This window comes from Haematobia irritans, chromosome 3, assembly GCF_050003625.1.
Source record: "Haematobia irritans isolate KBUSLIRL chromosome 3, ASM5000362v1, whole genome shotgun sequence".
NCBI lineage: Eukaryota > Metazoa > Arthropoda > Insecta > Diptera > Muscidae > Haematobia > Haematobia irritans.
In genome coordinates, this window is record NC_134399.1 from 13,400,733 (window position 1) to 13,689,090 (window position 288,358).

The 288,358-nt window shown below is 30.3% G+C and overlaps 21 protein-coding genes and 1 long non-coding RNA gene across 26 annotated transcripts; 12 read left to right on the forward strand and 10 right to left on the reverse strand.

The window, feature by feature from the left end:
* The first annotated feature begins 3,517 nt into the window (after positions 1–3,517).
* On the forward strand, positions 3,518–4,187 carry LOC142232324 (uncharacterized). Its single transcript, XR_012721097.1, has 2 exons — positions 3,518–3,584; positions 3,650–4,187. It is a non-coding gene; the product is annotated as an uncharacterized LOC142232324 (long non-coding RNA).
* A 9,915-nt stretch (positions 4,188–14,102) lies between these two features.
* LOC142230765 (uncharacterized) lies at positions 14,103–15,424 on the reverse strand. The gene is made up of 4 exons (XM_075301393.1): positions 15,361–15,424; positions 14,574–14,672; positions 14,412–14,513; positions 14,103–14,333 (listed from the first exon to the last, which is right to left on the reverse strand). Exons 1-4 carry the CDS (start codon positions 15,422–15,424, stop codon positions 14,254–14,256), a joined length of 345 nt encoding a protein of 114 aa, XP_075157508.1. The 3' UTR covers positions 14,103–14,253.
* A 1,980-nt stretch (positions 15,425–17,404) lies between these two features.
* Positions 17,405–19,622, forward strand: LOC142230566 (uncharacterized). Its single transcript, XM_075301209.1, has 6 exons — positions 17,405–18,053; positions 18,112–18,380; positions 18,530–18,577; positions 18,638–18,929; positions 19,234–19,280; positions 19,337–19,622. The coding sequence occupies exons 1-6, from the start codon at positions 17,524–17,526 to the stop codon at positions 19,588–19,590; spliced, it is 1,440 nt and encodes a 479-aa protein (XP_075157324.1). The 5' UTR covers positions 17,405–17,523; the 3' UTR covers positions 19,591–19,622.
* A 1,188-nt stretch (positions 19,623–20,810) lies between these two features.
* LOC142230568 (uncharacterized) lies at positions 20,811–25,778 on the forward strand. Of its 3 annotated transcripts, none has more exons than XR_012720734.1 (8): positions 20,811–21,466; positions 23,249–23,484; positions 23,567–23,614; positions 23,677–23,980; positions 24,047–24,189; positions 24,249–24,453; positions 24,510–24,893; positions 24,955–25,778. XR_012720734.1 is itself a non-coding variant. In XM_075301211.1 (6 exons), exons 1-5 carry the CDS (start codon positions 20,898–20,900, stop codon positions 24,138–24,140), a joined length of 1,251 nt encoding a protein of 416 aa, XP_075157326.1. In that variant the 5' UTR covers positions 20,811–20,897; the 3' UTR covers positions 24,141–24,189; positions 24,249–24,500. The 3 variants fall into 3 exon arrangements, 1 of the variants encoding a protein (XP_075157326.1); XR_012720735.1 differs by having other exon boundaries at positions 24,524–24,893; XM_075301211.1 differs by lacking the exons at positions 24,510–24,893; positions 24,955–25,778 and having other exon boundaries at positions 24,249–24,500.
* Positions 25,779–26,640: 862 nt separating this feature from the next.
* Positions 26,641–29,013, reverse strand: LOC142230567 (uncharacterized). Its single transcript, XM_075301210.1, has 6 exons — positions 28,391–29,013; positions 27,759–27,937; positions 27,654–27,701; positions 27,303–27,594; positions 27,078–27,124; positions 26,641–26,931 (listed from the first exon to the last, which is right to left on the reverse strand). The coding sequence occupies exons 1-6, from the start codon at positions 28,939–28,941 to the stop codon at positions 26,687–26,689; spliced, it is 1,362 nt and encodes a 453-aa protein (XP_075157325.1). The 5' UTR covers positions 28,942–29,013; the 3' UTR covers positions 26,641–26,686.
* Positions 29,014–32,103: 3,090 nt separating this feature from the next.
* LOC142230766 (uncharacterized) lies at positions 32,104–37,667 on the forward strand. Its single transcript, XM_075301394.1, has 13 exons — positions 32,104–32,749; positions 33,002–33,201; positions 33,261–33,308; positions 33,368–33,659; positions 33,723–33,769; positions 33,831–34,071; positions 35,062–35,403; positions 35,765–35,958; positions 36,013–36,139; positions 36,193–36,452; positions 36,513–36,849; positions 37,205–37,251; positions 37,311–37,667. The coding sequence occupies exons 1-13, from the start codon at positions 32,223–32,225 to the stop codon at positions 37,583–37,585; spliced, it is 2,937 nt and encodes a 978-aa protein (XP_075157509.1). The 5' UTR covers positions 32,104–32,222; the 3' UTR covers positions 37,586–37,667.
* On the reverse strand, positions 37,601–39,045 carry Arp10 (Actin-related protein 10). The gene is made up of 3 exons (XM_075301212.1): positions 38,882–39,045; positions 38,669–38,821; positions 37,601–38,594 (listed from the first exon to the last, which is right to left on the reverse strand). Exons 1-3 carry the CDS (start codon positions 38,950–38,952, stop codon positions 37,691–37,693), a joined length of 1,128 nt encoding a protein of 375 aa, XP_075157327.1. The 5' UTR covers positions 38,953–39,045; the 3' UTR covers positions 37,601–37,690.
* A 693-nt stretch (positions 39,046–39,738) lies between these two features.
* Positions 39,739–41,320, reverse strand: LOC142230041 (GPN-loop GTPase 1). Its single transcript, XM_075300652.1, has 4 exons — positions 40,678–41,320; positions 40,396–40,625; positions 40,200–40,338; positions 39,739–40,033 (listed from the first exon to the last, which is right to left on the reverse strand). The coding sequence occupies exons 1-4, from the start codon at positions 41,245–41,247 to the stop codon at positions 39,842–39,844; spliced, it is 1,131 nt and encodes a 376-aa protein (XP_075156767.1). The 5' UTR covers positions 41,248–41,320; the 3' UTR covers positions 39,739–39,841.
* A 172-nt stretch (positions 41,321–41,492) lies between these two features.
* LOC142229480 (CWF19-like protein 2 homolog) lies at positions 41,493–43,935 on the forward strand. Its single transcript, XM_075300042.1, has one exon. The coding sequence runs from the start codon at positions 41,704–41,706 to the stop codon at positions 43,807–43,809; it is 2,106 nt and encodes a 701-aa protein (XP_075156157.1). The 5' UTR covers positions 41,493–41,703; the 3' UTR covers positions 43,810–43,935.
* Positions 43,936–46,414: 2,479 nt separating this feature from the next.
* RpS19a (Ribosomal protein S19a) lies at positions 46,415–47,369 on the forward strand. Of its 2 annotated transcripts, none has more exons than XM_075298924.1 (3): positions 46,415–46,488; positions 46,766–46,836; positions 46,903–47,369. In XM_075298924.1, exons 2-3 carry the CDS (start codon positions 46,766–46,768, stop codon positions 47,300–47,302), a joined length of 471 nt encoding a protein of 156 aa, XP_075155039.1. In that variant the 5' UTR covers positions 46,415–46,488; the 3' UTR covers positions 47,303–47,369. The 2 variants fall into 2 exon arrangements, with proteins under 2 accessions (XP_075155039.1, XP_075155038.1); XM_075298923.1 differs by lacking the exon at positions 46,415–46,488 and adding an exon at positions 46,641–46,666 and having other exon boundaries at positions 46,764–46,836.
* A 3,381-nt stretch (positions 47,370–50,750) lies between these two features.
* Positions 50,751–51,433, reverse strand: SNRPG (small nuclear ribonucleoprotein G). The gene is made up of 3 exons (XM_075298925.1): positions 51,276–51,433; positions 50,980–51,223; positions 50,751–50,909 (listed from the first exon to the last, which is right to left on the reverse strand). Exons 1-2 carry the CDS (start codon positions 51,305–51,307, stop codon positions 51,025–51,027), a joined length of 231 nt encoding a protein of 76 aa, XP_075155040.1. The 5' UTR covers positions 51,308–51,433; the 3' UTR covers positions 50,751–50,909; positions 50,980–51,024.
* A 2,210-nt stretch (positions 51,434–53,643) lies between these two features.
* On the forward strand, positions 53,644–57,948 carry mbt (serine/threonine-protein kinase PAK mbt). Its single transcript, XM_075299586.1, has 4 exons — positions 53,644–54,850; positions 55,363–55,483; positions 55,597–55,868; positions 56,368–57,948. The coding sequence occupies exons 1-4, from the start codon at positions 53,699–53,701 to the stop codon at positions 56,839–56,841; spliced, it is 2,019 nt and encodes a 672-aa protein (XP_075155701.1). The 5' UTR covers positions 53,644–53,698; the 3' UTR covers positions 56,842–57,948.
* Positions 57,949–58,899: 951 nt separating this feature from the next.
* Positions 58,900–62,729, reverse strand: LOC142229409 (protein MMS22-like). Its single transcript, XM_075299963.1, has 4 exons — positions 62,280–62,729; positions 61,597–62,222; positions 61,142–61,522; positions 58,900–61,079 (listed from the first exon to the last, which is right to left on the reverse strand). Exons 1-4 carry the CDS (start codon positions 62,576–62,578, stop codon positions 58,996–58,998), a joined length of 3,390 nt encoding a protein of 1,129 aa, XP_075156078.1. The 5' UTR covers positions 62,579–62,729; the 3' UTR covers positions 58,900–58,995.
* A 1,101-nt stretch (positions 62,730–63,830) lies between these two features.
* On the forward strand, positions 63,831–66,644 carry Cdc45 (cell division cycle protein 45). The gene is made up of 2 exons (XM_075298869.1): positions 63,831–64,404; positions 64,765–66,644. The coding sequence occupies exons 1-2, from the start codon at positions 64,066–64,068 to the stop codon at positions 66,163–66,165; spliced, it is 1,740 nt and encodes a 579-aa protein (XP_075154984.1). The 5' UTR covers positions 63,831–64,065; the 3' UTR covers positions 66,166–66,644.
* A 1,493-nt stretch (positions 66,645–68,137) lies between these two features.
* LOC142228441 (mitochondrial tRNA-specific 2-thiouridylase 1) lies at positions 68,138–70,105 on the reverse strand. Its single transcript, XM_075298870.1, has 5 exons — positions 69,911–70,105; positions 69,382–69,547; positions 69,145–69,329; positions 68,860–69,086; positions 68,138–68,798 (listed from the first exon to the last, which is right to left on the reverse strand). Exons 1-5 carry the CDS (start codon positions 69,984–69,986, stop codon positions 68,295–68,297), a joined length of 1,158 nt encoding a protein of 385 aa, XP_075154985.1. The 5' UTR covers positions 69,987–70,105; the 3' UTR covers positions 68,138–68,294.
* Positions 70,106–74,480: 4,375 nt separating this feature from the next.
* On the forward strand, positions 74,481–150,380 carry LOC142230524 (uncharacterized). Its single transcript, XM_075301167.1, has 6 exons — positions 74,481–74,806; positions 137,507–138,397; positions 143,181–143,991; positions 144,133–144,276; positions 148,818–149,027; positions 150,018–150,380. The coding sequence occupies exons 2-6, from the start codon at positions 138,395–138,397 to the stop codon at positions 150,188–150,190; spliced, it is 1,341 nt and encodes a 446-aa protein (XP_075157282.1). The 5' UTR covers positions 74,481–74,806; positions 137,507–138,394; the 3' UTR covers positions 150,191–150,380.
* LOC142230721 (uncharacterized) lies at positions 117,625–126,336 on the reverse strand. The gene is made up of 3 exons (XM_075301352.1): positions 126,290–126,336; positions 125,984–126,073; positions 117,625–119,385 (listed from the first exon to the last, which is right to left on the reverse strand). Exon 3 carries the CDS (start codon positions 119,379–119,381, stop codon positions 118,302–118,304), a length of 1,080 nt encoding a protein of 359 aa, XP_075157467.1. The 5' UTR covers positions 119,382–119,385; positions 125,984–126,073; positions 126,290–126,336; the 3' UTR covers positions 117,625–118,301.
* A 42,314-nt stretch (positions 150,381–192,694) lies between the features above and the next one.
* Vinc (vinculin) lies at positions 192,695–233,655 on the forward strand. Its single transcript, XM_075298633.1, has 7 exons — positions 192,695–192,782; positions 216,611–216,828; positions 226,919–228,988; positions 229,070–229,187; positions 229,246–229,376; positions 229,439–229,837; positions 232,947–233,655. The coding sequence occupies exons 2-7, from the start codon at positions 216,772–216,774 to the stop codon at positions 233,049–233,051; spliced, it is 2,880 nt and encodes a 959-aa protein (XP_075154748.1). The 5' UTR covers positions 192,695–192,782; positions 216,611–216,771; the 3' UTR covers positions 233,052–233,655.
* Positions 233,656–236,609: 2,954 nt separating this feature from the next.
* Positions 236,610–238,069, reverse strand: Pgam5 (Phosphoglycerate mutase 5). Of its 2 annotated transcripts, none has more exons than XM_075301571.1 (2): positions 237,340–238,069; positions 236,610–237,258 (listed from the first exon to the last, which is right to left on the reverse strand). In XM_075301571.1, the coding sequence occupies exons 1-2, from the start codon at positions 237,913–237,915 to the stop codon at positions 236,947–236,949; spliced, it is 888 nt and encodes a 295-aa protein (XP_075157686.1). In that variant the 5' UTR covers positions 237,916–238,069; the 3' UTR covers positions 236,610–236,946. The 2 variants fall into 2 exon arrangements, with proteins under 2 accessions (XP_075157686.1, XP_075157685.1); XM_075301570.1 differs by having other exon boundaries at positions 236,610–237,255; positions 237,340–238,031.
* A 118-nt stretch (positions 238,070–238,187) lies between these two features.
* Positions 238,188–258,876, forward strand: Mybbp1A (MYB binding protein 1a). Its single transcript, XM_075301568.1, has 5 exons — positions 238,188–238,577; positions 238,642–239,019; positions 253,664–255,227; positions 255,289–255,441; positions 257,326–258,876. Exons 1-5 carry the CDS (start codon positions 238,248–238,250, stop codon positions 258,720–258,722), a joined length of 3,822 nt encoding a protein of 1,273 aa, XP_075157683.1. The 5' UTR covers positions 238,188–238,247; the 3' UTR covers positions 258,723–258,876.
* LOC142230952 (glycerol kinase 5) lies at positions 241,902–247,983 on the reverse strand. Its single transcript, XM_075301569.1, has 7 exons — positions 247,838–247,983; positions 247,146–247,644; positions 246,924–247,017; positions 246,345–246,844; positions 242,629–243,066; positions 242,408–242,571; positions 241,902–242,327 (listed from the first exon to the last, which is right to left on the reverse strand). Exons 2-7 carry the CDS (start codon positions 247,239–247,241, stop codon positions 242,051–242,053), a joined length of 1,569 nt encoding a protein of 522 aa, XP_075157684.1. The 5' UTR covers positions 247,242–247,644; positions 247,838–247,983; the 3' UTR covers positions 241,902–242,050.
* A 1,975-nt stretch (positions 258,877–260,851) lies between the features above and the next one.
* On the forward strand, positions 260,852–264,235 carry Top3beta (DNA topoisomerase 3-beta). The gene is made up of 6 exons (XM_075299617.1): positions 260,852–261,078; positions 261,141–261,882; positions 262,092–262,292; positions 262,361–262,955; positions 263,016–263,667; positions 263,726–264,235. Exons 1-6 carry the CDS (start codon positions 260,988–260,990, stop codon positions 264,022–264,024), a joined length of 2,580 nt encoding a protein of 859 aa, XP_075155732.1. The 5' UTR covers positions 260,852–260,987; the 3' UTR covers positions 264,025–264,235.
* The last annotated feature ends 24,123 nt before the right edge of the window (positions 264,236–288,358 follow it).

Consider the following 288,358-nt stretch of genomic DNA (forward strand, 5'->3'; position numbering starts at 1 on the left):
TGATGTCGTCCAAGTATATCAAGCACGACTTCCAGTGCAACCCCTTCAGTACCCGCTCCATCAATCTTTCGAAGGTAGCTGGAGCGTTGCAGAGCCCGAACGGCATTACATTGAATTGCCAGAGACCGCCATTAACGCCAAAAGCCGTCTTTTCCTTGTCTTTCTCGGCGATCTCTACTTGCCAATATCCACTCTGCAAATCAAGCGTAGAAAACCATGTTGTTCCGGCTAGTGTGTCCAACGTGTCATCAATGCGTGGAAGCGGATAACTGTCCTTTTTGGTGACATCATTTAGTTTTCTGTAGTCCACGCAGAATCGGGTACTTCCATCTTTCTTTTTGACCAGCACAACTGGGGAACACCAAGGACTTGATGATGGCTCGATCACTCCACTCTCCGCCATTTCCTTTATGAGCTTTTGAACTTCGTCTCTTTTTGCCAGGGGAACACTTCGTGGTGCCTGTTTTATGGGCCTTTCTTCTGCGGTTTTAATTTCATGTTTCACTACAGATGTTCTTCCTTGATTTCCCTTTTCAGAAGCAAAAGCAGAGGCGTTTTTCCACAACAATTGCTTGGCTTTATTTCTCTCTGACGGCGATAGATGACGTGTCCAAGCCTCGAAATACCCTTCTAGATGTTTTCTCACTGCTCCATGTGTCTTTGATGAGTTGCCTTCCAAATTGACTATTGCCTCGGCTGGTGTACATTTTCCAATATCAGAAAATTTTACAATTTGCTCATGATTGTCAGACAAGTTCAAGACACGGACTGGTATTAGTCTCTCTTCGTTCGTTGTTACCAGGGCATTTGCTATCAAGATGTTGTTGCTTTTGTTTTCTGCTGGTTCAACAACCCACAATTGGCCGACTTCACAATCTCCATCCATAGAAACCCATATAATTGCTTCGGCATTCGGTGGTATAGACTCTGACTGGCTCGTTGTCAAACGTCTGACAGGTGTATTCTCGTCGTATCCCACGTTTACCGTTATTTCGGTATCGCACCATGTCATTACACGACGCTTCATATCCAGATTGAGACCAAAAGCAATCATGAAATCCGCTCCAATTATAACTTCGTCTACTATATCGGCCACAATGAAATCATAAGTAACGGATTTGTTAGCAATAGTTAATTTTACGGTGACCTTTCCATATACGGTTGCGGGTTCCCCTGTAGCCGTGCGTAGCTTGACTCCAATCAGTGGTGTAACTTTTCCTTTTACTAAATCAGATCTAATGATAGACTTTGATGCACCAGTATCCAACGTCAAAGTACGCTTGTCGCCATTAATAACACCCGCAATAGTTAAATTGTTGTTTTTCTGTTGAACTATTGCTATGGAGATGGTGGGGCCATCGTCTGTGGGAGCCAGCTCTTGCCCCGCTGAACTAGCTCGATTTAGTTTAAAGGTGACTCACTTGACTGTGGGGTCACCTTCTTATGGCTATTGTTTAATGGAGATGGTGATGTGGACCTTGACCGTTTGCGTCGTGCTTTGCATTCTCGAGCTAGATGTCCCGGCTTATCACAGTTATAGCATTTGATCCGGGATTTATTTGCCTCTTGCTTCATTTCTTGCATTGCCTGCTTCATGGCCTCTTTCATCGACTCAATAACGGACTTTGATTCATCACACTCTGTCTCTACTTTACGTACCTTGTGAATTTGAGGCCGCGCTAGCAATCTCGCAGTCTCCTGTGCAAGTGCGAATGTTACTGTTTCAGCGAATGTAGCCTTTTGTGACGCATATGTTGCACATTTTATATCTGGGTCTCGAATTCCATTGACGAAGGTTTCAATCTTGATGCGGTCCACAAGAGGATGACTCTCACCTGGGTATGTCAAAAGCACTAGCCGCTCAACTTCTGTTGCGAAATCTTGTAGGGTTTCATTCGATTTCTGGATTCTTCCTCTCAATTCCATTCTGAAGATGTCCTGCTTGTGCTCTCCACCATACTTGCGTTGAAGTGCCGCTATTACTTCATTATAGTTATTTCTAGAAGCAGCGGGAATGCTTTGTATCACATCAGCAGCATTGCCCTTTAATGCCAATAGAAGTTCAATTGCTTTATCATCGTCATTCCACAAATTTCTACAAGCAACCATTTCGAATTGAAATTTGAAGACATCAAATGACGTTGAGCCATCGAAAACAGGAGTTTTGATTTTTGAGCCCTCGATGACGCGCACTGGACCACCTTTAATTTCCAGCTCTGACATTTTTTTCTCGATGTGCAGAAACTTCTCATCATGAACCATAATTTTCTCATCCACGGAAAGAACTTTCTTATCCAATTCCACAATTTGATTTTCTATATGGTCCACACGTTTCTCCATGCCTTCAGAAATTTGTTGTAATTTTTCGTTGAGAATTCTAGAATTTTCGTCGAATTTTTCTTCCAATTTTCTAGAATTTGTTTCCATTTGTAGGGCATTTTCTTTCAGCAATTTTCTAGAATTTTCTTCCATTTTTCTAGAATTCTCATCCATGATTTTTCTAGAGTTTTCTTCCATCATTTTGCTCAAAACATTGAGCATTGATGTGTAATCCACAACACTCGAAGCCACAGATGGAGTTTCTACACTGCTTGTATTGACGAGTATTGATTCATCAATGTCTTCCTTATAATCAAACTCATGCGTCGCAATGTCCATATTACGCCGTTCAAACTCTTCCAGTAGACGCTTTTGAAGCTGGGCCTTATTGCCTGTTGTCGGCAGCTCCAGTTTGCTCAATTCCTTTTTTAAGTCTTCCACACGAAGCTCATTAAACTTCATTGTAGATTTTTTTTTTCCGTTATTTCACTTCCGACACCAATTGTTACGTTTTTATATTTAGGCGTTTTTAATTACCCGACAATTAAAACACAGTTCTTTTAAATAACGACAATCTACAATTTATTTACTATGACTTCACACTTTACAATTCGTTCACACTGGAGTTATTCGTTTGACGCTTTAATTAAGACTGACTCGTTAGCAGCATGCGAGCGCTTTTATATATGACGGTGTGGCAATTCGAGAACATTCTGGTAGCACTACAATATTCTGGCAACGCCAGAACATTCTTAGACAATGATAGAAGGATCTACGACCATTAAGTCATTCATCTGGTGGCTGCCAAACACATACACACTCACATAGATATGCGCTCGCATTACTACAAGAACAAAAACAATGACAATATACAATGAGATGAAATGAGAATGCAAAATAACAAAACAAAGGGGTTGTTATCAAAGAGAGTGAGAACTTACATGAAAATAAGCAAACAAAAGAACATAAAAGAAATTCAGGAAAGTGCTAGAAAATGAATAGATGATTCCAACAAGTTATAACGAAATTTTATCGTTACAATTTGAAATTTAAATTAACGGAAACTAATTTAAATAAACTTAAACTATAATTATCAAATTCGTAACAATAATAAATGAAATAAAACTTTAAGGAATTCACTAAATGTATATCTCTTTGCAGAAAACTAAAATTATGGATTCTACGTTTTTGAAAACATAAAAGCTGGCAGATGAAAAAATGGTGGACAATTAACTGGAACTGCTTCAAAAAGTTTATAATAATTGGTACGTCAATATGAAAAATTAAATCAACACTTTAGAGAAGTCACTAAATTTAAATCTCTTTGCAGAAAACTAAAATCTTTGGATGCTACATTCTTGCAAACATTAAGAAGCTGACCAATGAAAAATGCGTGGCTTATCGACAAGAAAAAGTTTCCAGAAACATTACAAGTGCAACCAATTAAAATTGTTTAAAACAACAAATTGTTGAAATCAACAACTTCTGGATGAAAATGTGGATCACATCGTCAGTTTAATTCATATGCTATTAACAGTTTAAAATGGGTATTTTGTGAATTCCTTCGGCTGGAAATCATTCTAACACGCGGTCCAGTACGTTCCTAATTTCAAATTGCCCGCATCTTAATAAATTTTAATGCTGTTTTATGACACCAAAAGGAAGGAAATCGAATTATCAATGCAAAAGTGTTTACTAATAATGTTTAAGATATTTAAAGTTTTGTTGTTTGTTTTTTTTTCTTATTTGTTGATATGTTTAATAAGATTATTATTTATCAATTGGTATTGTAGTGTATTATGTAGTGTAGTGTATTATTATATATTTTATTTTGATGAAAATGAAAAAATTATACAAAATTCATAGAATTTTGGCTTTGACTTTCAATTTGAAGTGGGTATATCATTCATACAAATTTAGGTTAAAAAGTATTTGCAACGATGTTAATTTTGAATTTGACTGGCATCGAAAATTGTTTGACAAATTATTGAGTAGCGATGCATTTCAATTTGAGCATAACACTTGAGATATTATTGCTAATGTGTTGAATTTCACTGTTGAGGGTAATGTCTGTTTTTTGTTGAGAACGCGATTTTCTCAACAATTTTTCAACTTGAATATTACACTAATCCTTTGAAAAAATGTTTGAAAAATTGTTGAAAATTAGCATTTTTCCAACGTTTGTGTTTATTGGGTTGCCACTACGTCCAAAAATCTCTCATTGTGGTTTAGCAGAGCAGCTTTTATTATTTTTTTTTTGTGTTATCCATTTCAGTGTCTTTTTGCAAAAAAATTTAAACTATTGTTTGCATTTGCTCTAATATTTTTTTGTTTAGTTTTAGCTTAGTTTTTAGAAGTTTTCATAATTAGTATACATAAAGACAATTGTGATACCATATTAACTAATCACATACAATTCATATAGGCATTTATGGCGTTATCTAAGTTGGAAGTTCCGTTATTGATGTAGAGAACCATGGCATTACTTTTATTTGTAGTTTAGTTTTTTTCTTCATTCAATGTTAGGGCTGTTATTCGGGATTGATTTTTTATAAATCCCGGGATTCGGGATCTCTAAATATTGAATCCAGGAAATTTTTTCGGGATCCCGAAAATTTCGGGATTCTTTAAATATTTTGATTAATAACTATCCACAGTTTCAACAAAATTGTATTACATTAAGCAAATTTTGTTTAATTAAATTTTTTTTTAACAAAAAACGTAACAACAGAACATGAAAGTAAATTAAAAAGCAATTTCAAATTTCAATTTCAAATTGATTTTTTATAAATCCCGGGATTCGGGATCTCTAAATATTGAATCCAGGAAATTTTTTCGGGATCCCGAAAATTTCGGGATTCTTTAAATATTTTGATTAATAACTATCCACAGTTTCAACAAAATTGTATTACATTAAGCAAATTTTGTTTAATTATTTTTTTTTTAACAAAAAACGTAACAACAGAACATGAAAGTAAATTAAAAAGCAATTTCAAATTGCTACTTACAAAAAAATATTGCTTTCGTACTCAACAAAAGATTTTAAGGATTTTCTTCAAAATAAAAAAATCCCGGAATTCGGGATAAATAAACCCACCAGGAAGAAAACTTTTTGTTAATTTTAGAAAATTTTGAATATTTTTAGAAAAATTTATCTAAACAGTATTACAATGGCTAGCATCACGCCGATATCACAAAAATAAGTAAATATTTTTCGACAAATTCGAGAAAATTTATTAGACATAATTAATTTTTTTCACTTGGTAAAGAAAAAATTGGAGTTCAAAAATGCAAGAATGTGTTTAATGACATTCGAAGTTCATGATGGACGCATTTTTGGTAAAATTTACAAATTTAAAGAAATAATGAACTATTTTGTAAAAAGTACGAATTTAGTAAATCTTTTTGCTTAATTTGTGTATAATTTTTCCCGTTTTTTAGTTTATTTAACTAACGTATGCAAAAAATTATTAGAGTAAAGCAAACTTTCTCGAAACATAATAATTCCATGAACTAAAATAAAGTAAAATTGGCTTTTTTTGTGTAATAGGTATTTTTAGTTAATGTTTTATCACAATTAGAGAATTTTCTCGAACTTTTTCCATTCCATTCTTGCAGAATTTAAAATTTTATTTCTATAGAAAATTTTGTTAAAATTTTATTTCTATGGAAATTTTTGTCAAAATTTTATATCTATAGAAAATTTTTTTCCAAAGTTTATTTCCATTGAAAATTTTATTTCTATAGAAAATTTTCTCAAAATTTTATTTCTATGGAAAATTTTCTCAAATTTCTATTTCTATGGAAAATTTTGTCACAATTTTATTTCTATAAGTTTTCTCAAAATTTTATTTCTATGGAAAATTTCCTCATAATTTTATTTCTATAGACAATTTTGTCAAAATTTTATTTCTATAGAAAAATTTGTCAACATTTTATTTCTATGGAAAATATTGTTAACATTTTATTTCTATAGAAAACTTTGTCAAAATTTTATTTCTACAGAAAATTTTGTCAACATTTTATTTCTTTATAACATTTTGTCAATTTTTTTTTCTTTAGAAATTGCGTCAAATTTTTATTTCTATAGAAAATTTTCTCAAAATTTTATTTCTATAGAAAATTTTGTCAAAATTTTATTTGTATGGAAAATTTTGTCAAAATTCTATTTCCATAGAAAATTTTGTCAAAATTTTATTTCTATAGAAAATTTTGTCAAAATTTTATTTCTATAGGAAATTTTGTCAAAATTTAATTTCTATAGTAAATTTTGTCAAAATTTAATTTCTATTTCTATATATTTTTGCCAATTTACCAAACAGCAAAAAATCTTCAATTTTTGGTAGAATTCTATCAACTATTTTTTGAACCACTTAAAATTTATTGGTACAATACATATATTCGCATATAAGATTAGGTCTCTTGATCCTTTATTTTTTATTGTGATTGTGAACTTTTACCTTCGAAGAATTTTTTTCTTTTGGTTCCCATGGTATACGAGACATAATATTCAGCCCGACTGAACTGTGTTTCCTAATATCCTCTTAGCTAGATATCATGAGACCACATTATATGTATCATTCATGGTTGAAAAACTAATATCAACCATTTATAAATATTTCAAAATAGTTCTATCTTTCCCTATAAAGCCAGCAAAACAGCGCGTATTTGCAATGAAAGTTAGACATACTACAATAAATCCTTAAACGCCATTAAGTCACTCTAAAGTCTTTCAAAGGTTAAGTATTTTTAAATACTATTTACAGATAATTTTCTACAAATAACAGTCCATAATGTGGAATGCAATCGTGTGGCATGCTCCGACATGGAGGTGCTATACATCCTCCTCCAACAACGTCTTGTTGTACCAGGAGAGAAAACAGTAATTTATGACTTTAGTTTGTATCACGATTTTGTTGTTGGCCCATTTAAACCATAGCTGAAGAGTTTTCGAAATGTTTTTCTTCAAATGCATCGCATTTTGTTTATTTTGTTGTCCGCTACCATCTTAAGATTTAAAATAAATAAAGCAGCATACTTTTTGGAGCAATGGGAGCTATAGTGGGTAAACTAAAACCGGCATACTTTTAGGAGGAAAACTCCAATGTTGAAACTTAAAACGTAACATTTGCAAAACCAGCAGTTTTGTGAAACTCATTCACCCAAGTTTAGTTTGCAAAGCAATTAATATTGCAATGTTTCCTACTTTTTCGATTTTCTTTTCTTGGGAAAGCGCGTTAATCTCTGTAAATATTTACAATAGCAGTATTGGGGAGAGCCAGTAAAAAATTAAGAAAAAAACACTTTTAAATCCATGGCAACTACCAGAAAGGCATATGAATCGCTAGAACACGTTGGAAATTGGAGAAATAAATTCAACATGTTGTATAAATTTATTAAGCTAAATTACTTTTTGGCTCCTGACTCCTAACAAGCAAATTAACTAAATGGACAGTAATGGTGTTTTTGTGTGAGAAATTAATAAAATCTTTATTTTGATGAAGTTCTCTGGAAAAGATGAGAAATTTTTAAATTTCATAAATTATCACCAACTTAAAAGTAAATAATTCTTTAATATGCAAAATTGTGTGCATATGGATTTAAGAACTCCAATTTCCATTGGGCCCTTAGTTTGTTAATAAATAGATCCCCTTAAATGTATTCGAATTCCACTTGTTGATTATGCACGTAGTATAGGAGTTATTTTCTTTTCTTGTAAAAAATTCTCACTTTTTTGCATTTTGCCCGGAAAATATACTTTTTAGGTTCTTTTCTAAGAAAAACAGGCAAAAGTGCGAAAAGGCTTCGAATTTTTTTGTGAAAATAGCGCCACGCATAGAGGTAAATTGCGGGCATTTTCAGCACCGCCGATTGCTGCGATTGCCCTGTTTCCTTCTTTGAATTCTTTTCTGCCCGCTGAAATGATAGCATTTTTTAGGTTGCTGGCAACATTTTAAAAATGCGTATTCTGTACAGACAAAATGAAGGCAAAGCTCTTTTTTTCAGACAAGAAAACACCATTAGTTATCTCGTGGTTGTCGGCGACATAAAATATACTGTAGCTACTATAAGTTGATATCTTAGAATGTTCGTAATATTTCAACAGTTTTCCTTATTAAAAATATTTAATTGAAGAAATATAATAGATTATAAACATTCCTCTAATTGTTTATCTGTGAAATCAAAGGTTGGTCTGAAAGAAATTATTTTTTATTATTCGAAATTCTTTGTAATATGTAAAGAAATTCTTTTTAGTTTGACTGTCGCTGTAATAGGTACCTATTACCAATTTGTGATGAGTGTTGTGAGCTAAACAAAGCAAAGCCGTTTGTCGCAATTTTTAAATGTTCTTATAATTTATTCATTTCTATGCTCTGATCAGATATTATATAATAATGAATGATGAACTGTTCCTGTTGCAGATGCATAAAGACCAGTTAAGTGATAGGTTCATTGAGTTCTAAAGACAAATGCATGAAGCTAAATACAACCAGTTCCATGACCAGTATAAAATGTCAACTGCCTGGAAAAACGCTACCACAGACTCGTAAGTGACACTGCAACAATCGCCAACTGTGATAGTATTTTGCCATCACTATTGTTACAAGAGCCATTTTATATTTTGTGAAACACCAAGCACAACTAGCTTCTTATAATTTATTTAAATAAACTCAACATCAATCTTTTATTAATGCACAAAAATATGTTAACTGTGATGTGATAATCGTATAAATGTTATATTTATGAGAATTTATAAATGTTTAATAAAATTAATAAACATCTAAACAATCGTGCGCTTTTTCTGATTGTTTGAAGGGGCTCTTATTGTCGTCCTTCTAAATGTACCCAGAAGGGCACCTAATAATTGTACTCATGCGATACTTTTTTGTAGTAACTTGGCGTGGTACAACTTCTCAATAGTGACGGCGCTTTTCCGAGGAGTTTTGGATATCGTATACGACTGTGTTCGACGTAGTGGGGATTCTCAGAAGCTCCCCCAAATTCAAAAAATGTTGGCAGGGTCATGGTTGCCGAAATCCGGGACTTTGCGACATACATTCCGGGATTTATTGGGACAAGCAAAAACAGTCACATTTTATTTCAATTTCATATAAAATTTTATTTTTTAAGTAACACAAAAACATAAAAGTCACATTTTTTATATCTAATGTAAATATTATAAGCACAAAAAAATCTACTTAAAATATAAAGTTATTTTTGTATACCTCATTTTTGCAAACTAATTTAGTTACTCCGTCTGTTTTTATAAATGAGTCTAATAATCAAATCTGCTTTATTTTTAGTATATAAATTATTTAAAATACTAAAGACTCTTTCGCAATAAGCAATACTTATATGTATTGAAAATACAAACTGTTGCCAATGTGAATAAATTTGAACGACTTTCCGATTTGTCACATAGGACACAGTAGTGGAAATTCCTAAATGCTTCCTCCCAAGATGGCAGCGAAAATTGTTATATCATAAACGATTCTTTGTTTTAACGGAACATTTTGCATTATAGACAGAACTCCGTTAGTACCTTTATTTTGCAAGGTACTAACATACATATTAAAGTATATATTTCTACAATGATATTTGTGCCATTTTCTCTATCCAATATGAGTTTTAGAATATTTTTTTAAGGAAATAGTGTTTAACAGCTGGCCAACATAAAATTAGTATTTCGATTGCATGTAATTGAAATTCCGGGATTTTTATCAAATTTTGTGAAAGATACGGGGCACTTTCTGGAGGCGAAATTCCAGGACAATCCAGGCTAATCCCGGCCATCTGGCAAATCTATTTGGAATACTCAAAGTTCCTAATAGTTTGTCTCAGACAGTTTTATGAGGATTTGTCTAAGGGTGGTCCCACTAAATTGTCCCAGGACGTGTATTTTGGTATGGGTCCAAGTCATGTCCTAAAGTGTTAATTTACTCCGCCAGTGACAAATCAATGTTAATATGACCGGCTATTCCATACGTTTTGACCAGAACTGCGACTAGTCCATACATACCAGGGACAAGTCCTATTCCGGTCCTGGGGTTGATCTATATCCCGTAAGGTAGCTACTGTCAATAACTTAGATGCTCAACGGTTATTTACGAGCTTATGACCGTTGATGGCGCAATAAAAAGAATACCATAAGTAGATACGAAATTTTGTTATTTGTTTAAGTTTAATCATGTTATTTGCATCACAACCAATGTTTGGGATCATGTGGCTGTCTCTTATGGATACAATGTTTAAAAACACTTGTTAGGGCAACAATGTTTATGTATGATACCCCTTAACATGACCATTTTCTCAAATATACATCGGTACTATTTTATTTCTCCTTATTACCCCTATTTATAATGCTGTAGATCCCCATAGAACGGAGGGTCACTTTCAACATATGGAAATATTTGTCTATATGTGGAAAACATTTCACTCCATACATGATGGCAAATAAGAAATTGAAAGAGGTTTCGTTTGCACTTGTTTTTACCGGCCAAGAGGAGGAAGCAACAATAAAGTGAAGCATGAAGAGGGATTTTTTGAGGGGAAAACAATGACAATTATTAAAACATTGCAAGGCCTCTATGGGTTGCACTTTTGGGGGAGGCGAGAGAGCACGATATGGAATGCAGCAATAAAGACATGAATTCAAAGGGATTCTGGACGATGATTACTACAAAACCCATTAGAATTGTTCATGAACTGCAATCGTAAATCGCGATATTATAGGTGGTAGCCCGATTTGATTCAGGCTAAAAGTATCTATTATATATAGGCACTTCTAATTGTTACCGTTGAACCCACACGATTATTTTCTTCTCTTGAACCATCCTGATTTTTCCAAACACATTACCTAAACATAGACTGTGAGGCGTAGCATTTTTTGTTTTTGTGATTTATTTATTTTTGTTTTTCTTTTCTTCATAATGTTGTGTTGGACTATATGTTCGTTAAGTATGATGGCAATTTGAAATTGCTTATTGATTTACTCTTGTGTTCTTCTGTTGTTGTCTTTTTTTTTAACAAAATTGAATTAAACTAAATGGGTTTAATGTACAACAATTTGTTTGGCGCTGTAATTGTTATTACTTAAAATATTAAAAGAATCCCGAAAATTTCGGGATCCCGAAAAAATCCCGGAAAATTCCGGGATTCTATACTTTGAAATCCCGAATCCCGGGATTTTTAAAAATCTATCCCGAATAAAAGCTCTATTATCGAAGCATACGCTAGAATGCTAATGTATTTAAAAATTAATTATTTTTATTTTTTTTGTTACTTAATAAGAAATACAATTGGTTTTGTTTTTTATTTCTAAGTGAAATACGGTTAAATAATGTTTGCATATATATATATATATATATATATATATATATATATATATATATATATATATATATATATATATATATATATATATATATATATATATATATATATATATATATATATATATATATATATATATATTAACAAGTGTTGCGAAATAATGGATGGAAAAGATCCAAGGAATTGATTGCAAATAATGTTATATTTCTAAATTAATTAATTAAAATAAGTAACCATGAAAACAAACTGTTTTTCAGCTTGAAAACTGAACATAGTACTCAGCTTAAGGCGTAAGCGAATTTTAGGAGCATATAGCTTTAGATTACTGGCTGACCTGGAAAACGTTAACTTAAGCAGTTTGTTAATGTTTTTGGAGCAATCTGGTTGGTTCCACAAAAGTAAATAATAGAGAAGGTTCAGTGGTTAAGACTAGAAGTGTCCATATGTAATAGGTACTTTTAGTTAAATGTGGTATCACAATGGACTGAATAGTCTAAGTGAGCCTGAAATTTAATCGGGTTGCCACTTTAACCTAACCTTCGCATAAATAATACGGAGATAGCTGAAGATATTCGTTTTCGCAGAAACGAACTTAGTACTAAGCATAATTAAACACTCCTGAATATAAAAACGTAACAATGTCTTTCTTCCGATATGAACATATACGACATACGCGTCACCTACGCATACATACTAGACAACCTGCCGAAAAGATATCAGAAACGAAAACATCTGTGAAATATGAATGTGAAATTTGTAAAAAAGGTTTATTTTATTCATAAAATTATCATATGCTTTCTAATAACATATACACATTATTTACAGTTTTTCAACAATCTAGCTCCTTGAAGGATCATTTAAAGGCCAGTATGCACCTCTAGCGAAATTTTCGGTAGCAAAAATTTATTTAAGTCTACAACAAAAAAACAGGGCTATGTACACACATTTTAAACCAGCTAATCGCTTTTAAAAATTGTTAATATATGTTCCAAATATTCCTTAAATAAATTGTTTATTATTTACAGACCTTTTAAAACTTTTACGCACACAATGATTGTAATAAATTAAACGTTTACTGCCAAAATATGCTTTTGACAACCCTGTTATTTTCATTAGAGGTGCGTACCAGCTTACGAAATTGAACGCTACCGAAAATTTCGTTAGCATAAATAGCAATGCATTTCTTATGGGAATGAAATTTTTCGCTAGAGGTGCATACCGGCCTTAAGAACACATACAGGAGATGCTCCTTACCTTTGTTCGGAATGTGGAAAATCATTTAAAAGTTTAAGCAACATGAAACAGCACTTGCTTAGACATGGAACAAACCGTCCCTATGAATGTCCAGACTGCCCAAAAAGATTTCCCTGTCTAAGTGATTTGGCTTCGCATAAAGCGGTTCATTCCAAGAATAAAGCTCATGTTTGTGATATTTGTGGGAGTGGCTTTGTCAAACCATATTTATTAAAGAAACACAAAATGTATCACAATGGTGAAAAAAATCATAAATGCGACTACTGCGAAATGCGGTAAGTAGATATTGTCGTTATATTGTCATACTCCAATGAAATAATACCTGAGAGTATGGATGAAATAAAACATTTTTCGGCAACATCTATGACTTTGCCCTTTAGGAAACAAATTTAGTCTCAATCTCTGGATTGACTCACTAAGATTTTGAGGTTCCTGGAAAGCTTCAAGATAAGCTTTTAATTACTATTCTCGTAGTACTATAAATTTCTAATCCCCTACGTATTAAAGTAATTATATCATTATTTCTTTTTACAAACATCTTCGGTCTTAAAGCGACCAAATACTGTATACAAGTATATGTAATAATGCAAAAATATTTTCTCAAAAATTTTGTTTAATTTATTCTTCTCCTGTCATTTATTATAGGTTTGTTTTAGCCGACCATTGTCGCAGTCATAAATAACATAACATAATACCATAATACCGTAGCTTTATAATGCCGTTGTTTTTTTTGTTTTTTTGGTATGTTTTTTTGTTTTGGAACCGTTTTATGACATGTTTTTTGATATGCGTTTTTGTTTTGGAACCGTTTTTTTGTTTTGGAAACGTTTTTTTATATGTTCCCAATCAATAAATAAAATTTTGCTTCAAAAAATTAATGTTTTTAGTATGTATTTGTTATTAATAATTAATTAATTTAAATACTAATAATAATAACAAAAATTGAAAAAATAAAATTTTTTTTTTAATAAAAAATAATTAAAAATAATTTAAATACTAATAATAATAACAATTGAAAAAAAAATAATAAAAATTTTTTTAATATAAAATAATTAAAAATAATGAAATAGTAATAAATTAGATCTTCGTTCGTTCTTCATCTATAAATAAAAAACAAAATTAAATCTTTTTTAATAACGATAGTAATTGTACTTACACTTGATAAAAAATTCCTTATAGGGGTATTTGGATGATGCTCCAAATTTATACAACGACTTTAGGGCTTGCCTTTTCATACAGCAGTATTTAGCTGATAGCCCTAAGTGCTCCCTTTTTAAACTAAATTCTTCTTTAATTTTTTTTCAATTTTCTTGTATGCTTTGTTCATTTCGCCTTGTTTTCCATATTTTATATCGCTTTCGTCTGACAGAGCAGGTTCTTCATTACGTAATTCCAAAAACCTCGTCCATAATGGTCTGTTGCGTATCCTTACGCAAAATAAAAAAAATAAATAAAAAAAAAAGATTAAAAAACGCATAAAAATAAATGTTTTGAACATGACTTACGAGGATCATCAAATGGTTTTTTATTACGACTTGTTTTGTGGGCCGTGGCCGAAAATGACCCTGGTTCATCGTCCTCGTCGCCCTCGTCGTCCTCATCATCGTCTTTAAAAAAGTCAAAAATAAGTAATTTTAATAATTTTTAAAAAATTAATTATTACTTACTCGTAGCTTTATAACGCCGTTGTAAGGGTTTCGGGCGAATTTTTTTGTGGGCCGTGGCAGAAAATGACCCTGGTTCAAAATCATCGTCCTCATCATCGTCTTTAAAAAAGCCAAAAATAAGTAATTTTAATAAATAAATAAAATTTTGACAAAATTTTCTATAGAAATAAAATTTTGACAAAATTTTCTATAGAAACAAAATTTAGACAAAATTTTTTGTAGAAATAAAATTTAAACAAAATTTTCTATAGAAGTGATTGTGGATGAAAAATTGGAGGAGGAGGTGATGGAGGAGGCCGAGGAATTTCAGAATTTGGTAGAGCAAGTGATGGAGAAAGAGGTGCGTCACTCCACCAAGAAATCTATACGTGACGATCCAAGTAAGTTATTTAGTTATATATATTTTAGTTCTATAGAAATAAAATTTTAACAAAATTTTCTATAGAAATAAAATTTAGACAAAATTTTCTATAGAAACAAAATTTAGACAAAATTTTCTGCAGAAATAAAATTTAAACAAAATTTTCTATAGAAGTGATTGTGGATGAAAAGTGGTGGTTATGGTCGAGGAGATGGAGGAGGCCGAGGAATTTCAGAATTTGGTAGAGCAAGTGATGGAGAAAGAGGTGCGTCACTCCACCAAGAAATCTATACGTGACGATCCAAGTAAGTTATTTAGTTATATATATTTTAGTTCTATAGAAATAAAATTTTGGAAAATTTTTGTATAGTAATAAAATTATGACAAAATTTATGATAATATTTTTATTTTATTTTATAGCTTCACTCGCTTGCTCCAATAAACATTTTTGGCTTCGAGCCATTGAGCTCGTAGAGAAAGAGCCATCCATATCGGATAAAAATTTCAAATATTTTAATGTTCGAATAAATAGGGCATTTCAGTCCGTCGAACAACAATTAATCGAGGAATTCAAAAATCTACCGCGTGGAAGATTTTTGGGTAGAAAACTGGCCAATATTCGGCGAAATGCGCTAAGAAGCTACCATAGGTTTGGTGAAAAATCTACTAATCCATTTATACCCTATGCACTCCGGTAAGTTTTACATTTAATTTTACATTCAATTTGAAATAACGTTTTTTATTTTTCTTTTTTTACAGTTGGAAACAAATGTATAAAAATGAATAATTAGTGACAATATATTATAGAAAATACTTCATATCACAGAATTTATTATTCTATGCTAAGCAAAATTAGAATTAGTATATAATATACTCTTTTTTGAAACATAAAAGTCCAAACACACACACGTTATAAATAATAGAAATAGAATTGGTGAAAAACAATTAAACACTTTTTTACATCTTAATCGCCATTTTTTCACGATTACTTTTCTTTAATACACACTTTGCGAAAATTTCCTTTGGGCAATTCTCCATCAAGTAAGTTATAATAAAATTTGCAACAAATAGGTATAATTGTATGCCATAGCTAAACTCGAACTTAATACAACATCATCTTCCAAAATGAAATCCAAAAACTTTTCTTTTTGAATATAACATCTTTGAATTCTTTTATCCAAATAAACATCGAAATATAATAACAAATAATATAAAATAAATTTATAAAAGAAATATATTTTGTTTTGGTCACTTTGGTCTTGTCTATTGAAGAATATTGAAGAATGTTTTTTTTTCTGTACGCCACCATGGCATCCATATTTTATGGGATGCCATATGGAGCCCTTTTATTTTATGGCAGAAATTACAAAAGGCAGTAATCTCACGAGAAAAATAATAAAGCCATACAAAACAAATGCAAAATTTGTCTCTTGGAACTATTCGGAAAACACAACGTTGCAAATTTTGCTAACACACCAAAAATTTTTTCTGATTCAATCACGAAACTAATTGATCCAATTAATTTTTTAATTGAAATGTCTTCAATTACGAAAATGATAATATCAATCACAGTTTTAATTGGGCATAAAAAAAATACTTGATTAAAAAATTAATTGATTTCATTAGCTAATTTCAATAAATTTTTTAATTGATTCAATAAAAAATTTAATTGATGTTGATTTCAAACCTTAATTAATTTTTTAATTAAAAAAGGTAACTATTTTCAATTGCGTTCTGAATTGGCTTAGTGTTTTTAGTTTGATTTACAATTGATTGTTTGAAATAAATTTTTAATTAAAAATTTTAGAAAATTTTCATCACTTTTGTTCGATTAAAAAGTTAATTGTATCAATTAATTTATTATTTGAAAAAAATACAAAATTATAATTTGGGAACAATGCAATAAATAAGGCTTTTTATTTGCGGAAAACAACCTTAGGTCTGATACTAAAATAATAATCAAACAGTATCAATTAATTTTTTAATTAAAAATTTTAAAATTGTCAATCATTGACCTAATTAACTTAATCTTTGTATCTTGATTAAAAAGTTAATTGTATCAATTAATTTATTAATTGAAAAAAAAAATTTTCAACTTCTATTAACTTTTTAATTGGAAATATATGGTGATATATTTTTCTGTGTAGCTAATATGGAAATCCATGTCAATATCCGGAAAACAAGAACTTAAGAAATGTCCGCTTATAGTTATGGATGGCAATTTGAACAATATTGGAACTAGCAAAGAAATATGGAAAATGTGTTATTATAATTTTCCCAAATCAGCATCATCTAAGGGATCTGTGGCATTTGAATTAGGTGACAAGTTCATTTATATTTGTATTTTCTTTACTTTTTTTTTAATTTTCTATTTTCTTTTTTACCAAATAAAGCAGCATTATCAACTTCATCATCGCCATTATCATTCAGCTCGTCCATGGGAAATGGTCAAAGTAACTTTAAAAGGCAAATAAAAAAATAAACAAAAAACATAGCTTAATCAGCTGTTTGTTTCAGCTTTGTTTTGTTTACAAAAAAATACCTAGTTGGTAAATTACAAAAATCCCCTTAGTAAATTATTCCACGAGTATGAGCCAAAATATTACTCTAAATAGTTTATGCAGAACATGCATGACCAACACTAATGTCTCGGGGAAAAGAAGCAAGTTCCGCATTTATAAAAGTATTTATGAGACCCTCGATGGCGATGACAGCAATACAATAATAGCTAAATTGCTACTCATAGACCCTCAAATAAAAGTAGATGCAGACGACGACAATATGTCTAAAATAATATGCTTGGAGTGTACGGAAAGATTGCAGAACGCGTACGCATTTTTGGCCATGTATAGGGAATCAACAGAAAAATTTCTTAAGCTGCTGAGAGAACAAATGGTCACCACAATGGAATATGTAGAAGTAAGCGATAAATGTGTGACGGAGGAAGTGGCCAACGAGGAAGATGTCGTAGGAGTTGAAAAATATATTGTAGACATAGAAAAAGAAAAAAGTGAAGAAGAATTGGAAGTAGATAGCGACGATTGGCTAGAAATTGAAGAGGGATATGAATGCACTGAGCAGCACATAAATAACGAACTGGACACAGACGATGCTATAAGGTATGTTTCAGACATGTATTCGGTTAAAAGTGTTTTTTTATATCAAACCCTATTTCAGAGTTGACAGAAATGTAAACACATTACCAAAAAAACGAGCTAAAAGTTTTAACACTAAAATAAGAGTAAATAGATATACGGATAAAATACTACCTAATAAAAATGCTGATGGTACGATACCATGCCAGCAATGTGGATCAGTGCTTGAAGATTTGAAGGCATGGCAGGAGCATGTTCATAAACATAGACTGGAAACTTTAAAAGGAAAGAAGGACCAACATAAAGCAAGACGATCTGCAAGTTGTTATGAATGTGAGCACTGTCGAAAAGGTATATTTTTTTATATATTCTATCTATTTAACTCAGTAGGGCAAACTAAATTATAATATGTAGTCCCATATAGTTCACTTTTTTTCTACTGATTATATTCTAATTAAACGCCACATAAATATAACAATAATAAGAGAATTTCTTTCAAGAATTTTCTAAACTATCAGCTTACAAAAATCACTTAAGGATACACACAGGTATACTTATTAAAATTATCACCATATATCATTGGTTTTAATGCAACTATTTGCCTACAGGAGAGCAACCTTTTCTATGCATAGAATGTGGAAAGAGCTTCAAATTTGCAAGCAGCTTAAATACTCATATGCTTAGACACCGTGGAGTCAAAACTGTCCAATGTCCACACTGTCCGAAGAAATTTGTTTGTTCAAGCGGTCTCTATGGGCATATGATGGTACACACAAAAAATGACAAGCCCCATGTATGCGATATATGTGGAGCAGCGTTTCAAATGGCTTACTTGCTAAGAAAACACAATCTTTACCATAAAGGAATTAAAAATTTTCCATGTGAATTTTGTGATTTAAGGTACGTGTTAATATAATGATTCTTACAAAAAAAAAACACTATACCACATAAGCACAATAATTGATATCTACACAGAAAAATATTTCACGAAAATTTTTCCAATTAAAGTCTAAATTGATTTTGAAAAAATATTCAATTAAAAATTTAATTGATTCAACAAAATTTTTAAGTGAAACTAAGATCAATCACACACACAACGAATACACCCATAAATTCCGGAAAATTTTTCAAAGATTGGTATAGTGATAGGACCTACTATTGAAATATTGGTAATCTATATTATTATATTCTATTGTTTATTTAGATTTGTGACTGCCGAGAAACAAAAGCGACATATTCGTACTCACACAGGTAAAGCAATGTTTTTGTCCATCTTTATATGCATTTATGTCATTATTCTTTCGTAGGAGAAAAACCCTATCGTTGCAAATATTGTGATCGAGGATTCGCACAGAGTAACGATTGCAATAAACATTTGAAGCAGCACTTGGGTGAAAATATCTTTCAATGCGAGCTTTGTCCTTTGCGATTTCCCTTACAAAGAGATTTACGTGCTCATTTTGCCACTCACAAAGATGACGATGATGATACACGTAAGCGAAACCTAAATGCTCGCGAGACAGAAGAAAGAAATATTAGAATAAAATTAGGACTTAAATAAGCAGCAATAAAGTATAAAATCATCATAGAAAATGTTGATTCCATTTGATCCTTATATCGTTACTTGGCTAATGTCCAGGACTAGATCGACTGCAGTAGTAAGTCTGAGTGGATCGGTATACATGGTTGCGTTGTAGAACCATTACTATTAGGAACAATCTGCTGCAAATAATTTTAGTATAATTATAACAATTATACAAAAAGATCCATTGAAAAATTGAATCAATACAATACTTAATTTCTCAAAGAATTTAGCTTGAGTGTCCGTCCATGTTAATGAAGTCTAGTAATTCCCACTGTGAAAGAAGAAAAAATCTAATATTAGGAGAAATAAAAAATTTCTTTAAATTTTTGTCTAATTTTATTCATATAGTCGAACAGACTTAATGCAATGCTGTGTTGCCAGCTCCCGAAGGAAAAAAGCACCAAAAATATAAATTCTAACATACCACCTCCCACCACAAAATCAATTCAATGCTCTACTAAAAAAGCTTCCGAAGATGTATTATAGAACTTTTATGTATTGATTTGAAGCATTTTTAATTTTATGAGCCGCTATTCAAGTGTACACCTTGATCAGTTTTAACGCTTTCATCCAATTCATTTTGATCTGTAATGTTTGTTTGTTTGTTTATTCATTCAATATAATACAAAGGCCTAGTGGCCCATATAATGCCTTTCAAATATCAAAATATTTTTTTATCGACATTAAATTTGGAAATATTAATATTTGGAAGGAGTCTATTTCAGTTATGAGTGCTTTTTTTGAAATGGCAATTTGGTGCTTTTTGGAAACCACAAAATCAATTCAATGCTCTACTAAAAAAGCTTACGAAGATGTATTATAGAACTTTTATGTATTGATTTGAAGCATTTTTAATTTTATGAGCCGCTATTCAAGTGTACACCTTGATCAGTTTTAACGCTTTCATCCAATTCATTTTGATCTGTAATGTTTGTTTGTTTGTTTATTCATTCAATATAATACAAAGGCCTAGTGGCCCATATAATGTCTTTCAAATATCAAAATATTTTTTTATCGACATTAAATTTGGAAATATTAATATTTGGAAGGAGTCTATTTCAGTTATGAGTGCTTTTTTTGAAATGGCAATTTGGTGCTTTTTGGAAACCAAAAAGGAATAAATTTGGTGCTAAAGACACCAAATTGGCATCACTGATGCATTGTATCAAAACAGCTGCAAAATTACTTCACGATACCAAGAGGAACTAATCAGTCATTGAACGCAAGCACAATAAACATTGAGTGAAAGTAATTTATATGTTGATTTTCAATTCAACAATATTATGGCAATAAATTTAGAAGATATGTGCCGTACGTGCATTTTCGTTGAAGGATCAAAGAAAGGAGACATACCCAAGATTATGGTACCTCTTAGCAACGTCGCCAGCATATTAAAAGCCAGTGTTCCTCAGCTCCAATTAAGTGAAAATGATAATCTCCCCAAAAACATCTGCCTGGAATGTACTAACAAAGTCAAAGAGATTTACGAGTTTCAGGAAAAATGTTTGCAAGTGGAACGACAATATAAAGAAATGCTGCAAAATGACCAACAGTTATTAGTGGCATACGAAGAGGATCTTACAAAACCTGACAATAATTCTTTCATGCAAATAAAGGAAGAAAAGGCTGAGCTAAATGTCTATGGCCAAAGTCCGTCGCCATCTGACAATAAGGAGAGCAGACATGATGACTTAATGTCCGAGATGGACGTCGTCGTGTATGAGGATTTTTCCATTCGAGTAAAACAAGAAAAAGCAGACGAAGAATTGATAGAGACAAATGAACTAAGATTAGAACAGGATATTGGCGACTGGGATCAGGATAAATATGGAGAAAGTGCTCATGAAGGAAGGTAAAAACTGAAATATATATTTGATTTACTTTTGTTTCGTCCCCAAATCTATTTCAAAGCTTTTGATTATCTGACTAGTTTGTGGTTAGGTTAGGTATAGTGGCAGCCCGATATTTCAGGCTCTCTTAGACTATTCAGTCCATTGTGATTCCACAGTGGTTAACTTCTGTCTTCTCACTGAGTGCTGCCCGATTCTATGTTAAGCTCAATAACAAAGGACCTCCTTTTTATAGCCGAGTCCGAACGGCGTTCACATTGCAGTGAACCCACTTAGAAGAAGCTTCGAAACACTCAGAAATATCAACAGTATTACTGAGGTAGGGTAATCCACCACTGAACAACTTTTTGGTGTTTGGTCTAAGCTGGGTTCGACCCCACGACCTTGTGTATGCAAGGCGGGCATGCTAACCATTGCACCCCGGTGGCTCCCTAGTTTATGGTTAATTGAACCAAAACAAAAATTTTCATTTTTCACAGAAGATATCTAAAGTCACTTAAAGTCGAGAGTTTCTGCCATATTTCGGCATTTGCGATTTATTTTCCATATAAATGCCCCAAAATTGAACTTTGAGGTACATTTTTCGAGAAATTTACTAAACTGAGGTTTTGACTATTCTGCATCAATGAAAAAAAAAAAACATATTTGAAAAATTTAAATTCCGTTGGACAACCAAACATTGCTTTTAGTTTCATCTTAACCCTTTCACTACCGAAATAAACCTAATGGTAAAAGCTTTAATTTTTCTTCTGTTTTTACTTGTACTAACAGCATGTAGAACAAAAATTTTAATTTTGAGGGCCTATATCAATTACTTCAAGAGCTATATGAGTTTGTTCTGAAAACTTGATTCTTGAATTGTAACCATGGCCTTGCGAAAATAAGAGCTACTTGGCCTATAATACCTTTCGAAGTGAGAGAAAAAATACAAAAATTGACTCTAACAAATATCAGTTATGGTTATTGTATCCAAAGATAATAAAAGAGGAAGATGGGAGATTGGCTACTGAGCACATCAAACCATTTACCACATTAGTTTAATACTCGAACCAAACGCGTATACGACAAGTATTGACATAGCATTAAAATGCACATAAAAAGAAATTAAGAGCACGAAATAAATTTCCATAAAGGGGAAAATTTATTTTTTTTTGTTGTCTAAAATTTATCATTGTTTCATTAAGAAAATTACATTTTTCATTTAAAAAATAAAAACTAAAAACATCTAAAAGGTTACAAACATGTATTAAACTAATCTGGTAAATGCAACATTTGGTATGACGCAAGCCAATCTCCCATCTTCCTCTTTTATTATCTTTGATTGTATCCATCCATTTACTAGAGACATACAGTAGAAAAATGGTCTCAAAATTTCGTCTTTTTCGTTTATTGTTAAAGAAGTTTATAAAAATACATTTTAGTACTCACCAATATGGATAATATTTTTAGCATATTTAGATTAAAGCCTCTCCTTTAAAATGACATCGAGAAATAAATCGAAACTAAATGGGGAAATAGAGTTTGGTGTCGTTTTCGAATGTCCTCCTAAGTGGACATTGGTAGTTAAAGGGTTATATTACATCTAACAATAAAATAAAATAAATGCAAGCATATTAGTTTGCATAAAATGTTTAAAGGTTGTTACGGGGCTATATGTTGATATTCAGTTTTTGCAGAAACGAACTTAATACTAGGCCTAAAGGATAAGTCATTGCAGCTTATAATAACATGCATGAATAATATTTTGAGAATTAATTCATCATTTTCGTTTCTTATTTTTTTAGAAAACATGACGATACGTTTAAAACAAACGAATCACAAATATATCAATGCAGTAAATGTATAAAAATGGTAAAATCAGAGACCTCCGTTAAAAATGCCGACGGCACAATAATATGTTCTGAATGTATCTCAGCTGGAATGAGTCAGGTTTCTGGGCAACAAAACGAAAAAAACACATTTAAAGGACAACAAATAGAGTTCAGATATAGAAATCTTGACTGCAAGTACTGTGGAAAGGGTATGTACTAAATGAACTCCCTGAAGTATTTTGCTTACACTTTTTTGTGTTTGGAATTTTTACGAACTATTTTCCTTTCTAGCACTACCCTATCCTGCTGCCCTCGAAAAACATCTTCGCGTACATACAGGTAAACATACATTTCTAAAGCCTAGACTTTACGATTATGCTATAATATATATATTTTCATAGGGGAACATCCATTTTCTTGTAAAGAATGTGGAAAAAGTTTCAAATATGCAAGCAGCTTATATACACATAATTTAAGACACCGCGGAGAACAAAATTTCCAATGTACTTATTGTCCAAAGAAATTTGTATGTTCGGGAGATCTCTATCGTCATGTAAAGAATCATGAAAGCACAAACGAACAAATAGAAAAGCCCCATGTCTGTGATATATGTGGAGCAGCCTTTCCGATGCCTTATATGTTGAAAAGACATAAGCTCTCACACGAGACCAAAAAGAGATTTCCTTGTGATAGTTGCCAACTAAGGTTTGTCACACTTCCAAACTTTTATATGTAAATATATAATAATAGTTCATTTATAAACATTTTTAGTTTTGGTTCGTCAAAAAAACTTAAACAGCACGAGAGTACAGCTCACAGGAATGAAAAATTGCAATCTGAGTCCACTGAGATTTTCACACCATGAGGTCATATTGAATCACATAACGAGACTCTACGCTCGTGTACTAACGAAGGTATAATGATATTTTTTATCTTTATACATTATATACTGGATGCATTTATTATTTCGCAGGATAAAAACGATTGCTAATATTACAATCGATGAATCAGAGTAATGTTTGCAATAAATATTTCCAACATTATTTGGATAAAAATATTTTTCAATACGAGCTATGTTCTTTGTTATTTCCGTTACAAAGATATGCCATGAGCTCATTTTGCTACTGACCTGTAAGCAAAAACTAAAAGTTCGTAAGGACTAAGAACAAACTTCAGAAGTAATAATTTGGACTTAAATTAGTAATAAAATAGATAATAAGTGAAATTCATGCAGCATTTGGTTTATAGTTTAAAGGTTGGTACTATGTTTGGTTTTTCCGCCAAAACTCTTAAGTTAAAAGTGCAAAACTATATATGAAGACGAGTATATTTTCAACAAATTTGGCAAATCTAGGATAGAAACGTTTTAAAGCATTTATTGTGCACAATTTCATGTTTTAAAAGCAAACGTTGGAAAAAGCTGCTCTTCGGCTTTACCATGTAAGTAAAATCATTCATCAATTTATTAAATAATAATTTTTAAATAAAATTATTTTCGCCACGATCCGCATCACCACAATCTATTTAACACCATCGGCACCACAATTCGAAGCCGATGTCTTCCAGCACTTAAATGCTTATTATAAACTCGGAATTGATGAGTATCTGCGAAGGAATGGTAAGTGAAATAAGTGAACAACAAGTACTTTATTTTTTATTATATTTTTTATTTTGTGAAGGTTCACCTACAGGGGACTTGCTACCATTTGCTCCCGAAAACCTTTCGGATGAAGGTGTATCAAAAAATATGCAAAATTTGTTGCAGTTTTTGGTTCATCAATGGACGAAAAGAACAAAATGGTATCAATCGCTAGCGCAGTTGGGAAGGCATGTTTTAAACGTTGTGTTACGTCTCCGTGTATTCACTACATGAATCACATGTGACGGAGTTGTTTCACTTGGTGTATGGAAAAGCCATCATGCATTGATCGTAACCAAGGAAATCTTTATTATAATAATGGTTTTTATCAAACGGAATTTGCCAAAATTGAGGCCCATTCTGAAGAATTGAAAGAAATAATTAACATGGTTAGCATGCCCGCCTTGCATACAAAAGGTCGTGGGTTCGATTCTTGCTACGACCAAACACCAAAAAGTTTTTCAGCGGTGGATTATCCCTCCTCAGTAATGCTGGTGACATTTCTGAGGGTTTCAAAGCTTCTCTAAGTGGTTTCACTGGAATGTGAAACGCCGTTCGGACTCGGCTATAAAAAGGAGGTCCCTTGTCATTGAGCTTAACATGGAATCGGGCAGCACTCAGTGATAAGAGAGAAGTTCACCACTGTGGTATCACAATGGACTGAATAGTCTAAGTGAGCCTGATACATCGGGCTGCCACATAACCTAACCTATTTCAGGAATACTGCATCGTATTATATCAAATGGCGAGAATTTACTGCCAATATTATATTAAACCCACACAATGTGAACCATTTTGAATTAATAAAGGACATTCGGAGTGAAATGGAACAGGGGATTCCGATCCATTAGTATGTGATATAAATTTTAAGGATTTTTTTTAAAGTAAAAAATGGATATTAACGTTTTTTTACGATATGTTTTTTGTTTTGATTTTTTTTTTTTTGAAACCTACACATAAAAAAATATTTTTTTGTCTTCAAGAAATTAATTGATCCAATAAACTTTTAATTGAAATTCAATCGGAGACGAAAGTGCCACCCACCAACATTATTATTTTTTTTTTGTGATTGATATTTGTTTTAATTCAAAAATGATGGAATAAATTATATTTTTTAAAATGCAATTAAAATTGTAATTGGAAAGTTTTTGGTGATATTTTTTCCTGTGTAGATGTTATAAATATAAACCTTCCTCTATTCCGCAAGTACAGCCAAATACTATAACTTGGTCACTATCACTGAAAATTGTGTTGTTCTCATTGATGATATTCTGATTAATAATTTATTTGCTTGAATTCATGAATTCAATATTTTTGAAAAGCGTCTCGTCCTAAAGTATACCTTTTTAGCCTAAATTAGCTCTAGCCATTATCTCTTTAACAGGTAGACTTCTTTTTTCCTGTAAAGATTGCAGAAAAGGTTTCTCAAATCCAGGCAGTTTATACAACACTTTGGCGAAAACATTTTTTAATGCGAGCTGCGCCCATTGCGATTTCCATATCATGAGATACGAGCCCACATGGTAACGCATAAAGATCGGGAGAAAGAAAAATAACCCAAAGTATTAGGTTTGTCAATCTGTTTCATCTTTTTCAAATATAATTTGAAATTCGACAAGATGGAAAATATCACATTATATGTCCACATGCTGCAGAAATACATACATGTACATACTTCATCGCCTCGAACCTCATAGTTGTATTTATCTCAGAACTTATAATTGCATTTACTTATTTTTAAGAATTATATCTACATATATATTTAAATTAATTTATCTACAAAATATTCCTTTTATTTCTGTTGCATGAAAAGCAGCCAAATTTTTAGCTCTGGTTTCTTCGTCATCGTTTTTGTGTGTTGAAAAATGTTCCTTTACCAATTTGACAGTAGCAAATCTTTCGGGGCATAATCGACATTGATAAACATTTTTTCCCAGATGGCATTGTACATGTTTGGTTAATTCATTTGACTGGCAATAAGCTTTCTCACAATATTTGCACTTGTATGGTTTTTCACCTAATAGAAGAAATGTTAAAATGTCATGAATTTTAATTATGAAATGAAAAAAAATGTATATATATTCAATTCAATTCAAACATTATTTAATCAATTTAGCCCTCTTGGACCATACATTGATGATATATTATGCATACACTACTCACCTGTATGTATTCGCGTATGACGTTGAAGTTTTTCATTTGTATAAAAGCTATTGGATTCAAAAAGTGCTAGTATCATTATTAATTCATGTAATTCGAAATGCCTTTCACAATTCTCGCATAAATAAATGAGGTGCAATGTAAAATTAAAATAAGTTATGATTTTGAGTTTCCATGTATCCCTGTTTTAATACGAGAATCATAATAACATATAATCTTAGTACTTACCGCTTAGCACAGAATTCACAACAAAATCTTTTTTCGTCCGTATGATACATTTTGTGTTTTTTAAGCAGAAATGGTTTGGGAAATCCTCGACCACAAACATCACAGATATGGCGTTTAGGTCTGGCTTTATGTATATCATAATGTGAAGCTAAATCTGTTCGTGTTGGAAAAGTTTTCGGACAATCAGGACATGGGAACAATTTCTCGCTTTGATGTCGAAATGAATGTTGTTTTAAGCTACTGGAAGTAGTAAAGCTTTTACCACACTCTGAGCACAAGAATGGTTTTTCTCCTATAAATATAAGGAATTCGTTATTACAATTAAACACATAATTGAAATTGTTTGCATACCACTATGAGTGCGTAGATGGTCCCTTAACATATACATTTGGGAAAATTCTGCAATAGTTGCTAGAAGTTATTGTAAATACTTTTTAATTAGAACAAGAACTCTACCTCTACTGCAAATATTGCAAACACATTTAGATTCCTCTTCTTTCCTCCTTTCATGTATTTCTAGATGCTTTCTAAGCGCTAGTTTGGACTTTAATTGCTTATTACATTTGTTACAGGTGTAAATTTGTTCTGTCCTTTTATTTTCCGTACTCGATTTATTTGTATGAATGGATGGTTTCCTAAATGGACGAAAATCCATAATTTTTTATTTATTTATTTATTGAACATATATAATACAAAAAGCCGTATGGCCAAAAAAACTGTATTACATAGCATATAAATCCTGAGCAACAATATATAATATTCAAAGATAATAAATTTTATTCTAAATAATAATAAAAACTTATATAATACAAAAACAATTCAATTTCAATTTAATGGTCCCCCAACCATAAAAACAAAGTAAAATATGATAAACAACCGTTAATTATAATTACGAAGTCCAGTTCAGGTAGTGGCATAGAATGTTAGCCAAACAGAATTTTATGTTTTTGTCAAATGTAATACAATCATAAGGGTTTCCTTAGCGAAGAATTTTACGATCAATATCCAAATATAAGATAAATAATTAGTGAACTTGATGAAAATATGGATATAGCAAGAATTGTTAACAAAACCGAGTATATAATTACCCATCGTCCGCATCGCTTTCTTCGTCCAAAACGAAATCAATGCTTTGATCGCTGCAACTTTCAATAAAGTCCTCATCACCCTCTTTATTTATGTCCAACAGATCGTCACTTCCTCCTTCCTCATCTACGAATTGATCAGAAGGAAAAGAATCTTCATCAAAAAATTCTTCTTCCTTCCTAGGACTCTCATTTCCATTACAAGAATTCCCATCAAAAATATCCAAAAGCTCCTGTTCCTTTTGGCAATTTTTAGTTTTTTTCACTAATTCACATAATGTGTTTTCAATTTCCAAACATTTTTCTTGAAAATTGTATATGTCCTTTATTTTGTTGGTACATTCCATACACACATTATTCGGAAAATTTTCATTTGTCTCCAATTTCAGTTTAGGTAGGGACGATTTTAAAATTTCCAATAAACTAATGTTGTGGCCTTCGATAACCGTGTCCAATGGTAACATCTGCCCGAGATTAGCGGATAGCAATTCCTTTTTTGGAATACTCCCATCATACATACAAGTACGACATAAATTTTTCAATTTCGCCGACATAGATAGATTTGATTGTTTACTAAACACAAAGACATTCTATAATAAGATGTAGAATAATAATAATAGAACAAATGTCAGATGGCAGAGACCTCTGGTGATTGAGTTTTGCAATGACAAGACTGTCTTTTTCTGAAAACAGTTTGTAAGTATGCATTGTTGCCAAATATGTGGTGTATAAATTAAAAGCAAATATATAAAAGGTAATGCATATCAAACAACTGGTTAAAATTAATAGAAGAACCTTTGCAAGAATTATCGTAGATTTCAAGCACGCAAAATAGAAAGTTGGTGGTGTTTTCAGACTTTTTAATTTCAAAAAGTTAGCTCTCTGTGACCCTATCTTGTTACAAAAGGTAATATATGTGAACAAAATATAAACTGCCGTTCTTACTTAAAGGCCGGTACTATGTTCATTCTTGCGAAAAAAAAATTTATAGAAACCATTATTTCGCACATAAAGGCCGGTACTCTGTTCGGTTTTCGCGTTGAAACTCCATACAAAACCAAAAAATGCGAAAAATTTGCCAAATTTTTTCCATTTGTGATACTTTTTTTTCGTGTTGAAAAATTGACGTTTATAGCACGGCGCCATTTGCAATGTGAATTAAGAAATAATTTATTTATTAAAAACTATTTGTGTGGGTTTATAAATCAAACACGGACCATATTTTTGTTCCGAAACTATACAAAGGATCAAAGGAATAGCAGATCAATTGCCCAAGGAAAAATAAAATGTTATTTTGTAAAAACAAGCAACAACCACCAACTTAATCCAATATCACTCCCTGTATAATAGCGCTCCAAGCTACCTAAAAAAACGCCGCTTTCTATGTGCGAAATAATGGTTTCCATAAAAATTTTTCGCAAGAATGAACATAGTACCGGCCTATAGAAAGCGGTGTTTATTTAGGTAACAGGGAGCGCTATTTTACAGGAAGCGATATTGAATTAGGTTGTTGCTTGCTGCTTGCTATTACAAATTTAACATTTTATTTTTCCTTGGGCATTTAATCTGCTATCCTTTGATCCTTTGTATATATTCGGATATATATATATTTGTATATATTTGTATATATTCCTTTGTATATATTCTCTCTAAAGCGTTTGAAATAGTCTTGAAGGATCAAATCTGTTCGCATTTGGACGCACGCTCATTGGTAGACTGTCGCCAGTCTGGTTTTAGGAGACATCATGGTACGACCTCTTTGATGGTTCACTTGACCGACACGATAAGACGGTCACTAGATGCTAGGTATCCGGGAATTCTTGCAATATTAGACTTAAGTAAAGCATTTAATTCGGTGGATCACACTATTCTTATCGATAAATTATTCGGACAATTTTATTTTTCTTACTCGTCTTGCAAGTTGATATCATCATTTCTGTCTTGTCGATCACAGTTTGTTTTGTCCAATGGTCGTGTGTCGTCAACCCGCGAGGTTCTTTGCGGTGTACCTCAGGGTTCTATACTTGGTCCAATTTTATTTATGCTCTATGTTAATGATCTTCGTGACTGTATTTTGAATTCTGAACTGACTATATATGCTGATGACATTCAATTATTTTGTTCATCTGCCTCTGTTCATGATTGCATCAGCGATTTGGATGCTGATATAGGTCGGATCTGTGACTGGTGTGTTGTGAATAAGATAAGCATTAATGTCGACAAAACTAAATGTGCTGTTTTCCATGGATCTCGTGGATCTGCTTCCACCCCATCAATTATTGTTCAGAATACTGAAGTGTCTTGCTTGGAATGTGTATCATGTTTAGGGTATGAAATTGATTGCGATCTCAATTTTACTACTCATATATCTCACGTATGTTCCAAGGTGAATATGACTCTTAGACGTCTTTATAGTCTTAATGTTATTTTGCCTGAAGATGTAAGATGCAGGCTTGCGCATGCGTTGCTTATGCCAAACATATTGTATGGCCTAGAGGTTTATACAGGCACGAACTTGGCCAATATACGGAAACTTAATACTTGTTATCATAGCATTTTGAGATTTGTATTTGGGAGACGCGCTTGTGATAACTATGAACATTTTTCATCGCAGTTTTTAGGTTGTTCGTTTGAAAATTTTTTACGTTTTAGGTGTTTATATTTCTTCTTCTGCATTGTTAAGTATGGTCTTCCGTTGTATCTTGTGAATTCTATCACCTTTTTGTCCACCAGTAGAAATACTCAAGTTCTTCTTGAGCATTTCTCCCATTTGGTACTTGAACGGTCATACTCGGTGCGAGTGGCAAGATTATGGAATTCGCTGCCACATCACCTGAAAAATTTTTCAATTAATCCTTCATTATTCAAGCGCAAATTACTTTTATATTTCTCAGACATGGAATGAACTGTCTAGGACCATCATACTGACAATCGATTTTCTTGCTGTACCAATCTTTTGTATATAATACTTAATTTTTATTAAAAGATTGTGTGCTAGTATAGGTTTAATAGTTAGTTTTAAGTCAATTTTTCCTGAATTGTACTAAATTCTATCAACATGTTGTCCTATAGGGCGTTGGTTGATTATATAAATGAATAAATAAATAAATAAATAAATAAATAAAAATATGATCCGTGTTTGCGTTATAAACCCACAAAAATAGTTTTAATAAATAATTTTTTTCTTAATTCACATTACAAATGGCGCCATGCTCTAAACGTCAGTTTTTCAACCCGAAAAAACAAAGTACCACAAATGGAAAAAAATTCGCTAGTTTTTCGCATTTTTTGGTTTTGTATGGAGTTTCAACGCGAAAACCGAACAGAGTACTGGCCTTAGTGCTCAATTTTTGTTTTTAATTTTAATCCCATAAGAGCAAATAATATATTCACTGATACCATTTAGAGTGCTACAATTTCTGGCTCCTCAGCATAAAAACGGACACTATTTCGGGTTTTCCACAGGAACAAAACTACGATTATATTTTTATCAAATGTTTTCAAATACGTCATGGATGGAAAAGATCCAGATTGCATAACAACCTCATTCAGTAACAATCAAAAAAGCCAGTTTTCGGCTTGAGCATAGCAACCACCTTGTTATGAAAAACACAACAGTAGCTGTTGGCGAAGGCAATTATTTACTTTTTATTTTTTCTCTTATTTAGCACTTTTCAAAATAGGTTTGGCAACCCTATGTATATCGCTTTATTGACAAACTTTCAACTTTGTTGTATCGGCTTGAAGAATTTTTTTTTAACAATTTGATTGATTTATAAGATTGCAAGAGTTTTAAAAACTTATTTAAAGTGTAAAAACAAAAACTTTTCATAAAATGTCACTACAGTTCGAAGATATGTGTCGAACGTGCATGTTTGATGGCTCTATCAAAAAAGAAGAATTCTCCAAGATTATGGTGCCTCTAAGCAACACGATATCGTCACTGTTGAAGGCATCCGTTCCACAGATTAAATTGGATGAAAATGATGATCTTCCGAAAAATATATGTCTGGAGTGCACAAATAGAGTGAAAGAAATCTGCCAGTTTCAAGAAAAATGTCTGAAGGTTCAAAGACAATACTACGAAATGCTTCAACAAGCATCGCAGAAGGATGAGGATGAACAATCATTGATAGATATTATAGAAAAGGAGATAGCAGAAGGTGAAAAGATGTTGAAATCCGAGGTAGAGGTGGACGTTTTCGTAGATGAAAACTCTTTTCAATCAGATCAGTTCAAGGAAGAAGAGATTGCCGGAGATGGCTTGTTGGATGAGAACGAAGAGGAGTTTATACAAAGCTGCAGTGACTTAAGCATCGATTTTGTCTTGGACGAGGATAGTGAAAGCGATTTTGAAGAAAGGTATTAGATCAAAATGGTTAATATAAAGTTGATAGTTGGGATTGGTGCAAATAATGCAATTATACTCCATATTCCAAATAGTTGCCATTTAAAACTATGGATATTTGTCACATTACGAAAAACTAGATTCCTTGAAGCGCTTAAATTTCTTATAAGCTAGCTAATATCAGAATTCATATTTTGGTATAAGTTGGCACTCTAAAAACTAATAACTTCATTATTATTCTTTTCTTATTTTTTTATTATTTTCAGCAAAAAAAACGTGAAGAAAACCAAACCTTCATCTACGAAAAAATCTAAGCAGAAAAATGAATCGCAAGAAATGTACCCCTGTACTAAATGCAAAAAGCAGTTGAAATCAGAGTCATCCTTAAAAAGACATTTAGAACTACATGACAAAAAGTCCAGTGTAGATAGAGAACGAAAATGCGTTTGTCACATCTGTGATAGAGGTAATTAGAATAAAAATGAAAATTTCAAATATTAAAAAAAATTACCTTCTTTCTTCCAGGATTTCCACATGCCTATATGTTAAGAGATCACTTGCGAGCTCATAGTGGTAGGTACACGAATGTTCAAGAATTTTTCAATATTCATCTAATCACAACTTCTTATTAGGTGAAAAGCCATTTTTATGTTCAGAATGTGGAAAAGGTTTTACCACATCAAGTAGCTTAAAACAGCATACATTCCGACACAATACCGAAAGACAATTTGCTTGTCCCCATTGTCCTAAAGCATTTACAACCAGAACAGATTTATCTTCGCACTCCGTTGTACACAATGACAAACCTAGGACTCACGTATGCGACCTATGTGGTCGAGGATTTACAAGAGCATTCGTTTTGAAGCAGCATAAAATGTATCATCGAAACGAGAGACAATTCTCTTGTGAATTCTGCGAAAAACGGTAAGTTACGATCCCGTCATTTTCTTATCATTAGCTTAATATTATTTGGTTTCGTTCATTTAGATTTAATACAAATGAAAAGCTCCAACGACACACTCGTATTCATACAGGTAAACACATAATACAATATTTGTCCTATAATAATTATTGTATATTTATTTATTCAATTAGGAGAAAAACCATACAAATGCAAATATTGCGAAAAAGCCTATTGTCAATCAAACGAATTGACGAAACACTTGCGTTTTCATTTGGGTGAAAATGTTTATCAATGCTCGTTATGTCCACAAAGATTTGCAACTGTGAAATTAGTGAAGGAGCATTTCATACTACATAAAAATGACGATCCGGAAACTCGGGCTCAAAATGTTGCAGCTCTTAATGCATTGGAAATAAAAGGAATTTTCACTAGGTAAATAGGTATTCTTGACTGTTAATTTTAATAAAACGAAAATAAATGGTTATTTTATATTAATCCATTTTACCAAACGAAATATTGAAGTTTCTGTATCATTACAAGCAATGAGATGGCACAAAATCTATTTAGTTTAGTACATCCTAATATGGAGCATATAAAATTTAGGTAATTTTATTTTGCTTTGCGTAAAACTCAGCAAAAGGACAAGGAAAATTTAATAAAGCTTCAGAAAGTTTATCGGTTTGGTTTGATCTTCTGATCATAAGAAATTCCATGTTTTGAAACCTATGTTTTTTTAGTTTTGTCTTTAATATTACACAATTTGCTTGAATTGCTTCATGAGTAGTTAGCGAAACATCACTAGTCTCTTTATCTTTAATACTATCCCAATGCATTTTACCGTACATATAAGCTAGTAATTAAAGTAAAATTGGATACATGTATTTCGGGGATAAAATTTTATCTACAGAATTTTTAGGTTCTTAATTTCGAACACTTTATGGTCTAAGATGGGTATTAAGGTCGAGCTTAGACGCTAAGCTCGAGTTTAGCCGCTAAAATCGTAATTTTTTCACGATTACTTTTCTTTAATAATCCTTTTTAAGAATACAAACTTTGTGAGAACTTGCTTTGGGCCATTCCCCATCAAGTTATAATAAAATTTGCAACAAATATGCATAATTTTACTGATTTAGTTTTCACTTTATCGGCTAAACTCGAATTTAGTACTCACCTTAAATTCAAACTTAATGTCTTCCTTTAGATTAGCACCTAATAAGCTTCATTGTTAAGCTACGGTATTGAATCCAAGTATTCGTTTGTATTATTGGCTAGTGTAATTACATTGAATTTTTGCTTTTTTTTTTAATTTGGGTCACCCTGTTCCACCATAATAAAAAAAACATAGCGTGTAATCATTTCAAGGTGATTGAACAATAAGAAGTAGATGTAAACACATTGGAGATTGGTTAAATAAAAAAACTAAAGAACAATGGATAATTATATGGACTATGTAAAATATGGAGATATTCTTATTAGATATCCATCATTGAATTACAAGGAGAATTACATTCTCAAATGCACCGAATGCAACCAATATTATTCTGTACTGGAAAATTTCCTGGAGCATGTAATTGAGCACGAAAATGTAACAACAGACATCAAAACTCTAGATCCTAGCGATCATGATCCACTCACGCAATCTAGTTGTTTAAATACGCTTAAAGTGGAAATTGATGATCGGTCAATTGAAGAAGAGCGATTCGAGGCAGAAGAGAATTGTAGTGGCAGTGAAAATGGAAGTTCCGAAAGTAATATCGACAACAGGTATAACATTTCAATATACATCTTCAATATTGTGGGGGTCACATTAAAAACTAGAACTTCAATTGCACTTTACTACTATATTCGGTCTCCGTACCGAAACTCAACATAAATTTACAAATTGGGATCTGATATGTTCCAAAAATTAAATGAGTAATACTAAGAATTTATAAACAATATTTGCAGTAGTTGGAAAATAAAATTGGTGTTTAGTTTGAAAATATATTACCAATATAAAAAGAAATCAGTTGCACATTTCATTCATTTGCTCCAATTTTTGCGAGAGATATCAACTGCTCCCTCACATTTTAAAAATTTTCCTTGAACCAAGCCATTTCTGTTTACTAAAATAAAAAATTACTAGCAGAGAACATAAATTGGAATCGTTGAAAAATGAGGAAATATTTGCGGAAGGAAGTAATCTGGAGGAAAGCAAATCCATATCATTTAAATGCGATGAATGTGGTGCTATAGTGAAGACAAGAAAGAGTCTTACACGTCATAAGAAAATTCACTTGCGCGAAAATGAAGAACATCAGTGTCATTGTTGTGAAAAAGGTAGCTTTCATATAATTGTCCCTTGTGGAATTACAATAACTGGTACATTTACAGTCTTCAAAACATTAAATGCTCTAAACAAACACCTGAAAACACATAAAGATAATGAAGTAGATGACGAGAGTAAAAGCGACGATGATAGTAATGATTCGGAATGGGAACCCTCTCATAGGGCAACAAGGTAAGAATCTTATAGTAAAATTTTCTCCTACTCTTATACTCAATAATTTGCAGAACCTGCAAAGATGAAAATAATGAAGAAATAAATACGGAAAATACCAAAGAAAGCAGACCAATTATTGTTATTAGAGAAGGATTTGATTACAATATAGATAATCACTCTGAAAAACCTTTTATTTGTGCTCAATGCGGTAGTCGCCTAAAAACGCGAAAAAGTCTAAAGCGTCACCTACGCATACATACTAGACAACCTGCCGAAAAGATACCAGAAACGAAAACATCTGTGAAATATGAATGTGAAATTTGTAAAAAAGGTTTATTTTATTCATAAAATAATCAGGTGCTTTCTAATAACATATACACATTATTTACAGTTTTTCAACAATCTAGCTCCTTGAAGGATCATTTAAGAACACATACAGGAGATGCTCCTTACCTTTGTTCGGAATGTGGAAAATCATTTAAAAGTTTAAGCAATATGAAACAGCACTTGCTTAGACATGGCACAAACCGTCCCTACGAATGTCCAGACTGCCCAAAAAGATTTCCCTGTCTAAGTGATTTAGCTTCGCATAAGGCGGTCCATTCCAAGAATAAAGCTCATGTTTGTGATATTTGTGGGAGTGGCTTTGTCAAACCATATTTATTAAAGAAACACAAAATGTATCACAATGGTGAAAAAAATCATAAATGCGACTACTGCGAAATGCGGTAAGTAGATATTGTCATACTCCAATGAAATGAAATGAAACATTTTTCGGCAACATCTATGACTTTGCCTTTTAGGAAACAAATTTAGTCTCAATCTCTGGATTGACTCACTAAGATTTTGAATGATGCATCTGTTAACTTTTGAGGTTCCTGGAAAGCTTAAAGATAAGCTTTTAATTACTATTCTCGTAGTACTATAAATTTCTAATTTCTAAAGCAATTATATCCGTATTTCTTTTTACAAACATATTCGGTCTTAAAGCGACCAAATACTGTATACAAATATTTGTAATAATGCAAACATATTTTCTCAAAAAATTTGTTTAATTTATTCTTCTCCTGTCATTTATTATAGGTTTGTTTTAGCCGACCATTGTCGCAGGCATATGCGAACTCACACAGGTATTAAACATCGTTCTATTCATTGAGCTATTATATTGTGACCCAATTATTTTTCGTAGGAGAAAAACCATATCGTTGCAAATACTGCGATCGAGGTTTTGCCCAGAGCAATGATTTAATTAAACATTTAAGAAGCCACTTGGGTGATAATGTATATAAATGCGATTTATGTCCCCAAGGGTTTAGATTACAAGGTGATTTGAGGACACATTTTAATACGCATAAATACGACAGTGAAGAAACGAAAGCAAGGAATCTACAAGCTCTCAAAGAAGAAGAGTTGCGTTTGCAAGTGAAATTTGGTCTTGGACAGCAAAAAACCGATACACCTTAGTAGTGAAATGCATAATTGAGATTTTTGTTTGTTTTTCTATAACATTAAATATAATTGCAATAAATACAAATTTAAGATAAAATATCACTGCAGATTTGTCTTTAGTTATCCAGCTACTCGGTTGTCATCCAAACACACCCAATCCGGAACTCTATCTAATCGTATATAGGCCTCTTTTGTAAGCGAACGAGTATTAACCAAATCAGTTCCTCCACATAATGACCCACCCATCCAGCTTGTTATATTAGGACGTCCAATTGTTTTGTGAAATTTGAATGCTACATCTCCATGCAGCTTTTCTTTATATTCTTGATCTGTTTTAACTAAATGTTGCAATTCTTCTTTGAGTCGAGGCAACATTCCCATTATTATGGAACTACCGCCAATAACGAAAATATTTTCAGTTAATGTCCTTCTCAAGTCCAAGGGACAACGCAAAATGGCCTTGATTATTAGGTGAGGCAAACTATCGCGGTCGTTATTCTCTTCAAAGAAAATTTCAAACGCAGTCTCCCGAACATTTCCTGGAATATTTATTATATCTTCATCGCCGCCTATGGGATATTCAACACTCGGGGGGGCTTCTGGTGGTTGGTTATTTAAATAATCCTGTGCTCTTTTATGATTTGTGACAAAGCATGTACGCACTTTTATATCTTCTAACACGGTTTCGGAAAGTAAATTCTCTCTCACTCCCGCGGATATAAGCATTCGTTTAATCTCATCGTGTACAGCACGACCGCCAAATTTCTGATCCTGGAATGCTTGCATAACTTGTACACCACTGAAAACGGGCATTACTGTGGTTTCACTAAAACCCATGTCAATAACCACGCCATGGGGAACTGCCAACGTCGACAAAGCAATCATATGCGATGGCACGTAAAGCACAGAGGAAACTTCGAAGTGTCGGAATAGAGCTTTTGCAAGAGTTTCACGAATTATGGTTTGCCCAAAGACGTTCTCTACGACGACAATTTTACGTTCCTTCGGGCTCACCAGTAAATATCTACAGACAACAACAAAAAATTAGGGAAAACTTTTTTGGGCTTCCTTAAATAAAATAAATTTACGTGGACATACTTGAAAAATATGGTCTGCAAAAAATCCACCATTTGATCGTAGAATTCTTGTTTATCTTCATAATCAAAGAGATTTTTAGTTTTACCATTCGACGATAAAATTACTTCAGTTGGTAGAATCTTTCGAGGATATGCTTCGGCAGCAAATCCAAATCTAGGCGAGAAGAAGTTAATCATCTTATCGTGACGTCATATTTCAACAAATCAAACTTACTTCGTATAAGCGGTTCCTATATCTAAAACCACGGGTGGTTTTTCTTGCATTGCAGTCTCATAAAGTGGCATATCCTTCTTTTAATTATAAAATAAATACGTTTCCAAAACAAGGGCAATTGAAAATACAAATTGCAAATGAATTCAATGATTTGTTTTCTAGTAACAGGGTGATACTTAGTGTAAAAAAAATATTTATGTTTTGGTTAAGATTTGATTAGTCCCTTATCGTAAATGTTATGTAGCGTTTCAACAGTTGTTTGTAAAGGTGAGTATTAAGTTCGAGTTCGCTAAAATCGCTAAAGTGAAAACTATATCAGTAAGAAAAATGAATGAAATTATACATATATGTTGCAAATTTTATTATAACTTGATGGGGAAAAGCCTAAAGCAAATTTTCACAAAGTTTGTATTCCTTAAAATGGATTATAAAAGAAAAGTAATCGTGAAAAATTACGTTTTTAAGGTGGGTATTAAGATCGAGTTTAGCCGCTAAAAACGTAATTTTTTCACGATTACTTTTCTTTAATAATCCATTTTAAGGAATACAAACTTTGTGAAAATTTACTTTGGGCTTTTCCCCATCAAGTCATGCATTTTTCTTATTGATTTAGTTTTCACTTTAGCGATTTTAGCGGCTAAACTCGAACTTAATACCCACCTTTTTAATTTAGACTAAGTGGTTAAGTAACAGGCAGTTACTACAGCCTCTCTTAGATATTAAGACCAACGCCATACCACCGTTAAACTCATCCTTGAATATGGCTCAATAAAATTGATTAAGGCATTCACGTTATTATAAAACTACCGTAAGTGTGGATACAGGGAGTGTTTTGACAGAAAAAAAAAACATATGACTAATGGTTTCAGGAGAACCAAGTTTATATTTAATGCTCTTAAATGGCTATGTTATGTTTTAATTTTAGAATATATGAAAAGTTCTTTTTTTAGATTATATCTATCACATCATTTGTTTATTTTTCTCTTTTTGAGTATCAATCCGGTTCTGAACAAACTGCTGAAAATTTTGTTCCTCTACCTGTTCTACTTGATAGGTTGATGGGGCTTCGTCTTCATTTCCTTCTTCATCTTCAGAGCTTTCGTTGCCAGGATGTTTTAAGTATACATCAGAAAGTTCTCGACCACTAGAAACCTAAGAATAATTTTAGAGACTATCAAAAATGTTCAAAAGAAAACTAAAGCGTCTTCATCAAATATGATTTTAAAATCAATAATTTCAATTATAGTATAAATTTTGAGATTCGATCGTCTTTTTTGGTTTGATAAATGTCTTGATTATTTCACTATCATGTTCTTACCTCCTCTACAAATCCGGTTAACATTACTTCATTTCCTGCTCCTTTACTTTTGGCTATATCCTCTAATTTTTTCTCCTGTGTTTTATTTTGTTCTTTGATTTTTTCCGCTCTCAGTTTGTTATATTCTGCTTTATAATCACTAAAAATAGTCATATTATTATTGTATTCGAATAGACAGATTATCATCCAGTTATACTTCTCATATTCCAAAGCCCCCTCCGCCACCAATTCGAAGAACGCATCAAAACCTATTCCTGTCTTTGATGAAATTCCACAAGTTTTCAGATCACTATAAAATTCATCTAATGTTAATGACATAGTGCGGGTTAAATTACTGATGTAATTCTGTTCCTTCTCCAAAGATTCTTGAAAAGCTTCGAAGTCTGTCATCCATTCGATTGCAAAATCATGGTCTTGCATATCAATCTGTAAAAAACCTTGTAAGTAATAAAAAGAATCCTTTGAATATATTACTCACCTTATTCATTACCACTACGAAAGGCAACCTAGCTTTATACAATATTGAGCAGGCATATAACATGTTTGACATAAATGTTGTTGGACTTACTGATCGTACCACATCCATTACATAAACCACAATTGTTGGAAACATAGTGGCCAAAGCTTCTGTTATTATTGTGCCAGATGCTGACCAAGTGAACACTTCAATTTGTCCCGGTGTATCAATAATACACCATTTGTGGCCCTGTGTTCCCGCTCTACGTATTAGCTCAACAACTTTTTCGAATTTAGTAGCAAACAAATTTAAAGATGTCACAATACCGCCATTCGGGCCAAGTTTATACTGCTTCATTACCTCTTTGTAGTTGACTGTATCTCGAATATCAATATTAGCATGGTAAGGAGTTTCCCGACAAGCCGGGTCCAAGTTAATTACATATGGTTTGTATTGCTTGAATGATGTCTGTGTTAGTTTCTGTACAAATGTGGTTTTTCCAGATCCTGCCATGCCAAGGACTATAAGACAAATCGGCGAAGATTGTGGACCATTCTCCACTGCCAGCGGTATATTGGAGTTTTCAGCCATTGATGTATGATTTGTATTAAGGTATGTATGATCAAAACAGGAACGTGATATACTCTAATATAAACAAAAGAATGGACATAGACAGATAAATAGCAAGGTGGCAAAAATTCGCTGATTACAGGGTGATTCAAGCAAAATATTTCAAAGCGTTTTTGATCCGAAATAATTTATCTTCATACGTTTTCAAAAATCAATAACAAAACATACATCTATCGAAATACGTAAGATGTCCAATTTCCATCTCCTAGTTTGTGTTTAGAACTATTATAATTGAAGTTATTTGCTCTTAAACTTAGTATATATTAATTTTCTAAGGATGTAACCTTAAAGACGAAGAAAAAAAAAAATAATAACTGAAGATTGGAAACTGACATTTCTATAAGCAAACAAACAAACAAGCATTTAGGCTTGGAAGGCATCTAGTTCCACAATTTGTAGAGGGAATTTCATCCAAGTATGAGTTATATACAATTTGAAAGTGCGCGAGAAAAAGAGAAGGCCCGTGTAGAGTTACGAGAAGCCCGGGAGCAATTGCTAGACCAAGCCAAGAAACGAGCCGAACAAAGAGCAGACCGAGATGCAAGTAGATTATTAAAAGGAGAAGCAAATTGGATTCTTCCCTCTGTAAAAAAGAAGCTTAAACGAAAGGAAAAAGAATCTAAGAAGCACAAGAAGAAAAGCTCCAAGAAATCTTCAAAGAAAAAGAAGTCCAAAAAGAAACGCAAACGCCAATCATCGTCTGATGATAGTGAGACAAGCGAAAGCTGCGACTCCTCCATCACATCTGAGGAAGAAGCAAAAAGACACAAAAAGAAGAGAAAACACAAATCTGAAGATAGTAGTAGTTGCAGTGAAGACGATGGAGAAGGTGGTAAAGAAGAATGGGTTGAAGCAGAGAAACCCCAAGCTGCAACTTTGCAACGAGATAGTTGGATGACAGACGCTTTGATGTTGAAGACCTTTTCACGTGATCGAAAAAATGAGCCTAAGGAAAAACAAAAGATTGAGGTATATGATCCCGCGAAAAGTACTCGTGAATTAAATCCACACTGGAAAACAACAGGTACTGGTTTACCAGCATTCCAAAAGCCAAAAGAAGATGACGATGGTCAAAACACAAATTCTAGATATTCAGGTCCATCATATTTGAACTCTTCGACATCGAAAGGTTGGAGAAAACGCGACACAGACACAACGTCCACAGCCGAGACCAAACAACAACCTAGAAAAAGATCACCTAGTCCCAAAGATACTTCGTCGGAAAGTGATGACAGTCATAACGAAAAAGACAAAACACAAGAAACAAAAATATCAGCTTCCGATTTTCTAACGGACCAACAGATGAATGAATTAGGAGCAAAAATTCTTAAAGCTGAAATTATGGGGAATATGGCTGTTGCGGAGGAATTAAAAAAGAAATTAGATAATGCTCGAATACAGAGAAATGCCTTCAAGGAACGTAAAAGGCAGGAAGTCACGAATGAGGAGAAGGGAAAAATGGATAGGTCAAGAAACAAATCGAAAGAGGAGCATATTATTCTTACGCATACCGATCAAAAGGGTCAGAGTCGTCCATTGCCATCATCAAAAACTGTAGATCCTAGGGATCTATACGGTGGGGGAAAGAAAAAACAAAAACGGGTTAAAACACATGACGATGATGGCCAAAGGGTTCGTTACTTTGCCGATGATGATCGCTACGACATTAAACAAATGTTTGAGAGAGAAAAATATACCACAGCCTCGGATAGTAATTTACAATTTGCAGATATCGCTGCCAAAAATAAAAATCCAAATGATGATTTGGAGGATATTTTTGCCGACAAAATCAGCAGGGACGACTCCCCCCGCGAAGAAAGAAAAGAACGTGAAAGAGCTATTAAAGAGCACATTAAAATGGAAGCTGCTTTGGACAATTGCGATAAATGTTTTGATTCGACTAAAATGCAAAAGGAACTTCTAGTATCTGTGGGAGAAAAAGTTTATTTAGCTCTGCCGTGGTATCAGGGTCTACAATCCGGTCATTGCGTGATAGTACCGACGCAACATTCAACTTGCTGCACTCAATTAGATGAAGACACTTGGGAGGAAATTAACGATTTCCGCAAAGCTCTAACAAGAATGTTTGCAGCGCAACATAAAGATGTCGTTTTCTTCGAGATTGCCAATAAACTGCATCGAAGACCACATCTGACTATTCACTGCATACCCATAAAAGAGAGCGATGGTGAAATGGCACCATTCTATTTTAAAAAGGCAATTGAAGAATCTGAGCATGAGTGGAGCGTAAATAAGCAACTGGTTTCGCTGCGCAATAAATCCTTGAGAAGTTGTATACCAAAAGGTTTGCCTTACTTTTGGGTTAATTTTGGAATGGACTCAGGCTTTGCCCATGTTATCGAAGATGAACATAGATTCCCGCCAAACTTTGCCCAGGAAATTATTGGGGGAATGCTGCATTTAGACCCAAATAAATGGCGTCGTCAGCAAAAGGAACAAAATGCTATAACAAAAGTCAAAATGTTTGCCGAATGGTGGAAAAAATATGATTGTACAAAGTAGAGATATACATTATGCCTTTCCTAAATGTATATACAAGATGATAATAAACGGAAGGAATGGACTTTTGCAAACACTTTAATTAAGTTGAAAAAATAAATCAACTAATATGTTGCTTAATTTTTTTTTTTTTTATAAAATCCGAAAAATCTTTAAAAAAAAAATTGATATATGTTACGTTTTGAACTAAAATAATAATTGAGTCAATTTGTTTATCAAAAAATATATATAATTAAAAAGTAGTGGAAAATTTTTCTATACCAAATTAAATCCTTTCCATTTAAAGGAAATCATGTTTTAATGATAACTTTTATTCAAAATATTTATTTAAACAGTATGAATTTTCATGTTTGTTTTTACACACAATTGACAAACAACCTAGCCAGTGGTAAAATATGTAAAATACATTTAAGAGAAAATTACAAGAAATGTGTAAATAAAAATAAGGATTTTTATTTGTATCAATTTTTTTATATAGTTCGGGCAATAATGGAATGAGAGAGTATTATAAAACAGCAAAAATTATTTGTTAATTTAAAAGAAATATGAAAAAAGAAGGGATGATACTCTCAATCTTATTGAAATTCCCTTTAATTTAAGACTATTTAAGCCTGTCCCGGCCGACCACAGTGTTAAAACGGGCACTTATGTTTGAATTTTTAAAAAATTGTAGAACAGTCTTTTGTAATTAAAAACTATTTTTCGGTTCGGTTTTATCCCCATTGCTATCATCGATTATATAATGATTGTCAACTATGATGAGAAATGTGACAGAAAACTGTAAAAATATTTTACCATCGCTACTGTTAGAAAATACATTTTGATATTTCATGAAACACCAAGAGTAAATTGCTTCTTATAAATTATTTGAAGAAAACCAAAAATCAAAAAATATATTAGTGAACATTTTTAAAAATTCAATGTGGAATAAAGAGAAGTTGTTTTCAGATATTTTGCCTCGTTCACGAATAAAAGCACTTGTTGCCAGTTTCTTATTGAGTCTGACTATAAAGCCGAATAACAAAGTTGTTATGTTATTTCTTCTTTTTATAGATAAAAAAAAATCAGAATTCTAACACAGAACGTATAAAAACTTGACAATGACAAAAAAAGTGAAATTCAACCATTTTAATGCAAACACTCATAGAAAAGTCTGCTAAAAACACCAGTCGATGTCTGCTGTTATATCAACAAATCATACAATTTTTAAGTTATAAATTTTTCCCCAAAGCATATTTAAGAACCAAAAGTAATTTTTGGTTTATTTTTGTACTGTACTACTTACAGATCCTAAATACGATCAGCAAACATTTTGTTAGCTGTTTTCCCTCAATTACATAAATATTCAGATTTTTGGGTCAATTCTATAGAAATTCATAAAATATTATTTTAATTGTGTTAGGATAGCTCCTAAGTTGACATTTTTATTAGTTTCAGCCAAACTAAAACATGTTTTAGTGTAATGGAGTTTAAAATATAGCAGACAATGTTTGCTATTTTAGCAAACAGTGACTGTTTTCCCTTTTTCAGCAGACATTCTGTTGTTTTAGCAGACTTTTCTGCAGCCTCTACTAAAAAAATTCTTTAGATGTAAGTTATGGTCAATACAAGCGAACTAGACTTTGTTAAACCCAAACATATTGTTTATATATCATAAAAACATCTTTGATATTCGCTCTAAACCCGAAATTTCCCCAGACCAGATTTCGATATCAGATGTTTCCTCACTTTGCATGAAATCTCTATATTTAGAACCAAAATTTCACTGATATTTACTTATTGAAAATCTACTGAAATTTATGTGGATAGGCTAAAATCCCTTTTAAGAAAATGTCGTGCTTAGTGTGAACATGGCATTAACATTACTGAAATTTATGTAGATGGGCTAAAATACCTTTTATGGCTGAACCAGAAGGTTAAATCATGGACCCATATGATTAAAATTTTTTTATTTCGACAAAATTTTAAGATGTCAAAATCATACGTTTATAGTGGTTACAGCTCTCCAAATACTGCATAGCAAATGCATCTAAAACCAACTCTCGCATTCATAGCTGGAGAATTGTTCGAAGATGACTTTAGTATCTTGATAACATATTCCAGTCCCAAAATACCACGCACATCAGTCTTTAAACTGCATCATGAACTGTTTTTGTTAATAGCTGGCGAAGAGCCACTTGACTGGCTTCCATTCTTAACTTTTGGCGGGTATTATAGTCTTATTTGTCTCATATCGGCGTTTCTCGGATAAATTATCCACTTTACAATCACTCATAGGTGACGCAATTAAGTTTGAAACTTCACTTTTCTCTGGATTTGAATTATTTTTTTCAGGACAATTGAAAGAATAAATAATTGCCACTTTTACCAATGCCATACGATTCTTTTATCAGCTGATTTTGACTTCTTAAAATTGTAAACAATATATTGAAATTTTTATTTTTGTAATCGTGATTCAACCTCTTTATTCAGTCATGATACCTTTTAAGAAAATTTCGTGCCTAGTGTGAACATGGTATTAGCATTACGTTTATGTAGCAATGTTTCGGCTGAACATGTTGCCTAGTGTGAAAAAATTGATTTCTGAACTCTTCCCATCTACCAGCCCGTCAGCTGTCAAATAAAAACTACAGCCAACTTAACACAATATGTCCTTTCTTCCGGTTCTCTCTGTCAAGCAAGGTATGATTGCCGAGAAATTTTAGAAAAATTGTATTAAATTCACGTTGTACGCGCCCGAAAATAATTAAAAGTTATATGTGACTCGTAAACATGTTTTAGAAACTAGGCAGAATGTAATAACTGTGAAATGACTTAAATTGATAGCCCTTTGCCTTTAAAATTGACAATATGTCAAGCAAACGTGTGTCATGTATGGCGAAAAAAAAATTTGTGTACAACGTGAATTGGTGTTTTGTATGAAATGTTGTGTTAATGTTGAACACTTAATAAATTTCAGATGCCCGGCGTTACTGTAAAAGATATTGATCAACACGCTTGCGTCAAGGCTGTAGCCAGCTTCTTGAAAAAGTAAGCCCAAATGTGAACATGGAACCTAACATTGCATAGCACTTAAAAGCTGTTCTTATTTTTCAGGACTGGTAAATTGAAGGTTCCCGATCAAATGGATATCATTAAGACTGCCAAATACAAGGAATTGGCACCTTATGATCCCGACTGGTTCTATATCCGTTGTGCTTCTATTTTACGTCATTTGTACCACCGCAGCCCAGCTGGTGTTGGTTCCATCACCAAAATCTATGGTGGTCGCAAACGTAACGGTGTCCATCCATCCCACTTCTGTCGTGCAGCTGATGGTGCTGCTCGCAAAGCTTTACAATCTTTGGAACATGCCCGCCTTATTGAAAAGCACCCCGATGGTGGCCGTAAATTGACTCCAATGGGTCAACGTGATTTGGATCGCATTGCAAATCAAATCGTTTCCAAACAACGTGAAGCAACCAAAGTAGCTGGTCCTATTGTCATCTCCGAATAAATGTTGGGTTAACAATACGTATTGTTGACGGGAATAAAAAGATCCATACTTTTGTAATTAAGTAAAATCTAACGTCTTTGTATTTGGGCAACTAAAAAATCTAAAATTTACATTAGGCAAACAATTTTTTCACAACACCTGTTGAATTGGAGTTCACTGGCATTTTATAAACGACTACAAAAAATTTCGAATTCTACCATTTTAATAATTTTAGGTTCAGTGTCGCAAAATGAAAGTGAAATTAAGTTCCACTTAGGAAAATGTTATATACATGATAATCACAACTATACATGGTGGTAATCTGTTGGTGTTTTCAACAAAAACTCGAAATTGAAGTACTATGTAGTCAAATATACGAACCACGATGATATTTTGTATCAAATCTTTCAGTTAATTAATTCGAAAATAAGTTTTCGGCGCATAAAATTGAACGTACTACCCACAATAAAGTGGACAAAAAGCTTCCATATATTAACGATCCCATAGAGGCCTACATGTGTGATTCTGATTTTCAAACTATTTTTTTTTTTTGTTAATCTAGAAAATTGATAATTTTTTGCCGTATCTGTGCCTATAAAAAATGTTCAACAACCAATGAGGGCTTTGCATATTCCAGACCTCAAATATACTTAAAACCTAACTGAAGAACAATTCAGATTTTTGAAGAAATACAAGGCAAGGTTTTTATTTTGTTTTAATAGTCCTCAAGTTCTCTTTTGTTTGTTTCATCCAAACGAAAACATCGAGTTTACAAAAAAGTTTGTAGACACAATTTCTTGTGCTCAACAACAAAAAATCCAATAATGACGGTAATGATCATGATTTTGTTTTTACCTCCGATTCAGTGTAATGGAAGTCGTCAAAAATCGCAAAATGTTCTATCAAAAAGGGGGTGAAAAAAGTCAGCATTGCTATATTAACAAAAGTTAATAATTTTTAAGCCTATACAAAAAGTTATCAATAGTCTTACGTTATCAGTCTGTAAACTGGTATCTTGTATTATGATGCCAATTGACTACTGTAGGAATTAAACCACAATCCAGATTTCGGAATACGCAAAGATTGGAAGTTGGTCAATAGAATTCAATATTTTTGTATATATTAGGGGACAATTTCTTCAAATTAAAATATTTGAAATTTTTGAAAATTCACTAATGGTGGCTTTTAATGAAAAAACAGATCATATTCAATAATTTATATTTATAATTAAAACATATTTTTCGAATTGGATCCTAATCATCCAAGTTGTTGTTGTAACAGTTTGTTGAGATTTTATCCATTTTTTTGATATGCGCTTTGGTACTTCAGCTTGTATTCAGATCAAGGAAATGTGCAACTAAGGTGGGATGTATCCAGAGTGATCTGGTAATGAGTTGGGTAGGTTTAGCTGGGCAAGCGAAGAGGTGACGCGTGTCACCAATTAGTTCTTATTATAGCTGAAACGGTATAACTTTGCACAGGGGGTTTCATTGTTTTGTTCCCAAAATATTTATGTCCATACTATACACAACTTTAGACTGCTTATTGAAGGATATCGCTTGATAAAAGTGTGTTTAAAGCTCAAAAAAATGGTATTAACCCTAGTATAAAATAATGTCTCCATATATGTATGCATTGCATTTCAATTTTTTTATTATTTATTTTCATATATAAATGTTCCATTTATACTATAAAACTACAGTTGACTATTTAATTGTAATTTTATCCATTTTTATTTTGTTATGCGCTTTGGTACTTCAGCTTGAATCCAGATTAAGGAAATGTGCAACTAAGATGGGATGTATTCAGAGTCATATGGTGGTGAGTTGGGTACGTTTACCTGGGCAAGCGAAGAGGTGACACGTGTCACCAATAAGTTCTTATTATAGCCGAAATGGTATAGCTTTGCACAGGGGATTTCATTGTTTTGTTCACAAAATATTTATGTCCATACTATAAAAAAATCTTAGACTGCTTATTGAAGGAAATCGCTTGATAAAAGTGTGTTTAATGCTCAAAAAATGTCTCCATATATGCACTGCATTTCAATTTTTTTTTATTATTTATTTTCATATTTAAATGTTCCATTTATACCATACAACTACAGTTCACTATTTACGAATTGCAATTTTATCCATTTTTTTGATATGCGCTTTGGTACTTCAGCTTGAATCCAGATCAAGGAAATGTGCAACTAAGGTGGGATGTATCCAGAGTGATCTGGTAATGAGTTGGGTAGGTTTAGCTGGGCAAGCGTGTCACCAATTAGTTCTTATTATAGCCGAAACGGTATAACTTTGCACAGGGGGTTTCATTGTTTTGTTCCCAAAATATTTATGTCCATACTATACACAATTTTAGACTGCTTATTGAAGGAAATCGCTTGATAAAAGCGTGTTTAAAGCTAAAAAAAAATGGTATTAACCCTAGTATAAAATAATGTCTCCATATATGCATTGCATTTTAATTTTTTCTTTATTATTTATTTTCATATTTAAAGGTTCCGTTTCTACCATACAACTACAGTTCACTATTTACGAATTCTGATACCAATTTTGGAAAATTTATGCCATTCGTAAATAGGACTACTAATCTAAAATTACCGCTTACAGTTTTACGTGTAAATCATAGAACTAAACTTAAAAATTATCCTTATACAAAATTTCTCTATTGAGCCTATGCAATTAGTTTGTTGACTTCTTGTGTGCGTTTAATATTTTCCAAACTTAAATTGAATTGGCTGAAGCGATTTCTATAAGTTGCAGCTGGGAGCTCATAGAATTCGCTTCCGCCAATTCAAATATGAGTCATTTGTTTTTATTTTATTATTTATATTAACAGTTCTTATTATATTTCATTATTAATTTATTATATGTAGTTTTTTAAAGCATATCATGTCTGTGTATGTAATGATTGTACTTTACAAATCACACACTGTAACTAAAACGGTTTTATATCGTGTTGTGTGTGAATACAAATAAATAAATACATAATAATAATACAAATTTAATTAAGACTCAACTAAGTCCACACAATATTTTAAATTTTAACTAATTCTTGTTCGAAATTTGTAAGGAGAATATACATCAATCTTAAATAGAACTTATATCAAATGTCTTTTCAGTGGTAGTTGTAAATCTAAACTTAGAATATATCCTTATACAAAATTTCTCTATTGAGCCTATGCAATAAGTACTTCTTGCGGGCGTGTAATTACTTCTAACATAAATTATACTCAAAACAAATCTCTTTTTTATGATTGACTAATCACATGCGATACTACATCATCTTGTCAAGAATGAATTCAGTCCATACGATAAGTTCAATGTTACGAATTCTTATGCGAGATTTGTAACAAGCTTAAACGCCAATTTTAAATAGAACCTTTCATACAAAATGATTTTCATTGGTAAGTGTGAAGCTTATAACTATACTTAAACTATCCTTATACAAAATTTCTCTATTGAGCCTGTGCAATAAGTACTTTCCTTCTTGCGGGCGTATATTATCGACATTTAAATTGTACTCTAAACAAACCTATTATTATAACTAATACATGTACCAATTATTCATTCCTATTTTTGAAAATAAGATTTATTCAAGCCAAGGGAGATACGAATATAAATTTCTAAAAGAAAATGAAACAATGTATTTGAAAAATTTTAGTTTTTATTAATATTTTTTTATCATACACATACCATATTTTGGGAACTTATTTTAACTAAAATGCTGTCTTCAAGCCTCTAAACTCTGTCCAGCGCCTCCACCATTACAATGCTATTTCCACGAATTACAACCATTCCTATATTATTTCGTGTACTATCTTTACACTCTTCCACAGTTTCATCCAGTACGACATTCATAAATGGATCAAAGCCACGCAAGATACCGGCAACTGAACGTCCGCCATTGAGTTTCAACAACATGCGTTTGTCCATATACCTGTCAGTAAATTATTATGAATATGGCCATTATTAATTACAAAGATACTTACTTTTTTAATTCTGGAGGATGAGCTTTCGACATGTTTATAGAATTTGTGAAATTGTTAAAACAATAAAAGAAGCTGCTTAACTAATATAAGCGTGGTGGTTTCGTTATGTATAATATGGCGACGCCTGACAGTTTACCAAGTAATCACAAACAATGGATTGTCCTAATTTAGGGCTTAAAGCGTCGACGATTGTCGACATGACGCTTCTTACCAGACGAGGTAGTTTTATCCGAACTACCGATTAGAGTGTGCGCCATGTTTCATCACGGCGCTGAAAACTGGCTGCGCATTCAATCCGTTGGGAATTTTTATTGGATAGAAAAAACAAATTCATATGCAATAATATAAAACATGTTCATAATTTGGAGCTATCCGTCCAATGTGCATTGAGTTTAATTTACTAAGTAAAGCTGAGTACTATGTTCAGTTTTCAAGCTGAAAACCAGCTTATTTTCACGGTTACTTTTTTTAATCAATTAATTTCGAAATATTAAATGGGTCACAATCAATACATTGGATCTTTTCCATCCATAATTTGAAGAGACTTGATAAAAATGTTATCGTCTTCATATATATTTTTGCCCTTTTAATTTAGTGTTTTGGTGAAAAACTCGAACATAGTACTCACCTTAAGGAAAAAACAAGCAATCGATGACATTGTGCTAACGAAATTTTGCTAAAATAAATAAATATAATAATTGTTGGTAAGGAATTTCATTTAGAGGTTGTTTTAGGTTTTATTAAATTTCTCATACGCCGTCCAGTCTATAAGTTTATCCGGACGACAATGCTCGTGTCGAACATATTCAAGATGTTGTCCACATAATAAAGGGAAACTTACACGGTCGGATAAACCCTGCAACACAACACGTTGCGGCAACAAATCCGCTAGTATAATGTCATGTTCGCGTGTTGCGAGGATGTGTTGGTATAAAATCGAAACAACTTTAATTTTTTCTGGTTGAGAGGCATAAGTCTTTAGGTGTACATTACATTTATTTAATTTGACTTTACTTTGTAAAACAAGAACAAATTCATTTTCATAATAAAAATAAGCAATTCTGCAATGAAATTCATGATGGATCGGCAATTCTGAGTGGAAATTTAACAAATATATAAATCCACATATACCCGGATTTTTATTGTTTTCTTCCATTTTTTATTAAAAAAGGCTTCACCCATAACTTTTCGAACTTCTTCATTGTTTATGTTTATGCTTCTTCTTCTTCGTTTTGTCATCATATTTGTTCGTGCAGTGTAAGGGCAAAACTCGAAGTACACACAACAAATAGACGAACCTCTGACGTATTGTTTATCCGACAGTGTAATGTCCGCTTAAGTTATGTCCGACCGCATAATTGATACTGCTGCTTGTTAATGTGATCGATAACACATTTTGCGATTATTTAGTTATCGCCGACAATTCGAATCGATTGGCCACACAATACGATTCTTTACAAGCACAGACAATCCGTCCGGAATAACTTATATTCTGGACGGCGCATCAAATTGAAAATTGTTTGGGATATTATTGACAAATAGTGAATCCCAATTTAAGGTGGGTACAATGTTCGGTTTTCGAGATGAAAATCACTTTATTTTCGTGATGACTTTTTCTGAAATAATCAATATTATAAATGAAAACAAACATATTCCCTTGAAAACTTGCCGAAATCTAGAGGATCAAGAAACTGCACCTCAATTAAGTTAATCCATCTACTTTATATTGAACTGCTTTAATAAAGTAACCACGAAATTTTCAACGCGAAAAGCGAACATAGTACTTACCTTAAGTCTAAGTACTAAGATCACGTTTTCGTGCGAAAAACTGTTATACTCCATACTAAAAACGTTAGCGCGGAATAAATGCGAAATCTTTGTTTTGAGTATTTTCAAACACGTATTTATACAACCCTGGATTTTTCGCACGAAAAAATAGGCAGGCATATTATTTCGCATAAATAAGTTAACATCCCTGGGTTTGAAACCCTATTTACGGAGATAGATGAAGATATTCGTTTTTCGCAGAAACGAACTTAGTACTAAGCATTAAAGTGGATATTAAATTTTAAATTTTTTTTATTAAATTTTTCACGATTACTTTTCTTAAAAGTACTGACTTTTAATTAGATTAATAAAGCGATTTTTTTAACTCGAATTTTAGCATAATCATTTATTTGTTTTTATTTTCATCATTTAATTTAAAGCCACATAGCGGCCAATTTATATAAATTACATTTGGAAAAGCGTTTGAAAACAAGTTGATTAAAAGCAGTTCGCCAGTGATGGTATTTCTTGGGTTTTGTTGCAAAACCGGTTCGGCGCTGAATCAATTATCGAATATATCGATAAGTGGTAATTTTTATTCCACAGTGGTAATTTTTATCGTATATCAAACGAGCCATTAATTAAGTTTTGCAAATATGTTTTCAAAGAAAAAGAAAAAGCCTTTAATTTCAATGCCCAGCAACTTTGAGCATCGAGTACATACTGGATTTGACAAAAGAGAACAGCGCTATGTGGGTCTTCCCATGCAATGGGCCAGTATCGTGGGTAACAATCAGATTTTGAAGTCAACAAATAGGCCACTTCCACTTGTAGACCCATCAGAGATCACACCAACAGAAATATTGGATTTGAAGACTATAGTTCGACCGCACCATAATAACAACAAGGCAGATACAACATCCTTAAATAGTAGCATAGCTAACCACTCAACAACAGTTAGTGGCGGTGCTGGTGCTATTGGAATGGGTCCCATGGTTATGGACAATGGATCGGCAATGGGCGGAGGGATAGTTTTACCAAAAACTTCTCATGTTGCGAGATCGAACTCACTGCGGAGTTCAAGTCCGCCAAGAGTTAGACGCGATCTACGGGGAAATGCTAATGTGCCTCCAGCTGTTCCAGAGGAGAGAGAATCGGTGTCGAGTGTCGGTGCAACATCGACGGCCCATAATATGAACTTTAACCTTTCGGGATACAAAACCCAACAACCACCTTTAGCAGGTGTGCAACAAAGTGGAAGTGCCACTCATGGAATGTATCAACAACATGTAAATGGAATGTCTGTTGGTGGCCCTTTGGCAGTGCGTACCGATTTTACCACACAAGTTGGGTCTCAACAACAATTTCGTCCAGGAGCTCCACCACATATGCATGGTCAGCAATCACCAGTTGGTTCAATTGCCAGCAATACACGTTCAACCCATTCACACATTTCTTCCCATTCCCATGGACAGCATATAAACAGTAATAGCGCTGCTATGAATAATTTACCTATGTATCCATCATCTCAAAACCAGATGCATGGACAACAAGCACCACCGGCTCTGCCTCCACATGGGGCCCATCATCAACAGCAGCTCTTGTCACAACAACCGGGAAAACCTGGTAGCCTAATGGCGCCAGATCAAAATCAAAATCCACACCAAATGCATTTACATGGCAAAACTGCTTCACGGGCTTCCAGTTCGAGCGGAGGCACCGTCGGCATAGGAGGCACAAGTGCAACTGGTGGTAGTACAGCAACAGCCCCACCACCCAAACAGGAGCAACGTTTAACGCATGAACAGGTAATAAACGTTAAGCAAATAAAACAAATATAACACCCGCCCCCACAATTTACATTTGGAAATACCTGATTTGATTCGAAACATTTAAAATTGTATTCTACTAGGCACTCAGTATTAAAAACTTATGCTAGATCGGTATCAATTACACTGGGCTACAAAAATTACAACCAGTTGTTTGCCAGATATAATTTAATATCCTGATCTTTTATTGGTAACTTAATTTTCTGTAAAATTGGTGTTACAAAAATAAAAGAAAACGTAACATATTGTTGGATTTTGCATGTTTTTCAAAACCGCCCCAAACTGGATTTTCACTCTCATTTAGTCAAAATTTGAAATTTAAAAAAATCAAAAATTAACTTTTCATCGTCTTTCATCTAAAATTGATTTTTCTAAATGATCCATCTAAAAAACTGAAACTTTGAGACACAAAATTTGTAAGGCTTTACATTTAAGTATTTTTGGATTAAATACTTAAATACTTATTACTTTTATTTGTTTTTGTCCTATAGTTTCGTTCTGCCCTTCAAATGGTTGTCTCTGCTGGCGATCCACGTGAAAACCTAGAAAATTTCATGAAAATTGGCGAAGGTTCAACTGGCACTGTTTGCATTGCCACTGATAAGTCTACAGGTAAGTGATACATTTACTTGTTTATTATTTTTTATTTTGTTTTATATTTTCTTACAAATATTACTTTAATGTCTTTTTATGATGAAAACAAACTTTCACTTCGATAACAATAGGTCGACAAGTAGCTGTTAAGAAAATGGATTTACGCAAACAACAACGTCGTGAACTACTATTCAATGAAGTTGTAATTATGCGTGACTATCATCATCCAAATATTGTTGAGACATATTCAAGTTTTTTGGTCAACGATGAACTCTGGGTGGTAATGGAGTATTTAGAAGGTGGAGCCCTAACCGACATTGTCACACATTCGCGAATGGATGAGGAACAAATAGCCACAGTGTGTAAGCAATGTTTAAAGGCATTAGCCTATTTACATTCACAGGTGCGTGACAAGAATTTTAAATGATATCTCTATTTTATCTATGTTGTTTTGTTTTGTACATTTTCTTTTGTATATGCTGTCTTTCTATGCGTTAACTTATGATAACACCTTTTATGGTCACATATTATGACTTGTGCAATTATGTTGATTACAATTCTCATACAAGTTTTAATATCTTGTAATAATACCAAGCTTTTATTGAAAAAGCAGAATTGATCATATTTTTGAGTTTTATGTAAATAATATTGTAATTTGTTAAAAATGTTGGAAGACGTAAACGTAATATAAAAACATAATATATAAAAAACACATAATATAAAAAAAAAACATAATATATAAACGTCTTCATGTTTTAGTATATATTTCTGATTTTTCATCAGTGTTTTTTTCTGAAATCTAGATATTGCAACATAATTAGCATAAACATAATTTATTTTTTTAACATAGAAATTAAAGGTTTTTATTGTTATCATTGTTTAATGCGTGTATTTTGTTTTAGGGGGTTATACATCGTGACATAAAATCCGATTCAATTCTATTGGCAGCTGATGGTCGCGTGAAATTATCCGATTTTGGTTTTTGCGCCCAAGTCTCACAAGAATTGCCCAAACGTAAATCGCTTGTTGGTACGCCATATTGGATGTCTCCTGAAGTAATATCACGTTTACCTTACGGTCCTGAAGTTGATATCTGGTCCTTGGGTATTATGGTAATTGAAATGGTTGATGGCGAACCACCATTCTTTAATGAGCCTCCATTACAAGCTATGCGTCGCATACGTGATATGCAGCCGCCAAATCTAAAGAATGCTCATAAAGTATCGCCACGTTTACAATCGTTTCTAGATCGCATGTTGGTACGTGATCCAGCGCAAAGAGCAACAGCAGCGGAATTATTGGCACATCCTTTCTTGAGGCAAGCCGGGCCACCCTCATTATTGGTACCACTTATGCGTAACTCGAGGCAGCATTAGAAAACACACACACAGTTATTTTTCATCCCTATGGAAAAGTTTAGTTTGTAACAAATATGGCTACTTAAATGTGTCTATTAGCCATAGACGTAAATTACACATTCCCCCTCTTACAAAAAAGAAAGTATTGTTCTTCTAACCCAAATGTATTCATATTGGCAGTACTAATTAAACATATACATTTAATCAGTGTTATATCTTTTTGTTTATTTTAATTTTGTTTTTTATTTATGATTTTATTTTGGCATTTATATATATATATTTAGTTTTTATGCTTAAGAATTTTTATATTTTTTTACAATCTCCTCTAAGTGCCGTGTCGAAGAAAAATATGAAAATTGAAAAAAAAGTCAAACTATGAAGGCCAATAATCCTTAAAAAATCACCCCTATTCGGAAAGTAATGTCGAAACGACTTGAGAAGTTTCATAGAATAATAAGACAATTAATTTACTAATAATTCTAAGGAAAATTAATAAATTTCCGAGGATTAAACACAACGTGTGACTGGAATGGAAACAACATCCGGAATAGGGGTGATTAAAAAAAGTTATTCATTCATATTATTAAAGAATATCAATCCAATCATCCCTCAGAACAATAAACTACTTTAAGTAAAAACAAAACTAATAAGACAGAAATAATGCTATTGGAAATAGAGTGCCTTTGGAATAGTGACTCCTTTTTTTAATAGCTAATATTTAAAATAGCAAAGAAACTGCAGAATACAAAATATCAACAACGAAAAATCAATATAAATTAAGCCTGCTCTAAAATATATTCCTCGAATAAACGAATTTGTTTTATATGCATACATATGATGAAAGGCAAATTATTTACATATACTTTTATGATATACAATTTTTTATATTCATATAAATACTTACTACGATTTTTACAATATAGTACAGTGTTTACCAAACATTCCTAAAGAGAGCCTTAAATCCTCCAATTTTATGATATACACATTGGCTTTAAAAAATTGTTATATATTAGATTGAATCAAGTCAATTGAAAAAAATCTTTATGTATTTTATGTACATCATCATGTTTATTGATCCCTTAAGGATATGATTATGTCTATAAATAAAATAAAATTATACCCAAATTTGTGTTTTGAAAATTTGTAAAAATCACAGTCTTAAATAGGGTACACACCAATCATATTTTCCCATTATATGTATATGAACCTATCGAGCCAAAAATAATCAAATATTCAACCAAACAAATAATCTTATTTCTATAGATAAAATTTATTTCTACCGAAAATTTTGTCAAAATTTTATTTCTATAGAAAATTTAACAAAATTTATTTCTATAGAAAATTTTGTCAAAATTTTATTTCTAAAGAAAATTTTGTCAATATTTTATTTCTACAGAAAATTTTGTCAAAATTTTATTTCTATAGAAAATTTTGTCAAAAGTTTATTTCTATAGAAAATTGTATTTCTATAGAAAATTTTGTCAAATTTTTATTTCTATAGAAAATTTTGTCAACATTTTATTTCTATAGAAAATTTTGTCAAAATTTTATTTCTTTAGAAAATTTTATCAAAATTTTATTTCTATAGAAAATTTTATTTCTAAAGAAAATTTTGTCAAAATTTTATTTCTATAGAAAATTTTGTCAAAGTTGTATTTCTATACAAAATTTTTTCAAAATTTTATTTCTATAGAAAATTTTGTCAACATTTTATTTCTATAGAAAATTTTGTCAAAATTTTATTTCTATAGAAAATTTTGTCAAAATTTTATTTTATAGAAAATTTTGTCAAAATTTTATTTCTATAGAAAATTTTGTCAAAATTCTATTTCTATAGAAAATTTTGTCAAGATTTTATTTCTATAGAAAATTTTGTCAAGATTTTATTTCTATAGAAAATTTTGTCAAAATTTTATTTCTATAGAAATTTTGTCAAAACTTTATTTCTATTTAGAAAATTTTGTCAAAATTTTATTTCTATTTAGAAAATTTTGTCAACATTTGTATTTCTATAGAAATAGAGTCTCTTACTTGAATGTAATTCGCTTAGCTACGGTAAAAATTAAAAACTGGAGGTTGAGGTAGTGAACACTTTTTGTGTTAGACATTCTTTTCTTAAAATTAGTTACAAAAATAAAAAAAAAAAAAAATAACAAAAAGACATGGAGATTTTTATACAGCTTTCATTTTAGCCTGTCGAATAGACTGCTGAAGTTTCTGCAAACAACTTCTTATACGATTATCCTCTCCAGCACCACGTTTTTGTTCCACGATCTTTATTTCATCCATTAAAAATGGCATTATACCCTCAATGGTTTCATATGATATTGTGCAAAGTTTCATCAATAGATCAAAAAAGAAGAACGTGTAATAAGACAAATGCTTCTTGGTCAATAGACACAAGTGTTCTCTGATAAGTTGCTTCAGTGATATAGAATTTTGATAGACGGGGCTGTTGAATAGGCGTTTAAATAAATCCAATAGTAAAGGTCGACTTGGGACAATTTCGTCAACCATCATGATATGTTCCAAAGTGGAAAAACTACAGCCTTTCAAGAAAGTTTGCAAACGGACAGTTGAATTGGCATCATCAGCATTTGTAGTTATAGAATCTACAACTTCTTGGTAAATGGTTATAACTAAACATGCATTCGGGTCAGCTTGTCGTCGTTGTGTGGACAAGAACAAGGCGGTAAGTTTTTCAAAAACAAATAAAGATAACTCGTGATTGTCACTTTGTAGGCAGCTTATAAAGGGTCGTGCTACTTGCTTAGCATTTGTAGATATCTTAAAGTGTGGAGTCCATTTTTGTATTAAATCACTCAGAGTTTTACTAATATAGGGGTCTGATTTGAAGTTTAGACGTCCTATTCCTTGAACTAAAACCGGCCATATTTTATGTACTAGCTGAGCTAGTTTTCCTTCTGGAGCTTTTCCCATTTGTATGCTTGTAGGTAATATATATCTTGTGAATGCGATGTGAAAGAAACACGTTATTTTCGACTTGACATATACAATATTCGGACAATTGAATATGGTTATGGCCAAAAAGCTATAGAATCTAAATGTCAATTCAGATTTTTCCAGTCTCAAGTCTGCATTTAACCATTTTTCGAAATTACGTATATATGCATTAAAATTATTTGCTATGACACTACGTTTTGCAGAGTCCATTGTGGACTCATAAGTTTTACCAACCGCAGCAATAAATACACAAAGGGGTTCCTTGGCCTTTAAAACTTCGTCATTGTCTAGATTGGTCATGGATGAAAATTCTGGCAAACAAATCACAATTTTTGTCAATTTGGAAACATCCTCGTTATTTGCAGTTAATACTACCAAACTTCGAAGCCAAATTTGCATAATTGTTGTATGATCTATGAGAGATTTTCGATCAGATTCCAAAACTAATAGCAGAAATTGTGGAACTGCATTGCGATCAACCGCCTGTTGTTCGGTAAAGTAGGCAAATAATTTATGGAAGTTTTGTGTATCTGTTATGGCAAAGGAATGTGCACAAAAATCTGCAGCTAGCACTGGTAACCAACGACTAAAGTTATTAACATATTGTTGCTTAACAAATGGAAGTATAGAGGTGTTAAGAGCTCTCATCAAATCGTTGTTGGTCTCCACAAAATGTTCACAATGTTGAGCTTTTACAAATATCAAATGTAGAGCTTCCAATGTTCGCTCTTGTTCCACTGGTGTACAACTATTTAGGAAATCAGGTATCCATGGACCAACCAGCAAACTTTCTCCCCTTTGAAAGGTATCGGCAAACTCAAAAATGTCCAATAAACTATCTGCAATAATTTTTGAAACACCAAGGTCATTTCGTATGGCCGTTAATTGTTGCAATAGTTTCGTAATGTAATCCGTTAAATCGTACTGGTGTTCGGCAAATAAGATCCACAAAGCCATATGACCTTTGGCTACAGCTAATTGTTTGGACCCCGTCACCTTTTCAAAAGCGATCGATAGAAGTTTGTCTTTTAATTTGCCAGAAAGATCATTGAAATCACCACATAGAGACAGTACTAAAAACAATTCTATCAAGTGATGTATACCAGTCTCGTTTAGTGCTAAAAACTTTTGAGGGCTAAATTTTGCATATATTCGACCAAGTAGTTTTTGGCCTTGATGATTGGCATGACTTGCCAAAAGCCTTTGAAGAGTCTTTCCCATAAGTACAACGAAGAGGGTATAACTGCTGAGGTTGGCATCTGGTGGTTTACTTAGTAAATTTCTATACTTATCTAGGGGAAAATTGTATTTTATGGTGACACACTTTGTAACGCTTTCATGAAAGTGAACTTACCAACATATGCCCGGCCACTTGCACATGATACAGCCAGGTTAGATGGGGCTGCCCCGGCCACATAAAACGATGAATTTAACTTTTTATGAAAATGTTCCCATAATACCATAGCAATGTTTACTTTTGGCTCCCACCATTCGAGCAATACTGGTGTAAGGATTCCTATATATATTCTTAATTGTTCCTCACTTGGGTTAGCATTAAGGAATTGTTGTGTAATGCGCTCACAAGATTCATAGTTTTCTCTTGTGCCACTCATAGATCTTTTATAGCTTGAGCCCTCAAATTTGCCGTTAGATCGGTAGCCATGCAAACGCGTTAAGGCATATTGAATCCAATTGAAGAATTCGCAATAATTTAGGTTATTTAGTGCCAGAGTATCTAATGGAAAATATTCAATTGTTTTGTGAGAGAATTAATCAAATTAATGGTAGAAATATATGTACCATACATACCCATGTTATTTTTAATCTTTACCATAGCTCTATTGAATAGATTCCAAAATGTTAATTCTTCACCATCTTGTGTCTTCACAGCCCACTTCTCAAGGCTAAATTGTAACAATAACCATATTTCTTTAATACACGTACATGGAAATGGCGACAAAAATAAAAGTTCTGCACTACGTTTCTTTGAATAGTGAAATATCGAACATCTTAGTAATAAATCGAAAATATTTTCCAATTGATTTAAAAGAGGACAACATGTCTTGGGATTACTTCCTGCATCGTTGGGGCTATCGACAGGACTATTCATTTCAAATTTTTGTAAAACGCATAAATCTAAAAATTTCCATTCCAAAAGACCATGTAGCAAATGATAAGCAGCTATGTTACAATTATTGCCTTTGGAGCTATTAGCGAAGTATATACATTTTAATATTTCTGTTTGAATGCAGCTATTTAGTAGTGATCTAAGCCTTGTAAGATGAGCTTTCAGAAAAGACCACTGTTCGGTATGTGTGGTTTGCAGGACCATATGTAATAATAGTGTTATGTGACGTCTTCGCATATAGAAAGACGACTCTTCAAATTTGCCCAGAGCTTCACGCAGACTGGCTATTAAATATTGAACATTCATGCTGGAAAATACCATGTATTACATATATTCCCTATTTCCATAAATAATCAAAACTTACCATGCTTCTCCAAAAACGAATCCATTCACAGTTCCACTATTTAAATGTCTTTTTTGAAATTCATATTGGGTCAGTAACACCTCGTCAATTGCCTTGTTTTTCATGGAACTGTAGTTTTGAACAAAAACATTATTAACAAAACTATCTGTTGAGAATTGGGAATTAGTGCTATCCTCTCCTTGACATTGAAGTTCCGGTATTATCTCATTAACAATGCCTTCAGTTGGCATTTGTGTTGGTTCAATAACCATTGATAGTATGTCATCATCTTCGTCTGGTTCAAATAAATCAAAATCCATTGGAGAAATAGTAGACGATCAAACCTTGAGTGGATTTTTGTGAATTTTTTCCGTTTAATGTTGCCAAAGTTTTCTTTTCATTGGCCTTTCCTAGAGTTCAAATAAATCAAAATCCATTGGAGAAATGGAAGGCGATCAAATCTTTAATGGATAAAACAGCTGATAATTGCCCGCTTTAAGCAGTACGTTCAGTGATATACCATATTTTGCAAATTCTTTGTTAACGTTTGCATAATGTGGCAACGCCAAGTAATGGCCAAAAGCTAAAGTACCTAAAACAATCGTTGCGTATATGATGTGGAATAAATGTGGAATCTGGAAAACAGCAGGCCAATATTTTTCCGAAAGTCATATTCTATAGTTCCATCGGCAGTATCACTTTTGGTGTCTCCTAAAGTGATACTGTCGCTGTTGAAAAGTTAATATTTTTGCCCTTCCTTTTATTTACTATTTATAGTAAAACAAAGAGAACCATTTGAATTGATTTTTTTTTTTTGGTTCGTTTCCTCCCAGCTATTTATGGTTTTTGCAGTATCGTTGTTCTTGGGCTAAGGGAACCACCGTGGTGCAATGGTTAGCATGCCCGCCTTGCATACACAAGGTCGTGGGTTCGATTCCTGCTTCGACCGAACACCAAAAAGTTTTTCAGCGGTTCAAAGCTTCTCTAAGTGGTTTCACTGGAATGTGGAACGCCGTTCGGACTCGGCTATAAAAAGGAGGTCCCTTGTCATTGTGCTTAACATGGAATCGGGCAGCACTCAGTGATAAGAGAGAAGTTCACCAATGTGGTATCACAATGGACTGAATAGTCTAAGTGAGCCTGATACATCGGGCTGCCATCTAACCTAACCTAGGCTATGGTCACACTAGGCAAATATTTGATCAAAATGAGTGTCAAACATTTTTCCTGGACCATTTTCCAAATACCTTGATACGGTTTTTGGAAAATAATCCTCCATGATATATCCAATATGAGCTAAATATCTTTTCTGGTTTGGCTGTGGCGACGGATTCTTTTTTGATTTCTGTCAAATATTTGCCCAGTGTGACCATAGCATTAGTTTGCGCTTTCAATTCTAATTTCCACTTGTGAAACACTGAAAAAATCACAAAATCATATCATGCTTTAAAAGAAAACCGGTCTATTGTTATTCTTTGCCATACAAAAGTTCCACGGCTTACGTCAAACGCATACGTTTTAATTTAGTGATCGCCATACGAACAATATGTTTCCCGCTAAAAACCCAATGTGGATCTCGTTTCGCCATATTGATCATGGTTGTTTCTGCAATATAAATAAAAACATCTATGAAAGATAGTAAATTAACAATTTGTTAGTGATTTTGTTGTAAAATGTAAAAAACAGAAAGAAATGAATTTGAAATAAAGCACTATTCAACGATTCCGAGCGCATAGACCTAATTTTCTACGAATTTATTTTTCCATCAACGAACCATATCGAAACCCACAGGGGAAAAACTCCAGTTATGTTCATCCAAGATCTGAGGGATTTTTACAATCAACTAATAGGCAAACGGATTTTAATAATTGTCAATTATGACATCGATGCTATATGTGCCAGCAAAATCCTTCAGGCACTTTTCAAGTATGATCATATGCTGTATTCCGTGGTACCCATTATGGGCATGGCTGGATTGCAAAGAGCCTACACGGAACATCAGGGTGACGTTAAATTTGTACTATTGTTAAATTGTGGCGGTTGCGTCGATATAGTAGAACTATTGCAGCCGGAGGAGGATGTAACATTTTTTATATGTGATGCCCATCGCCCGTTGGATGTATGCAATATATATAGTGATCGTCAGGTAAAGGTTACTTTATATAGTCAAAAATGGTTATGCAAAATAACAGGTTATAGGAATAATTGTAAAAATATGCAAGGTAGATTTGCCTCATAAAATATAAATTGGGTTTATTTGTCTGAAAAATTGACGGAATTCCAAGGTATCGCAGCTTAGGCAAATACTATTGATAAGTGCTTCCAAAGTGTAAACATCCATACCCACATTGAGTTCACTTACATAAATTAGCCCATATTGGGTTTCGTCCACATGTTTGCCTAAACCCCCAATAATCACATGTTTGGAGTTTTAGGCTATTTCTTTGGCCTATAAAATTACTAAATAGGAATCAATATTCGTACTAATATTCATATATGATTGCAGGTATGCATATTGGGCGATCCAGCTTTGGAAGAAAACATACCTCCCTTTGAATCAATATTTTGCGAATCGGACGATGAAGATGACGACGACGATGACAATGAAGACGAAGATGATGAAATCAATGACAGCGGTGCCGGCGAGTCCGATGCAGAAAATGAAGATGGAAATGCTCGACCAGAACGTCCCAAAAAACTTACCCGCATGGAAAAACATGAACAACGTGTAATGAAACAAAGACAACGACGTGCTTGGGAAAATGAGCGTGATCGTATAATGTTTGAATACACACAGTATAGCTTTTATGGCCGTTCATCGGCTTTAGCTATTTTCGAATTGGCATGGAAATTGTCAAAAGACAATATGGATTTACTATGGTGGGCCATCGTGGGCATAACTGAGCAGTTGATCTTGGGTAAAATTGAAAGTAGTGCTTACACCCTGGAAATAGACAATATACAATCACATGTTTCCCGTCTAACACATAAAATCAATGACCAAAGTAATATGAGCGCATCAAAAATTAATTTCGAAAATGATTTACATTTGGTTTTATATCGTCATTGGAGTGTCACTGAGTCAATGCGTTATTCTATGTATGTTGCTTGCAAATTAAAATTATGGACATTGAAAGGTGAAAAGAAATTACACGAACTTCTCGTCGAAATGGGATTGCCATTAATACATGCTCGCCAAACGTTTACATCCATGGATTTAGTTTTGCGCCAAGAGTTCTATTCTATGGTAGAAAGATTGGCTGAAAAATATGGTATACCTGATGTCATTTATGGTTCATTTACATTACATTATGGCTATCGTAATCGCTATTCGGCTGCCGATTATGTTCATGCTTTGTTGGCAATATTGGAGTCGGTGAAGAAGGACAAGACACCGGAAGATTGTTTCCTCGAAGCCCTGGATGGCTTGGGACGTAATCATAAGGATATACTTAATGCTGGCATTGAAGGATCAAAACTTTTACATCAGGCCGTATTTAAACAAGTACAAAGTAGTTTAGAAGCCCATCAGGTCCATTCGACTGGGTCATTTTTCTATTATATACTCAATGAAGAGAATACCTTTTTCTCTTACCCCTATGGTTTAACAATGTTGGCTAAATTTATATTGCATGGCCATGTTGCAGTATCTAGAAGTCGACAGGCACCTGACTTGCCTCTGATTTCTAGCTGTCCTATTGATGCTGAAAGAGGACTCTGTCTATTGGTTGGTATACCACCAGTTCGCGAAGATTCACCCAAAAACTTCTTTGGCAAAGCATTTGAACAGGCTGCTCAAAAATGTAATGCCACTATTTTACAAGATCATTTTGAATCTTCACTTATACAAATAAGACAAAATGATTTGACGCGATTCTTAGATGCGTTGACCGTATTGCTGACGTAGTTACTAAACGATTTATTATTATTATTTTAAACTGAAATATAAGCACAATTTTCTAGTATAGTTGTTAGTATTTATGTATTCCATTTTCTTGTGTCTTATGAGTTAAAATAGTTAAACAAATATTAGGGAAACATATTTCGTGCTTGTTATATATATTTTTTTTATTGGAAAATTGATCATTCATTTGAACATGGGACTTTCGAAATTTCTATAAAAATACACTATTTATATGTTTTAATGTAAAAAATGATTCAAAAAATTGTAACACGATCTAAAGAAAATGTAAACTGAGACACATCGGTAGAAGTACGAATATTGTTAATACTATTAGGATAGATATATTATACACAAGATGCTAAAGAGAAACCATATATTTTTAACAAATATTATTTTTTAAGTTTTCAATCGTTATAATCAAACTAATCATAAACATTCATATCAAATACATCTAAACCGAATCATTCTATCATAAAAAATAAGCGTATGATTGATTTTTAATTCGAAATTATTTGGATGGAGATTTGTAGACCAAAGACATGAGCAACAAGAGGAAAACTACTGCTATATGAAAAAATTCGTCTCGACCATTTCAATATTATTACCCCCCTTATACTTGCCACACGGTATGATACTTATATTATAAACTTTGTGCTATCAGCAAAATTTGCTCTCATTATTAAATATTTATACAATTTTAGTTGTGTGCGAAGCCGCAGTGCCATGTTCTCGAACAATGGAAAAACGATAACGAGCCCTAATTCCAATTTTATGTTTGGAAAGTAAATAACACAGAGATAGGCATGGCGATAATTTCTTTGATGGTTTACACGAAAAAATAAATGGTTGTACGAGTTTGAAAGTGGGTTTTGATGAACCACTTTTAGGTGACTCCATGGATGAATGTCACTTTTGCTCACACCGGACAAAAAGCGGAACCGTGAAACCATTTCAGAGAAGGCGGTACTCTATTGGCCAACACAGGAGAATAAGTCATAGTGGTCGATACCCGGCCGAACATACTCTGAAGCAGTCGTCGATTTCATCCCCATCGGCGGCAATTTGTCATGTATCAGTCCAATGAGGAGGTTCTCGCTACCAACTAGCCTATTCTTGCAGTGCTAGGGGGAAATATTTTTCAAATGGGTTAAAATATTTGAAGCATCGATGGACCGTGTATATAGAATCGAAAGGACACTTTTTTTAAAAAGTCCTTAGGTTAGGTTATGTGGCAGCCCGATGTATCAGGCTCACTTAGACTATTCAGTCCATTGTGATACCACAGTGGTGAACTTCTCTCTTATCACTTGAGTGCTGCGCGATTCCATGTTAAGCACAATGACAAGGGACCTCCTTTTTATAGCCGAGTCCGAACGGCGTTCCACATTCCAGTGAAACCACTTAGAGAAGCTTTGAAACCATCAGAATTGTCACCAGCATTATTGAGGTGGGATAATCCACCGCTGAAAAACTTTTTGGTGTTCGGTCGTAGCAGGAATCGAACCCACGACCTTGTGTATGCAAGGCGGACATGCTAACCATTGCACCACTGTGGCTCCCTTGACAAGTCCTTGCTTTTCCAAAACGCTTGTGGGTTTGTAAACGACAACGATCCGTAATTCCAATAAGTAAGTACTTACAGGGTTTCTTTTCTTCTTTTGAAGTTGCAAGGTGTTTTTTTTTTGCGGCAGCTCCCTAATTTTTAAAAAATTAAAAGTTTTTCTGTACAATTTTTGTATCAGACACCGAGGAACAAATACAGTGTTTTATTTTCTGCAAGTGTACATTGAAGTTTGCAAGTTTTTGGTGAGCTTTTTTATGAGAAGTGAAATTGTCTTCTTTTAAAAATTCCTTGAACTTCTTCTTGTTCGTCTTTCCTCTAATTTCATGGGAAACTAAATAATAGCCCATGTCCCGGTAATCCCAACAGCCATCGTAAGACTGAGATGAAATGAATATAAGTCATTCTGTTGGCTAATTTGTTGAAATCACAAAATTTTATATTTAAATCTCTGTCCTATTCCATAATTTGAACATAAAATGGATGAAAATTATCCTCCGCTACTTATAAGATAATCAAAATCATAGGATTTGCGTTTATCGGAGTATGGGGTTTTAAAATATAGATGTTGTCATGAATTTTCAAGAATCTGTGTTCTTTTTGGGTAACTAGATTCTAAATTGACAGAACGAACAATTCTTGCAGATCCTATACACTCTTTATGTGTATAAAATACAGCATATTGTCCAGGAGTTATGGCTCTTAAGGGTTTATCGAGTACTACAATTAAGTCTTCGGATTTATGAAATATTCTACAATCTACCAAAGGTTTTGTATGTTGAAAACGGAAACGACACTTTAGTCCATCATCATTTGTTGCCACAACCAATTCATCAGAACAAAGCCAGTTGGCATTTGATACAATTATTTGATCTGAATATAAAGCAGGATGTTCATGTCCGGAAGCAACATATATAGTGTTTGTTTTAACATCCTTTTGAGCAACATAATAAGGTTTAAGATATGAATTGAGACGGCACCTTTGTCCCACAGTCCATTGATGAATGCCTTCATGACTACCCACTACAAGATTTGTGTCAATATCAACAAATTCGCCGGGTTTGGATACTATATACTGCAAAAAAATATATATTTAATAGCTTTTGTAATAATTCAATATTCAATTGAATGTTTACCTCTTTTATGAAATCCTTAAAATCTCTTTTGCCCACAAAACATATTCCGGTACTTTCTTTTTTCTGTGTGAGTCTATCTAAACCACATTTTTTGGCAAGAGTTTTAACATCAGTTTTCAAATAATTAGCCAGAGGAAACATAGTTCGTCTTAATGTATCCTTCTTTATGCCAGACAAGAAAAATGTTTGGTCCTTGAAAGTATCCTTGGGTATAAGTAATCGTATATCTGAAATTAGTAAGGAGGATTTTGTATTAACACCAAATTATATATTATATTATTATACCTTCATTGTCTTTATAGTTTTCCAAAAATGGTCCATAGTTTGTCTTGGCATAATGACCCGTGGCTATCGCTTCATATTTGAGATTATCAAGGGCATAATTATAGAACAAATCGAATTTTATATGTTTGTTACACAATATATCTGGATTTGGGGTAAGACCATTTTGATAATCTTCCAAAAAACTCCTAAGAATAAGACTTATGACAAATGGGTGCAGGATATTTTTATGGAACTTACGTAAACACTGAATTCCAATACTCTTTCACATAATTAACTTTGCGCAATTCAATGCCTAATTTGTTGCAAGTGTATTCGGCATCCAATAAATCTTGTTCCCCAGAGCAACGTCCAGATTCATCGAACTCATCCCAATTTCTCATAAAAACACCTAGGACATTAAAACCTGAAATAAACACAATACAAATTTGTTGTTTAGGAGTATGAAACAAAGTTGGTTTATCTAAAAAGGCTCTTCTCGCTATTCATATTTTTACATTTAATGTAATTATAACTACATTTAGTATACAGTGGATAACGGATATAAGAAACTCAGTAAAATACACAACTTTTGTTTCTTATAAGCGTTGTTTTCTTATAGACAATTATTATTCACAAGAAACTGAGGGAATGGCGTTTTTAATGACTTTCTTATATGCATAATTTTCTTATATGAGATGTGCTTATATCCGTTACCTACTGTATCGGTATCGCAATATTATTATCACAATCATTTCACAGTTGGAAAGGTTATGTTTTATTACATTACCTCGTTCCTTCAACAGAAAAGCACTAACGGCACTGTCAACACCTCCCGATATCCCAATCACAACCTTTCGAAACATTTCTATTTACAAATATTACGCCGAACATATAAATACCGAATCCTTATTCAAAACGTCCTTAAAAGATAGTCCCATAATCCTACATTGCTCAAATGGTGCGGGGTGTATTGTTATTAAACCAGCTGATTATATATTTTCTTGGTCTGTGTTGCCATATGCTAAATGAGTATGTTCAGTGATTTCAATCATGATGTAAAAAACAGGTAATTACAGAAAAATATTAAATTTAGACGAGTGTAGGTAGAACTGAAATTTAAAAAAAAAAATCCTATAAAACAAAAATTTTACAAAATTTCCTATAGAAATGAAATTTTGAGAAAATTTCCATAGAAATGAAATTTTGAGAAAATTTCCTATAGAAATGAAATTATGAGAAAATTTCTTATAGAAATGAAATTTTGACAAAATTTCCTATAGAAATGAAATTTTGAGAAAATAGAAATGAAATTTTGAGAAAATTTCCATAGAAATGAAATTTTGAGAAAATTTCCTATAGAAATGAAATTATGAGAAAATTTCCTATAGAAATAAAATTTTGACAAAATGTCCTATAGAAATAAAATTTTGAAAAAAATTCTCATAGAAATGAAATTTTGACAAAATTTCTCATAGAAATGAAATTTTGAGAAAATTTCCTATAGAAATGAAATTTTGAAAAAATTTCCTATAGAAATGAAATTTTGAAAAAATTTCCTACCGAAATGAAATTGTTTATAGAAATGATATTATGAAAAAATTTCCAATAGAAATAAAAGTTTGAGAAAAAAAAATTGACAAAATAGAAAAGAAATTTTGCCCAACTTTCTTATAGAAATGAAATTATGAAAAAATTTCCTATAGAAATAAAATTTTGAGAAAATTTATGAAATTTTGACAAAATGTCCAATCGAAATGAAATTTTGACAAAATATCCTACAGAAATGAAATTTTGACAATTTTCTAAAAAAATAAAGCATAATTTTCTAAAGAAATTAAATTTTAACAAAATTTCCTATAGCAATAAAATTTTGACAAAATGCCCTATAGAAATGAAATTTTGACAAAATTTCTTATAGAAATGAAATTTTGACAAAACTTCTTATAGAAATGAAATTTTGAAAAAAATTCTTATAGAAATGAAATTTTGAGAAAATTTCCTATAGAAATAAAATTTTGACAAAATGTCCTATAGAAATGAAATTTTGACAAAATTTCTTATAGAAATGAAATTTGGGAAAATTTCCGATAGAAAAGAAATTTTGACAAAATTTCTTATAGAAATGAAATTTTGAGAAAATTTCCTATAGAAAAGAAATTTTGAGAAAATTTCCTATAGAAATGAAATTTTGAAAAAATTTCGTATAGAAATGAAATTTTGAAAAATTTTCCTATAGAAATGAAATTTTGAAAAAATTTCCTATAGAAATGAAATTTTTACAAAATTTCCTATAGAAATGAAATTTTTACAAAATTTCCTATAGAAATGAAATTTTTACAAAATTTCCTATAGAAATGAAATTTTTACAAAATTTCTTATAGAAATGAAATTTTTACAAAATTTCTTATAGATATGAAATTTTGAGAAAATTTCCTATAAAAATGAAATTTCTAGAAAATTTCCTAGAGAAATAAAATTTTGAAAAAAATTCCTATAGAAATAAAATTTTGAGAAAATTTCCTATAGAAATGAAAATTTGAAAAAATTTCCTATAGAAATGAAAGTTTGAAAAAATTTCCTATAGAAATGAAATTTTGACAAAATTTCTTATAGAAATGAAATTTTGACAAAATTTCTTATAGAAATGAAATTTTGAGAAAATTTCCTATAGAAATGAAATTTTGAGAAAATTTCCTATAGAAATGAAATTTTGAGAAAATTTCCTATAGAAATGAAATTTTGACAAAATTTCTTAAAGAAATGAAATTTTGAGAAAATTTCCTATAGAAATGAAATTTTGACAAAATTTCTTATAGAAATGAAATTTTGAGAAAATATCCTATAGAAATGAAATTTTGTTTGTTTGAATAAGGTTTGTTAGATTTTTATGAGACAAAATAATTGTTTGAATCCATAACTTAGATTTGAAATAAACGGTCTGGGGCAAGCATGTATTCTTCATTATCTACTTGTATTTTTTCACCAATTCAAGTTCCGGTTTATGTAGATGGTCTAGATATGTCTTTTTTACAAAAGAACGAAATACGAAATTGTTTCCTCAGTTTTAAGCGAGTGTAGGATGTTTTCGGCTAATGTATTGTGGAAAATTGCATATAAAATCTTAAATGGTGACCTCACCATCACTTTGACTAAGCATAATTCAATAGGTTAATATACGGAATGAACGTTGAAATAACTTAAAATAACATTTAAAACAGCACAATTTAAAAAAATATACGAATTGGGGTTTTACATCGTCTGTAATTCTCCAGCGATATAATAATTCTATTTGCTTGTGAAATCGTTTACTGGGTAATTTATATGCACAATACTATGACCCATATTTTTAAATTGTTTTCACGAGTACCCCTGATAACTACAATTACAACCTGGAAATTGCAATTGTTACGTGTGGAGAATGAGAGAAAATGTTGAGATGAACGTTTAAATCTTCAAATGATTTTTACTTTAGTTTCTATAGCGTTTGAATAACATAATTTGGTAGGAGAGGAGTAGTGGCATCGTTGCATTTGAAATTTATGCGCAGATAAAATCCCCTCTCTTTGTTTGAAGAGAATGTGGAGCAGAAGGAGAGTGATATGTGCTCGTTGACAATGATTGAGTTGCCATCTTTATGGGGTTTCAGTCTATTTTGTCTATTTTGTCAATTTTGTCAATTTTTATTTATTTTATTTTTATAAATTTAGTTACATGTTTGTTTTATTGACGACAATTGAAGATTGTTACAAAGAATTTTAAAAGCATTTAAGAATGCATGTTGTAATGCTCTGTATCCAAAATCTCAGTATATTGTGGTCCTTTATTAGATACATGTTTAAAAAATTTCTTGGAAAATTTGCGAAGCTTGGAGAAGATACTGATGTATGGTGATTACAGTGGTGGTAACTTATATAAAGGTGTCTTTCGGGATCCAGTATATGCTGATTATATAAACCGATTTCACAAGGGGTTTTGGTTATTTGTGGACGTATTATTGGATGTATTATTTCTCCTACACAAATTTCCTATAGAAATGAAATTTGTGGAAAATTTCCTATAAAAATGAAATTTGGGGAAAATTTCCTATAGGAATGAAATTTTGAGAAAATTTCGTATAGAAATGAAATTTTGACAAAATTCCCTATAGAAATAAAATTTTGACAAAATCTATTAAAGAAATGAAATCTTGATAAAATTTATTAAAGAAATGAAATTTTGACAAAAATTTCCTATTTAAATGAAATTTTGAGAAAATTTCGTATAGAATTGAAATTTTGACAAAATTTCCTATAGATTTCCTATATATTTGACAAAATATATTGAAGATATGAAATTTTGACAAAATATATTGAAGATATTAAATTTTGACAAACTATATTGAAGATATGACATTTTGAGAAAAATTTTTATAGGAATGAAATTTCGAGAAAATATCGTATAGGAATGAAATATAGAAAAGAAATTTTTACAAATTTCCTATAGAAATGAAAAAAATACAAAACTTTTTATAGATATGAAATATTTCTTATATAAATAGAAAAGAATTTTGACAAAATTCCCTTCTGAAATGAAGTTGTGATAAAAATTCCCAATAGAATAGAAATGTTGACTTTTATAGGATTTTATTCCTATAGAAATGAAATATTGACAAAATTTCCTGTAGAAATGAAATTGTGACAAAAGTTCCAAAGAGAAAAGAAATTTTGACAAAATTTCCTATAGAAAAGAAATTTTGACAAAATTTGCCTAGAAATGAAATTTTGACAAAACTTCTTAAAAAAATATTGAAAAAAAATCCTATAGAAACTAAATTTTGAGAAAATGTTTCATCGGAATGAAATTTTGAGAAAATTACCTATAGAAATGAAATTTTGAGAAAATTTCCAAATAGAAATGAAATATTGACAAAATTTCCTTTAAAAATTAAAATTTGATAAAATTTCCTATAGAAATAAAATTTTTGCAAAGTTTCCTATAGAAATGAAATTTTGATAAGATTTCCTATAGAAAGGAAATTTTGATAAAATTTCCTATAGAAATGAAATTTTGATAAAATTTCCTATACAAAATAAATTTTGCCAAAATTTCCTATAGAAACGAAAATTTGGCAAAATGAAATGAAATTTTGATAAAAATATTTCATAATGAAATTTTGAAAAAAAAAGAAATGATATTTTGACAAAATTTCCTATTGATATAAATTTTAGTTTTGGAACGTTTACTGAACGTCAGATGGTAACCCTCTTCAGCATCTTTCAACAATGCCCCAACAATACTCTCTCAATTCAAAAGAGGACAATGTCAATTAGATATTTCAGGACACAGCATCAGTATAACTTAAACAGCGAAACTAAACACTTGGTCTTGATAAAACGCTAAGAAATTAACGAACGTCCACAGTACAACGGAAACACTTTGAAAAGCTAAGAGAAAAATATTTAATAATTCGCGGGTCCTTTCTGAAAGTCATTGAAAAAGAAGCCACAAAGAAAAATTGTTTGAAAACATAAAGTGTTTAATGAATTGACTAGTGAATAATATTTTATATATTATTTCGTGAATTCTTTAATGACAAACCATAATTGATGAATTGTAAGCAGCAACAGTGTTAAATATTCTGCAAATGATTGCAAAACAAGGGAAGATAAAAATACAAGAAAACTAACTATTGGAAAATAAAAAAGTAAGAATAAATTGTTGTAGCTGTAAGCAAATTTAAGTTACATGTGTTAAAATGTCATAAAATTTCTAACTAGACGTAGTATAAATGAATATTAAGATTTTTGAAACATTTACTTTATATAATTGCCTTTGCCTTTTCAATTCCGGTTTACTTTTAAAAGCAGCAAAGCCCATCGAAATGTCATTATCAATAGCTTAATATACAACCCAATATTTGTTTGTACTATGGGTAAATTCTTCCTTCCCATAACCGAAAAGTATAGCCATGGTATATACCACCTTACACTTTAATTATATTTGCTTCCTCTTTCTTTTATGCTTCTCTTGTAAAGATTGCTCTCACACCTACTGCTACTTGAAAACATTACTCTCATATACCTACATATGTATATATGTACCTGTGTAGGTATGTTTGTTTACAGGAAGTAGGCTTTATATTGCTCTTCGTATTATATGTTTGTCTTTCTACAAAGCAAGGATATTTTTTTATTTACAGTCACACATTTGGATTCCGTATATTTCTTATGGTTACCCACTAATGAGAAACCCTTAGGAGAACTCGAAAGTCAATTAATCATGTTAGTTTAAGTGTTCATAATTAGACTGTTTTTTTGCCGTTAACTTGTCAAAGAAGACGAGAAACATATAATAGATGCAGATGATGCTTGTTATCTCACCTCATTTTCTCACCTGTCAAGAGTGTTGAATGGTTATACTATCCTGCATAAAAATGCATATCTCTCAAAGTAGTTTGATTAGTTTTAAGAGCTCTCACGTATGTACGAGTGTATGTACTAGGTGACACCCACTACAAGTTATATGTAAATGTATTTTGCGATGTTTAATTTCCTTTAGGTTTGAATAGAAGTTGCAAAGATAAAAACAACAAGTAACAAAAACTTCACAAGTGAATACAAACAAATCTTAGCTAGAGTAAAGTGTGCAACATCTGTGTCACATAACTGTAATTTATATGTGTTGGTGTGTGTCTTATTGTCTTAACTTTTCTGCTATCGTGTGTCCTCCTCGAAATAACAATTTGTCGTCGAGTAATATTTATTTGTCACCATCGTATAAATGCTCGTGTTGTTAATTGTATTATTTACACAAAGTAAAGCGTCGTAATCAAATGTTTTAATTTCCGACCTAACGCCTGTAAGTATGCAATGCTTATTTATTATCTGCTTTTATACATAGCCACAAACACACCCACACGACCAGAAGCATGGATAAATATTTGTCACGAAATCTATTGAAAACTTTTGCTAATTATTTTTTTTTTGGTTAATTATCAACAAATTTAATGGAGAGTTATGCAAATTATAAACGTGTTTAGAATTTGTTAATTTTTGTGTGTACACAAAGCCCGTAAAAATCATTATAAAGGAAATACAAACGTATTTCCCCGATCATCCCAGTGGGGATAAGCACAAAATTCTTACATAGGAAAGTAGCACTATTATACTTTAATGTTTAATGACATGTCAAGTGTTTGTTTTATGGCTTACTGGGATAAAAAGCAGTTCCTTTATTATTGAAACATAAAATCGGGCAGCACTCACTGATAAGAGACAAGATTACCGCCTATGGTACCAGAATGGTCTGAACACTCTAAGTGAGCCTTATATAACGGACTGCCGCAATACCAAACTTAAGCTAACTAAGTTGGAATTATAATTGGTACGAGTCAAGACGAAATACAATATTTTGGGCAGAATACCATACCTGCAAAACGCAAAAGTGTTTTATTTCTCGGGTGTTAATTGAGCTCTGGGAGTACGGTCTCTTTATGGGTCTACGAGTACTCAGGGTAAATGTGCACTAATGTAGGGATCTGTGAGCAGATTTAAAATTCTACTTGGTGAAAAGAAGAATAGATTTGGTAAAAATCCATTATGTATGGGGGAATGAAAGTAAGGGTATGGGGTTTATTTGCTCTTTATGGAAAAGGGGAATTTCGTTTGTCTAAAATTTCGTTCCGGAGGAAATTAGATTTTTGTCTGTCCTATCTCAATAGCTGGAACTATCACTTTAGCGAATAGCATTGATCTCCAGCGTCTTTAATGAAATCGGCAATGAATTCTTTTGAAGCCATATTACTCCGAATTCATTTAGCATAAATTACTCACAGTTTAGAGGGTCTACCCTTATGTTAAGTTAATATACAATAATATGTTTTTTTATTTACGATAAAGATAAAATGAATATTTTAAAAATTTGTCAGGACCATGTCAAATGGTGATAATTGAACTTGTGTGACAAGTGTTCATATGCCAACTATGAATTCGATTCAGAAACATGACATTAAAATTCATGTTGTCATGAAAATAAAAAGAGAGAATTTTTTATATAATTTCGGTCCTTAATTTATACATGGAACAAAATATAGTTTTATTGGGGAAGATTTTTTAAATCCCGTTGGGAAGAAAAAATTACTTTGTATTAAGAAAAAAACATTTTCTAATGATATTTCAATTAAAGGAATTATACCAATTATGCGCTTACAATCTAATCATATAGACACAAAACATATCTAATTATTTTTTTTTTGTAATTTCTAACAAGCTTAGCCCTAGCAGTCAACGTTTACAATTATAATTATATTTATAATTTAATCATAATGTAATTAATCACTAAATGAAAACATAAATTTTTAGTTCAATTATTCATTTTAATCAAAATAAAAAATAAAGTCAGTTAAGGAAATTATTGAAAATTTTTATGTTTTTAATTAAAGTAATTGTTATCCCAATTAATTATTTAATTGAATTTAAAATATTTCCGATTAAAAATAAAGGGTGGTTAAATTGTAAGGGCCGATGTTGAATGTGAACCACTCCTAAACGCCAAGTTTTTTTCCGAATTTTATTTGACATTTCTCTATTTCAGACTTACTCAATTTAAACCATGAATAGATACACAATCCAACAACGTGTTAAATGGTTCCAAGAAATGGCAACAGTGGATGATCAATTTTCGAAGAAAATCATCTTCAGTGATGAGGCACATTTTCACCTCAGTGGATTCGTCAATAAACAGAATTGCCGCATTTGGGCGAATGAGAATCCAAGAGTGATTGTCGAAAAACCAATGCACCCACAAAGAGTGACTGTTTGGTGCGGTTTATGGGCTGGCGGCATCATCGGGCCGTATTTTTTCCAAAATGAGGCCAGTCAGGCAGTTACTGTGAATGGTGTTCGCTATCGTAAGTTGATAACGAACTTTTTATGGCCCGAATTGGAAGATATGGATGTGGACGATATGTGGTTTCAGCAGGACGGTGCCACTTGCCACACAGCTAACGAAACAATGGCTTTTTTGCGCAACAAATTCAATGGCCGTGTTATCTCACGTAATGTCGATGTCAATTGGCCGCCAAGATCATGTGATTTGACACCGTTGGACTTTTTTCTTTGGGGTTATTTGAAAGAAAGGGTGTACGTCGATAAGCCAGCAACAATTCAAGAGCTAATAAATGAGATAATTCGGCACATTAACGGCATAGAACCTCGATTATGCCTCAGCGTCATCGAAAATTTGGACCATCGGATGAAGGTGTGCTACCGAGGTCGCGGCGCCCATTTGGCCGATATTTTGTTCCATACATAATTGAGTAATACCAATATATCATAATAAAATAAAATTACAATAATTTCCTAAATAGTTTGTGTTTTATTCAAAATCAACATCGGCCCTTGAAATTTTAACCACCCTTTAGTATGAAAATAGAAACTAAATATTTTTATTTACAATTATATTTTTAATCGGAAATATTTTAAATTCAATTAGATAGTTAATTGGTGTAATAATTAGTTTAATTAAAAACATAAAAATTTTCAATAATTTCCTTGATACTTTTTGATTAAAATGAATAATTGAACTAAAAATTTATGTATTCATTTATTGATTAATTACATTACAATTAAATTATAAATATAATTTTAATTGTAAACGTTTATTGATAGGGTCTTAAGCTTGTTAGAAATTACAAAAAAAAAAATAAATTAAATAAGTTTTGTGTCTATATGATTAGATTGTAAGCGCATAATTGGTATAATTCCTTTAATTGAAATATCATTAGAAAATGCATTTTTTTTCTTAATACAAAGTAATTTTTCTTCCCAACGGGATTTAAAAAATCTTCCCCAATAAAACTATATTTTGTTCCAATGCAATAAATTAAGGACTGAAATTATATAAAAAAATCTCATATTATTTTCATGACAACATGGATTTTACTGTATATGTCATGTTTCTGAATCGAATTCATAGTTGGCATATGAACACTTGTCACACAAATTCAATTATCACCATTTGACAAATTTTTAAAATTTCATTTTATCTTTATCGCAAATAAAAAAACATATTATTGTATATTAACTTAACATAAGGGTAGACCCTCTAAACTGTGAGTAATTATGCTAAATGAATTCGGAGTAATATGGCTTCAAAAGAATTCATTGCCGATTTCATTAAACACGCTGGAGATCAATGCTATTTGATAAAATGATAGTTCCAGCTACTGAGATACAACAGACAAAAATCTAATTTCCTCCGGAACGAAATTTTAGACAAACGAAATTCCCTTTTCCATAAAGAGTAAATAAACCCCATACCCTTACTTTCATTCCCCCCATACTTAGTGGATTTTTACCAAATATATTCTTCTTTTCACCAAGTAGAATTTAAAACTGCACACAGATCCTTACATTAGTGCACATTTACCTTGGTTACTCGTAGACCCATTAAGAGACCCTACTCCCAGAGCTCAATTAACACCCGACAAATAAAACACTTTTGCGTTTTGCAGGTATGGTATTCTGCCCAAAATATTGTATTTCGTCTTGACTCGTACCAATTTATAATTCCAACTTAGTTAGTTTTGTAGTTAGTTTGGTATTAGTATCACCTAGAGTGTTCAATCCATTCTGGTATCATAGGCGGTAATCTTGTCTCTTATCAGTGAGTGCTGCCCGATTTTATGTTTCAATAATAAAGGAACTGCTTTTTATCCCAGTAAGCCATAAAACAAGGAATTGACATGACATTAAACATTAAAGTATAATAGTGCTACTTTCCTATGTAAGAATTTTGTGCTTATCCCCACCGGAATGATCGGGGAAATACGTTTGCACCCACACTCTTTGTGCGTGCATTGGTAATCTTGTCTCTTATCTTATATATTTTTCGTAAGTAATAAATCGCCTTCTCCAGGTATTAGGCTAGGAATTAATTTAAAGATGTTGCAACCTTGATTTTACCATAATTTTTCTTTTCACAAAAAATTTCATGATATAAGTTTGTCTGCTCATCAATCGCTTATTTAAAATATTTAAAAAATAATTTCGAGACTAAAGCTATGGTCACACTAGGCAAATATTTGACCAAAATGAGTGTCAAACATTTTTACAGAACCGTTTTCCAAATAGCTGGATACGCTTTTTTGAAAATACCCGTACCATGATAGTACATATCCAATATGAGCTCAAAATGTTTGCTGGTTAGGCTGTGGCGAGGGATTCTTTTTCGAATTCTGTCAAATATTTTCCCAGTGTGACCATAGCATAAGTTATGTATCATAATTCCAAATATGTACATAAAACCTTAAGTAAAACCCGAGTTGATTCATTACAATTATGGAAATGATAAAAAAATCCAAACGCCAAAGTCTTTGGGACCAAGTCAATTTTTTCTCTCAAGAATAACTCATAACTATTTATTAATTATTGATTACAATTCGTAAGCATTTGTCTGTGTTCTCTATTATCCTTTACTCCGTACGCCATAGCGTATACGTATTCATTGTATTAATCAGCAAAACTCATACGCCACCATGTGCTAAGCTAATGTATAGATGTTACATTTATCCCATTGCGTATATGAGGATTCTATGGTCTAGTTATTTTCCAAATGTAACCATTAAATATTTATGCAACAATTTTTGAATTCCCATGTTTATGTTTTTTCCACATAAAAACCAAAATGCCTTTGCGGAGATATGTATTATGGTTTCCACTTTTGTAAATAAATTGCATGATTTTTATATGAATACATACATATAGGGATTGTGAATACATTCACAAAATGAACAATAAAGATTGTGAGTCCCAGTTGTAATAAAACATTTACTGTCAATTGTATCGTATCTGGTTACTCTTAAACTAAATACGTTGGGTTAGTCATGTTGGTTTGCCAGATTTAGGAAGTTACATTTAAAAGATAATTTTTTAAGGAATATAGAAAATTAAAAAAAAACCCACAAAGTTTAGAAATAGGCATGAAATATTTTTTTGAATCTATACTAAGGTCCATAGAATTTAACTTTGGAAGATTATTTCATGCAAATATTGACTGCGAATACGTCTCAATTAGTCCATCCATTTTGGTATACTCTTTACAACATTTCGGCAGGAATCTTATGAAAAAAATCTTCAATGTTGTCTTCCGTACCAACCTTAGACTTTTTCTCGATGCTTTGATAGTATTTGCAGCGGCATGACTGATATTCACTCCAAAATCGACAATTTTGCTTAATATGATTAATTCCATTAAACTGACCATAAAATGGAGGAAGCGCACATTTTGATAATAAAATTAAATAATTTGCAAGCGTTGTTCGTTTATAAAACGATTCATGGTTAAATTGAAAAAGTGTGACAGTGAAACTAAATACGAAACGCCAGTTTTGTAAATAAATCCAAGTGATAAACTTCTCTTATATCTGTGAATGCTGCCCGATTTTATTTTTAAATCAATGTCAAGTCCGAAAAATGTGTCCTACTATTTGTGAAACTTCTTGAAGAATCATGAAAACACTCAGAAATACAGGCCAAAAATTTCTATAGAAATAAAATTTTGACAAACTTTTTTATAGAAATAAAATTTTGACAAACTTTTTTATAGAAATAAAATTTTGACAAAATTTTCTATAGAAATAAAATTTTGACAAAATTTTCTATAGAAATAAAATTTTAACAAAATTTTCTATAGAAATAAAATTTTGACAAAATTTTCTATAGAAATAAAATTTTGACAAAATTTTCTATAGAAATAAAATTTTGACAACATTTTCCATAAAAAAAATTTTTTGAGAAAATTTTCTATAGAAATAAAATTTTGACCAAATTTTCTATAGAAATAAAATTTTGACAAAATTTTCTATAGAAATAAAATTTTGACAAAATTTTCTATAGAAATAAAATTTTGCAAAATTTTCTACAGAAATAAAATTTTGACAAAATTTTCTAAAGAAATAAAATTTTGACAAAATTTTCTATAGAAATAAAATTTTGACAAAATTTTCTAAAGAAATAAAATGTTGACAAAATTTTCTATAGAAATAAAATGTTGACAAAATTTTCTATAGAAATAAAATTTTGATAAAATTTTCTATAGAAATAAAATTTTAACAAAATTTTCTAAAGAAATAAAATTTTGAGAAATTTTTCTATAGAAATAAAATTTTGACAAAATTTTCTATAGAAATAAAATTTTGACAAAATTTTCTATAGAAATAAAATTTTGACAAAATTTTCTATAGAAATAAAATTTTGCTAAATTTTCTAAATAAAATTTTGACAAAATTTTCTAAAGAAATAAAATTTTGACAAAATCTTCTATAGAAATAAAATTTTGACCAAATTTTCTATAGAAATAAAATTTTGACAAAATTTTCTATAGAAATAAAATGTTGACAAAATTTTCCATAGAAATAAAATTTTAACAAAATCTTCTATAGAAATAAAATTTTGACAAAATTTTCTATAGAAATAACATTTTGACAAAATTTTCTATAGAAATAAAATTTTGACAAAATTTTCTATAGAAATAAAGTTTTGACAAAATTTTCTATAGAAATAACATATTGACAATATTATTTATATAAATAAAATTTTGACACCATTTTCTATAGAAATAAAATTTTGACAAAATTTTCTATAGAAATAAAATTTTGAGAAAAGTTTCTATAGAAATAAAATTTTGACAACATTTTCTATAAAAAAAAAATTTTTTTGAGAAAATTTTGAGAAAATTTATTGAAATAAAATTTTGACAAAATTTTCTATAGAAATATTTTTATTTTTTGGAAAATAAGATTTTCTTTTAGTTTGGTAGTTTTCAGAATTTCTTGAAATTGGTAAATTTTACCAATAATGCGACCATCTTTAACTGCGTATGACACTAATGGCAGTTTTGCAATTTTGAAAGCCAATTTTTTCCTTCAAACTCAAAAATTTCTTTAACAAGGGAAAAAATTGTCCAATAAATTTTGTTGAATTTGTCGAAAAATATTTATTATTAATATATCACAAAAAAAGAATGAAAATTCCATAAATGAGATCTGTATCCTAATTTTAATTTTATTGTTTCTAGATTTAAAGATAAGTCCCTAAAAAATGTAGTTATTTAAAAGAAGCCGCATCTTTGGCTCGGAATCAGTACAAAAATCTTTAAGGCAAGGTCAAAATCTTTGGATCGTAAATTGAGTGTAGCCAGGATTTAAAGTTGATTTCAGTTGATTCCTTTTTATAACCGATTCCAAGCGGCTTTTCACATTAAGGTCAAACTATTGAGGGAAGCTTTGAATGCTACGAAATGTCAGTAGCACAGCTGAGGGGGAATAATCCAGTACTGAAAAACATTTTGGTGTTCGATCGAACCTGGGATTAAACCCATGAGTCTTCGTAAGCAAACACAAAAATGTTTTTTCTGATTCAATCACGAAATTAATTGAGCCAATTAATTTATTAATTGAAATGTCTTCAATCACAGAAATGATATTATCAATTAAAAAATTAATTGAAGATCAATTAAGAAATTAATTGATCCAATTAAAAAATTAATTGATACTATTAATTTTTGTGGTTGATATTTGTTTTAATTAAAAACAATTGTTGAATCAATTAAATTTTTAATTGATTATTTTTTAAAACTCAGTTAAAATTTTATTTGGAAAAATTTTCGTGAAATTTTTTTCTGTGAAGGCGGCAAAACATTGCACAACGGTAGCTCCTCAATTTTTCACCAAAAAAGATTACATTTTTGTTTTGACAAAAAGTCAATTTGTCGAAAATTCAGTTTTTGATTTTAGTAGCCCTACTTTGTTGAGTCGGTTGCGGATCACTTATTCCAAGCAGATGGTGGTGTTTGGAATCGGCTTCGTTCTATGAACATTGAATCTTATAATAGCTCAGAATACCCTTTCATGGGTGGTAATAGAAATAGTTTTTCACCGCTGACTGTGTAAATATGCTTGTACATTAACCGCTGTAGGGTGGCAAAATTCGGTACTAAAAACGAGTACGATTCTTCTGAATGGTTCTAGTCTGCTTTCCTCACATAATTTTTAGGGCAGATTCTCTAAAAATTCTCATCTCGTGTTTAGTTTAGCAGTTGATATCTTTCCTTACGATAAATTCTATTATATTACATTGAGTTAATTTAATATAATTTTTTTATTATTTAATATAATTTAGTTACTTTTTCAAATTTAAATCAAATTAATTTAGAATAATTTTCAATATTAAAATAAATGCGTATATAATCTCATTTTTTAACTCTCACTTAAGGATAATATATACTTTATACGAGTATAATGTTATGTGACTATGATGTGATAAAGTAGCATCTTTGACGGCATACCGCCAAAGCAACAGCATTGTGAAAAAAAATTTTCCATTATAGCTATTTCTCCATTCTTCTATCTTACTTCCACATTTTTAATATGATAACAATGATTTCCGGGTACTTCTCTTTTCTATTTTACTCTGAAGATGATGTACCTTTATTGCCATGCGGATGTTATTCAATATGCCACAATACATTTTCATTATTATAACTAATAAATAGAAATATTGTATATTAATTCATGACTGTAAGAAAAATTTATGAGTTATTATTAAAATGCCGTAAAAACAAAACGGAATTATTATATCTCAATGTGGTGGAGAATATTTAATGTGATGAAATAATTTTGTGATGACTTAATTTTGCCGGCGATGTTGTTAAATATTGAAGTTTAATTTTACTATCCAATCCAATATGGAGAAGATTATATTTGATATCTTAAAAGAGATTCATGCAATATAATGGTCAAGTTGATTTTATGGTTAAAATGTTTCGCCACCTCCCGTTTTTATCCCATTTTTGCTTACATTAGGAATTCTGTCTCCTAAGTATTCAATCGGTGCTTTTTTCCTGTCTCTTAGAAATTGGGACATTTTCTGATCCTAGTAGATACAAAAATATACCTTTATGAGAAGTTTCTTTTCGTGATTTTAAAGATTACGCAACTTAAATTTTAGTATGCGTAATTTACAAAATATTAAGACAAATTTCTAAAAAAAAACGAAATATTAATTAAAATAAAATTTTATTAACTTTTAATCAAAATAAAATTTTATTAACAATGTACGGTATGACTGTAAATGAAAAGCAACTTCCAATTACGGATATCATTTTATGTTTCTTAGAATGATAGACTAGCAGATGGGCTGAATCGATACATTTCACTGCCCACCACCATAACAAATTATTTGAAATATTTCGAACAATCGATTTTATTTTTTTTAATTTTATTTTGAGACCATATACCTATATACATATATCGAATATTGAAAGAAAATTTTTCCAAAATTTTATTACTATAGAAAATTTTGTGAAAATTTTATTTCTATAAAAAAATTTGTCAAAATTTTATTTCTATAAAAAAATTTGTCAAAATTTTATTTCTATAAAAAATTTTGTCAAAATTTTATTTCTATAAAAAATTTTGTCAAAATTTTATTTCTATAAAAAATTTAGTCAAAATTTTATTTCTGTAGAAAATTTTATTTCTATAGAAAATTTTTTCAAAATTTTATTTCTATAGAAAATTTTGTCAAAATTTTTTTTCTATAGAAAATGTTGTCAAAATTTGATTTCTATAGAAAATTTTGTCAAAATTTTATTTCTATAGAAAATTTTGTCAAAATTTTATTTCTATAGAAAATTTTGTACAAATTTTATTTCTATGGAAAATTTTGCAAGATTTTATTCTATAGAAAATTTTGCAAAATTTAATTCTATATAAAATTTTGCAAAATTTTATTTCTATAGAAAATTTTGCAAACTTTTATTTCTATAGAAAATTTTGCAAAATTTTATTTCTATATAAAATATTGCAAAATTTTATTTCCATTGATAATTTTTTCAAAAAGTTATTTCTATAGAAAATTTTGTCAAAAGTTTATTTCTATAAAAAATAGCCGGCTTATGCCGAAATAAATTTATAAAAAAATTTTTCTTTTCCTTTGCCACCATCAAATCATCGATTTGAGTGCAGTTGGCTGGGTTTATTTTGAGCGTGCTACCTCTTACTTCATTCGTGTTTTGTTTTTTATTGTGGGTTTGTACTTCAATCATATTTGTTGACAAACATTCTTTTTCTCTGTTGGTTAAGCTACTCTTGTAGTTTAGTCAACATAATGGTTTTAAAACTGAGATCAAAACAACAAATAAAATTTTATTTTTATAGAAAATTTTGTCAAAATTTTATTTCTATAGAAAATTTTGTTAACATTTTATTTCTTTAGAAAATTTTGTCAAAATTTTATTTTTAAAAAAAATTTTGTCAAAATTTTATTTTTAAAAAAAAATTTGCCAAAATTTTATTTCTATAGATAATTTGATCAACATTTTATTTCTACAGAAAATTTTCTAAAATTTTGAAGTATTTGAGTTTTTATCGAAATGAAGAACTAAATACAAAGTTGTGCAGCACAGAAGCGATGAATTTAACATGGGCTTGTCATACACAGAAAAAAATTTCACGAGCATTTTTCCAATTAAAGTCTTAATTGGGTTTTAAAAAATATTCAATTAAAAATTTAAATGATTCTACAAAATTTTTAATTGACACAAAAATCAATCACAAAAATTAATAGTATCAATTAATTGTTTAATTGGATCAACTAAGTTTTTAATTGACTTTCAATAAATTTTTTAATTGATACTATCATTTCTGTGATTGAAGACATTTCAATTAAAAAACAAGTAAGTAAAGTCTAAAGTCGGGCGGGGCCGACTATATTATACCCTTCACCACTTTGTAGACCAAAATTTGTGTTACCATCTCAACTCCTTCATGAAGGTTTACATTCCCATATACAAATATTTATATCTTAACCAATTTGGAGACAATTTGTTGTACTTCTACAAAATCTCTAGAACTAAAATTTAAATCAGGACATCAGCCGGTTTAAATTTTAGTTCTAGAGAAGCACAATGTTATTAAAAAATATGGGAAACATTTAAATATAAACCCATTTTGAGGCAACTTCGCAAAAGCGTATTTAGGATTTGTCGGTCGATAGATGTGTAGCAGAGTAATAGGAAAATTTGAGTCATTTTTACAAGTTTTCGACGTAGCAGTGGCGATTTTATAAGGAAAATGTGGTTATTTTGGCCATTTTTGCCGGGAAGTCGGGAAAACATATATATATATATATATATATATATATATATATATATATATATATATATATATATATATATATATATATATATATATATATATATATATATATATATATATATATATATATATATATATATATATATATATATATATATATATATATATATATATATATATATATATATATATATATATATATATATATATATATATATATATATATATATATATATATATATATATATATATATATATATTGTTACGAATTTGATAATTATAGATATAAGTTTATTTAAATTAGTTTCCGTTAATTTAAAATTTAAAATTGTAACGATAAAATTTCGCTATCACTTGTTGGAATCATCTATTCATTTTCTAGTATTTTCCTGAATTTCTTTTATGTTCTTTTGTTTGCTTACCGAAATTTTAGTTCTTACTCTCTCATAGAATAACAACCCCTTTGCTTTGTTATTTTGCTTTCTCATTTCATCTCATTGTCTATTGTCATTGTTGTTGTAGTAATGCGAGCATATATCTATGTGAGTGTGTATGTGTTTGGCAGCCACCAGACGAATTACTTAATGGTCGTAGATCCTTCTAGCATTGTCTAAGAATGTTCTGGCGTTGCCAGAATATTGTAGTGCTACCAGAATGTTCTCGTATTGCCACACCGTCATATATAAAAGCGCTCGCATGCTGCTAACGAGTCAGTCTTAATTAAAGCGTCAAACGAATAACTTCAGTGTGAACGAATTGTAAAGTGTGAAGTCATAGTAAATAAATTGTAGATTGTCGTTATTTAAAAGAACTGTGTTTTAATTGTCGGGTAATTAAAAACGCCTAAATATAAAAACGTAACAATTGGTGTCGGAAGTGAAATAACGAAAAAAAAATCTACAATGAAGTTTAATGAGCTTCGAGTGGAAGACCTAAAAAAGGAGTTGAGCAAACTGGAGCTGCCGACAACAGGCAATAAGGCCCAGCTTCAAAAGCGTCTACTGGAAGAGTTTGAACGGCGTAATATTGACATTGCGACGCATGAGTTTGATTATAAGGAAGACATTGATGAATCAATACTCGTCAATACCAGCAGTATAGAAACTCCGTCTGTGGCTCCGAGTGTTGTGGACTACACATCAATGCTCAGTGTTTTGAGCAAAATGATGGAGGAAAACTCTAGAAAAATCATGGATGAGAATTCTAGAAAAATGGAAGAAAATTCTAGAAAAATGGAAGAAACTTCTAGAAAATTGCTGAAAGAAAATGCCCTACAAATGGAAGCAAGTTCAAGAAAATTGGAAGAAAAATTCGACGAAAATTCTAGAATTCTCAATGAAAAACTACAACAAATTTCTGAAGGCATGGAAAAACGTGTGGACCATATAGAAAATCAAATTGTGGAATTGGATAAGAAAGTTCTTTCTGTGGATGAGAAAATTATGGTTCATGATGAGAAGTTTCTGCACATCGAGAAAAAAATGTCAGAGCTGGAAATTAAAGGTGGTCCAGTGCGCGTCATCGAGGGCTCAAAAATCAAAACTCCTGTTTTCGATGGCTCAACGTCATTTGATGTCTTCAAATTCCAATTCGAAATGGTTGCTTGTAGAAATTTGTGGAATGACGATGATAAAGCAATTGAACTTCTATTGGCATTAAAGGGCAATGCTGCTGATGTGATACAAAGCATTCCCGCTGCTTCTAGAAATAACTATAATGAAGTAATAGCGGCACTTCAACGCAAGTATGGTGGAGAGCACAAGCAAGACATCTTTAGAATGGAATTAAGAGGTAGAGTCCAGAAATCAAACGAGACTCTACAAGACTTTGCAACAGAAGTTGAGCGGTTGGTGCTACTGACATACCCAGGAGAGAGTCACCCACTTGTGGACCGCATCAAAATTGAGACCTTTGTGAATGGCATTCGAGACCCAGACATAAAATGTGCAACATATGCGTCACAAAAGGCTACATTCGCAGAAACAGTAACATTTGCACTTGCGCAAGAAACTGCGAGATTGCTGGCACGGCCTCAAATTCACAAAGTACGCAGAGTAGAGACCGAGTGTGAAGAATCGAAATCTATCATTGACTCGATGAAAGAGGCAATGAAGCAGGTAATGCAAGAATTGAAACAGGATGCAACTAAATCCCGAATCAAATGCTATAACTGTGATAAGACGGGACATCTAGCTCGAGAATGCAAAGCACGACGCAAACGGTCAAGATCCACATCACCATCTCCATTAAACAATAACCATAAGAAGGTGATCCCACAGTCAAGTGAGTCACCTTTAAACTAAATCGAGCTAGTTCAGCGGGGCAAGAGCTGGCTCCCACCGACGATGGCCCCACCATCTCCATAGCAATAGTTCAACAGAAAAATAACAATTTAACTATTGCGGGTGTTATTAATGGCGACAAGCGTACTTTGACGTTGGATACTGGTGCATCAAAGTCTATTATTAGATCTGATTTAGTAAAAGGAAAAGTTACACCACTGATTGGAGTCAAGCTACGCACGGCTACAGGGGAACCCGCAACCGTATATGGAAAGGTCGCCGTAAAATTAACTATTGCTAACAAATCCGTTACTTATGATTTCATTGTGGCCGATATAATAGACGAAGTTATAATTGGAGCGGATTTCATGATTGCTTTTGGTATCAATCTGGATATGAAGCGTCGTGTAATGACATGGTGCGATGCCGAAATAACGGTAAACGTGGGCTATAGTGAGAATACACCCGTCAGACGTTTGACAACGAGCCAGTCAGAGTCTATACCACCGAATGCCGAAGCAATTATATGGGTTCCTATGAATGGAGATTGTGAAGTCGGCCAATTGTGGGTTGTTGAACCAGCAGAAAACAAAAGCAACAACATCTTGATAGCAAATGCCCTGGTAACAACGAACGAAGAGAGACTAATACCAGTTCGTGTCTTGAACTTGTCTGACAATCATGAGCAAATTGTAAAATTTTCTGACATTGGCAAATGTACACCAGCCGAGGCAATAGTCAATTTGGAAGGCAACTCATCAAAGACACATGGAGCAGTGAGAAAACATCTAGAAGCGTATGTCGAGGCTTGGACACGTCATCTATCGCCGTCAGAGAGAAATAAAGCCAAGCAATTGTTGTGGAAAAACGCCTGTGCTTTTGCTTCTGAAAAGGGAAATCAAGGAAGAACATCTGTAGTGAAGCATGAAATTAAAACCGCAGAAGAAAGGCCCATAAAACAGGCACCACGAAGTGTTCCCCTGGCAAAAAGAGACGAAGTTCAAAAGCTCATAAAGGATATGGCGGAGAGTGGAGTGATCGAGCCATCATCAAGTCCTTGGTGTTCCCCAGTTGTGCTGGTCAAAAAGAAAGATGGAAGTACCCGATTCTGCGTGGACTACAGAAAACTGAATGATGTCACCAAAAAGGACAGCTATCCGCTTCCACGCATTGATGACACGTTGGACACACTAGCCGGAACAACATGGTTTTCTACGCTTGATTTGCAGAGTGGATATTGGCAAGTAGAGATCGCCGAGAAAGACAAGGAAAAGACGGCTTTTGGCGTTAATGGCGGTCTCTGGCAATTCAATGTAATGCCGTTCGGGCTCTGCAACGCTCCGGCTACCTTCGAAAGATTGATGGAGCGGGTACTGAAGGGGTTGCACTGGAAGTCGTGCTTGATATACTTGGACGACATCATAGTGATGGGCAAAACATTTGACGAGCACCTTAAAAACTTGAAAGTCGTTATCCAGCAATTGTCAGCCGCTGGTCTACGCCTTAACGCAAAGAAATGCTCCCTTTTCCAGCGGGAAGTTAAATACCTGGGTCATCATGTGACTGCAGAGGGCATATCCACCGATGAAGACAAAATCCAAGCTGTCAGAGATTGGCCACGACCCCGAAATCTCCACGAATTAAGAAGTTTCCTTGGGTTATGTACATATTACCGACGATTCGTCCCAAACTTCGCCAGCATCGCCGCTAGTCTCCATAAATTGACGCAAAAAGGTCAGAAGTTCCAGTGGAGCGACGAACAGGAAGATTCATTCCAACATTTAAAAGAACTTTTATGTTCAGCTCCTGTTCTAACGTATCCTATTCCGGGCGAAAAATTTGTTTTGGATACAGATGCTAGCGCGCATGGTATTGGAGGTGTGCTATCCCAACAGATAGACGGCAAGGAGAAGGTCATCGGATATTTCAGCCGAACGTTGTCCAAGCCCGAAAAGAACTACTGTGTAACGCGACGAGAGCTGCTAGCCGTCATAGAGAGTGTAAAACATTATCATAAATATTTGTATGGACAACACTTCTTGCTCAGGACTGATCACTCAGCTCTACGATGGTTGCTCCAATTCAAGAATCCGGAAGCTCAACTGGCACGTTGGATCGAGAGGCTCCAAAGCTATGATTTCAGTATCGAGCATAGAAAAGGTGGAAAACACGGTAACGCTGACGCCTTGTCACGTCGACCTTGCAGTATAGAATGCAAGCACTGCTCGAAAGCTGAACGCAAGGAGGAGATTGTTGATATTCGGCTGTTACACGTCGAATCTGGAGTGGACTGGCCAACAGAACAGCGTAAAGATCCCATTTTGATCAAAATTATTTCGGCAAAGGAAGAGAACCAGAAGCCCAGTAAGAAAGACATCGCAGCCGAAAGTCCACTTATGAAATCATACTGGGCTCAATGGGATAGTTTAGTTCTAGTCAATGGATCCCTGCAACGTAAATGGGAAAGCGAAGATGGCAAGAGCAGCCGAAATTTGATCATCGTTCCAGATTCCAAAATAAGAGATGTTTTGGCGGAGTTCCATAATGGTCCCAGTGGAGGTCATCTGGGAATAACCAAAACCGCCGAGAAAGTGAAGCAACGATTCTACTGGGTTGGATGCCAGAAATCAATTGCTGAATGGGTAGCCAATTGCGAGAAGTGCATGAAGGCGAAAGGTCCAACAAGGAAAAGTCGAGGTCCTATGCAAGAATATAGACCAGGAGCTCCGTTTGAAAGAATAGCAATGGACGTGGCAGGCCCTTTCCCAGTAAGTGATTCTGGAAACCGTTATGTCCTTGTGGTCATGGATTACTTCAGCAAATGGCCGGAGGTGTATGCAATTCCAAACCAAGAAGCAAAAACGATTGTGGATGTTGTCAACAAAAACTGGATATGTCGCTACGGTGTGCCGTCCGAGATTCACTCAGACCAGGGAAGAAATTTTGAATCGGCCATATTCCAAGAGATGTGTGAATCCCTTGGTATCAAGAAAACGAGGACTACACCATTACATCCACAATCCGATGGCATGGTAGAAAGGTTTAATCGCACTCTGGAGGAACATCTTCGAAAAGTAGTGGACAACGGCCAGAGGGACTGGGACGAGCATATACCAAAGTTTTTGCTGTCGTATAGATCTGCCATTCATGATTCCACCTCTCGAACACCGGCCAATGTTCTATTCGGAACTGAGTTGAAGTTGCCTGGTGATCTGATATTCGGTGCTAAACCTAATGAGCTCGCCATGGAAGAAAACAGAAACGACATCCCAAACACTTTCGGTGAAGTTCACGAATCAGTGCGCAACAAAATAAAAATGGTCAGCAACAGAATGAAGGCGAGATACGATCGTGCTGTAAATACTGAAGGCTTCCAAGAAGAAGAATTGGTTCTGCTATTTAACCCGCAACGAAAGAAAGGATTGTGTCCTAAACTGCAAACACAGTGGGAAGGCCCATACAAAGTCATCAAGAAGATCAATGATGTTGTATACCGGATTCAGAAGGACGACAGCCCTAGATCAAAGATGAAAGTTGTACATCTGGAACGATTGGCTCCTTACGGAACAGGTTCTGTGCCTGTTCGGGACGAACAGGCTTAAGCGGGAGGCAGTGTTACGAATTTGATAATTATAGATATAAGTTTATTTAAATTAGTTTCCGTTAATTTAAAATTTAAAATTGTAACGATAAAATTTCGCTATCACTTGTTGGAATCATCTATTCATTTTCTAGTATTTTCCTGAATTTCTTTTATGTTCTTTTGTTTGCTTACCGAAATGTTAGTTCTTACTCTCTCATAGAATAACAACCCCTTTGCTTTGTTATTTTGCTTTCTCATTTCATCTCATTGTCTATTGTCATTGTTGTTGTAGTAATGCGAGCATATATCTATGTGAGTGTGTATGTGTTTGGCAGCCACCAGACGAATTACTTAATGGTCGTAGATCCTTCTAGCATTGTCTAAGAATGTTCTGGCGTTGCCAGAATATTGTAGTGCTACCAGAATGTTCTCGTATTGCCACACCGTCATATATAAAAGCGCTCGCATGCTGCTAACGAGTCAGTCTTAATTAAAGCGTCAAACGAATAACTTCAGTGTGAACGAATTGTAAAGTGTGAAGTCATAGTAAATAAATTGTAGATTGTCGTTATTTAAAAGAACTGTGTTTTAATTGTCGGGTAATTAAAAACGCCTAAATATAAAAACGTAACAATATATATATATACATATATATATATATATATATATATATATATATATATATATATATATATATATATATATATATATATATATATATATATATATATATATATATATATATATATATATATATATATATATATATATATATATATATATATATATATATATATATATATATATATATATATATATATATATATATAAGCTATATCGAAATCTAAACCGATTTCAATTGCATGCATAGCTACTATGCAAAATTTCACGTAAATCGGATTACAACTTTGACCTCTGTGGTCCTATGCCAGAAAATCGGGCGAAAAATATCTGTGGGTATATGAGTCTAAATCGGTCGAAAGATGTATTCGGGAGCTATATCTAAATCTGAACCGATTTAAACAAAATATAGCAAGCGTATTTAGAATGTTAATTCTACTCCCTCTGCAAAATTTCATGTAAATCAGAGTAAAACTTTTGGCTCTGTGGTCATATTTGTCCAAATCGGGCGAAAGATATATATGGGAGCTATATCTAAATCTGAACCGATTTTAATAAAATTTACCCCACTTGACTACACTATTAATTGTATTCCTAGTGCAACATTTCAAACAAATTAGGGTAAAACTCTGGCTTCTGGGGCCATATAAGTCCATATCGGGCGAAAGAGATATGGGAGCTATATCTAAATCTGAACCGATTTCAACTAAATTTGGCACAATTAACGATACTATTAAACATACTCCTTGTGAACAATTTGAAGCAAATCAGGACAAAACTCTGGCTTTTGAGGCCATATAAGTCCAAATCGGACGAAGGATATATATGGGAGCTATATCTAACTCTGAACCGATTTCAACTAAATTTGGCACAATTAACGATACTATTAAACATACTCTTTATGCAAAATTTTAAACAAATCAGGGCAAAATTCTGGCTTTTGTGGCCATATAAGTGCAAATCGGACGAAAGATATATATGGGAGCTATATCTAAATCTGAACCGGTTTGGCTGATATTTTGCACATTTTACGAGAACCGTAAACCATTTTGCTGTACGAAATTTTAAGAAAATACGTTTTTTCAAAATCAATAGCGATTGTCTTTGAGCCAAAGTAAAACTCTGTGCCAAATTTAAGGACGATCGGACATAAACTGCGAGCTGTACTTTGCACACAAAATTACATATACAGACAGACGGACGGACAGACAGACAGACGGACATCGCTAAATCGACTCAGGATTTAATTCTAAGACTATCGGTATACTAAACGATGGGTCTGAGACTTTTCCTTCTTGGCGTTACATACAAATGCACAAACTTATTATACCCTGTACCACAGTAGTGGTGAAGGGTATAATTAATTGGATCAATTAATTTCGTGATTGAATCAGATTTTTTTTGTGTTGTAGGACGGTTGTCCACCATTTCAACAACACTTTTAAGGTATGATCTGAATTCAGGGTTTTGGATATTAATTAAAAAATGTTGTGATTTTTTGCCAAATAAATATTTTTTATAATTTTTAATGCATTCTAACTCTTGTTTGAAACGTTTGAGCTCACATATTTGTAAAAATTCGCAATTTTTTAGAATGGATTTAGCATTTTTATCAAAAAAATTTATTCCATTTTATTAATTTTTTACTCTGTTTTTAGTCTATTTGAAACATAACAAGTTAAAGTTATCCATTAAAAATTTGATAAAAGCGAGATATAAAAAATTGAATTAAGAGAACTTCCTCTCAATTTTCCAAATATTCCTTTACCACTTCAAACTATATTCACAAAATGGATGATTTCGATTGCATTGAGATTTATTCCACCTGCCATCCTATAGCTACACCCTAATATATCTGTAGTTGAAATCCCATCATTACACCGCCACCAAGGATAACAAATTAATTCTTTCTAAATAATTCTAACTTTAAATATGACTTCAAATGAATATAATATTAACTGGTTGCCACTTTTTGTTCATCTCATATTAATATTAAATATAGTAAAATAATATCAAAAGTTAACCAGTGGGATTGTCTTCAATGTCTCAGTTATGTTAGTAAGACGGCAAACGTTTGCATTTGACACATGTCATAAACAATTTGACATTCACGATTGGGCTATATCCTTATACCTAATACGCATACATAAATCATTTCAAAAATGTTGAAACAAATTTGTTATTCATTCATTGATGCCAAAATGGTACACTGATAGAAAAAAGCAACAATGCAAATAGTACTGCTATTGATAATTGTAGGAACTTTTGATACAGTAGGAATTTTTCAGACTTAGTAAAACTATTGTATGGAATAGGGTCCACTGAAAAAACATGCCCGGTAACAAGGATTTTGTCATTACACTAAAGGTTTTGGTATTGATTCCGAGTCAAAAAAGCGGAAATTAAAAGTAAGAGGATACCTTTAAGACACAACTCTTATAAAAATTTGAAAATTGATGTAAGGATACCTTTAAGACACAACTCTCATTTAAATTTTAGATTTGCGTACTTGATTCTAGAAAAAAAAAAAAATAATTCATTCCTGTTTCCAGCTTTTTTTCTTCATAAGCTATCGAAGTCCTTTAAACATGTGTTAACCACAATTTAAATTTCCAAAATCCAAACTCGATTTCAAGTAAAAATATTGCTATATATGGGAGCTATAACTAAATCTGAACTGATTCCAAAATCAATAGGGCTCTATTCTGATCCACACTTGTGCCAAATTTGAAGTCGATTAGACCAAAATAGACTTTGATTTCAAAAATGTGTTCGCAGACAGACGAACAGACGGATATGGCTAGATCGACGCAGCGGGCCATCCCTGAGCATTATTGCTAAAGACACTATGTGTCTATCTCGCCTCCTTCTGTGTGTTGCAAACATATCCTACGGGAAATTGGTGCAAATTGCCACTGACGGACCTATCACAGAACTGGTACCGGTACTCCAGTTAGATGCAATTTTTAAATAGTCGTAATTCATTGATTTCCGTACTCGTTTGATATTAAAATCTTATTGGATCTACACATTTAGTGAAATAAAATTATCTATGTAACCTATTGTTCGACATATTTCAAACGTTTTTTTATTTCGGATGCGATTCGGTTGTCCAAAATGAAACGTATTTGTCCGGGACTGGTTCCTGAGGACCTGTCTATGGAATGCTCCTGCTAAATTGTCCCAGGACGAGTTCTTTGGAATGAGTCCAAGACGTGTCCTAAAGTGGAAATTTACCCCGTCAATGACAAACGCATGTTAAAGGAACTGGTCCCTTCCATACGTTTTGACCAGAACTGTGACTGGTCCATACACATCCATTTCCCGTAGGGTATACACTAACTTATAATATCATGTTCCAGAGTGTGGCACAGGGTATAAAAATTTAAAGACGATTTTATTAATTTTGAAGAATTTTTTACAATTATTAAAGCCAAGTTGACCTTAGTCAAGTAAAATTTTCTTTCATATGAAAACACTCAATTTTAAGTCGAATCACTTAACTATAAGGATAAAACGACTTAATTGAAAAGTGTAGTAGCAAAAAGATTGAAAAGCTTAGTAGAAAAAGTTTTTTCGTATATCGAATCTAACCTTAACTCATTTTGTTCGACCCCTTTTTGCCATTTTCCCCTAAAGACATTATTCCATCAGTGGTTTCTTGGCCGAAAATTATGACAGGCCTTTCTTGAAAAAAACTTTCCATTTTTATGGGAATTCTATATTGACCGAAACAAATGGTAGACCGATGGTACAATGTCAGATCTATATGGTGCACAGAAAAAAATTTCACGAAAATTTTTCTAATTAAAGTCTTAAATAAGTTTTCAAAAATTTTCAATTAAAAACTTAATTGATTCAACAAATTTTTTAATTGAAATAAAAATCAATCACAAAAATTAATAGCATCAATTAATTTTTTAATTGACGTTCAATTAACTTTTTAATTGATACTATCATTTCTGTGATTGAAGACATATCAAATAAAAAAATTAATTAGATCAATTATTTTCGTGATTGAATCAGAAAATTTTTTTGGTGTGTGTGGATGCAACAAAACTTTCCAGCTAAACTTTCCCAGTTTTTGACGAGTCATCAATGAAGTGTGTGGTCTCATATTGTTCTGATGGATGACGAAGCCCTTTCTGGCTCTCGTTCAGTTCCGGTTTTTTTGATTGTTCGCTACAATCTCAGCGTATTTTGTTTTTCTTTCACAGACTTCTCTTGAAGAAAACTTTACTTCTTTATGGGTATTCTATATTGACCGAAACAAATGGTAGGCCGATGGTACAATGTCAGATCTAACATATATGATGGATGCAACAAAACTTCCCAGCCAAGCTCTTCCGAGTCATCAACGATGTGTGTGGTCTCGTATTGTTCCCAGTTTTTAACGAGTCATCAACGATGTGTCCTGATGGATGACGAAGTCCTTTCTGTTGATATGGTCTGGTCGTTTTGATTGTTTGCTTCAATCACGGCGTAATTTTTTTTGGTTTCTGGGCGAAAAACTGCTTCAAGTTATTTTCAAAGGCTTCTCGTGAAGACAACTTTAGTTCATTATGAATCTTCTGCACCGACGGTAATCAGATGGTGGATCCATCAAAATTTCCTAGCAAAGGATATGTGTGTGTGATATAGCACTTTTATGATGGATGACAAAGCTTATCGCATCAGTGTTCCATTTTTTTGGTTTCTCGAAAAATTGCGATAAGTAATTTTCACAGGCTTCCTATGAAGAAAACTTTACTCCATTATTGGAGTTTTATATTGACGGAAACCAGAATCCATCAAAACCTCCTAGTCAAGCTCTTTAGTATTGTTCTGATGGATGACGAAGTCCATTCTGTGGATCAGTTTTGGTTTTTTTCGTTTTGACAAAATAGTCTATAGAAATAAAATTTTGACAAAATTTTCTATAAAAATAAAATTTTGAAAAAATTTTCTATAGAAATAAAATTTTGACAAAATTTTCTACAAAAATAAAATTTTGACAACATTTTCTATAGAATTAAAATAGAAATAAAATTTTGAAAAAATTCTATAGAAATAAAATTTTGACAAAATTTTTATAAAAATAAAATTTTGACAACATTTTTTATGAAAATATAATTTTGACAAAATTTTTTATAAATATAAAATATATCGAATAAAAAAAATTTAATCAACAACTTCAAAATAAGATTTCTTCAATTTGGTAGATTTTTGGTAAAAGTTTGGTACTTTATTTTTCGAATGGGTGGCAACCGTGCTCCTGAGCCCAGTTCTACAACAGAAAGGATCTAACCTAATACCATGCGGGAACCTGATGAGATTAAAACCAGAGATATACTGAAAGAAAGATATACTGAAAATGCGGCTTTAGATATATCTCTATAGACCTGAAGCGGATATTATGCGATTCTTTTTTTTTGCACCTTATCGTGCCATTATTTCTCTCAGTGTATGGAAATAAAGAGATGACATAGAAAGTTTCTTCTTCAAAAGAAAATTGGAAATTTTACTTTGAATTTACACAACCCCCCGCATCCTGACATATGAATAAATTGGATTTGTCATTTACCATTGAAACTCAGCTGTTTATTTCAGTTCTTAATTCAAATTACCAGTAAATCTTAGAGAATATGACACACGAAAACCTTCAGCCAAAAAAAAGGCTGGTGGTAAATGAAATTTTGAGGATGTAAACTTCAACGACATGAATGAAAATCGTATGTATGTATGGATGTATCTATGTGTGGGTATGGTATTGTTATGTCTTTAGGCATGTAACAAATTTATTACAGTCAGTTGAAATTGTTTAGGGCCAATAAGAGAATATGAACTGCACTAGTGTGAGCTATTACTCGCTCACACTAATACAGTTCATATTCTATCGTTTATTCAGATAGATAATTATCGATATATGATACATATTTATTTTAATTTAGAATAATAGTGATAGAATTATGTCTGTATTACAGTTTTCGATTAAAATCGAAATTATTGAACATCATCGCATCAACGACTAAAAATCAATAGCTGAATTTATGGCATTGATGGTCACAGTCATAATTTTGTGGTTAGTATGAAAAATTGTTTTTTCTTCGAAAGAAATGTTTTATTTTTAGTTCTTTCAGTTACTATTTCTACAAAAAGTGAGAACTTACTCACAATGAACTTTGATAGTTAAATCAAAATTAAAACTTTTAAAAATATTGAATTTATAGAAAATTTTCTCAAAATTTTATTTCTATAGCAAATTTTGTCAAAATTTTATTTCTATAGAAAATTTTCTCAGAATTTTATTTCTATAGAAACTTTTGTCATAATTTTATTTCTATAGAAAATTTTGTCAAAGATTTATTTCTATAGAAAATTTTGAAAATTTGTTTTTTTTTTCTAAAGAAATTTTAGAAAATTTTGTCAAAATTTTATTTCTATAGAAAATTTGGTCAAAATTTGATTTTTATAGAAAAATTTTCTCAGAATTTTATTTCTATAGAAAATTTTGTCAAAATTTTATTTATAAAGAATTTTAGAAAATTTTGTCAAAATTTTATTTCTATAGAAAATTTTGCCAAAATTTTATTTCTATAGAAAATTTTGCCAAAATTTTACTTGTATAGAAACTTTTGTAAATATTTTATTTCTTTAGAAAATTTTGTCAACATTTTATTTCTTTGGAAAATTTTGTTAAAATTTTATTTCCATAGAAAACTGTGAAAAATTGTTTTTCTAAAGAAATTTTAGAAAATTGTGCCAAAATTTTATTTATATAGAAAGTTTGGTAAAAATTTGATTTTAATAGAAAATTTTGTCAAAATTTTATTTATTTGGAAAATTTTGTCAAAATTTTATTTCTATAGCAAATTTTGTCAAAATGTTATTTCGTTAGAAAATTTTACTTGTATAGAAACTTTTGTAAATATTTTATTTCTTTAGAAAATTTTGTCAAAATTTTATTTCTTTGGAAAATTTTGTTAAAATTTTATTTCTATAGAAAATTGTGAAAAATTGTTTTTCTAAAGAAATTTTAGAAAATTTAGTCAAAATTTTATTTTTATAGAAAATTTTGTCAAAATTTTATTTCCATAGAACATTTTGTCAAAATTTTATTTCCATAGAAAAGTTTGTCAAAATTTTATTTCTATAGAAAATAAAATTTACTTCTATAGCAAATTTTGTCAAAATTTTATTTCTTTAGAAAATTTTACTTGTATGTTATTTCCATAGAAATAAAATTTTGACAAAATTTGCGATAGAAATAAAATTTTGAAAAAATTTTCCCAAATTTTATTTCTTTAGAATTTTTTTTTTCAAAATTTTATTGCTATAGACAATATTCACAAAATTTTATCAAAATTTTATTTCTATAGAAAATTTTATCGAAATTTTATTTCTATAGAATTTTTTTTTTCGAAATTTTATTTCTCTCAACACGGCCACTTAGATTACTTTGCAAGAGTTTCGGTAGAAAAGTCTTATTAAATCCTTTTCATGGGAAATTCTTGACTTCGAAGGAAATGTTTTATTTTTAGTTCTTTCAGTTACTACTTCTACAAAAAGTGAGAACTTACTCACAATGGACTTTGATAGTGGGGCCTACCACGAAAATTAAAACTTTTAAAAATATTGAATTTATAGAAAATTTTATCAAAATTTTATTTCTATAGAAAATTTTCTCAGAATTTTATTTCTATAGAAAATTTTGTCAAAATTTTATTTCTATAGAAAATTTTGTCAAAATTTTATTTCTAAAGAAGTTTTAGAAAATTTTGTCAAAATTTTATTTCTATAGAAAATTTTGCCAAAATTTTACTTGTATATAAACTTTTGTAAATATTTTATTTCTTTAGAAAATTTTATCAAAATTTTATTTCTTTGGAAAATTTTGTTAAAATTTTATTTCTATAGAAAATTCTGAAAAATTGTTTTTTTCTAAAATTTTTGGTCAAAATTTGATTTTTATAGAAAATTTTCTCAGAATTTTATTTCTATAGACAATTTTGTTAAAATTTTATTTCTATAGAAAATTTTGTCAAAATTTTATTTCTATAGCAAATTTTGTCAAAATTTTATTTCTTTAGAAAATTTAGAAAATTTTACTTGTATAGAGCTTTTGTAAATAATTTTTTCTTTAGAAAATTTTTCAAAATTTTATTTATTTGGAAAATTTTGTTAAAATTTTATTTCTATAGAAAATTGTGAAAAAATTGTTTTTCTAAAGAAATTTTAGAAAATTTTCTCAAAATTTTATTTCCATAGATAATTTTGTCAAAATTTTATTTCTATAGAAATAAAATTTTGACAAAATTTGCGATAGAAATTTTATATCTTTAGAAAATTTTCCCATATTTTATTTCTTTAGAAAATTTTCTCAAAATTTTATTGCTATAGACAATATTCACAAAATTTTATTTCTATAGAAAATTTTATCAAAATTTTATTTCTATAGAAAATTTTATCAAAATTTTATTTCTATAGAATATTTTATCAAAATTTTATTTCTATAGAACATTTTTTTGAAATTTTATTTCTCTCAACACGGCCACTTAGATTACTTTGCAAGAGTTTGGGTAGAAACTTCTTATTAGTTCCTTTTCATGGGAAATTCTTGACTAAAAGCTTACCTATCCTTAGGATACAGAGTGTATTTATTTAATATTTCGATGGCGCGCGCATTTGTGTTTGAACAACTCTTGAAGTGTTCCTTTGAAATGTGTCTGACTCTGACTAAGAGTTCAAATATTTTGTTATGAAACCGACAAGTATGTACTTGTGGTTGAATCCATTCTAGAGCATGAACATGAATGAAGATTATTATGTCGCCAAAGGGAGGGGGTGGTGAATGTGTAAAAACATACTTGTGCACATGCTACCCATGCTCCTTTCCATGTTTTTCCTCGGCTAAGCCGATGTATGTAAATATTTACATATTTTGAATATTTTATGTAAATGAAAAGTGTTCGCTGGAGACTTTATTAAAAATGGTTTCATTTTTCTTTGGGTCATGCTGAAAATGTTGTGTTTTGTTTTAAGGTGTTGGTAAAGGGCAAAAAAGCAATTATGGAATTTAGGAAATAATAATTTTTCGTTTATAACTTGGAAATTTGAAAGTAAATCCACGATTCATTACCTGTCACGATGTCATAGACGTGTTTTGAAGTATCGCGATCGAAAGTTTTGGAGCATTTCCTTTTCCTCCGGACCCGTTATAGCAGATATCAAGAGTTACATCTGACGTCTTGAAAATACTAACATATCTAGTGTGTGGTTTAAGTTTAGATGGGGCCATATTTGCTTAGTGTCGTTGCAACCCTTGCAATTCTCCCATCAAACTTCGCCATCAAAACAGCATTCTCATGCAGTTTGAGCTTGCGGTAACCAGAGGCATACCACCATATTCTAGTTCTCCTGTAATAAACAAGGTAGTTCCTAGCCTTGTAAACTCATCCGTTTCACAGTTCCCTGTTATGTTTCTGTGGCCAGGCACCCATATTAGATGAATATCGTATTGTTCAGCCATGGCATTGAGAGATTTACGGAAGTTGATGGCCGTTTTCGAGTTGAAGAACACAGAGTCCAAGAATTTAATGCAGGTTGACTATGTGGGTATATTTTAATGCCAACATTTGTTGGAACATTACTTCCCAGCCTTATAGCTAATATTTCAGCCTGAAAACCACTACAGTGATATGGTATTCGTTTCGCTATTTTAAGTTCCAAAAAATATGGTCGAAATTTTATTTCTATAGAAAATATGGTCAAAATTTTATTTCTATAGAAAATTTAGTCAACATTTTATTTCTATAGAAAATTTGGTCAAAATTTTATTTCTATAGAAAATTTTGTCAAAATTGTATTTCTATAGAAAATTTAGTTCAAATTTTATTTCTATAGAAAATTTAGTCAAAATTTTATTTCTTTTTATTTCAGCTTAAAACCATGCATTGACTAAACTACAGGTGTAGCTTAACCAACAGAGGAAAATAATGTTTGTCAAATTTATTTGGACAAAGCAACAATGCTTAAAAAATTTAGTTAAAATTTTATTTCTATAGAAAATTTAGTCAAAATTTTATGTCTATAGAAAATGTGGTCAAAAATGTATTTCTTTAGAAAATTTAGACAAAATTTTATGTCTATACAAGATTTATGCAAAATTTTATTTCTACAGCAAATTTTTATTTCTATAGAAAATTTGGTCAAAATTGTATTTCTATTGAAAATTTAGTCAAAATTTTATTTCTATAGAAAATGTGGCCAAAATTTTATTTCTATAGAAAATTTAATCAAAATTTTATGTCTATACAAGATTTGTGCAATATTTTATTTCTACAGAAAATTTTATCAACATTTTATTTCCATAGAAAATTTGGTCAAAATTGTATTTCTGTATAAAATTTAGTTAAATTTTTAATTTCAATTTCATCAAAATTTTATGTCTACAGAAAATGTGGCCAAAATTTTATTTCTATAGAAAATTTAGTCAAAATTGTATGTCTATAAAAGATTTGTGCAAAATTCTATTTCTATAGAAAATTTTATCAAAATTTTACTTCCATAAAAATTTGGCCAAAATTGTATTTCTCTAGAAAATTAAATCAAAATTTTGTTTCTATAGAAAATTTAGTTTTTTATGTCTATAAAAGATTTGTGTAAAATTTTATTTCTATAGAAAATTTAGTGAACATTTTATGTCTATACACGATTTGTGCAAAATTTTATTTCTATAGAAAAGTTTATTAAAATTTTATTTCCATAAAAAATTTGGTCAAAATTGTATTTCTATAGAAAATTAAATCAAAATTTTATTTCTATAGAAAATTTAGTCATAATTTTATTTATATAGAAAATTTAGTCAACATTTTATGTCTATACAAGATTTTATCAATATTTTATTTCCATAGAAAATTTAGTCAAAATTGTATGCCTATACAAGATTTGTGCAAAATTTTATTTCTACAGAAAATTTTATCAACATTTTATTTCCATAGAAAATTTGGTCAAAATTGTATATCTATAGAAAATTAAATCAAAATTTTATTTCTATAGAAAATTTAGTCAAAATTTTATTTATATAGAAAATTTAGTCAAAACTTTATGTCTATAAAAGATTTGTGCAAACTTTTATTTCTGTAGAAAATTTAGTCAAAATTTTATTTCTATAGACAATTTAGTCAAAATTTTATGTCTTTACACGATTTGTACATAATTTTATTTCTACAGAATTTTATTTCCATAGAAAATTTGGTCAACCTTTTTTTTCTATAGAAAATTTTGACAAAATTGTTTTTCTATAGAAAATTTATTAAAAATTTTATTTCTATAGAAAATTTAGTCAAAATTTTATTTCTATAGAAAATTTAGTCAAAATTTTATTTCTATAGAAAATTTAGTCAAAATTTTATGTCTATAGAAAATGTGACATAAATGTTATTTCTATAGAAAATTTAGTTAAAATTTTATGTCTATACAAGAGATGTGCAAAATTTTATTTCTACAGAAAATTTTATCAACATTTTATTTCCATAGAAAATTTGGTAAAAATTTTATTTCTATAGAAAATTTTGTCAAAATTTTATTTCTACGGAAAATTTAGTCAACATTTTATGTGGCCAAAATTTTATTTCTATAGAAAATTTAGTCAAAGTTTTATGGCTATACAAGGTTTGTCAACTTTTTTCTATAGAAAATTTGATCAAAATTTGATTTCCATAAAAAATTTTGTCAAAATTGTATTTCTATAGAATATTTACTAAAAATTTTATTTCTATAGAAAATTTACTAAAAATTTTATTTCTATAGAAAATTTTGTCAAAGTTTTATTGCTATAGAAAATTTGGTCAAAATTTTAGTTCTATGGAAAATTTAGTCAAAACTTTATTTCTATAGAAAATTTAGTCAAAGTTTTATGTCTATACAAGGTTTGTCAACTTTTTTTCTATATAAAATTTGGTCAAAATTTGATTTCTATAAAAAATTTTGTCAAAATTTTATTTATATAGAATATTTACTAACAAATTTATTTCTATAGAAAATTTAGTCAAAGTTTTATGGCTATACAAGGTTTGTCAACTTTTTTTCTATAGAAAATTTGGTCAAAATTTGATTTCTATAAAAAATTTTGTCAAAATTGTATTTATATAGAATATTTACTAAAAATTTTATTTCTATAGAAAATTTCCTAAAAGTTTTATTTCTATAGAAAATTTTGTCAAAGTTTTATTGCTATAGAAAATTTACTAAAAATTTTATTTCAATAGAAAATTTTGTCAAAGTTTTATTGCTATAGAAAATTTGGTCAAAATTTTATTTCTATGGAAAATTTTGTCAAAATTGTATTTCTATAGAAAATTTAGTTAAAATTTTATTTCTATAGAAAATTTAGTTAAAATTTTATTTCTATAGAAAATATAGTCAACATTTTATACCTATAGAAAATGTGTCCAACATTTTATTTATAGGTCTAACAAATGAAAGATACAGCCAATGCACAATTTTCGAATTTAATCCCCACTCCCCATTGCCTTAGTACAAGGCTACCTTGGATTTTCTCGCCATTTTTTCAATATTCAGCTTAAAGTTCAGCTTCTTGTCGAATATAACTCCAAGGTATTTTGCACACTCAGGGAAGGGAATTTCAATAAAACCTAAGGAGATGGGCTTAACCGTGTGAATTTTGCGTTCTTTGTAGTATATGACTAGTTCTGTCTTTGAAGGATTTAGCCCTAGACCATTCTCCTTCGCCCGTTTCTCAGTCATCCGGAGGGCTTCTGTATAATATCTCTAATTGTGGATAGAAATTTTCTCCTCACTGCTAGAGGGACATCATCGGGGTATGCCACTACTTTTATCCTTTAAAAGGGGTTAATAACCCAGCAATAAAATTTGGAAGTTATTCCAAAAATGTCCTCCCAAAGAAGTTTTTTATTTTAACTATACAGGAAGTTCAATTTTTTATAACTCGCTTTTTTCATATGTTTAATGAGTAATTTAAACTGTTTTTTGTCTCTTCGCCAATTTTGCACCACTTCCGGACCCAAAAAGAGCATTTTCACTACTTTTTCGGCGACGCGTTTCTTTGCTGGGAAGTTGAACCATCGAGTTGAAAGTAAGATGTACCAAATGGTACATAAATGGATCATTTTCCCAAATATTTGTACTTGTTAAGTGAAGGACTATCGTCGTAACATAACACTTTATTTAAAACGAGAACCCATAGGCTGTATTTTCTCAGAGATGTAAAGGATCATTGACTTCCCTTAGTACTTAAACACAACCACTGCGTTTCTCCATAACTTCATAAACACCCTCTTTGAAATCCTTTCCTTATTTTACGCATGGTATCATAATCATAATGATGTGATGATTTCTATTCATATTCATGACAAAGAAACGGAAGAAAACATTTGCAAAAAAAATTGTCAGCTTCACAACCAGAAATGTCCAAATTTAAGATTATCCTATCCATCCATATTTAATTTGATTGGGAAATAAGTAAATCTTTGTTTGCCATTCCTGAGTTGGTTGTGTGCTCACCCAAAATTTCTTAAGATACAATTTTGGTTTTGTGGCTTTTATGTTTTGAAGTAACTTTAGTTGTTTGCGATAGTTAATGGTGGTCATAAGATACATGCATACATAAATGGAATATGAAAAATAGAATACAAAAAAAAAATATATGTGCAAATATGTTTTTTTTTTGCTGGACAGTAATAAGAAACAACCATTGAGTTAGCCTTACATATATGCCATTAAAAGCAACAGCCTAAATTCTAATGGTGTTTGTTTAGTACCTTTGTCCTTGTTATTTTGGTCGATGTCTTACAACATTGCTCTTTCATTTTTTTGGTGCTTTTGGTTTTAGATTGAAACAATATCTCTGTCACTTTAGATCATAAATGTAATTTCCAGAACATAAATGGCATTGTGACGATGTTTCGAAATTAATTAGATTTTTTCTCTGGCGATAATAGCTTCCTACAAGTACCGAGCTTCCAACGTGGCACAGTGAAGTGGGAGAGGAAAATTATGCCATTTATAATAAGGTGAAGATAACTCCTTGATTTGGAAGTGTTATACTCACAAAAAACAAAAGAACCCTCCAGGCACTAACAAGTAGTGGTGCCAGTTTTTCCTGACTCTTGTACCCAAATTGGGACGTTTATGTTTCCAAAAATCCATTTAAAATTAAAATTCCCCCACAAAAATCCCAAATAAATTGTTCACATTTTTTTTTTTTGAAAAAATAGTAAAAAATTGACTCTGCTGCTGAAAATCCGCAATAATTTAAATACTGAAAAAAAAAATATGCAAATTTTGTTATCTCTCTTTATGAGTTACAATTACGGTTGCCACAGTTGGTACTCTACCAACCACCGTGGTGCAATGGTTAGCATGCCCGCCTTGCATACACAAGGTCGTGGGTTCGATTCCTGCATCGAAATAAAATGGAAATAAAATTTCGACAAAATTTTCTATGGAAATAAAGTTTTGACAAAATTTTCTATAGAAGTAAAATTTTGACAAAATTTTCCATAGAAATATAATTTTCGACAAAATTTGCTATAAAAATCAAGTTTTGGCAAAATTTTCTATAGAGATACAATTTTGAAAAAATTTTATGTAGAAATAAAATTTTGACAAAATTTTCTATAGAAATAAAATTTTGACAAAATTTTATATAGAAATAACATTTTGTAAAATAAGATTTTTTGTTTGGTAGTTTTTTGGTAAAATTTTCCCTCAATTTTGGTGGATTGTTTTTGGCTCGAGTGGCAATCGTGCCTCTATATCCCCGACGTGCTACTTTCAGAAAAAAAGAAATAAAAAATTGACAATTTTTTTATAATATTTTGACAAAATTTTCTATAGAAATATAATTTTGACAAAATTTTCTACACAAATAAAATTTTGATAAATTTTTCTATAGAAATAAAATTTTGACAAAATTTTAATAAAATAAAATTTTGACAAAATTTTCTGTAGAAATAAAATTTTGACAAAATTTTCTTCACAAATAAAATTTTGATAAAATTTTCTATAGAAATAAAATGTTGGCAAAATTTTCTATAGAAATAAAATTTTGACAAAATTTTCCATAGAAAAAAATTGACAAAATTTTCTATATAGAAATAAAATTTTGACAAAATTTTCTATAGAAATAAAATTTTGACCAAATTTTCTATAGAAATAAAATTTTGACAAAATTTTCTATAGAAATAAAATTTCACAAAATTTTCTATAGAAATAAAATTTTGACAAAATTTTCTATAGAATTAAAATTTTGACAAAATTTTCTATAGAAATAACATTTTTTAAAATAAGATTTTTTGTTTGGTATTTTTTTGGTAAAATTTTCCCTCAATTTTGGTAGATTATTTTTGGCTCGAGTGGCAATCGTGCCTCTATATCCCCGACGTGCTACTTTCAGAAAAAACAAATAAATAAAAAAATTGACAATTTTTTTTTTTAAATTTTGACAAAATTTTCTATAGAAATATAATTTTGACAAAATTTTCTATAAAAATAAAATTTTGCCAAACTTAGCCATAAAAAAAAATTTACAAAATTTTATATAGAAATTTTGCTATAAAAATTAAGTTTTGGCAAAATTTTCTATAGAGATACAATTTTGAAAAAAATTTCTGTAGAAATAAAATTTTGACAAAATTTTCTATATAAATAAAGTTTTGACAAAATGTTCTATAGAAATAACATTTTGTAAAATAAGATTTTTTGTTTGGTAGTTTTTTGGTAAAATTTTCCCTCAATTTTGGTAGATTATTTTTGGCTCGAGTGGCAATCGTGCCTCTATATCCCCGACGTGCTACTTTCAGAAAAAAAAATAAATAAAAAAATTGACAATTTTTTTTAAATTTTGACAACATTTTCTATAGAAATATAATTTTGACAAAATTTTCTACACAAATAAAATTTTGATAAAATTTTCTATAGAAATAAAATTTTAACAAAATTTTCTAAATAAAATAAATAAATAAATAAAAAATAGAAATATAATTTTGACAAAATTTTCTACACACATAAAATTTTGATAAAATTTTCTATAGAAATAAAATTTTGACAAAATTTTCTATAGAAATACAAATTTGACAAAATTTTCTATAGAAATAAAATTTTGACAAAATTTTCTATAGAAATAAAATTCGGACAAAATTTTCTATTGAAATAAAATTTGGACAAACTTTCTATAGAATAAAATTTGGACAAAATTTTCTATAGAAAAATTTGACAACATTTTCTATAAAAATAAAATTTTGACAAAATTTTCTATAGAAATAAAATTTTGACAAAATTTTCTATAGAAATAAAATTTTGTAAAATAAGATAAACTAACGCTAAATTTAACTTATTTTTATTGGAAAAAAATTATTTGCTTGTAGTTAAATTTTATTATTTTTATCGAAATTTTCCACAGCTTAATGAAATCTTACTTTTTTTAAGTATGTCTCAAGAATTTTATGAACTAAACGTGAGTATAAAGGTCAATGACAGTGCACATAAATTCAATATGAACTAAACCAAATTAAAATTTTTGTACGATTCCCCAAAAATAGTAAGAATGAACTACTGTATGGTTAAAATGGTCATGATTTGGCGCCAATGATTTTCTTCTTTACTTTTAGTTAATTTTTGCTTCTATGAGATGATGTAATTTCGTGAACTGCAGTTAAAAAGTACAACAGGACATTAAAATTTCCTGGTTTTAATAACGCTTTGTGGAAATCTCAAAATGTGGAGTAAAATTTAGTTCAATTTTCGTGCGTGGTAGTTCATTCTTACTATAAAACAGTTCACTTTTTTCGGTGTAGTTTTTTTGGAAAAATTTCCCCCCCAATTTTGGTAGATTATTTTTGGCTCGAGTGGCAACCGTGCCTCTATGAAAGTAACACGTCGAAGATGTGTTACTATCACTTTATCTTGTGAAAATAGGCTAGTGATAAAGGTAATGCTTCAAAGCATTACTACTTCTCGCCATTCGTATTCAAAACACACGTAATCCCAATTCCTTGAGATCCGTCGAGATTTTTTAGAGCTATTTTTGCGCAGTAGTTCTCTGGTGATAATCTCAATCAATTCCCCCTTTGTATACTTTTGGTAGTTGTTTTAGAGGATCTCGCTGTACCACAGTATGTACTCTAAGTGCGTCCAATTCAGTCTCAACGTCATTTCCATTCAGTCCCAATAGCCTTAGTCAACACCATTCCCATTTCTTCGAAATTTATAATATATAAGTTTTATGTTGGACGAGTACAATCTTTCGACACGTTTCCTTTATGAATATTAGTGTATATGTATATATGAGCAAATGTTTAATTATCTCTCCCAAAAGACTATATTAAATATTTACAATTCTACGCTGGCTTGGCAATCTTGTTATGAGCAACAAGAACTCAAGTATGCTGGTCATGGAAATCTGAATATTTCCATTTTTTTTTTTGGAAAAGGTCACGCACAAACATCAAATGTAATGTGTCACACTATAAGGCGGTCATAAAAATAAGGAAGCCTTGTTGTTTTCTCTGTAACTGTAAGGAAATTTTCTTGGCCCATGGAGCATTTTGTCAAGTCATCATAAAATAACATACAAACAGCAGGATGGATATTCATATAATGTCTTTTGGGTATATGTATCATATACAAAAAGGAAGGACACTAACATATAAACTTGAATTTGTAATGTTTTTGTGTTGCTTTATGGGTAGATACATATGATCATTGTGCTCTGAATCAGAGACATTAAGAAATGGAAGATGGAAGATATGAAATGCAAACTATAATGTGTTGACAATAAACATCTAAATATTTTGTAACATAGACATGTTGCATAGCAAACTTTGAAATTATTCTGTTGGGGAAAATAAACTAATTGTATTTGATATACTTTTTTCCTGATTTTAAAGTTCAAATTTTTCCCAGTCCCAAGGGAAAAATTAAAAACAGCTAATTATCAGAATTTTGCCAAATTTTATTTCTATAGAAAATTTTGTCAAAATTTTATTTCTATAGAAAATTTTGTCAAAATTTTATTTCTATAGAAAATTCTGTCAAAATTTTATTTCTGTAGAAAATTTTGTCAAAATTTTATTTCTATAGAAAATTTTGTCAAAATATTATTTCTATAGAAAATGTTGTCAAAATTTTATTTCAATAGAAAATTTTGTCAAAATTTTATTCAATAGAAAAATTTGTCAAAATTTTATTTCAATAGAAAATTTTGTCAAAATTTTATTTCTATAGAAAATTTTGTCAAAATTTTATTTCTATAGAAAATTTTGTCAAAATTTTATTTCTATAAAAAAAATTTGTTAAAATTTTATTTCTATAAAAAAAATTTGTTAAAATTTTATTTCTATAGAAAATTTTGTCAAAATTTTATTTCTATAAAAAAAATTTGTTAAAATTTTATTTCTATAGACAATTTTGTCAAACTTTTTTGCTATAGAAAATTTTGTAAAAATTTAGTGCTATGTAAAATTTTGCCAAAATTTTATTTCTATAGAAAATTTTGTCAAAATTTTATTTCCGTAGAAAATTTTGTCGAAATTTTATTTCTGTAGAAAATTTCGTCAAAATTTTATTTCTCTAGAAAATGTTGTCAAAATTTCATTTCTATAGAACATTTTGTCACAATTTTATTTCTATAGAAAATTTTGTCAAACTTTTTTGCTATTGAAAATTTTGTAAAAATTTAGTGCTATGCAAAATTTTATATTTATAGAAAATGTTGTCAAAATTACATTTCTTTAGCAAATTTTGTCAAAATTTTATTTCAATAGAAAATGTTGTCAAAATTGTATTTCTGTAGAAAATGTTGTCAAAATTCCATTTCTATAGAAAATTTTGTAAAAAATTTATTTCTATAGAAAATTTTGTCAAAAATTTATTTCTATAGAAAATTTGGTTAAAATTTTATTTCTATAGAAAATTTTGTCAAACTTTTTTGCTATAGAAAATTTTGTAAAAATTTAGTACTATGCTAAATTTTGTCAAAATTTTATTTTTATAGAATTTTTTTTCAAATTTTTTTTTCTAAAGAAAATTTTGTCAAAATTTTATTTCTATAGAAAATTTTGTCAGCATTTTATTTCTATAGAAAATTTTGTCAAAATTTTATTACTATAGAAAATTTTGTCAAAATTTTATTTCTATAGATAATTTTGTCAAAATGTTATTTCTATAGAAAATTTGGTCAAAGTTTTATTTCTATAGAAAATTTTGTCAAAATTTTATTTCCGTAAAAAATTTTGTCAAAATTTTATTTCTATAGAATATTTTGTCCAAATTTTATTTCTATAGAAAATTCTGTCAAAATTTTATTTCTATAGAAAATTTTGTCAAAAATTTATTTCTATAGAAAATTTTGTCAAAAATTTATTTCTATAGAAAATTTGGTCAAAATTTTATTTCTATAGAAAATTAAATCCATATTTCTATAGAAAATTCAGTCAAAATTTTATGTCTATACAAGATTTGTGCAAAATTTTATTTCTACAGAAAATTTTGTCAAAATTTTATTTCTATAGAAAATTTTGTCAAAATTTTATTTCTATAGAAAATTTTGTCAAAATTTTATTTCTATAGAAAAATTGGTCAAAGTTTTATTTCTATAAAACATTTTGTCAAAATTTTATTTCCGTAGAAAATTTTGTCAAAATTTTATTTCAATAGAAAATTTTGTCAAAATTTTGTTTCTATAGAAAATTTTGTCAAAATTTTATTTCTATAGAAAATTCTGTCAAAATTTTATTTCTATAGAAAATTTTGTCAAAAATTATTTCTATACAAAATTTGGTCAAAATTTTATTTTTATAGAAAATTAAATCAAAATTTTATTTCTATAGAAAATTTAGTCAAAATTTTATTTCTATAGAAAATTTTGTCAAAAATTATTTCTATAGAAAATTTGGTCAAAATTTTATTTTTATAGCAAATTAAATCAAAATTTTATTTCTATAGAAAATTTAGTCAAAATTTTATGTCTATACAAGATTTGTGCAAAATTTTATTTCTATAGAAAATTTTGTCAAAAAATTATTTCTATAGAAAATTTTGTCAAAATTGTATTTCTATAAAAATTTTATTTCTGTAGAAAATTTTGTCAAAATTTCATTTCTATAGAAAATTCTGTCAAAATTTTATTTCTATAGAAAATGTTGTCAAAATTTCATTACTATAGAAAATTTTGTCAAAAATTTATTTCTATAGAGAATTTGGTCAAAGTTTTGTTTGTAAGAAAATTTTGTCAAAATTTTATTTCCGTAGAAAATTTTGTCAAAATTTTATTTCTATAGAAAATTTTGTCAAAATTTTATTTCTATAGAAAATACTGTCAAAATTTAATTTCTGTAGAACATTTTGTCAAAATTTTATTTCTATAGAAAATTCTGTCAAAATTTTATTTCTATACAAAATGTTGTTAAAATTTCATTTCTATAGAAAATTTTGTCAATTTTTTTGTCTATTGTCTATAGGACAATTTTCTCAAAATTTTATTTATCTAGAAAATTTTTTAAAAAATGTTGTCAGTGTTGGAATGACAAAGCTGTTTCTGAATATGAAAAGTCTTGTGTTTGATATTTCGATACATTTTTGTGTCATCAACGGTTCCTCATGAATTGAAAGTATGAATCTTTTAAATATTTAAGTATTCTTATTTCCTTAAAATTCAATCTTCTTCTGTTACAAATAAAAGTCATTTTAAGGTTTCTTTTAATTCTTTTGATCCTATTTGTTTTTTGTAATATATCCGCTACAACAGTTTGACTTTGATTTGAAAATGTACTTATATAGTTTATTTCCGTTTGCTGCTGTCAGCGAAATGTACTTCAATTTCCGTCAGTCAATGGTAGTTTGTAGGAGCAAAGTAATGTTTCAAATGGCCCGAAGACATTCTCCGCTATGTTCAAGTATCATTAAAGAAGCAGGAAGTAAACCAACAATGTGCTTGGCAACTTAGTTGTTTGGTTTAGACTGGTAGAACTCTTGATGTTTTGGTAGTTTTTGTAAAATATTTCCAGCTAAGAGGTACTTCACAAATTTTCTATAGAAATAAATTTTGACAAAATTTTCTATAGAAATAAAATTTTGACAAAATTTTTTATAGAAAAAAAATTTTGAAAACATTTTCTATAGAAGAAAAAATGTTGACAAAATTTTCTATAGAATAAAATGTTGACTATAGAAATAAAATTTTGACAAAATTTTCTATAGAAATAAAATTTTGACAAAATTTTCTATAGAAATAAAACTTTGTCAAAATTTTCTATAGAAATAAAATTTTGGCAAAATTGTCTATAGAAATAAAATTTTGGCAAAATTGTCTATAGGAATAAGATTTTGACAAATTTTTCTATAGATATAAAATTTTTACAAAATTTTCTATAGAAATAAAATTTAGACAAAATTTACTATAAAAATGAAATTTTGACAAAATTTTCTTTAAAAATATAATTTTAACAAAATGTGATTTTTTTTGTTTGGTAGATTTTTTGGTAAGTATTTCTCCAAATTATGGCTCGAGTGGCAACCCGGTTCTGTGTTCCCCAACCAGTGTTGCTGGTATATTTTCTAGCAAAATTTTTTATAAAAAAAAAATTTTGAAAACATTTTCTATCGCAATAAAAGTTTGACAAAATTTTCTATAGAAATAGAATTTTGACAAAATTTTCTATAGAAATAAAATTTTGACAAAATTTTCTATAGAAATAAAATTTTGACAAATTTTCTATAGAAATAAAGTTTTGACAAAATTTTCTATAGAAATAAAATTTTGACAAAATTTTCTAAAGAAATAAAATTTTGACAAAATTTTCTATAGAAATAAAATTTTGACAAAATTTTCTATAAAAAAAAATTTGACAAAATTTTCTGCAGAAATAAAATTTTGACAAAATTTAGTATAGAAATGAAATTTTGACAAAATTTTCTATAGAAATAAAATTTTGACAAAATTTTCTATAGAAATAAAATTTTGACAAAATTTTCTATAAAAAAAAAATTGACAAAATTTTCTGCAGAAATAAAATTTTGACAAAATTTAGTATAGAAATGAAATTTTGACAAAATTTTCTATAGAAATAAAATTTTGACAAAATTTCCTTTAGAAATAAAATTTTGACAAAATTTCCTTTAGAAATAAAATTTTGACAAAATTTTCTGTAAAAATAAAATTTTGACAAAATTTTCTATAGAAATAAAACTTTGTCAAAATTTTCTATAAAAATAAGATTTTGACAAAATTTTCTATAGAAATAAAATTTTGACAAAATTTTCTATAGATATAAAATTTTTACAAGATTTTCTATAGAAATAAAATTTTGACAAAATTTACTATATAAATGAAATTTTGACAAAATTTTCTTTATGATTTTAACAAAATGTGATTTTTTTGGTTGGTAGATTTTTTGGTAAATATTTCTTCAAATAGTGGCTCGAGTGGCAACCGGGTTCTGTGTTCCCCAACCAGTGTTGCTGGTATTCTTTCTAGCTCTTGTCCCCAAATTGGAACACTTTCATCTAACAAAAATTCCCAATACATGTGTGAAAACTTTTTTTATGAAAAACATATAAAAAATTATTTAAATTTTGATATTTCACTGCATTGTATGACTTCCCTGGAAGGAATGAAAATTGTAGATCGAGTAAAGGGTAAATTAGGTTTTGGATCAGGCATTTATTTCTGCTCCACATGCTCCAATTATAAAAGAAAGATTTCAAGAAAATTCCCACAAAAATCTCCATATTCCTAGAAATTCTCCTTCAAATTCCCAACCCAAAAACTTCGTTCCGATTCACGAAAAAAAAATTCCTGATTTGGAAAAATCCGCAATACCGGTAACACTTCTCCAACTTCTCCAAGAACGGTAGTAGACTGTCGCAAATATGTCATCGTGATGGCTGAGCAGTATAATATTCATTTAATATTGCAGAGGGGACGAGTATCTGTTGGTATATTACTGGCTACCTGCATTGATTCTAACATATCTTCCCCGGCCTAAGCTGATCGGTAGATTAGCTCTGGATTTTCTTATTGTCTTTTTCAGAATCTTGAGTTTAACCCTTCTCATAGCCCAGAGCGGAAAGTAAGCCATGAAGTCTGAGACTCCATTTCGCATTGTAGCATCTGTGAAAATAAATCATCATCACAAATATTCTTTTGGTTTTCTCTTCTCATTGCCTTGCAAGCACCGAAATGGACCAAAAAACCCCATATAATCATCCTCATCTAACCCAAAAGACATTAATCACTAGTGATAATTATATGAACATTTGCAGTTGAAGACACTAAAAAAAAGAAATTCATAAGACTCTTAAAAATGCTGGGAGATGTAAGTAAACTTGGAACATTACTTAAGAAACCTACCCGAGTTTATGAAGGGGATGAACTAGATATACATTCAGTTACAATTATGTGCAGTAATTGTACAAAGATTAAAAAGAAAAACCCTTATGGAATCCTTAAAAATAATTTCCGTTAAAGAAATCCATCTTGTAAGGGATTAAAGAAAAATTAAAAGCTTTTTTGGGGGGTTTTAGCATTATTTATATGGGTTTTGGTTAAATACGAGTTTCTCTTAACTTTGTCTACAAGCTAAATAAAAAACGAGAATATAACATTTTGAAGAAATAATTCATCATATTTCATACAAAAGCTTATATTTTGAGTGTACGAAATAGTAGATTAGCAAACGGAGAATATTTTTGGGAGAAAATGTCCAAATCAAAGAGTGAGGTTAGGTTAGGTGGTTATAGTTGTTACGGGAACACTTAGGTCTGGTGTCTCAAGGTGTTGTTATTAAATATTAATGGAGGATGAGTGTTCGCCGAATGCGAAAAGTATGGAAATATAGGGAAAAATAAAAACACGATAGTTTAATATTTTCAATATATAACAAGAGCAGAAGGTTTTATTAAGGTGTTTTCTATTATAATTAATGGTAAACAATATTACCTATAATTTCCAACGATATGGATAAATTTGCAACCGCACCAATTGGCTTATCGATAACAAGTAAAGTGAGAGATGCTCTCAACCAAGATGGCGGAAGGCGGGGCTTTTGACAAGATAAATTAATATTCAAATTATGACATTTCTACTCTGGCAGGGATGTACCAAAAAGTAGTATACAAATTCTAACGAACACTATTAAGTCCAATTAATCTTTACTCGAACTTAAACATTGCCGGCCGCCTTGCAACATCAAGGTATGTTGTAACTAAAACTAAACTTAAAATACAAAATGAGGCTAAGTGCAGTGCAAAGTGAGTTTCCTTCAGTTCATTTACCATAAATCCAATTTATTAATTCATTTATCTTTCCAAATTCAACCTAAGACTAGATTACAAAAAAAAACTAATAAAAATAATTACGTAAGGTCAGAAGGGGACCTGGTAGAACCCAAAAGGGGGGCTCTCGCGACAATATATCGATGGGTCAAAAGGGGACCCGTTAGAACCCCAAAAAGGGGGCTCTCGCGAAGAGATACAATAAAACGATGGCCAAAAGGGGGCCGTTAGAACCCAAAAGGGGGGCTCTCGCGCATTTACCCTAGCAGTTACACAACCCGGACAGAACCCAACCGAAGATTGTATAATGAGCCACCGGGAGACCGGGCGACGTATACACCCTATGTGTTATGATTCGCCCATACACCTCAGGACCAAAAACGATCGCAACCCGTCCCACTCGGTAAAATTGCGGATCTGCCAAAGGTAATCCCAAAAAGGATTCCTTGATCCGTTCTGGCACGGCTTCGGCGGGGGTCAACACACGACCTAGATCGTGCACACGAGCAGTAAACGTCAGTCGCTGCTCTGGATCATAAGCGGACGATACTGTCAACCGGCAAAATTGGACCCCCTCAATATTTGTAACCGGTAGCCCTAAGTTCTCGACCATAGAACGACAGATTTGGCTTTGGCGCGCGCAGTTGTCGATTACTGCACGGACCGGAACGGACACACCATGGGGGGACACGCGGACTACGAGGCTGGGCGCCAGAGTAACGACATTCTGCAGAGGCAGAACTCCGACGCCGCCAAAATCGGAATATGACCGTGCCACAGCAAGATCGGACGGACGATTCGTATGGCTCCCACTACGAATCCGCTGAGCAGACCTCGAGCTCCCATGTTCAATTCGAGGCGCCACAGCCGCAGCGTGTAACAAAACATTGTGGTCCCCGGAGCAAGTGGGGCACCTACGCCGGCTAGGACAATCCTTCGACTGGTGGGTCTGTGCTAGACATCTGTAGCAATAGCGATGTCGTACCACCATACGTATCCTCTTCTCAATCGAAAGAGAGAGGAACTTCCGACACCGCCGCAATGCGTGACGACCTCCACAAACCCTGCAAACCAATGGAGCAGGAGTTCGACCAACATCAGTAGCCTCTACTACAGCAGGCGCCACCACGGGCTCATCCACAACTACCGGAGGTGGACTCTCAATTTCTTGGGGCGATAGCTGAACCTCCGGAATGGCAGGCGACGGTATCGCCATCGGCTCCTCCAACAATGCCCGTTCGACCGCCGACACATCAAGGGGGCACGCAGTATCATCATCCGATTGATCCATAATAACCTCGAAATTTTCCAAGTCGTCAGCGAAGCACGAGGTATTTTCCATGATACTGCGAGAAAATATACGAATTACAAAGAGTTCGCCGAAGTGTCGGTCAATGAGACCAACTTAGCTATAGGTCGTCTTACAACGCCATTCTCCGTACGTATATCCGCGACCCGAATGTGACCATCTACGCCCGGGTGAACCGACACGACTCGACCTAATTTCCAAGAAGTTGGTGGAAGCTGTTCATGACGAATAACGACTAGGTCATTTACCATAACATCGCGCTGAGGAAATTTCCACTTATATCTCATATGCAGGTTCTTCAAATATTCCTCTTTCCAACGTACACAAAACTGTTGCGCAAGAGCCTGTACCTTACGAAACCGATTCACCAACGAAAGAGGCTGTTCGGTTATAACTGGCTCAGCAGGGGCGAGTAGAGGGGCACCTATAAGAAAATGACCCGGTGTCAAAGCGTCAAGCTCCTGCGGGTTATCCGATTGGGGACAAAGAGGTCTTGAATTCAAACAAGCCTCAATACGAGCCAACACCGTCGAAAACTCCTCAAACGTGAAACGAACATTCCCTATTTGCCTTCTGAAATGCAACTTAAAACTCTTCACCCCAGCTTCCCAAAGGCCTCCCATATGAGGCGCACCAGCTGGGATAAATCGCCACGATAGGCCCTGGTGTGCAAACTTAGAGGACACGACATCACTGCTTCCCCTAATTACATCCCGGAAATTTCGTTCAAGCTCACGCGACGCACCGACAAAATTTGTCCCATTGTCCGAGAAAATGGTCGCAGGACAACCCCGACGAGCAACAAACCTATGAAATGCCGCAAGAAAGCCGGCAGTCGACAAGTCGGAAACCGCTTCCAAATGAATCGCCCTAGTAGCAAAACACACGAAAACGCACACATAACCTTTAGTTATGCGACAATAACGTCCGGTGAACGACTTCACCTCAAAGGGGCCTGCATAGTCTACGCCAGTCGTAGTAAAAGGTCTGTCGAGAACAGTTCTTTCCGGAGGAAGAGGAGCCATCACCTGACTACAAACCCGTTTCCTCTCCAAAAGACATGGTTTACACCTATGTATAACCGAACGAATAAGATTCCTCACCCGAGGTATCCAGTATTCTATACGAAGAATACGCAACATCAACTGATTTCCTCCATGAATGGAAATCAAATGAACAAATTCCACCAAAAGCTTCGTGAATCGACAGCTGTAGGGCAAAATTATAGGGTGCCGCTCCGAATACGAAAGAATAGGCGAGCGGCTCAAACGACCATACATCCGCATTACACCCATTTCATCAAGGAACGGGTTCAAAGAAACAAGTGAACTGCCAGTACCTAACGAAGACCTATCCATCAAGTCCTTATATTCATTACCATAATTCATTTTTTGAGCAAGCACTATCAAGCGACTTTTAGTTGCCCTAATCTCAGACGATGATAAACTGTGATCAGCATAGCTACAATCACGCCTATGAGCGGGATGCGTCCGATAAAAGAATCTCATAACATATGAGATAACACGCAGCGCTCTATCCAGAGAAGAAAATCTATCGAGAACATCCTCGTATGAATTAACGAAAGAAGCATGTGCCTTCACAGACCGAATTTCTACGTCGGTGTCAAAAGAGGAAGTGTCACGAACCGGCCATTCCGATTGACTACACGATAGCCACTGAGGCCCATGCCACCAAAGTCGAGAGGCGGCCAAATCCGAAGGGGACACACCGCGGCTGCCAAGATCAGCAGGATTATCCTCCGACCTCACATGATACCAATTCGTACCACCGACGTTCTCCTGAATGCGACATACCCTATTCGCGACAAATGTTGTCCAAGCCGAAGGCGTTTTCTTTAACCAGGCTAGTACAATAGTCGAATCCGTCCAACAATAAATTCGACCAAAATCAATACCGATTTCTCGAATGACCGTTCTTGCGAGTTCGGACGCTAAAACAGCGCCGCAAAGCTCCAAACGAGGCAAAGAAACCGATTTCAACGGAGCAACTTTCGTCTTGCACGATAGCAAATTAACGACAATCTCGCCATTTGGGGCCAAAACTCGAATATATACTACCCCCGCGTATGCCTTAACCGAGGCATCTGAAAATACGTGAAGCTCGGCCGAAGTGCACGGTGTGTAACGAATCCACCGAGGAATATTTATCGAATTGACATCCGGATAACTATCTACAAATTTTTCCCACTCGGATGCCGTTGCCGAAGGCAGTATTTCATCCCAGCCGACGCGATCAAGCCAAACCTTCTGCATGATAATCTTTGCCACAATTATCACTGGACCTAACCAACCGACAGGGTCGAATAATTTCGCGATAGCCGACAACACTTCCCGTTTAGTGTATCCACACCTTTTTGCTATAGGCTCGACCGCGAAGTAGAATGCATCCAATTGAGCATTCCATCTCACACCCAATGGTTTCGAATTGCTAGCCTCGACAAATGCCAGCAATTGAGCATCAACCAAATATTCCGGCGGTAGTGAATCTAAAATTTCTCTATAATTCGATGTCCATTTCCGCAGTTCAAATTTAGCCGTCGCAAGCGCCGCGATTAATTGATCCCGAGCCATTATCGCAGTTTCAAGGTCATGAGTTCCGGTCAAAACGTCATCAACGTACATACATTTACGTAATATATCGGCCGCGAGTGGAAACTCCTCCTCAGTGTCTTCAGCTAACTGTAACAGTGTCCGTATCGCGAGATATGGTGCACAGTTTACACCGAAGGTCACCGTTTGTAGTTCATAGTCCTGGACTGTCCTTGTCGGAGAATCCCTAAAAACAATTCTCTGCAACGGAGCATGAGAAGAGTCCACTCGAATCTGCCTATACATCTGTGTAATATCGCAGTTGAACACGTATTTAAATAGTCGCCATCGCACAATAAGAAGGACTAAGTCCTGCTGCAAAGTGGGACCTACGTGAAGGATATCGTTAAGACTATTCCCGTTGGACGTTTTATTAGACGCATTAAATACGACGCGAAGTTTGGAAGTCTTCTTCTCGAGGTTAATGACAGGATGATGTGGAAGATAACACGAAAGTGTATCACTTGCAGAAATGGCGGATACTGGCCTCATGTGATCCAAATGCAAATATTCTTTAACAACACTATCATAAACTGATTTCACGTCCGGCCTTTTCGATAATGACGATTCATTACGATAAAATTGCCTCAAAGCAGTTGTTCGGGACTCACCCAAATATCCACGAGGACCGAGCTCTTCCTTCAGCGGAAGTGTAACTATATATCTACCTTCCGAATCTCTGCGCGTTGTCCGAACGTAATTTTCCTCACAGAACTTATCGGAGGGGGACAAAACCCCTTTACGTGGTGTTTCCTCCAACTCCCAAAACCGTAAAAGCGTTCTATCTAAATTTTCCTCTTCATCAACCGCTATAGTCGTAGTAAATGTTTGAATTTGCGATGTAGAAATCGGACCCGTTACTAGCCAGCCGAAAACACTGTTCTGTGCTATCAATGATTGAGCCGCAATCTGCCGGCAACCTTCTAATAGTATTCTCGGGTACAAGTCAGCGCCTAGTAGAATATCGACCGGTCTCGACACGAAAAGATTCGGATCAGCTAAGCGAATATCCGGAATCTGAGACAAAACTTCCTGCGACACCGTAAAGGAAGGTAAATTCCCGGATATAGATTGGAGCACTATAGCCATAGTTTCCAACAAAACCGACGCGTTGAGTGGAGATCCGATTTTCAAATTACACATTTTACTCGATTTGGCCGAAATTGCGCTATTTACCCCCGAAATTGTAACATTAGCCGCGTGAACCGGTAGTTTCACCCGATTTCGAAAGCGTTCCGTCAGAAACGAAGATTCTGAAGCGGGGTCAATCAAAGCGCGTGCCGGATATGAAACCCCATCGTGCATGATATTAATCATCGCAGTTCCCAAAAGCACGGCCCTATTTTGCGTCGTATGAAATGCCTGGCGAGGTAGGCACGCCGACGAGGTAGAAGGTTGCGGCTGATCAACCGAAGGCATAGTTCTCGGTTGAAAACTAGCCGCTGAACTCGACAAGGTGTTGGTCGAACCCGTCGCCGAAGTCGCGCTATTAGACGGCGTAGAATCGCGATGCAATAGCGAATGATGTCTCGAATTACATTTTGCACACGAATATTGTCTTGGACAATCCTTCATCTCATGACCTTTCATTAAGCAATTCAAGCACAACCGGTTACGTTTTACCACTATGTAACGTTCCGATACCGAGAGTTTACCAAATTTAACGCAAGCCGAAAGTCTATGATTATGTTTAGGACAAATAACGCACTTAGATTCCGACGAAGCACGCGACGATTTAGAAGAAGACGCATTGGTAAAATGCGCTTTTACCTTCTTTTCCTGAGAACGCTTCGAAGACGTGTCTTCCCGCAAATCATGCAAACACATCAACGTACGAACCCTTTCGGACAAAAAAGCGTCTAAATCCGCCCACGACGAAAGGGCTGATTTGTCCCTAACACTCTGCTCCCAAAGAGTCTGTGTGAGCCGCGGCAAACGTTGAAGGCAAATAAAAATGAGTATCTGGTCCCAATTATCGGTCGAAACTTCGTACGTATTCAATGCCGAAAGACAGCCATTGATTCCACGTTGAATCGATTTCAAACCCGCACTTGTCTCTACCGATACTGCCGAAATTGCAAAGAGAGACTTAAGTTGATTGTGAACTAGAACCCGCTTATTGTCGTATGCATCAACGAGGGCCTTCCACGCGAGGGCAAAACTTCGATGTGTCAGCGGAAACTTCGAGACAATTTCCCTAGCTTCGCCACTGGTCTTCCGCACAAGATGACACAAACGCTCGACGTCCGTTAATCTTGAATTGTTAACATAAACTGCTTGAAACAAATCCCGGAATGTAGGCCAGTCTAGAAAATTGCCCTCAAATACATCCGTATCGCACGGTGGCAACGCCAAATTGTGAACCATATCACAAAGTGGAGGGCCACTAACGGCCACTTCACCCCTAAACCCGGCTTTGCCATTAGGCAGCGACTGCCCATCCCGATCAGCCGGTATCGAAGTAGTCGCGTTATTAGCCCAAATCGCTTCGGATCCTTGAGTCGATTTATGAGACCCGATACTCCGTCTCGATGCTGCAACGACCGAAGACGCAGACGAAGTGATCGATGATCTACGTGACCGACGAAACTGGCCCAATTTTCGATTTATCGCGGACAAACAATTCATATAAGCCTGATGGGACGCGTCATATTTCCCGTCCACCGATTCAATATCGCTCGTTTGCGTTGTTCCGGCACCCTGTAAACTAGCCACGCATTCCTCAAAGCAATCCTGAACCTTTGTCCACAACTTCCCCAATTCCTCACTTCGAATCTCGAGGCTATAGACGTCTAACTCCTCATCTTTCATGGCATTAAAATGGGCGTGGAATTTAATAAGAGCGTCCGAAACGCGAATAAAGCGATCAAAGGGAGATACAGACATTCTAACTTTACGTTCAACTACCAAATTGAAGAATGTAACCAAATACGAAATTACAATATAGCCAAGAAGCAACGGCCAATAAAATTACCAAACTCAGACAAGGTTCCGTTCAATAAAAATAGCAAAATACGCAAAAGTAACTCGAGTTACAAAGATTAATTCGAGTCCACAACTCGCGAAAATCCGACAAAAGATCAAACGTTCGCAGAAACCGAAAATACTGAATGTAGGGTGCACAAAATATTACCCCCGAACGCTTGACACAAGAAAAATTATAATAATAATAATAATAAACAAAGGTATAAATAAATCAATAATAATAAATACCTGTCCAATAAATATTCAAAATTTACCAAATATTTGAATGATCGAATAATTTCTCTCAGTGTGAGAGCGTAAAAGTTTCAAAATATACCGAGTTTTAATTCAAGCCCCGACTCCAACCGGGAAATATTCAAACCTTTGAATTCAACTTGAATTCTAATGTGGGAATTACACGTAGTGTATAGCCCCCTTAAGAATTCAAATGATGATCGATATCCGATAACACGATAGTACGAGATGTGCCCGATTAGTCACTATACTATAGCAATCGACTAAGAGCGCAACACTGATGAGAACAAAACAAAATAAAAGCTTTTGTATGTTCTCAAATGTATGCAAATGAACGAAACAATAATTAATAAATGAAATTTCAGCACAGAAAACGCGAAAAAGTGGTGAATATACGAAACAAAGAGAGTGATATATGTGTATAGTGAATATTAGTGTACGAAAGTGGTGAAAATATGTACTATAAGTTATTTCTCTCCGAAATTATTTGCACAGACGTCAAAATGGAAATACAAAAACAAAAACCTTGAATGCGTTTTGCCGTCGGCAAATGAAAATTTACTTAAAAACAATGAAAAACGATATTTTCACGCAAATAAAGGCAAATAAACCACTTTAAATAAAAAAAACACTAATATTCACTGATATCACTGAACTTGTACACCACTTTTAGGAATATTTATAATAAAACCGATCGCGTAGCGTTGTAAAACAACCTTTTTTTTCTTTAAATGGACGGACGACCACTATATTTGTTGTTGCACCGACCGCGAACTCACTTTATAAGGGAAAATGCACTGCACTTACCTTATAAAACGATGAAACAGATGTTGAGGATGATGAACTGATTGGTTTGAGTTTAAGGTGAAATTGATGACCAGGTCAGGTGGACTGTGTCTATAACAAAAACCAAGAAAAACACCGGTTAAACCAATTCTTCCACTCCGAAGTCCAATAATCCGGTTCGAATGGATCAAAATGTTCGCCGAATGCGAAAAGTATGGAAATATAGGGAAAAATAAAAACACGATAGTTTAATATTTTCAATATATAACAAGAGCAGAAGGTTTTATTAAGGTGTTTTCTATTATAATTAATGGTAAACAATATTACCTATAATTTCCAACGATATGGATAAATTTGCAACCGCACCAATTGGCTTATCGATAACAAGTAAAGTGAGAGATGCTCTCAACCAAGATGGCGGAAGGCGGGGCTTTTGACAAGATAAATTAATATTCAAATTATGACATTTCTACTCTGGCAGGGATGTACCAAAAAGTAGTATACAAATTCTAACGAACACTATTAAGTCCAATTAATCTTTACTCGAACTTAAACAATGAGAAATCGATCATTGGGCCAAAACATCTATTGAGATATCACATCACGGCTGCCGTAGTTGGTATAATTCTACCAAATATGTTTTCTTCATGTTTTGGTAGATTTTGCAAAATATTTCTACACCTGAGGCTCTCCACAAGAGATACAATTTTGACAAAATTTTCTATAGTAATCAAAATTTTATTTTCTACAGAAATAAAATTTTGACAAAATTTTCTATAGAAATAAAATTTTGACAAAATTTTCTATAGAAATAAAATTTTGACAAAATTGTCTATAAAAATAAAATTTTTACAATATTTTCTATAGAACTAAAAATTTTGACAAAATTTTCTATAGAAATGAAATTTCATTTGTTTTGTTTTGTTATTGTTGGTTTTGTTCTTTAAGCATTGTTGTTGTTTTTTATTGCAGCTTAAAACCATACATTGACTAAACTACAAGTGTAGCTTAACCAACAGAGGAAAAAATGTTTTCCTCTGTTGGTTAAGCTACACTTGTAGTTTAGTCAATGTATGGTTTTAAGCTGCAATAAAACACAACAACAATGCGAAATAAAATGTCGACAAAATTTTCTATAGAAATAAAATTTTGACAAAATTTTCTATAGAAATAAAATTTTGACAAAATTTTGTATACAAATAAAATTTTGACAAAATTTTCTATACAAATAAAATTTTGACAAAATTTCCTATAGAAATAAAATTTTGACAAAATTTTCTATAGAAATAAAATTTTGACAAAATTTTCTAAAGAAATAAAATTTTGACAAAATAAGATTTTTTTGTTTGGTAGTATTTTTGGTAATATTTTCTCCAAATTTTGGTAGATTATTTTTGGCTCGAGTGGCAACTGTGTACCATATGTGGTGAAAATCTCTACTACACGCAACAAACTTTTTTTTAAATTGAAATGTTTTTAATCATAAAAATGTAGTATTAATTAAAAATTTAATTGAAAGTCAATAAAAAAAAATCAATTTATCCAATTAAAAACTTAATTGATACTATTCCCAGCAAAAAAATTGGAAGTTCTTCTAAAGCGCCTTCTAAAAGCACTTCAAAAATATCCTCCCAAAGAAGTTTTTTATTTTAACTGCACAGGAAGTTCTTTTAATTCAATTTTTTATAACTCGCGTTTGTTCATATTTTTAATGGAAAATTTAAATTTTTTTGTTTCAAATAGGTTAAAAATAGATTAAGAATTAATAAAATGGTAAAAATTATTAAAATTTTTCTGAAAAAATGGCAAATCCGTTCTAGAAAAATTGAGAATTTTTAAAAATATTTGATGCCAAACTTTCCACACAAGCGTAAAATGCATTCTTACGCTTGTAATTAAATACAAATAAATAATCTTTAAAATTATTTAGTTGTCAAAATATCATCAAATTTCTTAATTTAAACCCAAAACACTGAATTCGCATCACACCTTAAGAAGTGATGCAAATCCAGTGCAGCGGCTGTTAAAATAGTGGACATCCGTCCTATGAGAAGCCCATATTAAATTCATCGCTTCTGCGCCAATTTTGGACCACTTCCGGATCCAAAAAGAACATTTTCACTACTTTTTTGGCGACGCTTTTTTTCTGGGTTGAAACTTTTCTATAGAAATAAAATTTTGACAAAATTTTCTATAGAAATAAAATTTTGACAAAATTTTCTATAGAAATAAAATTTTGACAAAATTTTCTATAGAAATAAAATTTTGGCAAAATTTTCCATAGAAATAAAACTTTGATAAAATTTTCTATAGAAATAAAATTTTGACAAAATTTTCCATAGAAATAAAATTTTGACAAAATTTTCCATAGAAATAAAATTTTGACAAAATTTTCCATAGAAAAACTAATTTTGATAAAAGTTCCTATAGAAATAAAATGTTGACAAAGTTTTCTATAGAAATAAAATTTTGACAGAATTCTCTAAAATAAATTAATGATTTTTTTCAAGCTCGAGGTCTTTTTTTGAATATTTTATTTATTTTCCCAATATTTCGCGATTGTCATATTGAATCGACCTGAAGAAGCTATATTGGGAAATTGGGGAAATAAATAAAATATTAAAAAAAAGACCTCGAACTTGAAGAAATCATTAATTTATTATTATAACATAAAAAAGGTCGAAGAAAATCAAAGAAAACAATAACAAAATTCTCTATGTAAATAAAATTTTGAGAAAATTTTCTATAGAAATAAAATTTTGAGAAAATTTTCTTTAGAAATAAAACTTTTAGAAATTTTTTTATAGAAATAAAATTTTGAGAAAATTTTTTATAAAAATAAAATTTTGAGAAAATTTTCTATAGAAATAAAATTTTACAAAATTTTGTGTAGAAATTGGAAAAAAATTTCGTAATTTTTTTTTCGGTATATCAATCGGTGCTCCTGATTTTATTTATAGTTCAATGGCAAGATTCCTTTTTCACACAGGAGTCCGAAATGCGTGTTACATTAGGTAAGAAAACATTTAGAGACACTGTGAAACCCAAGTATTACTGAGAGATAAACCACCGTTGAAACCCTATTAGTTACGAGTTTCGAGGAATGGAACCCAGGAACTATAATATGAGCATTAGACCTATATGGAGCATAGACGCGAATATTAAAAGTCGCGTACGATCTGAGGATAAACTTGTGTAATCCATGACCATATACTTGAGGTAACTAGGACCGCTGGGCGTGAGTTACTGATGCTTGAAGACGATCTCGGGAGCTTGGCATTTTGAATATGGGCCCCATGAAAATTAGCCCCAAAATCTAAATGAAGTATGACCTCCAAAAATTATATGGAAAAACAACAACACCAAAATATTATGGTTTTTGGGGGGTAATTTCATTTTATATGTGGGACGCAAATACACACAAAGAACATTTCATTAAAAGTCAGCCAACGAAAAATGTTCATTGATATAACGAAACATTTTCATTAATACAATGAAAATATTCGTTAATAGTACGAAACGTTACGTTGATTTGCAGAAAATTCGTTATATTAACGAAAAAATTCGTTGTGTTAACGAATTTGTTTCATTGGCTGACTTTTAACGACACATTTCGTTAATATAACGAAACCAAAAATTTCAAATGAAAATGAACCCCAATTTCCAGTTTGGTATTGTGTTTCGTTTTCAAGGGGGGCCTATTTTCATATTCTGGAATTTGGCAATGGTTGGAACTATACACACTTTTGTTCTTTCTAATAGCATTGTATCGCATCAGATTTGCATTTTGCGTGGAGGCCTTCCGTTCTGGATTTAAGAGATTCGTACTCAGGAACGTATATTTAATTTGATTCTTAAAACTTTATATTTTTTCCATCAGTTAGAATACATTTTCGTCAGTTAGGGATCATTTATTTTCAGTCAAAAGTGAAAATGAGCCCTAATTTTATTGTGGGTTCGATGTTGATGGTTCAGTTACATTTTCATGGGACTCATATTCATAAAGAAACTAATGTTCTTGAAACATCCTTCTCGGGCTAAAATTTTATGAAAATTCGCAAAAAAGAGAGTGTCAAATATTTCCGGTAGAAACACAATCTGAACGTAATCTTTTTGAAATACCAAACATCTGACTACAATCTTTTGAGTTCATAACGAATATTACCTAAGCCTACAAAACTATTATTTCAAAGTAAATTTCTTGTATGCTCTCCTTCACAGAAAAAAATTTCAAGGACATTTTTCCCATTAAAATTTTAATTAAAAAATATTCAATTAAAAATTTAATTGATTCAATAATTTTTTTAATTGAAACAAAAATCAATCACAAAAATTAATAGTATCAATAAATTTTTTAATTGGATCAATTAATTTTTTAATTTAACTTCAATTGATTTTTTTATTGATACTATCATTTCTGTGATTGAAGACATTTCAATTAAAAAATTAATTGAATTAATTAATTTCGTGATTGAATCAGAAAAATTGTTTTTTGTGTTTTGTAGAAGATGTCAGATGAATTTTTGGGGAACTTTTTTATACCCTCCACCATAGGATGGGTGCATATTAACTTTGTTATTCCGTTTGTAACACATAGAAATATTGCTCTAAGACCCCATAAAGTATATATATCCTGGGTCGTGGTGAAATTCTGAGGCGATCTGAGCATGTCCGTCCGTCTGTTGAAATCACGCTAACTTCCGAACGAAACAAGCTATCGAATTGAAACTTGGCACAAGTAGTTGTTATTGGTGTAGGTCGGATGGTATTGTAAATGGGCCATATCGGTCCACTTTTACGTATAGCCCCCATATAAACGGCCCCCAAATTTGGCTTGCAGACCCTCTAAGAGAAGCAAATTTCATCCGATCTGGCTGAAATTTGGTATATGGTGTTAATATGTGGTCTCTAACAACCGTGCAAAAATTGGTCCGCATCGGTCCATAATTATATATAGCCCCCATATATACCGATCCCCCGTTTGGCTTTCGGAGCCTCTAAGAGAAGCAAATTTCATCCGATCCGGCTGAAATTTGGTACATGGTGTTAATATATGGTATCTAACAACTATGCAAAAATTGGTCCACATCGGTCAATAATTATATATAGCCCCCATATAAACCGATCCCCCGATTTGGCTTGCGGAGCCTCTAAGAGAAGCAAATTTCATCCGATCCGGCTGAAATTTGGTACATGGTGTAAGTATATGGTCTCTAATGGCCATGCAAATATTGGTCGAAATCAGTCCATAATTATATATAGCCCCCATATAAACCGATCCCCCGATTTGGCTTGCGGAGCCTCTAAGAGAAGCAAATTTCATCCGATCCGGCTGAAATTGGTACATGGTGTAAGTATATATCCGATCTGGTTGAAATTTTGTACGTGGTGGTAGTATATGATATTTAACAACCATGCCAAAAGTGGTCCATATCAGTCCATAATCATATATAGCCCCCATATAAACCGATCCCGAGATTTGGTTTTGGAGCCTCTTGGAGGAGCAAATTTCATCCGAGTCAGTTGAAATTTGGTACATTGTGTAGTATATGGCCGTTAACAACCATGCCTAACTAGGTCCATATCGGTCTATATATAGTCAGATAAATCGATCCCCAATCCCACAAAAATTGGTCCATATCAATAATTGTATATAGCCCCCATATTTCAATTCTGGCTCCCTACGTACCGTACAAAAGTCCATATCGATTCGTAATTATTTGTAGGCTTACATACCTTTTTGTCTAATATATACCACGTATGGACTAACTCACAATTTAGAAAACGATTTAAGATACCACAACCCAAGTAATTCGATTGTGGATCGTAGAAGTTTCTACGCAATCCATGGTGGAGGGTACATAAGATTCGGCCTGGCCGAACTTACGGCCGTTTATTCTTGTTCTAATTCAATTCTTTCAAATCTATTTCAATCTCAAGAGTATAACCCGAAATTTTTACGTCATTTGCTGTCATAACAACCCAAGTAATGTCTCTCAACTAAAAAGTAATACAAGGACATTTCTAAGGACCTTAAATTCCTTCACATCAGCTTATGCCACAAATACACTAATCAGTGGCAGGCATACTCGAAGGACCATTTTATGCCAAGACATCAACAGCGGTTGCTATGACCAATTACTTCCGTTTTTAGACCAAAAGACAAAATTAAGGAGCTCCAAAAAGAAAATTAAGCCCAACAAATTGGATTTAGCTTGCTAATATTGTTGTTTCATTTGTTGCACTACCCATGAAGGAATTTGTTCTTCCCCACGTTTGACGCTCTCTAAAACCTGACTGGGCATCTTAAATGAATTTAAAAGGAAACGAAAAGAAAAAATTCCCCTGTTAGATGGCAACAAAAAACTAAATACATAAAATAACAAAAACAGCCATTAATGCGATGTTTTACGCTCTATATGGAAAGCTAATTAAAAAGATAACAAGAAAATAAGCACAAGTCCTTTTCTTTAAAATATGCTACAAAGGCCACTTGATGATTTTTTTTGCTATAGCTATAAGGATGGTATCACAACAGTAGAAGTGGATAATTGTAACAGATGTCCAACTAATGGTGGGCCCATAATTTCTTATCTACTGTTTTAATGTTATGAATTAAGTATTAACACTTATTTCAAAACGATAAGGTGGTATTGAATTAAAGGACTTTACAAGGACACAAACATTTATTTTGATTTTGAGCAGAATGGGAGGATAGGCAAAGAAAATAATTTCTACAAAAAAATCTACGTATTACTTAAAAAAAATTAAGAAATGGTTTTAATATTTAAAATAAATACGAATAGTTAATTCAATTTAAAGGATGTCCAATAGAGTGAGGGAGGCACCGTGGTTTAATGGTTAGCATGTCTATCTGACATACATATACTCAAAAAACAGTTAACTTGGATTCAAAGATTTTGACCTTCCCTTAAGGATTTTGGTATTGATTTCGAGCCAAAGATGCTGCTTTTTTTTAAATAAATACATTTTTATCAAATCTGGGAAACGGTTTATATGGGGGCTATATATAATTATGGAATGATATGGACCAATTCTTGCGTGTTTCTTAGAGACCACATTCTAACACCATGTTCCAAATTTCAACCGGATCGGATGAATTTTGCTCCTCCAGGAGGCTCCGGAGGACAAATCTGGGGATCGATTTATATGGGGGCTATATATAATTATGGACCGAAATGGACCAATTCTTGTATGGTTGTTAGAGACCATATACTAACACCACGTACCAAATTTCAACCGGATCGGATGAATTTTGCTCCTCCAAGAGGCTCCGAAGGTCAAATCTGGGGATCGGTTTATATGGGGGCTATATATAATTATGGATCGATGTGAACCAATTTTTGCTTGGTTGTTAGAGACCATATACTAACACCACGTACCAAATTTCAACCGGATCGGATGAATTTTGCTCCTCCAAGAGGCTCCGGAGGTCAAATCTGGGGATCGGTTATAAGGGGACTATATATAATTATGGAGTGATATGCATCAATTTTTGCAGTTATTAAAAACCATATACTAAAACCACATTCCAAATTTTAACCGAATCGGATGAGTTTTGCTAATCCAATAGGCTCCGGAGGTCAAATCCGGGGATCGTTTATATGGGGGCTATATATAATTATGGCTCGATGTGGACCAATTTTTGCTTGGTTGTTAGAGACCATATACTAACACCATATACCAAATTTCAGCCAGATCGGATGAAATTTGCTTCTCTTAGAGGACCCACAAGCCAAATCTGGGGATCGGTTTATATGGGGGCTATATATAATTATGGATCGATGTGGACCAATTTTTGCATGGTTGTTGGAGACCATATACTAACACCACGTACCAAATTTCAGCCTGATCGGATGAAATTTGCTTCTCTTAGAGGATCCACAAGCCAAATCTGGGGATCGGTTTATATGGGGACTATATATAATTATGGGCCGATATGGAGCACTTTTTACATGGTTGTTGGAGACCATATACTAACACCACGTACCATATTTCAGCCAGATCGGATGAAATATGCTTCTCTTAGAGGCTCCGCAAGCCAAATTTGGGGGTCCGTTTATATGGGGGCTATACGTAAAAGTGGACCGATATGGCCCATTTGCAATACCAACTGACCTACATCAATAACAACTACTTGTGCTAAGTTTCAAGTCGATAGCTTGTTTCGTTCGGAAGTTAGCGTGATTCCAAAAGACGGACGGACATGCTTAGATCGACTCAGAATTTCACCACGACCCAGAATATATATACTTTATGGGGTCTTAGAGAAATATTTCGATGTGTTACAAACGGAATAACAAAGTTAATATACCCCCCATCCTAAGGTGAAGGGTATAAAAATATTATAATATAAAATAATTTTCTAAAATAAGCCTACATTATGCTTCATGGTGGGGAGCCACCGTGGTGTAATAGTTGACATACCCGCCTTGTATACACAAGGTCGTGGATTCGATTTCTGCATCGACCGAACACGAAGCAGTTTTCAGCGGTGTATTATCCCACCTCAGTAATGCTGGTGACATTTCTGAGTGTTTCAAAGCTTCTCTAAGTGGTTTCACTCCTATGTGGAACGCCGTTCGGATTCGGCTATAAAAATGAGGTCCCTTGTCATTGAGCTTAACATGGAATCGGGCAGCACTCAGTGATAAGAGAGAAGTTCGCCACTGTGGTATCACAATGGGCACAATGGAGTCTAAGTGAGCCTGGTACAACCTAACTTATCCTAACCTTCTACAAAAATAAAATTTTGGTAAAATTTTCTATTTTTATACCCTCCACCATAGGGTGGGGGTATATTAACATTGTCATTCCGTTTGTAACACATCGAAATATTGCTCTAAGACCCCATAAAGTATATATATCCTGGGTTGTGGTGAAATTCTGAGTCGATCTGAGCATGTCCGTCCGTCCGTCCGTCTGTTGAAATCACGCTAACTTCCGAACGAAACAAGCTATCGACTTGAAACTTGGCACAAGTAGTTGTTATTGATGTAGATCGGATGGTATTGAAAATGGGCCATATCGGTCCACTTTTACGTATAGCCCCCATATAAACGGACCCCAAATTTGGCTTGCAGACCCTCTAAGAGAAGGAAATTTGATCCGATTCGGCTGAAATTTGGTACATGGTGTCAGTATATGGTCTCTAACAACCATTCAAAAATTGGTCGGCATCGGTCAATAATTATATATAGCCCCCATATAAACCGATCCCCCGATTTGACTTGCGGAGCCTCTAAGAGAAGCAAATTTCATCCGATCCGGCTGAAATTTGGTACATGGTGTAAGTATATGGTCTCTAATGGCCATGCAAAAATTGTTCGAAATCGGTCCATAATTATATATAGCCCCCATCATAAGCGTAGGAAGGCCTCTGGGGAGGGGGCTTAGACCCCCCAGAAAAAGTTTAGCCCCCCCCCCAGAATTTGAAAGCCTATTTACGATTTTCCATTTTTATAAAAATTAAACAAGTATATACAACCGCACAAAGTTGCGCTAAAGACTTTCATGCACAATCGAATTACTTGGGTTGTGGTAGCAGTTGCCGATGGCAATGTTTGAAGTGTGATATTTATGAAATAAATCTGTGGTTGTGATTTAGTTTATTATTTATTATTTTGTTAATCTGATTCAGTCAATTTAATTAAAAAAATAGTAATTGATAATAAAACTATTCTTTCATAAATTAATATCTTAATAATGCTGCAAAAAAGCACAGCCAAAAAGAAGCGAAAATGTTCTTTTTGGGTCCGGGAGTGGTGCAAAATTGGCGTAGAAGCGATGAATGTAATATGAATTTGTCATAGGAGGGATGTCCATCGAACAGCCGTTGCAATTGATTTGCATCACTTCTTAGGGTGTGATCCGAATTCAGTGTTTTGAATGTGAATTCAAAAATTGTGTGATATTTTCCCAGCTAAATAATTTTTATATTTTTTATAATATTTAATGCATTCCAAATCTTGTTTGAAACATTTTCCCTCGAATATTTTCAAAAAGTATTGATTTTTCTATAATGGATTTGTAATTTTTGTGGCAAAATTTGAATAATATGTACTACTTTATTTATTCTTACTCTTTTTTAAACTATTTGAAAAAAAGAAAATAAAATAATTAACTTCTTTGTGGAAGTGCTTTTAAAGTTGTGCTTTTAGAACAACTCCCATTTTTTTTGCTGGGAAAAGTGTGGAACTACTTTAAGTTGCTTTATTATAAATTAATTGTCGAGTTATTTTGATGTCTAATTTTTTATTAATTTTTATGAAATAAAAAATTAATTGAAGTTATAAGTTCAGTCTATAAATTTTTAGTTAGGGGGGCTATAGCCCCCCCTAGGAAGATTGTCTAGCTACGCTAATGGCCCCCATATAAACCGGTCCCCAGATTTGACCTCCGGAGGCCCTTGGAAGAGCAAAATTCATCCGAATCGGTTGAAATTTGGTACGTGATGTTAGCATATGGTATCCAACAACTATGCAGGAATTGGTTCATATCAGTCCATAATTATATATAGCACCCATATAAACCTCCGGTGCCTTTTGGAGAAGCAAAATTCATCCGATCTGGTTGAAATGTGGTACGTGGTGGTAGTATATGATATTTAACAACCATGCCAAAGGTGGTCAATATCAGTCCATAATCATTTATAGCCCCCATATAAACCGATCCCGAAATTTGGTTTTGGAGACTCTTGGAGGAGCAAATTTCATCCGAGTCAGTTGAAATTTAGTACATTGTGCTAGTATATGGCCGTTAACAACTATGCGTAACTAGGTCCATATCGGTCTATATATAGTCAGATAAATCGATCCCCAATCACACAAAAATTGGTCCATATCAATAATTGTATATAGCCCCCATATAAGCGACCCCCATATTTCAATTGTGGCTCCCTACGTACCGTGCAAAAGTCCATATCGATTCGTAATTATTTGTAGACTTACATACCTTTTTGTCTAATATATACCACGTATGGTCTAACTCACAATTTAGAAAACGATTTAAGATACCGCAACCCAAGTAATTCGATTGTGGATGACAGTCTTTCGTAGAAGTTTCTATGCAATCCAAGGTGAAGGGAACATAAGATTCGGCCTGGCCGAAATTACGGCCGTTTATACTTGTTTTCAATATATTTTTTTCAAATTAAAGTTAATACTTTTATTATTTGCGTCATATGTTATTACAATTATTTAAAAATATTTTATTGATAATTTTCTAAAATAAGCCTACATTATCCTTCATGGTGGGTTCACTTGTTTTAGGGGCATAAAATTTATAAAATTAAATTATTATATATTATATATTATATTAATTCAAATTAAATTAAATGAATATTATGAAAATCATAATTAATTACGTATATAAAAGTAATTTCCTAATATAGCAAATATATTAGTTGGGATATATTTAAATGGGTTTATCCCACACATAAGAGGGGTTTACATGTTTTAAATACAATTTAATAATAATCATTTTACAAATATATTAAATTATATATATTTTTTTTAATTCCAGAATTTTGCCACATCATCACCACCAATGTGTAAAACTAAATAATATGCAATAAATACAATGCAAAATATTCAAGGCCAATTTTAAAACACCAACCAACAACAAAAAAAAAATAACCCAAATAACTAAATCCTTCCTACTTCCTAAATGAAAATCATTGGTTGGTAAAATTCAATTAAACGTTAAAGCAAAATGCATGTGTACTAGAAGCGCTGAACATATGACCCTGAATTTATTTGGTTTCTGTAAAATCGTAAATGAAAATTGAATGACCTACGAACCCATAGTTGCAATGCAACTACATTCAACAACAACTCCAAGGATAACTACTACAGAATCAGTTGCATTTGCCATCAAAACAATAGTGTTAGCAACGTGGATGACTGCTAGGGATTTTATTGGCAATTAGAAAAATCAATTGTCATCGAACCTCCCACTCTCTGTCTGTAGGTTTTTATCCTTTAATTCCTTATCCGCCTCCACATTATATTTGCAAAGGCACACACACAAATATTTGAACTTCAATCGACAAAGTTGAAATTATTTAGTGCAAGTACACTCAAACAAAGTGAATTCAATTGCCACTTAACGCTGTAGATTTTGTGGTCAAATCACCAATCGGTTTTTGTTAGTTCCCAGGGTGTTGTCCTGTTTGCCTGCCTGCTTGTGGTGTTAACTGTGACTGTCAACAAACAACATCACACAACGTTTATCGCCTGTTGCTCGTAATTATTATAATTCGATTTAGTTGAACGACGACATTGGATTGGAAATTTTATTATCAGCCAACGAAATACGTTTTATACCGCCAAGTTGGAAGGAAAAAGGCTTTTCACAGCAGTTAATAATTTTTTCACTGGTTCAACATTTGCCAGGGAAATCAAACATCTAATGGTGAGTATGCAAACAATAGCCACTATACACACAAATTTAATAAAGGAGTAGCATATATTTTTTAAATTAAATTATTAAAAATTGACAAATGAATAAGGACTTCTAACACGGTTGCCACAGTTGTTAAAATTCTACCAAAAATGGTAGATTTTTTAGTGTTTGGTAGATTGGTAGAATTCTTGATGTTTTGATAGATTTCGAAAAACATTCCTCTCCAATTAAAAATTAGATAAAATTTTCTATCGAAATAAAATTTTAACAAAATTTTCTATAGAAATAAAATTGTGACAAAATGTTCTATTTAATGAAATAAAATGTTGACAAAATTTTCTATAGAAATAAAATTTTGACAAAATTATCTATAGATATAAAATTTTGACATTTTCCATAGAAATAAAAATTTGACAAAATTTTCTAAAGAAACAAAATGTTGACAAAATTTTGACACGATTTACTATAGAGAAAAAATGTTTACAAAATTTTCTATAGCGATAACATAATTTTTTTGCAAAATTTTCTAAAGAAATAAAATTTGACAAAATTTTCTATAGAAATAAAATTTTGGCAAAATTTTCTATAGAAATATAATTACGACAAATTTTTTTTTTTAGAAAAAAAATTTTGACAAAATTTTCTATAGGAATAAAATGTTGACAAAATTTTCTATAGAAATAAAATTTTGACAAAATTTTCTATAGAAATAAAATGTTGACAAAATTTTCTATAGAAATAAAATTTTGACAAAATTTTCGATAGAAATAAAATTTTGACAAAATTTTCAATAGAAATAAAACTTTGAAAAATTTTCTATAGAATTGAAAGTTTGCATTTCTATAGAAATAACATTTTAACAAAATTTTCTGTAGATATACAATTTTGACAAAATTTTCTATTGAAATAAAATTTTGACAAAATATTCTATAGAAATAAAAATTTGACAAAATTTTCTATAGAAATAAAATTTTGACAAAATTTTCAATAGAAATAAAACTTTGAAAAATTTTCTATATAATTGAAAGTTTGCATTTCTATAGAAATATAATTTTGACAAATTTTTTTTTTCAGAAAAAAAATTTTGACAAAATTTTATATAGAAATAAAATGTTGACAAAATTTTCTATAGAAATAAAATTTTGACAAAATTTTCGATAGAAATAAAATTTTGACAAAATTTTCTATAGAAATAAAAATTTGACAAAATTTTCTACAGAAAAAAATTTTGACAAAATTTTCTACAGAAATAAAATTTTGACCAAATTTTCTATAGAAATAAAATTTTGACAAAATATAGAAATATAATTTTGACAAATTTTTTTTTTTAGAAAAAAAAAATTTGACAAAATTTTCTATAGAAATAAAATGTTGACAAAATTTTCTATAGAAATAAAATTTTGACAAAATTTTCGATAGAAATAAAATTTTGACAAAATTTTCAATAGAAATAAAACTTTGAAAAATTTTCTATAGAATTGAAAGTTTGCATTTCTATAGAAATAAAATTTTAACAAAATTTTCTGTAGATATACAATTTTGACAAAATTTTCTATTGAAATAAAATTTTGACAAAATATTCTATAGAAATAAAAATTTGACAAAATTTTCTATAGAAATAAAATTTTGACAAAATTTTCAATAGAAATAAAACTTTGAAAATTTTCTATATAATTGAAAGTTTGCATTTCTATAGAAATAAAATGTTGACAATTTTTTTTATAGAAATAAAATTTTGACAAATTTTTCTATTGAAATTAAATTTTGACAATTTTTTTTTATAGAAATAAAATTTTGACACAATTTTCTATAGAAATAAAAATTTGACAAAATTTTCTACAGAAAAAAATTTTGACAAAATTTTCTACAGAAATAAAATTTTGACCAAATTTTCTATAGAAATAAAATTTTGACAAAATATAGAAATATAATTTTGACAATTTTTTTTTTTTAGAAAAAAAATTTTGACAAAATTTTCTATAGAAATAAAATGTTGACAAAATTTTCTATAGAAATAAAATTTTGACAAAATTTTCGATAGAAATAAAATTTTGACAAAATTTTCAATAGAAATAAAACTTTGAAAAATTTTCTATAGAATTGAAAGTTTGCATTTCTATAGAAATAAAATTTTAACAAAATTTTCTGTAGATATACAATTTTGACAAAATTTTCTATTGAAATAAAATTTTGACAAAATATTCTATAGAAAAAAAAATTTGACAAAATTTTCTATAGAAATAAAATTTTGACAAAATTTTCAATAGAAATAAAACTTTGAAAAATTTTCTATATAATTGAAAGTTTGCATTTCTATAGAAATAAAATTTTGACAAATTTTTTATAGAAATAAAATTTTGACAAATTTTTCTATTGAAATTAAATTTTGACAATTTTTTTTTTATAGAAATAAAATTTTGACACAATTTTCTATAGAAATAAAATTTTGAAACAATTTTCTATAGAAATAAAATTTTGACAAAATTTTCTATAGAAATAAAATTTTGACAAAATTTTCTACAGAAAAAAAATTTTGACAAAATTTTCTACAGAAATAAAATTTTGACCAAATTTTCTATAGAAATAAAATTTTGACAAAATTTTCTACAGAAAAAAATTTTGAGAAAATTTTCTGTAGAAATAAATTTAACAAAATTTTCTATAGCAATAAAATTTTGACAAAATTTTCTAGATAAATAAAATTTTGAGAAAATTGTCTATAGAAAAAAAAATTGACAAAATTTTCTATAGAAATGAAATTTTAACAACATTTTCTATAGAAATAAAATTTTGGCAAAATTTTCTATAGAAATAAAATTTTTACAAAATTTTCTATAGAAATAAAATTTTGACAAAATTTTCTATAGAAATAAAATTTTGACAAAATTTTCTATTGAAATAAAATTTTGACAAAATATTTTATAGAAATAAAAATTTGACAAATTTTTTTATGACATAATTTTCTAAAGAAATGAAATTTTGACAAAATTTTCTTTAGAAATAAAATTTTGACACAATTTTCTATAGAAATGAAATTTTGGCAAAATTTTCTTTAGAAATAAAGTTTTGACAAAATTTTCTATAAAAATAAGATTTTGACAAAATTTTCTATAGAAATAAAATTTTGAGAAGATTTTCTATAGAAATAAAATATTGACAAAATTTTCTATAGAAATAAAATTTTGACAAAATTTTCTATAGAAATAAAAATGTGAAAAAAATTTCTATAGAAATAAAATTTTGACAAAATTTTCTATAGAAATAAAATTTTGACAAAATTGTCTATTGAAATTAAATTTTGACACAATTTTCTATAGAAATGAAATTTTGACAAAATTTTCTATAGAAATAAAATTTTGACACAATTTTCTATAGAAATGAAATTTTGACAAAATTTTCTATAGATATAAAATTTTGATAAAATTTTCTATAGAAATAAAATTTTTACAAAATTTTCTATATAAATAAAATTTTGACAAAATTTTCTATAGAAATAAAATTTTGTAGTTGTTGTATAGTTGACCTTTTAGTATAATTATTTGTAGAGTTTGTAAGGCTTGAGGTCATGTTGTAATAAAGCAAAATAAAATCTTAGTTTTTTATAGTGTCTTATTTTTAAGACAATAAAAATAAAAATAAGACACTGTAAAAAACTAAGATTTTATTTTATTTTATTACAACATGACGTCATGCCTTGCAAATTCTACAAATAGAAATAAAATTTTGACAAATCTTTCTATAGAAATAAAAATTTTCTATAGAAATAAAATGTTGACAAAATTTTCTATAGAAATAAAATGTTGACAAAATTTTTTATTGAAATTAAATTTTGACAACATTTTTTATTGAAATTAAATTTTGACAAAATTTTCTATAGAAATAAAATTTTGACACAATTTTCTATAGAAATAAAATTTTTGACAACATTTTTTTATAGAAATAACATTTTAACAAAATTTTCTATATAAAAAAATTTTTCACAAAATTTTCTATTGAAATTAAATTTTGACACAAATTTATATAGAAATGAAAGTTTGACAAAATTTTCTATAGAAATAAAATTTTGACACAATTTTCTATGGAAATGAAATTTTGACAAAATTTTCTATAGATATAAAATTTTGACAAAATTTTCTATTGGAATTAAATTTTGTTGTTGTTTTTTATTGCAGCTTAAAACCATACATTGACTAAACTACAAGTGTAGCTTAACCAACAGAGGAAAAGGAAATTAAATTTTGACAAAATTTTCTATTGAAATTAAATTTTGACACAATTTTCTATAGAAATGAAATTTTGACAAAATTGTCTATAGAAATGAAATTTTGACAAAATTGTCTATAGAAATAAAATTTTGACAAAATTTTCTATAGATATAAAATTTTGACAAAATTTTCTATAGAAATAAGATTTTGACGAAATTGTCTATAGAAAGAAAATTTTCTATAGAATTGAAATTTTGCATTTCTACCATTTTCTTTTGGAAACCCAAATGCAGACTGTCTGAATTAGAGATTTCTCATAGAAAATCTTTTTATGCAAAGCTGAATTAAATTTTTTCCTAAAGATTCCCTAATTTAAACAGCTAAATAATTTTTTTTCTAATTTAAAACATTATTCAGCTTGGCTAAATTGGAAATTTTCCTATAGAAAATCTCATTCAGCTTGGCTGAATTAAAGTTTTCTTATAGAAATCGAGTATTCTTTTGGGACAACTTTTGTTGGTCTAAGTTTTCGTTCAATTTATCTTTAAAGTATACCAAAAGTTTTTTCCAATTATTTTTATTAACAGACACGTAATACATCCGTAAGTGTCGATGACACAGCCGACGTATTGACAAATGTTGACCAACTACCCTCGGGTACAGGCGATGAGCAACAGCCATCTGCAGATTCACAACCGAATGCACACAATGAACAAAGCACATCGATAACAGCGCCACCTAGTACATTAGATGCTGCAACAAAAGTGACGACGAAGCGTCGTCGTTCGCCGCGTCAACGAAAGAAAGATCCAAATGCTGGAGATGTTGCGGAAACTCCCCGTAAACCTGAACAAAGAAGTAGTTGTAGCACTAGTACAACATATCGTCGACAGAGTAGACATCAGCGATATCCTAAGAATACTTCAGATCCTGATACAGATTCATCGTGTGATTTTGCCTCCAGTGCGACAAGTCAAAGACAAGACCACCAGCAAAGACGTCATTATAGGACAATTCCGAACGCTACAGTAACCTCTGTGGAAGAGTTCACCGAAGACATTGTGTATGAGGATAACGATGAGAATGATTTCAATGGCAATGGCGAACAAGATGAAAGTGACTATGATGATGAAGAAATCGGGGACTATGATGACAGTGATTATGGTGAATATGATGACAACGATGATGATGTCGATGATGAAGGTAATGGTGCCGAAGATGAAGAATATGATGATCGTTTCAATGAGAAAGCAATGAAGAAAAGTAAAAACAGGAATAAGAGCAGTACAGGAAATAAACGCAAGGCGAAAACACGTCAATTTACAAGTCAAAGAACAGTTTCGAATGAATCATATGAGGCTGCAAGTGGACGAATTATATCGAAAAGTCAAATGAGAGGTAAGATTAGGATTTTATGGGCAAATGAAAAAGTCTACGATACCATAGTCATTGAGGCCATATATTATGGTGTCACTAACGTTATCAATTGGATCTAACTTTTCTCCGAAAATATATTTCTCCATAACCTTTCGTTCACAGAATTTCGAGAAGCTTTCCGTTTATTCGATAAAGATGGTGATGGTTGCATTACAAAGGAAGAACTGGGAACTGTTATGCGTTCACTTGGCCAATTTGCTCGTGTGGAAGAGTTACAGGAAATGCTACAGGAAATTGATGTTGACGGTGAGTATTGTAGTATAATTATTGAACAGTTTAGATCTTAGACTTTAAAATTTAACAAATGAATTCTAAAGATTATAATTTTTTATGGAATTGATATAAGGAATATCTCATAACAAAATGAAATAATGAAAAAACTATCACAAAAAAAATTATTTAATAAATTTGTAAATATTGAAAATTTCAAATAAATAATTGAAAATTGTTAAGAAAAGAATTAATCTCATAAATTAATTGAATTACCACAATTCGATCAATTAATTTTTTATGTCAGTTAGTTGAAAGAAGATATTTGTTGAGGTTGGGTTAGAGGTTCTTCTCTTGTGCCTTTTCTAGCCTCGATATATTTTCTCATGTCGTATCAGCTGACACATCTAATCCAGTATTCGGCTTGTTGGGCGCTCTAACTTCTTCTTTCCATCGTACCCTTCCTTAATTCCAGAAACTTTTCATCTCGAATTCCCTGTTTCCCAGCTGGGTTGAAAAGAGTATTCAGGGTACGCTGTCTCATGTCAGCTGACACATCTAATCCAGTATTCGACTTGTTGTGCGCTCTAACTTCTTCTTTCAATTGTATCCTTCTTTTATTTAAGGAACTATGTGTCTCTAACGAAATCCCTAATTTGTTTCCAGTCCCTGTTTCCCAGCTGGACCAGGTCCCAAATCACTTCTTCACCGATATGGTTAACTCTTTGCCTAGTGAAGACAGGGATGTGACAAAGTTAGTATTCCAAGATCTGAACACCCTCAAAACACGCCTTACATACACCATCTTCTGCTGCTCCAAATCGCCACAGATATGCACTTAATTCAAGTTGCCCTGTTCGGGCATCTAGTGGCTTATATTCGACAATAATATGCCCTTAATCTAAATGACTCGTTGACGTTTTCAAAGCTCTACGGATCATCTTTATTCGGGTCCCTGAAGTGTTCTCGGTGTGCTTTTGCTCCATGCACCTATATGTGCACGCAGCACCTATTCCTTTAACTCAAATCGCTGTCTCATGACAGAGACAGAGAAAACGCTCCAGAGCTTCATTGTTCTCACTACATGCCCCACTTTAATTATTATTAGAAGATTATGTGCCTTTAATTCTAAGTACAACGTGGAAATTCTCATGGCCTTACTGATCGTCTTCGATTGGGTCCCTCAATTGTTCTCGGTTTGCTTTTGCTGCATGCTTGATGCTAACCCATTCCAATGTTCCATATGTGCGCCCTTCATTTGGATATAATGAAAGCCATAACATACACGGCTATGGGACTTGGCTAGATGTGACGAAGACTGAATTTGTAATATAAACACCGCATGCCGTCTTGGTCAATCCAATTCATCCAAACGCCCAATCTTCCAATCAGCGGTTGAAAGGACTGGATTGCATTGTTTCAGTCTTTTTAAAATAGATTCAGGATCAGGAGGATTTGCAGGTATCCAAGCATGTGCTCTAGGTCTAGCCGGTATGTCTTTCTATTCGACTAACTCTAGAGCAGCTCCTTCCCAAACTTCACCAATTAGTATTAAAACAGCTTTAAAACAATCAATAGACCACTGGTTCTGAAATGCGATTAGTTTAAATCGTCCTGGATATTAACCAGCCTCTTGGTGTCGAGGATCTTGGCCGGGAAACTTTTCCAGCTCCTGTGAGTAGACGCCACTCAAAGCATTCACAATTCACTGTATCAAACGCTTTAGACAAGTCCAGGAACCTAGTGCCATTCTCTCTTTTGTTAACAATAGCCATCGCAAGACTGCTGTTTGCAACTGAGCGAAACGATCTTGATTCCTTTTGGAAGATGGTAGTTCATCCAGCGATCGTTCCCTTTTTCCAGCTTCAAGAATTCCTTGCACCCATTTTAAGGAATTGCTTTGCTTAGCCAACAATGTGCTTGGTTCGACTGATCCTAATGTCTTTAGGATAAACTAGGAATTTCTGCGTTCCTTAAATATCTTTCTTGAGGGATTACCTCCTTTTGATGTCGTTATCTTAGGAAAGGTTCGACTTGCAAAAGTATAGCAACCCATCGACCCGTCTGCAGGTCGACTAATTGGGCTAAGTCTTGGTGATTGCCCGAATTTATAACTTCAGTCGAAATCCGTCCACCTGGTCCTGAAGTTTGCAGCTCAGTGGATGACTTTGAATTTCGCTGCATGGTGGTTTAATGTACCACCAAACTTATTCGATGGGTTTAATTGATCCGATATGAAAAAACACGTCCCTTCAGTTCGGACGTTTAATGTTGAAGGGTGCCAAACATAAACATACTTCCTGAAATCCATAATTCCATGATATGTTGAGTGTTCCCCGTGAAGAAGCAATGTTATGTTTTTTTAAACATGTTTGGTTTATCCCTCTGCACTTTATCAGGTACGGGTGGGTGAGGAGGTCGCAGTGTTGTCTCCCGGAGAGCATTTTGCAGATGCTGTTTTGGAGTGACATCCAATGACGATAGGTTAAAGTGGCAGCCCGATTAAGATTCAGGCTCACTTAGACTATTCAGTCCATTGTGATAAGATCCAATGACGATCCGCAACGCAGTATTTTGCACCGTTTAAAGAGATCTCCATTGGGCATCGCTAATACTGGGAGTCGAAACGGGCGGTCATATAATCGATAATTGGAAGACACATAGACTAATCGGTCTCTTTCTCTTACGCCCAGGTGCTATCAGCCAATGCCTTCAGGATCTAGATTTTAGCAACCACTTCCGCATTCTTTCCAAAAAGAAACAAACTATCAAACGTTAGACCAAGAAGAATGCCGTTAGGAGCAACAAGTTTTAGATTCCTGCTGAAATCTTTAAGTGCACGAAGGTAGTCATTAATCTTTACCTCTAGCTCATTGATTTTACCTGATATAACTATGGAACGGTCATCGGATTAGGTTATCATGTGGACATCTGATGATGGAAGAGTAGCTTCTGCCGGCGGAGATGTGTTTCCTCTGAATTCCACATAAAACTCTCTGGCAGTCATATAGTTTGCCATCTGTCTGTTAAGATTATTAGGGAGGGAAATTTCAATAATATCTCCTAAGAGGGTGGTGTGATTCACTGTATCAAACGCATCAGGCAAGTCGACTCCTACGAGAATCGAGCGTTTATGCGACCTCTTCCTATTCAATCCCTCTGCAAATATCTTCTGCAAACATTAGTTGTTCTGTAAAGTAGGGCAGTAAAATAGCTTCCAAAATCTTCGTGATGGGGAAGAGTCAATACGAATCTCCAAGATGTGCCTGTTTTCATGATTTCAGAACCAGAACAACCTTCCATATTTTCCAGGTATCTGATATTTCAAGAGTGTTGATACAAACATTGAAGTTATGGTTCAGGAACATAGCGCCATTCTCTCCTACGTCCCTCAACATTGTCGTTGACAAAGAGGGTGGTGTGGTTCACTGTATCAAACGCTTTAGACAAGTCCAGGAACCTAGTGCCATTCTTTCCTATGCGCATCTACATACTCGTATACAAAACATTGGAACCAATTGCTGTGAAACTTTTGACTACCTTTATCGATTGGAGCTCATTTCCCTACAGATCTTTGTTTGATCACAAAAATATCTCTCTATCTCGGTATCTAATCCATCCTTTCCTTAATTTTAGGAGATGGCAATGTTATGAGGCAAGTAATTAGGGACAGAAGATTATTAGGAGGGGAAATTTCAATATATCTCCTAAAAGGGTGGTATGGTTTACTGTATTAAACGCTTTAGACAAGTCAACTCCTACGAAAATAGAGCGTTAATACGGCCTCTTCCTATTCAATCCTTCTGCAATGTTGGCTGGTAATTCACACACTGCTGATGTTCTGCAAACATTGGATGCTCTGTGAAGTAGGGCAGTAAAATAGCTTCCAGAGTTTTAGTGATGGGGGAAAGAAGAGTAATTGTTCGATACTAGTCTCCAAGATGTGTCTGTTTTCCTGATTTCAGAACTAGAACAACATTCCCTATTTACTAGATATCTGGTATTTCGAGAGTATTGATGCAAACATTGAAGTTATATCTCAGGAACATAGCGCCATTCCTCCTATGTCCCTCAACATTCTCGTAGACAAAGAGGGTGGTGTGGTTCACTGTATCAAACGCTCTAGACAAGTCCCCTCCTACGAGAACCGAGCGTTTATCCGGAATCTTCCTATTCAATCCCTCTGCAATGTTGGCTGTTAATTCACACAATGTTGATGTTCTGCAAACTTTAGATGTTCTGTGAAGTGGGAGAGTGAAATAGCTTTCAGAATTTTCGTGTTGATACGAATCTCCAAGATGTGTCGTTTTTCAGGTCACAGAACTGGAACAACCTTCCCTATTTTCCAGATATCTGGTATTTCGAGAATGTTAATGTAAACATTGAAGATATGGCCCAGGAATCTAGCGCCATTCTCTCCTATGTGCCTCAACATTCTCGTAGACAAACCACCTGGGTCTATGGCTGTGGAACTTTTGGCGGCCTTTATCGCTTGGAGCACATACTCCTTGTTCTACAGATCGTTGTTTAGTCACAAAATTATCTCTGTACATAAGCCTTCATTTTCTTTATTTCAGGCGATGGCAATGTTAGCTTCGAGGAATTCGTTGATATTCTCTCTAATATGGCCTACGAAGATAAATCTGGTTTACCAGCTGCCGATCAAGAAGAAAGAGAACTCCGTGATGCATTTCGAGTGTTCGATAAACACAATCGTGGCTATATAACAGCATCGGATTTGAGAGCAGTTTTACAATGTTTGGGTGAAGATTTGGATGAAGAAGAAAGTAAGTAGCACAAAATTTTTTGCCAATAGATTTTTATACACAGAGAAAAAAAACATTTTTTTAGCAATGACCATTATTTAATGTAAATTTTTATTTGATTTATATGGGGAAGCGTAACCAGAAGAGGAATATGATCAACTCAAACATGTTTCAAAAACAAAAGATTATTTTTGTTTGTCACAACTATATTATTATTTTGGAAATTTAGTGCCTGATTTTGCCAAACAAATTATGTTTGGCAAGAAAACAATATTTTAGCGGCAAAAAAAATGTTCATGTTCCCCATCCAAAAATTAAATTTTGAAACATGTTAGAGGTGATTCCTCGTCTGGGTATAGGGGAGTATGCATATACAGGAATGCCGAACATTACGTATCCTAAACCTGCCGGGTTTACTCTTAGGCCATTTTAGTCTTCAAAATTTCCGGCTCACTTTGCTACTGTGTAATTAAGTGCACGCAGAGAGGGAATATGATCGCCTCATACATGTTGGAAGAGCAAAGTGTTTTTGCTCTTGGCCTGGAGAACATTTCACATGTTTATCATAAAGTTTTTTTCTTGGAAATTATGAATATGATTTCGGCAACCAGGTATATGTTTGGCTAGAAAACAACTTTTTTGTGACAAACATGTTCCATGTTCTCTGACCAAAAATTACATTTTGCTCTTGAAACGTATTTGAGGTGATAATATTCCTTCTCTTCGTGTGACCATTTTAAAGCTAATGCATAGATTTTCTTTTCTTTTAAAGACAATGATCAAGTCTATCACAATCATTTCAAAAACTTTTTAAGTTGTTTAACCACTTCGTTTTCAATATTCCAAACTTTGGCTTATTCTTAACCCAGTAGACCATGCAAATATTAATAAAGTTTTTATCACCAACTAATAACGTTTGTTGTTTTGTTTTGTTTTATTTTATTTTTCTTTGCATATAAAATATTTCTTTGACCAACTTTGCTATATCCTTCCTCAAATAAACGACAACAGTTGAAGATATGATAAAAGAAGTTGATGTGGACGGTGATGGTCGTATTGATTTCTATGAATTTGTGCATGCACTTGGCGAACCCGTGGACTCACAGGATAACGATGAAGAAGAGGAGAATACAACATCACCATTGCCAACACCCAAATCGAATGTCTCCATATCATATGAATAAATTTTAAGCCAAGGCCAATGGCATAAACGCATATACCAGAGACAAGGACGATACAATTTCATGTCAACTCTATAATAAATTCAAACAAGAAGAACACCATATAACCGAAGAAATACATAAAATATAAAAAAATCCAAAAGCAAGTTTTAAATAAGAAATATAGCAATCAAAATTTATATGATTAACTCAATCGGATTTTTTTTTATAAAATTTTAATCTTCATAAATCGGAATCTAACTAAGGATTTAAGAATAGTATTGAAAATGTTTAAAAGAAAACAATTTAAATTTTATGAAATACATAAACTTAGGATTTTTTTCTAAAATCAAAACTTGCTTAATATTTGCAAATTTATAATTTTGAAATAAACCCAACAATATAAAAAATCCACAGTTTTGGAAATTCAGACTATGTTTTGGAATTACTAGCATGGTTGCCACATGAGCCAAAAATATTCTAATATTTGGAGTAAATTGAACCAAAAAAAAAAAAAAACAACAAAACAAAAAAATCTTATTTTGCTAAATTTTATTTCCATAGAAAAATTTTGTCAACATTTTATTTCAGTAGAAAATTTTTTAAAAATTTAATTTCTATAGAAAGTTTTGTGAAAATTTTATTTCTATATTGAAAATTTTGTGAAAATGTTATTTCTATAGATTTTTTAATTTTATTTCTATAGAATTTTTTCTCAAAACTTTATTTTATAGAAAATTTTTTTAACATTTTATTTCTATAGAAAATTTTGTCAAAATTTTATTTCTATAGAAAATTTTCTCAAAATTTTATTTTTATAAAAAATTTTCTCAAAAGTTTATTTCTATAGAAAATTTTCTCAACAGTTTATTTCTATAGAAAATTTTCTCAAAATTTTATTTCTATAAAAAATGTTCTCAAAAGTTTATTTCTATAGAAAATTTTCCCAACTTTTATCTCTATAGAAAATTTTGTAGAAATTTTATTTCTATAGAAAATTTTCTCAAAAGTTTATTTCTATAGAAAATTTTTTCAAAATGTTATTTCTAAAGAAAATTTTGTAGAAATTTTATTTCTATATAAAATTTTCTCAAAAGTTTATTTCTATAGAAATTTTATTTCTATAGAAAATTTTCTCAAAAGTTTATTTCTATAGAAAATTTTCTCAAAAGTTTATTTCTATAGAACATTTTTTCAAAATTTTATTTCTATAGAAAATTTTGTCAAAATTTTATTTCGATTTTGATTTTATCAAAATTTATTTCCATAAAAAATTTTTGTTAAAACTTTATTTTATAGAAAATTGTGTTATCATTTTATTTTATAGAAAATTTTGTTAACATTTTCCATTTTCCTTTTTTTATTTATTTATTCAACAACGTAATATAAAAAGCCGAAACAGCCCATATAAAACTATATTACATCTCATAATAAATTTAAATCTATTTCTATAGAAAATTTTGTCAAAATTTTATTTCTATAGAAATTTTTCTCAAAACTTTATTTTATAGAAAATGTTGTCAAAATTTTATTCCTATAGAAAATTTTCTCAAAATTTTATTTTTATAACATTTTTTCAAACTTTTATTTCTATAGAAAATTTTGTCAAAATTTTATTCTTATAAAAATTTTTTTCAAACTTTTATTTCTATAGAAAATTTTGTCAATTTTTCAAATTTCTATAGAAAATTTTCTCAAAATTTTATTTCTATAGAAAATTTTGCCCAAATTTTATTTCTATAGAAAATTTTGCCCAAATTTTATTTCTATAGAAAATTTTATCAAAATTTTATTTCTATAAAAATTTTTGTCAAAACTTTATTTTATAGAAAATTTTGTTAACATTTTATTTCTATAGAAAATTTTCTCAAAAGCTTATTTCTATAGAAAATTTTCTCAAAAGTTTATTTCTATAGAAAATTTTCTCAAAATGTTATTTCTATAAAAAAATTTTCTAAAGTTTATTTCTATAGAACATTTTAACAAATTTTATTTCTATAGAACATTTTAACAAATTTTATTTCTATAGAAAATTTTGTAGAAATTTTATTTCTATAGAAAATTTTCTCAAAAGTTTATTTCTATAGAAAATTTTCTCAAAATTTTATTTCTATAGAAATTTTTTTCAAACTTTTATTTCTATAGAAAATTTTGTCAAAAGTTTATTTCTACAGAAAATTTTCTCAAAATTTTATTTTTATAAAAAATTTTCTCAAAAGTTTATTTCTATAGAAAATTTTCTCAAAATTTTATTTCTATAAAAAATTTTCTCAAAAGTTTATTTCTATAGAAAATTTTCCCAACTTTTATCTCTATAGAAAATTTTGTAGAAATTTTATTTCTATAGAAAATTTTCTCAAAAGTTCATTTCTATAGAAAATTTTTTCAAAATGTTATTTCTAAAGAAAATTTTTTCAAAATGTTATTTCTAAAGAAAATTTTGTAGAAATTTTATTTCTATAGAAAATTTTCTCAAAAGTTTATTTCTATAGAAATTTTATTTCTATAGAAAATTTTCTCAAAAGTTTATTTCTATAGAAAATTTTCTCAAAAGTTTATTTCTATAGAACATTTTTTCAAAATTCTATTTCTATAGAAAATTTTGGCAAAATTTTATTTCGATAGAAAATTTTATCAAAATTTATTTCTATAACAATTTTTGTTAAAACTTTATTTTATAGAAAATTGTGTTAACATTTTACTTTATAGAAAATTTTGTTAACATTTGCCATTTTCCTTTTTTTTATTTATTTATTCAACAACGTAATATAAAAAGCCGAAACAGGCCATATAAAACTATATTACATCTCATAATAAATTTAAATCTATTTCTATAGAAAATTTTGTCAAAATTTTATTTCTATAGAAATTTTTCTCAAAACTTTATTTTATAGAAAATGTTGTCAAAATTTTATTCCTATAGAAAATTTTCTCAAAATTTTATTTTTATAAAATTTTTTCAAACTTTCATTTCTATAGAAAATTTTGTCAACATTGTATTCTTATAAAAATTTTTTTCAAACTTTTATTTCTATAGAAAATTTTGTCAAAAGTTTATTTCTATAGAAAATTTTCTCAAAATTTTATTTCTATAGAAAATTTTGCCCAAATTTTATTTCTATAGAAAATTTTATCAAAATTTTATTTCTATAAAAATTTTTGTCAAAACTTTATTTTATAGAAAATTTTGTTAACATTTTATTTCTATAGAAAATTTCTCAAAAGCTTATTTCTATAGAAAATTTTCTCAAAAGTTTATTTCTATAGAAAATTTTCTCAAAATGTTATTTCTATAAAAAATTTTTTCTAAAGTTTATTTCTATAGAACATTTTAACAAATTTTATTTCTATAGAACATTTTAGCAAATTTTATTTCTATAGAAAATTTTGTAGAAATTTTATTTCTATAGAAAATTTTCTCAAAAGTTTATTTCTATAGAAAATTTTCTCAAAATTTTATTTCTATAGAAATTTTTTTCAAACTTTTATTTCTATAGAAAATTTTGTCAAAAGTTTATTTCTACAGAAAATTTTCTCAAAATTTTATTTTTATAAAAAAATTTTCTTAAAAGTTTATTTCTATAGAAAATTTTCTCAACAGTTTATTTCTATAGAAAATTTTCTCAAAATTTTATTTCTTTAAAAAATTTTCTCAAAATTTATTTCTATAGAAAATTTTTTAGAAATTTTATTTCTATAGAAAATTTTGTAGAAATTTTATTTCTATAGAAAATGTTCTCAAAAGTTTATTTCTAAAAAAAATTTTCTCAAAAGTTTATTTCTATAGAAAATTTTCTCAAAATGTTATTTCTATAGAAAATTTTCCCAAATATTATTTCTATAGAAAATTTTGTAGAAATTTTTCTCAAAAGTTTTTTTCTATAGAAGATTTTCTCAAAATGTTATTTCTATAGAAAATTTTCCCAAATATTATTTCTAATTTGTAGAAATTTTATTTCTATAGAAAATTTTCAAAAGTTTATTTCTATAGAAATATTTCTCAAAAGTTTATTTCTATAGAACATTTTCTCAAAATTTTATTTCTATAGAAAATTTTCTCAAAAGTTTATTTCTATAGAAAATTGTGGCAAAGTTTTATTTCTATAGAAAATTTTGCCCAAATTTTATTTCTATAGAAATTTTTCTCAAAACTTTATTTTATAGAAAATTTTGTTAACATTTTGTTTCCATATAAAATTTTGTCAAAATTTTATTTCTATAAAAAATTTTGTCAAAATTTGATTTCTATAAAAAATTTTGTCAAAACTTTATTTCTATTGAAAAGTTTTATCAAAAAAAATTATAGAAAATTTGGTTAGAATTTTATTTCTATAAAATTTTTTGCCAAAATTTTAAATTCTATAGAAAATTTGTCAAAAATTAACATTTTATTTCTATAGAAAATTTTGTTAACATTTTATTTCTATAGAAAATTTTCTCAAAAGTTTATTTCTATAGAAAAATTTCCCAAATTTTATTTCTATAGAAAATTTTGCCCAAATTTTATTTCTATAGAAAATTTTATGAAAATTTTATTTCTATAAAAATTTTTTCAAAACTTTATTTTATAGAAAATTTTGTCAATTATTATTTCTATCGAAAATTTTGTCAAAATTTTTTTCTATCGAACAATTTGTCAATATTTTATTTCTACAGAAAATTTTGTCAAAATTTTATTTCTATAGAACATTCTATTTCTATAGAAAATTATGTGAAAATTTTTTTTCTCAAATAACATTTTGTCAAAATTTTGTTGTTTTAGATTTCAGCTTAAAACCATGCATTGACCAAACTACAAGTGTAGCTTAACCAAGAGAGAAAAATAATGTTTCTCAAATTTATTTGGGCAAAGCCCTATAGACTCCAAGATGGTTGGAATAAACCCAGACAACTGCACTCTTAAAAATTCTTAAAAATAAAAATCTACCATTTTTGGTAGAATTCTACTAACTATGAAAAGCGTGATTACAAGTCAGAAGAAATGTCTTGATATTGATAAATATTCTATTTCTTAATAGAAAGTGGGGTCATAGTCTGAATTTTATTTCGAATTCGGTTTGAATGCTCTGCCTCATAATTTGAATTAGCAGGATTTATATTTTGGGATAAAATTTTACTTAAAATTTAATTTCAGAATTTTGAAAATATATTAACATTAAGTTTTTTTTTATATATAGACAAAAATTTATTTTAATTTATATTTCCTTACAAAAAAAATATTTTATGAAAATTTAAATTTCATCCATTTTTCCCCATCAGACATATCAATCTTTTAATCCTTAGGCTTACACAACAAACAGAACACCAATATTTAGAATTTGATGGCACCTCTCTCAAATATCTTAATATGATATGAAATCCGCATTTTAGCAAATATATTAATAGATATTTCATCTCAGTAAAGAATTTTCAATTCTATACATAATACCTTTTGATATCTCTAATCTATATACTTGTATTATATTAAAATAAATAAAAAAACTATTTTTAATTATTTAATAATATTATTAATATATTATAATGAAGAAAACAAAAATAATAATTCTATGCATTGATTAATTCATGAAATTTAATATTAATAACATTCTTAATATTACTGAAATACTAACAACGGAAGGACATAACCATTACTTAACAAAATACAAATTAAATAAGCTGGCTTTTAAATAACATTATACACAAAATACAAAAACATTTCAAAATATACTTAATATAATATTAAATAATATAGCTCTTACTTTAAGAATTTATTTAACTAAACTTTCAAAAATATTTAATAAACAAAAAACTACTTCAAAAAATTATTAATCGTAAAAATATGTTTGAAATTTTGTTGTTTTTTTTATAAGACGGGGAGATATTGGTAAGGTAAGAACTCTAAATATGGTCGATTATTTAAATACAGAGTTGACAATTTTTTAATGTATATGTTTCAAATTAATATTAATGAATAAAATTAAACAAATATATGCGGTTGTAATTTCAGCCAGGCTGAATCTTATGTACCCTCCACCATGGATTGCGTAGAAAATTCTACTAAATCCTGTCATTCACAATCGAGTTGCTTGGGTGGTGGTAACACTTGCCGATGGCAAGGTATCTTAAAACTTCTTGACATAGTCTTGTAAGATTGTCCACATAGAGTCTATATTAGACAAAAAATGCAGATTAAATACCTATATAAAGCAATTCAATTCTTGATCGGTTTATATAGAGGAGACTATAAATAATTATAAACCGATATGAATAAAATTTCGGACAGTAATTAGAGAACAGCATCGGGTGAAATTTGTTCCTCAATGAGGCTCCAGAAGTCAAATTTTGGGGATTGGTTTATATTGGAGGGCTGTATATTATTATGAACCGATATGGACCAATTTTTGTTCATATGCACAGAAAAAAATTTCACGAAAATTTTTCCAATTAAAGTCTTAATTGAGTCTTCAAAAATATTCAATTAATAATTTAATTGATTCAAAATTTTTTTTAATTGAAACAAAAATCAATCACAAAAATTAATAGTATTAATTAATTTTTTTAATTGGATCAATTAATTTTTTAATTAACTTTCAATTAAGTTTTTTAATTGATACTATAATTTCTGTGACTGAAGACATTTCAATTAAAAATTAATTTTGTGAAAAAACTTTTTTATCCGATACGGTGAATTTTGCTCCCTCAGAATGCTATGAAAATCAAATCTGAGGATCCGTTTATATGGGGGCTATATATAAGTATGAACCGATATTTTTATATGATTAGTGGAAAGCATATTTTGATATTACGTACCAATATTCCATCGGATCCGAGGTTCAAGAATTAAAATCTGGCGATAGGTGTATTTGGTGGTTATATATAATTATGAGCCGATATGGACCATGGTGGTTAGAGGCCACATACTAGAGGTGTGCACGTGAGTAATATTTTGCTCACGCTCACGCACACTCACGACGGAGAAATCTTATTCACGCACACTCACGCACGATATTTTTTGGTAGGACTCACGCTCACGAAAAGAAAATTTGTACTCACGCACGAAAATCTTTTAAATGTCGTGACTCACGAAAAATGTCGTGACTGACGAAAAACCTCGTGACTCACGAATAATTTTATGAGTGATTTACCTTTAGAACCTGACTGAAAACATGAGTATGGTTAAAATCGAGTGCGTTATAAAACTCTTACCACCTAGGATGTCACTAAAATTATAAATGAATTCAACTCGTAAGCATTTTATGTTCGTCAGCGGGATTATTTTCGTGAACGTGTTTTTCCGAAATTCGTTACTCACGCACACTCACGAAAACATTATTTTCGTGACTCACGCTCACGCACGACATTTGGTTGGTTAATCACGCTCACGCACACTCACGCCGTTGCCGTCAGCGACAATTTCGGGTCACGTGCACACCTCTACCACATACTAACAATACGTACCAAACTTCAACCGGATGGGATGAAATCTGCACCTCAAGGAAGCTCTGAAAATCAAATTTTGTCAAAATGTTATTTCAGTGGAAAATTTTGTCAAAATTTTATTTTAGTGGAATATTTTTTCAAAATTGTATTTCAGCAGAAAATTGTGTCAAAAAAAAAATAAAGCAATAAAGGGAGCCACCGTGGTGCAATGGTTAGCATGCCCGCCTTGCATACACAAGGTCGTGGGTTCGATTCCTGCTTCGACCGAACACCAAAAAGTTTTTCAGCGGTGGATTATTCCACCTCAGTAGTGCTGGTGACATTTCTGAGAGTTTCAAAGCTTCTCTAAGTGGTTTCACTGCAATGTGGAACGCCGTTCGGACTCGGCTATAAAAAGGAGGTCCCTTGTCATTGAGCTTAACATGGAATCGGGCAGCACTCAGTGATAAGAGAGAAGTTCACCAATGTGGTATCACAATGGACTGAATAGTCTAAGTGAGCATGATACATCGGACTGCCACCTAACCTAACCTAAAGGCAATAAAATATGACCAAATGATCTATTTTTTTTTAATTTAGACCTTTAAACTAGTGGGTGTTAAACACCAAAAATATAGAAATATCTCTTGGAGCATACACTCATCTGTGAGAGGAGAAAAGTCAAAAGGGTCAAAGTAATATTCCCTTTGATTTTTCTCCTCTCACAGGTGAGCTACCCTCATGGGGCTTCTAGAAAAAATCGACATAATCGGCACTTGCCTTTTAAAAATCGTCAAGGGTCACAGTAATATTCCCTTTGACTTTTCTCTCACAGATGACGCTCATGGGGGTTCCACTGGGGGATGCTCCAAGGGATATTTTTATATTTTTTGTGACTAACTCCCACTTGTTTAAAGGTCTAAATATGAAAAAAAACATAATTTGTTCATATTTTATTGCTTTTAATCAAATAGCAACAAATCTAGGTGAGTTTTGAATTTTTGCGAAATTTGCGTTAAAAAAAAAAATCAACGAAGGTTTGTGTCTTGGCTAAACAAAACTTCATATTCAGACCCTTCTTTTTGGGGAATTGCACAAAAAATTTCTGCTGCTTTAGTTTACAACGAACCCATTTGTATTAAATTTTAAATATATCAAATAAAAAATTTTAAAAATTTTGAGGCAGGCTTGGAATAAAGAAAATTGCATTAGGCTGTAGAAATTTTCGAAAAAAAAATTAAATAAAACTATAATCAAAAATACTTTTTTTTGCAATAAATATAAGTTAAATTTAGAATTAGTTGGGAGTCACTATGAAGCAATGGTTAGCATGCCCGACTTGCATACACAAGTTTGTGGGTTCGATACCTGCTTCGACCAAACACCAAAACGTTTTTCATCCTTGGATTATCTATCTCTCTCATAGTAATGCTAGTGATATTTCTGAGTATTTCAAAGCTTCGCTAAGTGGTTGCATCGAAATATGAAACGGCGTTCCGATTGGGCTATAAAGAGGAAGTCCCTTGTCATTGAGCGAGAAGTTCACCACTGTAGTATCACAATGGACTGTAGTAGGATGCTGCCATTATACCTCAGCTATAATCAAAATGGATGCCAGGAAAATATGAAAATATTCAGTTTCAAATATATAGGTATATATATTAATAAGTTTCAAGCTGAAAATCTTAAATATCGCAATGCGTATTACTAAGCATGGTCTTGAATAATAATTAAATTGGTTTAATTCATTTATACAACTTTCCACAGTTGATATTAAAGGAGAGTTAAGATACAAAGCCATTGAAACTAAGTGAAAAAAACAATTTTTTTCAAGAAGAAGAAAACAAAGCAAAATTTGACCTGGTCGATAAGTGAGCCTGATATATCGGGCTGCCACCTAACTTAACCTAACCTAGACCGATACACAATGAATGGTCGATACACAATGAATTTGAATCATTGTGAGTTTGATCTGCTCTAGAAAAAAAGGTAAACAAGTCTAAAATATACACTAAAAAATTTAACCTAATATGAAAGATTATGCAGCCGAAATTTTAGGATTTATAATTTTCACAATATTAAGGACAAATTGCATTAACATTAAGAAATTTTATTTACAATAAAGTTCACAATCCTTACTTTTAAAATTGTTTTTTTTTTTTTTTTTTTAATTTAGGATACGAAAATTTGAAATTTCCGTCCCTCTGTTAAAGCCGCATGTCTATGATATAAGGCTTATTTCCCTTAAAGTAAAAAATATTTTGTTTTTTGATTTGAAGAAATAATCTTTAAATACACTGAGATATTGATTCCTTGGATTAAAGATAAAAATGTTTCAAAAATAGGCTAATGCCTATTTTGATTATTTTTGGTTTTGAAATTATTTTATAATTTAGATTTTTGTAAATGAAGAACAATTTCGATCAATGACATCTGTATCGTAGTTTTCAATTTATATAGCCTAGACTTAAAGCCAGATAGTTCCGTAAAAATTCCTTTATTTTAATGAATCCAACATCTTTTAATTAAAATCAATACCAAAATCCTTAAGGGAAGAAGAAAATCTTTGATTTAAAGTAAACCTTTGTGTAGTGTAGTGATATCTCAGTTTGCGACTCTCAAAACCAAGGACCGGATTTATAAATTAAATTAAAAACAAATGAAATTAAAATATTATTCTGATTTATTTGTTAACATAATCTAGGGCAAAAAAATATCTATACGCAAGGGATTTCAATAACACTAAAAAAAATGTTGTCGTGAGGCCAAAGATTTCATGTCTTTAAAATACGAATGTAAATTTTGCTTACCATAGAAGGCGAATTTCTCTAATATAAAGTTTTTTCCCTTGTCCAAAAGTCGATAAACTTTTCAATGAAGTCGTATTGTTTATATAAATAAGTGATTTGACTTAAAAATGGGTATCATAACATGAAAAAAAAAATTTTTGTGTAAGGTCAACTTGACTTTAATAATTCAGAAAAATTCTTTAAAATTAATGAAACTGTCTTTGAATTTCTTGCCTTTTTGGATCATGACTACAAAGCAAACAATCGTTAAAATGTTTTTCAACACTTTATTTTAAAGACGTTTTGTACTTGAAACATAGCATAATTTCTTCTGGAAGTCGAGTCTGAATTTGGAAAATAAAGTTTTAACGACAACTTTATTTTCCAAATTCAGACTCGACTTTTAAAGGACTTTGGTAGCATATGAAGAAAAAAAGCTTAAAAAAAACGAAAAATTAAAATTTGCTTCCTAGCAGCAAGTACACAAAACCCAAATTTAAAATTGTGTCTTAAAAGTATCTTTACTTGTATTCTCTGCTTCTTTGGCTCGGAATCAATACCAAAAGTGTTAAAGTAAAGACAAAATCTTTGGAACCAGGCATGCTTTTTTTCATAAAGTTTTTTACCTTTATGTATTTTTCTTCATTAAATATATTTGTTAACTTAAGCTTTTTTGAATTGTAGAATACCAAGCATCTATGTGTGCGTGTGGGTCTCTTATCGCACTAAAACTTTTTCACAAGGCTATTTTAACTCTTGGTTATCCACGTGTTTTTATGTTTTCCATTTATCTACCACCTAACTGGACAATATCATTTGGGAAAAACAGAATGTTAAATGTATAAAAACAATTGACTATTCAAGACTCGTTTTATGAGAATTTTATATACTGAGAAAAAAGTAAAAAAAATAAAATTGAATAAGTGATGTAAGACAATGAAAAAATTCTGTATAGAAATAAAACTTTGACAATATTTTCTATAGAAATAAAACTTTGACAATATTTTCTATAGAAATAAAATTTTGACAAAATTTTCTATAGAAATAAAATTTTGACAAAATTTTCTATAGAAATAAAATTTTGATAAAATATTCTATAGAAATAAAATTTTGACAAAATTTTCTATAGAAATAACATTTTAATAAATTTTCTATAGAAATAACATTTTGACAAAGTCTTCTATAGAAAAAAAAATTGATAATATTTCTATAGAAATTAAATTTTGACAAAATTTTCTATAGAAATAAAATTTTGACAAAATTTTCTATAGAAATAAAATTTTGACAAAATTTTCTATAGAAATAAAATTTTGATAAAATATTCTATAGAAATAACATTTTGACAAAATTTTCAATAGAAATAAAATTTTGACAAAATTTTCTATAGAAATAAAATTTTGACAAAATTTTCTATAGAAATAAAATTTTGACAAAATTTGCTATAGAAACAAAATTTTGACAAAATTTTCTATTGAAATAAAATTTTGACAAAATTTTCTATAGAAATAAAATTTTCTATAGACATAAAATGTTGACAATATTTTCTATAGAAATAAAATGTTGACAACATTTTCTATAGAAATAAAGTTCTGACAAAATTTTTCATTGAAATAAAATTTTGACAATATTTTCTATAGAAATAAAATTTTGACAAAATTTTCTATGGAACTAAAATTTTGACAAAATTTCTATAGAAATAAAATTTTGACAAAAATTTCTATAGAAATAAAATTTTGACAAAATTTTCTATAGAAATAAAAATTTGACAACATTTTTTATAGAAATTAATTTGTCACAAAATGTTGACAAAATATTCTATAGAAATAAAGTGTTAATAAAATTTTATATATAAATCAAATTTTGACAAAATTTTCTATAGAAATAAAATTTTGACAAAATTTTCTATAGAAATAAAATTTTGACAAAATTCTCTTTAGAAATAAAATTTTGACAAAATTCTCTTTAGAAATAAAATTTTGACAATATTGTCTATAGGAATAAAATTTTGACAAAATTTTCTATAGAAATAAAATTTTGACATAATTTTCTATAGGAATAAAATAAATTATAACAAAATTTTCTATAGAAATAAAATTTTGAAAAAAAATTCTATAGAACTAAATTTTTCCTATAGAAAAAAAAATTGGAGAAATTTTCTATAGGAATAAAATTTTGACAAAATTTTCTATAGAAATAAAATTTTGACATAATTTTCTATAGAAATAAAATTTTGACAAAATTTTCTATAGAAATAAAATTTTGACAAAATTTTCTGTAGAAATAACATTTTGACAAAATTTTCTATAGAAATAAAATTTTGACATAATTTTCTATAGAAATAAAACTTTGACAAAATTTTTTATAGAGATAAAATTGTGACAAAGTTTTCTATAGAAATACAATTTTGACAAAATTTTCTATAGACATAAAATTTTGACAAAATCTTCTATAGAAATAAAATTTTGACAAAATTTCGATAGAAATAAAACGTTGACAAAATTTGTTATAGAAATAAAATTGTGACAAAATTTTCTATAGAAATAAAAATTTGACAAAATTTTCTATAGAAATAAAATGTTGACAAAATTTTCTATAGAAATAAAATGTCGACAAAATTTTCTATAGAAATAAAATTTTGATAAAATTTTCAATAGAAATAAAATTTTGACAAAATTTTCTATAGAAATAAAACTTTGACAAAATTTTCTATAGAAATAAAATTTTAATAAATTTTCTATAGAAATAACATTTTGACAAAGTCTTATATAGAAAAAAAATTGATAATATTTCTTTAGAAATAAAATTATGACAAAATTTTCTATAGAAATAAAATTTTGATAAAATATTCTATAGAAATAAAATTTTCATAAAATATTCTATAGCAATAAAATTTTGACAAAATTTTCTATAGAAATAAATCTTTGACAAAATTTTCTATAGAAATAAAATTTTGACAAAATTTTCTATAGAAATAAAACTTTGACAAAATTTGTTATAGAAATAAAATTGTGAAAAAATTTCTATAGAAATAAAAAATTGCAAAATTTTCTATAGAAATAAAATGTTGACAAAATTTTCGATAGAAATAAAATGTTGACAAAATTTTCTATAGAAATAAAATTTGGACAAAATGTTCTATAGATATAAAATTTTGACAAAATTTTCTATAGATATAAAATTTTGACAAAATTTTCTATAGAAACAAAATTTTGATAAAATTTTCTATTAAAATAAAATTTTGATAAAATTTTCTATAAAAATAAAATTTTCAGAAAATTTTCTATATAAATAAAATTTTGACAAAATTTTCTATATAAATAAAAATGTTACAAAATATTCTATAGAAATAAAATTTTGACATAATTTTCTATACAAATAAAATTTTGACAAAATTTTCTATAGATACCATATGTTTCCCAAGTGTGGACATCAATTCGATTCAAGAATTGTTGTCATCTTCTACAACCTAACCTAGCAATTCTAAACTTGACACCTTTTACCATAGACATTTTCTTCCATATAAATAGATTTTTTAAGCAACCTATAAAAATTTTCTTAGTGTAACTTTTATTGTTGTTTACTACTAATATGGGTAAACTGTTACCAGTCACAAACAAAAAATACAAATACACACACCTACACAAAACTCACCAAAATCGTTACACCACTAACATTAGTACCCTTTTGGCTAACAAGTTGTAGCGGAAAATGCTTATCTACCCCTTGTTGGGCCCCTTGGGTTGGTCACGGTTGTTTTTTTTTTTTTTTTGTTTGCTCCATGAAGGATGCTAGTTTTTGCCCTTTTTCCTATTGTTCTTTGTTTACTTTATTGTACCATTTTTCCCATGCGATGACAAATGAAGAATATCCACCAATGGTATGGAAAAACTTTATCATCGTATCCACTTTTCAGGACCATGAGCCTGAAACCTCTTTTGCCCCTTGGAGGTCGCCTGGGATGGTTAGTAACATCATTTATGTATACTCGTTAGAGAGAAATAAATCCCGACAGCAAACCAATTGGAAGTCTGATTGTGATTTAATGCGGTCAAAAGGCAAGCATGCAGAACTGTTTTGGTTTCCATTCGTGTTGTGTGGTGTGTCCTTAAAAAGGCCATAGATAAGGTAGCCCATATGGAAGAAATTGTGTAGGCATTGTATATCCTGACAAACTTAACCTATGGTCATCAAACAAAAACATCGATGAAGATGGTCTATTTATAGAATAGTGATTGTTCCAAGAGGTGATAAATTTGTCATTTAATGAATCAAAAGTTACCAAGAACAAATCACTCACATCTATGAATGATGAATGTGGAAGGTTTAGTGACATATTGGGATGGTCAATAATCATTGAAAAATCTAATTGAGATAATACCAAGTGAGTAAATATTTAATTCAATGGTTAACTATCGGAGATCATACGGGGAACAGTGGGAGAAGTGGCTGTATAAAAGCTATCCTACTGGAAGAAGTTTAATGGAAGCCATCAAGATCAATGTCCACTAGAACTTTCAAATAGATACTGTGCATTGAATGCCATGGCGGCGATAAGGTTGAAGATTATTGAAGAGTAACTGGAAACAAGAAACATGCACACAAACAAATTTTTTTCTGATTCAATTACGAAATTAATTGATCCAATTAATTTTTTAATTGAAATGTCTTCAATCACGAAAATGATAGTATCAATCACAGTTTTAATTGGGCATAGAAAAAATTCTTGATTAAAAAATTAATTGATTTCATTGCCATATTTCAATTAATTTTTTAATTGATTCAATTAAAAATTTAATTGATGTTGATTGCAAAACTCAATTAATTTATTAATTAAAAAAAGGTAACTATTTTCAATTAAATTCTGAATTGGCTTAGAATTTTTATTTGGATTAACAATTGATTGTTTGAAAAAAAATTAATTAAAAATTTAAAAAAATGTTCATCATCATCATAAACTGACTTAGTCTTCCGAATTTGATTAAAAGTTAATTGTATCAATTAACTTTTTAATTAAAAATTTAAAAATTTTCAATCATTGACTTAATTAACTTAATGTTTCTATCTTGATTAAAAAGTTAATTGTACCAATTAATTTATTAATTGAAAAAAATTTCAAATTCAATTAACTTTTTAATTGGAAATATTTTGGTGATATTTTTTTCTATGTGGGTAACCATCACAAGATCATAGAGGAAACTGTGGGAGAAGTGGAGTGGACTGCGCAGAATATTTCTTATTTGATGGAATCTATTATGATCAATGTCCATGACAACTTTGGAAACGGTACCAGATTTTAGATGTCAAGAAACATGGTTAACCATCAGAGGATCATAAGGGGAAACTGTGGGAGAAGTGGCGAACTGTTCAGTGTGGCTGATATGTATTGGAACCAACTTCAGGTTGCAATAATTTCTAAACTGTGAGTCTGACATCGGACGGATTTATTCATGTGACAGTTCATTTTATTGTTGGCAAGCTTACAAAAGCTTTTTGATCTATTGCATTCAGAAACAAAGTTATTAATGATGAAATTCAAGCGTGACACGAGGATTTCCTTTTATATTTTGAAGAACAAAAGCATATATGAATCATCGAAAATCGCTTTATTGTTTTTCAAAATATTCACCATTAAATTTATGGACTTTTGCATTCTTTTTCAAACAATTTTCGAAGCACTTTTGCCACTCTGATCAGGACTATACGGCGGATGACCCATCAAATCGTACTGAAAAATGAAATTATCTGAGCCGGTGTGGGAGAGCTCGCATTGTCGTGGTGAAGAGTGAACTGAAAAATAGGCGATCGTTTGCTTGGAAGTGCTTCGTGCTCGAGAATTTTTGTTTTTTTGGAAATTTGACAGATTTTGAAAAACCCATACTATGGACAGCTGTTTACTTTTGGGTTCATACGCGTAAATCCACGATTCATCACGTCTATGACACCGATGTTACGCTGTCATAGACGTGTTTCGAAGCAGTGCGATCTTATTTTTTATTTCTATAGAAAATTTTGTCAAAATTTTATTTCCATAGAAAATTTATTCAAAATTTTATTTCTATAGAAAATTTTGTCAAAAACTGAATTAAGTTCATCGACGCACTGTTGTTGAATTAATTCCATTTTTTGGGCGAGATAAATCTTTTAACTCAAATAGCGCTTGTATGTCAAACATGGTTGTCACTCGAGCCAAAAATTTTCTACCAAAATTTAGAGAAAATTTTACCAAAAAGCTTCCAAACAAAAAATCTTTTTTTGCGATATTATATTGTACGAATTTATTTTGGCATAAGTCGGCTATCATGTAAAACCTTTTTTCGGAAGGTTCAAGTGTGGTTTACTTTTGGGTTAAGTGAACTTCCTGAATTTATTCTGATAATTATTTGATAGTTTTGCTGCAAGTAGAGGATGCTGATGAGGAATGTGGGAATTCCGAAACGTGCGTCCATCCAACCATCTTGCTGTCTATAGGGCTTTGCCCAAATAAATTTGACAAACATACTTTTCCTCTGTTGGTTAAGCTACACTTGTAGTTTAGTCAATGCCTGGTTTTAAGCTGAAATAAAAAAAAACAACAACAATGATTAAAGAAAAAAAACAACAATAACAAAACAAAACGAATGGTATTATATTTCTATAAAAAAATTTGTGAAAATTTTATTTCTGTAGAAAATTTTATTTCTATAAAAATTTTTGTAAAAAAAAATTTTCATAAGAAAATTTTTACTCACAATTTTATTTCTATAAATAATTTTGTTAAAATTTTATTTTCTACAGAAAATTGTTTTCTACAGAAAATTGTATTAAAATGTTAGTTGTATAGAACATTTCGTCAAAATTTTATATATATATAGAAAATTTTGTCCAAATTTTATTCATATAGAAAATTTTGCTAAAAAAATTTTCCTATAGAAAATATTGTCAACATTTTATTTCAATTTTGTCAACATTTTATTCCAATTTTGTCAAAACTTTATTTCAAGCGAAAATTTTGTCAAAATGTTTTTTATATAGAAAATTTTGTCAAAAATTTTTTTCTATACAAAATTTTGTCAAATATTTATTTCTATAGAAAATTTTGTCATTTCTTAAATTATTTGTTCCTACAGAAAATTTTGTCAAAATTTTATTTCTATAAAAAATTTTGTCAAATTTTTACTTCTATAGAAGATTTAGTAAAATTTTTATTTCTATGAAGAATTTTGTCAAAATTTTATTTCTATAGAAGATTTAGTAAAATTTTTATTTCTGTGAAAAATTTTGTCAAAATTTTATTTCTATACAAAATTTTATCATAATTTTATTCCTATAGAAAATTTTTTCATAATTTTATTTCTATTGAAAATTTTGTCAAAATTTTATTTCTATAGAAAATTTTGTCAAAATTTTATTTCTATTGAACATGTTGTCAAAGTTTTATTTCTATAGAAAATTTTATCATAATTTTATTTCCATAGAAAATTTTTTCATAATTTTATTTCTAGTGAAAATTTTGTCTAAATTTTATTCATACAGAAAATTTTCTCCAAATTTGTTTTCTATAGAAAAATTTGTCAAAATTTTATTAATATAGAAAATTTTGTCAAAATGTTTATTCTATAGAAAATTTTGTTTACATTTTATTTCAATTTTCTCAACATTTTATTCCAATTTGGTCAAAATTTTATTTCAAGAGAAAATTTTGCCAAAATTTTATTTATATAGAAAATGTCGTCAAAAATTTTTTTCTATAGAAAATTTTGTCAAATATTTATTTCTATAGAAAATTTTATCAAAATTTTATTTCTGTAGAAAATTTTGTCAACATTTTTCTACTTTATAAAATTTATTTCTTAATTTTTTTTATTCCTACAGAAAATTTTATTTCTATAGGAAATTTTGTCAACATTTTATTTCTATAGAAAATTTTGCAAAAATTTTATTTCTATAGAAAATTTTGTCAAATTTTTACTTCTATAGAAGATTTAGTAAAATTTTTATTTCTATGAAGAATTTTGTCAAAATTTTATTTCTATAGAAAATTCTTTCATAATTTTATTTCTATTGAAAATTTTGTCAACATTTTATTCTATAGAAGATTTAGTAAAATTTTTATTTCTATGAAGTATTTTGTCAAAATTTTATTTGTCCAAATTTTATTCATATAGAAAATTTTGCTAAAAAAATTTTCCTATAGAAAATATTGTCAACATTTTATTTCAATTTGTCAACATTTTATTCCAATTTTGTCAAAACTTTATTTCAAGTGAAAATTTTGTCAAAATGTTTTTTATATAGAAAATTTTGTCAAAATTTCTTTCTGTACAAAATTTTGTCAAATATTTATTTCTATCGAAAATTTTGTCATTTCTTAAATTATTTGTTCCTACAGAAAATTTTGTCAAACTTTTATTTCTATAAAAAATTTTGTCAAATTTTTACTTCTATAGAAGATTTAGTAAAATTTTTATTTCTATGAAGAATTTTGTCAAAATTTTATTTCTATAGAAAATTTTTTCATAATTTTATTTCTATTGAAAATTTTGTCAAAATTTTATTTCTTCTATTTCTTCTATAGAAAATTTAGTAAAATTTTTATTTCTATGAAGAATTTTGTCAAAATTTTATTTCTATAGAAAATTTTATCATAATTTTATTTCTATAGAAAATTTTTTCATAATTTTATTTCTATTGAAAATTTTGTCAAAATTTTATTTCTTTAGAACATTTTGTCAAAATTTTATTTCTATAGAAAATTTTGTCAAAATTTTATTTATACAGAAAATTTTGTCCAAATTTGTTTTCTATAGAAAATTTTGTCAAAATTTTATTAATATAGAAAATTTTGCCAAAATTTTATTTATATAGAAAATGTCGTCAAAAATTTTTTTCTATAGAAAATTTTGTCAAATATTTATTTCTATAGAAAATTTTATCAAAATTTTATTTCTATAGAAAATTTTGTCAAAATTTTATTTCTATAAAAAATTTTGTCAAATTTTTACTTCTATAGAAGATTTAGTAAAATTTTTATTTCTATGAAGAATTTTGTCAACATTTTATTTCTATTGAAAATTTTGTCAAAATTTTATTCTATAGAAGATTTAGTAAAATTTTTATTTCTATGAAGTATTTTGTCAAAATTTTATTTCTATAGAAAATTTTATCATAATTTTATTTCTATAGAAAATTTTTTCATAATTTTATTTCTAGTGAAAATTTTGTCAAAATTTTATTTTTATTGAACATGTTGTCAAAATTTTATTTCTATAGAAAATTTTATCATAAGTTTATTTCCATAGAAAATTTATTCAAAAAAATTTTTCTATAGAAAATTTTGTCATAATAAAATTCAATAGAAATAAAATTATTTCTATTGAAAATTTTGTAAAAATTTTATTTCTATAGGAAAATTTGTCAAAATGTTATTTCTATAGAAAATTAAAAAAAAAAATATTTCTATAGAAAATTAAAAAAAAAAAATCATTCCTATAGAAAATTTCGTCAAAATTTTATTTCTATAGATAATTTTGTAAAATTTTTATTTCCATAGAATATTTTGTGAAAATTTTATTTCTATAGAATATTTTGTCAATATTTTGTCAATTATATAGAAAATTTTGTACAAGTTTGTTTTCTATAGAAAATTTTTGTCAAAATTTTTTTCTCCAAAAAATTTTGTTCTATAGAAAATTTTTTATTTATTTATTTATTTCTATAGAAAATTTTTTCAAAATTTTATATGTATAGAAAATTTTGTTAAAATTTTATTTCTATAGAAAATTTTGTCAAAATTTTATTTCTATAGAATATTTTTTTTTCTATAGAAAATTTGTAAAGAATTCTACCAATCTACCAAACAGTAAAAAATCTCTCTTGACTTTACCTAAGCTAACATTTCTTAATCCTTCATAATAATTGTTAATTGGAATAACCACAATTTTAATTTTCCTAAAGACGTAATCTTTGCCCTTTGGATTGGAGAAATTTAAACCCTTAAATTTCGTGGTAACCCATAGCTGAGTTTTTGCTTCATTTCTATAGGGGTCATTTATGGTGAAAATGAAAACTAACTTAATTGCCACTAAAAACCATCTGTCCCAAGGATTTTTACTAAATAATGCCCAAATCAACGGCCTGAGCCTTTGCCAAGGAGTTTTTAATTTCATGGCTGTTGCCGTTGTAGCTTTATATCTGTATGAGGTGCGTAGGTGTGTGTAATTTTTCTAAAATATAGAATTTAATTTTGAAAAGCTAGTGTCAGGCAACAAAAGAAACAAAAATAAATGTGAAGGACCAAAACAACATTGGGCACATTTAGATATCTGAAATGTGAATCCTTTTCGATTTCATTTCGTTTTAAAGAGATCCTCATACACCGACAATATTCTGCTTTAGTTGTTTGATGATAATTTTACACTTTGTGTGTTTATGTGTGTTAGTGTCTGTATGAATTTCCTTGTTCTTTGTGGGGAATCCTTGTCTTTGGGCAAGTTCGTTTGGCTTTTGTATTTTAGTTTTTATTGTTATTCCGTTCTCGAACAAATGCATATACTCGCATACAAACATAGAAACCTATGTTCACATTTAGAGCTTATTTTGAAAGCATTTACATTTTATTGAAATGACTTCAAGGATAACAATAACAACAGCACCATCATTTACCTCTAAATCCCCATACTGCTTTAGTGTCAATGCCATGGCCCTGTCTTCAGTGAAATGTTTTCTGAAAACATCCTTTTGGCCTTTTAGTGTTTAAGTTTTTGTAATTCAGGTGTTTGTTGTTTTTGCATTGAAAGATTTTAACAATCTTAAAGGAAATAAATGCTATGGGCTTGGTCTTATTGTTATGCATTAGTTTTTTTTTGTAGTATCTTATTTCATTAGTATTGGGAAATTTTAAACATAAAATCATTTAATTATACAAGTTTCTTAGGTGTCTTGTAATTTTGGAATATTTTATTTAATTGCTCTTGGCTTTGTAATAAAAATACAAAAATATTAAAAAAAAATATTTTTTTATAGACCATAAGTAAAATAGAATATTATAATTGTTATTTTTTGTATTTACATAAACAAAAAAGACTATAATATATAATAAAATGTAATTAAAATAATTAAAGACAAATGAAAATAATAATCCCCTACACTGAAAATATGTATGGTTTTAGTTATGCTAAAAAATCAATTTTTATGACCTCCATTATCAACTGGAAAACTCGTTTTTTCGCTTTTAAAGAGTTTAAAAAAGTATAAAATATTAAAAAAAAAATATAAATTAAAAGAAAACATATATTTTTATTTTAAAAATTTCATTAAATATTAGATATTTATTTTTGAAATTTGCAATTGTTACGCCCAGAGAAGGCATGTGATCACCGCAAACATGTTTTTTTTTTTGTAAAATAGAATATCATAATTGTTATTTTCTGTATTTAAATAAAATAACAAAGACTATAATATAAAATAAAATGCAATTAAAATAATTAAAGACAAATAGAAACAATAATCTTCTACACTGGAAATATTTATGGTTTTAGTTATGATAAAAAGGATCAATTTTTATGACCACCATTACGATATAAATTAAAAAACTTATTTACCTCATATACAGAAAAAAAAATTCATGAAAATTTTTCCAATTAAAATTTTATTTGAGTTTTAAAAAATATTCCATTAAAAATTTGATTGATTCAACAAATTTTTTAATTGAAACAAAAATCAATCACAACAAGTACATACGGCCGTAAGTTCGGCCAGGCCGAAGCTTATGTACCCTCCACCATGGATTGCGTAGAAACTTCTACTGAAGACTGTAATCCACAATCGAATTACTTGGGTTGCGGTAACACTTGCCGATGGCAAGGTATCTTAAAACTTACTAACATCGTCTTCTAAATTACAAGGTAGTCCATTCGTAGTATATATTAAACTAAAAAAGGCCGATTAAATACGTATATAATGAAGTTTAAAGTTTCTATAGAAATAAAATTTTGACAACATTTTCTATAGAAGTAAAATTTGGAAAAAATTTTCTATAGAAATAAAATTTGGAAAAAAATTTCTATAGAAATAAAATCTTTACAAAACTTTTTATAGAAATAAAATTTTGACAAAATTTTCTATAGAAATAAAATTTTGACAAAATTTTCTATATAAATAACATTTTGACAATGTTTTCCATAAAAATAAAATTTTGGTAGATTATTTTTGGCTCGAGTGGCAACCATGAATATGAACCGATATGGACCAATTTTTGTGTGATTGGGGATCGGCTATATATAACTATAGACCGATATGGACCAATTTTGGCATGGATATTAGCGGCCTTATACTAACACCACCTTGCAAATTTCAACCGGATCGAATGAATTTTGCTCCTCCAAGAGGCTCCGGAGATCAAATCTGGGGAACGGTTTATATGGGGGCTATATATAATTATGGACCGATGTGGACCAATTCTTGCGTGTTTGTTAGAGACGACATTCTAACACCATGTTCCAAATTTCAACCGGATCGGATGAATTTTGCTCCTCCAAGAGGCTCCGGAGGACAAATCTGGGAATCGATTTATATGGGGGCTATATATAATTATGGACCGATATGGACCAATTTTTGCATGGTCATTAGAGAACATATACCAACACCATGTATCAAATTTCACCCGGATCGGATGAAATTTTCGTTTCTTAGAGGCTCCGCAAGCCAAATCGGGGGATTGGTTTATATGGGGGCTATATATAATTATGGACCGATGTGGACCAATTTTTGCATGGTTGTTAGAGACCATATAACAACACCATGTACCAAATTTCAGCCGGATCGGATAAAATTTTCGTTTCTTAGAGGCTCCGCAAGCCAAATCGGGGGATCGGTTTATATGGGGGCTATATATAATTATGAACCGATGTGGACCAATTTTTGCATGGTTGTTGGAGACCATATACTAACACCATGTACCAAATTACCAAATCGGATGAAATTTGCTTCTCTTAGAGCAATCGCAAGCCAAATTTGGGGGTCCGTTTATATGGGGGCTATACGTAAAAGTGGACCGATATGGCCCATTTGCAATACCATCCGATCTACATCAATAACAACTACTTGTGCCAAGTTTCAAGTCGATAGCTTGTTTCGTTCGGAAGCTAGCGTGATTCGAACAGACGGACGGACATGCTCAGATCGACTCAGAATTTCACCACGACCCAGAATATATATACTGTATGGGGTCTTAGAGCAATACTTCGATGTGTTACAAACGGAATGACAAAGTTAATATACCCCCATCCTATGGTGGAGGGTATCAAATTAATCGTATCAATAATTTTTTTAATTGGATCAAATAATTTTTTAATTGATACTATCATTTCTGTGATTGAACCCATTTCAATAAAAAAATTAATTGGATCAATTAATTTCGTGATTGAACCAGAAAAATTTTTTTCTGTGCACTGAAAAAAATTTGACCAAAATTTTTCCAATTAAAATTTTAATTGAGTTTTAAAAAATATTCAACTAATTGATTCAACAAATTTTTTAATTGAAACAAAAATCAATCACAAAAATTAATAGTATCAATTAATTTTTTAATTGGATCAATTGTGGATTTTGGAAGTGTAATGTGAATGAGGTATTAAATACACACCAATTTAAGGACAATAAATACCTCCATGTTCTGCATCTTAAGGACCGTAAATATCTCTAGGTTTTTAATTTCAGTCAAATGGGATAACATTTGCGGTTTCTGGATGCTCAATCTGTACCGATTTCGTCGAAGAATAAACTAACTCCAATGAATGATTCACCATATGGAACGACCGGTACTATTTCCATCACATTCGTTCCTATAGTTCTTAAGTTCATTATTTAATATCATATTCTCCTTTGGTCAACTGTTTGACACCATCAGAGAAAACAACATTCTGAGAGAGAGAGAGAAACAAATATGACAATTGCCTTCGATGAATATTAGAAGGATGATTGACTATATTTTTGCGACAAAAATGTTCCATATCTGCGCCCAAAAATAATATTGTGCTCTTGAAACACGTTTGAGGTTATCATATTTCTTCTGTATATTGGCCAAATATTTCATGTCCTTAAAATACGAATGTGAATTTTCCTTAGCATAGAAGACGCATTTCTCTGATATAAAAGTTTTGCCCTTGTTCAAAAAATTTTCAATGAAGTCAATTTGTCTTTATAATTAAATGATCCGATTTAAGCCGGGTATCTTTACATGAAAGAAAATTTTGTTTGACTAAAGCGCCGTTCATACTGTAAGTTTATCCGGACGATATTGCCCGTGTCGAACTTTTCAAGACATATCCCAGATATTGGCCACACTATAATTTATGTTCGAAGTCATAATCGATACTGCAGCTTTTTAATGTGATCGATAACATATTTATCGATATTTTTAACGCCAACAATTCGTAGCCGTTGGTCACACTCGAAAATTCTTTACAAACACAGACATTCCGTTCGGATAAACTTATAGTCTGAACAGCGCATAAGGTCAATTTGGCTTTAATAATTCTGAAAAATTCTTCAAGAATTAATGAAATCGTCTTTAAATTTGTTGACTTGCCTAAAAGCAATTATTTTTAGAATTTTTTTTAAGGTAAATTTAATGTAATTCTTTATTTTGAGTATCCCTGTAACCGTATATGGTCATTTCGGCTTGGTTATAAAATGAGTTAAATAAAAAAAAACGTTCAAAAATACGAGATTTTTTTTCAACATTTTATTGTAAAGACGTTTTTTTACTTCAAACATAGTATTTTCTATTTCTAATTGAAATCGATTCTTAATTTGGAAATTTAAGTTGTCGTTATCACGTTTTTAAGAGACTTTAATAGCACATGAAGAAAAAAGCTGCAAAAACGAATACATTAAATTTTATTTCCTGAATCAAGTACACAAAACTAAAAAAAACAAGAATTGTGTCTTAAATGGATCCTTCTCCGCTTCTTTGGATCGGAATCAATACCAAAATCATTAGTGTAAAAACAAACTCTTTGGAAAAGGGCATGCTTTTTTGAAAAAGAAAATTTATTGTATTGTTTGCATTGTTTTATTCGATAGTACTTACTCTGAGAAAGGTAATGAAGAATTACAATCGGTCGTTAATTATATGTGGTATCCTATGACTAATTAACATACCCAACAAGTCATGCAGTAAATGGTTTCCAGTCAGTTAAGTATACTCAAGATTCATGTATGCGATCTCAATCTTTATGTACCACATAGTTTCCTTAGCATTATGATGATATTCACATACAAATGAGCTCATTTGTACGAGTATAATAAATTGCAATTAACTAACTTTACAAATTGTGGTAACTTTCAGGATATGAGAAATTCAAATTTAAGGTTACTACAAAGTTCCATAGGATGTAGGAGTATCCTATGTTACATGCAATAATCCAATTCACTCACATCGACTATACAACAGTTAGTATATAAAAATAAGTCATACACACACATACACACACACTAACCCGCACCACAAGTTCACTTCTGTCATACTACAAATGTGTCCTTGTGATTTAAAGGAAACTGCATTCAAACACTGTGTCAGTACTTTGAATTATGTCACATAACTCTATGTATTAACAAGAGAAAGTTGTATTTCATATTTCAATGTATTTATGTATATGTACATACATTACATACATATGTATACAGATATTACGTGTTATACATATAAATAAGGCTATTTGGGTTCTTGTCAATGACTGTGAGATAAATACAATAGTAATTCGTGCGTCTATAAGACTACGATGCAAGTTTATTGGAATGTGGATTTGAACCCATTTGCGATATACAATGAAAAAAAAAACAATATTTTATTTATGATTATTAAAAAATATTTTATTTATATTAGTAAGGCATTTTCTCATTACATATATGGAATGAAATGTATTTTATGCAATATTTAATTTTATTTCTTAGAAAATTTTGTCGATATTTTATTTCTATAGAAAATTTTGTCAAAATTGTATTTCTATAGAAAATTTTGTCAACATTTTAATTCTATAGAAAATTTTGTCAACATTTTATTTCTATAGAAAGTTTTGTCAATAAATAGGAATACAATTTTCAGAAAATTTTCTATAAAACAAAAACATTGACAACATTTTCTATAGAAACAAAATTTTGACAAAATTTTCTATAGAAATAAAATTTTGACAACATTTTCTATACAAATAAAACGTTAAAAAAATTTTTTATAAAAATAAATTTTTAACAAAACTTTCTATAAAACTAACATTCAAACAAATTTTCTATAAAATTAAATTTTAACAAAATTTTCTATATGAAAATGATGACAAAATTTTCTTAAAAAAAATTAACAAAATTTTCTATAGAAATAAAATTTTGACAAACATTTCTATAGAAATAAATTTTGACAAAATTTTCTATATATATATATATATATATATATATATATATATATATATATATATATATATATATATATATATATATATATATATATATATATATATATATATATATATATATATATATATATATATATATATATATATATATATATATATATATATATATATATATATATATATATATATATATATATATATATATATATATATATATATATATATATATATATATATATATATATATATATAACATTGACAACATTTTCTCTAGAAACAAAATTTTGACAAAATTTTCTATAGAAATAAAATGTTGACAACATTTTCTATACAAATAAAACGTTAAAAAAAATTTTATAAAAATAAATTTTTAACAAAACTTTCTATAAAACTAACATTCTAACAAATTTTCTATAAATTAAATTTTAACAAAATTTTCTATATGAAAATGATGACAAAATTTTCTTAAAAAAAATATACAAAATTTTCTATAGAAATAAAATTTTGACAAAAACTTCCATAGAATGTTGACAAGATTTTCTAAAAAACTAACATTTTGACAAAATTTTCTGTTGACAAAATTTTCTATAGAAATAAAACTTTGACAAAATTTTCTATAGAAATAAAATTTTGACACAATTTTCTATAGAAATAAAATTTTGACATAATTTTCTATAGAAATTAAATTTTGACAAAATTTTCTACAGAAATAATATGTTGACAAAAACTTCCATAGAAACAAAATGTTGACAAGATTTTCTAAAGAAATAACATTTTGACAAAATTTTCTGTTGACAAAATTTTCTATAGAAATAAAACTTTGACAAAATTTTCTAGAGAAATAAAATTTTGACAAAATTTTCTATAGATATAAAGTTTTGAAAAAAAAAAAAAATTATAGAAATAAAATATTGAAAAAATGTCTAAATAAAGAAAATTTTGACAAAATTTTCTATAGAAATAAAATTTTGTCAAAAATGTCTATAGAAACAAATAAAAATTTTGACAACATTTTCTATAGAAATAAAATGTTGACAACATTTTCTATAGAAATAGAATTTTTGCAAAATCTTCTATAGAAATAAAATGTTGACAAAAATTTCCATAGAAACAAAATGTTGACAATATTTTCTGTAGAAATAAAATGTTAAAAAATTTCTGACAAAATTTTCTATAGAAATAGAATTTTGACAAAATTTTCTATAGAAATGGAATTTTGACAAAGTCTTCTGTAGAAATAAAATGTTAAAAAAAGTTTTCTGACAAAATTTTCGATAATATTAAAGTTTTGACAAAATATTCTATAGAAATAAAATGTTGGCAAAATTTTCTATAGTACAGAAGAAAAACAGACAGCGAAGTAACAAGACAGCGGAGAAAATCCTTGAAAACGGTTCTGACGAAGTCAACCGAAATATCGGAAAATAAAAAAAACAAGAAACCAACAATTTCAAGTTTAATTTATAGACCTATAGCCGAGATTATGAGATAAAGAAATAAAATGTTGTCAAAAATTTCTATAGAAATAAAATTTTGACTACAAAAATAACATTTTAGCAAAATCTTCTATAGAAATAAAATTTTAACAAAATTTCTGTAGAAATATTTTAACAAAATAAAACAAATAAATCTAGGATATGTAGAATTAAAATCAGGATTCAGATCTGATTTGCGTAATTTTCCAGTAAAAAAATTTGGAAGTTCTTCCAAAGGCATAACTTTAAAAGCACTTCCAAAAATGTCCTCCCAAAAATGTTCTTTATTTTAACTGCACAAGAAGTTCATTTGAATCAATTTTTTACAATTCACTTTTTTCATATTTTCAATGGGAAATTTATTTTTTTTGGTTTCAAATAGATAAAAAAAAAAAACAGATTAAGAATTAATAGAATAGTACACATTATTTAAATTTTGACGGAAAAATGCTAAATCCATTCTAGAAAATTTGAGAATTTTTGAAAATATTTCATGTCAAACATTCCAGACAAGCGTTAGAATGCAATAAAAATTGTAAAAATTATTTATTTCTCAAAATATCACAGAATTTCTTAATTCACATCCAAATCACTGAATTCGCATCACACCTTAATAAGTGATGCAAATGTAGTACAACGGCTGTTGAAATGATGGACATCCGTCCAATGACAAGTCCATGTTAAGTTCATCGATTCTGCGTCAATTCTGCACCACTTTTGGATCTAAAAAGAACATTTTCATTACTTTTTTGGCGACGTTTGTTTGCTCGCCAACAAAAAAAACGGCGCCAAAAAATTTGCATCACTTATTTAGGTGTGATCCGAATTCAATGTTCTGGATGTAAATTAAACAATTCTGAGATATTTTATCAAATAAATAATTTTTATAATTTTTTATAATTTTTAATGGATTCTAACGATTGTCGGAAACGTTTGACCTCAAATATTTTCAAAAATTCACAATTTTTTCCGATTGGATCTAGCACTTTTTTCGCCAAAATTTTAATGATTTGTACCATTTTATGAATTCTTACTCTGATTTGAACCCAAAAAAGTTAAAATTACCCATTAAAAGTATGAAAAAACTAAGATATAAAAAATTGAATTAAAATAACTTCCTAGGTAGTTAAAATAAAGAACATCATTGAGAGTGCATCTTCTGGAAGTGCTTTTAAAGTTATGCCTTTGGAAGAACTTCCAATTTTTTTTGCTGTGCTGTATACGCTTCGATATATTAACAAGGTTATTTACGACCAAAAAATGTCAGTTTCATAGTCAAATACACTTAAAAGATCTCCATTAATAAGGAAAACACACAAAAATTAAATAAGAGGTGAATAGTTTTTGCAGTGTATGAAATTGAAAACATTTCGTTTTTGGTTTTTTCTTATTTCTATAGCTAAAAAAATGTTGCAAAATATGTATATTCCCGGGGACATTTGAGGGTCATGTATGCTAGTGTAACGCATTTCAACATTTCTTTGCATCTTTCAATGAAATTGTGATCCCTTCCTTAGATCCTCGAATCCGCATTTAACCTCATAACAATAAAAGAATGCAACCAAAGTAACTGTACTATTCTTAACTACCAATGTGCATTTCTTTATTATTTCGAATAATAGAGTGTAACGGGAATTTTTTTAATATGGTGGTGACAATAAGAGCAAACCGATTCTATTTAAATCACAACTATAATGGGGGGCGTCACGCTTTCATAGTTGAGTACAATAAGACAGTAATTAGGAAATCTTAAATCCATTCTTGATCCACAATTGTTACAAACCCATAGATGCTCATAATGCACCGTTTAAACTTTATACGGACGATAATACCCGTGTCCAATATTTCGAGACATATCCCAGATATTGACCACAATATAAGTAATGATTGAAGACACTATGGTATGACATGGAAAAATTGCTCAAAAATATATAGTTTCATAATTTCAATAATATTTTAAGGATCAATTAAAATGGTGGCTGAACATAGCAAAAAGGTGGCACAAAAATAGAAAAGTATGGTATTTAGAAGTGCAAAAGTATCATGGCTTGAAAAATGGCAATTTTGCCCCTAATTTGGTACAACAGTAACACTGACTCCCACTCTTAAAGTTTTCATTCTTTAAATTCAATCTTCGTTTTCTCCATATTTATCAAATCCCAAAAACAATAACACTCGATTAATACGTATGAGCTTTCAGTTTGGACTAACTCTTCATGGCAATCACTTTGGTAGTTCCTTTTTTCTGTATAATCGTATTGCTTTACAAAAAAAAACCGAAGTGCCATACACCCTATAGTTCTCCTTGAGCATATGTATCCTTTTAATGATTCAAATCCTTCCTTGGTTATGTTTCTTTCACATTTTTATTGTTATCTTGAATGGTAGTAGTGCATAAGAATGAGAGATTGTATACCATGTGTGTTTCGTATGTCATTACCCCAACTGCTATTTAAGTACAACTAAGACCGTCTGCGTCTATTGTGTGGTTGCAATGCGTTTCCGATTGTTTGCCATATTGGACTAAAGGTACATATCCATGTGGGTGTTTTTGAAAAAGGAAAAGGATGTAACTAAAGATTGTATTGCAGAATTTTTCAAGGAGGATTCAAACATGGCTTTCAAAGATCTCTCTAAAGAAAATCAATTTTGAAGAAAAATGGTCAAATCAGCAAGTTGTATTCAATTTGGAGTCGACTGAATATCGAAAATATTAAATAAAAAATATTTTAAAAAAATCTTAATCTGTTTTAAAACCTTTTTGTTTTTTTAACATTGACCTCTTGTCTTTAAGATTTGTATAAAAAAATTTTGTCAAAATTTCATTTCTATAGAAAATTTTGTCAAAATTTTGATTTCTATAGAAAATGTTGTCAAAATTGTATTTCTATTGAAAATTTTGTCAAACTTTTTTTCAATAGCAAATTTTGTCAAAATTTTATTTCCATTGACAATTTTGTCAAAATTTTATTCCTATAGAAAATTTTGTCAAAATTTTATTTCTATAGCAAATTTTCTCAAAATTTTATTTCTACAGAAAATTTTGTCAAAATTTTATTTCTATAGAAAATTTTCTCAAAATTTTATTTCTATAAAAAATTTTCTCAAAATTTTATTTCTATTGACAATTTTGTCAAAATTTTATTTTTATAGAACATTTTATCAAAATTGTATTCCTATAGAAAATTTTGCCAAAATTTTATTTTTATAGAAAATTTTGTCCAAATTTTATTTCTATAGAAAATTTTGTCAAAATTTTATTTCTATAGAAAATTTTGTCAAAATTTTATTTCTATAGATAATTTTGTCAATTTTTTTTTTCTACGGAAAATTTTGTTACAATTTTATTTCTATAGAAAATTTTGATTTCCATAGAAAATTTTTTCAAATTTTATTTCTATAGAAAATTTTGTCAAAATTTTATTTCCATAGAAAAATTTTGTCAAAATTTTATTTCTATAGAAAATTTTGTCAAAATTTTATTTCTATAGAAAATTTTGTCAAAATTTTATTTCTATAGAAAATTTTGTCAAAATTTAATTACTGTAGAAAATTTTGTCAAAATTTTATTTCTATAGAAAATTTTGTCAAAATTTTATTTCTATAGAAAATTTTGTCAAAATTTTATTTATATAGAAAATTTTGCCAAAATTTTATTTCTGTAGACAATTTTGTCAAAATTTTATTTCTATTGACAATATTGGCAAAATTTTATTTTTATAGAGTTTTTTGTCAAAATTTTATTTCTATAGAAAATTTTGTCAAAATTTTATTTCTATAGAAAATTTTGACGTAAGTTTACTTCTCTAAAAATTTTGTCAAAATTTTATTTCTATAGACAATTTTGTCAAAATTTTATTTCTATAGAAAATTTTGTCAAAATTTTATTTCTATAGAAAATTTTGACAAAATTTTATTTCTATAGAAAATTTTGTCAAAATTTTATTTCTATAGAAAATTTTGTCAAAATTTTATTTCTATAGAAAATTTTGTCAAAATTTTATTTCTATAGAAAATTTTGTCAAATTTTTTTTTCTATAGAAAATTTTGTCAAAATTTTATTTCTATAGAAAATTTTGTCAAAATTTTATTACTGTAGAAAATTTTGTCAAAATTTTATTTCTATAGAAAATTTGGTCAAAATTTTATTTCTATAGAAAATTTTGTCAAAATTTTATTTATATAGAAAATTTTGCCAAAATTTTATTTCTATAGAAAATTTTGTCAAAATTTATTTCTGTAGACAATTTTGTCAAAATTTTATTTCTATTGACAATATTGGCAAAATTTTATTTTTATAGAGTTTTGTCAAAATTTTATTACTGTAGAAAATTTTGTCAAAATTTTATTTCTATAGAAAATTTTGTCAAAATTTTATTTCTATAGAAAATTTTGTCAAAATTTTATTTATATAGAAAATTTTGCCAAAATTTTATTTCTATAGAAAATTTTGTCAAAATTTTATTTCTGTAGACAATTTTGTCAAAATTTTATTTCTATTGACAATATTGGCAAAATTTTATTTTTATAGAGTTTTTTGTCAAAATTTTATTTCTATAGAAAATTTTGTCAAATTTTTATTTCTATAGAAAATTTTGTCGTAAGTTTACTTCTCTAAAAAATTTTGTCAAAAGTTTATTTCTATAGACAATTTTGTCAAAATTTTATTTCTATAGAAAATTTTGTCAAAATTTTATTTCTATAGAAAATTTTGTCAAAATTTTATTTCTATAGAAAATTTTGTCAAAATTTTATTTCTATAGAAAATTTTGTCAAAATTTTATTTATATAGAAAATTTTGTCAAAATTTTATTTCTATAGAAAATTTTGTCAAAATTTTATTTCTATTGAAAATTTTGTCAAATTTTTTTTCTATAGAAAATTTTGTCAAAATTTTATTTCTATAGCAAATTTTGTCAAAATTTTATTACTGTAGAAAATTTTGTCAAAATTTTATTTCTATAGAAAATTTTGTCAAAATTTTATTTCTATAGAAAATTTTGTCAAAATTTTATTTATATAGAAAATTTTGCCAAAATTTTATTTCTATAGAAAATTTTGTCAAAATTTTATTTCTGTAGACAATTTTGTCAAAATTTTATTTCTATTGACAATATTGGCAAAATTTTATTTTTATAGAGTTTTTTGTCAAAATTTTATTTCTATAGAAAATTTTGTCAAAATTTTATTCCTATAGAAAATTTTGTCGTAAGTTTACTTCTCTAAAAAATTTTGTCAAAATTTTATTTCTATAGACAATTTTGTCAAAATTTTATTTCTATTGACAATTTTGTCAAAATTTTATTCCTATAGAAAATTTTGTCAAAATTGTATTTCTATAGAAAATTTTGTCAAAATTTTATTTCTATAGAAAATTTTGTCAAAATTTTATTTATATAGAAAATTTTGTTACAATTTTATTTCTATCAAAATTTGTCAAAATTTTATTTCTATAGAAATTTTGTCAAAATTTTAATTCTATAGAAAATTTTGTCAAAATTTTATTTCTATAGAAAATTTTGTCAAAATTTTATTTCTATAGAAAATTTTGTCAAAATTTTATTTCTATAGAAAATTTTGTCAAAATTTTATTTCTATAGACAATTTTGTCAGAATTTTGTTAAAATTGTATTTCTATAGAAGATTTTGTTAAAATTGTATTTCTATAGAAAATTTTGTCAAAATTTTATTTCTATTGAAAATTTTGTCGTAAGTTTACTTCTCTAAAAATTTTGTCAAAATTTTATTTCTATAGAAAATTTTGTCAAAATTTTAGTTTTATATAATATTTTGTCAAAATTTTATTCCTATAGAAAATTTTGTCAAAATTTTATTTCTATAGAAAATTTTGTCAAAATTTTATTTCAATAGAAGATTTTGTCAAAATTTTATTTCTATAGATAATTTTGTCAAAATTTTATTTCTACAGAAAATTTTGTTACAATTTTATTTCTATAGAAAATGTTGTTAAAATTTTTTTTCTTTAGATTTTTTCTAAATTTTCTATAGAAAATGTTGCCAAAATTTATTTCCATAGAAAAAAATTGTCTAAATTGTAGTTCTCTAGAAAATTTTGTCAAAATTTTATTACATTAGAACATTTTGTCAAAATCTTATTCTATAAAAATTGAAATTGATAAGAAAAAATCGAAGAACGTGATTAGTAACATAATAAATAACATAAAATATTATACATTATTTTTTTTATAAATATCGCATCAAGACCTAAACCCTTAAAATTGTTGGATCCAATTAAATCTGTTATTAATGTAAACGCAAACGAATGTAGAAAGGCGAACATAAGTTTACATGTAATTCTTATGAGAATTTCACAATATGCGACTTAAATCTGCACCTTTTATATTCGAGTCACTAAATCGAATAACAATATATGTAATATGGCATTAAAGGCATAAGTCCTTTTTTAGGCTAAATGTGCCTGAGTTTCAACGTCTAGGTTTGAACCTAGGTCTTTAGGTCCTGTCGTAGCTTTGTACAGTGATTTAATAATTAAGTTTGGGGTTTCTTTTTAAATTTGGTCTGTTAGATACTATTGCATTTCAGCCGACGATATGTGATAGTTGTAGGTAAGTGCTTCCTTCACATCCTCAAATGCCATATATATTCATTTCATGTGACATTTGAAAGCTTTGCCATTTATCCGGTCTTAGGGGAATTAAATCTACGAGGGTGGTATTTATTGTTAAATTTTCGCCATTTAAATTCTCACTAGCAATACAAGATCTAAAGATATAATTTTAAAAAGGAGAATGGACAATTGTTGACAACAGCATTAAGATGCTCTAACATAGAGTTGTGGTGGGAAAAGCCAATTTTATACTCGAAAATATTTATGCTTCATTTGTGTACAATTTCTAGCCTTTTTTGTTATTTAAACTATCGCACGCAAAGAATTACTCAAGTCAAGGAAACGTTCTCAAAGCTGTTTTTAAGAGTTTTCAATCATATTGTGACATACTGTCCGGATACGGCAACAAAAGGATTATGAACCCTATTAGCATTCATATGTAATTTTTCAATTAGCATTCCATTGATTGATATGTAAACCAAAACCAAGAAAATCCTGTAAATTTGAATTAATTTCCAAAAGTGCATGAATGGCAAAAATGATAGTCATTTTTTGCTCAACCTAAAGATGATACAATGGGACCAAAAATTTGACTTGTATATATTTATTATGCATTCTCTCCCAAGCCATTGCAGTCAGGAAAGTTCACAAAAATAAACAAACAAAAGAAACCAAAATTACCATATATCTATTTCAAAATTCAAATGCCTGAGGATAGCTTTTGCAAAATGTTTTTATTAACATCTCTTGCAATACGAGTATGCGCTTGATTAAAAATTTAAAATTGCATTGTGGTGTTATTGTACCAGAGTTATCCGATCAGATTAGTAAAAAAAAACAGAAAAAAATTTAGTCAAACTTTTATTTCTATAGAAAATTTTCTGAAAATTTTTATTCTATTTATTTATTTTATCCGATCAGATTAGTTAGGTTAGGTTATGTGGCAGCCCGATGTATCAGGCTCACTTAGACTATTCAGTCCATTGTGAACCACAGTGGTGAACTTCTCTCCTATCACTGAGTGCTGTCCGATTACATGTTAACATTGAGGGACCTCCTTTTTATAGCCGAGTCCGAACGGCGTTCAACAATCCAGTGAAACCACTTAGAGAAGCTTTGAAACCCTCAGAAATGTTACCAGCATAACTGAGGTGGGATAATCCACCGCTGAAAGACTTTTTGGTGTTCGGTCGTAGCAGGAATCGAACCCACGAACTTGTGTATGCAAGGCGGGCATGCTAACCATTGTACCACGGTGGCTCCCATCAGATTAGTAAAAAAAACAACTTAAAAAACATTTAGTCAAAATTTTATTTCTATAGAAAATTTTGTCAACATTTTATTTCTATAGAAAATTTTGTCAAAATTTTATTTCTATAGAAAATTTTCTCAAAAATGTTATTTATATAAAAAATTTTGTCAAAAATCTTGTTTCTATAGAAAATTTTGTCAAAATTTTATCTCTATAGAAAATGTTGTCAAAATTTTATTTCTATAGAAAATTTTGTCAAAATTTTATTTCTATAGAAAGTTTTGTCAAAATTTTATTTCTATAGAAATTATTGTCAAAATTTTATTTCTATAGAAATTTTGGTCGAAATTTTATTTCTATAGAAAATTTTGTCAAAATTGTATTTCCATAGAAAATTTTCTAAAAATTTTATTTCTATAGACATTTTTTTTCAAAATTTTATTTCTATAGAAAATTTTGTCAAAATTTTATTTATATAGAGAATTTTGTCAACATTTTGTTTCTATAGAAAAATTTGTCAATATTTCATTTCTATAGAAAATTTTGTCAACATTTTATTTCTATAGAAAATATTGTCGAAATTTTATTTCTATAGAAAATTTTGTCAAAATTTTATCTCTATAGAAAATTTTGCCAAAATTTTATTTCCATAGAAGATTTTGTCAAAATTTTATTTCTATAGAAAATTTTGCCAAAATTTTATTTCCATAGAAAATTTTGTCAAAATTTTATTTCTATAGAAAATTTTGTCAAAATTTTATTTCTATAGAAAATTTTGTCAACATTTTATTTCTATAGAAAATTTTCTCAAAATTTTATTTCTATAGAAAATTTTGTCAAAAATTTATTTCTATAGAAAATTTTGTCAAAATTTTATTTCTATAGAAAATTTTGTCAAAATTTTATATCTCCAAAAAAATTTCAAAATTGTATTTCTATAGAAGATTTTCTAATAATTTTATTTCTATGGCAAATTTTCTAAAACTTTTTTTATAGAATTTTTTTTTATAGAAAATTTTCTAGAAATTGTATTTCTATAGAAAATTTTCTGATTTTTTTCTATAGTAAATTTTGTCAAATTTTTATTTCTATAGATAATTTTGTCAACATTTTATTGCTATGGAATATTTCTATATTGGATCCAAGTAAACATTTTCGAATGTTCTCTTTAGATGTGAAATTCAATATTGATTTAAAAAAAAACTTTAATATTTCAACGGAATATTAATAATATAGAAAATTGTGTCAAATTTTTTTTCTATAGAAATGTTGTCAAAATTTTATTTCTATAGAAAATTTTGTCAAAATTTTATTTCTATAGAATATTTTGTCAAATTTTTTTCTATAGAAAATTTTATTTCTATAGAAAATTTTGTTAAGATTTTATTTCTATAAAAAATGTTGTCAGTTTTTTTTTATAGAAATGTCGTCAAAATTTTATTTCTATGGAAAATTTTGTCAAAATTTTATTCCTACAGAAAATTTTGTCAAAATTTTATTTTTATAGAAAATTTGGTCAAAATTTTATTTCTACAGAAAAATTTGTCAAAATTTTATTTCTATAGAAAATTTTCTCAAATGTTATTGCTATAGAAAATTTTCTAAATAAATTATAAAAATTAAATTTTGTCGAAATTTTATTTCTATAGAAATTTTTCTAAAAATTTTATTTCTATAGAAAATTTCTTAAATTTTTTTTATAGAATTTTTTTTTTTGTAGAAAATTTTGTCAAATTTTATTGCATAGAAAATTTCCTAAAAATTGTATTTGTGTAGAAAATTTTCTAATTTTTTTCTCTAGTAAATTTTGTCAAATTTTTATTTCTATAGAAAATTTTGTCAACATTTTATTTCTATGGAATATTTCTATATTGGATCCAAGTAAACTTTGTTGAATGTTCTCTGTAGATGTGAAATTCAACATTCATTTTAAAAAACTAATATTTCAACGGAATATTACTAATATAGAAAATTGTGTCAATTTTTTTTCTATAAAAATGTTGTCAAAAGTTTATTTCTATAGGAAATTTTATCAAAATTTTATTTCTATAGAAAATTTTGTCAAAATTTTATTTCTATAGAAAATTTTGTCAAAATTTTATTTCTATAGAAAATGTGGTAAAAATTTTATTTCTATTTGGTCAAAATTGTGTCAATTTTTTTTCTATAGATAATTTTATTTCTATAGAAAATGTTGTAAATTTTTTTTCTATAGAAATGTTGTCAAAATTTTATTTCTATAGAAAATTTTGTCGAAATTTTATTCCTATAGAAAATTTTGTCAAAATTTTATTTCTATAGAAAATTTGGTAAAAATTTTATTTCTATAGAAAATTTGGTCAAAATTTTATTTCTTTAGAAAATTTTGTCAAAATTTTATTTTTATAGAAAATTTTCTCAAAATTTTATTTCGATAGAAAAATTGTCCAAATTTTATTTCTAGTAAATTTTGTCAAAATTTTATTTCTATGCAATATTTCTATATTGGATTCAAGTAAACTTTTTTGTGTGTTCTCTGTAGATGTGAAATTCAACTTTGATTAAAACAAACTATAATATTTCAACAGAATATTAAATCGTTATCCAAATAAATTTCCACGTTCATTCCAAATTCAAATATTATGCTGATTTAGTTTTGTGGAAGTATGATGCTAATGTGCTTGTTGCTTAACTAACCAGCATACAAAGGATAATTGAATTTTTCATTTGCTACAAAAATTATTCAAATTAGATAACCAAAGTAGATGAAAGGTAGCATATTAAATAATTCCGTGTAAATGGCAGCCCTTTGCAATGATTCCCTTTGAATTGTAAGGTATACATTGAATTGGTTGAAATTTACTGAAAATAGAAAATACACTGAAAGATTAGTTTTCTTTTCTTAAGAGGGGAATTTTTGATAGGGATGGTCCCCTGTAATTTGAAATTAAAATGTAAAGAATATCTTCCCTTAATAATAAAACGATTCCATTGAACTAATCCATGAACAAGCGAGAAGAATTCTTGTACATGATATCCCATCCATTCTAGGGGGGGCTCCAATATTCTTCCTATTATGCATCTCATTTAACCGGTTAACGAAAATGCTAAATAAATTAGCTGTAAAAACTTTTGAATTCTCGAATTCACTTTTGAGGAGGAAACTAATGGATCATTTCAATCAATAAAATTCGCATATAGTACCAAATTTTTCAAAAAATACATAAATTTTATAAAAATTGTCTGTGGTATTAACATTTTTCGCTTGGTACACTTCCATATCTATACATCAAATTGTCAAAAAGGAAATTTTTCTTTTGTACATTTTCTGTTTTCTTTTGATTTTATACAGACATGATAATTTTATTAGAATACCTCTTACATTCCCGCACTTCTTAAGTTTGTATTGGGCTCTTTTAACTTAGCTAAGTCAAACGAGAGACAGTTAGACAAATGCTTAACGTCAACATAGCATTTGAGAAGACTTTGAAACTTTTATAATAACTTGCGTTTTTCAAGAGTTTTTGTTGTACATCAAATTGCATTAAACTAAATAATATTTGTATGGAGTGCATTTTAGAAATTCCTACAAGATAAAGGAAAAGTTATGGAATTAGCTTTAGGGTCTCTTCTGAGAAATGAAGAATGAAAATGGCAATGCAACCAAAGTATATTGCTAAAGGTATACAATAAAAAGACACATAATTTAACAAAACATAAAAGTTTCTAAATGGCTTTCTTATTTCAATAACAGTGTCATTTAGCTTAATTGAGGTAAATAATTCAATTTTATTAAACTGAAATTCAATAGATTTCAGAGATGGCCACTAATGGATGATGTTGAAAAATGTTTGAATATTTATTATTTTGCCTAAAAGTATACTACAAATTTTTAATAATTACTTCTTAATCGTATGTAGAAATTTAATTCTGCCTAAAACTATGCTATACTTTCAACAATTATTATGCAGGTCATTTAACCGGTTAACGCCTAATAAATTCTCAATTACACTGTAGTAGCAGTGCTGCCGCTAGTGAAAAATTGAGTGAACTAGATTTTGGAAAAAAGTGGAGTAGATTGAATAAAATTGAAGTAGCATACATTTTTGAAAACAAAACAAAAGAATTCATTTTATTATACCCTCCACCATAGGACGGGGGTATATTAACTTTGTCATTCCGTTTGTAACACATCGAAATATTGCTCTAAGACCCCATAAAGTATATATATTCTGGGTCGTGGTGAAATTCTGAGTCGATCTGAGCATGTGCGTCCGTCTGTTTAAATCACGCTAACTTCCGAATGAAAGAAGCTATCGACTTGAAACTTGGACAAGTAGTTGTTATTGATGTAGTTCGGATGGTATTGCAAATGGGCCATATCGGTCCACTTTTACGTATAGCCCCCATATAAACGGACCCCCAAATTTGGTTTGCGGGGACTCTAAGAGAAGCAAATTTCATACGATCCAGCTGAAATTTGGTACATGGTTTCAGCATATGATCTCTAACTACCATGCAAATTGGTCCACATCGGTCCATAATTATATATAGCCCCCATATAAACTGATATTAAATGAATAGGAAAAACAAATAGGTAATATGGGGAAAAATTTTAAAATTTGAAGCAGAACAAAAAGTGAAGCAGATTTTTAGAAGAAGGAGTGACGAAGTAAATTTTGTGAAAATGAAGCAAAATACTTCGATTGAAGTAGTAGCAGCAGCACTGCTGTACATTAAACCGAAAGGCTAAATAAAATTTTCTCTAACACTCTTGAATTCTAGAACTCTCTTTCTAAAGAGGAAACTAATGGATTACTTCAATCAATAAAATTCACATATACAGTGCACTAGCGGTAACGTGAACTAATTAAAACCAAGAGAGTTCACGTTAGCGAAAATGTTCACGTTAGCGAATTTCAGAACAAAAGCCATAGCCATATTGGGGAGTTTTACACGTTCTAGTGTGATAGTCTTTTAATTTTGTTATTAGTAATATTAAAAACTTAATTTAACTTCATGAAAACATTAAAAAAAGAGATCGGAAAAATATTAGTGGGTATGGAATTATAAAGCAATTTAAATTAATAACTAAAATTCACGAAAAAAAACCAAACTAGATTACTAAAAAATTCCGTAGGTGTATTTGAAATTTTCGATTAATTTTTTAATTAGATCAATCAATTTTTTTAATTGACTTTCAATTAATTTTTTTATTGATACTATCATTTCTGTGATTGAAGACATTTCCATTAAGAAAATAATTGGATCAATTAATTACGTGATTGAAACCGAATTTTTGTTTTGTGTGAATTGTATGTGGCCAAGATTGGCTCGATTATAATGTATTAAATAAATAAAAAAATGTAAAGCTCACAAGAAAGAGTTACCAATTTGAACCGCCTTGCCTTTTACAAAGTTTGAGAATCTCTTCTGGACTGAAATTTTTAGTTTTATTTTCATTATTTTTTACTTTTTTGCTGATTTTATATATTTTTGCGAAATTTAATTGTCAAACAAATTAATCGTTGGCTTTATTATATTATTTAAGAGTGGTCCAAAATATCTTCATCGTACACTCAAAAAAAAAAAATTACTTGGATCCAAAGATTTTGACCTACCTTTACGGATTTTGGTATTTATTCCGAGCCAAAGATGCGGGTTCTTTAACATTTAAAGCGTTTGTAACTTAAATTTAAATGTTCAGTATTTCAGTTAATTTAAGGACGATTTTTTTAAATCAAAAATGTGTTTCTTTACTTTAAGGAAAATTTGCCTTCGTTTAAAGACATGCAACTTTAAACAAGGGACGCACATTTTAAAATGTGTGTCCTAAATTTAATGTAAAAAATTTTTCAGGCATAGTTTATGAACTGTCTTTTAATTAAAATTTTATTATTTTAAAGAAATTTGTCCTCAATAGTGTGTAAATTGCGCATCGTAAAATTGAGGTTGCGTAATCTTTAATATCACGTAAATATTTTTTTCAGTGTAAGTGGAATAAAATCGATTGAAGATCCCGGGATGCTCTTAAAAGTAACGTATGAAAGGTCCTCCGCTTGATGTTACAGCTCCCATTCAGCTATTCAGCTCTTCTCCTATTTATTGTTTTATTATATTATGTTCGGAAATGGTGTAGAAGTCAACAGGTTAATGTACCGCCATCTCATCTACAAGAATACTAATATTTTTCTTGACATATCATTTCACTTTATTCCGCACTAAAATAAACAAATTTATTTTTAAAATTTCTCATCACTTGAGGGTGTTACTACATCCAACAGAAACGTATTGTTACATCAACAACAACAAAAACAAAGGGCTGATCTTTCATTGAAACGCTACAATGGAAAACACATGTAAAAGAATTACACCGGTTCAAGAGAGAAAATCTCTATTTACCAGATGTTATTGAGAGATAGAGAGAGTAAAAGAAAAAGAAACCAATGTAAATAAATTCTTTACGCTCCTAAAGTCAAAGTAAAGCAACATCATCATCATCATTTGGGAGAATATAAATTGCTAGGCTCCAATCTTATAAACTCACATACACATTCATACAGTCATTGCCTTTTCGAGAGATTGTGTGGGGGGCCAAATATCGTTAAGCTGTCCCCATGCATAAACCAAAAATGAAAATGAAACACACTCATTTAGTTGGCGAAGAATTCTCGGGCGAGTAAGTTGTGCTGAAGACAATAAGCGGTAAAATTATCAACAGAAAAAAGAAAGATTATAGATAGAAGAAAGTAAATAATGAAATAAAAATAAATTGTTGTTGTTGTTATTATGGGTGTCGTGTTGTTGTTGTAATATACTAGTGATTTATTGAAGAAGCAAAAAAAAAAACACAAATACATATTATAAGCAAAAACCAAAAAAAAAATCATTAAAATAAAACTTAAAATTTATCTTTACTATATGATTAACAAAAAATAACCACATTAAAATTAAATGTCATCCCTTTCAATCAATAAAAAATTAAATTTAATTAAAATCAATTAAAACTTCAACAAACATAAAACGTGTGCTAAATTTGGAAACCTCAATTTTAAATGTGAGCAAAATTAAAAACAAAAAAATCTTAGTGAGGTGGTGTTCTATAGAAATGAAATGAAGCGAAAATTGTGTCTATATCTAAATGCTATTTAACCAACAAAAAAAAAATATACCCCAAAAAGATTCAACAAAAAAAAGAAAAAAAGAACAAGAAGAAACGATTTTCTATGTGTGTCAAAATTTGATCTTGCCAAATGTGGAATGGGGGGAGGGGGCCGCCAACACCAACCATATTGAAGAAGTAGCAAACAAGCAAATGTTGTGTTGTTGCTATTGTTGCTTCTGTTCTGATGATCTGTTTGGCCAGCCAAAATGACTCACCAATATAAAGAACTGAAATTAACAATAAATACCTCTCTCATTCTATTATGGTCTCCACAAACCTTAACTGTAGGGGCTGTCTAGCAGCACTTGAATATGAATCAATTGTTGTTCTCTTCTCCTTATTTACTCTTTGTAAAGTAACGTGTTTTATGCTGGAGTACTTTGTGTGTTGGGAATAATTGGGGAGAGAGAGAGATAGAAAAGATGAGCAAATTCTTATTTTTGTGAGTTTACACTACATGTTTCCCTTGAGATTGAGGGAACTTGTTGATATAATGAAACATAAAAATATGTATCGGTGCGGGGGAGCTGTTGAGAATATTAATATGGGCTCCCTTATAGTAGCCATCAGGCTGACAATTGAAGTAGAAATAAGCGCCCAAAGATAAAATTATCAATTAAAACTACTGTCATATATTATTCCTCATTGCTTTTGAGCGATTAATGTTTTTGTTTTTTGTGGTGTTTGTTTGCATATGCACTTCTAAAGCTTCCCCTAAAACTCAGATGATTTATTTATATTAATGTGGTTTATTGGGTACCTAAATATTGAGTAGGTTTCAATACGACTTCATCGGCCCCGCCCGGCTTTCCTGAAAAATAAGTTTTCTCGGGACCTATAACACTCTTTTGTCTTAATGAAATATTGCCTTTAAATTATTGGCTAAACACACAGCAAAGAGGATTCTTATATACTCGTATTGGTTGCTCCAACATTATGAACCCGTCTTAAAAATTCTTTTTTCTTGATGCATGAAATATGATAAAAATTTTAGATTTGCCTCTAATGCAATATTGTATCTATTCCCTTAAACAATCTTGATTAAATAGACTGCAGTAGCAAAATCAGTAAAGTTGCCGGGCTATGTTATGGCGAAACCATCTTTGGCAAACATTTTTAAGAATTGATTTCTAATATTAATATTTCGTGTACAGCGATTTCTGATATTTGGATTCCAAAGACTATTGGATAAAAATTGATATTCAAATCCCTTAAATGTTAAACCAAATTTACAGCCTTTTTTTTGTCCCTCTATCGCTTTTATTCTTCCTCCCCCACCATGACCACATATGATGCCCTACTTCTGCGGTTGATTTGTTTGCTTATTATGCCAAGTTCCATGAATTATGAGGCAATTTTTAATGGTGAAATATTTTCATGATGCTCATGAATGATAATGGTGGAAGCAACCAAGTAACCAGTAGCATCTGGCATTACAAAAAGAATGAGCTGTCTTTTGTTGATAGAATTTAATTGATTATTCCCATAATGATTGTGTTTTCAATTAAAAATTCTCTCGTCATAGCGTATGACGGTAACTTTATTGTGCTAATTTTGAATTTCGAGTAAATCAGTTACTTACAATTGATTTAATTAAGGAATGTGTATAGAAAATATTAGAGGCTTGGGGCGCGCTTTTAGCCAGCGGTTTTTTTTTTTTATTGATGAGGTGTTTGTCTTAAAGCCTCTATATTATTATGCAGCTCTAGAAAATAAATTAATTTATATGTATATAGATCATATTAGGTATTTTCTTGGGTGACATTTGATGATATCTTTGTTGTAAGCAATAGGGGGTTACAGAAATATTTCAAATACATTCAGATATGTACCAAACTTTAATTTATCCAATTTAAGGCGAAATATTTTCTAATTGAAGAAACTGTTACAATGTTTAGGACAATCTAATCTAATATGTTAAAGAGTTAAAATCAGCGTTACCATTGTGCCACTTTTTTCAAGCGGTGATACTTCTGTACCACCTTTTTGTTGTGCCACTAAATGTGATACTTTTTACTATTTTGCGCCACTTTTTTTGTCATACTGTGCCACTTTTTAATTACATTCATTTATACTGTAATATATTTTACACATTTCGAACGCAAATAGCATTAATGGTAATGGTTTAATGGTAGTTAGTAAATCTTACATTGCCCTTGGCTTCATGAAACGGCAGAGCAAAGAATTCAACGATCCCTTAGTCACGAAAAATTTATACACGTCATTAGTAAGACCAAATCTGGTATATGGTTCCGTAGTTTTGAATCCCTACTATGCCATTTTTAAGAATATGCTTAAATCTGTTCAGAAGCAATTTCTTCTAATTTGTCTTCGCGGACGTGGCTGGAACCACAGCTCACTTCCGTCATACGAATTTAGACTAAATACATTGCCGTATCTAGACATTTTTAACCAGGGGGGCTAAGCTCCCCTATCTATACTACAGTAACAATATATAATGGAAAATCATATATAGGTTTTTACATTCTAGGGGAGGCTAATTTTTCTCTGGAAGGGGCTAAGCCCTCCCCCCAGAGGCCTTACTACGCTTATGACTAAATATTATTAGATTACCCTTATTATCGAGTGGGAGGACTACGAGTATGTTAACTGTAACTTTTGTTATGAATATTGTTCAAGGAAAAATTGAATTCCGATCAGACCTAGAGAAATTTTGAGCCTTTGCGTATTTCTTACGATGGAGCCAATTATGCCCAGCAAAAAAATTGGAAGTGGTCCACAAACATCTCTTTTAAAGCCCATCCCAGAATCCCCCATCGACTTTTTTCAACTTCCGACGCAGTCCTTTTGGACAAGTCCACAAACATTTCTTCGAAAGCGCATCTTGGGATCTCCCAATGATTTTTTTCTACTTCCGATGCAGTCGCTGTGGACAAGTATTAGAAAGTACGCAATCAGGCTATTTTAAGTGCAAATTTTGGACACTTAAACTTTACAAAAAAAGAGTAAATAAAAAAAGAAAATAGAAAATTAATAAAAAAGTAAAAAAATAATAATAAAAAAATCATTTCCGCTGGGATTTGAACCTGTACCGTTTAACTTTTTCGCTTCCATGGAAGTTCTTTTGCGAAGGTTTTGCAAATTATGAGAATATTTAATTTTTTTGCTTTTTATTGGACAAAATATATTTATACGAAAATGTATGCCGAAAATAAAAAATAAAAACGATGCATAAAAAATATTTGATAAAAAAATTGCCTCTGGTGAGAATTGAACCTGCGTTTCTTATTTTTTCGTTCATACTAATAAAGAACATATCGAGAAGCAATTAGAATGTTATTCCTTGGTGTCGTATTACGATCATACCACAAACATTTGAATTGACCTTTCGACGCTTTATGTTCAATGGCGTTTGTGGCTGAGTGTGCTAAGGCGTTCTGTTATGGTGCCAACAAACCCAGGTTCAACCCCTGGTCGGAGCGAAAAAGGTTTTCAAATTGTAAAAATTTGTAAAAATTAGGTAATAGGCAAATAGTAGTGTAATAAAAAATATGGACGAAAAAAAGTGAAATTGGTTAAAAAAAAATTGTTTCGCTTTTTAAATTTCTTCATTCAAATTAACTTCCAGGGCCCAACTTCTAAAGCAATGCAAATGATCCAAAAAGGGAGTACTTCCGTCCTATGACAAGCCCATGTAAAATTCATTGGAGATGATCCAAGTTTGCACTACTTCCGGATCGCAGATTGGGGATCCAAACTACTTTTTTAGAAGCTCTTTTTTTGCTGGGATGGTAATAATGATTGTTGAATTTTTTTTATGAAAACGTGTCCCACCTTATATGGCTTGTGACACTTTTTGTGCTACTTTCTAGAAATTCCCAACGGTTGAAATTAAAACAATTGTACTAAAAACTATTTTTTTAATATTGATAGGAATATTCTTTTATAAAATACTTTTATAAAGTAAAGAAAAATTCCAGCTTTTAATTACCGAGAAATGAGAAGTGAACATTTGCTAAAATCTTGGGATACCGTTGCCGGAAAACCCCCCTAATTAGCAAGAAACAGCTGATCTCAGTGTATTGTGAATAAGTTTTATCAATCCCTACTACCAAAATAATTTAAGACCTTTACGCCACAGTTTATTACATCCCGTTTCTAGCTGGCATTAAATTTATTTAAAGGGATTAAAAATTATTTACCTGCAAACACTTCTGTTTAATTAGTCTAAGCATTAATAATGAATATCATCATGATGAAGAATAATAGAAACAATTTTTGTTTTAACTTCTATTTTAATCTTTTTTAGAAAATATCATTCTTGTTATCTACAAAGATAAGAGAAATATGCAGAAACTCTAACGATTCGTGTATCCCTATTTACATAAATTTCTCTAGTTCTATAGATAAAGTGGGGAAAGGAACAACAAATAAACTGGAATCACTTCATTATAAAATGTAGAATGTCAAAATTGAGTGACATTTAAATAGATAAACATGGAATTTGTATCATTTACAAAACCAACACTATGTTTTCACTATAAATAATTAGCAAAAATACAGATTGAATCAATCAAAATGTAAGGTTTTCATTGTAAATAAAATAAATTATTTCGGTCAAATCGGCCGAAATCTCCACCACCGTGAATTAGAGATAATAGCTTACTTTCAAAACTCTTCGTCATAGCGGGTTGCATGCAAATATATAGACTTTTAGAGGGTTTAATGAGAGTTTCTTTGGCAAGCACATGTGACAAAATGTTTCTTATATTAATAAGAGTTCATAAGTTTCTCAAATGAGTATAATTAGTTTAAATTATGTCTGTCTAGAACTTTATATAGCGCTAAAGACATTTAAAAAAAATTTTTTAAAGCCAATTTTTTCTTCCAAAAATATAAGGCTACATTTTCTTTCATTGTGGGTTAAATTTTTTTCTGGGTGAAGAAATGAAATCGCAAGATGGGTTTATATGGGGCTATACCAAACATGGACCTATACAAACCATTTGCGGCATACGTATTTATGAACCTAAAGTACCTCTAGATTTTAAATTTCACATAAATCGGATAAAAGTTGGACTATCTAGAAGCCCAAGAAGTCAAATCGGAAGATCGGTCTATATGGGAACTATACCAAAACATGGGCGAATACACATTATATTCGGTAAAACACCAATTTATATACTCGAGACCAGCGTTGCCACAATGAATTTTTATTTTATATGGGGGCTATACCAAACATGGACCTATACACACCATTTGCGACATACCTATTTATGAACCTAAAGTACCTCTAGATTTTAAATTTCACATAAATCGGATAAAAGTTGGACTATCTAGAAGCCCAAGAAGTCAAATCGGAAGATCGGTCTATATGGGAACTATACCAAAACATGGGCGAATACACATTATATTCGGTAAAACACCAATTTAGATACTCGAGGCCAGCGTTGCCACAATGAATTTTTATTTTGGACCAACATTTTTTCAAAATTGGACTAAAATTCGTACCAGCGGACCATTTTTCCAAATTACATTAATATAATTTAAAAGTTAAAAATTTTCCAAAATTGTTTTCTTCGATAGAAAATTTTGTCAAATTTTTATTTCTATATAAAAAAATTTGTCAAATTTTTATTTCTATATAAAAAATTTTGTCAAATTTTTATTTCTATAGACGATTTTGTCAAAATTATATTTCTATAGAAAATTTTGCCAAAATTTTATTTCTATAGAAAATTTTGTCAAAATTTTATTTCTATTGAAAATTTTGTTAAAAATTTTATTTCTATAGAAATTTTTGTCCAAATTTTATTTCTATAGAAAATTTTGTCCAAATTTTATTTCTATAGAAAATTTTGTCCAAATTTTATTTCTATAGAAAATTTTGTCCAAATTTTATTTTTATAGAAAATTTTGTCAAAATTTTATTTAAATAGACAATTTTTTCAAAATTTTATTTCTATAGAAAATTTTGTAAAAATTTCATTTCTTTAGGAAATTTTGTCAAAATTCCATTTCTATAGAAAATTTTACCAAAATTGTATTTCTTGTTTTCTTCGATAGAAAATTTTGTCAAATTTTTATTTCTATATAGAAATTTTTGTCAAATTTTTATTTCTATAAACGATTTTGTCAAAATTTTATTTCTATAGACAATTTTGTCAAAATTTTATTTCTATAGAAAATTTTGTCAAAATAATATTTTTATATTTTTGTTAAAATTTTATTTCTATAGAAAATTTTGTTCAAATTTTATTTTTGTAGAAAATGTTGTCCAAATTTTATTTTTATAGAAAATGTTGTCCAAATTTTATTTAAATAGACAATTTTTTTCAAAATTTTATTTCTATAGAAAATTTTGTCAAAATTTCATTTCTTTAGAAAATTTTGTTAAAATTCCATTTCTATAGAAAATTTTGCCAAAATTTTATTTCTATATAAATTTTTGTCAAAATTTCATTTCTTTAGGAAAATTTGTTTATAGAAAATTTTGCCAAAATTGTATTTCTATAGAAAATATTGTTAAAATTTTATTTCTATAGAAAATTTTGCCAAAATTGTCATTTCATTTATTTAACAATTAGTAATACAAAGCCTTTCTACAGAAAATTTTGTCAAAATTTTAAAAATTGTGAAAAATTACCGATTTGACGAAAATGGACCAAAATCAAACAAATTCGATTTGGTCCGACCATCGGACCAAATTTAAAATTTAATAATTTTTTGGACAAATTTTGGTCCGATCGGACCAAAATGGCAACCCTGCTCGAAACTACAAATTTATATGCTCAAGACTACAAATTAGGGGGTTGATTTATATGGAGGCTATACCAAAACCTGAATCGATATAGCGCATCTTCGGACATGATCTGCCTACAGACAAAAGGTGAGTCAGCACGACAGATACGTCATTGAGGACTGTAATTACAATAGACAGACAGACGGACATCGTCATATCGTCTTGGAATTTCTCCCCGATCGGGAATACATATACCTTCCATAGTCGGTTAAACGATATTTCGATGTGTTACAAACGGAATCATAAACTTATACCTCCATTACCATTCTATTGAATAGAAATAATATTGTTCACATTTTTTTCTGTGTGTACTAAGAAATGGCACGAGAAACACTCAGAAGAGTGCTCAGCATTATTTGGGGAGATAACTATCAGTACAAAATTTTTTAGTGTCCGACCGAACCATTTTTGTACATGGTAGTAGAAAGTGTCTAAATTCTACAAAAAGTACCCGAAACGGTTTAGATTTTGGTTTCATTTACTAAGGTGTGGTTCTTGTATCTGTTACTGGAAACTTTTTAGATTTTGGTTTCATTTACTAAGGTGTAAGTAAAAGTAAGCATTTATCTGAGGTCTGAACCCATCTGTCTACAAATTTTGTCATAACAGGTTGGCTGATAAGTCCTCGGACTAACAGAGAAAACCACATTTTTTAGTCAAAATTCGTTTTTATTATTTAACATAGTTCCCTTCAAGAGCGATACAACGATTATAACGACCTTCCAATTTTTTGATACCATTTTGGTAGTACTCCTTCGGTTTTGCCTCAAAATAGGCCTCAGTTTCGGCGATCACCTCTTCAATGCAGCCAAATTTTTTCCCTGCGAGCATCCTTTTGAGGTCTGAGAACAAGAAAAAGTCGCTGGGGCCAGATCTGGAGAGTACGGTGGGTGGGGAAGCAATTCGAAGCCCAATTCATGAATTTTTACCATCGTTCTCAATGACTTGTGGCACGGTGCGTTGTCTTGGTGAAACAACACTTCTTCTTCATATGGGGCCGTTTTGCCGCGATTTCGACCTTCAAACGTTCCAATAACGCCATATAATAGTCACTGGTGATGGTTTTTCCCTTCTCAAGATAATCGATAAAAATTATTCCATGCGCATCCCAAAAAACAGAAGCCATTATTTTGCCAGCGGACTTTTGAGTCTTTCCACGACTCGGAGACCGGTTCACCGGTCGCTGTCCACTCAGCCCACTGTCGATTGGACTCAGGAGTGTAGAGATGGAGCCATGTTTCATCCATTGTCACATATCGACGGAAAAACTCGGGGGTATTACGAGTTAACAGCTGCAAACACCGCCCAGAATCATCAACACGTTGTTGTTTTTAATGTGAGCTCGCGCGGCACCCATTTTGCACAGAGCTTCCGCATATCCAAATATTGATGAATGATATGACCAACACGTTCTTTTGATATCTTTAAGGCCTCTGCTATCTCGATCAACTTCATTTTACGGTCATTCAAAATCACTTTTTGGACACCTCTTTCGGGCGTCCACCGTCCTCCGTGCTCATTTCACCACGCTTGAATTTTGCATACCAATCAATTATTGTTGATTTCCCTGGGACAGAGTCCGAAAACTCATTATCAAGCCAAATTTTTGCTTCCACCGTATTTTTCCCCTTCAGAAAACAGTATTTTATCAAAACACGAAATTCCTTTTTTCCATTTTTTTTCAAAATCTCACACACAAACTAATTGACTTACAGACGTCAAATTTTGACACGAATCATTTGAAGGTTGGTACTATATAAAAATAATATGCATTTAATACTAGCGACGCCATCTATGTGTCAGACCGGAGACTTCTCAGCCAACCTGTTAAAAACATTCCATGACTCTGTTTCTTAACTCGACTACTGCAAATATGTGAAGGAGATGGCTGAGCTGTCACTATAAATAGGGGAAATAAGCTCTCTTCTTGTGTAAGATTCATTAAAGAATACCAGAAAACTGATATTTCTTAGAAAGGTTAGGCATCATTGTATAACACAAATTAATCAAAAAGTTGCGTAATTCAACAAAAATGTTGCAAATTTATAACATTTAGTGGCAAATATATAATCGCGGAAAAAGTGTCCCAGGGTAACACTAGGCTTGAACTCTTCTACAAATGCGATAAGCAAAAATATAGTATTATTAAGTTATAGACATTTCCTTTCACGTGATTATACAATTTAGAATGATTTCAAATTATGTATAGAATATGAATTTATTTTTTTATTCTATTTTTTGTTAAAACATAAATAGAAAACGGAAACAGAAACAGAAACAGAAAAATCCACTTGAGGTTTACTAAAATCCCTCCGAAAATCTTAAGCCTACATTCCCAATTCAATTTTCAATAACCCTTCCATACAGTCATTCCTGAAGTAGCGCGAACCTTAACAGAGACATAAAGTTTAATGAAGAAATAGCAATCCAATCAAAACATTTGTAAACATTGTGACAAGGTTAAGCCTTTTTTGTCCTCGTTTTCCGAAAGAAATAAGAAGGGATATAGATAAAATTCATACCATTTTATATAACTCACGTTGTCGTTTCACACAAATATTAATAACAATTTTTTTTTTCGCTGACGTTTGTGTTTTTTTTTTGTTTTCTATGAGATTGGTATTTTTTTCATGTTTCCATATCCACTCCTATAAATGGTTTTACTTTCTTCCTCATAACAGTCAGCCATTGTCGCGTTTTGTAGACAAGGTAGCTTACTCGTTTTCTTTCTTGCTGTCTTTCTTTCATATGCCTTGGTTTTTGTCTTTGTTTGTAAACAAACAATGAAAAGTGAATCTTTTTAGATGGATAAAAATGGAAATTCTAATGTCACCCCTTTTGGGTGGACAACCATCATCAACATGGCCCATATTGGGGAAACTACAAAAATTCATTCATAAACCAATGTGCATAAGTACAGTGTGGTGTAAAAAGTGTGCCGTAAGTTCGGCCAGGCCGAATCTTATGTACCCTCCACCATGGATTGTGTATATATTAGACGGTGTATATATTACACAAAAAGGCAGATTAAAAACCTATATAATTCAGTCTTTGACCGGTATGAATTTTTGCGCGGTAAAAGAGAGGCAGAAGTGAAATATCAGTTTATATGGGAGCTATATCCAATTATGAACCTATATGGTCCAATTTTTGTGTGTGATTAGTAACAAATTTTTGCAAGATCTAATGAAATTTGCTTATCCAGGAAGAATTCAAATCTGTGCGTATTGGTTTATGTGGGCGCTATACATAACTATGGGAGCCACCGTGGTGCAATGGTTAGCATGCCCGCCTTGCATACACAAGGTCTTGGGTTCGATTCCTGCTTCGACCGAACACCAAAAGTTTTTCAGCGGTGGATTATCCCACCTCAGTAATGCTGGTGACATTTCTGAGGGTTTCTAGGCTTCTCTAAGTGGTTTTACTGCAATGTGGAACGCCGTTCGGACTCGGCTATAAAAAGGAGGTCCCTTATCAGTGAGCTTAACATGCAATCGGGCAGCACTCAGTGATAAGGAGAAGTCCGCCAATGTGGTATCACAATGAACTGAATAGTCTAAGTGAGCCTGATACATCGGGCTGCCACCTAACCTAACCTAACTATGGACCGATATGGACGATATGTTAGCGACCATATACAGCATACCAAATTTCAGCCAAATCGGATGAAATTTTCCCCTCCAAAAAATTTGCTCTTCCAAGAGGATCCCGAGGTCAAATCTGGGTTCGGTTTATATGGGGGCTATATATAATTATAGACCGATATGAACCAATTTTAGCATGGTTGTTATAGACCTTATACTAATATAAGGTACAAAATTTTAACCGAATCTGCCGAAATTTGCTCCTCCAAGAAGCTCCGGAGGTCAAATCTGGGGACAGACTTATATGGGGGCTATATATAAACATGGACCGACATGGATAAATTTTTGCGTAGTTGTTAGTGGCCATATACTTACACAACATAGAAAATTTCAACCGAATCGGATGAAATTTGCTCCTCCACTAGGCTCCGAAAGCCAAATCTGGGGATCGGTTTATAAGGGCGGTATATATAATTATGGACCGATATGGACCAATTTTTGCATGGCTGTTAGATACCATATATTGATATAACGTACAAAATTTTAACCGAATCGGATCAAATTTGAATTGGAGCCAAGAGGCTCCAGAGGTCAAATCTGGGGATCGGTTTATAACATAAGGGGGCTATATATAATTATGGACCTATATGGACCAACCTTAGCATGGGTATTAGAGGTCATATACTAATACCACGTATCAAATTTCAACCAGATCGGAAGAAATTTGCTTCTTCAAGAGGATCCGCAAACCAAATCTGGGGATCGATTTATATGGGGGCTATATATAATTATGGACCTATATGAACCAATCTTAGCATGGGTATTAGAGGTCATATACAAACAACACGTATCAAATTTCAACTAGATCAGAAGAGCCAAGAGGATCCGCAAGCCAAATCTGGAGATCGGTTTATAAGGGGGCTATATATAATTATGGACCTATATGGACCAATCTTAGCATGGTTATTAGACGTCATATACCACGTACCAAATTTCAACCAGATCGGAAGAAATTTGCTCCTCCAAGAGGATACACAAGCCAAATCTGGGGATCGGTTTATAAGGGGGCTAAATATAATTATAGACCTATATGGACCAATCTTAGCATGGGTATTAGAGGTCATATACAAACACCAAGTACCAAATTTCAACCAGATCGGAAGAAATTTGCTCCTCCAAGAGGATCCGCAAGCCAAATCTAGGAGTCGGATTATATGGGGGCTATACGTAAACGAGGTCCGATATGGCCCATTTCCAATACCATCTGACCTACATCAATAACAACTAATTGTGCCAAGTTTCAAGTCGATAGCTTGTTTCGTTCGGAAGTTAGCGTGATTTCCACAGACGGACATAGCTAGATCGACTCAGAATTTCACCACGACGCAGAATATATATACTTTATGGGGTCTTAAACCAATATTTCGATGTGTTACAAACGGAATGACAAAGTTAATATACCTCCCATCCTATGGTGGAGGGTATAACAATTGCGGGTTTAGAAGCTCAAGAAGTCATTTCGGGAGATAGGTCCTTTGGAGTCTATATCAAGTAATGGACCGGTATATACCATATTCGTTGCACCTATTTGTGTTCCTAAAATACCTCGAGATTTCCAATTTCAGGCAAATCGGATTAAACTATGGTTTTTAGAAGCTCACGACCCCAAATCAGGGATTGGTTTATATTACCTGAATCGATATAGCCCATCTTCGAATTTGACTTGCCTGAAAATTAAAAACGAATCCTCGAACTACTATATCTGAATTATTATATATTTTCCTTATTTTATATATTTTTCTGCTTATTTTAATGACATGAACTAAAAATAAAAATAAGAAAAAATCTAAAAATCTCAATTAATTTAAAGCCAGACAGGTCGCTAAAACATTGTCCTTATTTTAAAGAAGTCACATCTTTGGCTCCGAATCAATACCAAAATCCTTAAGGGAAGGTCAAAATCTTTGGATCCAATTAAACTTTTTTAAGTGAGGAGGTTTAAGTGTTCCCTATTATTCCTATGGTAAACATTTTTGTCACCACAGCTATATCCGTCTGTCAATCTCCTACAACCCTTTTGCTAACCGGGAGGACATCGTTGTATCCGCAGCTGCAATGTACCTACAGTCAATTACCACGCTCTCCATTCTAATCTAACATCGTCCCTACATTCCCCTCACCTTTAAAGACAGGTTCGTGGAACCTACATACAAAAAAATTCTCATTCAATCACGAAATTAATTGATCTAATTAAATTTTTAATTGGAAAGTCTTCAATCACAGAAATGATAGTATGAATTAAAAAAATAATTGCTCCAATTAAAAATTTTATTGATAGTTTTTTGTTTTGATTTTTTTGATTGATTTTGTTTTCAATTGAAAATTTTTTGAACCAATTAAATGTTTAATTGAATATTTTTTAAAACTCAATGAAACCTTTAATTGGAAAAAATTTTCATGAAATTTTTTTCTGTGTAACATCCCTTAAATCCCTTCTTAAATGTAAAGATTCAATGTTTCAGTTAATTTGAGGGCGATTTCTTTGAACCAAAAATTTATTTCTTTAAGGAAAATTAGAATTGGTTCAAAGACATACGACTTTAATGGAGGGACGCCAATTTCCAAAATGTGTGTCCTAAATTTAAAACGAAATTTGTCCTTAACATTGTGTAAATTACGCATCCAAAAAAATAGCGTGCGTATTCTTTAATTCCACATAAATGTTTTTTTTTTTCAAATTTTCCTTTAATTAAAATGTCTTTATACCAAAGAAAATTTCCCTTAATAACATATTATACTTATACTAATCCAAATAATTTCTATAACCACTGTCTTTCTAAAAAAAACATATCTTCACAAACCCATATCTTCACCAACCAACAAACCATACAAGCATTGATGGGGGTTTAGATATTCGATTGTGCCATCACTCGATTGCCCTTAAATGGTATTGTAGTCCATTATGGTTAAAGCAAAGAATGGGCATTAGTTAGCATGAGTATATGACTAACTGTTCAATTTGTATTCTACCAAAGTTAAATACTGAATGAATTTTTTTCCCATGACCTGAGCTTCCACTAACTAGCTGATGTCTTGGGACAGGGGGGAATGAAGTGTGGAATGGTCTATTATGAGATATTTTGTGTTGTGATTCATAATCAACAGACGTTACAATTTTGTATTTTGTTCTTCATGGAAGAATGCAATGCATTTTGTGTGTGTTTTCTTTTTTCCTTTTCAATGTCAAAACAATGGGATTGTGGGAAGGAAAGATGGTTTTCACTTTTCTTAATGAATTTCTTTGGATTGCATGCAACACGGAGACTATTTTGTAATATATTAGTGGTCATTTGTCTTAGGAAAACAAATGCAACACCTAATTTTTGCTATCATTCTTTATGCATTGGCATCTCTTAGAGGCCCACCCATATAAAAATAGGCTAAATATTATATAAAACAAGAGTCAAATTAGCTATGAGAGACTGGTTTAATTACAAAGAAAAGATAAAGAGAAAATTTACACAATAGTAAGGACAAATTTCTTTAAAATAAAGAAATTCTAATTAAAGTAATATTTATAGTAATTATCTTCAAAATACATTGAAAAAAAAATATTGATCTCATATAAAAGATTATAAAAGCTCAATTGTAGGATACTCAATTTACACAATATTAAGGACAAATTTCGTTAAAATAGTATATCTTTGTAATAGGCAAATTTTCATTAATATAAAGACAAACATTTTTATTAAAAAAAATTAATTAACTATGATATTGAATTTTTGAATTGAATGCAAAAAAAAATCTAAAATATAGGCTAGGGATTAATTTTTTATTAAAAAAATTTAACTATGATATTGAATTTTTAAATTAAATATAAAAAAAATTCTAAAATATAGGCTAGGGATTATTTTGAGGGTTTGGCATCACGGTTACCACAGTTGGTAGAATTCTACCAAAAAAGTGTAGATTTTTTACTGTTTGGTAGATTTCTTGATTTTGCCAAAATTTTCTATAGAAATAAAATTTGGCAACATTTTCTATAGAAATAAAATTTTGGCAAAATTTTCTATAGAAATAAAATTTTCACAAAATTTTCTACAGAAATAAAATTTGGACAAAATTTTCTGTAGAAATAAAATTTTGGCAAAATTTTCTAAAGAAATAAAATTTGGGCAAAATTTTCTATAGAAATAAAATTTGGGAAAAATTTTCTATAGAAATAAAATTTGGGCAACATTTTCTACAGAAATAAAATTTGGGCAAAATTTTCTGTAGAAATAAAATTTGGGCAACATTTTCTAAAGAAATAAAATTTTGGCAAAATTTTCTATAGAAATAAAATTTGGGAAACATTTTCTATAGAAATAAAATTTGGGCAACATTTTCTATAGAAATAAAATTTTGGCAAAATTTTCTATAGAAATAAAATTTTGGCAAAATTTTCGATAGAAATAAAATTCTGGCAAAATTTTCTATAGAATAAAAATTTGGGCAAAATTTTCTATAGAAATAAAATTTGGGCAAAATTTTCTATAGAAATAATATTTGGGCAAAATTTTCTGTAGATATAAAATTTTGCCAAAAATTTTCTGAAGCAATAAAATTTTAGGAAAATTTTCTATAGAAATAAAGTTTTGGCAAAATTTTCTATAGAAATAAAATTTTGACAAAATTTTCTATAGAAATAAAATTTTGGCACAATTTTGTATAGAAATAAAACTTTAGCAAGATTTTCTATAGAAATAACATTTTGACAAAATTTTCTATAGAAATAAAATTTTGGCAAAATTTTCTATAGAAATAAAATTTTGGCAAAATTTTCCATAGAAATAAAATTTGGACAAAATTTTCTATAAAAATAAAGTTTTGGCAAAATTTTCTATAGAAATAAAATATTGACAAAATTTTCTATAGAAATAAAATTTGGGCAAAATTATCTGTAGATATAAAATTTTTCCAAACATTTTCTATAGCAATAACATTTTGCCAAAATTTTATATAGAAATAAAATTTTGGCAAAATTTTCTACAGAAATAAAATTTGGGCATACTTTTCTATAGAAATAAAATTTTGGCAAAATTTTCTATAGAACTAAAATTTTGAGAAATTTTTCTATAGAAATAAAATTTTGGCAAAATTTTCTAAAGAAATAAAATTTGGGCAAAATTTTCTGTAGAAATAAAATTTTGGCAAAATTTTCTAAAGAAATAAAATTTTGGCATAATTTTCTATAGAAATAAAATTTGGGAACAATTTTCTATAGAAATAACATTTAGGCAAAATTTTCTATAGAAATAAAATTTTGGATAGAAATAAAATTCTGGCAAAATTTTCTATAGAATAAAAATTTGGGCAAAATTTTCTATAGAAATAAAATTTGGGCAAAATTTTCTATAGAAATAATATTTGGGCAAAATTTTCTGTAGATATAAAATTTTGCCAAAAATTTTCTGAAGCAATAAAATTTTAGGAAAATTTTCTATAGAAATAAAGTTTTGGCAAAATTTTCTATAGAAATAAAATTTTGACAAAATTTTCTATAGAAATAAAATTTTGGCACAATTTTGTATAGAAATAAAACTTTAGCAAGATTTTCTATAGAAATAACATTTTGACAAAATTTTCTATAGAAATAAAATTTTGGCAAAATTTTCTATAGAAATAAAATTTTGGCAAAATTTTCCATAGAAATAAAATTTGGACAAAATTTTCTATAAAAATAAAGTTTTGGCAAAATTTTCTATAGAAATAAAATATTGACAAAATTTTCTATAGAAATAAAATTTGGGCAAAATTATCTGTAGATATAAAATTTTTCCAAACATTTTCTATAGCAATAACATTTTGCCAAAATTTTATATAGAAATAAAATTTTGGCAAAATTTTCTACAGAAATAAAATTTGGGCATACTTTTCTATAGAAATAAAATTTTGGCAAAATTTTCTATAGAACTAAAATTTTGAGAAATTTTTCTATAGAAATAAAATTTTGGCAAAATTTTCTAAAGAAATAAAATTTGGGCAAAATTTTCTGTAGAAATAAAATTTTGGCAAAATTTTCTAAAGAAATAAAATTTTGGCATAATTTTCTATAGAAATAAAATTTGGGAACAATTTTCTATAGAAATAACATTTAGGCAAAATTTTCTATAGAAATAAAATTTTGGCAAAATAACATTTGGGCAAAATTTTCTATAGAAATAAAATTTTGGCAAAATTTTCTATAGAAATAAAATTTTGGCAAAATTTTCGATAGAAATAAAATTCTGGCAAAATTTTCTATAGAATAAAAATTTGGGCAAAATTTTCTATAGAAATAAAATTTGGGCAAAATTTTCTATAGAAATAAAATTTGGGCAAAATTTTCTGTAGATATAAAATTTTGCCCAAAATTTTCTGAAGCAATAAAATTTTAGGAAAATTTTCTATAGAAATAAAGTTTTGGCAAAATTTTCTATAGAAATAAAATTTTGACAAAATTTTCTATAGAAATAAAATTTTTAAAAAATTTTCTATAGAAATAAAATTTTGGCACAATTTTGTATAGAAATAAAATTTTGACAAAATTTTCTATAGAAATAAAATTTGGGCAAAATTTTCTGTAAATAAAAAATTTTTCCAAACATTTTCTATAGCAATAAAATTTTAGCAAGATTTTCTATAGAAATAAAATTTTGGCAAAATTTTCTATAAAAATAAAATTGGGCAAAATTTTCTATAGAAATAAAATTTTGGCAAACTTTGCTATAGAAATAAAATTTGGGCAAAATTTTCTGTAGAAATAAAATTTTGACAAAATTTTCTATAGAAATAAAATTTTTGGCAAAATTTTCTATAGAAATAAGATTTTGACAAAATTTTCTATAGAAATAAAATGTTAAGAAGATTTTTTATAGAAATAAAGTTTTGGCAAAATTTTCTATAGAAATAAAATTTTGACAAAATTTTCTATAGAAATAAGATTTGGGCAAAACTTTCTATAGAATTTTCTATAAAAATAAAATGTTGGCAAAATTTTCGATAGAAATAAAATTTTCTATAGAAATAAAATTTGGACAAAATTTTCTATAGAAATAAAATGTTGACAAAAATTTTTATAGAAATAAAATTTTGACAAAATTTTCTATAGAAATAAAATTTTGGCAAAATTTTCTATAGAAATAAAATTTTGGCAAAATTTTCTATAGAAACAAAATTTTGGCAAAATTTTCTATAGAAATAACATTTTGATAAAATTTTCTATAGAAATAACATTTTGCCAAAATTTTCGATAGAAATAAAATTTTGTCAAAATTGTCTATAGAAATAAAATTTGGCCAAAATTTTCTGTCGATATAACATTTTTCCAAAAATTTTCTATAGAAATAAAATATTGACAAAATTTTCTATAGAAAAAAAAATTGCAAAAATTTTCTATAGAAATAAAATGTTGACAAAATTTTCTATAGAAATAAAATTTTGACAAAATTTTCTATAGAAATAAAATTTGTCAAAATTTTCTATAAAAAAAACTTTGGCAAAATTTGAAATCAAATATTTGAAAAAAATTGGGCAAAATTTTCTATACAGATAAAATTTGGGTAAAATTTTCTATAGAAATAAATAAAATTTTGAGAAAATTTTCTATAGAAATAAAATTTTGACAAAATTTTCTATAGAACTAAAATTAAGGCAAAATTTTCGATAGATATAAAATTCTGGCAAAATTTTCTATAGAATAAAAATTTGGGCAACATTTTTTAAAGAAATAAAATTTGGGCAAAATTTTCTGTAGATATAAAATTTTTAAGTCCTTTACAATATGACTCATCCTACTGAGTATTAGACATTAGTCAGCCAGTGTTTAGTCTCATTCGCCCATTTGTAGTCGTCCATTCGTATCGCTTTGTTTATCAACAATTCTTCCTTTTAATTCCACTCTTCGCAGTGCTTTGATTTCTACGAAATTTGTTAAACATTTCTGGGTAACACGAAATGACGTCAAAAACGCTTGATAATTATAATTGCAATTTTCTAAACAGCCAGACAATATTGGTTTACTGTGAATTATGAATGAAATTTTTAAGCTATGGCGACATGTGTGGGTTTAAAGTACTGATTAATCATTCAATTGAAATTTTACAAAATACAATTAGGGAAATAAATTGTTATCAATATAATAGAGAATATTATTTATAGTATATTTATATAGAAGAGATATTACAGTAATCGATCGAAAACAGAAAAAAAGTTTGTTGTTAAATTGATGATAAAATTAACTTAAGTTTATTGCAAACAATTTATTTTATTTTATTATAATTTTTAATATTTTTTATAATTTTCCCCAACCGAATGAATGTTTCTTCATACCAAGTATGTCTCAAAAATTTTATGAACCAAACGTGGGTATGCATTTCAATGAAGAATAAACAGAAGAAAATCTTCATACACTTATCAAAAATAGTAAGAATGAACTTTTTTCTGTGTGAAGGTCAATATAATTCGATTCAAGTCATAATTTTTTTGAGTGTATAGGTATGTATTTAAAAAAAAAAAGAAAAGTCGTTAAATTCTCATAAAAATATTTCCAAACCATTTCCATGTTTCTTCCGTTTTGAATGCATTTTGAAACCACACCCACGTTTGTATTCATCACACCGTCTCGACCCATTTTAATGCATATTCACTATTCTAAAACAATTTCGATCTTTAAATTGTAGATTTTGCCTTGAAAATTATTATCGTATCCATATTTAGAATTACGTTTGTAAATAAACAATTCCAAGCAAAAAATTGTTGAAATAGTGTGTGCGCGCGTTTCTTTACGGCTTGACATGAAAGTGAAAAAAAAATTATTGTGTAAATTGAAAACAGTGTTGATTGCAATAAAAAGAGAATATTGAAATGCAACAATTTATATGTGAATATATATTGATAGCAATTAAAGCATGTGTCAATAGAAGAAACGAGTTAAGTAAATTGATTGACAGATTGTCGGTGGAAGCTTTAATTTATCGTAATATTTAAGGGTAGTATGCAGTAGAATGAAGCTGACCCCGATTTTATTTCGCAGTAATTTGCAGACACCCTATTTTAAATACTCCATCCAGAGGGAAATCGATTAATGAATCGATTGAAGGGGGTCGATTTATAACATCTACAAATATGAGATATATGATTCAAATCGGGCACCAAATATTGTCGCAGGGAAGGCAACAATATTTAGAGCCGTTTTTTCGAGAAAGTTGAAAAAAGTATTTCGTGTAAATCATAATTATTCTAACCCTGATTTATTATACTAAATATATTTCGAAAAATCCCCACAAAAGTTCCATAATTTCTAGAAATTCACCACGAAATCCCCAAATTCCCAACTTGTCCCCATCCTTGAATGAAAATACCCAATACTGGCAACACAGCTAATGTATGCTATTGCTCTAATCGCCCATTCCATTTGTAACACATAGAGATATTTCCTATATAAAATACGAATTCTTAATCAGAGAGAAAGACGATATAAGGATATCCGTCTGTTTGTGAGAGAGAAATTCTAAGACGATCTAACGCTCTCCGTCTATCTGTCTGTTTTAACATCTAACCAAAACAATCGATTTGCCTGAAATTGGAAATCTAGAAGTATTTTAGTTCATAAAGACCCATGTGACATTTGGAATTTTTTGCCACTCGTGCCAAAAATAATCTGACAAAATATAAAAAAAACTCTAATTTCAAAGTTTTTCGTCAAATTTTTGTCAAAATTTTATATTTTTAGAATATTTTCTCAAAATGTTATTTCTATAGGAAATTTTCTCAAAATTTTATTTCTAAAGAAAATTTTCTCCAAATTTTATTTCTAAAGAAAAATTTCTCAAAATTTTATTTCTATATAAAATTTACTTAAAATTTTATTTCTATAGAAAATCTTCTAAAAATTTTATTTCTATAGAAATATTTTCTCAAAATATTATTTCTATAGAAAATTTCCCAATATTTATTTTTTATAGAACATTTTGGAATAAAATTTTATTGTATGTCTATAAAAAAAATATTTTTATAGGGAATTTTCTCAAAATTTTATTTCTACAGGAAATTTTTTCAAAATTTATTTCTATAGAACACTTTGGAAAAAATTAATTCTATAGAAAATTTTATGAATTTTTTTTCAATAGAAAATTTTCTCAACATTTCAATAGAAAATTTACTCAAAATTTTATTTCTATACAAAGTTTTGTCAAAATTGTATTTCAATAGAAAATTTTGTCAACATTTTTTTTATAGAAAATTTTGTCAACATTTTATTCCTATAGAAAATTTTGTGAAAATTTTGCCAAATTTTTATTTCTATTGAAAATTTGGTCAAAATATTATTTCTCAATATTTTATTTCTAAAACAAAATTTTCTCAAAATTTTGATTTCTATACAAATTTTTTCAAAATTTTATTTCTGTAGAAAATTTTGTCGAAATTTTATTTCTATAGAGAATTTTGTCAAAATTTTATTTTGACAATTTTCTCAATATATTATTTCTAAAGAAAATTTTCTCAAAATTTTGATTTCTATAGAAACATTTTATTTCTTTAGAAAATTTTCTAAAAATTTTATATCTATTAAGAATTTTCTCAAAATGTTATTTCTAATAAAGAAAATTTTCTCAAAATTTTATTTGTACAGAAAATTTTCGCAAAATTTTATTTCTATAGAAAAATTTTCCAAATATTTTTTCTATAAAACATATTGGAAAAAATTAATTCTACAGAAAATTTTTGCAAAATTTTATTTTAATAGAAAATCTTAAAAAAACTTTATGTTTACAGGAAATTTTCTCACAATTTTATCTCTATAGAAAATTTTTGTCAATAATTTATTTCTATAGAAATTTTGTCAAAACTTCATTTCTATAGAAAGTTTTGAAAAAATTTTATTTCTATAGAAAAATTTCCCAAAATTTATTTCTATAGAACATTTTGGAAAAAATAATTTTCGCAAAATTGTATTTCTAGAGAAAAATTTTATTTTTGTAGGAAAATTTTATTTCTAAAGAAATTTTTTTAAAAATTTTAATTCTATACAAAAATTTTCCCAAAATTTTATTTCTACACAAAATTTTCCCAATTTTTTTTTTCAATAGAAAAATTGTATTTCTATAGAAAAATTTTATTTTTATAGGAAAATTTTATTTCTAAAGAAAACTTTTTCAAAATTTTAATTCTATACAAAATTTTTGTTTCTATAGAAAATTTTCGTAAAATTTTATTTCTACACAAAATTTTCCCAATTTTTTTTTCTATAGAAAATTAAATGTTGTGAAAATTTTATTTCTAAGAAAATTTTCTCGAAATTTTATTTCTATAAAGAATTTTCTCAAAATTTTATTTTTAAGAAAATTTACTCAAAATTTTATTTCTATAGAAAATGTTCTCAAAATTTTATTTCTATAGAAAAATTTCCTAAAATTTTGTTTTTATAGAACATTTTTGAAAATATTAATTCTACAGAAAATTTTCGGAAATTTTCTATAGGAATTTTTTCAAAATTTTATTTCTATAGGAAATGTTTTCAAAATTTTATTTCTATAGAAAACTTTGTCAAAATTTTATATCTATAGAAAAATTTCTTTAAATTTCATTTCTATAGAAAATTTTCTCAAAATTTAATTTTTATGGAAAATTCCGGTTGGAGTGGAATATTTTGCAAAATCTACCAAAACACCATGAATTCTATCAATCTACCAAACAGTAAAAAATCTACCATTTTTGGTAGAACTCTACCAACTGTGGCAACCGATATGGACCGATCTCCCAATTTGACTGAGATGGGAAATCTAGAGATATTTTAGGGATCACGTTTTTGCTAGCCCCCACATACACCAATCTCCAGATTTAACTTTTGTTACATGTTCCCATGAAAGAGTGGTATTATGTACTTGAAATATGTTTAGAGTGATCATATTCGTTATCTGGATATTTAATATTCAGCCCAAACAAATTTAGGGCATATAAAACTGTATTATACTTTTCCAGCCTTTGTGAAGGGTATGATATTATCAGCTATTCGAAATTTCAATTCAATTTGATTGCACCCACCAAAATTAATGAACTGTCGAACAAAAATTTCAACTTAATGAAATTTGCAAAACAAACAAAAACTTGCCGCTGACATAATTTTTAAATATATGAAAAGTGAACTGCATCACACACCAGCAAGAATGGCTAAAAGAAAATGACAACAATACCTTATAAACAAATGTTTAAACAATTGTGGGTTAAGAGATAGAGGGAGATAGAGCAAACCGCAATCATCATAGACCGATATTTTTTCTCTCACCTTGTATTGTGTCATAAACTCGAATAACCAAGTCTGCTAAAAGAGAGAAAGAGCAAGATCAAAAGGGGGAAAAATATTAAACAAACAATTCATGTGAGATAATTTTTGAAATAAATAAAAAGCAAGATTATTAACAAAAAATATTAGAAAATAAATAAAGAAAAAAACAATAATAATAATAACACGGCGACGATGATGCAACAAAACCGAATAATAGCAACAATAATTTTAAATAATTTTAATAATGTAGTATTATAGCAAATATATTAATGTACCCTCAAAGGGGATAAAAATTATATATAAAGCAAAAAAGAAAACCAAACAATAAAAAATTTAAATATTGTATATTGGATAAAAAATATATAGCAAAAACAAAGAAGACAAAAACCAAACAAAATATTAACATATTAGATTACAATACATATAGTGGATGAGTTTAGTAGATTTATTGCTATATTGAATGGCTTCTATATTTAGTATATAGAAGCCATTCAATATAGCAATAGCTAAATATTTGAAAAAATAAATACATTTTTTATCTAAAGACCTCGAACTTGAACACACATTAATTTATTATTTTTATTTATTTATTAAAATCTTTATTAAAATTATAATAAATGTATAACAAAATAAGCAACTAGTCTTAATCTTAATCTATCGGCTTAAATTAATTTATTATTAATAAAAACTATAAATAGAAATATTTGAATGTAAAAAAAAATTAATTTATTCTTATTATATATTCTTCTTCTTTTCAGGAAAAATTTTTTGTTGACTACGAAGACTGTGTTAAATTTACGCCCCCAAAAATATACACCAATTAAAATTACCCATCTCTATCACCAATATTTAAATAATTTAAGAATATTAAAACAAAACAACTATTAATTGTCGGTTGTGTTCCTTTCTCTAGAGGAAAATGCCAGTATTTCACACAAAAACTATAGAGAGCATTTTAGATCCTGTAGCACAGCAGGTAAGTAAAAAACACAAAAACAATACAATCTAACTCCCCTATAATGAATCTCCAAGGGACTAGACAAGTCATTAATAGGAAATACATTATTTAGAAAAAATATATTTGCCACAACTTTTGGTTTTTTATTAGTTTGGTTTACACTTTTACATTTTTTTACCACAAACAGAAAATCAAAATTCCCACCCAAATCCCAAAAAATTCGAAATTTTTATATGAAAAACTTCTTTTACTCATATCTCCTAAACTATGCGTCCAAGAGGGAAAGGGAGCTTAATTTGTGATCACCTCTAGAAAATCCAAAACTCTACCTAAATAATGAAATATTCCACATTTTTATATGAAAAACTTGTTTTGCTACTGGTGCCAAAATTATTCTACCAAAATTTTTTGAAGATTTTATCAAAATTATATTTCTATTGAAAATTTTGTCAAAATTTTAGTTCTATAGAAAATTTTGTTAAAATGTTAGTTCTATAGAAAATTTTGTCAAAATTTTTGTTCTATAGAAAATTTTGTCAAAATTTTTGTTCTATGGAAAATTTTATCAAAATTTTATTTCTATATAAAATTTTGTGAAAATTTTATTTCTATATAGAAAATTTTGTCAACATTTTATTTCTATATAGAAAATTTTGTCAACATTTTATTTCTATAGAAAATGTTCTCAAAATTTTATTTCTATAGAAAATTTTCTCAAAAGTTTATTTCTATAGAACATTTTCTCAAAATTTTATTTCTATAGAAAATTTTGTCAAACTTTTATTTCTATAGAAAATTTTGTCAAAATTTTATTCCTAAAAAAAATTTTCTCAAAATTTTATTTCTATAGAAAATTTTGTCAAAATGTGATCGTGTCGTGATTACCCCTAGATAATAAAAAAAATCCAGCCACTCCTGAAATAATCGACATTTTTATATGAAAAACTTATTTTTCTCATATCTCCTAAACTAAACGATCTTTATTCGTGATCATCCCTAGAAAATCCACAATTCCATCCAAATCCCTCTTGGGAAATATACTCTAAAGGGCAGGTTCGCAGCCTTTTCCGCTTATTGAATTGACCCCCTCATATTAGAGACCACAGGTGGTTAAGTCCTGTCCGAAGTTAAAATTTATTATTCAACGTCATTTTGTTTATTTTTTTCTCTTGTTTTTATTTCCCACTATTAACATATAAAACTTAATATAAATTTATGGCTGAAACACAATTATTCTATTAGCTTAGAAATATAATTTATCCGCTCGTTTAAAATACTCTAAAATTTATACCATTTTTAAATATCGCCATTAAAATTTGACACGAGCTCTAATTTTTCAAATTTCTAGTGCCCATAACAATTAGAGCAAATAATTTATTTTGTTCTGATCCATCCCTAGTTTATTTGGCAAAGGTTTATCTGATTAATGATGATTGAATCATAATTGGGATAATGTTTAATCTTGTACAAGATGGTAGTCGTGCCCCTGTCTTTTCTAATTTATGTTGCCAACATAATTCATTCATATGTGTGGCCAAAACCAATGTTGCGATCATTTATAAAAGGAGACTGCTAAAATGAGTTTATCTATGTGTGTGTGTATGAGTGTTTTGGACCAGCCACTTTATTATGGGGTAGTGAATCTTCTTCACACTTTGTATTGCCATTTTTTTTTTTTTTGATTATATGAATGGATCCTAGAAAGGTAAAAAATTGCATCATTTTGAATTTTTGATGTTCCATATTTTCATTAACGGATTAATGATTAAATTGACAAACATTTGGTCATATCTTCTAAACTATGCTCCTCTAGAAATTTCCACCTGAATCCCGAAAAATTCTAATTTTTTTTGATATGAAAAATTTATTTTGCTCATATGTCCTAAACTACCAAAATTTGAAGAATATTTTACCTAAAATCTTATTTTAAATTTGTCAAAATCGTATTTCTATGGAAAATTGTGTCAACATTTTATTTCTATAGAAAATTTTGTCCAAATTTCATTTCTATGGAAGATTTTGTCCAAATTTTATTTATATAGAAAATTTTGTCAAAATTTATTTCTATAGAAAATTTTGTCAAAATTTTATTTCTATAAATAGCAAATTCTGTCAAAATTTTATTTCTATAGCAAATTTTGTAAAAAAATTATTTCTATAGAAAATTTTGTCAAAATTTTATTCCTACAGAAAATTTTGTCAAAATTGTATTTCTATAGAAAATTTTGTCAAAATTTTTTTCTATAGAAAATTTTGTCAAAATTGTATTTCTATAGAAAATTGTGTCAACATTTTATTTCTATGGAAAATTTTGTCAAAATTGTTATAGAAAATTGTGTCAACATTTTATTTCTATGGGAAATTTTGTCAAAATTGTATTTCTATAGAAAATTTTGGTAAACATTTTAATTTCTATTGAAAATTTTCCAAATTTTATTTCTATAGAAAATTTTCTCAAAATTTTATTTCAATAGAAAATTTTGTCCAAATTTTATATCTATAGAAATTTTTTTCACAATTTTTTTCTATAGAAAATTTTGTCAAAATTTTATTTTTATAGAAAATTTTGTCAAAATTGTATTTCTATAGAAAATTTTATCAAAATTGTATTTCTATAGAAAATTGTGCCAACATTTTATTTCTATGGAAAATTTTGTCAAAATTGTATTTCTATAGAAAATTTTGGTAAAAATTTTATTTTAATAGAAAATTGTTGTAAAATGTTATTTCTATAGAAAATTTTGGTAAAAATTTTAATTTCTATTGAAAATTTTGTCCAAATTTTATTTCTATAGAAAATTTTCTCAAAATTTTATTTCAATAGAAAATTTTGTCAAAATTTTATTTCTATAGAAAATTTTGTCAAAATTTTATTTTTATAGAAAATTTTGGTAAAAATTTTATTTCTATAGAAACTTTTTGTAAAAATTTTATTTCTATAGAAAATTTCATCAAAATTGTATTTCTATATAAAATTTTGGTAAAAATTTTATTTCTATAGAAACTTTTTGTCAAAATTTTTATCTATTGAAAATTTTTATTTCTATTGAACAAATTTTTTTTTCTATAGAAAATTTTGTTAAAATTTTATTTCTGTAGAAAAATTTGTCAAAATTTTATTTCTATAAAAAATTTTGAAAAAATTTTTGTTTCTATACACTGAATAAACAGTGAACCCACCAGGAAGAAAAATTTCGGTTAATTTTAGAAAATTTTGACTAAAATTTTAACTAGAAAATTTTAACTAAACAGTATAACAAACGCTGGCATCACGCCGATGTCATAGAAATAAGTAAATATTTTTCGACAAATTCAAGAAAATTTATTAGACATAATTAAGTTTTTTCACTTGTTAAAGAAAATTTTGTAGTTTGAAGGAAAAAATTAGAGTTCAAAATTGCAAAAATGTCTTTAGTGACATACGAAGTTCATGATGAACGTATTTGTAGTAAAATTTACAAATTTAAAGAAATATTGAACTATTTGGTGGAAGACACGAATTTAGTTAATCTTTATCCTTCATTTGTGTATATTTTTTTCCTCGGTTTTAGTTAATTTCACTAACGTACACAAAAAATTATTAGAGTAGAGGACACTTTCTCCAAACATAATAATTTCATGAACTAAACGAAAGTTAAATTGGCTTTAGTGAAATAGAGAGTTCACTTTTTTTTGAGCGTAGAAAATTTTATCAAAATTCTATAGAAAAAAATTTATTTCTATAAAAAATTTTGTCAAAATTTTATTTCTATGGAAAATTTTGTCAAAATGTTATTTCTATAGAAAATTTTATCAAAATATTATTTCTATAGATTTTTTTTTTAATTTTATTTCTATAGACACATTTTTTTCAAAATTTTATTTCTTTAGAAAATGTTGTCAAAATTTTATTTCTATAGAAACATCAAGGATTCTACCAATCTACCAAACAGTAAAAAATGTACCATTTTTGGTAGAATTCTACCAACTGTGGCAACATCAAGAGTTCTACTAATCTACCAAACAGAAAAAAATCTACAATTTTTGGTAGAACTGTGGCAACCGTGGTTCCAATTCAGTTCCTTTTGGTTATTTCTAGATATTTCACCTTGTTAGATACAAGTATTTCAGCTGAATCGGAAATACATTTCCCCTATGGTTAGCAACTAGCATCTCCCTCGATTTTCTGAAATGTACACACATCCTATGACTTTGCATCACTACCCAAATCAATGTACTAAATTAATATATTGCTAAAAATTGACCAAGCATGACTGTTTGCTCTCACATTATGTGATCCGTATGATTCCATGAGTTAATGAATTAATTTCATTATCGAATACGGCTATTAATAGAAGAGTTAATTCATACTTGGACTATTTTATTCAGTTTTCCGCACAACATCTGTTTCATTAAAAACAAAAAACAATAACAACAAAAGCAAAAAAAAAACAAAGTACCAAACACCTTCTTGTATTCATATCCAAAATAGGAAGCCTCAACACCACTGACAACTAAATAAAAAAAATTAGCAGAACATTGTGAGATAATTTCAACAACCGGTAAAAAATAAACCAACAAGTGTATAAACGCTAGAGTATCACCAAAATCACACATTTAATTTGCATTTCAAAAAATCAAGCGTAAAATCACTCTACTCAACTGAAAATAAAAGCCTACTCCTACACTCGGTTGTATTCTCCCAAAAAAAAAATAAAACATGAATGAATGTCATTACCATAACCTAGGTTTTGATAGTAATGGAGTGTGACAGACTAGCATTTGGACTTACTTCCCGGCATTCTTATTGTTCGGCTGTAGGGGGAACAAAAAATAACGTCATAAAGCCAAGCTGTAAGCTAACGGAGGGGTAAATGCGTAGGTCAATATGACATTGATCTTGCCATATCATTAACACCTGCTCAGGTGAGCTGAAATCGAAAAAAAAACGAACCAACAAATAATTGATGTAGAAATTAACAATAGAAATAAAAGCGTATTAAAAATCGTTAAATGCTGCCGCTATGTGGGCAATTTTGATCTCTAATTATGGAAGGTGGATGTAAATATCGAAATTCCATTTCATTTACAGCACGTGATACAAGATAGTGTCGGGAAACCACTACGAAACTCAGATAATTGTTTAAATACAATTTTTTCTATAGAAATACAATTTTGACAAAATTTGCTATAAAAATAAAATTTTGACAAAATTTTCTATAGAAATAAAATTTTGACAAAATTTTCTATTGAAATAAAATTTTGACAAAATTTTCTATAGAAATAAAATTTTGACAAAATTTCCTGTAGAAATAAGATATTGACAAAATTTTCTATAGAAATACAATTTTGACAAAATTCTCTATAGAAATATAATTTTGACAAAATTTTCTATAGAAATAAAATTTTGACAAAATTTTCTATAGAAATAAAATTTTGAGAAAATTTTCTATAGAACGAAAATTTAGACAAAATTTTCTATAGAAATAAAATGTTGATAAAAGTTTCTATAGAAATAAAATTTTGACAATTTTTTTATACAAATAAAATGTTGATAAAAGTTTCTATGGAAATAAAATTTTGACAATTTTTTTTTATACAAATAAAATGTTGACAAAAGTCTCTATAGAAAAAAACTTTGACAAAATTTTCTATAGAATTAAAATTTTGACAAAATTTTCTATAGAAATAAAATGTTGACAAAATTTTCTGTAGAAATAAAATGTTGACAAAATTTTCTATAGAAATAAAATTTTGACAAAATTTTCTATAGAAATAAAATTTTGACAAAATTTTCTATAGAAATAAAATTTTGGCAAAATTTTCTATAGAAATAAAATTTTGACAAAATTTTCTATTGAAATAAAATTTTGACAAAATTTTTTTTAGAAATAAGATATTGACAAAATTTTCTATAGAAATACAATTTTGACAAAATTCTCTATAGAAATATAATTTTGACAAAATTTTCTATAGAAATAAAATTTTGACAAAATTTTCTATAGAAATAAAATTTTGACAAAATTTTCTATAGAAATAAAATTTTGAGAAAATTTTCTATAGAACGAAAATTTAGACAAAATTTTCTATAGAAATAAAATGTTGATAAAAGTTTCTATAGAAATAAAATTTTGACAAAATTTTCTATAGAAATAAAATTTTGACAAAATTTTCTATAGAAATAAAATTTTGGCAAAATTTTCTATAGAAATAAAATTTTGACAAAATTTTCTATTGAAATAAAATTTTGACAAAATTTTCTATAGAAATAAAATTTTGACAAAATTTTCTTTAGAAATAAGATATTGACAAAATTTTCTATAGAAATACAATTTTGACAAAATTCTCTATAGAAATATAATTTTGACAATATTTTCTATAGAAATAAAATTTTGACAAAATTTTCTATGGAACGAAAATTTGGACAAAATTTTCTATAGAAATAAAATGTTGATAAAAGTTTCTATAGAAATAAAATTTTGAAAATTTTTTTTATACAAATAAAATGTTGATAAAAGTTTCTATGGAAGTAAAATTTTGACAATTTTTTTTATACAAATAAAATGTTGACAAAAGTCTCTATAAAAAAACTTTGACAAAATTTTCTATAGAATTAAAATTTTGACAAAATTTTCTATAGAAATAAAATGTTGACAAAATTTTCTATAGAAATAAAATGTTGACAAAATTTTCTATAGAAATAAAATTTTGACAAAACTTTTTATAGAAATAAAATTTTGACAAAATTTTCTATAGAAATAAAATGTTGACAAAATTTTCTATAGAAATAAAATGTTGACAAAATTTTCTATCGAAATAAAATTTTGACAAAATTTTCTACAGAAATAAAATTTTGACAAAATTTTCTATGGAAATAAAATGTTGACAATATTTTCTATGGAATTAAAATTTTGAGAAAATTTTCTATGGAAATAAAATTTTTAAAATCATCGTCAACCAAGGTGGTAAAATTTAGAATCATCACCTTAAACTTCCAATAAAAACCCAGGTAACATACAATCCTGGTCATTTTCCAGAATAGTAAGAACTCTGGTAATAGCAAGTAGCAAATCGGGAAATTGTAAATATCAATCACACAAAATTAAAAATTTAAAATTACAATACATAATCATATAGGTTAGTATTATATTAATCAATTGCTGGATAAATTAAAAAAAAAAACTTTGTTCGTTTATGTGTTGGAAAGGAGAATTTATGATGATTTCCCATGTATGGAAACACAAGTTCTATTTTTTTCTCACATATTATACATAATTAAATTTTCATGGCAAGCAATCAATTTCAAAAGGCCACCGAAAATGCCATAACTAACGTTGAAAACTTTTGTAATTTTTCACACACCAAAAAAATGAATTTTATGTCTTTTTCGATGTTTTTCAATCACTTTTTCGTTTTCAAATTTTCCTTCACGGCATTTATTTTGTCGTTATGTATTTTCAGTTTGAACAAAAAAAAAACGTAAACATGTTGAAAATATTATTTTTTTGTGTTCCCCTATGGATGACTAATGCCATCATTCAACTGATTTACTAGAACAATTTTGAACTGACACTACCAACACTACCTATATCCGAGTAAGATAAACATATGACCGCCCACCTTTCGTTGTTCAAATGAAATGAGCTAAAAAATCCCCATATGTGTGCCATGATATGTTTTCTTGATCTTTATGACAGAACATTTAAATATGATTTTCTTCATACAATTCCATTCAAAAGTAGTTCCCTATGACATTGTAGTACTTTGTAGGTGGATAACAGTGGGTAGTTGTCTATTTTACGAATACTATGTTATCGATAATTAGTGAAAATGGGTTAATTTCTAGTTAGTTTATAGCAATGACACTCTAATACACAATTTTTAATTTTTCGCACAAATAAAATATAAATAAAATCATAGTTAGCTTTAGAAACGGAATTTGACAATATAAATATTTCACATGCTATGGGTTTAGCTAATTAGGGCTAAGTAACCGGTACTCATAGATTTTTTTTTAATTTTATTTCTACAGAAAATTTTGTTACAATTTTATTTCTATAGAAACTTTTGTCAAAAATTTGTCCAAATTTTATTTCTATAGACAATTTTGTTAAAATTTTATTTCTATAGAAAATTTTGCCAAAATTTTATTTCTATAAAAATTTTTGTCAAAATTTTATTTCTATAGAAAATTTTGTCCACATTTTATTTCTGTAGAAAATTTTGTTCAAATTTTATTCCTATAGAAATTTTGTTCAAATTTTATTTCTATAGAAAATTTCGTCAAAATTTTATTTCTATATAAAATTTTGTTAAAATTTTATTTCTATAGAAAATGTTGTCAAAATTTTATTTCTATAGAAAATTTTGTCAAAATTTTATTTCTATAGAAAATTTTTTCAAAATTTTATTTCTATAGAAAATTTTGTCAAAATTTTATTTTTATAGAAAATTTTGTCAATATCTTATTTATACAGAAAATTTTGTTAAAATTTTATTTCTATAGAAAATGTTGTCAATATTTTATTTCTATAGAAAATTTTGTCAAAATTTTATTTCTATAGAAAATTTTGTCAAAATTTTATTTCTATAGAAAATTTTGTCAAAATTTTATTTCTATAGAAAATTTTCTCAAAATTTTATTTCTATAGAAAATTTTGTCAAAATTTTATGTCTATAGAAAATTTTGTCAAAATTTTATTTCTACAGAAAATTTTGTCAAAATTTTATTTCTACAGAAAATTTTGTCAAAATTTTATGTTTATAGAAAATTTTGTCTATAGAAAATTTTGTCAAAATTTTATTTTTACAGAAAATTTTCTCAAAATTTTATTTCTATAAAAAAAATTAACCAAAATTTTATTTCTATAGAAAAATTGTATTTCTATAGAAAATTCACTAAACCCAAAGTGAACCACAATCTGAAATCTGTACATTTCTCTTTTCCTTTTCCACTGTCAAATCATCGATTTGAGTGCAGTTGGTTGGTTGATAGTTTTGCTGCAAGTAGATGATGCTGATGAGGAATATGGTAATTCCGAAACGTGCGTCCATCCAACCATCTTGCAGTCTATAGGGCCCAAATAAATTTGACAAACATTCTTTTCCTCTGTTGGCTAAGCTATTCTTGTAGTTTAGTCAACGAAATGGTTTTTAAGCTGAAATTTTATTTCTATAGAAAATTTTATCAAAATTTTATTTCTATAGAAAATTTTGTCAAAATTTTATTTATTTCTATTGAAAATTTTGTTCAAATTTTATTTCTATAGAAAATTTTGTTCAAATTTTATTTCTATAGAAAATGTTGTCAAAATTTTATTTTTATAGAAAATTTTGTTCAAATTTTATTTCTATAGAAAATTTTGTTCAAATTTTATTTCTATAGAAAATGTCAAAATTTTATTTTTATAGAAAATTTTGTTAAAATTTTATTTCTATTGACAAATTTTTCAGAATTTTATTTCTATAGAAAATTTTGTCCAAATTTTATAATAAATATTTCTTGTTCATTTTCTATCCACTCTACTTGGCGCTTCTTATTTATATTTTTGATCATCTGCCAATTTCTACTTTTGATCCAAAAATAGACTATTTTTTTCGATGTTCTATTTTTATGAATTTAGTTTATATGACATCCATCATATAGTGGTTTTTCAGGTTATTGATGAGTGTGGGATAACTTAAAATGACATACACAAATTTGTCAAGGGAATATAGTGAATAATAAAAACAAATCCATAGTATAATCCCCTCGACACAATATATATAAATGCGATATCGCAATATGACATATGCCTATCTTTGATCGGTAGTTTTACTCTCAAACATTTAGAAGAATAAAGACAATGCAGTGGGAATTTCATTTTGAGTTCTCCTATGATCCGCCATGATTTCCAGTCCTCTCTTCATCGAGAACTGTCCAAAAATCTTTCCGAATCATTTTCTTTATAGATCGACAAATTGCTTAAAAGTTACTAGGGCACTAATAGAGTGAATTAGAGATCCTTTATCCGAAAAAGTTATCTGATAGATAGGGTGAGACTTCGTATAATCCTTTGCAACAGTAAAGAACCCATCTTAAAAATATATTTTAACGAATTAATCCTATATGCCATCCGCTTCATTTCAGGTGTCTCGCTTGGTTATCCTCCATGAAGAAGCCGAAGATGGCAATGCTATGCCCGATCTTAGCCGCCCCGTGCAGGTGGTGTCGGCCGCTGTTACGAATTTAGTTAAAGTCGGACGCGATACCATTAACAGTTCCGATGATAATATACTCCGCCAAGATATGCCCTCAGCATTGAATCGCGTTGAGACTGCCTCGCAGTTGCTTGAAGAAGCTTCCGATATGTTGCGTGCCGATCCCTATTCGGGGCCCGCCCGCAAAAAACTAATTGAGGGAAGCCGCGGTATACTGCAAGGCACCTCTTCGCTATTGCTCTGCTTTGATGAATCGGAAGTACGTAAAATTATTCAAGAATGCAAAAGGGTCTTGGATTATTTAGCTGTGGCGGAGGTAATAAATACCATGGAAGATTTGGTACAGTTCCTCAAAGATTTGTCGCCTTGTTTGAGCAAAGTTTCGCGCGAGGTGAGCGCCCGTGAAAAAGAATTAACCCACCAAGTGCACAGTGAAATTTTGGTTCGCTGCTTGGAACAAGTGAAGATTCTTGCTCCCATTCTTATATGCAGCATGAAGGTGTATATACACATTGTGGAACAACAAGGCAAGGGAGTTGAAGAAGCCGCTGAAAATCGTAACTATTTGGCTTCACGTATGAGTGATGAAATTCAAGAAATCATACGTGTCCTGCAATTGACCACCTATGATGAAGACACAAGTGAATTGGATAATTTGACCGTGCTGAAGAAACTGAACAATGCCATTAACACCAAGGCCGAATTGGCCAATGATTGGCTTAATAATCCTTATGCCTTGCGTGGTGGAGTAGGCGAAAAGGCTTTGCGTCAAATTATTGAAAATGCCAATGAGATTTCAGAACGTTGCTTGCCCCAGGATTCGTATCCAATTCGGCGGACTGCTGATGAAATTGCTGCGATGACAAATAGTTTGTGCGAATTACGTCAGGACGGTAAGGGAACTTCACCACAAGCCGAGTCCTTGGCTCGCAGCATTAGGGAAAAACTTGGAGATTTGCAATCGCAAATCCAACATGCTGTGATTGGTGTTAACAAAGCTGGCGTCCAACAAACTGCCCATACCATTCAAGGACGTTTGGAGCAGGCAGTGAAATGGCTACAACATCCCGAAATAAACGATGGCGGTTTGGGTGAAAGGGCAGTCAATTTAATTGTAGAGGAGGGACGCAAGGTGGCCGAGGGTTGCCCTGGTCATCAGAAAGCAGAAATCATGCAATTATGTGATGAGGTGGAACGCCTGAAACGCCAAGCAGCTGGCAATACCCCAGCAGCCAAAGAGGCAGCTAAAAAACTTACCCAGAAGTTACATGAATTGAAGGCCGCCGTTCAGAATGCCCTCGTCAATCGCATTGTGCAAGATTTCATGGATGTCAGTACGCCATTGAAGCAATTCACCGAAGCTGTTATGATGCCTGAAGGTACCCCAGGTCGTGAACAGAATTTCAATCAAAAATCCAATAACTTGCAAGCTTTCTCGGATCGTGCTTCGAAAACTTCGCGTATGGTTGCTGCTGGCGGTGCTTGTGGTAATAAGAAAATTGCCGAAATTTTGCTTTCCTCAGCCTCACAAGTGGATTCGTTGACACCACAATTGATTAACGCTGGCCGCATTCGTATGAATTATCCGGCTAGCAAGGCTGCTGATGAACATTTGCAAAATTTGAAGCAACAATACGCAGACACAGTGCTACGCATGCGTACCGTTTGCGATCAAGCTACAGATCCAGCCGATTTCATTAAGACATCGGAAGAGAATATGCAAATGTATGCCAAACTATGTGAGGATGCCATTCATGCCAAACAACCACAAAAAATGGTTGACAATACCTCGAATATTGCTCGCCTTATTAATCGGGTGCTATTGGTGGCCAAACAGGAGGCTGACAATTCCGAGGATCCTCAATACACGGCAAAGTTGAATGCTGCTGCTAATCGTTTGGAAAGTTCATTGCCAGCCATGGTGGGTGATGCCAAGCGTGTGGCGACCAATATCAATGATCCTGCAGCCGCACATGCATGGAAGAGTTCATTCCAAAGGGTAAGTAAATGTCAATCAAATATTTCTCGATTTCGAGACTTTGAGATTGAGAAAAATTCTCCTCTTTATTATCGTTCTTAGCTTTTGGGTGATGTCCGGGATGTACGCAATGCTATTGCTCCGCCAGCACCACCATTGCCCGCTGTACCACCACCACCAATTCCAGAGTTCAGTGCCATGCATTTGTCCAATCAAAATGGTAAGTAGAAATATGAGATCATATAGGTCGAAAAGTATTTATTTGAAATTTTCTTTAGCCGAACGTGCTCCTCCCAGGCCACCATTGCCAAGAGAAGGTTTGGCACCGCAACGTCCACCACCACCAGAGACCGATGATGAAGATGAGGGTGTCTTCCGTACAATGCCACATGCTAATCAGCCTATATTGGTAAGTTTACTGATCATGCAAACTGATATACCATATACAACAAACCTTTTTCCCCATTATAGATTGCAGCCCGTGGTTTACATCAAGAAGTTCGTCAATGGTCTTCCAAAGACAATGAAATTATTGCAGCTGCTAAGCGTATGGCTATTTTAATGGCTCGTCTTTCGGACTTGGTTCAATCCGATTCTCGTGGCAGTAAGCGTGAATTGATTGCCACTGCCAAACAAATTGCCGAAGCATCCGAGGATGTGACCCGATTGGCCAAAGAATTGGCTCGTCAATGTACTGATCGTCGGATTCGTACGAATTTGTTACAAGTTTGTGAACGTATCCCCACAATTGGTACGCAATTGAAGATTCTTTCGACTGTCAAAGCTACTATGTTGGGAGCCCAGGGCTCAGATGAAGATCGCGAAGCAACAGAAATGTTGGTGGGCAATGCCCAAAATCTTATGCAAAGTGTAAGTTTAGAAAATTTATAATTTTAAATGACTTTTCATTAGGAGTTCCCCATTTGTTAACAAATCACCTACGGTACTGAAATAAGCAAATCGGCACGATTGGAAAGTTCGTATCGGTCAATATTTCCCCTTTCCTTGTCCACCTCTTGTTTTCTATAACATATATAATGTATGCTAATTATGACATCACGGTGGCGTCCAGATGTGTAAATTTACTTTCCTTGTAACTTTCATAAAAATGTCCCCGAAATTTTTGACTTCCACGAGTCCCCAAAATTTATCTTATAACACTCACACAAAAAAATAACTGCAAATAAATATTAACAACTTTATTTGTATGTAAAATCTGCTGATGCTCAACAAATTTGTCTATTGAATATGAGGCATTTGTTGTTGAAATGTGTTTGTAGATGGTTAACAGAGGAAATAATAGAAATATTCTGAATTTTCAACAAATTGTTTTGTTGCGAAAATAGTTGACTGCTATCGATATGAAAACAAAAACAAAAATACATGACTGGTTACGCGCACATCGCTGAGAACATGTACGAAAGCTAAAAGTATGCGAAGAATACCGTTAGAACAAAATGAGTATGCGCACATGCACGTGTATGATAGCAAGCAAAGAGCTCATTCATCAGAGAATACAGAAAAGCATTTATATATGTTTGTGAAAAATTTATATTTTTAAATTTGGTAGTTTAATATCGGGATTAGAGTTATTACAATTGTAATTAACTAGAATATATATCACTGGACAAAAAGTTGTCAAAATGCTTGCTAGACCCTGGACTACTCAAATTTAAAATCGTCATACATTTACAAAACTGAGTATAGGATTTTCGACATAAAAATGTAACATGTTCCCCGTCCAAAAGTATCAATTTGGTCATATTCCTTCTCTGTGTGTACTTAACAAAATATCTCCAAAATCGTTCCGGCAATTTTGGTGCAATAATTCTGTCAATTTCAATTTAATTTTTTGTCAATACACCAATAAATTTGTTACAGGGCATTGATAGACTCCAACAAACCACATACAAATTTTTTTGTTCAAATTCAAAAATATTTGTTGAGGATTAAACGTAACGTTCAACGACAAATATTTTGTACTGTTGGATGCTCAACAAATTACTTACAAATTATGTTATTGAGAACACAAATTATTTGTTGCCTTCTGATGATAACGATTGCTAACAACTTTTTTGTAATAATGGTTATTAAAAGTACAAATTAATTTGTTGCAGGAAAATTAACAAATTTTGTTATTGGTTTTCCAACAAAAGTTATTGGTTCTCAAATTTATTTTTATCTGTGCTATGACATATCCCCGAAATTTGTTTTTTTCTCATAATTGTTTTTTACCTCATGTTCCCGATGCTATTACATTACGGTGACTTCCAAGTTATGCCTAATGAGAAAATTTTGTTTGATGATACCTTTTATAAAAATGTCTCCGAAATTGTTGACTTCCACATGTCCCCAAAATGTATCTTATTATACTATGACATGTCCCCGAAATTTGTTTTTTTTTTTCCAATAATTGTTTTTTACCTCATGGTCCCAAAATTGTTTTTTTTATATAAGGCATACTGATTATTACATTACTTTGACTTCCAATTCATCCCATAATGATTAAATTTAGTTTCCTCGTAACTTTCATAAAAATGTCCCCGAAATTATAGAGTTCCACATGTCCCCAAAATTCATATTATAATACTATGATAATTTCACGAAAATTATATTTTTCTCATAATTATTTTCTACCTCATTGTCCCCAAATTTTTTTTTTTGTATAATGAATGCTAATTATTACAAAATTTATCTTATAATACTATGACTTGTCCCCGAAATTTGTTTTTTATATATAGGCATACTAACTATTAGATTACGGTGACTTCTAAGTTATGCCATAATGAGTAAATTTAGTTTCCTGCTATCTTTCATAAATATGTCCTCGAAATTGTTGACTTACACATGTTTTTTTTATATAAGGCATGCTAACTATGACATTACGGTGGCAACCAAGTTGTGCCAAAATGAGTAATTTTCGTTTATTGATAGCATTCATAAAAATGTCCCCGAAATTGTTGGCTCGTATATGTCCCCGAAATTGTTAACTTCCACACGTCCCCAACATTTATATCATAATACATGACATATTCCCGAAATTTATTTTTTACCCCATGATCCCAAAAATTGTGTTTTTATATAAGGCATGCTAACTGTTATACTACGGCGGCTTCCAAGTTGTGCAAAAATTAGTAAATTCCGTTTACTGTTAACATTCAAAAAATTTTCCCCTAAATTTGTTTTCTACCTCATGGTCCCGGAAATGGGGATTTTTATATAACACCCAAAGAAATTTGTTAGTAGGGACATCAGAAAAGTCTGCTAAAACAGCAGAAAGTCTGTTGAAAAAGGGACAGCAGTCACTGTTTTCTGAAATAGCAAACATTTCCTGCTATTTTTTAAGCTCTATTACACTAAAACATGTTTTATTTTGGCAAAAATGTCAACTTAGGAGCTATCCTAACAGAATTAACGCAATATTTTATGAATATCTATAGTATTTGACCAAAAATCTGAATATTTATCGAATTGAGGCATAACAGCAAACAAAATGTTTTCTGATCGTGTTTAGGAGCTTGTAAGTATATTACAGAGCAAAAATACACAAAAATTACTTTTGGTTCTTAAATATGCTTTGGGGAAAATTTTATAACCTAAAAATTTTATAAATTGTTGTTCATTAGGCCCTGAAGTACAAAAATATAACAGCAGACATCGACTGCTGTTTTTAGCAAACTTTTTTCTATGAGTAAAGGCATACAAGGGGATTTTTATATAACTATGACATAACGGTGGCTTCCAATTTGTGCCAAAATGAGTAAATTTCGTTTACTGATAACATTCATAAAAATGTCCCCGAAATTGTTAACTTCCACATGTCCCCAAAATTTATATCATAATACTACACCAGAACTTAGTGCCAGCATTAATGAGCAGATGAATGTCAATTTCAGATCTTCATTTACAGATTTAATAAATTTCTCCATATCGTCTACATTTAATTTAATTCTTTCTTTCTTTGCTTCTTCAATTTTAGGTCAAGGAAACTGTACGTGCTGCTGAGGGTGCCAGTATCAAAATACGGTCAGATCATACCAACCGCTTACAATGGGTTCGTCGTCAGCCCTGGTATCAATATTAATACGCTGCCTTACAAGAATTTGTATATCTTTTTCATTTTCGTTTTTTAATTTTTTTACTTAAAAACAAACAAAACCTCTAACATAAGTGCCTTAAATGTTAACAATAATATATTTATTTTATTTGTGCTCGCGATCCTTATTGTGTGTCTCATCGTTGTTTGAATATTTTTTCGATAATTTTTATTATATATATTTAATAAATTTAAGGTCATACAACGAAAACCTTCTCCAGCTAATATAAATCTTTCATAGAATCCCAATTTGTGACAGTTGTTTTACAATTAACGTTATTAGAAAGAAAAAAACAAAAACTATGTGCAATATAATCTCCTATGTCTTTCAACCATTTAACATAACATAATGCATTTAATTAGAATTCTATATCAATTTTGTTTTCTAATTACCCTCCGAGTTTGTTGCCAAAATTTATGGACTTAGTTTTGAATAATTTTGGGTTTTTGTTTTTGAAAACCAATCATCCAGATTAATGAAAATTTTGTATTACTAACCAAACATTTTGATTGGATTTTATTTTGCATTCAAGTCGCTAAATTGTGTCTAGAAAAAGAAAATATATGAAAAATATAAAATTATGAAAACATACATATTAAATAGTGTTTTATTTTATAAGGACTATTTTAATTAGAGGATTTTTAGGGGTAATAAATAAATTATTTATAGTGTAAAAAAAGACAAATTTTTTTTGGGGAATTGTTTTTCTTTTATGAAATTTAAGTAATTTTTAGTAAAACAAGAGTGATCTTTCATACTGAGTTATAATTGAAAAAAAAAATAATACCCTTAAATGCAAGGAAGTTCGTGGTATTTTGAACGAAATAAAATAATTATAGTGTGCAAAATAACATTGTGCCAACTTTGAGTAAAATCGGTCAATAAATAAAGTTAGTATAGCCAAATTTAGGAATATCGGGCGATACATATATATGGGAGCTACATCAAAATTTTTATGCCCAATTTGAACAAAATCGGTTAATAATTGGTACCGGAATCTTGCAAACAACATATAGAGGGACAGACAGACCCCTTGTGCCAGGAGGCAATCCCGAATCGTCTAAAACCAAATTTTTTGTGGTGGGCACATTGATTCGTCGACCGTAGTACCATACATAGAGTCACATTGGTGCATTGTCCCGCACATAAATGGGTTCTATCCAATTTTTTACCGCAACATCGGTATTGCCAGAATTTTTCTGACACTTGTCCCCAATTTGGAAAGCTTTTATCCTCAAAAAATTCCAATTTAAGTTAAAATTTCACATTATTTTCTTTGATTTTCTTCGACCTTTTTTATGTTATGTTAATTTATTACTAAAATTTCTCAATATAAAAAACCCCAATAATTTATGGACAGTTTTTATTAAAACAAAATTTCTGCATTTTTTTTTACTTGTCAACTTGTCAACAATATTTTTAAAAACAGCAATCCCTCGATTTGCGTCGTTTCGATTAACGTCATCAAATTCCGAAACGAATCACGACGTAAATCGAGGGATTACTGTAGTAATATTTTTTAATATGTGGACAAAAATATACGCCCACGTTCCGAAATTCAGAATCGCAATTCGCAAAATGTTCACTTGGCCATAATTTCTTAACCCTGAAACTTATAAACTTAAATCTTGGTAATGTACTTCTCTTTAATGAGAAGTTGAAATTAAAATTGTATTGGAGTGCGAGAGTATCTCTATTTTTTTCGTTACAAGAAAAATAAATTCTTGCGATTTACGAACATGTTGGATAAACATTGTTGTCATATTGGGCTGTGACTATTTAACCTAACCTCACCTTGCCTAACCGAGCCATGATGCCTAATATGGAAGTTATTTTTTGTAAAGATGGATATCGCAATCTAGATAATGCAGTCCCTGCTCAAATGAGCAAAGATCAGATGCTCACAAACGGAATGAACCTCGCAATCTAAATAATGAAGTCCCTACTTTGGATACCTACAAATGGAAAGGTGTCTTGGATGACACAGGAAACACTGCTATAATCCCTTTACCGGATATGGAAGTTCTTTTTTGTAACGAAGGTTCTCGCAATCTAGATAATAACGTTTCCACTTAAATGCCCAAGGCTGTAGATGCCTATCAACGGAATGTTGATTAGGATGATAGGAAATACCTCTTTCATCCCTCTTACCAGGATTCGAACCTAATCTCCATTACTTAACCTCGGGGTGATTAATAAATTGTCGAAAGAAAAGCAAACTCTTCGGATTGGTCATTGACACAATCGAAAATGTCTGATGTCGGGTCATCTATACTACGGGGATTCGAAACCAACATAGACTGTCTTAACCCTTGTGCAGGGAGCCACCGTGGTGCAATGGTTAGCATGCACGCCTTGCATACACAAGGTCGTGGGTCCTATTCTTGCTACGACCGAACACCAAAAAGTTTTTCAGCGGTGGATTATCCCACCTCAGTAATGCTGGTGACATTTCTGAGGGTTTCTCTAAGTGGTTTCACTGCAATGTGGAACGCCGTTCGGACTCGGCTATAAAAAGGAGGTCCCTTGTCATTGAGCTTAACATGGAATCGGGCAGCACTCAGTGATAAGAGAGAAGTACACCAATGTGGTATCACAATGGACTGAATAGTCTAAGTGAGCCTGATACATCGGGCTGCCATCTAACCTAACCCTTGTGCACTCCTTGGGTCAATTGGACCCAAGAAGTAATTTTTATTCCTTTAGTTATTGGATATTTTTTCGAAACTTTTATTTATCCATTACAGGAACGAAATGTGTGTTTTTAGAAGATATAATAATTATAAAATATTTCCATAGTCCGCTATAATAATCTGCACGTGGAAAGGGCACTTATCCAAGGACTTCACAACAGTTAAGCATCTAGCAATTTTTTCCTTGATTCTAGAACTGGAAACTTTGGAAATTACATGAGTGAGGTATACATCCGCTGACAGATAAACATCGTCTATGATAGGTTAGGCTTGCAATCTTCAATAAGATAAGCATTTTGAAGCATAACTCCAGGAGACCGGTGATTATCTTCCAGATGTTCGAAATGAGAGTTTGGTCACCATGTATGTATGAACGAAAATTTACTTATAAATTCGAAAGTAATAAAATTGGGTGGATGATTAATATCCATGAACCATTCCCCAACAGATCCCAAAGTCCCCAACTAAAAATTCCCTATGTGGGTAAAATCCCCAATACTGGCTGCACTTGTCATAGGTGCATAATAACCAATCTTTAAAAACATCCATGCCTGATCAGAAATCATGTCAGATAATATTTAGACCAAGCTAAAAAATCTGTAGAAACGCTTTCTAAGCGTCAATAAAATCTTTAAAATATAGAGGAAAATAGAGGCGAATCTTAATCAAAATCATCCATTAACATTAAAGCGTCACACCGAAACAAAGTCCATATGAACTTCAGGCTTATCAATATTTCCAAGTTGCTAATGTAACTGCAATAGATAAAACACTCACAGAAATCGTATTTCCATTTTCTACTTACTTTCTTTGTCTATTAGACTAAGGCGAATTAAACGTAAAATGACATAATTAAAAACATTTTGAAAAAGATTTATTACATATGTATGGAGTTTTTATAATGGATGAGACATTTTTCGCAAAGATTTTCTTTTATCATTAAACAAAAACTTTTTAAGTACTTTGCTTGTGAAACATCTAATACATAAAATAACATTAAAATTTTTGAATATATCTTGAACATTATAAGGTAACAAACTTTAGAATAATTTCAATCGACATATCGGCAGTTCTCTTATAGTATTTTTCTGTTTTTCTTAATTGGCATAAATATTTATTGCTATTTCTATAACTGTGGAGCAAATGTTTCTAGTCCGCTTCTAGCGATATATAAACAAACAAGGTTTATCTATACTACATTCTTTGCCTCGCGGGGTATACGATTTGTCAAATACTGTGCCGGTATAAAACCTGTATCACCCAAATATTTAATAGTAACATTACCCGATGGTTGTATTGTAAGCCATGTTATGGAGGCATGGTTTACATTGATTCTTAGCCAAGCTTCGGGGGGAAACTGTAAAGCTCTGCAAACGAAATAACGTATAACATTACCATGGCCAACAATTAAAGTGTATGTATCATGTTTGTCAGTTGGCAAGGCACGATAGAAATAACGTCTAAATCCAGCTTCAATTCGGGCACCATCACGAAAGAACTGCTGCATTTTTTGGCGCGGGGACACAAGAATAAGAACAAACTAAAGTTTCCACTGGCATAGGGTTAACATAATTATACTCACCGATTCCTCTGGTCTCCAATGACCTACAGGCGGCTGTGGAGGTATGGGAGCACCTTCTCGTATGTATGGACAATGTTTTACATCCTTTGGATTAAAATCGATTTCTTTTAATATAATTTCAGCCGTCTCCTGAGCTCGGGTCATAGTAGATGCAATAACTTTGTCCCATTTAATTCCCATTTCACGTAACCTCTTCCCGGTGTACTCGGCTTGAAGTCTTCCGCGAGTTGTTAGACGATGGGTTTCATCGCTGTCACCCAAATCCAAGTATTCTCCGTGTCTTATTAGTATTATGTGCCGGGCAAATTTTGGACAAGACTTTTCCAATTCACTGTTATAACGGTTCTGTTCTTGAGGCGAATCATTTTTGGGGGGTTTAACCAAACTTTTTGGGCTTCTACAATCCCAATTCGAGTCCCACAATGCGCAAGGATTCACGGGCTTTTCACTGTTGGTCCATGATAAATGAACTACGGATTGAGGATCTCGAATTTTTTGATAGAAATATGCACTTAGACCGGCACCCGTTCCCAAAGCGACAGCTCCAATTTTGCGTGCATTCGTCCATATAACCATACTCGCTTCAATGGATTTTACAATTCTCACAAAAGGTTTAAATTTATTCAATAAAAGCCTAGTCACAATAACAAAAAGCAAATGACAGTGATGCCAGCCTTCCCAATAGTAGCTTTGTACCTTGAGGTATGCCAAAAAGTACTGGATAACCAACAAAAACACTTAAAAACGTAAATATAGTGTGCCAAACACAGAGTTGTTATACCATCACTGTTTTATCGGAAATTCGATTACAAATTGTTATTGAAATTGTGTTAGCTCTATTAATAATTCACAATAGCTTATGTTTTGAATCGGTCGAAAATTAAGAAACACGTGCAAAGAAATTTTACATGAATTTATCAAATAAAATGAAAGTTAAAAAGGATAAAAAAGTGGAAAAGGGTGCCGCCAAAGACACGCCCCAAGAAGAAAACATCAATTCACAGAAGGTCGGCAAAAAAATCAAAATAAAGAAACATGAGACACCTGAGGAGGATAGTATCGTCGTACCACCTCTAAAAACAAAAGTGGGGAGTTTGGATACAAAAGGAGGAATTAAATCAGTGGATACAAACATTTTCAAGTATTTCAAAGAGTTAACAAATGACGAGGAAAAACTACGTTTAGAGGCTGCTTCGAATTTGGTACAACAATTGAGTCGCTCCAAGGATGAGGAAAAGGTAAGACAACAGTGAAAATTTCAAAACTTTTATTTCTTAAAGAAAACAATTTTTCTTTTTATAGAAACAAAAAGAATTACAATATAGTCTGAAACGTTTGGTACGTGGATGTGGTTCTTCCACTAATATTTCCCGTTCGGGTTTCTACATTGGCCTCTTGGGTGTTCTTAAATCATTTGGCTTGGAAGAAGTACCATTACAACAGGTTTTGGATGTTATGAACAAAGAATTACACGTTGGATCTACAATTGTAAATAAAGAAGATGCCGATGCCGTTGTGGGTAAAATCTTAGTGGTTGGAGCTCTTTTGCATTCGGGTCGTTTAGCAGATGCCAATTCGGATTATTTGGAGCAAGTGACAAATATATTGCTACAAGCAACACACCACAAGTCCTATCATGCATCATTGGGTTACTCATTTATATGCGAATTAATAGAAACGGTAAGTGATAACATAGTGCTTGAACTGGGATACGATTTTCGAAAACAAAATCATAACAAAAATCGTTTATAGCCCATTCACATATGACAGTTGAAATCTAGTTAAAGGGGATGTGTATGAGAATCGAATTAGTGAATTCTTGGGACAAAAAAAGAAAAAATACATTTTAACAGCAACGTAAATGTCATTATACTATCAAAACCCTTGTGATGGCACAGATGGAAAAAATCTTTTATATATTGGTTTTCAAATACACTTTTCATTTTGCTGAAACTTAGCAAAGGTAGTTGTTACAAAAATTTTTTTCAAAGTAAATACAATTGGGGGAGAAAAAACAGACATACAGTGGCTCACAAAAGTATTCGTTTTTTGATTTCTGGAAAACAAATGCATTTTTTTGTAAACCGATTAACATTTTTATGAAATAGTTTTATTAAAATGTTTCCATGGACATACATAAAAGCAAAACGTAAACAAAAAATAAAGAAATTAGTTTCATTGTATTAGTTTTAATCATTAAATCAAGAAACTACAATTGTTCACAAAAGTATTCGTTGCATCTGTAATCACATTGTATGAGACAGTATTTTGGTATTTTGGTTAGTATTTGATATGGTGTTCTTTGTTAGCGCAAATGGCTTCCAGTCGTATTGGCATTTTCGACAATTTTCGACATGTTTCTTGAGAACTAGGGTCTCACTAATGGCACATCCCTGCATGCATAGCCACATCTTACATTCGGAATATTAGTGTGGGAACACATATTCAGGTACATGTGAGATGTTCCCTTCAAATATTTCGCCTCCCTTTTGAGTACATTTCAGTCTTTTTGAGATGGATTTTTTTTTTTTGAGACAAAATAGAAACACTTGCTGTTATATCTAGGAGAGAGTCGACAGATATATACAATAATGAACCAAGTAAATTTTGATACTCGCTATTGGTTCTCAATGCAAAAGGTCCGAAGTAGGTGATCGCATCTAAACATAAACATTTTTATACGCTGCGCGACACTGTGGAACAGGGTATTATAAGTTAGTGCATATGTTTGCAACACCCAGAAGGAGACGAGATAGACATATGGTGTCTTTGGCAAAAATGCTCAGGGTGGGCTCCTGAGTCGATATAGCCATGTCCGACTGTCCGTCTATCCGTGAACACATTTTTGTAATCAAAGTCTAGGTCGCAGTTTTAGTCCAATCGACTTCAAATTTGGCACAAGCATGTGTTTTGGCTCAGAATAGAACCCGATGTGGACTAATATGGCCCCAGAAGCCAGAGTTTTACCCTAATTTGCTTAAAATTTTGCACAAGCAGAACAATTAGTACTATAGTCAAATGTGTCAAATTTTATTGAAATCGGTTCAGATTTAGATATAGCTCCCATATATATCTTTCGCCCGATATGGACTAATACGGTCCCAGAATCCAGAGTTTTACCCCAATTTGGTTGAAATTTTGCACAGTGAGTAGAATTAGTACTGCAGTCAAGTGTGCCAAATTTTATTGAAATCGGTTCAGATTTAGATATAGCTACCATATATATCGTTCGCCCGATTAACACTCATATGATTACAGTGGCCAATCTTTTACTCCGATTTAATTGAAATTTTGCACAGGGAGTAGAATTAGCATTGTAGCTATGCGTGCCAAATTTGGTTGAAATCGGTTCAGATTTAGATATAGCTCCCATATATAGCTTTCGCCCGATTTACACTCATATGACCACACAGGCCAAATTTTTGCTCTGATTTAGTTGAAAATTTGCACAGGGAGTAGAATTAGCATTGTAGCTATGCGTGCCAAATTTGGTTGAAATCGGTTCAGATTTAGATATAGCCCCCATATATAGCTTTCGCCCGATTTACACTCATATGACCACAGAGGCCAATTTTTAACTCCAATTTAGTTGAAATTTTGCACAGGGAGTAGAATTAGCATTGTAGCTATGTGTGCCAAATTTAGTTGAAATCGGTTCAGATTTAGATATAGCTCCCATATATATGTTTTTCTGATTTCGGCAAAAATGGTCAAAATACCAACATTTTCCTTGTAAAATCACCACTGCTTAGTCGAAAAGTTGTAAAAATGACTCTAATTTTCCTAAACTTTCAATACATATATATCGAGCGATAAATCATAAATAAACTTTTGCGAAGTTTCCTTAAAATTGTTTCAGATTTAAATGTTTCCCATATTTTTTTACTAACATTGTGTTCCACCCTAGTGCAATAGCCGACTTAAATTTTGAGTCTATAGATTTTGTAGAAGTCTATCAAATTCTGTCCAGATCGAGTGATATTTAAATGTAGGTATTTGGAACAAACCTTTATATATAGCCCCCAACATATTTGACGGATGTGATATGGTATCGAAAATTTAGATCTACAAAATGGTGCAGGGTATAATATAGTCGGCCCCACCCGACTTTAGACTTTCCTTACTTGTTTCATAAGAAACTAGAGATCTCAGCCAAATCCAACCTATGCTATTAAAATACCCCAAAAATTTTGTTTCTCAAAAAATGTATGAATGATCGTAAAAGGCATTTCACTTTTCCTAACAAACAATTCCAATAGAAGTAATCGATAATTTCATAAAAACAATATAAATGACTTTTTCTAAAGGTGTGTATTAAGTTCGAGTTTAGCCGCTAAAATCGTCATTTTTTCATGATTACTTTTCTTTAATAATCCATTTTAAGGAATACAAACTTTGTGAATATTTGCCCCATCAAGTTATAAAAAATTTGCAACAAATATGTATAATTTTACGCCTTTTTCTTACTGATTTAGTTTTCACTTTAGCGATTTTAGCGGCTAAACTCGAACTTAGTACCCACCTTAACTAATAACTTTTTTCTAAAGAATCTTACACATAAATTCATAAAAACAAAGTTAGCCACTTTTTTTATTTGCTAAATATTTTTTTTTTTTTATAAAATTCCTTTGGTATAAATAACGTATTTGTTTTTTTTTATCTGTATGTGATACATAACATTTTTAAATCTACTCTTGATCTATGAAAACTTTTAGTACCAATGACCAAATCGCTGGATTGCCTTTAGCCAAAAATTTAGGCGATCGCGAATTAAGGTGTAATTTTTTATATTAGGCTCAAAACAGCGATCTATGTCCCGAAACTTAGCGACGTCTTCATAATTTTGCCATAAGCCAAAATTAATGCCAGAGGCATATGCAGCTCCCAGTATGCTGCTTTCTGGATTTCGAGCACGTTCTACTTTAATACCTGTAGCATCAGCTAAAAATTGACAAACGAAATCATTGCGGGAAACACCACCATCAACTCTAATTATTGGAGAGAAAAACAATAAAAAAACATTAAATAATTTTAAAATGAATTAAGCGAACTAAGCTAAATACAATACCTTAGAGTTTTTAGTTTTGTTTGTGTCTCCTCTTCAGCCGTTTCTACAAGTTGTACCACACGAAATGCTATGCTTTCTAATAATGCTCTTACTAAATGAGCTTTTTGAGTAGATGGTGTTATGCCTATGAATCCCGAAGCTGCTTTGTGATCATTTATAGGGGCCTGCAAAATTTTGATTATTATTTGCCTAAAGAAATTTTTAAATATTTAACAACTTACCCCCAGGCCACTAAAAGCTGGCACAAAATACACACCATTTGTATCTGCAACCGATGCGGCTATTGTTGCTGTTTCTGATGGATGAGAATACAAACCAAAACTTTGTCCCCATGTTATAATGGTACCCATATCATGTGATGCTCCCTCTACGCAATATGTTGTATTTTTACCATGCTGCCAAGCCACTAAGGGATACATGCCTTTTAACGATGCATGACAACGGTTTCCCGTTATCAAGTCTAAAAATGCTCCTGTGCCCAGAGTTATTTTAACATCACCCTTACTAAAACATTGAGATCCAAATATTGCAGCACATTGATCACTTATTGAGGCTGTTATGGGAATACGGCAATTTTTCCATTCAGGTTCAAAATCCACAGGATCGATAAAACCAAATTCTTTATATGAATTGTCAACGATTTTTGGAAGCATTGTTATCTAAAATTGTTTAAATAAAAAAGGTGACATTATTTTGTAGTTAATACATACACAGAGAAAAGTTGTTTTCCGATTTAATCACGAAATTAATTAATCCAATTAATTTATTTTGTCTTCAATCACGATCGCTGGATCGGTTTATATGTGAGCTACAGAATTTCAAACAATTTTAGATTCCCAAGAATTGGTATAAGCCAATCGGCCCATATGGCGTATATACGCCATCACAATTAGCACAATTGTGTATAAAAATATCACATGTTTCAATATCTCTAAAATAATTCCACATTTCAGATGATTGGATCTCATCTGCATTTTCAAATTTCTAAGAAGTAAAGTCACATCGGTTTATATAAAGTAAAAGGGAGTTACTTAAAAAAATGGGCGATTTACGGAATATTAAGGAAATCGGTCAATTTTAACATCTACGCCCTTAAGCAATAATGTCGGGTATCGGTTATCTATGTCAGAAAATTGACCGTTATAGCCAACTTCGATTGTGATTTTCTTGTAACTAATGAATACAGTCTTACAAACAAAATAGCAAATTTATTATACTGTCATTCTATGATGGTGGATATTAAAATCACAATGTGCAAAATCCCTGTTAAAAAAAATTATGTCAATGCCAATTTGCTAATTTAGAAATATTCATAGAAATCCATCACGGCGTCTGTGATGGATTTCTAGCGAAATACATTAATATATGCAAATATATGTAAAACTATTTTGTTAAAACAAAAACTAACTACAACACTCTTTTTTTTTGTTGTCCAATAAAAGATATTAATGAAATTTATTGTGCCGTTTGTTTGAAAGAATATTTTAAACAAAATCACTGTTAATAGTTCCAATAACCTTCAAACAATGTTGTAGCGTATAAAAATTTAAATTAAATAGAGTCTTCCACAATATTAAAATTGTGATGTTTTTGTATTTCCCCATAGTCTCATGCGATAATTTGTATATTCTCAAGTCCAGTTTCATTGCAAGTCATTTATAGTGTTTTGAAGAATTGTAACAATGAGAAAACTTGATCAGCTAGATTATGCATGTGTGTTACATAGTTGATTTGCATTTATTATTTTTACTACTTTGGTTATTTACCTGTAGAACTAGCTTTATGAATGACTTTGCAAACAATGGGAAGACAATGGTTTATTCCTTACCTTTGCACCATATACCTGGAAAGTAACTTTAGTAGATACAAGTGAAGAGACAGCAAAAAACACTAAAACCACATTCCTATAGAAATAAAATTTTCTATAGAAATAAAAATTTGACAAAATTTTCTTAGAAATAAAATTTTGATAGAAATTTCTATAGAAATAAAATGTTTAAAAATTTCATATAGAAATAAAATTTTACAAAATTTTCATGGAAATAAAATTTTGACATTTTTTATAGAAATAAAATTTTGACAAAATTTTCTATAGAAATAAAATTTTGACAAAATTTTCTAAAGAAATAAAATTTTGACAAAATTTTCTATAGAAATAAAAACTTGACAAAAATTTTTTATAGAAATAAAATGTTTAAAAATTTCCTATAGAAATAAAATTTTGACAAAATTTTCTATAGAAATAAAATTTTGACAAAATTTTTATAGAAATAAAATTTTGACAAAATTTTTTATAGAAATAAAATTTTGACAGAATTTTTTATAGAAATAAAATTTTGACAAAATGTTCTATAGAAATAAAATTTTGACAAAATTTTTTATAGAAATAAAGATTTGATGAAATTTTCTATAGAAATAAAATTTTGACAAAATTTTCTATAGAAATAAAATTTTGACAAAATTATCTATAGAAATAAAATTTTGACAAAATTTTCTATAAAAATAAAATTTTGACAAAATTTTCTATAGAAATAAAATTTTTACAACATTTTCTATAGAAATAAAATTTTGACAAAATTTTCTATAGAAATAAAATTTTGACAAAATTTTCTATAGAAATAAAATTTTGACAAAATTTTCTATAGAAATAAAATTTTGACAAAATTTTCTATAAAAATAAAATTTTGACAAAATTTTCTATAGAAATAAAATTTTGACAAAATTTTCTATAGAAATAAAATTTTAACAAAATTTTCTATAGAAATAAAATGTTGACAAAATTTTCTATAGAAATAAAAATTTGACAAAATTTTCTATAGAAATAAAATTTTTACAAACTTTTCTATAGAAATAAAATTTTGACAAAATTTTCTATAGAAATAACATTTTGACAAAATTTTCTATAGAAATAAAATTTTTACAAAATTTTCTATAAAAATAAAATTTTGACAAAATTTTCTATAGAAATAAAATTTTTACAACATTTTCTATAGAAATAAAATTTTGACAAAATTTTCTATAGAAATAAGATTTTGACAGATTTTTCTATAGAAATAAAATTTTGACAAAATTTTCTATAGAAATAAAATTTTGACAAAATTTTCTATAGAAATAAAATTTTGACAACATTTTCTATAGAAATAAAATTTTGACAAAATTTTCTATAGGAATAAAATGTTGACATTTTTTATTTATTTATTTAAAATGTTAATTGGTACAAATAATATTTTAATTAAAAACTTTAAAAATTTAAATAATTTATTAACTGACTTTAGTTTTTAATTCAGTTAATTTTTAAATTCATTACACACAAAAAATATTTTTTGTCTTCATTTACAGAAATGATAGATAGTATCAATCACCAAATTCAATTAAAAAATTATTTTTTCCAAATTAAATTAATAATTATTATGTTTAATTTATTTTATTCTAATATTTTTTTAAAATTCAATTAAAATTTTAATTGGAAAAATTATGGTTATGTTTTTTTTTTTCTTGTGTACGTTTTACGGCTTGTTTTACTCTGTTAGCTGCAGATTTATTGCAAATAAATTTTAAAAAATGCAAATATCTTCTCTACGGTTAACTTTAACTGAAAAAATTGAAGCAGTTAAGTTCCTAACTGGCATATGGAATATATAGAAAATATGGCAGATATATCCATAGGTACCGTTTAAAAGTTATTTAGCTAACGGAGCTTCATGAAACTTTTTAATTGGAAATATTTCGTTGATATTTTTATGTGTTTTCATGGCCTTCGAATCTCTAAATATTCCTTTGATTAATGGCATGTTAGTTGCCCCATACATTACCCATATTCCATTCGGAGTATGTATGCTAACCATAATACCTTAAGTAAAGGCTAAAAGGGCTAATAGTTTCCAATCGCTAAAATTCACTTCCTAAATATTTATAAGTGAAAAGTATTAAAACTTACCTCAATACCTGTTATCACTTTGATCATGGGTGACCAATCCAATATAAATGGATCAAATAAACCAGTTGCTGTACATGCTGTTATATCTGATATGTGATTTACATTGGGGTTCTTGCCATTTCCTGACCTTAATTTGTACAGTATCCAAGAATCCAGTAGTTCAACACGGGCACATTTTCGTTTTATCGCTTCCCTCAGGCGACTATTATTTTGCATTTCATATACCAAGCGTAAGGTCACTTGACCATTCATCATTTTTACAACACTGCCAGCCAAAAATCGACAGCTGCGTGTTAATAAGTACAAGGTATACGAGAGCTTATTAATTGCCTTTAGGGTCATACCATTGTTAAATTGATCCACCAAATTATCGGAACGTAAATCTTTCCAAGTAATAAAATTATGATAATATTCTTGGGTTTTGTGATTCCATGTTAGAAATGTACATCGTTGAGTACTAATACCAAGACAAGATATTTGCGAGGGCTGTAATTGAGCATCTAACAAAGAGAAGGAAAAAACGACAACACTCAACATGCGCACTATACCAGCACTTGAACTTTGACTAGCAACACTTACTTTTAACAGCATTTTGTATGACACGTACTATTTGGGCCCATAAGCCTTCCGGTTCTATCTCAAAATAACCTGGTTTCGGATTTAGAAGTTGAACCTTTTCATATTGTGAATAAAAAAAGGGGGAGAATATTATGTTACTACATGAAACAAACTCCACTACTATATTTCATTTATTTATAAACATTTTTAAATTATTTCAATTCGCTTCGTTGTCATTCTTACCGCTTCCACGGCATAGCCTTTAATTTCACACTTTTCACTGAGCACAAAACATCGAACAGATGTCGTTCCCACATCTAAAGCGGCAATATAACACATTTTGATTTTTTTTTGCTTTTTTTGTATCCCGTTCCGTGTGGTATCTATAGTGGACTACCTTTGTGTCAATGCCACTGAATTGTAACCACAATAAACTTCTTGCCAATACGAATGAATGTTAAAAACTGATTGTTTTATTTGCAGAAAACCTATTTCGCATATCTCCCATTTAATCGCTTTTATTTCATATGTTGTAGCTGTTGGTTGTTTTTGTTTCTTTAGCAATCTTAAAAATGATAGCCAAAGTTGAAACAACACGTTGTACACAGCTAGTATCTCTTATATAGATTTGATATTTGTGTGTGTGTTTTTTTTTATTATGGATTATTGTTGCTCCCTCCATGCAGTGGTAATTTTTTATTGTAAAGGTGAGTATTAACTTCGAGTTTAGCCGCTTAAATCGCTAAAGTGAAAACTAAATCAGTAAGAAAAATGCACAAAATCATACATATTTGTTGCAAATTTTATTATAACTTGATGGGGAAAAGCCCAAAGCAAATTTTCACAAAGTTTGTATTCCTTAAAATGGATTATTAAAGAAAAGTAATCGTGAAAAAATGACGTTTTTATCACCTAAACTCGAACTTAATACCCACCTTTAGTCGTTTCTATGAATGACAATGTTGTCTTTTGTTGTTGTTTTTATTTATTTTTTGTTTTGTTTTTATTTTTACCCGGCTAGCCCGTATCTTCCGCTATGCTAGCTTTTGACAACATACCCCTATTGCGTGAAGTACATATGGTGATGCCCCACCATGCTACTAATGAGATTCTTTGTAATTGCCATTGAGTGAAAACAACAGTTTGAGTGAATAAAAGGCCTTATCTCTACAAGAGAGATATCTAAATTAAACTCTCAAACGGTGCTGTGTTTTTTACTTATTAAGGGGATATTCGAAAAGAATAAAATATTCCACAGTAGTTAGAACAAGTATATACAGCAGTAAGTTCGGCCGGGCCGAACCTTAAATACCCACCACCATGAACCAAATATTAGGGTTTCCTTTGAAATTTCAGTAGGGCTTGAGGACTTGGGGACACTTCCCGAAGATAAATTTAAAGATTTCACCTATGAGGACTATATCAGATTCTGGATTTATAAGAACCATTTTTGTTTGAGTTTTACATGCAAAAAAATAATTCTTTCCTCCCAAACGAAATTTTAGACAAACAAAGTTCGTTTCTCATTTGCTTTTCGCTGTAAGGAAGTGTATTTGGAAGAAAAGTATATACTTTTTGTGATAAACGTTTATTCTTTTCCAGGATGTAAAAACAATTTCATAAAGACTAGCTCAAAAAAACATTATTTTCTTGCTAATTGTATTGTCCCTCACATCTTTCTCACATCCACGAGGATTTTTAGTTCTTAACACCTTTTCCTGTAATACCAACAATGTAGAAGAAATTATACGATTTTATAAATTTTTAAAATTTTTTTTACCTTTCGCCTGGACGGAGAATCGAACCGCGGACCATGCACATTGTAAGCCAACACACTAACCACTGAGCTATGTACCTGTTATGGTCATCAATAGATAAATATCCATATAAGTTATATTTATATAGCATAGCTTGCGGCGCCCACGAACCGAATAAACAAAGTTTATTTAACAGAAACAAACATTTAGTTTGGCACCGTGGAGCAGTGGTAGCTACGTCCGACTCTCATGCCAAGGGTCGTGGGTTCGATCCCTGCTTCGGCCAAAGTTTTTTTTTTGCTTTTGTTTTTTTTTTTACATATATTCCAGATATATTCGGAAGATTCCGAAAAAATGTTCAACATTACATTGTAGTATATTAAATTTTGAACTGTAAAATGTGTCTTATTAAAGACCTAAAGTCAGAAAAGAACAGTGTTTGATATAAACGAAATGGACTGTGTTGTTATTTCAAAAATAACTTTTTTTATTGAAAAAATAAAAATTTTGTAACAAACGAATTTTTTTGGTGATAAAAGTTTAAAATTTTCGAAGCAATTCAAAAAACTCTAACAAAAGAAAAACGTTTTCGGTACACGTTTTCCAAACGTTTTTTTTCTTTGCGTGTAGAGGAATCATTAACATCTCTTGTAAGTGTGCAAGAAAATTATAAAATAACGTCTTGATTTGAAATCTTAAATCTGTAGAAGTAAAATCTGGAAATTTTACATTGAGTTTCAAGCAATTTTCATGATCAGTGCGCCTTCTACATCCTCAAGAAGTGAAGTCGGTCTATATGGAGGCATTACGAAATGGACCGATAGAAACTTAATCCGATACACGTTTTTATGAGTCTAAAATACCAGAATATTTACAATTTCAGGCAAGTCGGATAAAAACTACGGTTTCTACAAACCCAAGGAGTTAGATCGGGAGATCTTTCTTATGGGGGCTATACTAAAATATGGACCGATACTCACCGTTTTCGGCACACTTCTTTATGGCCCGAAAATACCTCTAGATTTCCAATTTCAGGCAAATTGGATAAAAACTTCAGATTCTAGAAGCCCAAGAAGTAAAATCGGGATATCGGTCTATACGGGGGTTATACCAAAACATGGACGGATACTCACCACTTGTGGCACACCTCTTTATAGTCCTAAAATACCTATAAATTTCCAATTTCAGGCAAATTGTATATAAACTACGTATTCTAGAAGCCCAAGAAGTAAAATCGGGAAATCGGTCTATATGGGGGCTATACCAAAATATGGACCGATACTCACCATTTTCGGCACACCTCTTTATGGTCCTAAAATACCTCTAGATTTCTAATTTTGGACAAATTGGATAAAAACTACGATTTCTATAAGCCCAAGACCCCACATCGGGAGGTCGTTTTATATGGGGACCATACCAAAACATGGGCCGATACTCACAATTTTTGGCACACGTATTTGTGGTCCTACAATACCTCTAGATTTCCAATTTCAGGTAAATTGAATAAAGACTGCGGTTTCTATAAGCCCAAGAAGTAAAATCGGGAGATCGGTCTATATGGGGGCTATACCAAAACATGGACCGATACTCACCATTTTTGGCACACCTCTTTATGGTCATAAAATACCTCTAGATTTCCAATTTCAGACAAATTGGATAAAAACTACGGTTTCTATAAGCCCAAGAAGTAAAATCCGGAGATCGGTCTATATGGGGGCTATACCAAAACATGGACCGATACTCACCATTTTTGGCACACCTCTTTATGGTCATAAAATACCTCTAGATTTCAAATTTCAGGCAAATTGGATAAAAACTACGATTTCTATAAGCCCAAGACCCCAAATCGGGAGTTCGGTTTATATGGGGACTATATCAAAACCTGGACCGATGTAGCCCATCTTCGAACTTGACCTGCCTGCAGACAAAAGACGAGTTTGTGCAAAATTTCAGCACGATTGCTTCATTATTGAAGACTGTAGCGTGATTACAACAGACAGACAGACAGACAGACAGACAGACAGACAGACGGACAGACGGACATCGTTATATCGTCTTAGAATTTCTCCCTGATCAAGAATATATATACTTTATATAGTCGGAAATCGATATTTCGATGCGTTACAAACGGAATGACAAACTTATTATACCCCCGTCACCATTCTATGGTGGTGGGTATAAAAATACCAATGTCTAACCATCATAGAATGGTGATGGGGGTATAATAAGTTTGCAATTTCGTTTGTAACACATCGAACTATTGATTTCCGATTATATATAAAGTATATATATTCTGGATCAGAGAGAAATTCTCTATAATCACGCTACAGCCTTCAAGGTTAGGTTAGGTTAGGTTAAGATTGCTACTAAGAATAATAAAGTGACAAAAATTCACAATCTCGTATCGGTAGCACGGTTACCACTCGAGCCAAAAATAATCTACCAAAGATTGGAGAAAGTTTTACAACAAAACTACCAAACAAATATTTTTATTTCTATAGAAAATTTTCTCAAAATTCTTTTTCTATAGAAAATTTTCTCAAAATTTTATTTCTATAGAAAATTTTCTCAAAATTTTATTTCTATCGAAAATTTTTCTCAAAATGTTATTTCTATTAAAAATTTCGTCAAAATTTTATTTCTATAGAAAATTTCCTCAAAATTTTATTTCTATAGGAAATTTTGTCAAAATTTTATTTCTATAGAAAATTTTGTCAATATTTTATTTCTATAGAAAAATTTGTCAAAATTTATTTCTAAATAAATTTATTTATTTTGTCAAAATTTTATTTCTTTAGAAAATTTTGTCAACATTTTATTTCTATAGGAAATTTTGTTAATATTTTATTTCTATAGAAAATTTTGATAAAATCTTATTTCTATAGAAAAATTTATTTCTATATAAAATTTTGTCAATTTTTTTCTTTTTTTTTTTTTGTATGAAAAATATTGTCAAAATTTTATTTAAGTGTTGTCAAAACATTATTTCTATAGAAAATTTCCTCAAAATTTTATTTCTATAGAAAATTTTGTCAAAATTTTATTTCTATAGAAAATTTCCTGAAAATTTTATTTCTATAGAAAATTTTGTCAAAATTTTATTTCTATAGAAATTGTTCTCCAAATTTTATATCTATAGAAAATTTTGTCAAATATTTATTTCTATAGAAAATGTTCTCCAAATTTTATTTCTATAGAAAATTTTCTCAAAATTTTATTTCAATTGAAAATTTTGTCAAATTTTTATTTCTATAGAAAATTTTCTCCAAAATTTATTTTCATAGAAAATTTTCTCAAAATTTTATTTCCATAGAAAATGTTGTCAAAATTTTATTTCTTTAGAAAATTTTGTCGAAATTTTATTTCTATAGAAAATTATATTTCTATAGAAAATTTTGTCAAAATTTTATTTCTATAGAAAATTTTGTCAATTTTTTTTTTTTTTTTTTTAGTTAGACATGAGCATTGTAAGGAGAAAGTCTATTACTTTGTAAAATATAATATCTCGCTGAAGATGATCACCGATGGTGTATCGAAATATCCGAGAATAGCAATATTTCAATAAAAAGTAATGAAAAACATTAACACCAGCATTTGTCATTTTTCATTCATTTCCTCAAGCCAAACAAATAATCCCAAAATTGTAAAATTCCAAAGGTCAATGAACAAAACTAAACAAAAAACAAATTTTATTTCTGTAGAAAATTTTGTCAGTTTTATTTCTATAGAAAATTTTCTTAAAATTTTATTTCTATCGAAAATTTTCTCAAAATTTTATTTCTATAGAAAATTTTGTCAAAATTATATTTCTATAGAAAATTTTGTCAAAATTTTATTTCTATAGAAAATTTTCTCAAAAATTTATTCCTATAGAATATTTTGTCAAAATTTTATTTCTATAGAAAATTTTATCAAAATTTTATTCCTATAGAAAATTTTGTCAAAATTTTATTTCTATAGAAAATTTTGTCAAAATTTTATTTCTATAGTAAATTTTGTCAATTTTTTTTCTATAGAAAATTTTCTCAAAATTTTATTTCTATAAAAAATTTCGTGAAAACTTTATTTCTATAGAAATTTTTTTCATAGTCTAACCTGGATTTGGAAATACTTTACGGAAGAATATATATAACTAGAGATGAGTATATCTAACGCTTATAGTATAGCAATATGGCTTTCAATCTCTATTCAGCCTGCTATTAACTGAGGAATGTCCAACAAAGTGTGGGTTATTTTGCATTGTTGTATTTGTTTGCACTCAATTGGTCATTTTAATGCATTATAGTTTATCTACAAATGTTCATTGTTTGAGTATTCCTGATAAACTTGTATTAGAAATTAAGTTCAAGTACAGTAGAGATCATAAAAATATTTATATTTTACAATCTTGCTTTGTCTAGGCAGAGTCATAAGTGAAAATGCGAGGTATGAACATATGTGTGAAATGCTTATGTGCAGGAAGGTGAAGATCGAAAATTGAATGTAGCCATCATATAAACAAATCTGCCGTTTTAAGTTATTAAGGGCCCAGAAGACACTTTTCAACCCAACTCAATTATAGTTTTCAATCTAGAATTTTTTAATCTCCCAACCAGATCTATTTGAATTTTACAGCTTAGAAAGTGTGAATTTACATTTGCCGAAAATTTTGAGTTTGAATTTTAATCTATTCTATTGTTATGAATTTGAAATCTTTTCCCCTTGTCCGTAATAATAACTCAGAACACACTGATTCAAATCTTTAGTTTAGAGGGAATATGAGCCGTTCTTCGCATTCAAAAAATTTACCTATGCCATCTTATAAGGTCTGTAAATACAAGCTAACCATATTGTAGAATATCCTTAGAATTGTGGAAGAGTGATACAAATTTTCCGCTTTAGGAAAGAGAAAAAGTTTTGTCTCTTTCCATATTTCTCGAACATACGACCGTATAAATTCTCCCGACACAGACAGCTTGCCTATTTCAGGATATAAAAACACTGTTTCCTTCTTCTTCTTTCCAGCTATCACAGAAAAACTTCGAATCATCCGTATGGCCATTGCTTCAAAAAGAATTAGCCAAACCATGGCCTAAACAAAACCTACAATCCGTTCACTGTATTATTGCACTACAAAAGAAATTTCCCAATGTGTTGAATGCCAAATTTTTGAAGACTCATTTTGGAGGAGGTGAATTGCTAAATGCTGATAGCTATCAATCATTACACAAAATTTTCTGGATGCATAGCAATACTGATATTTTAACACATCCTGCTTTTGAATATTTCGGCAGTTATATAGCAACATCGAAAAATTTGTCTACATTTTGGACTGAAATGGTAGAACCCGGTTTGGAAAATCCCACCAAACTTATGGAGATTGTAACATTGAAAATTCTTACCGATATACTTGATAATTTGGATATAGAGCAAACCAATGTCCATGAGTTGATGAGTGATAATTTTATGCGTATGTTTATTGAAGGTTTGAAAAATCTCAAACAGAAAAAAGATGAAACTCTAAAGGCATTCTATGGTGATTTCTTGGAAGCTTTGGTTAAATGTTGTAATAAACTTAACAAGGAAATGGCAAAGGTAGCTGTGATAAAACGTTTAATTCTACCGCCTGGTGTTTTTAACATAGAGAAATTCACCAGCAATAGAATAGTTCATCAGCTAATCAATGGTTTGGGTGAAGAAGGAGTGAAGGAAATGTTTAACATATACAAGTCAATATTCCTAGGAAATTTGGCAAAAAATCCCGAAAATTCTTCGGAAACCTGGCTGAACTTTGAGCGTTTAAATGCCGGTTATATGTTACAGCACTTGCTACAGCACAAAGCTGTACATAATTCCTACAAGTGGCGAGTGGAGCAGTTGAAATTCTTATTAACCTGTGGAGTATTCTATGTTAGTGATGCAGCAGAAATTTGCAAAAAGGAATCTGCAGGATCATTTAGTAAAGATTTCGCTGATCAATGCAAGAATATGTTCTACACATGCTTGCAAGTTAAAATGACTGACATTGATAAGGAACAACAATCGTTGTGGTCACTGGCTCAGTTTTGTCAAGAGGCATTCACACAAAAACATGCGGTCAAATGCATTCGCATAGCCAAATTCGAAGATGTTGTACAAAAACCGTGGAAACTCATGTATGATGCTGTGGCGGAATCTGAGGATAAATCCAATAAAAAGAAAAAGTCACCAGATAATAAATTGCAAAATGTTTTCAATATCTTGCTGCTAAATATGGGTCTACAATTGTTCAGAGAACCAGACATGGCTACCCCGGCTATAGATGATCTCCTGAAATGCATGACAAAGACGAAAGAGGGACACAAAAAGAAATCAAAGAAATCCGCCAATACAAAAGAGGGCCAAACAGAGGAAGAGCCAGAATGGATTGAAGTTGTGGTGGATTTATTCCTGCATCTATTATCCCAAAATAATAGTGCATTGCGTAATATAGTAAATGCTCTATTCCCTCATTTGTGTGATAATTTAACGTTGTCTGCAGTGCATCAAATATTGGCCATGTTGGATATGAAAGATGGCCACAATCCATTGAGTAGTAAAAATGATGATGGTAAGTTTTGAAGTTAGGGTTTATTTGAGCTTTTTGAATAATTATATATTCTTTTTCCCAGATGATTCTGAAGAGGATGAAGGTGAAGAGGAAGAAGATGAAGAGGACGATGATGAAGATGAAAATAACGAAGTGGAAGATGACGAAGATGAGGATGAGGAAATGGACGATGACGATGACGATGAGGATGATGAAGAAGACGACGAAGAAGATGGTAAGAATGAGGCAAACATGAGGCTCACGATGCGAGGTCATCCAACTCATATTAATAGTAAGACACACATTGTTCCGTAAAAATCGATTTGCGGCCATATAATTTACTTTGCCACTCGAGCCAAAAAATAATCTACCAAAGAATGGAGAAAATTCTAACAAACAAAAAAATCTTCTTAGAAAATTTTATTTCTATAGACAGTTTTGCCAAAATTTTATTTTTATAGAAAATTTTGACAAAATTTTTATTTCTATAGAAAGTGTTGACAAAATTTTATTTATATAGAAAATTTTGGCAAAATTTAATTTCTATAGAAAATTTTGTCAAAATATTATTTCTAAAGAAAATTTTGTCAAAATTTTATTTCTATAGAAAATTTTGTCAATTTTTTTTTTTTTTTTTTTTTTTTTATTTAATCCATTATAATCGAGCCAATATTGGCCATATACGATTATTATATTAAAAGTGTAATGATATTTAGTTCATTCATAAATTTCATATTACAAAAAAAATTATATAAAAAAATTATTTCTATAGAAAATTTTATTAACTTTTTATTTCTATACACAATTTTGTCAAAAATTTAAAGAATGGAGAAAATTCTAACAAACAAAAAAATCTTCTTAGAAAATTTTATTTCTATAGCCAGTTTTGCCAAAATTTTATTTTTATAGAAAATTTTGACAAAATTTTATTTCTATAGAAAATGTTGACAAAATTTTATTTATATAGAAAATTTTGGCAAAATTTAATTTCTATAGAAAATTTTGTCAAAATATTATTTCTAAAGAAAACTTTGTCAAAATTTTATTTCTATAGAAAATTTTGTCAAATTTTTATTTCTATAGAAAATTTTATCAACTTTTATTTTCTATACACAATTTGGTCAAAAATTTATTTTTATAAAAAATTTTGTCAAAATTATATTTAATTTCTATATACAATTTAGTCAAATTTGTATTTCTACAGAAAACTTTATTTCTATAGAAAATTTAGTTAAAATTTTATTTCTATAGAAAATTTTGTCAAAATATTATTTCTAAAGAAAATTTTGTCAAAATTTTATTTCTATAGAAAATTATGTCAAAATTTTATTTCTATAGAAAATTTTGTCAAATTTTATTTTCTATACACAATTTTGTCAAAAATTTATTTCTATAGAAAATTTTGTTAAAATTATATTTCTATATAATTTCTTCTTGTCAAAATTTTATTTCTATAGAAAATTTTGTTAAAATTTTATTTCTATAGGAAATTTTGTCAAAATTTTATTTCTATAGAAAATTTTGTAAAAATTTTATTTATATAGAAAATTTTGTCAACATTTTATTTCTATAGAAAATTTTGTTAAAAGTTTATTTCTATAGAAAATTTTGTTAAAATTTTATTTCTATAGAAAATTTTGTCAAAATTTTATTTCTTTAGAAAATTTTGTAAAAATTTTATTTCTATAGAAAATTTTGTCAAAATTTTATTTCTATACACAATTTTGTCAAAAATTTATTTCTATAGAAAATTTTGTTAAAATTATATTTCTATATAATTTCTTCTTGTCAAAATTTTATTTCTATAGAAAATTTTGTTAAAATTTTATTTCTATAGGAAATTTTGTCAACATTTTATTTCTATAGAAAATTTTGTTAAAATTTTATTTCTATAGAAAATTTTGTTAAAATTTTATTTCTATAGAAAATTTTCTCAAAATGTTAATTCTATAGAAAATTTTCTCAAAGTTTTATTTCTATAGAAAATTTTCTCAAAATTTTATTTCTGCCGAAAGAAGCTTATACAGCAGTTTTATCGATTATTCGCTATATAATGTCGCCGCAAAAAATTAATCTTAGACATTAAATTTTCTCATGTTTTGTTATTAATAAATTTCAGGTGAAGTTACCGAAACTGATAAGCTTCGCAATGCCATTTCTCAAGCTTTAATGGCCAATGGCTCCCATCCTAGTGTCGATGATGATATGGAATCAGTAGATCTAAACGATATGACAGAGGAGGAAGGTCGAAAACTTGATGAGGCTTTGGCCAAAGCCTTTAAAGCGATCAAGAAGACCGGTAGCGGTACATCACAAATAAAGAAATCCAAAAGCTATCGCGTTAAAACCACTACAGTAATGCATTTCCGCATACGAGTTCTAGATCTAATAGAAATCTATTTACAACAAAAACCTTCACTTCTTATATCAATTGAGATTATGTTGGCCCTTTTTAATATGTTGGAATATTGTGTAGGCGATGAGCTGAAACCATTGCAAACGAAAGTGGAAAAAACTTTGTTGAAATTAACTACACACAAAAACTATGTTTCTGGCCAAGATCTTAAGGAAGAAAATTTTGTGGATTTCCTAAGGCTTATTGTGGAGAAGAAAGCACCTGCACCAGCTTTTGAAATTATTAATAGAATGCGCAATAAATGTTGTTGTTTCCTCATTTCGAATGCCTACAAAATCAATGGGGATGAGAGTACGCCCAAAATTTTATCCCTGTGTGAGGAATACACGCAAGAGTTTATAAAATCACGCAATCCTATTATTAATATAACACTTCTATCAGATATTTTCAAATTACGTTGGCGCCACATCTGGGATTTGGCCGATAGTCTTGCCCAGCAAGGCATAAGCCTCGATAGCAGAACTTTCCGCAGGATTCAGGTCTATGAAATTCTTTCTATACTCTATAAAAACAATGACCTGCAAAAACACAATGAAGAGGAAACTCGAAAACATTTCAAAAAAATTGAGAAGGCTTTGAAGAGCCATATTAATTCATTGAATCAAAATAAATCGCTTAAACAATCACCCAAAGAATTTCAAACATTATTGGAACTGGTTATCAACGCTCAAAGGGCTCATAACCGTTTGAATTTACAATCTGTACTAACTTCCGAGGAAACACTTAACGCCATACAAAACCTAAGAAAACTTATACGATTGGAAAACACGCACATTTATCAACGTTTCTGTGGAGCTTTCAGATTAACTGTCATACGCAATAGCGAAGTTCAACATAGCGAAAAACAAGAACAAATTGAAACGGAATCAGATGATGAAGGCAATGAAAATGGGCAGGGGCACACAATCCCAAATGGTGATCAAAATGGTTCAGAATCAACGCAAAAGAGGAAAGTTAACGCTAAAGATTTGCGTAAACTCAAAAAACAAAAGAAAATGCAGCGAATGGAGGCTGCGTCGCGTGGTTTGAATGGTGGTATAGGATTTACACAACGGAATGGCACGTCCAATCCTGATGAATCCGATGCAGATTCGACGTAATTGTAAAAAAGAATACATTTTCCTAGTGCTATCCATTTTATTTATGTATGTTATTTTACATATTTTCGTTTATGGTTACGATCAGAGTTTAAAAAAAATAATGTAAATTATTTTTATATAGATCATATTAAAATAAAGAGGTAATTAATTAGAAGAGGCACGCTGTTTATATTATCCCCATATCCCTCCAATGTTCAAATTACTTTAATTCTACTCCTTATACTTAAATACTAATAGAGTCCTTGTCACAAACTAATGGCACTTTCTCCAGTGAAAATGTCACTACCCACAATATACTACCAATAATACGGATTTGCCATGTATTTTTCGTGAATACAAATATTAAACAATACATAAAAACGCCTCTCGGTAGTAAAGGCATAGAGAGTCGGAAAATAGATCCATATATCTATAATGAGCCATTGCTAATAGCATAAGCCCGGTATGCACCGGATTTTTAAGCGCTTCGTTTTTCGCCTGACGTTATAATAAAATTTGCAACAAATATGTATAATTTCATGCATTTTTCTTACTGATTTAGTTTTCACTTTAGCGATTTTAGCGGCTAAACTCGAACTTAATACTCACCTTAAAGGTGAGTACTATGTTCGGGGTTTTCACCAAAACACTAAATTAAAAGTACAAATATATTTATGAAGATGGTTATATTTTGATCAAGTCTTACCAAATAGTGGATGGAAAAGATCCACGAAATTGATTGCAAATAATTTCATATTTCTAAATTAATTATTAAAAAAAGTAACCGTGAAAACAAGCTGGTTTTCAGCTTGAAAACTGAACATAGTACTCAGCTTAAAACAATTTTTTTTCATCAACAACTTCAAAATAAGATTTTTTAATCTGGTAAATGGGTAACTTTTTCCAAAGATAATTGAGTATAACAAGATGAAGCATTGTGCTCTTATAAAGAGAAAACAAATGTCAAGGTGTAGAGGGCTATGAGAAAAAATTTTTTTATTTTTACTGCTCAGGTAATAAATTCAAAACGGCAATATTCACATAAAGCCATAATGAATATACGCTTTAAAATACACATACGTTTTATTTTAATTTTCTACATCCGTTTTGGTATTGCTTTTGTGGGTTTTTATTCAGAAATTTATGAAAAACACAAATGTTATGATATTTTCCGACGCAAACGGCAGTACATTTGAGAGACACGTCGACGCAAACTTTATGATATTTTGTTGGCAGAGTCCTCTGGTGCTTCAGTTTTGCTATGACAAGACTGCATCTTCTTCTCAATTATCTTTGCTTTTTCTTCAGGTGTTGGTATATTATTTTTGGTGCGAGTGGCAACACACAACAAATACGCAACAGAGAGAATAAAAAGACAAGAGGACGAAACTGTAAAGCGAAACTGCGTCAGTAGGTGGCTGTCATGAGGAAAATTTCTCTAATATCATGCAGTTTTTGTCGGCGCTTCTCTCAAATATCATACAGTTTGCGTCGGCGTCACCCAGTTTAGTTCTCTGCCGGCTTTACGAAACGTAAGGAAAAGAGGATTTAGAACCTACTTTGTAATAACAAATGTTCTTTTATATAAATATTTTCATTCTATTCAATTTTTTGGCAGACAATTTGAAATTATAACTGCCGATGCCTTTATAAACAATTTATCAAAACAGCGCTTCGACCGCAACGTAGGTAATACTAACGCTGCAGGCATTGTGCGACATCTATACGGTTGACATTTGTTGTTTTTGTAGAAGAGAAATTTTCGTCCTCTTGTCTTTTTATTCTCTCTGTACGCAACACTCTGTTCACAATTTATGGAGCTCTTAACGAAAATTACCTCAAAAACGTACGTAAAAAAGTACCACATTGGGATTTCCCAACCCTAAGACAAACGTCAGTTAATATGGGCAGTGTTGCCAATACATTATGTTCAACCTTTACAATCAAATTGTTTACGATGTAAGATTTTCTTTGTCAGTTTTCGTTAAATTTCCTTAAATTATAGTAACAATTTTCTTTATTTTCTAATATTTGATTCTCCAAATAAACCTTAACAAACTGAATTACATTTCAAAATTAATTTCATTCATAATTTATTTATTTATAAATAATTGAGTTCGTATTAGTTTTTTGAGTAGTAGGGCATTGACAACACTGACATTTCGGCAAATTGTGGGTAGTGTTTTTTTTTATCTGATTCGCTCCTGGTTTCATCAGTTAACCATTTATAACATACATACAAAACGGATTCGATTAGGTCAAAGCGGAAGGCTGTAAATTAGAAAGATGAAGAAAGTTTTGATGGTGGCCGAGAAACCATCTTTGGCGGCTTCGCTGGCACAGATTTTATCAAATGGCAGAGCAAGCTCAAAAAAAGGTTAATATTAGTTGTGATGTCATTATACGGAACTATAAAAGTATTAACTTTCGACTTTGTAGGCTCTAACTCTTGTTCCACGCATGAATGGAATGGTGAATTCAAAGGATCCAATGTCCTTTTTCGCATGACTTCAGTTTGTGGACATGTCATGTCATTGGATTTCGTTGGAAAATACAACTCATGGGACCGTGTGGACCCCGTTGAATTATTTGGTTGCCCAACAGAGAAAAAGGAAGCTAATGCTAAACAACATATGCCTAGTTTTTTAGCTCAGGAAGCCAGAGGTTGCGATTATCTGGTTTTATGGCTCGATTGTGATAAGGAAGGCGAAAATATTTGCTACGAGGTCATGGAGTGCGTTTCGGGAGTTATAAACAATGTATATAACCGAAATGTCACATATAGAGCACACTTCTCGGCCATTACTGAAAAAGATATAAAAGGTGCCATGAACTCTTTGGGCTATCCGAATGAAAATGAGGCCAAGTCTGTCGATGCACGCCAAGAGTTGGATTTACGTATTGGTTGTGCGTTTACCAGATTCCAAACAAAGTTTTTCCAAGGCCGTTATGGTGATTTGGACTCATCGTTAATATCATATGGTCCATGTCAAACACCAACTTTGGGCTTTTGCGTCAAACGGCACGATGACATTCAAACTTTCAAGCCAGAAAGTTTTTGGTATTTGCAATTGACCGCTGGACAGCCAGAATTTTTATTTGAATGGAATCGAGGAAGAGTTTTTAAAAAAGATATAGGCACTATGTTGCTCAATTTAGTAAAAAGTCAAAAAGAAGGCCTGTAAGTTGATCGATTATAAATATAGCTCTCTTACAAAGTGGTAGTTTGGGAAAAAATACGATAACAAACTAGGAGTCAAATCACAAAAAAAAAGAAAATACGGACGTGATGCCAGTTTCCCAATACCACTTTTGAAATATTTGAGCAAAACTTTTATGTATATAAAATTCTTTTTATTGACCTAATTTTGTTGTTGTTAATATTTGCAGTATAGAAAGTGTTTCTTCTAAGGAACAAGCCAAGGTGCGCCCTCAAGCATTAAATACCGTAGAACTAATGCGGATATGTAGTTCAGGTTTGGGTATAGGACCTTTCCAAGCCATGCAAATTGCAGAACGCCTCTATACACAGGGTTACATATCTTATCCGCGTACTGAAACTAACCAATATCCACCGAATTTCGATTTAAAGTAATTAATAGTGGCTTTATTTATAGGAACATTTTATACATTTGTACTAATTTTTCTATGCATTGCAGCGCCGTTCTTCATATACTGAAACCTTCTTCTGAATTTGGAGCAGAGGCTCAGGAAATTCTTAATGATTTCAACCAGCCACGTAAAGGCAAAGATGCCGGTGACCATCCCCCAATTACACCTATGAAATTAGCATCACGCAATGATTTCGAAAGAGATACCTGGAGAGTGTACGATTTCATTTGTCGCCATTTTTTGGGTACAATATCGAAAGATTTGAAATATCGCACGACCACGGTTAAGCTGAAAATTGCAACGGAAACATTTACCTGTACCGCAAATGTCCTGATAGATCCAGGATATACTAAAGTCATGACTTGGCAAGCATTTGGTCGTGACGAGGCCATACCGCAATTTAAAGAAGGCGATCGTGTAGCGATAAATGAAGTGCGCATGGCGGAAAGTCAAACGTCACCACCTGATTATTTAACAGAGGCCGAATTGATTACACTTATGGAACAACATGGCATTGGTACCGATGCTTCCATTCCCGTTCACATTAACAACATTTGCCAGCGGAATTATGTGACAATAGAAAGCGGGCGTAAACTTATACCCACTAACTTGGGAATTGTATTGGTTCATGGCTATCAAAAGGTATGTGCACGAACACTAAGGACACTAATTACATTTTACTTATGCAACAATTTTTTTCAGATTGATCCTGAATTGGTTCTCCCTACTATGCGTTCTGAAGTTGAAAAAATGTTGAATCTTATTTCAAAGGGATCTGCCGATTTTAAAGCTGTCCTTAAACACGCTATTGAGATATTCCGTTTGAAATTTTTATATTTCGTTAAAAATATTTCAAATATGGATAGCTTGTTTGAGGTATCTTTTTCGCCCTTGGCCGAATCGGGGAAATCCCTATCGCGTTGTGGAAAATGCAGACGCTACATGAAATATATTCAAACCAAACCTGCACGTCTTCATTGTTCGCAATGCGATGAGACTTATTCTCTGCCAAATGGCGGCAATGTCAAAGTGTATAGAGAGTTCAAATGTCCACTGGATGACTTTGAATTGCTGGCTTTTACCACTGGTGCGAAAGGACGCTCTTATCCATTCTGCCCTTATTGCTACAACCATCCTCCATTCAGGGATATGCCCAAAAATGGTGGATGTAATACATGTACACATCCTACCTGCCCGCACTCACAAAACACACTTGGTATATCTGGCTGTGTGGAATGTGAACCTGGTGTTTTGGTTTTGGATTGCACTCTGGCACCAAGTTGGAAATTTGGTTGCAATAGATGTGATGTAATAATCAATTGCTTCAAAGGAGCCACCAAAGTATTTGTGGAGGGTAGGTTTGTTGTAATACTAATCGACAAGATTCGGTTAATAATTTAATTTTATTTTAGATGATAAATGCAATGAATGTGGAGCCCAGACAGTAAATGTCGTCTATAAATCGGACAAAACCAAGTTTAAAGATGGTTCAGAGGAAAAATCGGGCTGCATATTCTGTTCAGCTGATTTCGCAAATTTAGTGGAGAAACACCGTGCTGTTGCCTCAAGACCTGTAAATATTCGCAGTGGTGGTCGTGGTGGAACTCGCGGAGCCCGAGGAGGTAAACCCGGTCGTGGTGCTGGCAGAGGGCGTGGCGGAGCACGCCAACCCAAAGATAAAATGGCTCAATTGGATGCTTATTTCGTGTGAGCATCCCCCATCCACCGCCTCAAAAATTTGTATAGAAGAAGGTTTTTTGCCATTAAGTATGATTTATTTAAAATAGATATATACAATTTATACATTGTAAGCTACAAAAGTATGTAGAATATCTATCTGTCAATGCATTTCTTAATTTATTACAATTTTTATATAAGAAGAATATAGAACAACATTAAAAAGGAGATTCAACAAACCCATATACGGCTAGTGTTTAATTTATTTAACTTTTATGTGCAAACCAATTTATAGTACTGCAACTTCGGAAAGCAGTGGACGTAATCCTTAAATTCGTTTTAACTTCGCTCCTGCTTTAATACAGCCGATCATTATGGCATTTAGTTTATATCGCCACTATTCTCCACACGAGGCGCTGTGTATTGCGATTTGGATGATCGATTCTTCCAGGACGTGTCCAATAAGTCCAAGTCGTGTCCTAAAGTGTAAATTTACCCCAATCAATAAGATACCCGTGCCAAAGTAGAGGCGTGCACGTGAAACGATATTGTCGTGACTCATGAACATTTTCGTGATTCTCGCGTGAGTCATATAGACATAAAATTTGACAAAATTTCCATAGAAATAAAATGTTGGCAAAACTTTCTATAGAAATATTATTTTCACAAAATTTTCTATAGAAATAAAATTTTGGCACAATTATCTAAAGAAATAAAATTTTTACAAAATTTTCTATAGAAATAAAATTTTACAAAATTTTCTTTAGAAATAAAATTTGACAAAATTTTCTATAGAAATAAAATTTGACAAAATTTTCTATAGAAATAAAATTTTGGAAAAATTTCCATAGAAATAAAATGTTGGCAAAACTTTCTATACAAATAAAATTTTAGCAAAATTGACTATAGAAATAATTTTTTTAATAGAAAATGATTATTCCAGCTTGAGATCGTAGCTTGAATAATTATTTTCTATGTAATAAAAAAGAATAAAATCAAAATTTCTAACTGAAATAAAATGTTGGCAACCTTTTTTATAGAAACAAAATTTTCTGTAGAAATAATATTTTGACAAAATTTTCTATAAAATACAATTTTGACATTTTTTATAGAAATAAAATTTTGACAAAATTTTCTTTAGAAATAACATTTTGATACAATTTTCTCTAGAAATAAAATTTTGACAAAATTTTCAAATTGTCAAAAATTGTCTATAGAAATAAAATTTTGGCAAAATTTCCATTGAAATAAAATGTTGAAAAAACTTTCTATAGAAATAAAATTTTGACAAAATTATAGAAATAACATTTTGAAAAAACTTTCTATAGAAATAAAATTTTGACAAAATTTTCTATTGAAATAAAATTTTGACAAAATTTTCTATTGAAATAAAATTTTGACAAAATTTTCTATTGAAATAAAATTTTGACAAAATTTTCTATTGAAATAAAATTTTGACAAAATTTTCTATTGAAATAAAATTTTGACAAAATTTTCTATTGAAATAAAATTTTGGCAAATTTTTTTATAGAAATAAAATATTGGCAAAATTTTCTATAGAAATATTTTGACAAAATTTTTCTATAAAATAAAATTTTGATAACATTTTCTATAGAAAAAAAATTTTGGCAAGATTTTCTATAGAAATAAAATTTTGATAAAATTTTCCATAGAAATATAATTTTGGCAAAATTTTCTATGGAAATAAAATTTTGGCAAAATTTTCTATAGAAATAAACTTTTGACAAAATTTTCCACAGATATAAAATTTTGACAAAAGAATAAAATTTCTGTAGAAATAAAATTTTGACAAAATTTTTGATAGAAATAAAATTTTGATAAAATTTTTGATAGAAATAAAATTTTGACAAAATTTTTGATAGAAATAAAATTTTGACAAAATTTTCCACAGATATAAAATTTTGAAAAAAATTTCCAAATATAAAAATTTTGAAAAAAATTGTCTAGGTATAAAATTTTGAAAAAGTTTTCCATAGACATAAAATTTTGACAAAATATTCTATAGAAATAAAACTTTGGCACTATTTTCATAAAAATAAATTTTTGACAAAATTTTTTATAGAAATAAAATTTTGGCAAAATTTTCTCTAGAAACAATGTTTTGACAACATTTTCTATAGAAATAAAATTTTGGCAACATTTTTTATTGAAATAAAATTTTGGCAAAATTTTCTATAGAAATACAATATTGGCAAATTTTCTATAGAAGTAATTTTTTTGACAAAATTTTCTATAGAAATAAAATGTTGACAAAATTTTCTACAGAAATAAAATTTTGGCATCAACAATTTAGAAATTTAATTTTGACAAAATTTTCTATAAAAATAAAATTTTGACAAAATTTTCTATAGAAATAAAATTTTTGCAAAATTTTCATAAATATAAAATTTTGGCAAAATTGTCAAGAAATCAAATTTTGACAAAATTTTCTATAAAAATAATATTTTGACAAAATTTTCTATAGAAATAATATTTACGCAAATTTTATAAAAATAAAATTTTGACAAAATTTTCTATAGAAATAAAATTTTCGCAAAATTTTATAAAAATAAAATTTTGGCAAAATTTTCATAGAAATAAAATTTTGGCAAAATTTTTTATAGAAATAATATTTTGACAAAATTTTCTATAGAAATAAAATTTTGGCAAAATTTTCTCCAGATACTAAAAAACTGTACTGAGCGGAAAGTAGCAATTCGTTGTCCTGTATTGTTTGCTGGTTTATTCTCCTCTTAAATTTTTATACCATCTCTTATATTGGTACTTTGAAGCATTCGCAAGATTTTTCAATATATCCGTTATGTAATTTGATAGTAGGAGAATTGATGGATGGGTAAATGGGTAGAAGAATTTGTGGGAGCCCATACATATATCCTTTTGAATAATTTTTCTACTAATTTATTTTTCTTTGTCTGCAAATATCATTGATATAGCTTTCGTTTTATAGTCATAGTAATCTTTTTTCATGGCTACCGTTTTCCCCTTCTTGTCTAACTTCTTTCTATGAAAGTAGTCCCAATATTATAAATGTCCCTTAATTTTCATTCATATAAATTATATTTTTGGCATTTTCTGCAAAATGTAATATATTTAGCAAATATATGTATTGTGATAGAACAATTCATTACCCTCATAGACCTGCCCACATATGGGAACTAAAAACATTCAGTGCCACTTGTATTCATTGCAAAACTTACTGTTCTGGGAAAATTAGTTGAAACAAAGCGACCTCTACTTTTGTATTCAATACCATGGTAATATGGCGGGAAAACAATGACATTGGTAATGGAAACGTAAATACAATTGACGATTCCAAAATGTTCGGTTCACATAATTTTCTCTAATGTCCTACAAATTTAAGTGTACATACGAGTGATGCTATATGTATGGCTGAAGTAGCCTTGTCAGTGGTCAATGTCACCATTAAAGTTATTTATGCTCGTCCAATGAATAATATGAAATAATACAAATTTATTGATTTTGAAACTCGGATCCTACTTATTTTTTATGATGATAATATTGGAAACTACGTTAACCAGTTTTCCTTCACTGATAAATTTCGTAATCTCCAATGTCACAATGAAGAAATAAGGGAGATTTTGGAAAAAATTCCATAATCTCCCCAATTCTAACTTCGATAAATAGGGGTTTGAAACTCATTGGTAAGTATATGACATCGTTTTATTGTATATTTGAAACAGAGAACTGCAACCGGTGGCTTTTTTCGTATTGCAATCCTATCCACAAAATGTCGCACAGTGGTTCCAAATCGCTTTTAATTGGAAATAATTCTGCAACGGATTGAACGGATAAAGATATCAACATATTTTTTTCTTTGTGTGAAAGCTGAGGTGTTTTCATCCAGGTTTGCAAATTTGTGGCTCCCTAGAGGGTCCATGGGCTGACCTATAGGTGTTGAAAGGTGGTCACCTTTAAAATTGAGTTTTAAAAAACATTTAATTGATTGAACAAATTTTTTAATTGAAACAAAAATCAATCATTATTGATTTTTTATAGTATGAATCAATAATTTAATTGGATCAATTAATTTTTTAATTGATACTATCATTTCTGTGATTGAAGAAATTTCAATTAAAAAATTAATTGGATCAATTAATTGCTAAGCGAAAATGCTAAGGAGATTTTGAAAAAAAAATCATAATCTTTTTACGACAGACTTCGTTATACACGAGTTTGAAACGCTGGTACTTATATGGAATTATTTCAATATATATTACATTACATAATTTTTTTATTTTATCAACGATTGACGAGTACATAGTGTTTTTCCTGCAGCATCATATGCAGCTGGGAGTCCAGAGCAAATGATGCTACCATATTGGTATAATAGCTCCTGCATTACTATAGGCTTGGAAATAATGCTCAAATTGGCAGCAGACTGTTATGTATGTATGTACACCAAATAAAAAGTGAACCCACCGTGGAAGAAAATATAGGTTTATTTTAGATCATTTTAATTAAAATAGTTTTCTAATTGCAACATGTTATAAATAAGTTAATACTTTTTGTCAAACTGAAGATTTTTTTTAAAATATTTAATTTTTTCTGTTGTTCAAGAAAATTTCATATGTTGAAAGAAAAAATTGGATTTAAAAATTGTTAAAATGTCTTTAGCGCTGTACGAAGTTCAAGACAAGTACAATTTTAGTAAAAATTTACTCATTTGGGAGACTTATGAACTCAATTTAAGCAAACTTCTGCCATTTTAGGAATATGAACTATTTTATTTTGTAGTAAAATTGTGCACTATATTTGTATACAACTTTTTTTCTTATTTTTAGTTCACGTCAACAGGAACATTTACTCATATTGTGCAAATAAGGAGCATTTACTCATATTGTGCAAAATTTAACTAAAATCAACTAATCTTCATGAACTAAAATAAAGTTCTGTTGGCATTGGAGCCCCTTTTTTCTGGGTGTATAAGTATTTAGAATTAAGTGAAATGTTTGAAGTGTATATATTTTAATGCTATGTATTTTTTCAGACACACCTGTGGCTACACTCTTACGATATGCTGTATGGGGATTTTTCAAATGAAGTAACCCATCCCAAGAGTCCTCAGGTTCCTGAGAATAGCTAACATCCTCAGGATTTTTAGAATCCCCGCCTATAGCATCTACCTCTATAACAGAGACGGCAATGTTGTAGTCTCCATCATCATCCGCCCCACTTCCAAATTCCTACAGCAACTTGTTGAAATGTTTCAATTGCAATTGTTGCATCCTCCAAAAATGCATTGAAATCGTCGCTAAAAGTTCATAAATTCTGCAATAAGCTTTTTTTACTTGGAAACAAGTAAGGAAAGTCTAAAGTCGGGCGGGGCCGACTATATTATACCCTGCACCACTTTGTAGATCTAAATTTTCGATACAATATCACATCCGTCAAATGTGTTGGGTGCTATATATAAAGGTTTGTCCCAAATACATACATTTAAATATCACTCGATTTGGACAGAATTTGATAGACTTTTACAAAATCTATAGACTCAAAATTTTATGTTGGCTAATGCATCAGGGTGGAACACAATTTTAGTAAAAAAATATGGGAAACATTTAAATCTGAAGCAATTTTAAGGAAACTTCGCAAAAGTTCATTTATGATTTATCGCTCGATATATATGTGTTAGAAGTTTAGGAAAATTAGAGTCAGTTTTACAACTTTTCGACTAAGCAGTGGCGATTTTACAAGGAAAATGTTGGTATTTTGACCATTTTTGTCGAAATCAGAAAAACATATATATGGGAGCTATATCTAAATCTTAACCGATTTCAACCAAATTTGGCAGGCATAGCTACAATGCTAATTCTACTCCATGTGCAAAATTTCAACTAAATCGGAGCAAAAAATTGGCCTCTGTGGTCATATGAGTGTAAATCGGGCGAAAGCTATATATGGGAGCTATATATAAATCTGAACCGATTTCAATCAAATTTGGCACGCATAGCTAGAATGCTAAATCTACTCCCTGTGCAAAATTTCAACCAAATTGGGCCAAAACTTGGGCTTCTGGGGCCATATAAGTCCATATCGGGCGAAAAATATATATGGAAGCTATATCTAAATCTGAACCGATTTCAATCAAATTTGGCACACATGACTATACTACCAATTGTGCTCCTTGTGCAAAATTTCAAGCTAATCGGGATAAAACTCTGGCTTCTGGGTCCATATAAGTGCATATCGGGCGAAAAATATATATGGGAGCTATATCTAAATCTGAATCGATTTCAACCAAATTTGGCACACATAGCAACAATGCTAAACCTACTCCTTGTGCAAAATTTCAACTAAATCGGAGCAAAAAATTGGCCTCTGTGGTCATATGAGTGTAAATCGGGCGAAAGCTATATATGGGAGCTATATATAAATCTGAACCGATTTCAATCAAATTTGGCACGCATAGCTAGAATGCTAATTCTACTCCCTGTGCAAAATTTCAACCACATTGGGTCAAAACTCTAGCTTTTAGGACCATATTAGTCCATATCGGGCGAAAGATATCTATGGGAGATATATCTAAATCTGAACCGATTTCAATTCAATTTTGCACACTTGACTATACAACTAATTGTACTCCTAGTGCAAAATTTCAACCAAATTCGGCCAAATATCTGGCTTCTGGGGCCATATAAGTCCATATCGGGCGAAATATATATATGGGAGCTATATCTAAATCTGAACCGATTTCTTCCAAAATCAATAGGGATCTATTCTGAGCCCAAACACATACTTGTGCCAAATTTGAAGTCGATTGGACTAAAACTGCGACCTAGACTCAGGAACCCACCCTGAGCATTTTTGCCAAAGACACCATGTGTCTATCTCGTCTCCTTCTGGGTGTTGCAAACATATGCACTAACTTATAATACCCTGTTCCACAGTGTGGAGCAGGGTATAAAAACATGTAAATGTAGAATAAATAATAATATTTACCATCATCATTAAAATCTTAAGTAATAATTAATTTTTGCTGTGGGAAGTGAATGCGTCTTTACTTATCAAATCTGCAATAGCGAATGAGACTTTTTAATTACCTACACCCTCAAAAAAAAATCGCTTCTCTAATATATGTTCCAAACATATTTTGCAGGAATCACATATATTATTGGATACTGAAACATTAATATGTTTGTTTTATGTGAACATATTATATGTTTGGAAGTATTTTGCGCCCAAAAATATTATATGCTTGGAAGAATTTGCCCCAAAGAATATTGTGCTCATTCCCTCACATAATTTTCACTTCCACGAAATTTTTTAGTTCTTGGCACCTTTTTGTGTAATACAAATAATGTTGAAGAAATTATTCAATTTTTTTAAATTTTACCTTTCGCCTGGACGGAGAATCGAACCGAGGACCATACACTTTGTAAGCCGACACACTATCCACTGGGCTACGTAGCTGTTATAGTCACCTGTAGACAATTATCGTTATAAGTTACATTTATATAGCATAGTTTGCAGCGCCCACGAGCCCATGCAAACATAACATTATTTAACAGAAACATACATTTGTTGGCCACGTGGAGCAGTGGTTAGCATGTCTGCCTTGAATGCAAAGGGTCGTGGGTTCAATCCCTGCTCCGACCGAACACCATTTTTTTTTTTTAATTTACACATTTGTACATAATTTCATTTTTACCTTTAAGGCCGGTATTAAGTTGGCATTATCACTCTAAAATGGAAATGTTTTGCCTTTTACTTTTCTTTAATAATTCATTTTAAAGAAAATAATCTTTTTCAATTGTTTTAGCTGCAAAACTCGAACATAATGTCCGCTTTTCTACTTGAAGGTGTCCGTCAACTATTCTCTTGGTTCCGAATGTTTATTCTCTTTACTCCGAATACTCATTCTAATATTCAAATTAAATAATATTTAGACTTAAGCATATTACATTTTTGGCCTTATCATAAAACAGTTTTCCGAAACAACATACAAGCGGTTTCACAGAAATTGCTCCCTTTTGATTCTCTCGCTGTGTTATGTTGATATCTTTCGTCAACCCTCCCGGTTTCCATCTCTATACTCTCTCTCTCTCTGTCGCTCTCTGAATAAAATATCACAACATATATATGAAATTTGTAAATTTATATATGTTTACATTCACATATATTATTTTTATGACATATTAAAATATGTGTCCCAAATATTTAGTGTTAGTTTAGGAACATTAAATGCTTGCACTTAAATATATTGTGTTTAAAAATTGTGCCCGAAACACATTTTGTTTATATCGGAACATATGAAAAACATATTTTTCTAACAGTGTATCAACAAAGGTTAGGTTAGGTTAGGTTATGTGGCAGCCCGATGTATCAGGCTCACTTAGACTATTCAGTCCATTGTGATACCACAGTGGTGAACTTCAACAAATAGTTCAATCGTAATATGTATTTTAATTTAAATTCACTTTGATCTGCCAAAAGAAACAAAATTAGCATATTCATATTGTTTGGCAGTTTCTTATATGTACACATAGAAATCGGTTCAGATCTATATATAAATTCCATATATATGTATGGCCCGATTTTGCAGAATCCCTAATAACCTTATTTTTGATCATATATATCACCACATTTTAATGAATATCGATCCTATTAAAATTGAGTACTTGAGTTCTTATTATTCTTAAATTTAGCTCACAACAGCAATGATTGACGAAAATGTAGTTTTCCGTCGGTATCCACCTCGTAGAAAATTGGTATATTTCTTTCAGGTAATGAAAGCGGAGGCGGTAACTGTGTTTACCACCACACCACCATATAATAAAACAAGTATATACAGCAGTAAGTTCGGCCGGGCCGAATCTTAAATACCCACCGCCATGAAGCAAATATTAGGGTTTCCTTTGAAATTTCAGGAGGGCTTGATGACTTGAGGACACTTCCCGAAGATAAATTGAAAGATTTCACCTATGTGGACTATATCAGATTCTGGATTTATAAGAACCATTTTTGTTTGAGTTTTAGAGGAATCATTAACATCTCTTGTATGTTAAGTGTGCAAGAAAATTATAAAATAACGTCTTGATTTGAAATCTTAAATCTGTAGATTTTCACCCGAGAAGTAAAATCTGGAAATTTTACATTGAGTTTCAAGCTATTTTCATGATCAGTGCGCCCTCAAGAAGTGAAGTCGGTCTATATGGAGGCATTACCAAATGGAGCGATAAAAACTTAATCCGATACACGGGGAGCCACCGTGGTGCAATGGTTAGCATGCCCGCCTTGCATACACAAGGTCGTGGGTTCGATTCCTGCTACGACCGAACACCAAAAAGTTTTTCAGCGGTGGATTATCCCACCTCAGTAATGCTGGTGACATTTCTGAGGGTTTCAAAGCTTCTCTAAGTGGTTTCACTGCAATGTGGAACGCCGTTCGGACTCGGCTATAAAAAGGAGGTCCCTTGTCATTGAGCTTAACATGGAATCGGGCAGCACTCAGTGATAAGAGAGAAGTTCACCACTGTGGTATCGCAATGGAGCGTAGCTAGACAATTTTCCTAGGGGGCTATAGCCCCCCTATCTAAAACTTTATAGACTGAACTTATAGGTTCAACTAATGTTTTATTTCATAAAATTGAATAAAAAATAGACATCAAAATAACTCGAGAATCAATTTATAATAAAGCAACTAAAAGTACCCTACGGAAAATTGGTGCAAATTGCCACTGTCGGACCTATTACAGAACTGGTACCTGTGCTCCAAATTAATGCGTATTTTTTTTTTTCTTTTTTCAAATATTTTAAAAAAAGAGTAAGAATAAATAAAATGGTACAAATTATTAATTAATTTTGCCTCAAAAATGCTAAATCCATTATAGAAAAATCGATAATATTTGAAAAAACGTTTCAAACAAGCTTAGAATGCATTAAAAATCATAAAAAAGTATAAAAATGATTTATTTGGGAAAATATCACAAAATTTGTAATTCACATTCAAAACACTGATTTCAGATCACACCTTAAGAAGTGATGCAAATTCATTGCAACGGTTGTTGAAACGGTGGACATTCGTTCTATGACAAGTTCATATTACATTCATCGCTTCTCCGCCAATTTTGTACCACTTCCAGACCCAAAAGAAACTTTTTTACTTCTTTTTTTGGCGACGCAGCATTATTAAGATATTAATTTATGAAAGAATAGTTCTAATATCAATTACTATTTTTTATTCAACTAAATCATAAGTTCAACCACAGCTTTATTTCATAAATATCAGACTTCTAACCACAACCCAAGTAATTCGATTGTGCATGAAAGTCTTTAGTGGAACTTTGTGCGTTGTACGAGTATATACTTGTTTAATTTTTATAAAAATGTAAAATCGTAAATAGGTTTTCAAATTCTGGGGGGGGCTAAAATTTTTCTGGGGGGGTCTAAGCCCCCTCCCCAGAGGCCTTCCTACGCTTATGCTGATATATCGGGCTGCCACATAACCTAACCTAACCTAATCCGATACACGTTTTTGTGAGCCTAAAATACCAGAATATTTACAATTTCAGGCAAGTCGGATAAAAACTACGGTTTTTAGAAACCCAAGGAGTTAAATCGGGAGATCGTTCTTATGGGGGCTATACTAAAATATGGACCGGTACTCACCGTTTTCGGCACACCTTTTTATGGCCCGAAAATACCTCTAGATTTCCAATTTCAGGCAAATTGGATAAAAACTTCGGATTCTAGAAGTTCAAGAAGTAAAATCGGAATATCGGTCTATATGGGGGCTATACCAAGACATTGACCGATACTCACCATTTGTGGCACACCTCTTTATGGTCCTAAAATACCTATAAATTTCAAATTTCAGGCAAATTGTACATAAACTACAGATTCTATAAACCCAAGATGTAAAATCTGGAGATCGGTCTATATGGGGGCTATACCAAAACATGGAACGATACGGACCATTTTCGGCACAAATTTTGATGGTCCTCAAGTACCTCTAGATTTTCAATTTCAGCCAAATAGGATAAAAACTACGGTTTCTATAAGCCCAAGACCCCAAATCGGGAGGTCGGTTTATATGGGGACCATACCAAAGCATGGACCGATGCTCACCATTTTTGGTACCTCTCGATTTCCAATTTCAGGTAAATTGGATAAAAACTGCGGTTTCTATAACCCCAAGAAGTAAAATCGGGAGATCGGTCCATATGGGGACTATACCAAACTATGGACCGATACTCATAATTTTTGGCACATGTATTTCTGGTCCTACAATACCTCTAGATTTCCAATTTCAGGTAAATTGAATAAAAACTGCGGTTTCTATAAGCCCAAGAAGTAAAATCGGGAGATCGGTCTATATGGGGGCTATACCAAAACAAGGACCGATACTCACCATTTTGGCACACCTCTTTATGGTTATAAAATACATCTAGATTTCAAATTTCAGGCAAATTGGATAAAAACTACGATTTCTATAAGCCCAAGACCCCAAATCGGCAGGTCGGTTTATATGGGGACTATATCAAAACCTGGACCGACATAGCCAGTCTTCGAACTTGACCTGCCTGCAGACAAAAGGCGAGTTTGTGCAAAATTTCAGCACGATTGCTTCATTGTACTGTAGCGTGATTACAACAGACAGCCAGACAGACAGACGGACATCGTTATATCGTCTTAGAATTTCTCCCTGATGAAGAATATATATATACTTTATATAGTCGGAAATCGATATTTCGATGAGTTACAAACGGAATGACAAACTTATTATACCCCCGTCACCATTCTATGGTGGTGGGTATAAAAAATCAATTGTAAGGCGCTCACCACTATGCGGTTGGAGGAAAATTAAGCAATTGTGTTGATTTGGTGTATATTTTCCTAAAGTTCTTTTCGTAAGAAAATAGTGTTTGTCATTAAAGATATTGGCATAATAGTAAAAAATATTTTTTCTATTATTAAAAGAACTTATCTTACATATATTAAAAAATTATCTCTTAGCGAAAACACAAAATGAAATGTCAGATATTTGAGACTGGTACATTTTTTCACGGAGAAATATGAATCTTCTATGTGGTTCTATAATCTATGGGAATAGAATTAATGATTTATAACAAAATAGTATGTCGACCCAATGTACATTTGATGAGTAAATTAACATGTACTTATAGTATGTCAAACACACACTACGATTAATGTTAACTGATCTCATTTTATATGGTACATTTTCTGTAATAAAAATAAATTTTATCTCATACAAAATCGAATAATCTAAGTTTAAAAACAACTGACTTTGACGATATCTATGAAAATTTATTTATATTAAATAACAATCATTACCAACATTAACAAATGTGATATGATGTGACTGACTTTGGACATATAACCAGCGTTGTTGCACAGATGACGAGTGTCTAGTGGTCGAGAGTGGATTGTATTTATTTATCTGTTATTACAGTCGCTGAAAATGTCTCCATTGTTTGGATATCATATTTATGTTTATAACATAATTAAGTACCAATTGAAACCAACAAATGTCACGTCATCATTGTCCATATGTCGTAGATTATTGTTGAATGAATGGTGTTTGAATCAAAAGTTAATATATAATGGAAAGATGGTAGAAGAAGATGCGTTAGTATTTCGTTCTAGATGTTACCCTTTAATTTGCCATAAACTGAAAAGGCTACTAAAACATGGTATTTCCATGATAACATTTCACTTCTGATCCACTATAACTGACTATCATGTTTATACCCTAAACCACATAGTGGTTAGGGTATAATAAGTTTGATCTGCCAAAAAATGTGCCTACCAGAAATATTGATTTTAGACCCCATAAAATATATACCAATCGACTTAGAATCACCTCCTGAGTCGATCTAGCGCTTGGTGTACGTCCGTCCGTCTGTCCATCTATTTGTTTTTCACAGGATTCCGGTCGCAATTATTAACCGATTATTGCGACCTATTATTATTATATTAACCGATTTTGATGAAATTTGGTACAGGGAGTTTTTTGGGCACAAGGACAAACGCTATTGAATTTGGAAGAAATCGGATCAAATTTAGATATAGCTCCCATATATATGTATCGCTCGATTTCGACAAATGGGGTCACGTTGCAATTTTTTTCAAACGGATCGTCACCAAAAGGTAATCTTTTTCACCGCCCTTCAAGTCTGCAAAATTTCATCCAAATCGGTTCAGATTTAGATATAGCTCTCATATATGTGTATCGCCCGATTTTCCAAAATTTGGCCACCAAACCTTAATTTATCAACCGATCTTACTCAAAGTTGGCTAAATATAATCTTGCATAGCACTAACTATATGTGCAAAAAATCATCGAAATAGGTTCAGATTTAGCTATAGCTCCCATATATATGTACCGCCCGATTTTCCCAAATTTGGCCATAAAACACTTATTTATCAGCCGATCTTACTCAAAGTTGGCTAAATGTAATCTTCTATAGCACTAAATATATGTGCAGAAAATCATCGAAATCGGTTAAGATTTAGATATAGCTCCCATATATATGTATAGCCCGATTTTCCCAAATTTGGCCATAGAACCCTTATTAATTAACCAATCTTACTCAAAGTTGGCTAAATCCAGTCCCCTATAGTACTAACGGTATGTGCAAAATTTCATCGAAATCGGTTCAGATGTAGATATAGCTCCCATATATGTATCGCCCGATTTTGAAAAATTCGCCTCTAATAACTTTATTTTTGACCATAGATGCCTCATTTCTTAACTGATCTTCCTCAAATTTTGCACAAGGTAACCTTTTGTGGTATTAATCAAACCCGCAAAATATTATGCCAATTGGTTCAGATTGAGATATAGCTTTCATATATATGCATAGCTCTATTTTCCCAAATTTGGCCATAGTACTCTTATTTATTAACCAATGTTACTCAAATTTCAAATTTTGATGTACTAGCCGATCGTATTTATACGTACTTGTAGCTCTTACATAAGAATATAGGTTGAGTTACATACCATGCGTTAATGCGTCCGTTGAGTGAAGAGTTGAATTTTCTCTTTGAAAGCAACAGATTTGTTAGAGTGCTTCAAACTGAAAAATATCAACCCTTCCATCAACGCACTGATTAACGCATGATATGTAACTCAACCTTATTGCTCGATTTTTACAAATTCGGATTTATTACCCACACTAATTGAACGATTTTGTCTTTTTTAATAATGGGCTCAATATTAGTGGCATATGTTACTAACCTCGTAGGTGCAGTATCAACTACAGCAAGTGTCGCTAGAAGTAGGGGAAATTCCCTATACACGCAAAGAAAAAAAACGTTTGGAAAACGTGTACCGAAAACGTTTTTCTTTTGTTAGAGTTTTTTGAATTGCTTCGAAAATTTTAAACTTTTATCACCAAAAAAAATCGTTTGTTACAAAGATTTTATTTTTTCAATAAAAAAAGTTATTTTTGAAACAACAACAGAGTCCATTTCGTTTATATCAAACACAGTTCTTTTCTGACTTTTGGTCTTTAATAAAACACCTTTTTCAGTTCAAAATTTAATATAGTACAATGTAATGTTGAACATTTTTTCGGAATCTTCCGAACATATGTGGAATGTATGTAAAAAAAAAAAAAAAAAAAACTTTGGTCGAAGCAGGGATCGAACCCACGACCCTTGGCATGAGAGTCAGACGTAGCAACCACTGCTCCACGGTGCCAAACTAAATGTTTGTTTCTGTTAAATAAACTTTGTTTATTCAGTTCGTGGGCGCCACAAGCTATGCTATATAAATATAACTTATATGGATAATTATCTATTGATGACCATAACAGGTACATAGCTCAGTGGTTAGTGTGTTGGCTTACAAAGTGCATGGTCCGCGGTTCGATTCTCCGTCCAGGCGAAAGGTAAAAAAAAATTTAAAAATTTATAAATTCGTATAATTTCTTCTACATTGTTGGTATTACAGGAAAAGGTGTTAAGAACTAAAAAACTCGTGGATGTGAGAAAGATGTGAGGGAAAATGCAATTAGCAAGAAAAAATTTTTTTTAGTTAGTCTTTATGAAATTGTTGTTACATCCTGGAAAAGAATAAATGTTTATCACAAAAAGTATATACTTTTCTTCCAAATACACTTCCTTACAGCGAAAAGCAAATAAGAAACGAACTTTGTTTGTCTAAAATTTCGTTTGGGAGGAAAGAATTATTTTTTTGCGTGTATGTAGGGTTTTTCTAATATTTAGCGTCTTGTAGGGACGTAGAGCCACAATGTTGGGACATTTTCACTCAACACAATTTTTAATAATTTTTACATTTTGGTGGCTCTAGAGGAGGAAATTAGAAGCCGGCGAGGCTTGATCTTTAACACTGTGTGGTAACAACAGTTACCACTCATGCCAAAAAAAAATCTAACAAAATTTGAAGATTACCACAAATCTACCAAACTACACCCTCATAAAAAATCGCTTCTGTAACATATACTCCCAAACATATTTTGCTTCAAGCATATACATTTTTGGGTATTGCCCAAACATTTATTTGTTTGATCTCTTCCAATATATAATATGTTTGAAAGCATATTGGTCTAAACAATATATGTTTGGGTAGTCTAAGTTCCAAACATTTTGTATTTTTGCATCCAAATTCAATAATGTTGCCTTCCAAAAAACAATATGTTATTATGTGAACATATAATATGTTTGGTAGCATTTTGCACCCAAAAATATTATATGCTTAAAAAAATTTCTCCCAAACAATATTGTGCTCAAAATTTTATTTATTTATTTATTTATATATAAATATATTTACAATCATAATGAATTATGAAAATAAACAGGTAATATAGGTGCTAACAACATAGGTTTTCGATCTGAATGCTCAAAATGTTGTTTCTGCCTAATTGTATATTCCTCCACATCTTTCTCACTTCCACGAGATTTTTTAGTTCTTAGCACCTTTATCTGTAATGCAAACATTGTAGAAGAAATTGTTATATTTTATAATTTTTTTTAATTTTACTTTTTGCCGGACGGGGATTCGAACAGCGGACCACCCAGTTTGTAAGGATCAAAGAAGTAGCTGATCAATTGCCCAAGGAAAAATAAAATGTTAATTTTGTAATAACAAGCCACAACCACCAACTTAATTCAATATCGCTCCCTGTTAAATAGCGCTCCAAGCTACTAAACACATATATGTTTATAGGCTATTTCTAAATTAATATATGTTTGCATCCAAGCATATTATATTTACAAACATTTTATGTCCCAAACATAATATGTTCTAACATATTAACATATATGTCCCAAACATGTTATGCTAGTTTATGAACATTATATGCTTGCACTCAAAAATGTTGTGTTTAAAAATTTGTGTTCCAAATATATAATGTTTATAGCCAAACATATGAAAAACAGTCTTTTTCAACCGTGTAATATTTCTATAGAAATTTTTGTCAAAACTTTAATCCTGTAGAAAATTTTGTCAAAATTGTATTTCTATAGAAAATTTTGTCAAAATTGTATTTCTATAGATTTTTTTTTCAAAATATTATTTCTATAAAAAATTTTCTCAAAATTTTATTTCTATGGAATTTTTTCTCAAAATTTTCTCGCAAAAAATTGTTTATGGAAACTTTTTCCAAAATTTTATTTTTATAGAGATTTAACAAAAAAGATTACTATTTTGGGTAGAATTCTACCAACTGTGGCAACCGTGGTGGTAATACAAATTTCTATTCTAAGTTATATACGTTGCATATTCATGTTTTAAGATAATAAAGTACTTAGAACCATTTTTTTTTGTAAAATTTTTTAAATTTAAGGAAAAATATTGTAGGGAAAATTTTTTTGTCTTTGTAGGGTAAACCGAACATTTTTCCTGGCAACATTGACTATGAGCTATAGTCAGATTGAGACAAAGCACCCATAAAAATGTACCCCTTAATTTTCTTAAATATGCAACTGCGGTTTATCTCCCAGACCTATATCAATGTTACCCCACAAATGTTTATTCAGTAAGGGTGGTTTAGGGTATGATATAGTCGGCCCGGCCCGACTTAAAATAAATATGAATTAATACAACAAATTGAAAAATATGACTATGTGAGAGACAACAATTATTCCAAACAACAGTTCGTCATCCTAACTAATAAAAAAATGTTATTGTTTATGATAGCCTATTGTACGGCCTGAAATAAATTATGTCAGAATCTAATGTCAGGTGGATGGCAAAAAAGTCGTCAAATTTTTTTCTGGTACATTCTTTAATTCCGTTATTGACTCAATTAGACCAACATTTCCTTCTTCTCGCAAGTACCATTATTTTTTCCAGAATTTGCGGCCCAAAAAATACATTTGTATTTTTTCTTCATATTATTTTGTTAAAAAGAGGCATTGTGTTCTTAGTTTCAATTCCGGGATTCGATGTTGCAGTCTTTTAATTTTAATTAAGTTGTTTCAAGATTTGAAGTCTTCCACTGGACTCTTGTATGAATTATACCTTTGCGCGAAATATGGAAATATGTATTCTGTACTTCGCAGCAGCTTTGGGGGAAGATATGGTAAAAAAACACATATTGGTTTCTTATTTCAAATTTGGCATCAAGAAACTATGACTATGGATTTAACTTGCTTTTTATGATATTAGTATTTACCTATATAATTTGTAATAAATACAAATAATAAAGTTAACTATTACAACACTACAATAACATTTTTCATTATAAATACTATTTTTCTTCTACAATTAACACATTTCAAAATGGTCTAAAAGCAAATGGTTAGTTTTGTTAATCATCCATAGCAAACCTAGATCTGTTAAAAGAAAAAAATAATTAGCCACCAAGTTTTCAGCAGCGGACATTTTTGTATTGGCGGTTACAAACGATTTTATTGTACGACAAATTAACTTGACCCAAAACAGTTTACTTTTTGCGGCTGACAGAGAGGTACGCCTAAAACATGTTGGATGTTATAGAGCTTCTTTTCATAGACGAAACTATTGCATGTAAACAAATCTAAGGGCATTAACAAATTTATCTGTTCGAATGTAGCCACAACATATTTGTTGGATACAATTGATGTGAAATTTTATTGGTTTTTGTTTAAAATACGGGCCGAGTAAGGTGTTACAGGAATGAGTAGTACCAACAAATAATTCAAATTATGTAATGGAGATAATAACCCAATGAAAATTTTAAACTCGTTGGATCCCCTCCGCTATGAACAAAATAAATATTACATATATACTTCTCTACAAATTCAATAAAACATTTCCCTTTCGAATTGTATAAAGTTGCTTTTTAGTTAAAACAAGTATATACGGCCGTAAGTTCGGCCAGGCCGAAGCTTATGTACCCTCCACCTTGGGTTGCGTAGAAACATCTTCTAAACACTGCCATCCACAATCGAATTGAACCGGATCGAATGAATTTTGCTCCTCCAAGAGGCTTTGGAGGTGAAATCTGGAGAATTGTTTATATGGGGGTTATATATAATTATGCACCGATATGGACCAATTCTGGCACGGTTGTTAGAGACAATATACTAACACCGTGTTCCAAATTTCAACCGGATCGGATGAAATATGCTTCTCTTAGAGGCTCCGCAAGCCAAATCTGGGGATAGGTTTATATGGGGGCTATATATAATTGTGAACCGATGTGGACCAATTTTTGCATGGATGTTAGAGACCCTATACTAACACCACGTTCCACATTTGAACCGGATTGGGTGAATTTTGCTCCTCCAAGAGGCTCCAGAGGTCAAATCTGGAGAACTGTTTGTATGGTGGCTATATATAATCATGGACCGATATGGACCAATTTTTTCATGGTTATTAGAGACCATATATCAACACCATGTATCAAATTTCAGCCGGATCGGATGAAATTTGCTTCTCTTTGAGGCTCCGCAAGCCAAATCTGGGGATCGGTTTATATGGGGCCTATATATAATTAGGGACCGATGCGGACCAATTTTTTCATGGTTGTTAGATACCATATACCAACACCATGTACCAAATTTCAGCCGGATCGGATGAAATTTGCTTCTCTTAGAGGCTCCGCAAGCCAAATCTGGGGATAGGTTTATATGGGGGCTATATATAATTGTGAACCGATGTGAACCAATTTTTGCATGATTGTTAGAGACCATATACTAACACCATGTACCAAATTTCAGCCGGATCGGATGAAATGTGCTTCTCTTAGAGGCCTCGCAAGCCAAATTTGGGGGTCCGTTTATATGGGGGCTATATATAATTATGAACCGATGCGAATCAATTTTTGCATGGTTGTTAGAGACCATATACTAACACCATGTACCAAATTTCAGCCGGATCGGATGAAATTTGCTTCTCTTAGAGGCCTCGAAACCCCGGAGGTCCGTTTATATGGGGGCTATACGTAAAAGTGGACCGATATGGCCCATTTGCAATACCATCCGACCTACATCAATAACAACCACTTGTGCCAAGTTTCAAGTCGATAGCTTGTTTCGTTCGGAAGTTAGCGTGATTTCAAGAGACGGACGGACGAACATGCTTAGATCGACTCAGAACTTCTCCACGACCCAGAATATATATACTTTATGGGGTCTTAGATCAATATTTCGATGTGTTACAAACGGAATGACAAAGTTAATATGCCCCCCATCCTATGGTGGAGGGTATAAAAATGGCAGAATATCCATTCTTTAAATGCGGTTATTGACCCAGAAAATAAACATATATGCGTTGATATGGTGGCCCAAGTTATATTTCCCATTGGTCGGCGAAGTATTGGATTTTGCGACTTCGTATCCTTGCAGGCTTGGTATTGCACCTGTGCGCTTATTTTGGGCCAAAAAAAAAAAAATTTTAACACGGGGCAGAGTTTTGTGAAATCCTTATTGATCGGGGTACCATCATAGTGGCAAAACATTTTGTGCAACTGTCGATTACCATTAAATCAGGGAAATTGTATTCATTTCGGATCAAATCCATATACCTCTCAGTATGGAAGGCGGACGAGAGGAAAGGTTAGCTCGTCTAAATCATACCAACCCGTGTAAAAATTGATAGATCTAATTATATCTACCAATATCAAAGTCTATATTATTATATCTGCTTAAATATGATGGCAGATATTAATAGAGATATGCTAAAGCTCACCCCACATCAATTTTTTCCAATTCCGATGCAGTCCTTTTAGACAAGTCCACAAACATTTATTTTAAAGCACATCACGGGATCCTCTATCGATTTTTTCCACTTCCGATGCAGTCTTTTTGACAAGTTTTAGAAAGTACGAAATTAGACCGTTTTAAGTGAAAAATTAAGTTTTGGAGTATTAAAAGAAAAAGAAAAAGAGTATTAAAACAAAAAAGAATAAAAAAGTAAAAAAAATAATAAACAAATAATAATAATAATAAAAATTATCCCCGCTGGGATTTGACTTTTACACTTCCATGGAAGTTCTTTTGAGAACAATAAACAAAATTGTCGCTGGTGGGATTTGAACCAGCGTTCTTTATTTTTTCTTTCATAATAATAAAGAACATCTTAGGAAGTAGTTAGAATGTCACGCCGTGGTGTCATATTAGGTTCATATCACAGACATTTGAATAGACGTTTTCATGCATCGTGTTCAATGACGTTTTTGGCTGAGTGTGCTAAGGCGTTCTATTATGGTGCCAACAAACCCAGGTTCAACCCCCGATACCTTAAATATTCCAGGGGAACTAGAATCTGTTGGTATGCCTCTGGCTACCTGCAAGCTCTTACTGCGTGAGAAGGCTGTCATGATGGCAAATGTTCGATGGGAGAATTGCAAGGGTTGTAACGACACCAAGCAAATATGGCCCCATGTAAACTTAAACCGCACACTAGATATGCTAGTGTTCTCGAGACGCCAGATATCACTCCTGATATCTGCTATAACGGGTCGCTGCCTGATAGGCGATTTTGCAAAAACTATTGGCGCAAAGTATAATGACTATTGTATGAACACCTCTTGTGTGAGTGTCCTGCATTTTGTGTAAGGCGTAAGCAAACTTTAGGGGCATATAGCTTCAGATTGCTGGCGGACCTGGAAAACGTTAACTTAAGCAGTCTGCTAATGTTTTTGGAACAATCTGGTTGGTTCAATAGAAGAAAATAATCGAGAAGGTTCAGCGGTTAAAACTAGAAGTGCACATATGTAATAGGTACTTTTAGTTAATGTGGTATCACAATGGACTGAATAGTCTAAGTGAGCCTGAATCTTAATCGGGCTGCCACTTTAACCTAACTCCCGATGGAAGCTAAGAAGTTTTTCAATTTGTAAAAATTAGACAATAGGAAAATAAAAGTACAGTCGAAGCTCTGTTTAACGAATATCCCATTTAGCGAAAATCCAATTTAACGAACGTCCAAATTCTTAACATTCTAAATAACGAACGGTAGAACAAAATTTACGTTCGATTTAACGAAAATGTTTTTAATCTTAAGAAAATAAACACCAAAAAATCAACAATATTTGACAGTTGTGAGAATGGCTATGTCCTTAGGAAATTTTCACAAAGTAAGGCATTCCCAATCAAATGTTTACAAAGACATATTCAATGGCCGGGTAGCTAGGTTAAGTTAGGTTAGATAGAGTGGCAGCTCCGCTACGAGAAATGGATCTACTGCTGAGCCGGTACAGGACTATGCCCTGGTGTGCATAGACCAGTCGCAGTTCTGGTCGAAACGTATGGAAGGGACCGGTCACTTTAACACGGGTTTGTCATTGACGGGGGTAAATTTACACTGCATGACATGGCTTGAACTCATCGCAAAGTACATGACCTGGGAGAAATTAGTTGGACTAAAAAGGGCCTCATGAACCAGTCTGTGACAAACCCTTAGGAACCGGTATTATTTTGATCATCCCAATTGCAGCAGAAAGAAAAACTTTTGGAATATGTTGACCCATAGGTAAAAGTCTAGATCGAATAAAATTTTAAAATCAAGAGAGTATAGATCAATCAATAAATTATATGAAAATTTAACAACTGCGACAAACTGGGGCACTGGTACTAGTCCTGTGATAGGTCCCTTAGTGGCAATATGCACCAAAATTTCGTAGTGCTACCCGATTCTATATTTAGCTCAATGCAAGGAAACTCCTCCTTACAGCTGAAGATAAACTATGAAATATACAGGAATGTCAAAATCATTAGTGAGAGGGATAATCTTCCGCTGAAAAACTTTTTTGGCGCTCGGTCGAAACGGTAATCTAGCGTTGAGAGTACATCTATGCCGACAGGAGCAGCAGAGTAATGGTGTATGTAGGACGCTTTAGGAAGTTGTTACTATGAACACTACCTGCACACACAAATATTGACATGGGGGTATATGGGCCCCCCAGTGCCTCTGTAGTTTAATTCTGCAAAATACTTAGGAATTTTTCTCATCTGGTAAAGAGAACTACGATATTCAATAAATGTTAACATTTTATATTCCCGTTCGATTTAAAGAATTTTTCTAAATAACGAAAGGGCCTGACAATATATCGTTCGTTAAACCGAGCTTCGACTGTATAACAAAAAATACTTATAAAAGTAAAAAGTGAAATTGGAAAAAAAATTGATTTTTTAGTTTTTTTAAATTTCTTCATCCAAATGAACTTCCAAGGCACAACTTCTAACGCAATGCAAAGGATCCAAAAATGAAGCACTTCCGTCCTATGACAAGCCCATGTAAAATTCATTGGCAATGACCCAAGCGTGCACTACTTCCAAATCACAAATTGGGGATCCAAACTAATTTTTTGGAAGATCTTTTTTTTGCTGGGATATTGCTCCATATCTAATTATATGTATGGGATTAAATCAAGTTCCAGTACTGATACATGGATAAAAAAATATGTTCTTTTTATGTTTCGGTGTAAAAATAATATATTTGTTACTGAAATTTTTGGTGACAATTTTACATTACATTCAAAAATTAATATATTATGTTTGGTGCACATATGTATGTTAATATGTTAGAAAGTTATATTTTTGGGACAAAAAGATTAAGATAAATTATATCTAGATCTGAAGATATAGCCCTAAACAACTTAAGCATACATTTGTTGTATGTGATTTCTCCACATTTTAAAACTAACCACCATCACCAACTAAAAATTGAATAACATATATAATGTTTTTTTTCTTTGTTTACATTTTTATTTTGAAGAATTGCGTATTGTTGTACATGAAATGTTGGCATGCTTGCGACTATGAAAATCTTGTTTGTCCCATTTAAAGAGTTCAAAAAACGAATGATTTCATGAAAGTAAGTAAACAAATTGTAAAGCGGAAATTTGTAAACCCTTCAAATATATTACAAACGATGGTCATTGTTTTGTGTTAGCGGAATCGGCATCTTAAATTCTGGTGTCTTAATTTAAACGAAACATTTGTTAAATGGGCATTTTAATATCTCCAATATTTGTATGAGAAATAGAATTATACCTACACTGAAAAAACAGCCGTAACTTCGGCCAGGCCGAAGCTTATGTACCCTCCACCGTAGATTGCGTAGAAACTTCTACTGAAGCCGATGGCAAGGTATCTTAAAACTTCCTAACACCGTGATATATACCATACGTGGTATATATTAAACTAAAAAAAGCCGATTAAATACGTAGATAATTAAGTTTAAAGTTTCTATAGAAATAAAATTTTGACAAAATAAAATTTTTACAACATTTTCTATAGAAGTAAAATTTTGACAAAATTTTCTATAGAAATAAAATTTGGAAAAAATTTTCTATAGAAATAAAATTTTGAAAAAATTTTCTATAGAGAAAAAATTTGTCAAAATTTTCTATAGAAATAAAATTTTGACAAAATTCTCTATAGAAATAACATTTTGACAATGTTTTCTATAAAAATAAAATTTTGGTAGATTATTTTTGGCTCGAGTGGCAACCATGATTATGAACCGATATGGACAAATTTTTGTGTGATTGGGTATCGGCTATATATATAACTACACTCAAAAAAAAGTGAACTCTCTATTTCACTAAAGCCAATTTAACTTTATTTTAGTTCATGGAATTATTATGTTTGGAGAAAGTTTCCTTTACTCTAATAATTTGTTGTGTACGTTAGTTAAATTAACTAAAACCGAGGAAAAAAATATACTCAAATGAAGCATACAGATTAACTAAATTTGTGTCTTCCACAAAATAGTTCAGAATTTCTTTAAATTTGTAAATTTTACCAAAAATGCGTCAATCATGAACTTCGTATGTCACTAAAGACATTCTTGCAATTTTGAACTCCAAGTTTTTCCTCCAAACAACAAAATTTTCTTTAACAAGTGAAAAAACTTAGTTATGTCTAATAAATTTTCTTGAATTTGTGGAAAAATATTTACTTATTTT

Excerpts from the sequence above, each read along its gene's own strand:
- LOC142230765 (XM_075301393.1), bottom strand. The coding sequence starts at position 15,424 with ATGGATGGCTCTTTCTCTACGAGCTCAATGGCTCGAAGCCAAAAATGT. Across the intron at positions 14,514-14,573 it reads ACGGCGTTATAAAGCTACGA|ACGATGATGAGGACGACGAG; the intron begins GTAAGTAATAAT and ends ACTTTTTTAAAG. Across the intron at positions 14,334-14,411 it reads AAAACCATTTGATGATCCTC|GATACGCAACAGACCATTAT; the intron begins GTAAGTCATGTT and ends ATTTTGCGTAAG.
- LOC142230566 (XM_075301209.1), top strand. The coding sequence starts at position 17,524 with ATGAGCCAAAATATTACTCTAAATAGTTTATGCAGAACATGCATGACC. Across the intron at positions 18,381-18,529 it reads ATGTGAGCACTGTCGAAAAG|AATTTTCTAAACTATCAGCT; the intron begins GTATATTTTTTT and ends ATTTCTTTCAAG. Across the intron at positions 18,578-18,637 it reads TCACTTAAGGATACACACAG|GAGAGCAACCTTTTCTATGC; the intron begins GTATACTTATTA and ends ATTTGCCTACAG.
- LOC142230568 (XM_075301211.1), top strand. The coding sequence starts at position 20,898 with ATGGCAATAAATTTAGAAGATATGTGCCGTACGTGCATTTTCGTTGAA. Across the intron at positions 21,467-23,248 it reads GAAAGTGCTCATGAAGGAAG|AAAACATGACGATACGTTTA; the intron begins GTAAAAACTGAA and ends TTATTTTTTTAG. Across the intron at positions 23,615-23,676 it reads ACATCTTCGCGTACATACAG|GGGAACATCCATTTTCTTGT; the intron begins GTAAACATACAT and ends ATATTTTCATAG.
- LOC142230567 (XM_075301210.1), bottom strand. The coding sequence starts at position 28,941 with ATGTCGGCGAAATTGAAAAATTTATGTCGTACTTGTATGTATGATGGG. Across the intron at positions 27,938-28,390 it reads GAAAGCGATGCGGACGATGG|GAAACCATCCATTCATACAA; the intron begins GTAATTATATAC and ends TCGTCCATTTAG. Across the intron at positions 26,932-27,077 it reads TCATACGCGAATACATACAG|GTGAAAAACCATACAAGTGC; the intron begins GTGAGTAGTGTA and ends TTCTTCTATTAG.
- LOC142230766 (XM_075301394.1), top strand. The coding sequence starts at position 32,223 with ATGTCACTACAGTTCGAAGATATGTGTCGAACGTGCATGTTTGATGGC. Across the intron at positions 34,072-35,061 it reads ATAAAAGGAATTTTCACTAG|AAGAACAATGGATAATTATA; the intron begins GTAAATAGGTAT and ends ATAAAAAAACTA. Across the intron at positions 35,404-35,764 it reads GAAAGTAATATCGACAACAG|CAGAGAACATAAATTGGAAT; the intron begins GTATAACATTTC and ends AAAAATTACTAG.
- Arp10 (XM_075301212.1), bottom strand. The coding sequence starts at position 38,952 with ATGCCACTTTATGAGACTGCAATGCAAGAAAAACCACCCGTGGTTTTA. Across the intron at positions 38,822-38,881 it reads ATAGGAACCGCTTATACGAA|ATTTGGATTTGCTGCCGAAG; the intron begins GTAAGTTTGATT and ends CTTCTCGCCTAG. Across the intron at positions 38,595-38,668 it reads TTGCAGACCATATTTTTCAA|ATATTTACTGGTGAGCCCGA; the intron begins GTATGTCCACGT and ends TGTTGTCTGTAG.
- LOC142230041 (XM_075300652.1), bottom strand. The coding sequence starts at position 41,247 with ATGGCTGAAAACTCCAATATACCGCTGGCAGTGGAGAATGGTCCACAA. Across the intron at positions 40,626-40,677 it reads TCGTAGTGGTAATGAATAAG|ATTGATATGCAAGACCATGA; the intron begins GTGAGTAATATA and ends GGTTTTTTACAG. Across the intron at positions 40,034-40,199 it reads TAACCGGATTTGTAGAGGAG|GTTTCTAGTGGTCGAGAACT; the intron begins GTAAGAACATGA and ends AATTATTCTTAG.
- LOC142229480 (XM_075300042.1), top strand. The coding sequence starts at position 41,704 with ATGAGTTATATACAATTTGAAAGTGCGCGAGAAAAAGAGAAGGCCCGT.
- RpS19a (XM_075298923.1), top strand. Across the intron at positions 46,837-46,902 it reads GTAGCCAGCTTCTTGAAAAA|GACTGGTAAATTGAAGGTTC; the intron begins GTAAGCCCAAAT and ends CTTATTTTTCAG.
- SNRPG (XM_075298925.1), bottom strand. The coding sequence starts at position 51,307 with ATGTCGAAAGCTCATCCTCCAGAATTAAAAAA. Across the intron at positions 51,224-51,275 it reads CATCCTCCAGAATTAAAAAA|GTATATGGACAAACGCATGT; the intron begins GTAAGTATCTTT and ends ATTTACTGACAG.
- mbt (XM_075299586.1), top strand. The coding sequence starts at position 53,699 with ATGTTTTCAAAGAAAAAGAAAAAGCCTTTAATTTCAATGCCCAGCAAC. Across the intron at positions 54,851-55,362 it reads AACGTTTAACGCATGAACAG|TTTCGTTCTGCCCTTCAAAT; the intron begins GTAATAAACGTT and ends TTTGTCCTATAG. Across the intron at positions 55,484-55,596 it reads TGCCACTGATAAGTCTACAG|GTCGACAAGTAGCTGTTAAG; the intron begins GTAAGTGATACA and ends CGATAACAATAG.
- LOC142229409 (XM_075299963.1), bottom strand. The coding sequence starts at position 62,578 with ATGGATTTTGATTTATTTGAACCAGACGAAGATGATGACATACTATCA. Across the intron at positions 62,223-62,279 it reads TTCGTTTTTGGAGAAGCATG|CATGAATGTTCAATATTTAA; the intron begins GTAAGTTTTGAT and ends GGTATTTTCCAG. Across the intron at positions 61,080-61,141 it reads AAGTGGCCGGGCATATGTTG|ATAAGTATAGAAATTTACTA; the intron begins GTAAGTTCACTT and ends ATTTTCCCCTAG.
- Cdc45 (XM_075298869.1), top strand. The coding sequence starts at position 64,066 with ATGTTCATCCAAGATCTGAGGGATTTTTACAATCAACTAATAGGCAAA. Across the intron at positions 64,405-64,764 it reads ATATATATAGTGATCGTCAG|GTATGCATATTGGGCGATCC; the intron begins GTAAAGGTTACT and ends ATATGATTGCAG.
- LOC142228441 (XM_075298870.1), bottom strand. The coding sequence starts at position 69,986 with ATGTTTCGAAAGGTTGTGATTGGGATATCGGGAGGTGTTGACAGTGCC. Across the intron at positions 69,330-69,381 it reads TATTGGAATTCAGTGTTTAC|GAGTTTTTTGGAAGATTATC; the intron begins GTAAGTTCCATA and ends TCTTATTCTTAG. Across the intron at positions 68,799-68,859 it reads TTAAGGATTTCATAAAAGAG|TATATAGTATCCAAACCCGG; the intron begins GTAAACATTCAA and ends ATTTTTTTGCAG.
- LOC142230721 (XM_075301352.1), bottom strand. The coding sequence starts at position 119,381 with ATGGAAAATACCTCGTGCTTCGCTGACGACTTGGAAAATTTCGAGGTT.
- LOC142230524 (XM_075301167.1), top strand. Across the intron at positions 143,992-144,132 it reads ATCGAAAAGTCAAATGAGAG|AATTTCGAGAAGCTTTCCGT; the intron begins GTAAGATTAGGA and ends TTTCGTTCACAG. Across the intron at positions 144,277-148,817 it reads ACAGGAAATTGATGTTGACG|GCGATGGCAATGTTAGCTTC; the intron begins GTGAGTATTGTA and ends TCTTTATTTCAG.
- Vinc (XM_075298633.1), top strand. The coding sequence starts at position 216,772 with ATGCCAGTATTTCACACAAAAACTATAGAGAGCATTTTAGATCCTGTA. Across the intron at positions 216,829-226,918 it reads TAGATCCTGTAGCACAGCAG|GTGTCTCGCTTGGTTATCCT; the intron begins GTAAGTAAAAAA and ends GCTTCATTTCAG. Across the intron at positions 229,188-229,245 it reads GCATTTGTCCAATCAAAATG|CCGAACGTGCTCCTCCCAGG; the intron begins GTAAGTAGAAAT and ends AATTTTCTTTAG.
- Pgam5 (XM_075301571.1), bottom strand. The coding sequence starts at position 237,915 with ATGGTTATATGGACGAATGCACGCAAAATTGGAGCTGTCGCTTTGGGA. Across the intron at positions 237,259-237,339 it reads ATTGGAGACCAGAGGAATCG|CAGTTCTTTCGTGATGGTGC; the intron begins GTGAGTATAATT and ends CAAAAAATGCAG.
- Mybbp1A (XM_075301568.1), top strand. The coding sequence starts at position 238,248 with ATGAATTTATCAAATAAAATGAAAGTTAAAAAGGATAAAAAAGTGGAA. Across the intron at positions 239,020-253,663 it reads TATGCGAATTAATAGAAACG|CTATCACAGAAAAACTTCGA; the intron begins GTAAGTGATAAC and ends TCTTCTTTCCAG. Across the intron at positions 255,442-257,325 it reads AGAAGACGACGAAGAAGATG|GTGAAGTTACCGAAACTGAT; the intron begins GTAAGAATGAGG and ends AATAAATTTCAG.
- LOC142230952 (XM_075301569.1), bottom strand. The coding sequence starts at position 247,241 with ATGTGTTATATTGCCGCTTTAGATGTGGGAACGACATCTGTTCGATGT. Across the intron at positions 247,018-247,145 it reads AAGGCTATGCCGTGGAAGCG|GTTCAACTTCTAAATCCGAA; the intron begins GTAAGAATGACA and ends CAATATGAAAAG. Across the intron at positions 246,845-246,923 it reads CATACAAAATGCTGTTAAAA|ATGCTCAATTACAGCCCTCG; the intron begins GTAAGTGTTGCT and ends TCTCTTTGTTAG.
- Top3beta (XM_075299617.1), top strand. The coding sequence starts at position 260,988 with ATGAAGAAAGTTTTGATGGTGGCCGAGAAACCATCTTTGGCGGCTTCG. Across the intron at positions 261,883-262,091 it reads AAAAGTCAAAAAGAAGGCCT|TATAGAAAGTGTTTCTTCTA; the intron begins GTAAGTTGATCG and ends TAATATTTGCAG. Across the intron at positions 262,956-263,015 it reads TGGTTCATGGCTATCAAAAG|ATTGATCCTGAATTGGTTCT; the intron begins GTATGTGCACGA and ends AATTTTTTTCAG.